Source organism: Thalassophryne amazonica, chromosome 10 (assembly GCF_902500255.1).
Source record: "Thalassophryne amazonica chromosome 10, fThaAma1.1, whole genome shotgun sequence".
Lineage (NCBI taxonomy): Eukaryota > Metazoa > Chordata > Actinopteri > Batrachoidiformes > Batrachoididae > Thalassophryne > Thalassophryne amazonica.
In genome coordinates, this window is record NC_047112.1 from 22444153 (window position 1) to 22732510 (window position 288358).

The 288358-nt window shown below is 40.7% G+C and overlaps 5 protein-coding genes and 2 long non-coding RNA genes across 10 annotated transcripts in view; 5 read left to right on the plus strand and 2 right to left on the minus strand.

The window, feature by feature from the left end:
• The first annotated feature begins 12496 nt into the window (after nucleotides 1-12496).
• LOC117518429 lies at nucleotides 12497-32336 on the plus strand. The gene is made up of 3 exons (XR_004562983.1): nucleotides 12497-12696; nucleotides 22054-22068; nucleotides 32326-32336. It is a non-coding gene; the product is annotated as an uncharacterized LOC117518429 (long non-coding RNA).
• Nucleotides 28594-30258, plus strand: foxd3 (forkhead box D3). The gene is given in 2 exon segments (XM_034179547.1): nucleotides 28594-30148; nucleotides 30150-30258. Coding segments are annotated over 2 exon segments (1197 nt in total). The 5' UTR covers nucleotides 28594-28978; the 3' UTR covers nucleotides 30177-30258.
• A 20287-nt stretch (nucleotides 32337-52623) lies between the features above and the next one.
• Nucleotides 52624-126323, plus strand: alg6 (ALG6 alpha-1,3-glucosyltransferase). The gene is made up of 14 exons (XM_034179548.1): nucleotides 52624-52799; nucleotides 52941-53025; nucleotides 54632-54721; nucleotides 57380-57468; nucleotides 57628-57710; nucleotides 59203-59267; nucleotides 59678-59863; nucleotides 70820-70955; nucleotides 78914-78999; nucleotides 114362-114446; nucleotides 114702-114772; nucleotides 118638-118706; nucleotides 120048-120240; nucleotides 124688-126323. The coding sequence occupies exons 1-14, from the start codon at nucleotides 52655-52657 to the stop codon at nucleotides 124883-124885; spliced, it is 1581 nt and encodes a 526-aa protein (XP_034035439.1). The 5' UTR covers nucleotides 52624-52654; the 3' UTR covers nucleotides 124886-126323.
• A 4420-nt stretch (nucleotides 126324-130743) lies between these two features.
• si:dkey-148h10.5 (uncharacterized protein LOC107988039 homolog) lies at nucleotides 130744-151175 on the minus strand. Its single transcript, XM_034179552.1, has 8 exons — nucleotides 151082-151175; nucleotides 145418-145448; nucleotides 145156-145228; nucleotides 143248-143302; nucleotides 140014-140092; nucleotides 139676-139763; nucleotides 138428-138481; nucleotides 130744-130907 (listed from the first exon to the last, which is right to left on the minus strand). The coding sequence occupies exons 2-8, from the start codon at nucleotides 145433-145435 to the stop codon at nucleotides 130855-130857; spliced, it is 420 nt and encodes a 139-aa protein (XP_034035443.1). The 5' UTR covers nucleotides 145436-145448; nucleotides 151082-151175; the 3' UTR covers nucleotides 130744-130854.
• Nucleotides 150890-221646, plus strand: LOC117518431 (phosphoglucomutase-1-like). 3 transcript variants are annotated; one of them, XM_034179549.1, is made up of 13 exons: nucleotides 150890-151160; nucleotides 152692-152903; nucleotides 155981-156067; nucleotides 156842-157067; nucleotides 167837-167952; nucleotides 174545-174686; nucleotides 178923-179032; nucleotides 179485-179648; nucleotides 182747-182880; nucleotides 183276-183424; nucleotides 183717-183926; nucleotides 184775-184882; nucleotides 185065-185692. In XM_034179549.1, exons 1-13 carry the CDS (start codon nucleotides 151043-151045, stop codon nucleotides 185143-185145), a joined length of 1857 nt encoding a protein of 618 aa, XP_034035440.1. In that variant the 5' UTR covers nucleotides 150890-151042; the 3' UTR covers nucleotides 185146-185692. The 3 variants fall into 3 exon arrangements, with proteins under 3 accessions (XP_034035440.1, XP_034035442.1, XP_034035441.1); XM_034179551.1 differs by lacking the exons at nucleotides 156842-157067; nucleotides 167837-167952; nucleotides 174545-174686; ... (5 more) ...; nucleotides 184775-184882; nucleotides 185065-185692 and adding exons at nucleotides 207796-207958; nucleotides 208066-208209; nucleotides 209691-209816; ... (5 more) ...; nucleotides 218217-218351; nucleotides 221175-221646 and having other exon boundaries at nucleotides 150986-151160; XM_034179550.1 differs by lacking the exons at nucleotides 150890-151160; nucleotides 152692-152903; nucleotides 155981-156067; ... (8 more) ...; nucleotides 184775-184882; nucleotides 185065-185692 and adding exons at nucleotides 203781-204134; nucleotides 207796-207958; nucleotides 208066-208209; ... (6 more) ...; nucleotides 218217-218351; nucleotides 221175-221646.
• Nucleotides 221647-244090: 22444 nt separating this feature from the next.
• Nucleotides 244091-288358, plus strand: part of ror1 (receptor tyrosine kinase-like orphan receptor 1) — a 356306-nt gene continuing 312038 nt past the window's right edge. For both annotated transcript variants that reach the window (XM_034179554.1, XM_034179555.1), the window contains exon 1: nucleotides 244091-244365. In XM_034179554.1, coding sequence (XP_034035445.1) covers nucleotides 244257-244365 — 109 coding nt within the window. In that variant the 5' untranslated portion in view covers nucleotides 244091-244256. The remainder of the gene's footprint in view (nucleotides 244366-288358) is intronic.
• LOC117518435 overlaps nucleotides 268765-288358 on the minus strand; it is a 22679-nt gene continuing 3085 nt past the window's right edge. Inside the window, exons 2-4 of the long non-coding RNA XR_004562984.1 lie at nucleotides 282625-282634; nucleotides 274939-274944; nucleotides 268765-268776 (exon numbers count right to left, since the gene is read on the minus strand). This is a non-coding gene — a long non-coding RNA (uncharacterized LOC117518435). The remainder of the gene's footprint in view (nucleotides 268777-274938; nucleotides 274945-282624; nucleotides 282635-288358) is intronic.

Below are 288358 nucleotides of genomic sequence, written 5' to 3' on the forward strand. Positions count from 1 at the left end.
AAAGGAAAAAAAAAAAAAAAAAGAATCACATGTACGTATTCACAGCCTTTGCCATGAAGCTCAGGTGCATCCTGTTTCCACTGATCATCCTTGAGATGTTTCTACAGCTTAATCGGAGTTGACTTGAGGTAAAGTTGACTGGACATGATTTGAAAAGGCACACACCTGTCTACATATAAAGGTCCCACAGTTGACAGTGCATGTCAGAGCACAGTAACAACAACAACCACCACCTTTATTTAACCAGATAAAAAGCCCATTGAGATCAAAACCTCTTTTACAAGGGTGACCTGGCCAAGAAAGGCAGCAGCACACATCATAATAGACAGGTTAACATCATCAGGAAAATGTAAAAGCAATATACAGATAAACAATCAGTTTGGTCATTGTAACAGTATATAAGATAAAACAAATTAAGATTTAGAAACATGGGCACTGTGCAAAAGAATTCCATTCACGGTCTCTTAAAATAAAGTGGAAGGAGTTCAAAGAAAATAAACCCAGGCAGTTTAAATTCAGACTGGAGGACAGTCCAACCAGAGGGGGCAGAAAAACTAAAAGCTTTCTTTTCCATTTCAGCGCAAACACGAGGTACACAAAAACACAACATGTCATTTGAGCGCAAAGCACAACAGCTTTCAAATCTCACAAAACAAGCATGAAGTCAAAGAACTTGTCTGTAGACCTCCAAGTCCAACCCAATTTTACGGCAGTTCATGGGACTGGGTAACGAAAAGTACACTAATCTGTGGGTTCGTGATGGGGTAAGAAAATGGGCCAGTTTTCATAACAGGCCACTAATTTATTTCGTGACGGGGGCACAAATGTGGGGTGAAGGGTGGGTACACACTTATGCTGTGGTTATGGTTAGAGTTAGGAGAAGATTATAAATAGCAAAATAAAAAAAAACCTGTGGCGCTGGTGCTTGTCATAGAGGGCCACGAATAAAATCCATAAGACCAGGCTGCCAATACAGGATTGTCTCAAGGTACAAATCTGGGGAATGGTACAGAAACCTGTCTTCTGCTTTGAAGATCCCATTGGCCTCCATTATCTGTAAATGGAAGAGGTTTGGATCCACCAGGACTCTTCCTAGAGCTGGCCACCAATCTAAACTGATCGATTGGGGGAGAAGAGCCTTAGTCAAGGAGGTGACCAAGAACCTGATGGTCACTCTGTCAGAGCTCCAGCATTCCTCTGTGGCGAGAAAAGAACCGTCAAGAAGGGCAACCATCTCTGCAGCAATCCACCAATCAGACCTGTATGGGAGAGTGGCCAGACAGAGACAAACACTGAACTCTTTGATGTGAATGCCAGGCCCCATGTTTGGAGGAAACCAGGCAACATCCCTACAGTGAAGCATGATGGTGGCAGTATCATGCTGTGGGGATGTTTTTCAGCAGTGGGAACTGGGAGACTAGTCAGGACTGAGGGAAAGATGAATGTAGCAATGTACAGAGACATCCTGGATGAAAAACTGGTCCAGAGCGCTCTTGACCTCAGACTGGGGCGACGGTTCATCTTTCAGCAGGACAATGACCCTAAGCACACAGCCAAGATATCAAAGGAGTGGCTTCAAGACAGCACTGTGAATGTCCTTGAGTGGCTCAGCCAGAGCCCAGACCTGAATCTGATTGAACATCTCTGGAGAGATCTGAAAATGGCTGTGCACCGACGCTCCCCATCCAACCTGATGGAGCTTGAGAGGTGCTGCAAAGAGGAATGGACAAAACGGCCCAAAGATAGGTGCACCAAGCTTATAGCATCATATTCAAGAAGACATGAGGCTGTAATTGCTGCCAAAGGAACATCGGCAAAGTATTGAGCAAAGGGTGTGAATACTTATGTACCTGTGATTTTTTTAGTTGTTAGAATATATATATATATATATATATATATATATATATATATATATATATATATATATATATATATATATATATATATAGGAAAAAACACTTCTCATGTTGTCATCATGGGGTGTTGCGAGTAGAATTTTGAGGGAAAAAATAAATTTACACCGTTTTGGAATAAGACTAACATAACAAAATGCAAAATGTGGAAAAAGTGAAGCACTGTGAATACTTTCTGGATGCACCGTATGTTCATTCCTCTACTCCTGCCAGGTCCTTTGGCTAATACGTTTGGATCTTTGCACAAATCACCGAAAACATTTTATTGAGAAATATTCCCATCTCGCCTATTAGCCTGTTCTAGCATCATCAAGTTGAGCCACATTCATCCAAATGCAGCAGTCTTGTATATATTTTTCTGCTAAGATATGGCACATTCCAACTGTTCCCTTTTGGTTGCCAGTGATCTTACATTTGGGATGATAAGATTTGCAGTGATGCATTGTTTGGGTCTTTCTGTTGTGTTAACTAGCATGTTTGCTTCTTCTCTCTGTGTCTTCCAAATCCTTTCTGGGTAGATTGTAATCCATGAGCACCCCGGTGGACTGATTGGTTCTGACATAATATTGTAGACATATTTCTCCTTGTTAAACACAAACTATTGAACATTGGCTATTATATCCTAATGGCCACTGCAGGGGGTGCATATGGTGTACTTCAACATAAAGTAAAATCATCATATTGTTAACTCCTTGAGTTGATCAACCTGATTTAACACTACAACAGAAATGATTGAACACTATTCTGAATGATGCCCAATGCACTTGTTGCATTGTTAATTTAGCACTGCAAAATGTACTGTGTAGGTTCTCCTCCATGGCCAATTTCTGATTTTTTTGTTTTGTTTTGTTTTCCTGATCATTTCTATCAGACCTTGTTACAAGAAAGGCTGGACACAAATGCTGAGCTCCAGACACAGGTGGGATTCGGTCAAAAGGTTTTACTATATAGAAGAGCAGGTTTCGGTACACAAAAAGGCAGTCCAAATCAGAAGAGCGAAAAACGAGAGGCTTAAATATAGGGTGTGATGAGCAGGTAATAGGGAACAGGTGTGCAGGAAAGATCCAGAACAGGGCATGAAAACAGAAGGGGATCACCCACTACCAAGCACCCAAGTGACAGACAAGGGATTGCAGTAAGACAAATCCCAAGCAGAAAAGTACAGACAAAAAGCCACAATCCTGACCATTTCTCTCTTTTATTATACACACACATTTATGTTCTATGTCTTGTGTTAAACTCAATCTGTTGGAGTATTGCCCACCTCTTAGCTCATGTGTGCTGGCACAGGCTCTCACACCTCCAGTGTATACTATTAATAAGCAGTATACACTGATTGATGGATGTTCAATATCTACTGTATTCTGCAGTAGATATAGACCAGAAACAGTATTTCTGTCCATAGAACTTTTGTCAGCTGATACTAAGTAGACTGTTAGGACAGAGGAAGGGCATGTTGTGGGGAGTCTAAAACCATGTGGAACATTCTTGTTATTTTGGGTTACAGAAAATTAAATAAAATAGTCTTCAGAGACCTAATTTACCACACTGTCTTTGCTTCTGAAAAACAGTGTTAGCCTTTAATAGCTGTAATTTAATTCCTTCAGGTTTGGCCTCAGCCATTATAATGACATTTGCTCAGTAAGTGCTAAATAAGTTTGGTCTTAAATTTAATGCTTTATTGTAAAAATGCCACTGATGTGCAATCACAACCTACTGGCCATCATGTGAGATTTTGATGGCTGCAGCCTTTCATCTGCAGCCATCATGTTCTGGAGCTGCGGCAGAGAGAATTAGATTAGAGTTCTGTGAGAACAGCTGCAAATACAGAAACTCCTTGAAGATCACTTTTGGAAAAATGCAATTTAATTTCACGAGAAAGCCCTTTGAAATTAATCAGATGTTTATAGAGCAATTAAATCAGTTAATGGGCTAAATTTCAGGAATCTCTGAAGAAAGGTCACTGGCACTGCATACGGGGTCCACTGCACTGATGGTTTGTTAAAAAGCCTGGTGCTGTTCAGGTTATTTTTACTGAAGTGATTTTGTCTGTGTGCTACCAGAAATACTCAAACCTATCTCAAGCAATATTTGAAACTTGGTGGAAATACTGGCTGTTGATTAAAGCAGATCTCCCATTGCCAATTTCTTGCATTTCATATTTACAAAATAAACAATCAGATATCCAATTCTGGCATCTTGAAATAAAATGTTTCTGCTTAAATGTGGATTTGGCTGCACAGTCACATTGATACCAAGTTAAAATTAAAGGTGTCACACTCTTCAACAGAAGAGAGTTTTTAAATGTCAACAGATACATCTTAGCTTTGTATCTGTTGTATCTAAAATGTGTTGTTATAACCATAGACATTTAGTGCATAGACTGCAAACAGTATTGTTGTGAGCATGCCTATTAAGTCTGTTCTGTCTTTCTGTCCAAATTGTTGTCTAGTGGAAGTGGTGGACCTGCTGCCTGGCTGTTGCAGGACAGAGGCCGAGTTGTCACCCTGGACATTAGGGTTATGACAAATCTCAAATTTATTAGCCTGGGTTATAATGATGAACTTTTTACCTAAAACTCACAAAAATGACTTTGGTTTTGCCAGACCTTGAAAAAACCTCCCGCACCTAAGACAGTTTCATATTTCACATTAAAACACCTAGCAGTCAACACTCTTTATTATAACATGTCAGTTTTACATACAATACACATGAAAATGAGTACATATAGCATTTGTAGTGTTTTTAATAGTGTTTCAGATTTGTGTATTAGTGTTAATAAATTTGCTGCTAAGATATTTGTCTGTTTTGCAAGTACAACAAATCATCAAATGCAACATCAGGAAAATTAAGTTTTGAAAAAAAAGTTTGTAGTCAGAACCCTACTGGACATTCTTTGGATGGATGGGTGTCAGGATGGATGGAGAACCAATTAATGTCAATGAACTTTCAGATATTGTAACAGTTTAGATCCTACATCATCATAGTCACAATCTATATAGATATTTTTTTACAACTAAGGAAGTAATTTGGTCAGGTCAGGTCTGGGAACATGCACTGCTGTTGTGTATCACTACATCCACTACACTATGCAACTGCGTCATCAGTACATCTCCTTTAAACAGCATCCAGTCATTGCTTTCGGTCACTGGTTAGCTTCAAGTATCCCAGCCATACAGTAAGTCAGGACGTACCACGGGCCAAATGACCACATCCACCACACTACAGAACCACCCTGGGTTTTGGGTGTCCACCAACCAGTCCATCCCAGCTTTCTTAAAGTAGCCATTTATCTGCTGCAGCAAGATGATACATTGGTGTTCCCCTTGGCCTTTTCCAGTTGCTGGTGTCCTCAGTAATGAGCACCAGCACACTGGATCATGCCCAGAGAGGCCACCACACAACCATCTGAGATGACCGTACCTCAAATGCAAGTAGTAAGTCTAATGTGAGTCTTCCTATGTAATCATTCGTATGACACAAAGTCATTCCAACAATACTCAAGGATCATCTGATGAGATCTCATATAAAAGGCATTCAGTCATTCCATTAGGTCACTAGTTAATATCTAGGTATAACACCCATACAGATAAGAAGCATCAAGACTGTGAAGACCTGGACCTTTGTTGTCCTGCAAAGGCATAGCCCCCCCCCCCCCCCGACTCCTCCCCCACCATCACCCCACATTTCGTGCCTCGAACACAAATGAATTTGTGCCCCCATCACGAAAAGCACCCCATTTTCGTCACAATATCACAAATCCATAGATTAGTTGACCTTTCATAATGTCTTCACGAACTGCCATGAGACTGGGTTGTCCCCAACACCTGTATCACGGGACCTCATGGCTCCATATGCTCTTATCAGGTGTCACTTGGATGAGTTTTGAAGACCAGGTGGTGTAAAGTTCTAGATATCTCCTGTGTGAATGACTGACATCCTGCATTGATGTACAGGCAGATGTAGTGCACAATATATTACTCTGAGCTACACCTTGTTGTGTGTTCTGTTGTGTTAACAAGTTACAGTTGGAACTTTCCTATTATACGTTCTGTTGATCTTATTCTGTGTGTGTGATGGGCCTTGGTAGAGTGTCCAGAGCAGAAGTCCACTACACTCGGTCTGTTTGAGGTTTCTTCCTGTAAAATATCAAAAAGAAAAATACTAGGATATTTTTACTTACCAGTACATGTCATCCTCAGGAAAAAATGTAGTAACAATATGTAATGCACCAAAAATTCTTCCATAGCCCCCATATTCATCACACGGGTGATGACATCAGTGAGAAAAATTTTCCAACCCCCCAAAAAACTTGGAATTAATCTTATACTTATTGTTATTCTAACCTGACCAAAACATTAATGTGCATTTCTGAACATTAAATGCAAAAATGTGTTTTGTACATGGAATTGGTTGGATGAAATCACGCTTTAATTTTTGGTATGATATCATACGATATGGTATGATGTCATAAGAAATGCATCATGACAATATGCTGATCATTGTCACGTGTTTGCTCATGAGATGTGTAGCAGTTTGAGATGATTTGCTATGATTTGGCAAAATAAATTAATTAAATTGAAACAATTTCCTTTGCAGTTTCTGTTTGCCTTCACTTCAAGATTTAATGTATCAAACACGTTTTATTCGGAGCAGTGTAACCAGTCAAAACATGCTTTTGCATGAGTTCAGATTTAATTTATTTTGCACACATGTTGTAGTCAACTGGTATTTTTCTTTGTTGTCATGTTCTACCACAAATATTTCTCATAATATCAGTAAAAAAGCATCAATTCACAAGATATCAAATGAAAGGCTTGTTGTTGAGAGTGTTCCAATCATTTTACTGTTTAATAAAAATCCTTTTCAACATGCTGTGAAAATTTCACTCTTGCGATTGCAGAAATAAAATCATCTAAACATAAATCATAAAATAAACCATGCTGTGTGGTTGTAGAGATTGTGCTACAGATATTGAAATTAAAAAGAAAAGCATACTCACAACTAAACAAGTGTCAAACTCACGTACAATTCCAGTCCTAACTTTATCCACAAGACCTCTTGTTTGGCTGAATCTGATTTTCTTTCATTGCTATTCATTGTTAATTGTTCGCTGCGGATAGAGAGCTCTCTGAGTTTCCGTCTCTTTCTATTCAGTCGACATTCCTGATGGGGAAAATCCAGAATCCTAATAAAGTGCAAAACATGACATACGTACAGAGAAATTCTGGATCGCTTGCAGCTACATTCCGCTATCTCCACTCGCATGAATCTGCACCGGTCTCCAGTGCCAAAAGAGCGCGAAACTGAAATGACACATGCTTCAAAACTTGAAATGTATGTAACTTCCTCAATATTATCCTTGACTGGCTTGCTTTGTTTCAAATGTGTGTCCAAACCATGTACACAGATGAATGACCCAGCAAAGGAATTCCTGATGCAGCTCAATGAAATGGGTTATGTGGGGCAAATTTAATATGTGGTTTCAGCTGCACAATACAGACAGACAGGGGGTTTGAGCAGATCTGCTGTGCCCTGGAGCCGGGTGATGAAGAAGAGCAACACCGAGCAGAATGATCCCTTTGTGAGCTTTAGAAAGTTTGAAGACCCCTCACCGGATGCAGCAAAAACCTGACACAGAATGACATGCCTGTAGGCAAAATAAGAAGGGTAATCATTGCATAAATGAATCACAACTCAAGGCAGCAAATACCCAAAAATCAACTCACTAATCAGCAAATGTGTACTCTTAAGATGAGGCCTAAGATGCTAATACTGCAAAAATAAATACAAAATCCCTCTGTAATGAGCAACTTGACACTTTAATAGAAGAGGAACTATTAAATGATGACATTTTCTTCGTTTGTTGGGCAGTTTGGTGGCCAAAACAGAACGTTTGTCATTCAAGACCACATGCAATGTGGAGTTACATTCAGGAAGGACATCTGGTGTAAAAACGAGTGTCAAATCAACATGCAGATCTACTGTGGTAACCCTGACCAAAAAGGGAGAAGCCTACTATGTTTTCAAAAAGTGTTTAATGATTTCAGTATTTGAGGAGGACTCCATACCTGACAAGAAATAAGCCCTACAGAGATGTTAAAATCCATTGGGGCGCGTGTTTGTTCCAACTTCTTAGCATGAAGTGAAGTCCACAACTCACCCTGGACAGGTTTGCCAGGTGAACACTAGGTATTTCAATCTCATCACTGACAACAATTCGATACACATCTCGATACACTACCAGTGATACGATACATATAATGATACTGACAATACGATGCGATACAATTCACTCCTGTTCCCGAATCGATGCTATTTGATCTGTATTTGATGGCGATTCAGTTCCTCACAATGTGATACGATGCTCTTTGGTGCGATACGATGCAATTCAACATGATAGAAATATTATACGAAAAATTTAAATAGAAAATAGGAAGCTGCAATTCAGTATGGTACTATGGTATTCTTCATCTTGATTCTACTAGGGGCAGAGGATTTGTTTTACTCCTTATAAGGAGTAAATTTACCAGATTCAACCTTATGGAACAGGAATCAGTTCCTTCATATGTGGAACCTGCTTCACCACAAAGTCAGAACTTAAACGGTCAACAGTAAGACAACATCACTCTCAATGAGTGACTTAAAGTGAGTCACTCACTGACAGAGTACCGCCTTGGCAAAAATAATGTAAGATACTTTTTTCACCAGTTTTGCTGGAGGTTTACAACCTGAGGAATATCTGAGTGGAGCAGCAGCGGCTGTATGGTTTAGCAGCACGGCATTCTTTACAAACGACCTGCGTCTTGTGAAGTTTCCCATCTTTTTTAAAACAGCTAAAGTATCTACAAACGTCTGATTTAAATGTTTTAGGTGCGTCAAAAACTCCAACCGCTCGCAGACTTCCATGTTTGTTGTGGTAGAAACGTGCTTTCTGGCTTTCGCCCATGTTCAAAACAAAATGCAAGCAGGGATGATGCATTCAATGTGCTTCTGAAAAAATGCAATCACGATTTCTCCCGTCTGTTGAATCAATGCATTTGCATCGCACACGTTTGTATCTAGTAGATACCGATTCATATTGATTAATTAATTAATCCCCACATGCCTAGTGGACACAGGTTACTGCCCCAAGCAAGGCCAGTGTCCACCTACAACTGTGTGCACTAGGACAATGCAGATCAAGTGTCTTGTCTAAGGACACACACTGGTAGCATGACCAGAAATCAAATTCAAGTCTGCATACTATCTCTTATCCTACTGACTGATTTGGCACAAGTTTTGTGCGGCATGCTATTCCTGATCTAACTCCAGATAGAGAATGGTTGCACAAGTAGTCTTGAACCAAGAACCTTCAGTTTTAGAAGCAACCACACAAACCACTAACTGCTTCTTTTAAACAATGCAGAGCAAGTGAAGTTGTCAAAAAATAATTAAAAGTGCCATAACATGTCATGTTGATATGAAATGAAGAAAAAAAATTGCTGGATCCGCCTGTGGATCCACATGAGCATTTAATGGGTTCTTCCTTGGACCATGGCACAGTTCTCCAAGTTTCATGAAAATTGATCTGTGAGTTTTAGAGTAATCCTGGTAACAATCAAACATTATTTCACATTAAAATAAAATACTGTGATGGTCGATTTTGACCTAATCATTATCACTTAAGAGGACTAAACAACACTTACAATCCAGCTTCAGTAGACCATGGCCTACACAATATGTATGATAACCATCCCAGAGAGGTAGCTGTAGCCAAGAAGGAGTCAATGACTGATTACACATGGGGCAACATTTAAAATTGTTCCCACCATATTGAAAATTGTACCATGTTTTTTTGTCTGATTATAAATATTCCAAAAAGGTATGGTTTGGACTGTCTCTGGCTGAATGTTGTGGAGTTATGGGGTTAAATACGGGGAAAAAAAATGATGACAAAGGTAATTTTCAGGTTGTACAGGGGTCAAAAGTTAAAGTTGCTCCAATACTGTTAAAAATTATGCAAATTACTGGTTGCACTAAAAGGATTAATAAATGGAACACTGGAATTTTGACTGTGTTGAATGCTTGGTCTTCAAAGTAATAGTCAAACAAGGTCCATTGGATTCTACAACATTATGGTACCTGGTTATGTGATAACTAAGCATAACATATGGTGCAAACTATTCCTTTTTAAACCATATCATATTATAATTATGTATTAATATTATATATTGTAATTATACGTGATGGCCCTATGATAGACTGGTGGCCTGTCCAGGGTTTAACCCACTTCTTGCCCAATGACTTCTGAGATAGGCTCCAGCCCCCCAGCACTCCCACCCCCATGACCCTTAATTTGAATAAGTAGGTTTAGAAAATGGATTAATAGAAATATATGTGAGTTTTTTAGAAAATATTTGTACTTCTGCAAAAGATCTGATTCCTTTAACCAGTCCTGGGTGTTGATGTTGTTACACCAACTTATCGCTGGATCGTCTGGGTGTATTTTAACACAGTACGCTCTTTCGTAAACATTTGATAACTTTCAAAGAAGGCACGAGGCTGCTCCAAACAACATTAGCTCCACTAACACAAGTCATCTGACAGCAATACGACTGTTTTCACGCATCTAACAGGATAACTGAATTTGCTGTTCTGAGCTCCTTTCTCAGGTCCAGTCACATGGCCACATTAAGAGTTTATCCTCCCCTTTGGATCTTCAAATGTAGTTATCAGCCAAGATGAAAGCAGCCAACTATTTACCACAACATTTCATGATTATCTAACGTTTAAATGAAACAATCAGAGTCTTTTTCTCTTTTTATTTTTATAATCCAAAATTCAAAGTGAAAGAATTTGCTTTGCTTCATTTGATTAATCTTAAGTTATTTTCAGAGTCATTTACGTGAACTAAATTGCAGAAATGGGGCGAAGTCATTCTCAAGTCATCAATCTGCAAGTACCAAGTCAAGTCTCAAGTCAGCTTGCAAACAATTGGTGGTCATTATGACTTGAGACTTGACTTGGGACTTGCTGATTCATGACTTGAAAGTGACTTGATGGTGACTTCATCCCACCTCTGCTAAACTGGACATCCTTGCCTTCAGTATGATGACAGAATCAGATTTAAAAAGATATGAGCCAGTTTGGCTTCCTTGGAAACACATGGTGGTATTTTATTGCAGTGTTTTCAGTTGAGTGGAGACGTGTAATGATACCTGACAGTGTGTTCACACTGAATATCATTCTGCTTTTCACCTGGTTACTGGCACACCGGACAACAGAAAGAGGGTTCCAGGAAGGAGTTCATTTAGCCTGGATGCCCTGTTAAAAAGCATTTTTATGAAAGCAACTGGGTGTCAGTGATTTCCTTTGCAGCATAGGTCCAGTAAATCTGAGAAGTGGCTGAGCCATGCATGCCCATGGACAACCTGTAGATGGTGAAATTGAATTATAGTGTTATCAAATTACATTTGGATATCATGAAGGCAAGCCAGAGAGTTGAAAAAAAAAATAAAGGGTTATCAAAAATAAGGGTGCAAAGAGGTTGTACGGTGCATTTGGAAAGTATTCACCGCGCTTCACTTTTTCCACATTTTGTTATGTTACAACCTTATTCCAAAATGGATGAAATTCATTTTCTCCCTCAAAATTCTACTCACAACACCCCGTAACAACAACATGAATTTTTTTTTTTTAATTTTTGCAAATTTATTAAAAATAAAAACTAAGAAATCACACGTACATAAGTATTTACACCCTTTGCTTCATACTTTGTTGATGCACCTTTGGCAGCAATTACAGCCTCAAGTCTTCTTGAATGTGATGCCACAAGCTTGGTGCACCTATCTTTGGGCAGTTTTGTCCATTCCTCTTTGCAGCACCTCTCAAGCTCCATCAGGTTGGATGGGGAGCATCGGTGCACAGCATTTTCAGATCTCTCCAGAGATCTTCAATGAGATTAAGGTCTGAGCTCTGGCTGAGCCACTCAAGGGCATTCACAGAGTTGTCCTGAAGCCACTCCTTTGATATCTTGGCTGTGTGCTTAGGGTCTTTGTCCTGCTCAAAGATGAATCGTCGCCCCAGTCTGAGGTCAAGAGCACTGTAGTGCAGGTTTTCATCCAGGATGTCTCTGTACATTGCTGCATTCATATTTCCCTGAATCCTGGCTAGTTTCCCAGTTCCTGCCTCTGAAAAACATCACCATATCATGATGTTGCCAACACCATGCTTCACTGTAGGGATGATGCCTGGTTTCCTCCAAACATGACATCTGGGCATTCATGCCAAAGAGTTCAATCTTTGTCTCATCAGACCAGATAATTTTGTTTCTCATGGTCTGAGAGTCCTTCAGGTGCCTTTTGGAAAAACTCCAGGTGGGCTGCCATGTGCCTTATACTAAGCAGTGGCTTCTGTCTGGCCACTCTACCATACAGGCTTGATTGGTCGATTGCTGCAGAGATGGTTGTCCTTGATCATCGGGTTCTTGGTCACCTCCCTGACTAAAGCCCTTCTCCCATGATCACTCAATTTAGATGGGCAACTTGCTGATTTGTGGATTGCTGCAGAGGTGATTGTTTTTCTGTACTCCAGGAAGAGTCCTGGTGGATCCAACCTTCTTCCATTTACAGATGATGGAGGCCACTGTGGTCATTGGGACCTTCAAAGCAGCAGAAATATTTCTGTACCCTCCCCCAGATTTGTGCATCAAGACAATGCTGTCTCGTAGGTCTGCAGATGATTCCTTTGATTTCTTGCTTGGTTTGTGCTCTGACATGCACTGTAAACTGTGGGACCTCATGTCCAATCAACTGAATTTACCCCAGGTGGACTCCAATTAAGCTGTAGAAACATCTCAAGGATGATCAGTGGAAAAAGGATGCACCTGAGCTCAATTTTGAGCTTCATGGAAAAGGCTGTGAATACTTATGTACTAGATGTGACACCTTAGTTTTCTTTTAATAAATTTACAAAAATAAAAAAATAAAAACTTTTTTCACATTGTCATTATGGGGTGTTGTGTGTAGAATTCTGAGGAAAAATGAATTTCATCCATTTTGGAATAAGGCTGCAACATGACAAAATATGGAAAAAGTAAAGTGCTGTGAATACTTTCTGGATGCACTGTACTTAGTAAATCAGTCTTTGGTGTATTTGGGCATAGCATGAATTAAATCAAAGAGTGTGTCACCAGTAACTACATTCAAGGGTGAGATGTTTTGTGGTAAATTAATGGATCTGCAACACTTCAAAGCACACAAACAGATAGTATTCACCAAAGCTCCCTGAGGTGAAGCAGTGAATTAGTAAAAGAAGTGCATTTTTGCATTCCTGTTATTTTCTGTTCTATTTTATTGTGTGTACATGCAGAGTTTAGGCACATCATGAACCTGCCGCTGTGAGTCCTGAGGGAACATTTTACATTTTTACTTTTAAATGTAATCAGTTTCTGAATACAAAATAAAATGTAATTGGAATACTTTGGATTACTTGTAATTTGAATACTTCTGAATGCACTTCATGCTAAACAAGTATTTAACTTATATGATGTTTTAAACAAATATTTGTGGTTGTGCCCATTTTTAATATGAAGTGCATCATTTTCAGCAGTTATTTTGGAGTAATCCAGAAGTATTCAAATAATGACAAGTAATCAAAATATTCCAGTTGTATTTTGTATTCAGTACCTACTATTTCAAAGTTATCCTTCCCAACTCCGAACAAATAAATACTATAAATACTCTGCGCTGAACTTTAGACCAGGTTTTTAGTGATCCATGATGTAAATGTTTTCTGCTGCCTCGTGATAGTAAGTAGACCACACCTTATTTTAAGACCAAGATGCACATGTGTACACAGATGAGTGCAAGTGCACTTTGAAGAACATATGTAAGCATGAAAACTGCATTAGCTGGAATCTAACAACTGCACTTTTGCTCTGCTGGGCAGTGTTTTGTGCCAGGTGGAACATCTGGCCCAACAAGTTGGTGGGTTTTGCTGGTTTGTTACTGTAGGAACCTGAGGCCCTGCTGGTTTCTCACCTGGAAGAGTTATGTTTTAAGCCTGTTTGTACATCTTTCCTAGTTTCTGAAACCGGAAAGAAGAAAAAATTGATAATTCGAGTCTGAATTCACAGGCGTTGCTACTTTCTCAGCTACAATAGCTGTATGTACTTTCAGTTTGGCACTGTAACTGCTAGGAGTGGGTTTACAGGTATATATGTACAGGACCTGTAGCTTTCTCAACTGGGGGAGCCCAAAGATTTGCTGGTTTCTTAACTGGAGACCCTAGATTTGCAGCCTATGTTTGTAGGTCCTGCAAGTTTGTCACCTTATCCTCCAATGTACGTTCAATCCTCCTCTGTTAAAGGCATTTGACTTTAATAGTGTTACTGTCATTTATTTTGATTAATATTACCTTGATGTAGGGTAGCATGGTGGATTAGTAGTTAGCACTGTTGCCTCACAGCAAGAAGGTTGTGGGTTCGGTTCCCACCTGGGGCCTTTTTGTGTGGAGTTTGCATGTTCTCCCCATGTTTGCATGGGTTCCTTCCGTGTGCTCCGGCTTCCTCCCACATCCAATGACATGCAGGTCTGGTGAATTGGAATCTTTAAATTGAACGTAGGTGTGCATGCGGGTATGAATGTGTTTGTCTATATGTGGCCCTGCATTAAACTGGTGCGCTGTCCAGGTTGTACCCCTCCTCACGCCCTGTCACTGCTGAGATAGACTCCAGCTCCAGCTCCCCCATGACCCTTAACTGCAGTAAGCAGGTATAGAAAATGGGTGGATTACCTTGATGTAAAGCATTTTAAATCTGCTGGTCGAGTTTAAAGGATAATGGGACAACTGAAAGAACTCCAAATTTACAAATCTAACACAAATCCTATATTTTTCCTTCAAAAGAAAGCTTTAAGAATTAATAGTAAGAAACCTTATCGTGAGCCAACTAATCCTTTGTTTGTCCATTTGCATATTTTGAAATTTTGGGACTTGATTGATTACATCATAATACAAATTATGTTCAAAGTGAAAAATGGACTTCTGCCACAACACGTCCAGGACCTGTTTAGAATGAGGGACTCCCCTTATAATTTATGTGATTATTATTTCAGAAATCAAAGATTCAAACTACTGTAGAAAGTCATATTTCTGTTAAAGGTGTAAATATTTGGAATAATTGCCCAGACAATGTAAAATCACTCGGTTGTTTGGTTGGTTTTAAAAGGCTCTATAAAAATTATTTGATTACTTGCAATGACATGTTAAATTAGGTTTATTGATTTTGTTTTTTATTCTGATTTGATTTTCATTTTGATTTATTCTATTTTCTGCACTGCTGCTTGCATGTTCGTGTTTTTTTTTTTAAATGCAAATTCATGGATCAACGTATACTTTGTATTAGTTATGATGGGTATATGTATAATTTTATATACATATGTATAATTTTTATTTTTGGTTAAAGGGGTAGGCGTTTACAAGCGTTTGCTTCTGCCTACACCCTTTCGGGCACATGGGTGCATTGTTGGACTATTTTCTTTTTCTCTTTCGTTGTAAGTTTTTTTTGGACCTGTGTGTGCTGAACAAATTCATTCATTCATTCAATTTGTGTGAGGAAATCTAATATCATATGCACATCTCACATTTAAGCCTGTAATAAATTCAGAGGTAGGAAAAAGGCTTTAGATTCATAAGAGCACAATAGCTCACAGTTCTCCACGCGGCAGGCTAAGGGTACATTTTGACACCAATTCATATGCAGAGAAGCAATGGATTTTATTTTAGCACACCATCTCCTAACACTCTGAGCATTGTGGCCACTGTCAAACATATTCCAAACAGCCGCCTTCATCGTCCAAGCAACAAGACCCTCCTCATTTCTTCCGACAACAGCATCTGCTTATGATCTGCCTTGTGGACAAGCGCACAGTCCTCAACCAGTCACAAGGTGGGATTTGCAATTCTGTGTCACTGTGCAGTGGTAGTATTAAAAAAAAATAACTCCCATTGTGTGGCAGCACGTGAGACAGGGCCCGAATCAAAGAGACACTTCCTTTGGCAATGTGGCAGAGCCTTTGGAGGAGCCACTCATTATTACATGTGAGGTGGGATTTGTGATCTTTTTAATTATTCTGCACTTCATTTCTATCCCACCATTCAAAACGCAACATGAGAATTGATTGCCTGAAAGATCTGTCTTTATAATCTCCCCCAGGCTCATAAATTATCCAACTTTGGGGCAGGGCGGACGAGCCGCGCAGGCACATGCAGTCTTTTCAGAGCAGAGCCACATCGCTGCAGTGCCTGACTGAATGGGCTACTTTTTTCTGAGCTGGAAACTGGAAGGGGGGGAGGAAAAAATGTACACTTGTTATCTTGTGAACCCTCAAACATGTAAGATAGGAATCTCTTGAATGTCAGAGACAGAAATGGAATTAACAAGAGATCTTTTTTGTCACAGAAGGTCATTAGGCTGCCAATCGGGGTAATTATGGAAATGATCTCCCCGGCTCTTTGGAATGTTTTCCGCTTCCATAAGGACTTGAAAGTGTTCAATCAGCCTCTCTCGTGGGAAAGTTCAGCCATAACTGCAAGTGTACCAGCAAAATTAAATTAAGCAAAGAGATTTCATTAGTATTTATAGCCCCGAGGCATTTGTAAAAGTATGGTGCAGCAGAGTAATGTGGGACTGTGGAGGGGAGAATTATTACTATATGACAAAGGCCATACCTAGAAGACATACACATGGATAATGAATAGGAGGCAATGATTGCATCTTTAAAGAAGATTCTTTTAGGGAATGTAAAATATTGATGCTGACTTTGGACTCCTGGCAGAGTGTAGATGTAAGTTTTTTAGCTGTTAATTGCACTATTCAGACATATTTAATTGAGTATGTAACATTTAAACTGGAATCAAACTAATCATGAATAGCTACTCTGCTGAATATCATTTTTTATCACTTTTATTATGTTGGTAAAATTGAAATTACAAGTATGTTTACAAGAGTGACCAAAGTACAAATCCTGTCACTGATGGTGGCATCAACCAACCCAGTCTCATAGCAGTTCATGATAGCATTACGAAAAGTCGATTAATCTATGGGTTCATGATATTATCATAAAAATGGGGCGCTTTTCTTTATGGAGCACAAATTCATTTTGTGACAGGGGCACTAAATGCAGGGTGACAGTGGGGTCTGGGGGGGTTAAGGTTAGAGTTGGGGGAAGGGGAAGGGAGACACTTGCAGTATGGTTAGAGTTAGGAGAAGGGGGACGATTACAAGTAGCAATTTTAAAAAAAAGTGTCACGAAAAGCGTCCGATTTTCATGAGGGGGCACAAAGAAAAAGTGTGAGACTGGGCTGCAAAGTCCACACAAGTAAGGAAATAAACTTTAGTGGAACCAAACCCACATGTGCCACGAGACCGTGAACTGCTTCACCATGTTGCCCGTGACATGAATATAATGCTAAAAGAAAACTATCAATACAATTAACTGAACATAAAACCAACTAAATCTAAGGGCCCCCTCACACATAGCAGAGAAGCTTGCATCTTCGACTGGACTGGGTTGCTTGACGCGAGGATGTTCCGCTTCAAATCGCAGAAGCTTCCTCAGCTAAAATTCTTGCTCTGGTAGTCTGACTTCTGTCTTGACTCTTAGAGAAGAATAGTACGAATGTGGTCAAATTGTGCACGAAGTAGAAAACGTATGCAATTTGTGTAAAATCGGAACTGCTTCTAACTCCACGTACAGCTGTTGCTACAAATCGGAGCTGCCTGTAACACCTCGTACACCTGTTGCTTCAACTATTTGCACACACCAGCGGCTGAAAGACAGAGTGTACCCTTTGATAGCCCATTCGATCCCTCTCGCGGCAGGTGTCTGCCAAATTCTAACACCGCTTGCTTGGCACTTAGAAAATGCATGGCCATTCACGCTGTTAGCACAAAAACAGTCAGCAGACGATCACTTTTTAGCTGGCGGTGAAATTTATCTAAGTGCCCCCACAACTGTGAAGTTGCCAAGTAAACATGTGGCATGCCAGGGTGTCAGCTCCCCCCACAACACGTGCGTGTTTCACGCTCTCCCCCCTACACCCCCCGCCAAACACATGGTGTGCGTGTGGTTGGTGCGCCCCCCTCCCCCACAGGCGAGGCGCCTCTCATTTGAGTAACAACTTGGTCTGTGCGCTGAACGGACAGAGGGCGTGGCTGGCTGCCAACAGCAGCAGTTGTTGATATCTCTGGTCCTGGACATCACAGCTGCAGAACACATACCATGTTTTGACGAACACGCACATGTGTGTGCTTGCTGTCCTCACATGGAAATACATAAAAACATATAGCGCTTTTGCGATGTGCAGGAGATCGCGCACAGCGCGCACATTGACAGGCTGCCCCAGGTGTTATGGACCGTCAAATCATAACACGCAGCATGCGATCTGACTGTCACGTCACCCACGTGAGCTCTGTTCCACATGACGCGGTGTCTGTCCTGCGATGCACCGTCCACTGTTCGGACACATGCACGGGGCAGGCTGGACATTCCAGGTTCAGTGGATGTGGACATGATAAGAGTACACTGCTCCATTCATGTCATTTCATGACTTATGTCTGTGACCATGGGTCAACTACAGAGGAACAGATGCATTCATACTTGTATTGTCCACTTGACAAGAGGGATTCAATAAAATGCAGTGTTTTTTGGTGCATGGGTTTTATAATTACATCCATCTCCTTGTTGATTTCAGGCATTTTTTTTCCACACCTTTTACAGGCCAGCGATGGCAGTGCAGTGGTAAGTAAGTCCCTTCGGCTGCTCCCTTGTACTCCCTTGCACTTGGGGTCGCCACAGCAAATCCAAGGTGGATCTGCATGTTGAATTGGCACAGGTTTTACGCCGGATGCCCTTCCTGACGCAACTCCACAGTACATGGAGAAATGTGGCAGGGGTGGGATTTGAACCCGGAACCTTCTGCACTGAAACCAAGCACATTAACCACTTGGCCACCACCCCTGCGATATATATATATGGTAATATATATATATATATATATATATATATATTATATATATATATATATATATAAATGGTAAATGGACTGCATTCAGGTCCCATCTTATATAATCAGGTCCCATCTTATCTTAGGGACCTCGTAGTACCATATCACCCCAATAGAGCGCTTCGCTCTCAGACTGCAGGCTTACTTGTAGTTCCTAGGGTTTGTAAGAGTAGAATGGGAGGCAGAGCCTTCAGCTTTCAGGCTCCTCTCCTGTGGAACCAGCTCCCAATTCAGATCAGGGAGACACACCCTCTCTACTTTTAAGATTAGGCTTAAAACTTTCCTTTTTGCTAAAGCTTATAGTTAGGGCTGGATCAGGTGACCCTGAACCATCCCTGTTATGCTGCTATAGACGTAGACTGCTGGGGGGTTCCCATGATGCACTGTTTCTTTCTCTTTTTGCTCTGTATGCACCACTCTGCATTTAATCATTAGTGATCGATCTCTGCTCCCCTCCACAGCATGTTTTTTTTCCTGGTTCTCTCCCTCAGCCCCAACCAGTCCCAGCAGAAGACTGCCCCTCCCTGAGCCTGGTTCTGCTGGAGGTTTCTTCCTGTTAAAAGGGAGTTTTTCCTTCCCACTGTAGCCAAGTGCTTGCTCACAGGGGGTCGTTTTGACCGTTGGGGTTTTACATAATTATTGTATGGCCTTGCCTTACAATATAAAGCGCCTTGGGGCAACTGTTTGTTGTGATTTGGCGCTATATAAAAAAATTGATTGATTGATTGATTGCATTTATATAGCGCTTTTCCATCTGCATCAGAGCGCTTTACAATTATGCCCAATGTCAGGATGCTTCCATACAAGGCGCTCACTACACACCGGGAGCAATAGGGATTAAAGGCCTTGCCCAAGGGCCCCTAGTGATTTTCCAGTCAGGCGGGGATTTGAACCCATAATCTTCTGGACTCAAGCCCAACACCTTAACCACTAGACCATAGTGGTTACGGTGTTGGGTCTAGTCTAAGGTGACCATAGACTAGACCATATATATATATATATATATATATATATATATATATATATATATATATATATATATATATATATATATATATATATATGCCAATAAAATGCTAATTGGATCTAAAACTGGTTGTAAAGAAAACATAATATCAAACTACTGCATATAAAAGCTAATTGAAGGAGAATGTAAAGCCAGCTAAAGTGACGTTTAAAAGCTAACTGAATCTAAAACTAAATGAAAGCTGTAACAAAAAAGCAAACGGGAGCAAATATCAAGTGGGATAAAGCCGGCCAGGCTGACTTTAAAATTAGCTATAAGCCTATAGCTAAATCAGCTGATTCTGAAGCTAACACAGTATAAAATTAACTGCATGTATAACTGAGAAGCTAACTGAATTTAAAGTGTGAAACAGGGAAAAAAAAACAGACTTAGGCACAGGTGGCTGTGGAGAGCACAGACTTGCTGCAGAAATGATCACAGCATCAAGGTCGCCGTTCGCTTCGTTTTTCTTTTGTTAGTTTCGGTTTTGTTTAGGTCTTTTATGCTCTCTGCACTCACAGGCTTTTCGGTGATGCAACTCATTCCTCCACTTTTTCCCGATGATTTGTGGTTTTATGACTTTTTTACTTCGTTCAGAAAACACAGTGTTTCATGTGACCGGGCCATTAATTGAACTCAGTGTTTCTCAAAGTTTTTCAGATAAAGGACAACTTAAACAATAAAAGAAATTCTCACTGACCCCTAACTCACCAAAATATCCAAAACAATAGGTCTATTTGCCACTCCAACACTATGTTACAACAGTATATTACTATCTATAACTTTGGAGTTGTTTTTAAATTTGAAAAATGCTTTGAAGTTAAAAAATTATATTAATTTAAAGTATGATATTTTATCAATATACTAGTGGACCACTAGGTGTTGCTGATGGACCACCAGTAGACTATGGACCACTCATTGAGAAAGGCTTATCTAACTGAAATTGAATTAAATTTGAAGTTGGGAAATTAGGGAACAACCCCCTTACACTGGTAAATTCAATTTGCGATGGTAAAATCCAGCATTAATGTCTGCAAATCATCAGACACAAGGGCGTTATTCCCATTCTAATCCAATTCCAACGTTTGTACGCTTTATTTTTCTGTAAATAATTTGATCAGCGAATCATTGTGAAAGGGTGTGGTCGGTTCGTCAAAGCTTACCGTTGCAGCAGCATCTTAATGTCAAACTGGAAATTCTGTGAGCAGACCTACAGATTTTTCAATCTTGTCAGCTGCATTGAGTTAAATCCACGGTAAATCCATCAATCAATCCATTTAAATCCATAAATCCACGCAGTTCAGCATCATCCTCACTGCAGTAGTTTCTGTCGCCCTCAAGTGTCAGCGCAATTATTTACATCTGCGTAGCAGCGCGCGCAGTCAGGGCGCGGACTAATACATTAAATGTGAAACAGTTTTAATATTTTGCCACCGTTTAGGTGATATTTTATGGTCTGAAATCTCACATGATTAACCAATCGGATTCTCGGAAAAAAAAATGTAATTGGATTAGAATAAAGAAAATCAGTCCAGTTTCTGTCCATTCTTAAAAATAATAATTTCAACCTAGTTGTTACTATTTTCATATATAAGTGAATTTAGTTGTTTCCAGCAAAGGTGGGCCAAAATTATACAGTAACTATGTAACACATGATTTGAAACATTGGTTATGTTAAGGCCCCTTAACCTCAAATAAACTGACACTGTAAAGATAATATTCGTAATTTCCAGACAGCACAACCAGTTTGATTAGAACAGGTGCTTCCCCACTGGAATACCAACAAAGACTCTATTTTATACAGAAAAAAAGTATTTTGCCAAAGGGTGATAAGGTATAATGCAAAAGAAAATGCATCATTAATTTAAGTGATTGTAGTAGTTTGTAGTTAGTTTTATTATAGACCCATAATTCAGAGTAAAAATAGCCTCTTTGACTGCAACACAGATATATATTTTTAAATAAATATTCATTTCAATGAATCGTAAAATCAAAACATCATCTTTCCAAGCTTTGCACCTCATCATCAACATCATCTTCTGCAGTTCAGTTGGGTTCGAGAAGAGGTAAAGTGTTTCTGTGGAGAAGTTGACAGATTGTGTGAGGGGACATTATGGGCAGGACAGGCGGGATATAGAAGGTAATTTACTGTGATGTTACATGTATGTATGCATCAATAGGCAAGAGGATATTGAGTTCAGGGGTCACACCGAATGAGAGTTCCCTTTGAATTACAAGAAATGGAGTCTCACATGCAAACATTAGGAATGGCAGGCAGGAATCTCAATCTGAGCACAAATATGATTCATACAGTGTAGATAATTTGCTTTTTTACTTGTGCTTTTTTTCACACACGTGAACATTTTCTTGTTGAATGCACAGGCACCAAACTACACTCTCAATGGGTGAAATACAACAAAATTCTATTACTTATATTAGGTGATAATAAGGGATGAGATGCAATAGTTCACCACATATTGCAAATTGAAATCCAAGATAGCAACAACTGTAAATGAAATTAATCCTTTGCATTTTACAATCAGGAAATGCATCTGCAAAGGAAAAAGGCTTTGGGGCAGGTTTGTCTGCACGAAGAAGCTAAATAGCCATCTATCCATTTTCTGAAATCTGAATCGGAACCAGGGGACCAGAGCCTGTCCTACTGGTCATTAGGTAAGAGGCAGGGTACACTCTGGACAAGCTACCAGTCTACTGCAGGGCCACATATCGATGCACTCATACTCACCCCTACGGTCAGTTTGGAGTCACCAGTTCAACTAACCTGCACGTCTTTGGAAGTGAGACGGAGCAAGGGAATAACGTGTAAATTCCACACAGAAAGCAGAGGGTTGGAAGTGAACCCAAGACCCTCTCACTGTGAGGCAACAGTACTAACCGCTAAGGCACTGTGCTACCGAAGCTAAAGATTGTAGATATAAATATTCTGTACCTCCACCAACCCCTATAGAAGTAAATCCTATATGCTGAGGCCTATTGGTGCTGGTGCTTATCCTTGGATTCCATAGCGTGAAGTGAATGAGATGCTACAATGACCCCTGGAAAGGATGCTAGTCCATCATAGGTTACTTCCCCAACCCATTTCACCAGGTAGGTGGACTGGGAAAATGCAGATGAAGTGTATTGTTCATAAGGACACAAACGGATAGCAATCGAACTGAGGTCTACCCACTGAGCTACACTGACCCAACCCTAACAAGCCACTTTCAAGCACTCTGTTCATTTGTCATGCCAAAAGTGATCTTGGATCCATAACCTGATCCACCTCAAGAATTAATAACCTTTTTCTTGATCCCATCTCCAACCCATAACAAAATTTCATTGGCATCTATTCAGCACTTTTTATGATATAAGTGTATGACAATTTAAATTTCTTATAACCACTTTGTCGAGAAGGACCCATCATTATTACATCCTAGACTGGCAGCACATGTGGCTTTTCATCCAGTTTGAAAACTGCATGAGGGTAGAGACTGATGTGATGTGTCAATGTGCATATGAGTCAGTTTGAATTTTAAGGCAATAATAATTATTTAATAATAATTTTGAGCAACAACAGGGGCAATATATGGGCCAACCAATTCCTGCTGGCATTATTTGCTGCCACCTGTTTGCACATGGCTCAGCCCAAATAGCAGCACTATCCCATGCAGCTGACAGCTAAACAGGCTTTAGTCAAACAAGCAGACTAAAACCAATATTAGTATTTCAATAAGAAACATTTTGCCTGTGTGTGATTAAAAATTGAGCCCTCCGATCACAGCGCCCACCTACAGAAAATTCTGACTAAGTCCCTGGATTACAAGCAAAGCTGGCTGCTCATTTTTATTTTCAGATAAATAAAAAAATTAAATAAAAAAACACTGACTCCGACAGTTAAAGGCTTTGCAGCGGTTTAATGCGGATAAACTATATCAAATACCTGCAGGGCCAATTTGCGTCGTTTACGACACCTTCTTCATACCCGCATGCGCAACATGCAGCCTCATAAATTACTAAAAGACTACAAACTGAGTGACATTGCACATACTTAACAAGTGCACATTGGCATGGTAATCCCACTGCATTTTGATGGAGGTGTCACTTTCCCACCCGGACACCAGCTCCCAAAATTCCGCGTAGTTTCACCGGACGGACGCGCTGGTGGAAAGGGAGGGGAGATAATTAGATGGTTGAACCGAATTTTAATACAAAAAATTAAAATAATTAAATAAAACATTTGTAAGATTTGATCAGATTTTTAATATTCTGTTATTATAAATCAAACTGCATGAAAACGAGCTGCGAATTAAATATTTTTACTGCGAAATTTTGCAAGTAAACCACTATAATATTTTTAAATTTACTGGCTCTAGTTTACATTTATAAATGTTGTAAAATAATGCGAAAACGAATATTCGTTAAGAAATGATAAATGACTTCACAACATAGTGTCTGTTGAGAAAGACGGAAGAGAAATTTTAATCTTTTTAAAGCCTTGATTTCGTTGATGCAATCCAAAAATCCCTTTATATTTGATCATTACACCAAAATACACTAGATTGGACGAATCCAGAATTTAGTCTTCAGATGATTTGATTTGTTATTGTTGTTGTCTGCTTGTTTTTTTAAGAACTTTGGAAAGAATTTCTGACATAATTGGTGCAAATAAAACTCAACATGGTTTTTATTATTGACAAATTGTCGCGTTACTTTTTACATTAATCGATAACCTGTTTAGTCTATAAAATATCGCAAATAAAAAAGCATTAACTTAAAATGCCGATTAAGCAATTCTTAATTAAATATCAGAATTTACAAAATATTCTTCAGCCCATCGATTAATTGACTCATTAAATCACTCGTGCAAAATAACCAACACACAACGTCCAAAAAATTCTTGATGCCTTCGTGACCAAGAAAAAGAACTACTGGATCTGCAGTCAAAAGCCAAGATTCATGATTTTACACGTTTTTTTCCACAGTTTCAACAAAAGCCAACCGACACTTATTTGAAGAAGTGGAGAAATAATAGAATTTATGGCGAGCAACGGTTTTCCTGTTAAAATCAGTAGCAAATTGTTTATATTTGATTGAAATCGACAATTCATCCATAAGTGAAATATGACATTCATATATTATGTATGACTGGATGTGATGCATGTTTTTTACAAAATGTCAGTAAACAACGGAACAGACAGATCTCTTAAACTTGCGTCCTGTTGGATAGATGGACCATCCAGCGTGCGCCGTGGCTTTTTGGGCCCTTCGTGCATTGTTGTGTCTGGGACTCGTGCAGGAAATGAGCGATAAAAAATGAGCTTCATCATATTGTTTGACTCAAAGTGGCAGAGTGCATTCTGGGAGGAAATATTTTCCAAAAAAAAAAAAAAAAAAAAAACTACAAGTATGCACGTGGAGCTGCTAATGAACAATATCATCCACGTGGTACTGGCCGTCAATCACATTTTCTCTCCAAAATCTCTCTGCCCAAACAGCATACCGATATTTTTTCTCAATTAAACAAGGTGTAAATTATTTTGGATTTTTCGTGTTGTTGCTTAACATTTCTTTCTTTGCATAAAATTCATTTATGCAATCCTTTAAAACGATTACTTAACAATGCGTCATTAAATCATAGAATGGATTTATTTAGTCGTCGTTTTTCAGAAAATGATTTTTAAAAAACTGAATTTGAATGTTATTCATTTAAGAAGAATTTACGTGTGTGTGTGTGTGTGTGGTGTGTGTGTGTGTGTGTGTGTGTGTGTGTGTGTGTGTGTGTGTGTGTGTGTGTGTGTGTGGTGTGTGTGTGTGGTGTGTGTGTGTGTGTGTGTGTTTTATTTTGCAACCTACTACTCAGTCACTCTCATGCTCATATTTCGTCATATTCAGTCTTATTTTTTTTTAAAAAAGAAAAGGGAGAATTTCACATTCGTATGATTTCGAAATGTTTCTCTGAGTTAATTGTCAAAATATTAAAATTGCGAATTTGCGGCATCAATCAATCAATCAATCAATTTTATTTATATAGCGCCAAATCACAACAAACAGTTGCCCCAAGGCGCTTTATATTGTAAGGCAAAGCCATACAATAATTACGTAAAAACCCCAACGGTCAAAACGACCCCCTGTGAGCAAGCACTTGGCGACAGTGGGAAGGAAAAACTCCCTTTTAACAGGAAGAAACCTCCAGCAGAACCAGGCTCAGGGAGAGAGCATGAGAGAAGTCACTCCAGTGGCTCATATAAACTGAATTGTCCGTCATTTAAATATCGTTTGACCTATTTTTCTGACAAAATGAATAAATGGAACACATCGCCATTTCATGGTTCACGCCGATTCCACTCTGCTGAAGTGTCTTGAGCAAAGTCCCCCTATATTCAGCTTCTGCAAAGGAGCCTGACCTCTGACCCTGCAGGAAGAAAGATGGGTACAAGAAAAGAAAATTCCCTCTCAGGAAGCATCAGAGCATCGCGTTATTATGATCACAGTTATTTATCCGGTGACCTTGACGGTAGTTTTTGCGGCGATCACGTGGTCTGGCTCTCCATCACCTGCGCTGCACGGCCGGCGTCCTCCTAATGGTTTCATGCCGGAGCGAGTTGGCTTATTACCCTAAAAGGTTTTGTCGCGCCAAGCCGTGCGTGCGTGCTTTAAACGTACATTTCATTAATAAACTGCGGACGCGTAAAAGCGGATTTATGGGGCTTCAAAAGATCACAGGAAGGACGTTGGTTTGAAACCCCCTCACGGTGGTGCCGCACTCGGGTTATAGCAGTTACGCCGCCTTTCACACAACACTGTGCGTAAAAAGAGGGCTTAGTGCACCTGTCTCCAGAGAGGGGGATCAGCGGTGTTCCACATTTTAAAAAGATCCTTCTTTTAATTTTTGGGTATGAATAAAATCTATTTTGCATTTCTAAACTGCTCTCCTCAGCACCAGAGGTGTTGGTTTTGCAAGTAAATATGCAGAACATTCAATTAATTCATCGGACTTTGATGCGAGGAAAAATGGACAAAAACGAAAAACCAGCAAGTCTTTGACCAGCTTTCACTTTGCACAAACATATCAAAGAAAACTGTTCACTGTCCGAAAACAGTGCTAACTGCGCATCCATCCGCGCGCGCCCTGCGTGCGGATCAAGCGAATCCAAATTGATGCAGAAGCCCGATTTCGTCTGCTAAGCAAGTCCGCAGTGATAGAGCTCAGATCTCACAGGTCACCGAGAGATTAACACGACACGAGTCGAATCGGAAGCCGCCTTTTCCCCTCTTTTGACCCGCACACGCATTATTAATGATAGCGTTTGATTAATGCGGTTTTGAGAGGCGTGGGCGCGCGGATCAGCTCCTTTTGCACCAATAAAGGCAATTATAAAGGCTTTGAATTCACATGACAAAAACAGAAAAGCAAAACATGCATATTCCAAAACAAATTAGTGCTTTTAAAAAAAGAATTTCTAATATGAATTTCGTGCAATGTAGAGTATAAATGTTACATTTTAGATTAAACTGTACTGTGCCGTTTTTTTATTATTAGTTACAAAAATTGATACAAGGCAGTTGAGCGAAACTAATTTAGTCGTTATATTTTCTTTTGCATTAACATCTGTAATTCATTTGTGTATATTTTCATTTATTTAAATTAAATCTTATCAAAATAATTGACTTTCCTTAATCTTTTCATTGGCCTGCCAAGAAGATTCCGATAAAATCAATCGCATGTTTTCATCTCTTGTGGCACAACTCTACATATTCACTGTTAAAATTCGTTAATTTTACTGTCAATTTCTGCAGAATAAAATAGCAAAATAAACATAAGGCATGCTGTGCTGAAAAGGGGAAGAGATTTATTTTTTTCTCACGGCTGCAGGGAGCCTTTGGAGCTCTGCATATCGGGTGGTTTCCTTGACTCCAGCCTCCGCCGCTCACCTTCATGCTTGTGAATACGCGCTTCTCTTTGCGCTCACCCGCTGCCGCATTTCCTAGTTTTTTCAAATGTTAAAAACATGCAATGATCGGGGCCGTTAGCGCCTCTTTTATTCGCTGCATTTATTATCCTTCCAGCAGACTTCACACCTTAAATCCTGCGGGAACAAACAGACTTTTGAATTCGTGCTTTGCATTCGCAGCGCGCTTTAAAGCGGAAAACTTTTGAATTTTTTACGCACACTAACATGCACCGCACGACAAACCAACGGCCGCATGCACCGTTTAAAATAAAGCAACACGACACAAACTTTTAAATGAGGATCGTTTTAAACTTAACTGTCGTCGTTTTCGTCGTGCGCCTTGTTTTCAGTGAGCAAATTTCGGCTTTGGGTGGTTTTTACGCAGCCGCGTTAATTGCGCATCGACTCTTCAATCACGCAGGCCAATTTTCTCCCCTCCTCCGCCCTCCACCTCCTCCTCTTCTCCTCCTCCTCCCTCCGCCACCGCTAAATGGTCTATGACGGACGAACACAGAAATCAGCGGAAAGCAGCATTGCTGATGTCCCATTGTTGACAAATCCATGAAACAACTCCAGTTTGCATGGTTTAACAGAGAGCAGAGGAGCGAGGAGAGGAGGGGCAGAGGCGCGTCTGTCGTCACCAAACCACGTGTCCTGCGCTGATAGTATATCTTATAGTGAGAAAAGTAATCTATCAGACAGTCCTGTTAAAGCTCTTTAAAAGCATGTGTCATTTCGACTTGCTTCTCCAAATATCACTCCTTTAGGAAATATACGGACCGAGGAGAAAAAAAAGAAAGTCGCTGCAAGAGTCCTCCAAAGAACTTAAAAATCCTTTTTTCTGCAGGAGAATATTTGTAGAAGTTGAACTTTCTGTTTCGCTTTTAACATTTTTGGAGACATTCGATCCCTTTGGCAGAAGCGAGAAGTCCTTGTGTGCGCGCACTGACCGCGCTGCTCTCCGCTCATCACCGCTCACGCTCCCGCTCTGTTGTTTTGGCTTTAAAAGATAAAATAAGAATAACAGTTAAAAACATAAAGTGAAAGTCAGCCGTGAGATGACCCTGTCTGGAGGCAACGAAAAAGCCAGCGACATGTCCGGCCAAACTGTGCTGACGGCGGAGGACGTGGACATCGACGTGGTGGGAGAAGGAGACGAGGAGTGCATGGAGAGGGTGGATAGCGACTGCGACAGCCCGGGGGGAGGCATGATCCTGCACGACCTGCGGGGAGACGGCGGCGACGAGGAGCTGGACGACGAGATCGAAGTGGAGAAGGAGGAGGAGATGAGGTCCGGCGGCGGGAGTCCGTGCTGCGAGAGCTCCGGGGAGGGAGACGCCGGGAAGGGAGAGGGTCACGAGCAGAGCGCGGCGCCGGGCGGTGCCATCCAGAAGCCCAAAAACAGCCTGGTGAAGCCGCCGTACTCCTACATCGCCCTGATCACTATGGCGATACTCCAGAGCCCGCAGAAGAAGCTGACGCTCAGCGGCATCTGCGAGTTCATCAGCAACCGCTTCCCCTACTACCGCGAGAAGTTCCCCGCGTGGCAGAACTCCATCCGGCACAACTTGTCCCTCAACGACTGCTTCGTGAAAATCCCGCGCGAGCCCGGCAACCCCGGCAAGGGCAACTACTGGACCCTGGACCCGGCTTCCGAGGACATGTTCGACAACGGCAGCTTCCTTCGGAGGAGGAAGAGGTTCAAGAGGGTCCAGCCGGACGTGCTCAGGGACCAGACTGCGCTCATGATGCAAAGCTTCGGGGCGTACAGCCTCGGAGGCCCCTACGGGCGGCACTACGGGATCCACCCGGCTGCCTACTCCCATCCAGCCGCTTTGCAGTACCCGTACATCCCCCCTGTGGGGACCATGCTGCCGCCGGGCGTCCCGCTCCTGCCCTCGGCGGAGCTGAACCGAAAAGCGTTCGGCTCCCAGCTCAGCCCGAGCCTCCAGCTGCAGCTCAACAGCCTGAGCACGGCGTCCATGATCAAGTCCGAGCCGTCCAACAGGCCCTCGTTCAGCATAGAGAACATTATCGGGGTGTCCAGCGCGTCCTCGTCCATGCCGGGCGCCGCGCAGGCTTTCCTGCGGCCTCCGGTGACCGTTCAGTCGGCCCTGCTGAGCGCGCAGTCCCTCTCCCTGACCCGGACATCAGCCGCTATCGCCCCCATCCTCAGTGTGCCGTCAAATATTATATCTGGACACGTTTTACCCGCAGCCACGGCGGCGGGCTGTCTCCAAATGGCCCTCACAGTGACTTCCAAACTATTTAAAAAGAAAAAAAAAAAAGAAAAAACACATTTTTCTATAGAGACGAAGAAAAGAAACAGCACAAATCATTAGGCAGCACTGCAGGACTCTAGCTGTAAAAACTGATGAAAGAAAAAAGGAAAAAAGGAGATATTTCTGTACAGGTAATATTTGTAAATATTTGTAAAAAAAAAATCTGATTTTACTTGTTTGACTTTTACCTGTCTTTTTATTTTATTCCTGTTGGAAAAATATGTGATAATTATTTTACCTTTTTTTCTTCTTTTTTTATTGTTATTAGTGGACTGCCGACATTTTTTCATACAACACACAAAATGCTCTGACAAAAAATTCTGTTTATTAAAAAATATATGTAATTGTATGTAGCTATATTGTGTTGTAAACTGATTTGTAAATAAATCGAAGAAAGAATTAAATCAATTTTCATTATTACATGATTGAAGGCAGACTGGATGAGAATCATTTTTATAACACCTGCAAACTCAGGTTGAATTGTGACTATAAAAATGGGCAGAAATAATTGTGTTTGCTCTAAAAGTTGTTTGATTATTTACAGATTTTATTAAGTAAAATTCCACAATGGTAGTAGTTCATACAATTTCTAAAAAAAAATCGCACGTTATATTTCATTTTAACTTGGGGAAACGTTTAAACTCATATATTCGACAATTATAACATTGCATTTTCTTCAGCGCGTGTGACATTTCACACATTATATTATGGAATACATTTTATTTCAAAAGGTTTACAAAAGGTTTTTTTTTTTAAAATAATCGAAAAGCGTTTTTGAAAGTAAAAATGAAACGTCACAGCATAATGATAAAATAATATAATTTCAGATGAAGATCAAATAATAATTAAAAAATTATATCTAGGTATCAGTGATGTTATTCTTTTCTTTCCTTATTCTTTTCAAATCTGATAAATTTTCTAATTATAAATTGAACAAAACTATAAAAAATAAATTCATTTTAATAAATAATTTCATTCAGTTTTCAGCCATTTTAACCGTTTTTTTTTTACGCTTATATTTATGGTTGTTTTCTTTATAATGATCTCCGTCTGGAGGTCAAGACAGCTTTTAATTTACCACCGTATCGATGCTCGTATCATTTTACAGGACATTCAGCTGCTCGGTCACCATAAAGGTAACAGTTTAGCAGTTGTGTCTGGATAATCACTTTTACACAAACAGCAAATGGTGATCGGGCTGGTGTGTGTGTGTGTGTGTGTGTGTGTGTGTGTGTGTGTGTGTGTGTGTGTGTGTGTGTGTGTGTGTGTGTGTGTGTGTGTGTGTGTGTGTGTGTGTGTGTGTGTGTGTGTGTGTGTGTGTGTGTGTGTGTGAGGGGCCCCAAAGGCGCTATATTTAACTGACCCATGGAAAAGAGAAAGGAGCGCAGTTCCATCTAAACGACACACAAGGCTCAGAGATTATTATTATTATTATTATTATTATTATTATTATTGCATTGTTACCGTGGGATTTTGTATTTGCTTTTAACGATTTAATGCAAATCTGCAATTATTAGTCTGAAACATTTCTGATTTTTTTTTATACCCCTTACAAATTTAGATCTGAAAATTCTGAAGTGAATAAAATATTAATATTGACACAGTCTCTTTTATTCTTAGACAGGCATTTAAGATGCGCCATGAGGTTTTAGTGTGTGTGTGCGCGCGCGCGCGTGTGTGTAGGGGTGGGGGGTGGGTGATTTGGAGCTCTATGCGCGTCTCTCTGGGTTTTTTTTTAAAAAAGAATTCCTAAATCCAAATGACAGCAAATAAAGTAACGGGAGGCTGTTAAACGCTTTTCACTTCTTTTCCTGCAGGTGGTGCGATTACTGATCCAGGTTTTGTGCACCGAGTTTGTTTCTGTGCACTCACACGTGTGGCAACCTCTCAGGATAATATTCAGGCCGCTAGGGGGCGTAAACTAACACCTTTGGCGCTTAAGAAAACTGACAAAGTTGCACGAACCCACTTGCAACCATATTAAGCCGCATTATTTTCTTTGCATTATTTGAACTTTGTAAGCTTAAAATTTGGGTTTTTTGGTACATAATCGTGACTGCACGTGCACTTCAAGGAGAGGGAGATGCCAGTGACAGTCAATCAACAATTTTCAGGAGAAATAGTATTTTTTTAATGTGATAAATATTTGATCAGTTAACACTCTGATCACATGTGCACCTTTTTTGGCACAGAGTGAAATTAACCTTTTATTTGGTTTGGAGAGTGGAGACTAAAAAACTTGGGTTTCACCTGTTTGAATGAAAAATAAGCATGTTGAATTGCACACCAATACCTTTTTTTTTATTTATTTTTACTTTGATGACAGATGTTTACTTGCAGATGTGAAAAATTTTCAATTTAAGTTAAACTGATAAAGCAAAGATGGCATTAAAGGGGTCACACCTTCTCAGGAAGCTGATGTTGTCAAACACAGATATTAAAGTTTGGGTGCAAAAATACGACTCGGACAGTGAGGGGATGCGTCCTATTTTCAGGTCTGTGAGAAACAGCTTGTTTTTGTTGCTCTAATTGGAGATGATGGAACACGCTTTTGGGAACTCGACCAAAGAGGTATACATGCACATGAGGTCAGATGGCAGACTCTACAACATCACAAAACTCAGAGCTAAAACCAAGGTGTGTGAGACCATCAGTAGGGACGTGTTCTTTGCCAATGACACAGCAGTCACCTCTCCCACTGAACAATATCTACAGTGTCTGATGGACAGATGCTCCCAGGCCTGCAAAGATTCAAGATTCAAAGCTTTTATTGTCATATGCACAGTAAAGAAACATGTTTCCCTGTGCAATGAAATTCTTACTTTGCTGCCCACACTGAATGCCCAAATATATATATAAATAACTAAGTATAAAATATCTAAATATAAGTGTGGGGGGGGATGAAATAACATAAAATAAGCATGCTGGTAAGAACAATACAATATAACAAGCATTGTAATAAAAATGTAATAAAAGACTTCAGTCTAACCATCAGCCTGAAGAAGACCAATATGCAGGGCCAAGATGTGGACCACCACCATCGACAACTACGTATTTGAAGTGGTACAAAAGTTCACCTACCTTGGCTCCACCATCAGCGACAACCTGTCCTTAGATGCCGAAAATCAACAAATGCATCGGAGAGGCGGCAACAACCCTCGGACGACTGATCACTTGCGTCTCGGAGAACCCAAAGCTGACCACTCCAACCAAGATGGCAGTGTATAATGCCTGCATAGTCAGCACCATCCTGTATGGGAGTGAATCATGGACAACCTATGCCAAGCAAGAGCAGAAGCTGAGCAGTTTCCACATGTGATGTCTTTGCTGCATCCTTGGCATCAAGTGGAATGACAAAGTGCCCAATGCCCAGGTTATTGCCCGTGCTGGACTCCCCACCATCTACACGCTGCTCAGACAACACAGACTGCGCTGGCTCGGGCATGTGTGCCACATGGAAGACAGCTGGATCCCCAAGGACACCTTCTACGGTGAGCTCGAATCAGGCAAAAGATGCCAAGGTCAAATATTTACATATGTCACACATGTCTGAAAAAAGCCATTTTAGGCCAAAATTTTGCTACAGCAGTGTAGTTTTTCTACATGCTCAGGCATTTAGTTGGATTTTGATGAGGATATTTATGAAGAACACCCAAACATATTTTAACGCAGGAGCTGCCTGGAGGCCAACTCAGTGGTCTGGAAGGAAGTGCTAATATATGAATATCTGCAAAAATCTTATCATCTTTAAAAAAAACAAACAAAGTGCAGCATTTTATATGATGATGTAATCATGAGAAAAATCCAACAAATGTGGGATTTCTCTCTTCTTTTGGGAGGGCTTTAAATTTTGAAGTCTGTCTCTATAGTTTGACACTCAAAAAAAAAAAAGACTAAGTTGGATGAACTCAGTTCAATTTTAAAGATCATTTCCATCCAATAAATAGATATGGCCCCAACTCAAAGTACATCCACACAATGTAATTTGATTTATTTGAGTTTAGGTTACATATATTTATTAGATGGAAATCATGTACAAAATTGAATTGCGTTCATGCACTGAATTATTTTATGAGTGTGGCAGAGACTTAGATTAATGAGTTAGTGTCCTAAACAGCTTTTATTTAGCCATGACAACAGTCACACTATCCTGTGTGTAAAAATGTGTGCACACACACACACACACACACACACACACACACACACGCACGCACACACACGGACGCACTCCTTCTATATCTGCCCCTGAAGCAGGGAGAGTCTATGACTCTGCTCGGATGTTGACTCCAGTCCATCACAGGTTACTTACCCAGCCCCAGCTGGTACTCATTTGCTGCTGGGTGATGATTTTGTCCAAGGGTTACAGGTAGCATGGCTGGGAATCGAACCCAGGTCTACTTATTTGAAGCCCAACTTTTTATCGTACAGATCTACCTTCTCATTTGTGAGAAGTGCAGTAAATATTTATCAGTTTATTCAATAAATTCAAATCTTTCTGCAGCTAAAGTTGACTTATTTAACATCACAAACTTTGATCCAAAGAGTGGGATTATTGTGTTACTCAAATAACCGTACAACTTGAAACAATATCCTGTGTTTGCCTATATATTCTTTGGTTTTAACCACTGTTGCTGATCCTGAGAATGTCTAAACTTGAAGCCAACTCATTTTCCTGAAATATTTCAAGGATTTCTTTCAGTTGATAAGCCGGGATGATGGCCAAGTGGTTAGTGTGCTTGGTTTCAGTGTGGAAGGGTCCTGGTTCAAATCCTACCCCTGCTACATTTCTCCATGTAATGTGGAGTTGTGTCAGGAAGGGCATCCTGCATAAAACTTGTGCCAAACATGTAGATCCACAATGAATCTGCTGTGGTGACCCTGAGTCAAGCGAGGTAATACCACACCATATGACCATGAAATTGAAGTGGAAACAGAAATTAACAATGAAATAAAAGTAATGGCTAATGGGGAAACAGAACTTTAATAACTCTGGTTTCAACCCTATTTGTATGCTGCTTTTCTTTTTCCTGGATAGTCCATCTTCAATATGCATAACAAGTCCTGCTTTGATACAAAAACATATTACAGAATCTTATCACATGCTCAAGCTTTAACATAAAAAAGCTCACTTACACTATCTCCACCAAATCACACAACAGCATGCATGACAAAGTAGACAACAGCAATTTTCCAGTTAAAGACAGACTGAACAGTTTATAACTTACCATAAACAGTACTGCAGATGATGAGTCTATAAGTACTTCCATTTCATTTGTTCAATAATTTGCATGTGAGGTCCATCTCTAAGGCTGAAACAGCTACACTACCTGTGTGTGTGTAGCCATACACTGTGATCAGCAAATACTATTTTCACACATAGTGGATGCAACATGTGTTTGAGGATGCACTATTCGCAGATATATATAGATATATATATATATATATATATATATATATATATATATATATATATATATATATATATATATATATATATATTATCAAACTGTTACAGCATCTTCCAGCATTGAGTCCCTTTTGAATGCTGGGTGTGCTTGCACACACACTGTCCACACATGTCCAATCATCATCAGAAAACCCTTCACTTCTCAATGTGCCCTATCAGTCACAGTACCACAAGCACTTGGACCTTTTGTTGTTGTTGTTGTTTGTTTTTATTGGGAGGGGGGGTGTTTTGTTTTTTGTTTGTTTGTTTGTTTTGCCTTAAAGACAGTGATAAGTGGGACTATGATTGATTGATTTTATGTTGTGCCCATAACACACTTGTGACAAGACGGAAATTTAATCCAGCCCCTTTGTGCACAGCACCCTGATTTGCACTGTGATTTAGTGCTGTGTAAATAGAAATGTGTTGCTGGACACACCTCAAAGGCATTTGCACCACTTGTTATGCGTCCACCAACAAGATAGGGCCACCAGTGTTGTAAAACCATTTTTGTCATATTTTCTTATTAGTCCAATCACAATCTGGTTATAATGTAACCGTGACAGATCAACATTTACATTGTTATGTCCAATGTCACATCTGAAGTCATTATTTTAATTTAAAAGTGAAGTTGTTGTTGTTTTGAACTGTTCATGAGCTTCACTTGCCCAACTGGATGAAGGCATCAAATGGCCTTGTTGTTCAAATAGAAAATGTGTTAAGATTTTTATGATTTTAAACATCAGATGAGACAAATAGATGGGGGCATAAGTTTATTGTCTTATGCCCTTTGCTGAAAAAAAAAAAAAAAAACAATGACCGGCCAGAGGGGAATCACAACCTTTGGCTTACTTTTTCCTTGTTGGACCATGCTCATGTGATAAAACTTTAAATTCATACTGTGGCTTTGAAATTGTTAAATCCAGAGTCAGAAACCACAATGTTAGTCAAGGTGTTAACATGGAGTAGTGTTATCTTGGTTTCTCTCCAGCCCCCCCACCCCCCATGCCTATGTTTCCCATCAAATGGTACAGATCAGATACAGAAAGAACAAATGCATAAAATGATATTAAATTCATATATTTGCACAAGTACATTGCAATTACTGTGGCTTGACTCAAAGTGAATCATTTACTCACAAATTAAATGACCTCACACAAACAATTCACCTATTCAGCAATTAAGGTAATTATATGGATATAATGACTTTAACCCTCAAGCGACCAAGCTATTTTAGTGACTAATATGACTGAGTGGGGTTATTTATGACCTCCACTGACTTTTTATTGGAATACTTCTATAAAGATGACTGTTTTAGGATTCTTCATATTTATTTCACTCTCTAATACATTTGTCCATCATCCTTTTCATCCTCACTCTGGGCATCAAGAATCAGTCTCAATGCTTGTGCAGCTGTAAGTCATGCTATACTAGGTCTGTTGGCTTCCCTGTAAAAGAGTAAAATATAATGATTAGAGCAGGCAAATTACAAAACCATCTGAAGCTATAATGTCGAAAATCTCATAGATCTCCCTGGGGTCATAAGTGACCCGTACAAGTTTGGATTATACTTGCCACACGGATCGGCTGATCCTTGCAAAATTATATGAACAAATAGATTGACAAATTCATGGTAGGAAACTTTTATCCAATTAAAATTAGAAAGACTGTGCACAAAAATATGCACCTGGTGTCATAAATGACACCACTTGGTTGCTTGAGGGTTAAATCAGTCACATGGGGTGTGCTGCCAATACACAGTAAAGTTTGCTGAGTAAAATTTACTCTGCTGGGATAACATTCAGTCCCAGTCCAAATAGAGTTAAATTTACTCTACCACAGGGCTAAATCAACTCAACACAGTGGAAAATCAACTTTTATTGGAGTAGAACCACTTGAATTGACAAGACGGCGTCACAGACCGAACGGTCCTCCCTAAAAATCGGTCAGCCCTGCCTTCACTGTGATGCGTCATCAGCCGTGGTTCACCGATTATCACCTTGTTTCTGCTTAAAACTGACTTTAGAATGATTTAAGAGGTTTTACCTTGTCATCTGATGGTTAATAATCCTTTTAATCCATTTGATCGCTTTGGGTGAAGATAGTCCATCCACAGGAGCTGCTGAGCTCCAAAATGAAGCATGCACAGTGGAGGCAGGGTGGGCCATTTTTTAGGGGGAGACCGTTCAGTCGATGACAACAGTAGAGCTGATTTTACTCTATAATAACTCTACAAAATTGGGATAGTCAGATAGATTAAGAAACTAAACAGGAGTACAAGGAGAAGAAGGAGAAGAAAGACAAATCATTAAAACTTATGGAAAATCGAATTGCAGAACTTGAACAACAGACTAGGTCAAATGACCTTCTCATTACAGGTTTGGACATTAAGCCTCGAAGTTATGCAAGAGCGGTGGCTTCAGGAAAGGAGCCCTCTGAAATGGACAACCTCTCTGTAGAGGAACAGGTGATTTCACTTTTGAAGGACAAAGGAATTCTAATAAACCCTAATGATATCGATAGTAGTCACCTTTTACCGCGGAGAGGTCAAAATCAACCTAAAGTCATATTATTGAGGCTTACAAACAGGAAACAGAAGATTGCAATTCTAAAACAAGCAAAGAATTTAAAAGGAACGAATGTATATATAAATGAATACTTGACCAAGAAAAATTCAGATTTAGCAAGACAGGCACGATTTTTAAGAAAACAAAACAAGATACAGGCTACATGGACATTTAACTGTAAAGTTTATATTAAATTAAATGGAACACCTGAAGAAGCTAAAACCTTATGGATTAAAGATGAACATGATCTTAGTAAGTTTAACTGATGTAAGTTGTGAAGTAATACATAAAGAAATGTACTGGTTGATTGTGATGATGGAGGAAAATCTGTATATAATATAATGAACACGGTTAATAATCAGTTTATTTCTGCCAAGGAGCTCTGTTTGGAAACATTTAATTATAGTCATCCTGCCTCTCGCCATTTTGAACTTGAATCAGATCCAGATTCCTTTTTTAGTGACAATATCGAGCGACAATGTAATTATTTTACAGAAGAACAATTTAATGATTATAAAATTAAAGATGGAGATTTTTCAATAATACATTTTAATAGTAGAAGTCTTTCTCAGAATTTTTCAAGGATAAATGATTGTTTAGATACATCTAGAAAAAGTTTTTCAGTGATCGCTATATCAGAAACATGGTTAACTGATGTCAATCAAGATCTTGTACAGTTGGAAGGTTATCAATTGTTTCAGGTAAATCGACAGAAGAGAAGAGGCGGGGGTGTGGCATTATATGTAAGGTCTGATTACAACTGTAAATTAGTTCACAATATGTCATTCACAGTTGATAATATCATGGAATGTGTTACGGTTAAAATTACATCCATAAATTCAAAAATACGGTTGTTAGTTGTTTATACAGAGCTCCCGGAGCAAATATTGATACTTTTGAAGAAGTAATTATGGGAATGTACAACAAAATAAATAAGAATTCACATTTATTTATCTGTGGTGATTTTAATATCGATTTTCTAAATCCTCACAATCATCCACAAACCACTTCATTTATAAATTCTTTATATTGTTTGGGAGTATTTCCGACCATCATTCATCCAAGTAGAATAACTGTGAATTCAACAACCCTTATTGACAATATTTTAACTAATGTCATATCTGGTAATGTCAGTGCGGGATTGCTGGTAAATGATATTAGTGATCACCTGCCAGTATTTACTGTTTTTTGCATCACATGATCGAGTGTTTCAAAAGGATTGTAATAGATTGAGTAGAAATGTCACACCAATAACTGTTGATAATTTAAGGGTGGATTTATTATGCCAGAATTGGAATGATGTTTATGTTGATGATGTTGATGAATCTTATGATGGTTTTATTTCTATCATTTCTAAGTTATACGATAAACACTGTCCTCTTGTTAACAAGATATATACTAACCGATACAGCAATAAACCATGGATAACCAAGGGTCTTCAGAGGGCATGTAAAAAGAAGAACTTACTGTATAAACAATTTATAAAATCGAGATCAAAGGAAGCTGAAAGTAAATATAAAATATATAAGAATAAATTAATTCATATTATGAGATTTAGTAAGAAAAGATATTATAGTGACTTACTTGTTAAAAATAAGAATAATATAAAAAATACATGGAATATTTTAAATGAAGTAATAAAAAAGAACAAAAATGGTAGAGATTATCCTTCTTTTTTTCTTTCCAATAATACTGTGATAGAAGATAATGAGACCATTGCTGACCATTTTAATGAATATTTTGTCAATGTAGGTAAAAATCTTGCCAGTAATATTGATTCATTGAGCGTTAAATCTTTTGAAAATAAGATAACATTTAATAAATCTGTGTCAATGTTTGTTGGTGGAACAAATGAAAAAGAAATAATTGATCTGGTGCAGAATTCTAAAAGTAAGAAATCAAAGGACTTCAATAATTTGGATATGGCTTTGTTGAAAAAAATCATTGATTGTATAGTAAAACCTTTCACTTATATTTGTAATATATCATTAAGTTTTGGTAAATTTCCTTCACAGATGAAGATAGCCAAAGTAATACCTTTGTTTAAAACTGGTGACAAACACACTTTTTCAAATTACAGACCTATCTCACTTTTACCCCAATTTTCTAAAATACTAGAAAAATTTTTTGTAAAAAGACTGGATAATTACTTACTAAAGCATGAGATACTCTGTGAAGAACAATATGGATTTAGAAAATCTAGGACTACTTCACATGCATTGATGGATTTCGTGGAAAATATAGCGACTGCAGTCGATAACAAGCAATATACAGTAGGTATTTTTTTGATTTACAGAAAGCGTTTGACACTGTCAATCATGAAATATTGCTAACTAAATTACAGAAATATGGAATCAGAGGATTAGCATATGACTGGATAAATAGTTATTTACATGGTCGGTATCAGTATGTTCAATACAATAACATTGATTCCGAACTTCGGGAAATTACGTGTGGGGTGCCCCAGGGTTCAGTGTTAGGTCCTTTGTTATTTATTTTATATATAAATGATATATGTTATGTGTCACGGGTACTGAGGTGTGTTCTTTTTGCAGATGACACAACTGTATTTTGCAGTGGTGATAATCTTGAACAGCTTCTGGACACGGTGGTAAACGAACTGGATAAATTTAAGGCTTGGTTTGATGCTAATAAATTGTCACTTCATCTTGGGAAAACCAAATGTATGATTTTTGGAAATAAACTTGTGCCTAAATGTAAAAGTGTAACCATTAACAATATGGAAATACAGATAGTAACTGAGAACAAATTTCTAGGTGTTATAATTGACAATAAACTCAGCTGGAAACCTCATATAAATTATATAAAATTTAAAATGTCAAAATCTATCGCTATCATGTACAGGGTCAAAGACATATTGTCCCAGGATGGGCTACTCAGATTATATCATTCTTTAATTGTACCATATATGACATATTGTATCGAACTCTGGGGTAACACTTACAAATCAAATACCAATCATGTATTTCTTTTACAAAAACATGCCATCAGAATCATCTGTAATAAACCTTATCTTGAGCCAACGCATTCTCTGTTTATGACTTTAAATTTACTGAAATTTAGAGATTTAGTGGATTATATCACCATACAAACTTTGTACAAAGCTAATAACCAGGCCTTGCCACTTTATGTCCAGAGCCTGTTCAAGATCAGGAAATCTGAATACAGTTTACGAGGATGTATGGTTTTTAAGAAGCCTCCCGTACGTACTAATGTCAAGGGTTTTTGTGTTTCAGTTAAAGGGGTGAAGATTTGGAACAAATGTCCTGTGGAAATTAGATTATGTAGTTCTTTAGTCTGTTTTAAGAAACATTATAAGAAATTAATAATTTCTGGATATAAAGAAAATCATAATTAAAAAAAAAAAAAAAAAAGATGTATACATTTGTGGATGTATGTATTTAATTTGCTTATTTGTATATATAGGAGTGTGAGCATAAGTGTAATTATATGTTGGACTTGGACTTTTGGGATGGGGTATGAGGGGTGGGTAATTTATAAGCTTTGCTTCTTCCCACCCCCTTTTCAGGCACACGGTGTTAAATTTGATCTTGTTTTTTTTATTTGTTTGATATGTTGTCTTTATGCTGCTGTGTTGTTGCTGAAATAAATAACCTGTTTACTTCTAAAGTTGTACAAAGTGAAAAGAAATGTGACAAAGGCTTTATAATGAGCTGTACAAGAAGTCTTCTCTTCGTGGATTACAGTTCAGCATTCAACACCATCATCCCCCATGGTCTCACGAGGAAACTGCTGAACCTCGGTCTACCTCATTCTACGTCTTTGGATTAAGGACTTTCTATCAGATTACTCACAGAGAGTCAGAATCTAGATTTTCCCCTTCACTCTTGCAGATATTTTTCGGTCATACCAGCTGTATTGTAGGGTTTAGAGACAGTAAAGCTAACAATAAGAACAGCCCAGACTGGACAGTGTGGAGATATACTCAGATGTTTGGACATGTGCAGAGGAGGGATCTGGGGTACATGGGGAGAAGGATGCTGAGGATGGAGCCACCAGGCAGGAGGAGAAGAGGAGGTTTATGTATGTGGTGAGGGAGGACATGCAGCTGGTTGGTGAAGAAGAAGGCATGGGGATAAGGACTTTACAATATTGCCTTATGACATCATAAAGCTAGAAAATATGTTCCAGACAATTACCTATATGAGTGAATTCACTGATGAGTGGTTAATAATCTTACTTTGTGACATCCTTGATATCAGGGCTGGCTAAACATATCTCATGAAGAGCTGTGAGTGTGCAGGTCTTTATTCAAACTGATTACCTCAGCAAGTGATTTCACTGTCAGGAGATCATGACATGATAAAGAAAAACTGAATCTTGCCTTGTGACATCATATAAAGAGCAAACATCCAAACATGAAGATCTGAAAGTGTGCAGGTCTTGTTCCAAATGATTACCTCAGTAAGTGATTTCACTGAGGAGCTCACTAGCTTCTGGCATCATGAAGGGAAAACTAAAACTTGCCTTGTGACATCATAAAGCCCTATAAGAGAGCTGGCCAAACTGATGAGCTCAGTAGCTCGTGGCATTGTAATAAAGAAAAATAAAAAATAATTCTGACTATTGTTCTCTGATGGCGGCAATAATGGTGTTGACAATTATTGTTATTCCATTGGCAGAGGTATGTGGTCTCTAAGTGCCCTTATAGTTGACTCACAGCCTATCTGCAATGCAGTAACATTTGTTGTCTTCCACACCTGAAGAATTTTATGCTGGATATTGTTGCCGATTAGTTGCAGTCACATTATGTGGCTTTTCACCACAAATAAAAATACTGTTTTTCCGGTGTGCTGAAGTTAAGTGAGATCAATGGTTGAACACTACATCAGTTTGATGTAGAAAACCTGACATGCTATGATGTGACCGGTAAACAAGGCCTTGGTCTCAATAATAACTAGGTCATGTGCTACCACAAGCTATCAGCTTCTCCTGGGCAGAGTTCACAGACAGTAAATGTAGGTACAGCAGTTATTGAATTTTTAAAAAGGCGTAGAGATGAAGCAATAAATGACAAAGTAAAGCTGGCGTGGCCAGGCATTAATAACTAATGAGTGCCACTGAGTTATAGGCTGCTCCTGTTGTAATGAAAGTGTCATTGCAAATCAGCAGTTGTCCAAGGTTATTATTATTTATGTATAATTGATGCCGATACCACGAGGAACACGAACCCCTTAACACATCCCAACACCTTGGGCAAAAAGACACTGATGTCGACAGAAGAAAAGGTCACAGAGGAGAATTAGCCGGGGTTGGGTGGGTGTGGGGGGGTGGTAGGACGGGTATTAACCACATATCTATGAAGAACATTACAACAAACTAGTTTCACATGAGATGACTGCAGCTGACTGCTGATCTTGGTAAATCCCAAAAGAGCTGATAAACAGATGACAAGCTGTTAAAATATATGATTGTATTACTCCTGATATGTTCCTTCATACAAGTGTTTTATTGTTGAGGAATAACACAGGATTTCTTTTCTAGAATACCTAACTTTGCTTCTTTAATGGTCACTATGCACCCTATCTGCTCCAGACGGCAAGATGCCACTTTTTTATGTCTGATATGATACTCAGGAAATCTTCAGTATCCGCCAATACTGAGGCCGATGTCCCTGTCTTAAAAAATTAATTTGTTAGGTCTGCCAAGGTTGTAATGAAATCAACTGTTTATTTGTCTCCCATCTTTTAGCAGGATTACGTCAAAACTACTGCACAGATTTTGATGAAATTTTCATCACAGATAGATATTAGCCCATGGAAGACTCCATTAAATTTTGGAGGTGATCTGGATCTGGATTCTGGATCAAAATTTTACTTTATACAGGCTTTGAAGAATTATGTAAAAAAAAAAGCTACTTCATGGATTGTCACAAAATTCGCACCACAGATAGAATTAGCATGGAAGACTCTTGTTAATTGCTCTTGTTAATAAATAAATCTGAATGCACTTTGCTAACCTAGCAATTCGGGGTGCACATTTCTCAGTCATAAACCGAGACGCAGCTTCGATACAATTTAGGAATGTCACCTTTTATTATGGAATGATTTGATTCAGTATAATTTGATTTGATGCAATATGATGCAATGTGATAAAATTCTTTGTTTAAAGCTCTACGTCCTTTCAAATTTCACAAAACGGACAAGAATTTTGCTTCTACCGAAATCCAAGCATTATAATGTAGATTTATTTTTAAAATGTGTTGCAATGTGAAACAATTTCCTTCAGGATTAATAAAATTCTTTCTTATTCTTCTCATCACTCACTCATCTTCAACTGTTTATCCGGGATCCTGTCGCGGGGGCAACAGCTCTAGCAGGGTACTCCCCCCTGTGAGCAAGCACTTGGCTACAGTGGGAAGGAAAAACTCCCTTTTAACAGGAAGAAACCTCCAGCAGAACCAGGCTCAGGGAGGGGCAGTCTTCTGCTGGGACTGGTTGGGGCTGAGGGAGAGAACCAGGAAAAAGACATGCTGTGGAGGGGAGCAGAGATCGATCACTAATGATTAAATGCAGAGTGGTGCATACAGAGCAAAAAGAGAAAGAAACAGTGCATCATGGGAACCCCCCAGCAGTCTACGTCTATAGCAGCATAACTAAGGGATGGTTCAGGGTCACCTGATCCAGCCCTAACTATAAGCTTTAGCAAAAAGGAAAGTTTTAAGCCTAATCTTAAAAGTAGAGAGGGTGTCTGTCTCCCTGATCTGAATTGGGAGCTGGTTCCACAGGAGAGGAGCCTGAAAGCTGAAGGCTCTGCCTCCCATTCTACTCTTACAAACCCTAGGAACTACAAGTAAGCCTGCAGTCTGAGAGCGAAGCTGCTCTATTGGGGTGATATGGTACTACGAGGTCCCTAAGATAAGATGGGACCTGATTATTCAAAACCTTATAAGTAAGAAGAAGAATTTTAAATTCTATTCTAGAATTAACAGGAAGCCAATGAAGAGAGGCCAATATGGGTGAGATATGCTCTCTCCTTCTAGTCCCCGTCAGTACTCTAGCTGCAGCATTTTGAATTAACTGAAGGCTCTTTAGGGAACTTTTAGGACAACCTGATAATAATGAATTACAATAGTCCAGCCTAGAGGAAATAAATGCATGAATTAGTTTTTCAGCATCACTCTGAGACAAGACCTTTCTGATTTTAGAGATATTGCGTAAATGCAAAAAAGCAGTCCTACATATTTGTTTAATATGCGCTTTGAATGACATATCCTGATCAAAAATGACTCCAAGATTTCTCACAGTATTACTAGAGGTCAGGGTAATGCCATCCAGAGTAAGGATCTGGTTAGACACCATGTTTCTAAGATTTGTGGGGCCATCTGAGTTTAAAAGCAGGAAATTAGAGGTCATCCATGTCTTTATGTCTGTAAGACAATCCTGCAGTTTAGCTAATTGGTGTGTGTCCTCTGGCTTCATAGATAGATAAAGCTGGGTATCATCTGCGTAACAATGAAAATTTAAGCAATACCGTCTAATAATACTGCCTAAGGGAAGCATGTATAAAGTGAATAAAATTGGTCCTAGCACAGAACCTTGTGGAACTCCATAATTAACTTTAGTCTGTGAAGAAGATTCCCCATTTACATGAACAAATTGTAATCTATTAGACAAATATGATTCAAACCACCGCAGCGCAGTGCCTTTAATACCTATGGCATGCTCTAATCTCTGTAATAAAATTTTATGGTCAACAGTATCAAAAGCAGCACTGAGGTCTAACAGAACAAGCACAGAGATGAGTCCACTGTCCGAGGCCATAAGAAGATCATTTGTAACCTTCACTAATGCTGTTTCTGTACTATGATGAATTCTAAAACCTGACTGAAACTCTTCAATAGACCATTCCTCTGCAGATGATCAGTTAGCTGTTTTACAACTACCCTTTCAAGAATTTTTGAGAGAAAAGGAAGGTTGGAGATTGGCCTATAATTAGCTAAGATAGCTGGGTCAAGTGATGGCTTTTTAAGTAATGGTTTAATTACTGCCACCTTAAAAGCCTGTGGTACATAGCCAACTAACAAAGATAGATTGATCATATTTAAGATCGAAGCATTAAATAATGGTAGGGCTTCCTTGAGCAGCCTGGTAGGAATGGGGTCTAATAAACATGTTGATGGTTTGGATGAAGTAACTAATGAAAATAACTCAGACAGAACAATCGGAGAGAAAGAGTCTAACCAAATACCGGCATCACTGAAAGCAGCCAAAGATAACGATACGTCTTTGGGATGGTTATGAGTAATTTTTTCTCTAATAGTTAAAATTTTGTTAGCAAAGAAAGTCATGAAGTCATTACTAGTTAAAGTTAATGGAATACTCAGCTCAATAGAGCTCTGACTCTTTGTCAGCCTGGCTACAGTGCTGAAAAGAAACCTGGGGTTGTTCTTATTTTCTTCAATTAGTGATGAGTAGAAAGATGTCCTAGCTTTACGGAGGGCTTTTTTATAGAGCAACAGACTCTTTTTCCAGGCTAAGTGAAGATCTTCTAAATTAGTGAGACGCCATTTCCTCTCCAACTTACGGGTTATCTGCTTTAAGCTACGAGTTTGTGAGTTATACCACGGAGTCAGACACTTCTGATTTAAAGCTCTCTTTTTCAGAGGAGCTACAGCATCCAAAGTTGTCTTCAATGAGGATGTAAAACTATTGACGAGATACTCTTATCTCCCTTACAGAGTTTAGGTAGCTACTCTGCACTGTGTTGGTATATGGCATTAGAGAACATAAAGAAGGAATCATATCCTTAAACCTAGTTACAGCGCTTTCTGAAAGACTTCTAGTGTAATGAAACTTATTCCCCACTGCTGGGTAGTCCATCAGAGTAAATGTAAATGTTATTAAGAAATGATCAGACAGAAGGGAGTTTTCAGGGAATACTGTTAAGTCTTCTATTTCCATACCATAAGTCAGAACAAGATCTAAGATATGATTAAAGTGGTGGGTGGACTCATTTACTTTTTGAGCAAAGCCAATAGAGTCTAATAATAGATTAAATGCAGTGTTGAGGCTGTCATTCTCAGCATCTGTGTGGATGTTAAAATCGCCCACTATAATTATCTTATCTGAGCTAAGCACTAAGTCAGACAAAAGGTCTGAAAATTCACAGAGAAACTCACAGTAACGACCAGGTGGACGATAGATAATAACAAATAAAACTGGTTTTTGGGACTTCCAATTTGGATGGACAAGACTAAGAGACAAGCTTTCAAATGAATTAAAGCTCTGTCTGGGTTTTTGATTAATTAATAAGCTGGGATGGAAGATTGCTGCTAATCCTCCGCCCCGGCCCGTGCTACGAGCATTCTGACAGTTAGTGTGACTCGGGGGTGTTGACTCATTTAAACTAACATATTCATCCTGCTGTAACCAGGTTTCTGTTAGGCAGAATAAATCAATATGTTGATCAATTATTATATCATTTACCAACAGGGACTTAGAAGAGAGAGACCTAATGTTTAATAGACCACATTTAACTGTTTTAGTCTGTGGTGCAGTTGAAGGTGCTATATTATTTTTTCTTTTTGAATTTTTATGCTTAAATAGATTTTTGCTGGTTATTGGTAGTCTGGGAGCAGGCACCGTCTCTACGGGGATGGGGTAATGAGGGGATGGCAGGGGGAGAGAAGCTGCAGAGAGGTGTGTAAGACTACAACTCTGCTTCCTGGTCCCAACCCTGGATAGTCACGGTTTGGAGGATTTAAGAAAATTGGCCAGATTTCTAGAAATGAGAGCTGCTCCATCCAAAGTGGGATGGATGCCGTCTCTCCTAACAAGACCAGGTTTTCCCCAGAAGCTTTGCCAATTATCTATGAAGCCCACCTCATTTTTTGGACACCACTCAGACAGCCAGCAATTCAAGGAGAACATGCGGCTAAACATGTCACTCCCGGTCCGATTGGGGAGGGGCCCAGAGAAAACTACAGAGTCCGACATTGTTTTTGCAAAGTTACACACCGATTTAATGTTAATTTTAGTGACCTCCGATTGGCGTAACCGGGTGTCATTACTGCCGACGTGAATTACAATCTTACCAAATCTACGCTTAGCCTTAGCCAGCAGTTTCAAATTTCCTTCAATGTCGCCTGCTCTGGCCCCCGGAAGACAATTGACTATGGTTGCTGGTGTCGCTAACTTCACATTTCTCAAAACAGAGTCGCCAATAACCAGAGTTTGATCCTCGGCGGGTGTGTCGTCGAGTGGGGAAAAACGGTTAGAGATGTGAACGGGTTGGCGGTGTACACGGGGCTTCTGTTTAGGGCTACGCTTCCTCCTCACAGTCACCCAGTCGGCCTGCTTTCCCGGCTGCTCGGGATCTGCCAGGGGGTAACTAACGGCGGCTAAGCTACCTTGGTCCGCACCGACTACAGGGGCCTGGCTAGCTGTAGAATTTTCCACGGTGCGGAGCCGAGTCTCCAATTCGCCCAGCCTGGCCTCCAAAGCTACGAATAAGCTACACTTATTACAAGTACCATTACTGCTAAAGGAGGCCGAGGAATAACTAAACATTTCACACCCAGAGCAGAAAAGTGCGGGAGAGACAGGAGAAGCCGCCATGCTAAATCGGCTAAGAGCTAGTAGCTACGCTAAGCTAGCGGATTCCTAAAAACACGCAAAGTGAATAATGTGTAAATAATTTAGAGGTGATTCAGCAGAAGGAGTGCTTTAGTTAAGGCATGTAAAGATTACACTGGGAAACAAATCGTAATCTAGATAACTAGATCAATCTAACTGCACAGATTAAACAGCTAACAGATACAGAAAAACACCGCTGTGCTCCAGAACAGGAAGTGATACAATACAGCAGTGAGAGCCAACCACCAGTAGAGGTAAGCCATATGAGCCGTCCTCTGAGCCTGAAAAAAATAACACGGAGAGAATTTTTTTTTTCCAGACAGCATGAATTTTGATGAAATTGGCAATGTCATATTATGAATCCCTTATTTAAATGCTAAGGAATAAAATTATAGTGGTACCAGAGTTTTATTAATTACATCTTTTAAAAAAGTCAAAAAACAGAGGCAGTATACCTTTAATGTAGACCAGGGGTGACCAAGTTCGGTCCTCGAGAGCCACCTTCCTGACACTCTTAGTTGTCTCCTTACGTGTAGCCAAGGGTGGGCCTGGATGGGCCTGGGCCCACCCACTTGTCAGCCAGGCCCGCCCCATCCAATGAGAAGGCTGAGTCGACATTCGACAGTCACCTGTCGTTGCCTCATTGTATTCCTATGATATGGTATTGCATTAGCACTGAGCGACAATTAATAAATTTTGTCAAAAAAATCTGGTTCATCTTCTGTGATTTTTATTAATTCATTTTCAGAGTATAGTGGTCCCTCGCGATAACGCAGTTCACGTTTCATGGCCTCGCAGTTTCGCTGATTTTTTTAGTGCAATTTTGCATGCATTTTTTTTAAACGGCGCATTGTGTTCTGCGTCCTTATCAGGTGGGCCGTTCGCGGCACCGGTCGGCATTGCTCTCACTGCCTCCGATGCGCTTTCTGCAGGCTCAGTAAATGCAGCTGCAGGCCACCTCCTCCTGTCTGCTGTGCGGAATTGCGCCAAATCTGGCAACAGGTCCAGAGATACGCTCGCTGTTTTGATCCGGATGTTGAGCGCAGACGCAGAGCTCCGTGGCCACCGAGAGAGGACTTGGATTCTTTGCGGGTCCTGCATCCGTACCTCCAGAGGCAGTGAGCGAAGGGAGAGCACGCGCATTGTGTTCTGTGTGTGTCTGTTTATAATCTTCTCGCACAGAAGAAAAAAGATAGTGTTGACACAGGAGAGAAAAGTGAGAAAATGTTAATGCCTGTTTGAGAAAAGTGTGTAGTGAGGGGTTTTACAGCCTTAAAACATCTATAATAATTGTAAAACATAGCGCTGACTACTTCGCGGATTTTGTTTATCGCGGGTTATTTTTGAACGTAACTCCCACGATAAACGAGGGAGCACATTTTTCCTCAAATAAGTCCTCATCACAATGCCAATAACAACATGCACCGTCGAACGGCTGTTTTCTACTGTTAATGGGATAAAACCATCCACCAGAACATCCATGTTGACTCACAGACTGAATGCACTCTCCCTTGAAAGAAAACTGAGTGAATCGTTGGACTGTGATGACGTGATAAGAGAGTTCAACAAAAACCCCGTCGTCTCCTGGTGGAGCATTAAAAGGATTCATCGCATTGCGTTGCTGCTTGCATTGTCCATGGGGTGCTTGTGTCTGACACTTTGCGTCTGTGTAACTGTGCACACAGCGTCTGTGCAGTTGGCTGAGATGTGTTCATCATTAAACTTGGAATTCATTTTTGAAACAATGCCTTATTTAAATACCTGTTGACATTTTGGGTTTAGGCCGAGCCAAGTAGGCTACCAGACTTGCACTGAATATGTGTGTATGTGTGTGTGTGTGTGTGTGTGTGTGTGTGTGTGTGTGTGTGTGTGTGTGTGTGTGTGTGTGTGTGTGTGTGTGTGTGTGTGTGGCGCTGCACTGCAGCTTGCATTATCCATGAAGAGTACTTGTGTCTGACGTGTCGCGTCTGTGTGCTCACTTTGCCAGTGCTGTAGGCTAAGTGATAACGTTGCTTGCGATGTCCAAACAAGGCACACTTTTTCAAACGGTGTATTATAATACCTACACCTTACCTACAACCCCAAAGGTTGGGCCCGTCTGATTTTTTCTGGGCCCACCCATTTTGTGATTTCTGCCTACGCCCCTGGTTGTCTCCCTGCTCCAACACACCTGAATCCAATGAAAGACTCAAGTCTTTCATTGGATTCAATGTGTCAGTTTAGTTACATCTGTTACTTTAAAATCAATTTGTGATTTGTTTCGCTTAATTGTTACACCCCTACTAGCGATCTAACAAAACGTCAACTCAAACTCTGAAACAAATATCCGGCTCCCCTGAAAGAAAACATTTTTTAAATTTACACTTAACTGATCCAGACCAGACTGATGCACTCCTACTATCTTCCACCATGTGTATAGTGGTGCGCAATGTAACACAAGTGTCACTGCTTGTTTCTACCTGACGCAGTGTCGTTTTCACACCCAGCAACCATTTGCCTTTGATACCAAACGTACTGGTGCTCCTCTTTGCACCTATGGGTGTGTTTGTCTAAAGGGGAGGTGTGGTCATGTGCATAAGCTGGTGCGTTCCTATCTTCCATCACACCATTCCCTTGCATCCATTCAGTACCAAGCAGTGTACTACTTACATACTCCTGTTTACAGGGGCTTATAGGTGATGTGTTGATTAGTTGGTATCATAAAATGCTTACAACACAACATTGCATAATATGAAGTCTTAACATAATGCTCAGGTGTACCCTCAAGACAGCAGTTTGCACTCTGCCACGCCCCAAATGGATTCGTGTCATGTGGTTTAGAATCTCAAAATAGGGCCCTAAATGCCATCAACTTGTAACCTGCAAAAGTAGCAAAATTTTATAAATCAAGATCTGCAAACTGGTGTTTGTTTTTTTTTTAAATAAAAACTTGTTTTACATCATATATTATGCCATTTTAGGTTTAAGCACCCTTGTCATTTATTCATTTATTTGTCCATTAATCACAAACATTTAACTTTTACTTGAGTTGGTGTCTCTTGTTTCCTGGAGGAAAATGTTTAAGAATAAAAGCATCCACAAATGCTGCCAATGCTTGGAGTCCATCTTTATGATTCTGATTGGCAATTGCCTCAGCAATAAAAATATTTTTTTTTTTCAAAATTAGAGAGGGAAATAAGGGAATTTTACTTGAACTCATTAATTTATTAATTTTGCTAAATTGTAGAACCAGATGGTTTAGTTTAACTGATATCATGCACATCATTCAAGCATCAAAAAGTATTTTAACTAATTAATTAATTAATTAATTAATTCAATGAACTCAGCTGATGTGCTATCGTTCTGTAATGATAAAAAATCTATTCATATTATATGACATAAAAAGTCCTCAGCCTTATTTTAATGTCACAATGTCACATATCACACAGAATTTTATCAAAGGGAGAAAATACATTTCCACATACAGATGTGCAAATTTGTTCAAATAAAATAAATATTTTGAGGTAATAGCAAAGGTAACACAGACTGACATACAGGGAACTTTGGAATATTTTAATCTAAGATCATAAAATTAAGTTTTAGAGTTTATGCCTTTTAAAAATATTTGTCATATTGGAACAACTTGTTTTTAAAATATCCTTAAAACCATTTGGTGCTCTGGTTGGGATATTTCTTTTTCTGTTTGATGTAGGAAATTCTGTTTCTTCTGTGTGTCCTCGAACGCCTCATCCTTCTTGGCGCCAACGTCAGCGTCTAATAACCAATAACAGGGCAAAACGAAACCAATGACGTAGCCAGGAAGTGTAAATAGCTCCGACAGATGTTTAGCTTTTTTTCTTCTTCAAGTTCAGTAAAGTCCACATATTTTTTACATTTAGAAAATATGCAAACCTGGAGTCTTGTAACTATTTGTATTTTGCTCGGTGTTATTGTGAGATGGGGCGTTTCGTTAAATTCGTATTCAGGTAGGAAATGTTTAAATCACTACAGGCTTTCTGACCTCTTTGATGATCTACAACAGCTGTCAGAGTTAAAGTGTTTGTTTAATTCATTCATTTTGTGACTTTTTGTTGTCGTCACTCTAACAGTTGAGTGTTTTTGTCCAGGAGCAGGCAAACCGCCCATGTTTGGGGACTATGAAGCACAAAGACACTGGCAAGAAGTCACCTATAATCTGCCTGTTAATGAATGGTGAGTGATAGGGTGAGGTCTCATGTGTTTACTCGGGACCACGTTTCACTCACGTTAACGCTACATGTGACAAATCCAGTCTCATTCAGGCTCTCATGAATCCAAAAAAAAGAACAGTTTTAAGATTTCACAAAGTGATTTCAAACTGCAAGTGTGTAACTTGATTCACCGAATCTTATTAATAACAGAAGCAATAATTATCACTTCTTTTCGTGTCTAGAGTTTGGGGTTGCCACAGTGGATCAAGTCCCTTTGGCATTTCCCTTGTTTCACGCAGGGTTGCTGGATCTGCATGTTGAGTTGGCACAAGTTTTACGCTGGATGATGCCATTTTATTTTGGATAATGGGCAGGGGCTGTGTTTGAACCGGGAACCTTCTACGCTGAAAACAAGCACACTTAACCGTTTATCTACAACTCTTGTGGATCATCCGTTTGTATGTAGCACTTAAAAAGATCTTTGTCATTTGGTTAGTGGATCCTCCTCCCTTTGTCATATGGCATTGGCTGTTTGTCCCATTGTATAAAAAAAACAAAAAATTGTCCATTATATGACTTATGCATTTATATAGCGCTTTTCCATCTGCATCAGAAGCTCAAAGCATTTTACAATGATGCCTCACATTCACTCATTCATACAAGCACACTCGCACACCGTCAGGGTGCTACCATGCAAGAAGCTCACGACACACCAGGAGCAACTAGGGACTTTGGTTCCACAACCTTGTCATAAACCAAGTGGCTGTTGATAAGGTACTGTAGTCCTTTTCCTTGCACAGCATGTAGTAACAAACCGCCATGATTGTAAGGAGATAAAGTGAGACATCATGGTGTTGAAGTTGTACAGGAGGCAAATGATGAATTTCAAGATGAACCATGATCCTCGATAATTTAAATAACAATAGATGCAAACTAATAGCAATCTGTGGTTTGTGTATGGTACAGTAACAATAGCTAAGCCCTTTGTAAAAATGCATCAATGAGATGAGGAAGCTTTTGTTGACTTTGCCTTGACTATAATCTATTTAGGTGGCATATAAAACAAATAATGACTGTTTTATATTTGCGCAAAGAAAAAAGTTCTATTCAACAAGCACAGGGAAGTTGAATGGAATGTTCAATCAACTTGTGCAAATATTCTTACCATTTCATTCATAAACCTTCATTTGTATACATCTCACCTTATCCAGTATGGAGCTCAGATTTTTATGATCTGTATATTGAAATTGCACAAGTTTTACACAGGGTGCTCTTTCTGACACAAGGTTATATTGATACGGAGAATGAACCCAAGGGAAATATTACATGAAACCAAAATTCCACGAGTATGGAGTGAAATGATCTCCATGTGAATTTCATTTATCTGCAGGTGGTCTCAAACTGATAGTCTAGGAGCCAGGCCTCTGGCTGTACAGGTTTGGTTTTTTCAGTCCATTATAGGAGGTTTCTGTGTACTCGATATACATTTAACACTCAGAATTTCAACGCGCAAGGTACAAAATGGTAATTTCAGACAAAACTGTCTATTAATGGGTGTGTTCATTTGAAACACAGTAAGGTTGGTACAATTTCTCAGTAAACATGCTTCAACATTTGTGCTTCTTCAGGTACTTCAACACCACTGACAATGATTTGAATTACTGGGGTCTTGACTACCCTCCTCTGACTGCCTATCACAGCTTGATCTGTGCTCACATGTAAGTGTTTCTGTTAGGCTAGTTTTTGTAAACGGTGTTCTTGCTTACGCAGATGAAAGTTTCATGAAACGCAGTCCAACGGTTCAAATGATCCTCTTAATAATCTCAGAGTGAGACAACACCATAGACTCTTTGAAGGAGTTTTAAAAACGACTACAACTACAAGTGAGCATAAACTGTATTCAGCCATTCACACTGTATAAGTGTAAAATGCAAGGCAATAGGGCAGTTCTATGGTAATGGAATTACAATGGCAGCAATATCTGGACATCACTCATCACATGCATTGCTGGGATCAGGTTATGGGGGCAACGGCTCCAGTAGGGGACCCCAAACTTCCCTTTTTTCAGCAACATTTACCACCTCTGACTGGGGGATGCAGAGATGTTCCCAGGCCAGACCTTGTCCTGGGTCTTCCCCTGGGTCTCCTCTCAGCTGGACATGCCTGGAATTCCTCCCTAAGGAGGCACCATCCCATCATCCATCCCACCTCACAGGTGTGGCATTTCAACATACTGGTTAGACAGCATGATTATTGCGCAGGTGTGCCTTAGACTGGCCCCTCACTACATATTCCACCAGCACCTCCCACAGCATCTACTAGGTACCTGATCATACTTCTCCAAGTCCACAAAACACATGTAGACTGGATGGGCATACTCTCAGGCCCCCTTCAGGATCCTTGTGAGAGTGAAGAGCTGGTCAGTTGTTCCACGGCCAAGATGGAACCCGCATTGTTCCTGTTCAGTCTGAGGTTCAGCTATCGCCAAACCCCTTTTTCAGCACCCTGGAGTAGACTTTACCAGCGAGGCTGTGTAGTGTGATCCCCTGGAGTTGGCACACACTCTCTGGTCCCTTTTTTATATATGGGGACCACCACCCCAGTTTGCCACTCCTTTGGCACTGTTGCAGATCTCCACGCAGTGTTGAAGAGACGTCTCATCCAGGATAGTCCGTCCACACCCAGAGCCTTCAGCATTTCTGGATGGTTCTCATCAACCCCCGGGGCTTTGCAACTGTGGAGTTGTTTGACTACCTCAGTGACTTCCATCAGGAAAATTGATGATGATCCCACATCAGCTTCCAACTCTGCCTCAACTACAGAGGGTGCTCCAGTGTGATGCAGGTGTTCCTCAAAGTGCTCCTTCCAGCAACCAATTACCACCTCAGCTGAGGTCAATAGAGTCGCATCCTTACTGTATACAGCTTGAATGGTTCCCCGTTTTCCTCTACTTAGCTGCCGCACTGTCCTCCAGAAGCACCATGGTGGCGACCAAAAGTCCTTCTCCTTGGTTGCTCCTAATTCCTCTCACACTTGCTGCTTTGCCTCCCCAACAACAGAGGATGCCGCCCTTCAGGCCTGTCAGTTCCTTGCAACAGCCTATCCCTTTAAAGACTCCTCCTTCAGTTGGCATCCCTGACCACTGGTGTCCACCACGGTGTTTGAGGGTTACCGTGTACCGTGGTACCATGTACACTTATGAGCATCTTTATGTTTGAACATAGTGTTCCTTATGGACAATCCATGGCTAGCACAGAAGTCCAGTAACAAACAACCGCTCAGGTTTAGGTCAGGACGGCCATTCCTCCCAATCACACTTCTCCAGGTGTCTCTAATTGCCCATGTGTGCTCTGAAGTCCCCCAGCAGAACAATGGATTCCCTCACTGGAGACCCATGCAGGACTCCAGCCAGGGACCAAGGAGGCAGAATGATGTGAACTGGTGCATATGCACAAACAACAGAGGTTAAATAAATTATAAATAATTACCTTTGAGACAAGATTCCAAATGCGTTCTCCACCACACAACAAGCACGAGACAACCCATAGCTGTAAATAATTTCTCTGTGATTCTGGGAGCGATGAGTGAATGGTTTTATCAGCCAAGTTCTGTGTGCAAATGAGTCATCGGCTATGAAATGATTATTTTATATAGCGTGGCGTCAAGCAGACAAAGCGGGACACATTGGCACGATGAATTGCGCGGCAACAGGGGGTCAAATTCATGCACATGTCAAGATGCTTTTAGTCTGGCTTCTCGCCTGAGACCAATTTGCCATGGGAGACCTTACCAGGAGCACGATGGCTCCAGACAATACAGCTCTCAGGTTTATATGGACACAAACTTCTCCACCAAATCTGGACATACATATTACTATTTAAAAATTTACTCTGATTAATTCTGTTATTGTAGAATTACCCTGTTACATTAGCTTCAGTATGACATGCATTAGTGTTGTTCTTAAGAGTCTACACTGTAAAACCAGAAGTTCAGAATGAACACCCACAATGTTATTTTTAACTGTCAAACATTCAGTCTGTATTCATACTCATATCAAGTGTTTTTTTTAAAAACACTTTTAAAATGTTGTATTTTTAACACAGTAATAGTGTTATCTGGGAAATTCTTATAGTTTTAAAATCTTGAGCCTTTTTCTGAGCTACATGTCTTTGAAGTCAGATGCCATGATAGTGGTGTAAAGATGGTTGAAATTAAAACCAGAACTTTAGTAATACAGATGAATATGCTGTGTATATGTCCCTTTGCGTAGGAATTTTAATTGGCTGTCCTTTTGTCTGTCGTTTCATGATGTTTTCAGTATTGTATAAAATTATCTGTATGAAAACTGTAATTCTGGCACTTTTTTTTCCTTACAGAGCCAATATAATAAACCCAGAATGGGTGCGGCTACACAAATCTAGAGGATATGAAAGTGCGGCACACAAGTTGTTCATGAGAGCTACAGGTATGGTAACAAACAAAAGTAAAATATTTCATGGATCATATGTAACTCATGATTGAAATAACCATTTGCTTTATGCTTTTGAAGGTTAGATGGTTAGATGATGTGATACACAGAGCTACTATAATAACTGTGGTGTTTCCTCTCCCTTTTTGGCCTCAGTCTTGGTGTCAGATTTGTTGATATACATCCCTGCTGTGGTTTTATACTGTTTGTACCTGACTGATGGATCATCTAAGAGAAAGGTAACATCCCCAATATCACACGGCATCTAATATTAAGACCTTTTTTCCCCCTCTGAGCCTGAATCTCATCTTGTTATTTGTGTCAAGGTGCATGGGAGCTGCTCTTGCCACCCACTCCTGCTGAATTTCGGACCATTACCGCCCACAACCGCAACATGCACAAATTTTATCCTTGCACTGCCATGCAATTCGGCGTGCCAATACGTCATGCTTTGTCCTACTTGGCACCATGCTATATAAAATAATCATTTCATAGCTGATGACACGTTTGTGCTGAGAACTTGGCTGATGAAACAATTCTCTGATCTCAGAATACAGTGTATTCCTCTGTTCTTACCCAAAACCTTTTTTAAATCTATCGATCAAATGCTTTCCTCATTTATGTGGGGAGATAAAACTCCCAGGGTTCGTAAATCATTACTACAAAAATGTCGGCTCAGTGGAGGTCTGTCTTTACCTAATTTGATGTATTATTATTGGGCAGCTAACATTTAAAAATACATTTATTGGTTAAAAGATCCTGATACAACTTTGTGTCAGTTAGAAGCTCAGTCGTGTTTGTCTACCTCTGTCCCTGCCTTATTATTTTCATCTTTCCCCGTGTCCCTGTCTCGGTCCAAATTATCCAGAAGTTATCCCAATCTATCAAATTTATCAAACAGAGCACTGCTGTGTTTGATAAATCCCAGGGAGAGAAGTAAGATCTAAGTTATGTTTATTCTTTGCCCCATTGGGTTTTGTATTTTGATGTTATCTCTCACATTCTTGGAGTCAAGCTGGAGCTTTGTCCTCTGATTGCTGTTTTTGAACTTCCCACTGTGTCCCTTACTAACTTGCAGGTGGATGTAATTGCCTTTACCTCATTGCTAGCACATCGCAGAATCTTATTATCCTTGAACGCTCCACGTCCCCCATCTATTTCTTTATGGTTGAACGATCTCATGTTTTTCTTAAAACTTGAAAAAAATCAAGTTGAGTCTCAGAGGGAGGGCTGATGGGTTTCTGAAAATGTGTCAACCATGTATTTTTTTTAACTTGGGTCTTTGAAAAATATTGGACCTGATTGAAATGATTGTCATGGGAGTGTATTTTTATTATTTATTTATCTTAAATATCATTTTGGTGGGCCTATGGTTGGTATATTGGTGTTGGGTATTTGTGAATGTTTGGGATGTGGCAGGTTTATGCATTTTGATTGCACTTTCATCATGTTTGTGCTCTGTAAGTGATGTGCAGGGTTTTTTTTTTTTGATGGGGGAAAAAAAATAAGAAATAAACTTTAAGGCTCCAACACGCTCAGAATACAGTGGAGTCCTTACATGTACTTTTGAAAATATAACATGCAGCTCTGGTGCTTAAATCACTGCAATGGCTTCCAGTGCAACCGGTGGTTTCACTGCCGTACAACACCTGCCTGACCAGTGACCTGTAGCTACAGCGTAGTAGGCAGGTTTGCCTTCCATCATCCTAATAAGTAAAACTTTCTTCTCAGGTGTGCACTCTGCTTTGCTTCCTGCTGTACCCAGGACTGATTCTGATTGATTACGGGCATTTCCAGTATCCTTTTTTGTTCAGGACCATTTCTAGTGTCCATCAAGTGTGACATCATTATCATATGAAACACTGCTGATGATTTAATTGGATTTAAAGGCATTTGTTTAATTTCATGTGAAGTCTCATGTAAATTTTACAGAACGATAATCTCTACAGCGCCAAGAGAATTTACGAGATTGGCACTCATTGGAGCGCTGACCTGTGGCTTTGGCTAAACTGTTACGTCTGTGACATAATATTCAGATTAGTTTGTGTTTGAGTGGCTGTGGAGTTACTGATTGAAATGCCTTGACAAGAACTAAGGACATTGACAGAAAATCCTCACATTGATCTGCTCTTAATTCTGATCTCTTAACTTCCTATCTGCTAACATGTGAATCTTCTTATTGCAGTACTGTCCTTAACTGTGTCGGGTACAATGCAGTGAGCCTGGGCTTGGCCCTGTGGGGGGTTCTGTCTCTGGGTGTGGGCCAGGATGTGTTGGGCTCCATGGCCTTTTCTCTGGCTCTCAACTACAAACAGATGGAGCTGTACCACGCTCTGCCCTTCTTCTGTTACCTGTTGGGCAAGTGTGTGAAAATGGGCCTGATGGGGCGAGGGTGAGTCAGTTTGTTTACCTGTTTTTGTTTTCCTGCAGTCTTTTCTGACTTTAGAGCAGATAGCTCAGTGGGATAAGGAGTTGGGCCACCAATATGTAAACCTGGGTTCGAGCCGGTCATGCTGCCTGTTTGTGTCCTTGGACAAAACACTTCATTTGCATGTTCGAGTCGACCCAGCTGTAAATGAGTTCTTGGCTGGGGGAATAACATGAGATGGACTGGGGTCCCATCCAGGGAGAGCTGTAGACACTTATCCGTTTCACACCACAGAATCCGGGGATAAGCACTGGCATCAAAGGGCCTCACGGAATTAGTACTACAACTGCTGCTGCTGCTGCTACTACTACTATTTTTGTTTCCTTGTTTGTTTGTTCTTTCTTTTCATTTGTTTGTTTTTCTTTTGTTTGTTGTCTTCTCTTTTTGTTGTTCTATTTCTTACATTTTTATTCTTATTCCATTTGTTCTTGCATTCTTTCTTTCATTCATTTTTTTCATTATTTTGATTGTTCAGTCATTCTTCTGTTTTTCTTTCATTCTTGCATTCATTCTTTCATTTGATTTCAATTTATTTTCATTTATATAGTGCCAAATCACAACAAAGTTGCCTCAAGGCGCTTCACACAAGTAGCAAGCACACAGGCAACAGTGGTAAGAATGTGTTCACCAAGCTGGGCATCAAAATGTAACAGCAACAGTGGGGGGAAAAAAATCTTCAAAACAAGTGGAACATGTATTTGTTTTTAAGTATGGACCACTAGGGTCTTGAGAATGTAGTTTTTCTTGTTTGTTTGTTTTTACAAGCTTTATTCTCTGAATAAAATCCCGGTCACTCTTTTGCATGAAAAGGACCAAAAACTGGAATATTTTGCCAAAATAATGATCCCTGCCCCACAAAAGTATCTTTATTTACAGATGATCAAAGACACATTTCCCAATATGTATGGAACTATGCTAACTTTCTGCACAGTTTCATTGATGCCAGTTGTTGCACCATGCAGCAGTGTGGGAAACAATGTGTTAAGTTTGTTTTGTTTTTTTTGTTTTTTTTTTTAAACTAGGCCCATTATTTCACTTGCTGTAACAACAAGAACAGAAGAAAAAAGAAAAAAAACTGTTTGAAACATGCCTTCTGTAGTGCCCAAACCTCATGCAAGAGGTTTTGCTGGAAGGGGTATAGTTTTATGTAGAGAATGTGTTGAAATATCTGTGATGGATGGACACTGTGGGACACATAGACCATCAAAAATCTAACAAGGATTTACATATAATGTTTTCTATGCATAGAGCACTGAAATGCAAACCATATTAAAGCCATTGTCCATTTGAATTAAGCGTGCCACAATTAATTTCCTTTTTTGTTTACTTTTCGAAGACGATGCTTGCATTTTCTAATGTGGTCTGTCGATATCGCAAATCCTATTTAGCCAAGCTGCCGATACAACATCAAATTAAAGGCCAAGGTTTTTGTAGGAGTAATTTACTAAAAGTAAACAAAAGCCTGATTTTACACGGAATGGACCATGGCTTTAAGGATTTACTTGCAATTGAAAAGGCCAAAATAAAGGGACACTCCACTCGTATTAAAATAGCAGTTTCTAAAAGATAAAGATAATGATCAAATCAACCTTGAAATACAGTTTCTGGTAATTATTGGAATTTATTTTCTTGAGAATTCTTAAAATGAAATTTCCTCCAGTTGCCTGTGCTATGACATCACAAGTGCTCTTAACACACTGTTGAATGTAAACACACGTATAGAGATATCAGTAAAACGTCTTACAAAATCTCAAAATAGACTAATGATTTGACTGATATTCATAAATAAGAGCAAGAAATATAATTTGCTACTTTCTGATGTCACATTATAATTTAAGTGTAAGATTTTCAGGTGTTTTACTGCAGTATCTATACATGTATGTACACCAGACTGTGCAAAATCAGCACTTGTAGCACATGGAAGGCTGGTCAGTTTTTTAAAAATCATAAAAATTAAGCTAATCTATTGCAAATCTTGTTTTTATTTAAAATGTCACTGTTTCCATATATAATCTGTTATTTTATGGGTTAACATTACTTGCTTGTTTGGGTGCTTACAGTGTCCCTTTAAGCACCCAAACATACCTTGAAATGAAAACAAATTGACACAATATTAACGAGTTATTTAGTGGAAACCAAAATCAAGATGGCTGCCATGGGGGCATCTTGATTATTGGAGCATGCCACAACTCTATATGAAACATCCTTACCACCGTAACTGAGAAAATGAAAGCAAAAGGACTGGGCATTTTTAAGATTTATAAGGCAGAAAATAAAATCAGTATGGCTGCCATGGATGTAGTAGCCATCTTGATTTATCAGAGTGGGATGTGAATTCAAAGGGAAATCATAGCAGGATGTGCATAAAAAGGAATCATCCTAAAACCAACCTCAGCACACCCTAGAATAATTGACACATGAATTTTTTTTTACTTATCAAAAGTTGAATTTGACAAACAGCTTTTGAAAGAATGTGAATTGACGGAAAATCAGGAAACTCATGGTGACTCACCTTCAGAAAGCTTTATAGAGTAGGGCTATGTCTGTACAGTTCAAGATTTCCAGTCCAAGTGAGGATTCTGAAGCCACCGAGCAAAATAAACATGTTTACAGCTTGCACCCCATGACACTGATGGCACTTAGCATGCACTCATTGAACTGCACTTGCTGCTTCATTCTAAAGTGATATATTGTAAGTAATTAATCTGAGGGGCCCTAAATTCAATGACGCATAAACGTAATCAGTATTCGACTAGTTTCATCTTTAAAAGACAGGTTACTTATAATGACTAATAATATTAGACTGAGCTCCCGACTGTACATGGGACAGATGGACACTGGGACCAAAATGATGATTTCCATCTCTGAAACCTTCAATATCCCAAAGTTAAATATGTGTGAATAATAAATCTTCACAAATTCTGATCTGAGTAAAAAAAAGTCACCTTCATCTATGTAAATTGGCAATGAAAAATTATCTCCAATATCAGAAAAAGAAAAAAAAAATCAATGAGCCTTAAGAGATCCGTCATCATGCAAAAGTAAATGCAATTTGTGAAAAATGCACAAATATCTGTTTTAAACACTGACTATGCAAAAATTATACATACAAATGATACCTTTTCCATGCAAATAATGTACAGTGCCAAAGTAAAAATGTCCCACAACATGTTTGCCTGTCATATGTGTGACGGACAGACATTTTGTGGGACGGAAATGGTTCATTGGTTGTGGGGATTTGGCCACTTGAATTTTTTTTCATGGATTTCATTATAGAGTATGCTTGTGGGTAGGTCTTCATCACACTTAAGTCAGCTTTTTTTTTTATCTTCCCACAGTGAGGAGCAACATCTAGCGTTATGGACGGATACTGTGGGACGGAAAAAAATATGCCCAAAATAAAAGGACTACAGTATCAAATTCCAAAAATCTAATGAAAAGTTATTTTTGTCAACTTTTTCAATCAACCAGTAAGTGTTTTGGTTACTTCCAGAAGTTTTAACATGTATTTTTTTTATCCACTAAATGCAAGGTGACCTGTGTGTACGGTAAACTTTGGTATTTTTGCATTATGCTTCATTGAAGAAAAACAGGATGGACTAGCTGTAATTGCCCCAAAAGTACCACATGTCATATATCAATCGAAACTAGAAACAATAAGGATGCTGTAAATATGATGTTTCTTAATGATTAATACAACCCATGGCAATAATTATGGAATCACCGGCTTCAGAGGATGTTCATTCAGTTGTTTAATTTTGTAGAAAAAAAAAAGCAGATCACAGACATGACACAAAACTAAAGTCATTTCAAATGGCAACGTTCTGGCTTTAAGAAACACTATAAGAAATCAGGAAAAATAATTGTGGCAGTCAGTAACGGTTGCTTTTTTAGACCAAGCAGAGGGAAAAAAAATACGAACTCACTCAATTCTGAGGAAAAAATTATGGAATCACCCTGTAAATTTTCATCCCCAAAACTAACACCTGCATCTAATCAGATCTGCTCATTAGTCTGCATCTAAAAAGGAGTGATCACACCTTGGAGAGCTGTTGCACCAAGTGGACTGACAAGAATCATGGCTCCAACACGAGAGATGTCAATTGAAACAAAGGAGAGGATTATTAAACTCTTAAAAGAGGGTAAATCATCACGCAATGTTGCAAAAGATGTTGGTTGTTCACAGTCAGCTGTGTCTAAACTCTGGACCAAATACAAACAACATGGGAAGGTTGTTAAAGGCAAACAAACTGGTAGACCAAGGAAGGCATCAAAGCGTCAAGACAGAAAACTTAAAGCAATATGTCTCAAAAATCGAAAATGCACAACAAAACAAATGAGGAACGAATGGGAGGAAACTGGAGTCAACGTCTGTGACCTGAACTGTAAGAAACCACCTAAAGGAAATGGGATTTACATACAGAAAAGCTAAACGAAAGCCATCATTAACACATAAACAGAAAAAACAAGGTTACAATGGGCTAAGGAAAAGCAATCGTGGACTGTGGATGACTGGATGAAAGTCATATTCAGTGATGAATCTCGAATCGCATTGGGCAAGGTGATGATGCTGGAACTTTTGTTTGGTGCCGTTCCAATGAGATTTATAAAGATGACTGCCTGAAGAGAACATGTAAATTTCCACAGTCATGATGATATGGGGCTGCATGTCAGGTAAAGGCACTGGGGAGATGGCTGTCATTACATCATCAATAAATGCACAAGTTTATGTTGATATTTTGGACACTTTTCTTATCCCATCAATTGAAAGGATGTTTGGGGATGATGAAATCATTTTTCAAGATGATAATGCATCTTGCCATAGAGCGAAAACTGTGAAAACATTCCTTGCAAAAAGACACATAGGGTCAATGTCATGGCCTGCAAATAGTCCGGATCTTAATCCAATTGAAAATCTTTGGTGGAAGTTGAAGAAAATGGTCCATGACAAGGCTCCAACCTGCAAAGCTGATCTGGCAACAGCAATCAGAGAAAGTTGGAGGCCAGATTGATGAAGAGTACTTTTGTCACTCATTAAGTCCATGCCTCAGAGACTGCAAGCTGTTATAAAAGCCAGAGGTGGTGCAACAAAATACTAGTGATGTGTTGGAGCGTTCTTTTGTTTTTCATGATTCCATAATTTTTTCCTCAGAATTGAGTGAGTCCATATTTTTTTCCTCTGCTTGGTCTAAAAAAGTAACCGTTACTGACTGCCACAATTTTTTGTCCTGATTTCTTATAGTGTTTCTTAAAGCCAGAAAGTTGCCATTTGAAATGACTTTAGTTTTGTGTCATGTCTGTGATCTGCTTTTTTTTCTACAAAATTAAACAACTGAATGAACATCCTCCGAGGCTGGTGATTCCATAATTTTTGCCAGGGGTTGTAGGTGTACATCTTATTTCTGTCCAGCTTAATTTACATTATATCAAAGATGTTACATTATTTTGGAAAAACCATTGTATTTTTGGGTCAATTAATGCTCACTGCGGGACTACTAAACACACCAGCCACCTGAATTTGTCTTGACAGATTCCTAGGAGCAGTGACACAACAATAAAGCCAATAATGTCTTTGAAAAATTAGTTTTGTCTGTTTCTGAAACTTGAATTGAAGGTATTTGGTTTTGATGCCCAGCATTTTGAACACGCTCGTAAGGAAAAACTCCCTCTGATTTGAGGAAGAAACCTCAAGCAGACCAGACTCAAAGGGGTGACCCTCTACTTGTCCATGCTACCGACACAATTTACAGAACAATTCGCAAAAACAAAAATGCAGGAAATGTTGCCGGTGCGCAGGACAGGAGGGTACAGAAACAGAAAACAGACATCACACCCATCTCTGGATGGAGACGCACCTTAAACACAGAGAGAGAAAAAAACAGTCAAGCATCAGAAAGACAGCAAATACAGTGTAATTTGTTAGCATTAAGCAACAAGAAAAACAGAAGAAATACTAAGGTGATCGTCGGCCACTAGCTCTAAGCTTCAATAAAAGACCCAGAATTTAGATAAAGTTGAGGCCATGGCACGCTCTGTTTCCTAATAAAATGAATTAAGAGTAAAAAGCGTAGTACATACTATGCCAGTATGGGAGCCATACGAAAGGGAAAATAAGTGCAAACAAACATAGCATGATTTACTTATGTTTGTTTTTACTGTTCGTTCTTTCATGCTCTTTCATTTGTTCTTTTGTCCTCTTTTGTTCATTCTTACTTCCATTCATTTGTTCTTTTGCTCTGTTTTTTATGTTCATTCTTTCATTCTTTGTTTCTGTATTTTTGTTTGCTCCTTCCTTTCATCCATCCTTCTGCAAAGGAGATTGAGTTTTCTACTTGTTTGTTGGATTTGTATATTGGCAGAATAACTCGGATGTTTTCAGATTTATTTTTTTCCGTTTTAAAGTTGTGTTCTAGTTTTGTACATACGTATATGAAATGAGTCTAGTGTTCCTAGATCACTACTAACTAACTGTGCATTAGGGTGAACATTTGAATGACTGCACTGAGAGTACTGTTTGCCCAATAAATCATCTGCCAGTAAAGCCAATAGTAGAACTTCAACAGAAGAGATTTATTTCATCATTTGACGAGATCATCCAGTGGTTTTAATGTTTCAGTCAGACAACAATCGGCAGATGCTTTTGGCAAACATATCGCTACTTATTTGTGCCACGGAATACCTCAATGAAGGATCAGGGTTATTTTGTTCATCTCAGAAATCACAAATACTCAACAGTTAATATTTGAGGTTTATATTGTTTCATTACTCTGCATGCAAGCATCAACGAAATGCTCTAACGAGATACGTAATGTCACCCTATAAGATCACACTGTCCCCAGGAGAGCTGCAGAATGACTGATGTAATAAGATTGGATGCTGTTACTAGTGTGTCCAGTGTCTGTTTATCTAGTAACAATGTACCAAGGGCATTTAGTAGCAAATGGAGAAGCTGGATTAGAAGGGCTGGGGGGTGGAGGAAGATATGTCCAGATGACACTCTCACCATGCCCAAACTCCTCAGCTATGCCAGTGTGTGCAACATATCCAGCAGCTTCATAGTTACAGCTGACAAGGCACCCAGGCCTGACCTACACTAAGGACTTCCAGCTGATGCACAGCTTTCACTGGATTCCACAAGAGATGGGTCACATTGCAAATTTAGGAGTCACAGACACTACTTACGAACTACTTGGAGACTATGGGTAGATATCATCATCTAAACTGCGTGTTAATGCCAACAATTTGCAATGGTGGATGTTATATTGACAAATATATGTCAGGAGAAGAACAGGTTGACCCTTCCTGTCCTGATCAGTTCACCACCTCAGAACATGAGGATTATTATGACACACGGGTAACACAAAATACCAAAGCGACTATAGCTCAGTTTGTAGAGCAGGTGTTTGCTAGCCATATATCAGGGTTCGATCCCCATCTATGCCTCAGTATCAAAACCTGCTGGACTCGTATACACTTGGGGAATGAAGAAAATATAAATGTGTAACACTGCATCTCCCAGATCCAGATGAATAGATTCTTTATGCTTTTTGGTAAACATTACAAAGTGGAAATTCTTTCTTTTAATACAGAAGTTGGATATTATTCGCGCTGGAAGCCAAAATATTAAAACTGGCCCAACAAGATGCCTACGACAGCTCTGAAGGAGTTATAGGCTTCTGTGGCTGTGATTGGAGAAACATCATAGTGCAGCATTTGTCTGTTGCATCACCAGTTATACCAATTTATGGTGTAGTGGCACAGAGAAGGGTTTCGTACGTCTTGGTGGCTTCCCTCACTAGTCTCCTTGTATGGTCAGTCAGTTTTTGAGAACTGCCTAGACCAGACAGATTTCCCATACAGTATCATAATGTTTGTGTTTCTTAATGATTGACAGAAATGAAGGCCAAGGCATATTCTGAGACTTGGAAATGTTCATGTGTCCATGTCCTAATTTTGCCAATAGCTCTAGTATATACAGTGAGGAAAATAAGTATTTGAACACCCTGCGATTTTGCAAGTTCTCCCACTTAGAAATCATGGAGGGGTCTGAAATTTTCATCTTAGGTACATATCCACCGTGAGACACATAATCTAAAAAAAAAAAAAAAATCCGGAAATCACAATACGAGGTCTATTAGAAAAGTATCCGACCTTATTATTTTTTTCAAAAACCATATGGATTTGAATCACGTGTGATTACATCAGACATGCTTGAACCCTCGTGGGCATGCGAGAGTTTTTTCACGCCTGTCGGTTACGTCATTCGCCTGTGGGCAGTCTTTGAGTGAGGAGTCGTCCACCCGCTCGTCGATTTTTTTCATTGTTTAGGAATGGCTCAGAGACTGTTGCCATTCAATAAATTCAGCTGGTTTTCGGTAAAAATTTTAACGGCTGATGAGAGATTTTGGTCTGGTAGTGTCGCTTTAAGGACGGTCCACGGCACCTGACGGCGATCTGCGCTTCGAGGCGGCAGCGTCTCGCCGTTTCAAGTTGAAAACTTCCACATTTCAGGCTCTGTTGACGCAGTAAGTCAGAGAACAGAGAACTTTCAGAAGAAGTCGGCATGAGGAGTTTATTCGGACATTCCATTGTTAACGGTCATTTTGTAATGAAAGAACGTGCGGGCAGAGTCGCATGTCGGGCTGGACCCGACCGCGGGGGGTCGCGGCAGGAAAAACACCTCCGTTGGAAATCTTAACGGGCAAGTTGGAACATGCCCAAGCTGTTAAACAATTTCTCAGTTACTCACTTGTTGAAAGCCATTAAAAGCCGCCTGAATTCTACAAATGGTTTCAACACGGAGGTGTTTTTCCTGTCGCGGCGCACACAGATTTGCCGAGTCGTCACGGAAACGACTCGGCGAATTTGCGCGTACGTCTTTCATTAAAAAATGTCCTTAAACAGTGGAATGTCCGCATAAAATTCCTCATGCCGGCCTCTTCTGAATCTTCTCTGTTCTCTCACGATGTCCTGGGTGAATTAAGCCTTAAATTAGGATGTTTTCAGCTCGAAACAGGCCGACGACAGCGCCTGGAAGCGCTGCAGGCCGTCCCGCTCCGTGGGAAGTCCTTACACCGACAGAAACACCCCATAATCTCTCATCAGCCGTTAAACTTTTCACAGAAAACCAGCTTAATTTCTCGAATAGTGTCCACTCGGATATTCCTCACAGGTCCAGAAAAAATTTTGATAAAGCAACGCGCGCCGTCTCGAGCAGCGTGTGAAACAAAGGAATTCAGCCGAGAGGGCGGGACCACATCTCACTCAAGGCCTGCCCACAGGGAAATGACGTCACCGACACGCGTGAAAAAACTCACGCATGCGCACGAGGGTTCAAGCATGATTTGTGTAATCGCATGTCATTCAAATCCATATAGTTAAAAAAAAAATAAAAGGGTCGGTTTATTATCTAAGAGACCTCGTATATGATGTTTTTTACATTATTTATTTGTATGTTACTGCTGCAAATAAGTATTTGAACACAGTGAAATCAATGTTAATATTGGTACAGTAGCCTTTGTTTGCAATTACAGAGGTCAAACATTTCCTGTAGTTATTCACCAGGTTTGCACACACTGCAGCAGGGATTTTGGTCCACTCCTCCACACAGATCTTCTCCAAATCTTTCAGGTTTGGAGTTTCTGGTCCCTCCAAAGATTTTCTATTGGGTTCAGGTCTGGAGACTGGCCAGGCCACTCCAGGACCTTGAAATGCTTCTTACGGAGCCCCTCCTTAGTTGTCCTGGCTGTGTGTTTGGGGTCATTGTCATGCTGGAAGACCCAGCCATGACCCATCTTCAATGCTCTTACTGAGGGAAGGAGGTTGTTTGCCAAAATCTCGCAATACATGACCCCATCCATCCTCCCTTCAATACGGTGCAGTTGTCCTGTCCCCTTTGCAGAAGAGCACCCCCAGAGTATGATGTTTCCACCCCCCATGCTTCACGGTTGGGATGGTTTCTTGAGGTTGTTCTCATCCTCTAAACATGGTAAGTGGAGATGATTCCAAAAAGCTCTATTCTGGTCTCATCTGACCACATGACCTTCTTCCATGCCTCCTCTGGATCATCCAGATGGTCACTGGTGAACTTCAAATGGGCCTGGACATGTGCTGGCTTGAGCAGGGGAACCTTGCTGCCTTGCAGGATTTTAAACCACGACAGCATCATGTGTTACTAATGTAATCTTTGTGACTGTGGTCCCAACTCTCTTCAGGTCATTGACCAGGTCCTCCTGTGTAATTCTGAGCTTTCTCAGAATCATCCTTACCCCACAAAGTGAGATCTTGCATGGAATCCCAGACCGAGGGAGATTGACAGTCATCTTGTGTTTCTTCCACTTTCTAATAAATAATCATAACAGTTGTTGTCTTCTACCAAGCTGCTTGCCTACTGTCCTGTAGTCCATCCCAGCCTTGTGCAGGTCTACAGTTTTGTCCCTGGTGTCCTTAGACAGCTCTTTGGTCTTGGCTATGGTGGACAGGTTGGAGTGTGATTGATTGTGTGTGAACAGGCATCTTTTATACAGGTAACAAGTTCAAACAGGTGCAATTAATACAGGTAAAGAGTGCAGAATAAGAGGGCTTCTTAAAGAAAAATTAACAGGTCTGTGTGAGCCAGAATTCTTGCTGGTTGGTAGGTGTTCAAATACTTATTTGCAGCAATAACATACAAATAAATTATTAAAAAAATCATACATTGTGATTTCCGGATTTTTTTTAAGATTATGTCTCTCACAGTGGACATGCACCTAAGATGAAAATTTCAGACTCCTCCATGATTTCTAAGTGGGAGAACCTGCAAAATCGCAGGGTGTTAATACTTACTTTCCTCACTGTAAGTAACACACGCATGCAATGTTGTGTATAACCCTCTGCTTCTCTGCACCAACAACGCATATATTGTTGATTTCCTTCGTCTAGGTTATTCTTACTACTGAGAATCGCTGTAATGGTGTTGGCTACGTTTGGTCTGTGCTGGCTACCGTTCCTGTCTGACCCCAGCCAGATCTCTCAGCTGGTCAGGAGGATCTTTCCATTGGCTCGTGGCCTATTCGAGGTACATTAGTCTTTCCTAAGGCAATGATCGTCTTTTGCTGTATTTTTCTTCTTGAGAATTGTGTACTTGGGACTGCCCCCATAAACAGTGGGGGCACAGTCAGCTAATCTGATAGCAGATAATTATCAAAGCTAATGTTTTTGCTATCGGATTAGCTTTTCAGATAAGTTTTAAAACCATCATCTGACCAATTATCTTCCGATAATTTAGTTCAGATATCTTTCAGTCCGATAACATTTTCTTTGCTGGTAAGGTTTAACGGTCAAAAACGTTTGTAAACCCTAAAATCAAACATTTTAGTCTGTTTATTGTGTGTTTGTAGCCACTGAGCAGACTAGCTGCCTGTCGCTGATGACGTCACCATTAAGCGCAAAACGTGATTGGCCGGTCGACGCAGGGAGCATTGTGGGTAGTGTAGTTCAGGTTTCACTTTGGACGTTACAGTGATTGTCCACTCGACACAAAAACAGACTAATTTTAACATTATTTTATTTCTTTGTGGCTGTAATTTAATCGCCAGACTCGGTGGGGGAGAGGAGCTCACACGGTGCAGCTGTGTGTACAGAGGGAGGGACTTTTCTTCACATTTAGACATTGTTTTGGATTTAAAATGTGGATTATTTATTGAATGAATCCCACTGAAACTAACAGGTAAGAATTTATATTACTACGTGTATTTTATTCTGCAAATCAATGCATTCATGTATTTCAGTTGTTTAAGCCGCAGGGTTCAAAGCATGCGAAAAAAGTGTCAGCTTTTAGCTCGTAAATACCTATCTAATACTGAGATACGAGGTCTGTGATAAAGTAACGGACCTTTTTTTTTTTTGAAAAAAACCATATGGATTTGAATCACGTGTGATTACATCAGACATGCTTGAACCCTCGTGGGCATGCAAGAGTTTTTTCATGCCTGTCGGTTACGTCATTTGCCTGTGGGCAGTCTTTGAGTGAGGAGTGGCCCACCCTCTCGTTTTTTTCATTGTTTAGGAATGGCTCAGAGACTGCTGCTTTGTTTGATAAAAATTTTTTCAAAACTGTAAGGCACAACTGAGTGGACACCATTCGATAAATGCAGCTGGTTTTCGGTAAAAATTTTAACGGCTGAGAGATTTTGGTCTGGTAGTGTCGCTTTAAGGATGGCCCACGGCACCTGACGGCGATCTGCACTTCGAGCCGGCAGCGTCTCGCCGTTTCAAGTTGAAAACTTCCACATTTCAGGCTCTGTTGACCCAGTAAGTCGTCAGAGAACAGAGAACTTTTATAAGAAGTCGGCATGAGGAGTTTATTCGGACATTCCATTGTTAACGGACATTTTGTAATGAAAGAACGTGCGGGCAGAGTCGCATGTCGGGCCGGACCTGACCGCGGGGGGTCGCGACAGGAAAAACACCTCCGTTGGAAACCTTAACGGGCAAGTTGGAACATGCCCAAGCTGTTAAACAATTTCTGTTACTCACTTGTTGAAAGCCATCAAAAGCCACCTGAATTTTACAAATGGTTTTCAACACGGAGGTGTTTTTCCTGTCGCGGCGCACACAGATTTGCCAAGTCGTCACGGAAACGACTCTGTGAATTTGCGCGCACATTCTTTCATTACAAAATGTCCTTAAACAGTGGAATGTCCGCATAAAGTCCTCATGCCGGCCTCTTCTGAATCTTCTCTGTTCTCTCATGACGTCCTGGGTGAATTAAGCCTTAAATTAGGATGTTTTCAGGTCGAAACAGGCCGACGACGGCGCCTGGAAGCGCTGCGCGACGTCCTGCTCCGTGGGAAGTCCTTACAGCGACAGAAACACCCCATAATCTCTCATTAGCCGTTAAACTTTTCACCGAAAACCAGCTTAATTTCTCGAATAGTGTCCACTCGGCTATTCCTCACAGGTCCAGAAAAAATGTTGATAAAGCAACGACACGCGTGAAAAAAACTCACGCATGCGCACGAGGGTTCAAGCTTGTCTGACGTAAAAACATATGAATCAAATCCATTTATTTTTGAAAAAATAAAAAGGACCGCTTTTTTCATCACAGACCTCGTATACTGTGACTTCTGTGTTTTACTGCTTTTGAAAGATGATGACAGTGTTTGGGGTTTTATTTTTATTCATTTTCGTGTGTTCTTGGTGTTTGTGATCCTTGAATTTACCCAGCAGCCCCTGCGGTGCTTAAAGTAAAACTGGTTTATCAGAAGCCGACAGTGTAATGTGGTGTGGCTGCATCCAAATCAATACTAATAGTTATCGGTTATCTGTAATAAAGATACATTTTTTAGCAGTTTATCGAATTATCATCATAAAAGGTAACTTTTCAGTTATCTGATTAATAGTTATCGAAGCTAACTTTTTGGTTAGCTGTGCCCACCGCTGCCCATAAATAAACAAGGAGGTGAGGGTTTGGCTTCCAGAATGGTCATCAAAGTACTATAGTGTAGTTTATCAAGGGATGGCCACAGTGGTCTGGAGATTAGGGGAGTCACACAGAGACTGGAAGGTCATGCTTGTACTTCATGTGACAGTTACATTTTATGTGCCCTTGGGTGGTGTAAATGTTGAACCCTGTTAACCCTGCTCTCTCAACTGTTGGAAAGCATAACCATGTGCATCTCAAGGGAATGACTGCGGTATCTATGATGATGTGTGACTAGTCATGGTAATCGAATCTTGTGATCTTCTATAAATAACAACAACAGCATTAAAAAATAATCATTGAAATCAGCTTTTGGAGTTTGTGTTTCTGGTGAAAAGCACCTCCCTCTGTCTTTTCAGGAGCAACTTTGAGACTGCTGTTTGGGGATTTGAGGATTTTAAAATTACATACTATAAGTTTATACAGCAAGCCTATCCTTAAGCCTTTGACAGCAGCAACATTTCTGCACACCCTGAAGCTTATCAAGTGATCAGTAGCCATAATATGATATATCTAATCTTGATGTTGGTTGTGTGGTTGCACTTTTGCAGTAGTATACTGGGATTTTTGCTAAATCTGTGCAGTGGAAATCATTGTTTTGGTCTTCCATCCATGTTAGAACTTAAATAAAACACTGGCTTGCTTATGATCATAATGAAACAATATCTGCTAAAGAAATTTAATGCTTACTCTGTGATGGAATGCGTATCAGTCTTACTTTGAAGGCTCCATTAAATGGTATTTTTACTCGTAATTTGGTGTAATTCTTTTTGAAACTAAGGCATACAAATTGAGGGATCATTACAAGCTGTAATCCATTTACAGACAGAAGGTCTATTTGATAAAACCTGAGGTTCAGTTTTTATTGTTTTGCACTTCGCCAGTGTGGCGTCATTGTTGAAGATACTTTTTTTTTTTTTTTTTTTCAAGGATTAACTGATTTTCTTAATTTAACAAGTATTTATTTCTTGGGGTTTTAATAACTGTGACCAGTGCTTCAATGCAACAGAGATGCAAGCGGTCTGCTTAAACGCCCAGTGTCTTATATGCTGCTCCATACCACAGTAAACACCCTTCCACCTGCTAGTCCTTAGCCACTTGGAAACAGATATCCTGTTGGATCAAAGGTAACAGAGGAATAAAATGGTGAGAGGTCAGGAGATGACTTTCAGTTTATCTCTGGGAGGTGTCAGGGTTCTGGATGTAGAAGGATGCAGATAAATCAGATTCATTTATGACCTGAGGATTTTTTTTCAACACATCAATGCATAGCCATGTTTTAGCTATACAGATTGATGAGCGGAGCAAACGCTACACAGCAAAACTGTTGCCTCCAACCTCTTTGCACACCTTTGGAAAGCGAATGCATACATCTATATACAACCCCTGGCAAAAATTATGGACTCACCGGCCTCGGAGGATGTTCATTCAGTTGTTTAATTTTGTAGAAAAAAAGCAGATCACAGACATGACACAAAACTAAAGTCATTTCAAATGGCAACTTTCTGGCTTTAAGAAACACTATAAGAAATCAGGAAAAATAATTGTGGCAGTCAGTAACGGTTACTTTTTAGACCAAGCAGAGGAAAAAAATATGGACTCACTGAATTCTGAGGAATAAATTATGGAATCACCCTGTAAATTTCATCCCCAAAACACCTGCATCAAATCAGATCTGCTCATTAGTCTGCATCTAAAAAGGAGTGATCACACCTTGGAGAGCTGTTGCACCAAGTGGACTGACATGAATCATGGCTCCAACATGAGCGATGTCAATTGAAACAAAGGAGAGGATTATCAAACTCTTAAAAGAGGGTAAATCATCACGCAATGTTGCCAAAGATGTTGGTTGTTCACAGTCAGCTCAAACTCTTAAAAGAGGGTAAATCATCACGCAATGTGCAAAAGATGTTTGGTTGTTCACAGTCAGCTGTGTCTAAACTCTGGACCAAATACAAACAACATGGGAAGGTTGTTAAAGGCAAACATACTGGTAGACCAAGGAAGACATCAAGGCGTCCAGACAGAAAACTTAAAGCAATATGTCTCAAAAATCGAAATGCACAACAAATGAGGAACGAATGGGAGGAAACTGGAGTCAACGTCTGTGACCTGAACTGTAAGACAACCGCCTAAAAGGAAATGGGATTTAAATACAGAAAAGCTAAACGAAAGCCATCATTAACACCTAAACAGAAAAAACAAGGTTACAATAGGCTAAGGAAAAGCATCGTGGACTGTGGATGACTGGATGAAAGTCATATTCAGTGATGATCTCCGAATCTGCATTGGGCAAGGTGATGATGCTGGAACTTTTGTTTGGTACGTTCCAAAGAGATTTATAAAGATGACTGCCTGAAGAGAACATGTAAATTTCCACAGTCATTGATGATATGGGGCTGCATGTCAGGTAAAGGCACTGGGGAGATGGCTGTCCTTACATCATCAATAAATGCACAAGTTTACGTTGATATTTTGGACACTTTTCTTATCCCATCAATTGAAAGGATGTTTGGGGATGATGAAATCATTTTTCAAGATGATAATGCATCTTGCCATAGAGCAAAAACTGTTAAAAACATTCCTTGCAAAAAGACACATAGGGTCAATGTCATGGCCTGCAAATAGTCCGGATCTTAATCCAATTGAAAATCTTTGGTGGAGTTGAAGAAATGGTCCATGACAAGGCTTCAACCTGCAAAGCTGATCTGGCAACAGCAATCAGAGAAAGTTGGAGCCGGATTGATGAAGAGTACTGTTGTCCACTCATTAAGTCCATGCCTCAGAGACTGCAAGCTGTTATAAAAGCCAGAGGTGGTGCAACAAAATACTAGTGATGTGTTGAAGCGTTCTTTTGTTTTCATGATTCCATAATTTTTTCCTCAGAATTGAGTGACTCCATATTTTTTTCCCTCTGCTTGGTCTAAAAAAAGTAACCGTTACTGACTGCCACAATTTTTTTCCAGATTTCTTATAGTGTTTCTTAAAGCCAGAAAGTTTCCATTTGAAATTACTTTAGTTTTGTGTCATGTCTGTGATCTGCTTTTTTTGTACAAAATTAAACAACTGAATGAACATCCTCCGAGGCCGGTGAGTCCATAATTTTTGCCAGGGGTTGTATTAGAGTATCAGAGCCAGACATTTATCTTGCTGTAACCTCTGATAGAAAAGACTGTGTTGGAGTATTGTGTTAAGTAAAAGGAAAGGGGAATGTTGTTTATGTTAAGGTCAGAAAGTAAGGATTACTTCAAAGAGCCAAACTAAGACTGTGTGTGGTTGTTTCTTTCTGCTCGTTTCCTTGTACCAAAGGTGGCGCCTAACTCAAGGTGACATGGACGTGAGAAGTAATTGAAACTCTTACCAGGGGAGCGGACGGCAGCAATGCGGCGCAGCAATATTTGTTCAACTAAATGATGCAAACATAATACACAGGGTGTGAGAGATGTGATACTCCCCCTGTGAAGACAGCCAAGTGAGGCTGCTGGTGTAAGCCGCCCTGAACTAATTGTGAAATTGTGCACGTAAGCAGAAGCTTGGGACGATGACGGACAGGGGTAGGGTGGCAGAAACCCAATGGCTGGTGTCTGGTGGTGGTGGTGGTGAGTTCAGCGAAGGGAGCAGTTGTAAGTTTACCCACTGAGCTGCATTCTACCATCTCATGTTGCCGCCCGCTCACAAAAATGGCAGCAAGAGATTCTCCCTGTGAAATTCCATGCCAGTGCATAGGTGAAGGAGCTGTGCTCCATGCATTTGCAGATACACCGCCCCCCCCAATGCTTTTTGCTTAGTCCTGGTCATGTGTCGCCTTCAGGCGGCTTCCAGGAACATTCCGGTAGTGGTTATTTGGAGCGGTGGAGGCAGAGAGAGGAAGACGGGGTTGTAACAACACGAGGCGGTCATTATGTTCCACACAGCTGTGTTGTGAGCAGCTGTAACAGAGAATGGATGGGATCCAGAAATATCTTTGTAGAGAGGACCACACGCTGACGAGCTCCGTCAATACCGATCTACGCACATCGTGTCTGTGTTCATAGTTTACAGTGGCCTCAGTATCATTTGATCACCACACAACTGCTTAGATTAACCGAATAACACAGCAGTGCCCTTCTCATCACTTCACAGCTTTAGAAACCACAAGTTATTTTAGGCTGCTATTAATATTATATCAACCAATAGACCTTATCACGTAGGTGTATCCTGAATGAACATCACTGTAGTTCACTTTGACACGTAAAGCAAGTGGGCAGCATTTCTATAGCACTTTTCCATCCAAGTAGACGCTCAAAGCGCTTTATATTGACAGCTCGCATTCACTCACATGAGCACACACTCACATACCGGTGTCATCATGCTGTCCTGCAAGGTGCTTAACTGCATACCGGGAGCCCAAAGGGGCCTTAGTGATTTTTCCGGTCTGACGGGGATTTTAACCGAGGATCACAAGCCTGTCATTTTTTCTTTTAAAAGTGTAAGTTACATTATGGCCAAAAAAAAGTTTGACAATACCCACAATGTCCCATGGTTCCTTCCTTCATATCAGCTGTTCATCTTGAATGTCTTGGAGCATGCATTGGTGCATCATTCTGTCCTGGTCCTAATGACTTTCCATTCCGTGGTCCCTGCTTTGTTCAACTTGGGTTTTCCATTGGCCAAACCTGACATCTATGACATGGTACCTGGTTTTTAGCATCACTTCCATCACCATTACAAGTAAGGTGTGGGAATACCAAAAGGTGTTGTGAAAATCTTGCAGATTATTGACTGGTCAGAGTGCATTGCCACTATCACTGCATCATTGTGCGAGATTGGAGACACATAAGCCCCGCGTTCTACACAAACCCACCTCTTTAAATTTGTCGTTGGGCAAGTAGCACCACCTGTTCACTGCCTGGTGTGTGTAGTCTTGAAGATGGCAGGCAGTTTCATGCAGTGTTGCCTAGTTTTGCTAGAGGTGCTGCAGTCTGCAGTGGAACAGGAAGCACCTGTTATCAAAAATGGTAAATGGACTGCATTTATATAGCGCTTTTCCATCTGTATCAGACACTCAAAGCGCTTTACAATAATGCCTCACATTCACCCCGATGTCAGGGTGCTGCCATATAAGGCGCTCATTACACACCGGGAGCACTAAGGGATTAAAGGCCTTGCCCAAGGGCCCTTAGTGATTTTCCAGTCAGGCGGGGATTTGAGCCCATGATCTTCTGGACTCAAGCCCAACACCTTAACCACTAGTCCATCACCTCCCCCAAAAGAGAAAGAGACAAGGATCAGTTGACTTGGTGCTAGTGGAAAAGTGGAAGAGCACCATAAGTGTTAAGGTCTTTGTGACTACATGTAATACTTGTCACCCACAAGACGGGCAGGAATAGGCATCAACCTTCGCAATTCATGTGAAGGAAAATACGAGAACCACTCTGGATGAGTTAACCACTATTCTGGGGAGTTCATGCATTAGTATTACTACTTTTTTGTGTGTGTCCTTTTTTTTTTTTTTTTTCTTTTAGCACACAACCAAGTGTATGACTAAAATCTACATTTGTGTGTATGTTTAGGATAAGGTAGCCAACACATGGTGCAGCTTGAACACCCTGATAAAGATCAAAACCATCCTGTCCAGTGACATGCAGCTCTACCTCAGGTAATCAGTCTATATCTGCCTTTTCTCACATTCTCCTTTTTATCTGCCTTTTCCCACATTCTCCACTTCCTCTTTTTCCTGTAATTTTTATTCTCTTTTTAATCCTACAACTAATTTTCTCCTTGGTTTTCTTAAGGTACAGATGTTCAAGGGCATTAAATATTATACAAATAATGAATGATTATGAGTTCAATGGTACGAATATTTCATTCACCTCGTTGAATGGTATGGCGATCACGTGTGCGCTCGCTTGCATGTGTTGAGTGCAAAATGGAACCAAGCTGCACTCTAAATGCAATGCAACACAAATGGGATGAATTAATCCATGCCATGTGACATACAAGCACCAATCAAATGACAAGGATCCACTCAGCCATTATATAATACACAAATAATGAATGTTTGAGTTCAAATTCGCCTTGTTGAATGCACATTCCATCTTTCACCTCATTAAATATTTGTTCCATTGAATGAATAAAAAACATTTATTTTTTGTTTTATATAATGGCTAAACTAGATCCTTGCCATTTGATATTTTATTCATTTATAAACAACAGAAAGGGGATGGTGTGCATCACTGGTGCTTTGACGTCAACAGTCCAAGACAAACTGGAAATAGAAGTCCAAAATTGGCCATACTACTTATTACATAATTCACAGAGACCCGACACTGACCCAAGACAAAGCACAAGGCAACAATGAAAAGGAAAATCAGAACTAGACTCTGTGGAGGGGCCATGTATCATGACCCACTATGAAGACTGGGAATGAGAGAGAACTATCAGCAACAATACTAATGATGGTAATATTAACAATATAATGGTGGTAATAACAACAACATACACACAGAGTGCAACACTCATGCCTTGTGTTTGACATTGATTCATTATTTTGCTGTTGACTCGTTATGATTCAGTCAAGTCTAGGAGCATTTGCTGGTGACACGTTTTGCCAGAACTGCCTTGGATTCTGGACGGCAACCACCCAGGCAGCCAACAGGTCCATCTCCACATATCAAAATGATATGATTCAAAAATACGTAATACAAGGGTGATTGACAAGTTTTAAGCCTGACCCAGGAAAAGTAGAGCAGTATGGTTCTCCAACTTTTGCATTCTGAGAAACCAAAATTTCTTGAATGTGTAAATTTTGGACTCACTGGATGCAAATTGAGAAATATTGGTTTCTTGGAATGCAAAAGATGGAAACCACACCCTAATTTTCCTGGGCCGGGCTCAGAACTTCTCAATCGCCCCATATATGGTTCTGTGTGGATGTGACATTTCATGAATTTTACACCGATTTAATGTTAATTTTAGTGACCTCCGATTGGCGTAACCGGGTGTCATTACTGCCGACGTGAATTACAATCTTACCAAATCTACGCTTAGCCTTAGCCAGCAGTTTCAAATTTCCTTCAATGTCGCCTGCTCTGGCCCCCGGAAGACAATTGACTATGGTTGCTGGTGTCGCTAACTTCACATTTCTCAAAACAGAGTCGCCAATAACCAGAGTTTGATCCTCGGCGGGTGTGTGTCGTCGAGGGGGAAAAACGGTTAGAGATGTGAACGGGTTGGCGGTGTACACGGGGCTTCTGTTTAGGGCTACGCTTCCTCCTCACAGTCACCCAGTCGGCCTGCTTTCCCGGCTGCTCGGGATCTGCCAGGGGTAACTAACGGCGGCTAAGCTACCTTGGTCCGCACCGACTACAGGGGCCTGGCTAGCTGTAGAATTTTCCACGGTGCGGAGCCGAGTCTCCAATTCGCCCAGCCTGGCCTCCAAAGCTACGAATAAGCTACACTTATTACAAGTACCATTACTGCTAAAGGAGGCCGAGGAATAACTAAACATTTCACACCCAGAGCAGAAAAGTGCGAGAGAGACAGGAGAAGCCGCCATGCTAAATCGGCTAAGAGCTAGTAGCTACGCTAAGCTAGCGGATTCCTAAAAACACGCAAAGTGAATAATGTGTAAATAATTTAGAGGTGATTCAGCAGAAGGAGTGCTTTAGTTAAGGCATGTAAAGATTACACTGGGAAACAAATCGTAATCTAGATAACTAGATCAATCTAACTGCACAGATTAAACAGCTAACAGATACAGAAAAACACCGCTGTGCTCCAGAACAGGAAGTGATACAATACAGCAGTGAGAGCCAACCACCAGTAGAGGTAAGCCATATGAGCCGTCCTCTGACCTGAAAAAAATAACACGGAGAGAATTTTTTTTTTCCAGACAGCATGAATTTTGATGAAATTGGCAATGTCATATTATGAATCCCTTATTTAAATGCTAAGGAATAAAATTATAGTGGTACCAGAGTTTTATTAATTACATCTTTTAAAAAAGTCAAAAAACAGAGGCAGTATACCTTTAATGTAGACCAGGGGTGACCAAGTTCGGTCCTCGAGAGCCACCTTCCTGACACTCTTAGTTGTCTCCTTACGTGTAGCCAAGGGTGGCCGGATGGGCCTGGGCCCACCCACTTGTCAGCCAGGCCCGCCCCATCCAATGAGAAGGCTGAGTCGACATTCGACAGTCACCTGTCGTTGCCTCATTGTATTCCTATGATATGGTATTGCATTAGCACTGAGCGACAATTAATAAATTTTGTCAAAAAAATCTGGTTCATCTTCTGTGATTTTTATTAATTCATTTTCAGAGTATAGTGGTCCCTCGCGATAACGCAGTTCACGTTTCATGGCCTCGCAGTTTCGCTGATTTTTTTAGTGCAATTTTGCATGCATTTTTTTTAAACGGCGCATTGTGTTCTGCGTCCTTATCAGGTGGGCCGTTCGCGGCACCGGTCGGCATTGCTCTCACTGCCTCCGATGCGCTTTCTGCAGGCTCAGTAAATGCAGCTGCAGGCCACCTCCTCCTGTCTGCTGTGCGGAATTGCGCCAAATCTGGCAACAGGTCCAGAGATACGCTCGCTGTTTTGATCCGGATGTTGAGCGCAGACGCAGAGCTCCGTGGCCACCGAGAGAGGACTTGGATTCTTTGCGGGTCCTGCATCCGTACCTCCAGAGGCAGTGAGCGAAGGGAGAGCACGCGCATTGTGTTCTGTGTGTGTCTGTTTATAATCTTCTCGCACAGAAGAAAAAAAGATAGTGTTGACACAGGAGAGAAAAGTGAGAAAATGTTAATGCCTGTTTGAGAAAAGTGTGTAGTGAGGGGTTTTACAGCCTTAAAACATCTATAATAATTGTAAAACATAGCGCTGACTACTTCGCGGATTTTGTTTATCGCGGGTTATTTTGAACGTAACTCCCACGATAAACGAGGGAGCACATTTTTCCTCAAATAAGTCCTCATCACAATGCCAATAACAACATGCACCGTCGAACGGCTGTTTTCTACTGTTAATGGGATAAAACCATCCACCAGAACATCCATGTTGACTCACAGACTGAATGCACTCTCCCTTGAAAGAAAACTGAGTGAATCGTTGGACTGTGATGACGTGATAAGAGAGTTCAACAAAAACCCCGTCGTCTCCTGGTGGAGCATTAAAAGGATTCATCGCATTGCGTTGCTGCTTGCATTGTCCATGGGGTGCTTGTGTCTGACACTTTGCGTCTGTGTAACTGTGCACACAGCGTCTGTGCAGTTGGCTGAGATGTGTTCATCATTAAACTTGGAATTCATTTTTGAAACAATGCCTTATTTAAATACCTTGACATTTTGGGTTTAGGCCGAGCCAAGTAGGCTACCAGACTTGCACTGAATATGTGTGTTGTGTGTGTGGTGTGGGTGTGTGTGTGTGTGTTGTGTGGTGTGTGTGTGTGTGTGTGTGTGTGTAGTGTGTGTGTGTGGCGCTGCACTGCAGCTTGCATTATCCATGAAGAGTACTTGTGTCTGACGTGTCGCGTCTGTGTGCTCACTTTGCCAGTGCTGTAGGCTAAGTGATAACGTTGCTTGCGATGTCCAAACAAGGCACACTTTTTCAAACGGTGTATTATAATACCTACACCTTACCTACAACCCAAAGGTTGGGCCCGTCTGATTTTTTCTGGGCCCACCCATTTGTGATTTCTGCCTACCCCTGGTTGTCTCCCTGCTCCAACACACCTGAATCCAATGAAAGACTCAAGTCTTTCATTGGATTCAATGTGTCAGTTTAGTTACATCTGTTACTTTAAAATCAATTTGTGATTTGTTTCGCTTAATTGTTACACCCTACTAGCGATCTAACAAAACGTCAACTCAAACTCTGAAACAAATATCCGGCTCCCCTGAAAGAAAACATTTTTTAAATTTACACTTAACTGATCCAGACCAGACTGATGCACTCCTACTATCTTCCACCATGTGTATAGTGGTGCGCAATGTAACACAAGTGTCACTGCTTGTTTCTACCTGACGCAGTGTCGTTTTCACACCCAGCAACCATTTGCCTTTGATACCAAACGTACTGGTGCTCCTCTTTGCACCTATGGGTGGTGTTGTCTAAAGGGGAGGTGTGGTCATGTGCATAAGCTGGTGCGTTCCTATCTTCCATCACATTCCCTTGCATCCATTCAGTACCAAGCAGTGTACTACTTACATACTCCTGTTTACAGGGGCTTATAGGTGATGTGTGATTAGTTGGTATCATAAAATGCTTACAACAACATTGCATAATATGAAGTCTTAACATAATGCTCAGGTGTACCCTCAAGACAGCAGTTTGCACTCTGCCACGCCCCAAATGGATTCGTGTCATGTGGTTTAGAATCTCAAAATAGGGCCCTAAATGCCATCAACTTGTAACCTGCAAAAGTAGCAAAATTTTATAAATCAAGATCTGCAAACTGGTGTTTGTTTTTTTTAAATAAAAACTTGTTTTACATCATATATTATGCCATTTAGGTTTAAGCACCCTTGTCATTTATTCATTATTTGTCCATTAATCACAAACATTTAACTTTTACTTGAGTTGGTGTCTCTTGTTTCCTGGAGGAAAATGTTTAAGAATAAAAGCATCCACAAATGCTGCCAATGCTTGGAGTCCATCTTTATGATTGATTGGCAATTGCCTCAGCAATAAAAATATTTTTTTTTTCAAAATTAGAGAGGGAATAAGGGAATTTTACTGAACTCATTAATTTATTAATTTTGCTAAATTGTAGAACCAGATAGTTTAGTTTAACTGATATCATGCACATCATTCAAGCATCAAAAAGTATTTTAACTAATTAATTAATTAATTTAATTCAATGAACTCAGCTGATGTGCTATCGTTCTGTAATGATAAAAATCTATTCATTATATGACATAAAAAGTCCTCAGCCTTATTTTAATGTCACAATGTCACATATCACACAGAATTTTATCAAAGGGAGAAAATACATTTCCACATACAGATGTGCAAATTTGTTCAAATAAAATAAAATTTTGAGGTAATAGCAAAGGTAACACAGACTGACATACAGGGAACTTTGGAATTTTAATCTAAGATCATAAAATTAAGTTTTAGAGTTTATGCCTTTTAAAAATATTTGTCATATTGGAACAACTTGTTTTAAAATATCCTTAAAACCATTTGGTGCTCTGGTTGGGATATTCTTTTCTGTTTGATGTAGGAAATTCTGTTCTTCTGTGTGTCCTCGAACGCCTCATCCTTCTTGGCGCCAACGTCAGCGTAATAACCAATAACAGGGCAAAACGAAACCAATGACGTAGCCAGGAAGTGTAAATAGCTCCGACAGAGTTTAGCTTTTTTCTTCTTCAAGTTCAGTAAAGTCCACTATTTTTTACATTTAGAAAATATGCAAACCTGGAGTCTTGTAACTATTTGTATTTTGCTCGGTGTTTGTGAGATGGGGCGTTTCGTTAAATTCGTATTCAGGTAGGAAATGTTTAAATCACTACAGGCTTTCTGACCTCTTTGATGATCTACAACAGCTGTCAGAGTTAAAGTGTTGTTTAATTCATTCATTTTGTGACTTTTTGTTGTCGTCACTCTAACAGTTGAGTGTTTTGTCCAGGAGCAGGCAAACCGCCCATGTTTGGGGACTATGAAGCACAAAGACACTGGCAAGAAGTCACTCTAATCTGCCTGTTAATGAATGGTGAGTGATAGGGTGAGGTCTCATGTGTTTACTCGGGACCACGTTTCACTCACGTTAACGCTACATGTGACAAATCCAGTCTCATTCAGGCTCTCATGAATCCAAAAAAAAGAACAGTTTTAAGATTTCACAAAGTGATTTCAAACTGCAAGTGTGTAACTTGATTCACCGAATATTAATAACAGAAGCAATTATCACTCTTTTCGTGTCTAGAGTTTGGGGTTGCCACAGTGGATCAAGTCCCTTTGGCATTTCCCTTGTTTCACGCAGGGTTGCTGGATCTGCATGTGAGTTGGCACAAGTTTTACGCTGGATGATGCCATTTTATTTTGGATAATGGGCAGGGGCTGTGTTTGAACCGGGAACCTTCTACGCTGAAAACAAGCACACTTAACCGTTTATCTACAACTTTGTGGATCATCCGTTTGTATGTAGCACTTAAAAAGATCTTTGTCATTTGGTTAGTGGATCCTCCTCCCTTTGTCATATGGCATTGGCTGTTTGTCCCATTGTATAAAAAAACAAAAAATTGTCCATTATATGACTTATGCATTTATATAGCGCTTTTCCATCTGCATCAGAAGCTCAAAGCATTTTACAATGATGCCTCACATTCACTCATTCATACAAGCACACTCGCACACCGTCAGGGTGCTACCATGCAAGAAGCTCACGACACACCAGGAGCAACTAGGGACTTTGGTTCCACAACCTTGTCATAAACCAAGTGGCTGTTGATAAGGTACTGTAGTCCTTTTCCTTGCACAGCATGTAGTAACAAACGCCATGATTGTAAGGAGATAAAGTGAGACATCATGGTGTTGAAGTTGTACAGGAGGCAAATGATGAATTTCAAGATGAACCATGATCCTCGATAATTTAAATAACAATAGATGCAAACTAATAGCAATCTGTGGTTTGTGTATGGTACAGTAACAATAGCTAAGCCCTTTGTAAAAATGCATCAATGAGATGAGGAAGCTTTTGTTGACTTTGCCTTGACTATAATCTATTTAGGTGGCATATAAAACAAATAATGACTGTTTTATATTTGCGCAAAGAAAAAAGTTCTATTCAACAAGCACAGGGAAGTTGAATGGAATGTTCAATCAACTTGTGCAAATATTCTTACCATTTCATTCATAAACCTTCATTTGTATACATCTCACCTTATCCAGTATGGAGCTCAGATTTTTATGATCTGTATATTGAAATTGCACAAGTTTTACACAGGGTGCTCTTTCTGACACAAGGTTATATTGATACGGAGAATGAACCCAAGGGAAATATTACATGAAACCAAAATTCCACGAGTATGGAGTGAAATGATCTCCATGTGAATTTCATTTATCTGCAGGTGGTCTCAAACTGATAGTCTAGGAGCCAGGCCTCTGGCTGTACAGGTTTGGTTTTTTCAGTCCATTATAGGAGGTTTCTGTGTACTCGATATACATTTAACACTCAGAATTTCAACGCGCAAGGTACAAAATGGTAATTTCAGACAAAACTGTCTATTAATGGGTGTGTTCATTTGAAACACAGTAAGGTTGGTACAATTTCTCAGTAAACATGCTTCAACATTTGTGCTTCTTCAGGTACTTCAACACCACTGACAATGATTTGAATTACTGGGGTCTTGACTACCCTCCTCTGACTGCCTATCACAGCTTGATCTGTGCTCACATGTAAGTGTTTCTGTTAGGCTAGTTTTTGTAAACGGTGTTCTTGCTTACGCAGATGAAAGTTTCATGAAACGCAGTCCAACGGTTCAAATGATCCTCTTAATAATCTCAGAGTGAGACAACACCATAGACTCTTTGAAGGAGTTTTAAAAACGACTACAACTACAAGTGAGCATAAACTGTATTCAGCCATTCACACTGTATAAGTGTAAAATGCAAGGCAATAGGGCAGTTCTATGGTAATGGAATTACAATGGCAGCAATATCTGGACATCACTCATCACATGCATTGCTGGGATCAGGTTATGGGGGCAACGGCTCCAGTAGGGGACCCCAAACCCTTTTTCAGCAACATTTACCACCTCTGACTGGGGGATGCAGAGATGTTCCCAGGCCAGACCTTGTCCTGGGTCTTCCCCTGGGTCTCCTCTCAGCTGGACATGCCTGGAATTCCTCCCTAAGGAGGCACCATCCCATCATCCATCCCACCTCACAGGTGTGGCATTTCAACATACTGGTTAGACAGCATGATTATTGCGCAGGTGTGCCTTAGACTGGCCCCTCACTACATATTCCACCAGCACCTCCCACAGCATCTACTAGGTACCTGATCATACTTTCTCCAAGTCCACAAAACACATGTAGACTGGATGGGCATACTCTCAGGCCCCCTTCAGGATCCTTGTGAGAGTGAAGAGCTGGTCAGTTGTTCCACGGCCAAGATGGAACCCGCATTGTTCCTGTTCAGTCTGAGGTTTCAGCTATCGCCAAACCCCTTTTTCAGCACCCTGGAGTAGACTTTACCAGCGAGGCTGTGTAGTGTGATCCCCTGGAGTTGGCACACACTCTCTGGTCCCTTTTTATATATGGGGACCACCACCCCAGTTTGCCACTCCTTTGGCACTGTTGCAGATCTCCAACGCAGTGTTGAAGAGACGTCTCATCCAGGATAGTCCGTCCACACCCAGAGCCTTCAGCATTTCTGGATGGTTCTCATCAACCCCCGGGGCTTTGCAACTGTGGAGTTGTTTGACTACCTCAGTGACTTCCATCAGGAAAATTGATTGATGATCCCACATCAGCTTCCAACTCTGCCTCAACTACAGAGGGTGCTCAGTGTGATGCAGGTGTTCCTCAAGTGCTCCTTCCAGCAACCAATTACCACCTCAGCTGAGGTCAATAGAGTCGCATCCTTACTGTATACAGCTTGAATGGTTCCCCCGTTTTCCTCTACTTAGCTGCCGCACTGTCCTCCAGAAGCACCATGGTGGCGCCAAAAGTCCTTCTCCTTGGTTGCTCCTAATTCCTCTCACACTTGCTGCTTTGCCTCCCCAACAACAGAGGATGCCGCCCTTCAGGCCTGTCAGTCCTTGCAACAGCCTATCCCTTTTAAAGACTCTCCTTCAGTTGGCATCCCTGACCACTGGTGTCCACCACGGTGTTGAGGGTTACCGTGTACCGTGGTACCATGTACACTTATGAGCATCTTTATGTTTGAACATAGTGTTCCTTATGGACAATCCATGGCTAGCACAGAAGTCCAGTAACAAACAACCGCTCAGGTTTAGGTCAGGACGGCCATTCCTCCCAATCACACTTCTCCAGGTGTCTCTAATTGCCCATGTGTGCTCTGAAGTCCCCCAGCAGAACAATGGATTCCCTCACTGGAGACCCATGCAGGACTCCAGCCAGGGACCAAGGAGGCAGAATGATGTGAACTGGTGCATATGCACAACAACAGAGGTTAAATAAATTATAAATAATACCTTTGAGACAAGATTCCAAATGCGTTCTCCACACACAACAAGCACGAGACAACCCATAGCTGTAAATAATTTCTCTGTGATTCTGGGAGCGATGAGTGAATGGTTTTATCAGCCAAGTTCTGTGTGCAAATGAGTCATCGGCTATGAAATGATTATTTTATATAGCGTGGCGTCAAGCAGACAAAGCGGGACACATTGGCACGATGAATTGCGCGGCAACAGGGGGTCAAATTCATGCACATGTCAAGATGCTTTTAGTCTGGCTTCTCGCCTGAGACCAATTTGCCATGGGGAGACCTTACCAGGAGCACGATGGCTCCAGACAATACAGCTCTCAGGTTTATATGGACACAAACTTCTCCACCAAATCTGGACATACATATTACTATTTAAAAATTTACTCTGATTAATTCTGTTATTGTAGAATTACCCTGTTACATTAGCTTCAGTATGACATGCATTAGTGTTGTTCTTAAGAGTCTACACTGTAAAACCAGAAGTTCAGAATGAACACCCACAATGTTATTTTTAACTGTCAAACATTCAGTCTGTATTCATACTCATATCAAGTGTTTTTTTTAAAAACACTTTTAAAATGTTGTATTTTTAACACAGTAATAGTGTTATCTGGGAAATTCTTATAGTTTTAAAATCTTGAGCCTTTTTCTGAGCTACATGTCTTTGAAGTCAGATGCCATGATAGTGGTGTAAAGATGGTTGAAATTAAACCAGAACTTTAGTAATACAGATGAATATGCTGTGTATATGTCCCTTTGCGTAGGAATTTTAATTGGCTGTCCTTTTTGTCTGTCGTTTCATGATGTTTTCAGTATTGTATAAAATTATCTGTATGAAAACTGTAATTCTGGCACTTTTTTTTCCTTACAGAGCCAATATAATAAACCCAGAATGGGTGCGGCTACACAATCTAGAGGATATGAAAGTGCGGCACACAAGTTTCATGAGAGCTACAGTATGGTAACAAACAAAAGTAAAATATTCATGGATCATATGTAACTCATGATTGAAATAACCATTTGCTTTATGCTTTTGAAGGTTAGATGGTTAGATGATGTGATACACAGAGCTACTATAATAACTGTGGTGTTTCTCTCCCTTTTTTGGCCTCAGTCTTGGTGTCAGATTTGTTGATATACATCCCTGCTGTGGTTTTATACTGTTTGTACCTGACTGATGGATCATCTAGAGAAAGGTAACATCCCCAATATCACACGGCATCTAATATTAAGACCTTTTTTCCCCCTCTGAGCCTGAATCTCATCTTGTTATTTGTGTCAAGGTGCATGGGAGCTGCTCTTGCCACCCACTCCTGCTGAATTTCGGACCATTACCGCCCACAACCGCAACATGCACAAATTTTATCCTTGCACTGCCATGCAATTCGGCGTGCCAATACGTCATGCTTTGTCCTACTTGGCACCATGCTATATAAAATAATCATTTCATAGCTGATGACCGTTTGTGTGAGAACTTGGGCTGATGAAACAATTCTCTGATCTAGAATACAGTGTATTCCTCTGTTCTTACCCAAAACCTTTTTTAAATCTATCGATCAAATGCTTTCCTCATTTATGTGGGGAGATAAAACTCCAGGGTTCGTAAATCATTACTACAAAAATGTCGGCTCAGTGGAGGTCTGTCTTTACCTAATTGATGTATTATATTGGCAGCTAACATTTAAAAATACATTTATTGGTTAAAAGATCCTGATACAACTTTGTGTCCGTTAGAAGCTCAGTCGGTTTGTCTACCTCTGTCCCTGCCTTATTATTTTCATCTTTCCCGTGTCCTGTCTCGGTCCAAATTATCCAGAAGTTATCCCAATCTATCAAATTTATTCAAACAGAGCACTGCTGTGTTTGATAAATCCCAGGGAGAGAAGTAAGATCTAAGTTATGTTTATTCTTGCCCCATTGGGTTTTGTATTTTGATGTTATCTCTCACATTCTTGGAGTCAAGCTGGAGCTTTGTCCTCTGATTGCTGTTTTTGAACTTCCCACTGTGTCCCTTACTAACTTGCAGGTGGATGTAATTGCCTTTACCTCATTGCTAGCACATCGCAGAATCTTATTATCCTTGAACGCTCACGTCCCCCATCTATTTCTTTATGGTGAACGATCTCAGTTTTTCTTAAAACTTGAAAAAAATCACAGTGAGTCTCAGAGGGAGGGCTGATGGGTTTCTGAAAATGTGTCAACCATGTATTTTTTTAACTTGGGTCTTTGCAAAATATTGGACCCTGATTGAAATGATTGTCAGGGAGTGTATTTTTATTATTTATTTATCTTAAATATCATTTTGGTGGGCCTATGGTTGGTATATGGTGTTTGGGTATTTGTGAATGTTTGGGATGTGGCAGGTTTATTGCATTTTGCTTGCACTTTTCATCATGTTTGTGCTCTGTAAGTGATGGCAGGGTTTTTTTTTTTTGATGGGGGAAAAAAAAATAAGAAATAACTTTAAGGCTCCAACACGCTCAGAATACAGTGGAGTCCTTACATGTACTTTGAAAATATAACATGCAGCTCTGGTGCTTAAATCAACGCAATGGCTTCCAGTGCAACCGGTGGTTTCACTGCCGTACAACACCTGCCTGAGCCAGGGACCTGTAGCTACAGCGTAGTAGGCAGGTTGGCCTTCCATCATCCTAATAAGTAAAACTTTCTTCTCAGGTGTGCACCTCTGCTTTGCTTCCGCGTACCCAGGAGCTGCTTCTGATTGAATTACGGGCATTTCCATATCCTTTTTTGTTCAGGACCATTTCTAGTGTCCATCAAGTGTGACCATTCATTCATACATTATGAAACAATGCTGGTGATGATTTAATTGGATTTAAAGGCATTTGTTTAATTTCATGTGAAGTCTCATGTAAATTTTACAGAACGATAATCTCTACAGCGCCAAGAGAATTTACGAGATTGGCACTCATTGGAGCGCTGACCTGTGGCTTTGGCTAAACTGTTACGTCTGTGACATAATATTCAGATTAGTTGTGTTTGAGTGGCTGTGGAGTTACTGATTGAAATGCCTTGACAAGAACTAAGGACATTGACAGAAAATCCTCACATTGATCTGCTCTTAATTCTGATCTCTTAACTTCCTATCTGCTAACATGTGAATTCTTATTGCAGTACTGTCCTTAACTGTGTCGGGTACAATGCAGTGAGCCTGGGCTTGGCCCTGTGGGGGGTTCTGTCTCTGGGTGTGGGCCAGGATGGTTGGGCTCCATGGCCTTTCTCTGGCTCTCAACTACAAACAGATGGAGCTGTACCACGCTCTGCCCTTCTTCTGTTACCTGTTGGGCAAGTGTGTGAAAATGGGCCTGATGGGGCGAGGGTGAGTCAGTTTGTTTACCTTTTTGTTTTCCTGCAGTCTTTTCTGACTTTAGAGCAGATAGCTCAGTGGGATAAGGAGTTGGGCCACCAATATGTAAACCTGGGTTCGAGCCGGTCATGCTGCCTGTTTGTGTCCTTGGACAAAACACTTCATTTGCATGTTCGAGTCGACCCAGCTGTAAATGAGTTTTGGCTGGGGGAAACATGAGATGGATGGACTGGGGTCCCATCCAGGGAGAGCTGTAGACACTTATCCGTTTCACACCACAGAATCCGGGGATAAGCACTGGCATCAAAGGGCCTCACGGAATTAGTACTACAACTGCTGCTGCTGCTGTACTACTACTATTTTGTTTCCTTGTTTGTTTGTTCTTTTTTTTCATTTGTTTGTTTTCTTTTGTTTGTTGTCTTCTCTTTTGTTGTTCTATTTCTTACATTTTATTCTTATTCCATTTGTTCTTGCATTCTTTCTTTCATTCATTTTTTCATTATTTTGATTGTTCAGTCATTCTTCTGTTTTTCTTTCATTCTTGCATTCATTCTTTCATTTGATTTCAATTTATTTTCATTTATATAGTGCCAAATCACAACAAAGTTGCCTCAAGGCGCTTCACACAAGTAGCAAGCACACAGGCAACAGTGGTAAGAATGTGTTCACCAAGCTGGGCATCAAAATGTAACAGCAACAGTGGGGGGAAAAAAATCTTCAAAACAAGTGGAACATGTATTTGTTTTTAAGTATGGACCACTAGGGTCTTGAGAATGTAGTTTTTCTTGTTTGTTTGTTTTTACAAGCTTTATTCTCTGAATAAAATCCCGGTCACTCTTTTGCATGAAAAGGACCAAAAACTGGAATATTTTGCCAAAATAATGATCCCTGCCCCACAAAAGTATCTTTATTTACAGATGATCAAAAGACACATTTCCCAATATGTATGGAACTATGCTAACTTTCTGCACAGTTTCATTGATGCCAGTTGTTGCACCATGCAGCAGTGTGGGAAACAATGTGTTAAGTTTGTTTTGTTTTTTTTGTTTTTTTTTTTAAACTAGGCCCATTATTTCACTTGCTGTAACAACAAGAACAGAAAAAAAGAAAAAAAACTGTTTGAAACATGCCTTCTGTAGTGCCCAAACCTCATGCAAGAGGTTTTGCTGGAAGGGGTATAGTTTTATGTAGAGAATGTGTTGAAATATCTGTGATGGATGGACACTGTGGGACACATAGACCATCAAAAATCTAACAAGGATTTACATATAATGTTTTCTATGCATAGAGCACTGAAATGCAAACCATATTAAAGCCATTGTCCATTTGAATTAAGCGTGCCACAATTAATTTCCTTTTTTGTTTACTTTTCGAAGACGATGCTTGCATTTTCTAATGTGGTCTGTCGATATCGCAAATCCTATTTAGCCAAGCTGCCGATACAACATCAAATTAAAGGCCAAGGTTTTGTAGGAGTAATTTACTAAAAGTAAACAAAAGCCTGATTTTACACGGAATGGACCATGGCTTTAAGGATTTACTTGCAATTGAAAAGGCCAAAATAAAGGGACACTCCACTCGTATTAAAATAGCAGTTTCTAAAAGATAAAGATAATGATCAAATCAACCTTGAAATACAGTTTCTGGTAATTATTGGAATTTATTTTCTTGAGAATTCTTAAAATGAAATTTCCTCCAGTTGCCTGTGCTATGACATCACAAGTGCTCTTAACACACTGTTGAATGTAAACACACGTATAGAGATATCAGTAAAACGTCTTACAAAATCTCAAAAATAGACTAATGATTTGACTGATATTCATAAATAAGAGCAAGAAATATAATTTGCTACTTTCTGATGTCACATTATAATTTAAGTGTAAGATTTTCAGGTGTTTTACTGCAGTATCTATACATGTATGTACACCAGACTGTGCAAAATCAGCACTTGTAGCACATGGAAGGCTGGTCAGTTTTTTAAAAATCATAAAAATTAAGCTAATCTATTGCAAATCTTGTTTTTATTTAAAATGTCACTGTTTCCATATAATCTGTTATTTTATGGGTTAACATTACTTGCTTGTTTGGGTGCTTACAGTGTCCCTTTAAGCACCCAAACATACCTTGAAATGAAAACAAATTGACACAATATTAACGAGTTATTTAGTGGAAACCAAAATCAAGATGGCTGCCATGGGGGCATCTTGATTATTGGAGCATGCCACAACTCTATATGAAACATCCTTACCACCGTAACTGAGAAAATGAAAGCAAAAGGACTGGGCATTTTTAAGATTTATAAGGCAGAAAATAAAATCAGTATGGCTGCCATGGATGTAGTAGCCATCTTGATTTATCAGAGTGGGATGTGAATTCAAAGGGAAATCATAGCAGGATGTGCATAAAAAGGAATCATCCTAAAACCAACCTCAGCACACCCTAGAATAATTGACACATGAATTTTTTTTTACTTATCAAAAGTTGAATTTGACAAACAGCTTTTGAAAGAATGTGAATTGACGGAAAATCAGGAAACTCATGGTGACTCACCTTCAGAAGCTTTATAGAGTAGGGCTATGTCTGTACAGTTCAAGATTTCCAGTCCAAGTGAGGATTCTGAAGCCACCGAGCAAAATAAACATGTTTACAGCTTGCACCCCATGACACTGATGGCACTTAGCATGCACTCATTGAACTGCACTTGCTGCTTCATTCTAAAGTGATAAATTGTAAGTAATTAATCTGAGGGGCCCTAAATTCAATGACGCATAAACGTAATCAGTATTCGACTAGTTTCATCTTTAAAAGACAGGTTACTTATAATGACTAATAATATTAGACTGAGCTCCCGACTGTACATGGGACAGATGGACACTGGGACCAAAATGATGATTTCCATCTCTGAAACCTTCAATATCCCAAAGTTAAATATGTGTGAATAATAAATCTTCACAAATTCTGATCTGAGTAAAAAAAAGTCACCTTCATCTATGTAAATTGGCAATGAAAAATTATCTCCAATATCAGAAAAAGAAAAAAAAAAATCAATGAGCCTTAAGAGATCCGTCATCATGCAAAAGTAAATGCAATTTGTGAAAAATGCACAAATATCTGTTTTAAACACTGACTATGCAAAAATTATACATACAAATGATACCTTTTCCATGCAAATAATGTACAGTGCCAAAGTAAAAATGTCCCACAACATGTTTGCCTGTCATATGTGTGACGGACAGACATTTTGTGGGACGGAAATGGTTCATTGGTTGTGGGGATTTGGCCACTTGAATTTTTTTTCATGGATTTCATTATAGAGTATGCTTGTGGGTAGGTCTTCATCACACTTAAGTCAGCTTTTTTTTTTATCTTCCCACAGTGAGGAGCAACACTCTAGCGTTATGGACGGATACTGTGGGACGGAAAAAAAATATGCCCAAAATAAAAGGACTACAGTATCAAATTCCAAAAATCTAATGAAAAGTTATTTTTGTCAACTTTTTCAATCAACCAGTAAGTGTTTTGGTTACTTCCAGAAGTTTTAACATGTATTTTTTTTATCCACTAAATGCAAGGTGACCTGTGTGTACGGTAAACTTTGGTATTTTTGCATTATGCTTCATTGAAGAAAAACAGGATGGACTAGCTGTAATTGCCCCAAAAGTACCACATGTCATATATCAATCGAAACTAGAAACATAAGGATGCTGTAAATATGATGTTTCTTAATGATTAATACAACCCATGGCAATAATTATGAATCACCGGCTTCAGAGGATGTTCATTCAGTTGTTTAATTTTGTAGAAAAAAAAAAGCAGATCACAGACATGACACAAAACTAAAGTCATTTCAAATGGCAACGTTCTGGCTTTAAGAAACACTATAAGAAATCAGGAAAAATAATTGTGGCAGTCAGTAACGGTTGCTTTTTTAGACCAAGCAGAGGGAAAAAAAATACGAACTCACTCAATTCTGAGGGAAAAAATTATGGAATCACCCTGTAAATTTTCATCCCCAAAACTAACACCTGCATCTAATCAGATCTGCTCATTAGTCCTGCATCTAAAAGGAGTGATCACACCTTGGAGAGCTGTTGCACCAAGTGGACTGACAAGAATCATGGCTCCAACACGAGAGATGTCAATTGAAACAAAGGAGAGGATTATTAAACTCTTAAAAGAGGGTAAATCATCACGCAATGTTGCAAAAGATGTTGGTTGTCACAGTCAGCTGTGTCTAACTCTGGACCAAATACAAACAACATGGGAAGGTTGTTAAAGGCAAACAAACTGGTAGACCAAGGAAGGCATCAAAGCGTCAAGACAGAAAACTTAAAGCAATATGTCTCAAAAATCGAAAATGCACAACAAAACAAATGAGGAACGAATGGGAGGAAACTGGAGTCAACGTCTGTGACCTGAACTGTAAGAAACCACCTAAAGGAAATGGGATTTACATACAGAAAAGCTAAACGAAAGCCATCATTAACACATAAACAGAAAAAACAAGGTTACAATGGGCTAAGGAAAAGCAATCGTGGACTGTGGATGACTGGATGAAAGTCATATTCAGTGATGAATCTCGAATCTGCATTGGGCAGGTGATGATGCTGGAACTTTTGTTTGGTGCCGTTCCAATGAGATTTATAAAGATGACTGCCTGAAGAGAACATGTAAATTTCCACAGTCATGATGATATGGGGCTGCATGTCAGGTAAAGGCACTGGGGAGATGGCTGTCATTACATCATCAATAAATGCACAAGTTTATGTTGATATTTTGGACACTTTTCTTATCCCATCAATTGAAAGGATGTTTGGGGATGATGAATCATTTTTCAAGATGATAATGCATCTTGCCATAGAGCGAAAACTGTGAAAACATTCCTTGCAAAAAGACACATAGGGTCAATGTCATGGCCTGCAAATAGTCCGGATCTTAATCCAATTGAAAATCTTTGGTGGAAGTTGAAGAAAATGGTCCATGACAAGGCTCCAACCTGCAAAGCTGATCTGGCAACAGCAATCAGAGAAAGTTGGAGCCAGATTGATGAAGAGTACTTTTTGTCACTCATTAAGTCCATGCCTCAGAGACTGCAAGCTGTTATAAAAGCCAGAGGTGGTGCAACAAAATACTAGTGATGTGTTGGAGCGTTCTTTTGTTTTTCATGATTCCATAATTTTTTCCTCAGAATTGAGTGAGTCCATATTTTTTTCCCTCTGCTTGGTCTAAAAAAGTAACCGTTACTGACTGCCACAATTTTTTGTCCTGATTTCTTATAGTGTTTCTTAAAGCCAGAAAGTTGCCATTTGAAATGACTTTAGTTTTGTGTCATGTCTGTGATCTGCTTTTTTTTCTACAAAATTAAACAACTGAATGAACATCCTCCGAGGCTGGTGATTCCATAATTTTTGCCAGGGGTTGTAGGTGTACATCTTATTTCTGTCCAGCTTAATTTACATTATATCAAAGATGTTACATTATTTTGGAAAAACCATTGTATTTTTGGGTCAATTAATGCTCACTGCGGGACTACTAAACACACCAGCCACCTGAATTTGTCTTGACAGATTCCTAGGAGCAGTGACACAACAATAAAGCCAATAATGTCTTTGAAAAATTAGTTTTGTCTGTTTCTGAAACTTGAATTGAAGGTATTTGGTTTTGATGCCCAGCATTTTGAACACGCTCGTAAGGAAAAACTCCCTCTGATTTGAGGAAGAAACCTCAAGCAGACCAGACTCAAAGGGGTGACCCTCTACTTGTCCATGCTACCGACACAATTTACAGAACAATTCGCAAAAACAAAAATGCAGGAAATGTTGCCGGTGCGCAGGACAGGAGGGTACAGAAACAGAAACAGACATCACACCCATCTCTGGATGGAGACGCACCTTAAACACAGAGAGAGAAAAAAACAGTCAAGCATCAGAAAGACAGCAAATACAGTGTAATTTGTTAGCATTAAGCAACAAGAAAAACAGAAGAAATACTAAGGTGATCGTCGGCCACTAGCTCTAAGCTTCAATAAAAGACCCAGAATTTAGATAAAGTTGAGGCCATGGCACGCTCTGTTTCCTAATAAAATGAATTAAGAGTAAAAAGCGTAGTACATACTATGCCAGTATGGGAGCCATACGAAAGGGAAAATAAGTGCAAACAAACATAGCATGATTTACTTATGTTTGTTTTTTACTGTTCGTTCTTTCATGCTCTTTCATTTGTTCTTTTGTCCTCTTTTGTTCATTCTTACTTCCATTCATTTGTTCTTTTGCTCTGTTTTTTATGTTCATTCTTTCATTCTTTGTTTCTGTATTTTTGTTTGCTCCTTCCTTTCATCCATCCTTCTGCAAAGGAGATTGAGTTTTCTACTTGTTTGTTGGATTTGTATATTGGCAGAATAACTCGGATGTTTTCAGATTTATTTTTTTCCGTTTTAAAGTTGTGTTCTAGTTTTGTACATACGTATATGAAATGAGTCTAGTGTTCCTAGATCACTACTAACTAACTGTGCATTAGGGTGAACATTTGAATGACTGCACTGAGAGTACTGTTTGCCCAATAAATCATCTGCCAGTAAAGCCAATAGTAGAACTTCAACAGAAGAGATTTATTTCATCATTTGACGAGATCATCCAGTGGTTTTAATGTTTCAGTCAGACAACAATCGGCAGATGCTTTTGGCAAACATATCGCTACTTATTTGTGCCACGGAATACCTCAATGAAGGATCAGGGTTATTTTTGTTCATCTCAGAAATCACAAATACTCAACAGTTAATATTTGAGGTTTATATTGTTTCATTACTCTGCATGCAAGCATCAACGAAATGCTCTAACGAGATACGTAATGTCACCCTATAAGATCACACTGTCCCCAGGAGAGCTGCAGAATGACTGATGTAATAAGATTGGATGCTGTTACTAGTGTGTCCAGTGTCTGTTTATCTAGTAACAATGTACCAAGGGCATTTAGTAGCAAATGGAGAGCTGGATTAGAAGGGCTGGGGGGTGGAGGAAGATATGTCCAGATGACACTCTCACCATGCCCAAACTCCTCAGCTATGCCAGTGTGTGCAACATATCCAGCAGCTTCATAGTTACAGCTGACAAGGCACCCAGGCCTGACCTACACTAAGGACTTCCAGCTGATGCACAGCTTTCACTGGATTCCACAAGAGATGGGTCACATTGCAAATTTAGGAGTCACAGACACTACTTACGAACTACTTGGAGACTATGGGTAGATATCATCATCTAAACTGCGTGTTAATGCCAACAATTTGCAATGGTGGATGTTATATTGACAAATATATGTCAGGAGAAGAACAGGTTGACCCTTCCTGTCCTGATCAGTTCACCACCTCAGAACATGAGGATTATTATGACACACGGGTAACACAAAATACCAAAGCGACTATAGCTCAGTTTGTAGAGCAGGTGTTTGCTAGCCATATATCAGGGTTCGATCCCCATCTATGCCTCAGTATCAAAACCTGCTGGACTCGTATACACTTGGGGAATGAAGAAAATATAAATGTGTAACACTGCATCTCCCAGATCCAGATGAATAGATTCTTTTATGCTTTTTGGTAAACATTACAAGTGGAAATTCTTTCTTTTAATACAGAAGTTGGATATTATTCGCGCTGGAAGCCAAAATATTAAAACTGGCCCAACAAGATGCCTACGACAGCTCTGAAGGAGTTATAGGCTTCTGTGGCTGTGATTGGAGAAACATCATAGTGCAGCATTTGTCTGTTGCATCACCAGTTATACCAATTTATGGTGTAGTGGCACAGAGAAGGGTTTTCGTACGTCTTGGTGGCTTCCCTCACTAGTCTCCTTGTATGGTCAGTCAGTTTTTGAGAACTGCCTAGACCAGACAGATTTCCCATACAGTATCATAATGTTTGTGTTTCTTAATGATTGACAGAAATGAAGGCCAAGGCATATTCTGAGACTTGGAAATGTTCATGTGTCCATGTCCTAATTTTGCCAATAGCTCTAGTATATACAGTGAGGAAAATAAGTATTTGAACACCCTGCGATTTTGCAAGTTCTCCCACTTAGAAATCATGGAGGGGTCTGAAATTTTCATCTTAGGTACATATCCACCGTGAGACACATAATCTAAAAAAAAAAAAAAATCCGGAAATCACAATACGAGGTCTATTAGAAAAGTATCCGACCTTATTATTTTTTTCAAAAACCATATGGATTTGAATCACGTGTGATTACATCAGACATGCTTGAACCCTCGTGGGCATGCGAGAGTTTTTTCACGCCTGTCGGTTACGTCATTCGCCTGTGGGCAGTCTTTGAGTGAGGAGTCGTCCACCCGCTCGTCGATTTTTTTCATTGTTTAGGAATGGCTCAGAGACTGTTGCCATTCAATAAATTCAGCTGGTTTTCGGTAAAAATTTTAACGGCTGATGAGAGATTTTGGTCTGGTAGTGTCGCTTTAAGGACGGTCCACGGCACCTGACGGCGATCTGCGCTTCGAGGCGGCAGCGTCTCGCCGTTTCAAGTTGAAAACTTCCACATTTCAGGCTCTGTTGACGCAGTAAGTCGTCAGAGAACAGAGAACTTTCAGAAGAAGTCGGCATGAGGAGTTTATTCGGACATTCCATTGTTAACGGTCATTTTGTAATGAAAGAACGTGCGGGCAGAGTCGCATGTCGGGCTGGACCCGACCGCGGGGGGTCGCGGCAGGAAAAACACCTCCGTTGGAAATCTTAACGGGCAAGTTGGAACATGCCCAAGCTGTTAAACAATTTCTCAGTTACTCACTTGTTGAAAGCCATTAAAAGCCGCCTGAATTCTACAAATGGTTTTCAACACGGAGGTGTTTTTCCTGTCGCGGCGCACACAGATTTGCCGAGTCGTCACGGAAACGACTCGGCGAATTTGCGCGTACGTCTTTCATTAAAAAAATGTCCTTAAACAGTGGAATGTCCGCATAAAGTCCTCATGCCGGCCTCTTCTGAATCTTCTCTGTTCTCTCATGACGTCCTGGGTGAATTAAGCCTTAAATTAGGATGTTTTCAGCTCGAAACAGGCCGACGACAGCGCCTGGAAGCGCTGCAGGCCGTCCCGCTCCGTGGGAAGTCCTTACACCGACAGAAACACCCCATAATCTCTCATCAGCCGTTAAACTTTTCACAGAAAACCAGCTTAATTTCTCGAATAGTGTCCACTCGGATATTCCTCACAGGTCCAGAAAAAATTTTGATAAAGCAACGCGCGCCGTCTCGAGCAGCGTGTGAAACAAAGGAATTCAGCCGAGAGGGCGGGACCACATCTCACTCAAGGCCTGCCCACAGGGAAATGACGTCACCGACACGCGTGAAAAAACTCACGCATGCGCACGAGGGTTCAAGCATGATTGGTGTAATCGCATGTCATTCAAATCCATATAGTTAAAAAAAAATAAAAGGGTCGGTTTATTATCTAAGAGACCTCGTATATGATGTTTTTTACATTATTTATTTGTATGTTACTGCTGCAAATAAGTATTTGAACACAGTGAAAATCAATGTTAATATTTGGTACAGTAGCCTTTGTTTGCAATTACAGAGGTCAAACATTTCCTGTAGTTATTCACCAGGTTTGCACACACTGCAGCAGGGATTTTGGTCCACTCCTCCACACAGATCTTCTCCAAATCTTTCAGGTTTGGAGTTTCTGGTCCCTCCAAAGATTTTCTATTGGGTTCAGGTCTGGAGACTGGCCAGGCCACTCCAGGACCTTGAAATGCTTCTTACGGAGCCCCTCCTTAGTTGTCCTGGCTGTGTGTTTGGGGTCATTGTCATGCTGGAAGACCCAGCCATGACCCATCTTCAATGCTCTTACTGAGGGAAGGAGGTTGTTTGCCAAAATCTCGCAATACATGACCCCATCCATCCTCCCTTCAATACGGTGCAGTTGTCCTGTCCCCTTTGCAGAAGAGCACCCCCAGAGTATGATGTTTCCACCCCCATGCTTCACGGTTGGGATGGTTTTCTTGAGGTTGTTCTCATCCTCTAAACATGGTAAGTGGAGATGATTCCAAAAAGCTCTATTCTGGTCTCATCTGACCACATGACCTTCTTCCATGCCTCCTCTGGATCATCCAGATGGTCACTGGTGAACTTCAAATGGGCCTGGACATGTGCTGGCTTGAGCAGGGGAACCTTGCTGCCTTGCAGGATTTTAAACCACGACAGCATCATGTGTTACTAATGTAATCTTTGTGACTGTGGTCCCAACTCTCTTCAGGTCATTGACCAGGTCCTCCTGTGTAATTCTGAGCTTTCTCAGAATCATCCTTACCCCACAAAGTGAGATCTTGCATGGAATCCCAGACCGAGGGAGATTGACAGTCATCTTGTGTTTCTTCCACTTTCTAATAAATAATCATAACAGTTGTTGTCTTCTACCAAGCTGCTTGCCTACTGTCCTGTAGTCCATCCCAGCCTTGTGCAGGTCTACAGTTTTGTCCCTGGTGTCCTTAGACAGCTCTTTGGTCTTGGCTATGGTGGACAGGTTGGAGTGTGATTGATTGTGTGTGAACAGGCATCTTTTATACAGGTAACAAGTTCAAACAGGTGCAATTAATACAGGTAAAGAGTGCAGAATAAGAGGGCTTCTTAAAGAAAAATTAACAGGTCTGTGTGAGCCAGAATTCTTGCTGGTTGGTAGGTGTTCAAATACTTATTTGCAGCAATAACATACAAATAAATTATTAAAAAAATCATACATTGTGATTTCCGGATTTTTTTTAAGATTATGTCTCTCACAGTGGACATGCACCTAAGATGAAAATTTCAGACTCCTCCATGATTTCTAAGTGGGAGAACCTGCAAAATCGCAGGGTGTTAATACTTACTTTCCTCACTGTAAGTAACACACGCATGCAATGTTGTGTATAACCCTCTGCTTCTCTGCACCAACAAACGCATATATTGTTGATTTCCTTCGTCTAGGTTATTCTTACTACTGAGAATCGCTGTAATGGTGTTGGCTACGTTTGGTCTGTGCTGGCTACCGTTCCTGTCTGACCCCAGCCAGATCTCTCAGCTGGTCAGGAGGATCTTTCCATTGGCTCGTGGCCTATTCGAGGTACATTAGTCTTTCCTAAGGCAATGATCGTCTTTTGCTGTATTTTCTTCTTGAGAATTGTGTACTTGGGACATGCCCCATAAACAGTGGTGGGCACAGTTCAGCTAATCTGATAGCAGATAATTATCAAAGCTAATGTTTTTGCTATCGGATTAGCTTTTCAGATAAGTTTTAAAACCATCATCTGACCAATTATCTTCCGATAAATTTAGTTCAGATAACTTTCAGTCCGATAACATTTTCTTTGCTGGTAAGGTTTAACGGTCAAAAACGTTTGTAAACCCTAAAATCAAACATTTTAGTCTGTTTATTGTGTGTTTGTAGCCACTGAGCAGACTAGCTGCCTGTCGCTGATGACGTCACCATTAAGCGCAAAACGTGATTGGCCGGTCGACGCAGGGAGCATTGTGGGTAGTGTAGTTCAGGTTCACTTTGGACGTTACAGTGATTGTCCACTCGACACAAAAACAGACTAATTTTAACATTATTTTATTTCTTTGTGGCTGTAATTTAATCGCCAAGACTCGGTGGGGGAGAGGAGCTCACACGGTGCAGCTGTGTGTACAGAGGGAGGGACTTTTCTTCACATTTAGACATTGTTTTGGATTTAAAATGTGGATTATTTATTGAATGAATCCCACTGAAACTAACAGGTAAGAATTTATATTTACTACGTGTATTTTATTCTGCAAATCAATGCATTCATGTATTTCAGTTGTTTAAGCCGCAGGGTTCAAAGCATGCGAAAAAAGTGTCAGCTTTTAGCTCGTAAATACCTATCTAATACTGAGATACGAGGTCTGTGATAAAAGTAACGGACCTTTTTTTTTTTTAAAAAAAACCATATGGATTTGAATCACGTGTGATTACATCAGACATGCTTGAACCCTCGTGGGCATGCAAGAGTTTTTTCATGCCTGTCGGTTACGTCATTTGCCTGTGGGCAGTCTTTGAGTGAGGAGTGGCCCACCCTCTCGTTTTTTTCATTGTTTAGGAATGGCTCAGAGACTGCTGCTTTGTTTGATAAAAATTTTTTCAAAACTGTAAGGCACAACTGAGTGGACACCATTCGATAAATGCAGCTGGTTTTCGGTAAAAATTTTAACGGCTGAGAGATTTTGGTCTGGTAGTGTCGCTTTAAGGATGGCCCACGGCACCTGACGGCGATCTGCACTTCGAGCCGGCAGCGTCTCGCCGTTTCAAGTTGAAAACTTCCACATTTCAGGCTCTGTTGACCCAGTAAGTCGTCAGAGAACAGAGAACTTTTATAAGAAGTCGGCATGAGGAGTTTATTCGGACATTCCATTGTTAACGGACATTTTGTAATGAAAGAACGTGCGGGCAGAGTCGCATGTCGGGCCGGACCTGACCGCGGGGGGTCGCGACAGGAAAAACACCTCCGTTGGAAACCTTAACGGGCAAGTTGGAACATGCCCAAGCTGTTAAACAATTTCTGTTACTCACTTGTTGAAAGCCATCAAAAGCCACCTGAATTTTACAAATGGTTTTCAACACGGAGGTGTTTTTCCTGTCGCGGCGCACACAGATTTGCCAAGTCGTCACGGAAACGACTCGGTGAATTTGCGCGCACATCTTTCATTACAAAATGTCCTTAAACAGTGGAATGTCCGCATAAAGTCCTCATGCCGGCCTCTTCTGAATCTTCTCTGTTCTCTCATGACGTCCTGGGTGAATTAAGCCTTAAATTAGGATGTTTTCAGGTCGAAACAGGCCGACGACGGCGCCTGGAAGCGCTGCGCGACGTCCTGCTCCGTGGGAAGTCCTTACAGCGACAGAAACACCCCATAATCTCTCATTAGCCGTTAAACTTTTCACCGAAAACCAGCTTAATTTCTCGAATAGTGTCCACTCGGCTATTCCTCACAGGTCCAGAAAAAATGTTGATAAAGCAACGACACGCGTGAAAAAAACTCACGCATGCGCACGAGGGTTCAAGCTTGTCTGACGTAAAAACATATGAATCAAATCCATTTATTTTTTGAAAAAAATAAAAAGGACCGCTTTTTTCATCACAGACCTCGTATACTGTGACTTCTGTGTTTTACTGCTTTTGAAAGATGATGACAGTGTTTGGGGTTTTATTTTTTATTCATTTTTCGTGTGTTCTTGGTGTTTGTGATCCTTGAATTTACCCAGCAGCCCCTGCGGTGCTTAAAGTAAAACTGGTTTATCAGAAGCCGACAGTGTAATGTGGTGTGGCTGCATCCAAATCAATACTAATAGTTATCGGTTATCTGTAATAAAGATACATTTTTTAGCAGTTTATCGAATTATCATCATAAAAGGTAACTTTTCAGTTATCTGATTAATAGTTATCGAAGCTAACTTTTTGGTTAGCTGTGCCCACCGCTGCCCATAAATAAACAAGGAGGTGAGGGTTTGGCTTCCAGAATGGTCATCAAAGTAACTATAGTGTAGTTTATCAAGGGATGGCCACAGTGGTCTGGAGATTAGGGGAGTCACACAGAGACTGGAAGGTCATGCTTGTACTTCATGTGACAGTTACATTTTATGTGCCCTTGGGGTGGTGTAAATGTTGAACCCTGTTAACCCTGCTCTCTCAACTGTTGGAAAGCATAACCATGTGCATCTCAAGGGAATGACTGCGGTATCTATGATGATGTGTGACTAGTCATGGTAATCGAATCTTGTGATCTTCTATAAATAACAACAACAGCATTAAAAAATAATCATTGAAATCAGCTTTTGGAGTTTGTGTTTCTGGTGAAAAGCACCTCCCTCTGTCTTTTCAGGAGCAACTTTGAGACTGCTGTTTGGGGATTTGAGGATTTTAAAATTACATACTATAAGTTTATACAGCAAGCCTATCCTTAAGCCTTTGACAGCAGCAACATTTCTGCACACCCTGAAGCTTATCAAAGTGATCAGTAGCCATAATATGATATATCTAATCTTGATGTTGGTTGTGTGGTTGCACTTTTGCAGTAGTATACTGGGATTTTTGCTAAATCTGTGCAGTGGAAATCATTGTTTTGGTCTTCCATCCATGTTAGAACTTAAATAAACACTGGCTTGCTTATGATCATATGAAACAATATCTGCTAAAGAAATTTAATGCTTACTCTGTGATGGAATGCGTATCAGTCTTACTTTGAAGGCTCCATTAAATGGTATTTTTACTCGTAATTTGGTGTAATTCTTTTTGAAACTAAGGCATACAAATTGAGGGATCATTACAAGCTGTAATCCATTTACAGACAGAAGGTCTATTTGATAAAACCTGAGGTTCAGTTTTTATTGTTTTGCACTTCGCCAGTGTGGGTCATTGTTGAAGATACTTTTTTTTTTTTTTTTTTCAAGGATTAACTGATTTTCTTAATTTAACAAGTATTTATTTCTTGGGGTTTTAATAACTGTGACCAGTGCTTCAATGCAACAGAGATGCAAGCGGTCTGCTTAAACGCCCAGTGTCTTATATGCTGCTCCATACCACAGTAAACACCCTTCCACCTGCTAGTCCTTAGCCACTTGGAAACAGATATCCTGTTGGATCAAAGGTAACAGAGGAATAAAATGGTGAGAGGTCAGGAGATGACTTTCAGTTTATCTCTGGGAGGTGTCAGGGTTCTGGATGTAGAAGGATGCAGATAAATCAGATTCATTTATGACCTGAGGATTTTTTTCAACACATCAATGCATAGCCATGTTTTAGCTATACAGATTGATGAGCGGGGCAAACGCTACACAGCAAAACTGTTGCCTCCAACCTCTTTGCACACCTTTGGAAAGCGAATGCATACATCTATATACAACCCCTGGCAAAAATTATGGACTCACCGGCCTCGGAGGATGTTCATTCAGTTGTTTAATTTTGTAGAAAAAAAGCAGATCACAGACATGACACAAAACTAAAGTCATTTCAAATGGCAACTTTCTGGCTTTAAGAAACACTATAAGAAATCAGGAAAAATAATTGTGGCAGTCAGTAACGGTTACTTTTTTAGACCAAGCAGAGGGAAAAAATATGGACTCACTGAATTCTGAGGAATAAATTATGGAATCACCCTGTAAATTTTCATCCCCAAAACACCTGCATCAAATCAGATCTGCTCATTAGTCTGCATCTAAAAAGGAGTGATCACACCTTGGAGAGCTGTTGCACCAAGTGGACTGACATGAATCATGGCTCCAACATGAGCGATGTCAATTGAAACAAAGGAGAGGATTATCAAACTCTTAAAAGAGGGTAAATCATCACGCAATGTTGCAAAAGATGTTGGTTGTTCACAGTCAGCTCAAACTCTTAAAAGAGGGTAAATCATCACGCAATGTTGCAAAAGATGTTGGTTGTTCACAGTCAGCTGTGTCTAAACTCTGGACCAAATACAAACAACATGGGAAGGTTGTTAAAGGCAAACATACTGGTAGACCAAGGAAGACATCAAGGCGTCAAGACAGAAAACTTAAAGCAATATGTCTCAAAAATCGAAAATGCACAACAAATGAGGAACGAATGGGAGGAAACTGGAGTCAACGTCTGTGACCTGAACTGTAAGAAACCGCCTAAAAGAAATGGGATTTAAATACAGAAAAGCTAAACGAAAGCCATCATTAACACCTAAACAGAAAAAACAAGGTTACAATAGGCTAAGGAAAAGCAATCGTGGACTGTGGATGACTGGATGAAAGTCATATTCAGTGATGAATCTCGAATCTGCATTGGGCAAGGTGATGATGCTGGAACTTTTGTTTGGTACTGTTCCAAAGAGATTTATAAAGATGACTGCCTAAAGAGAACATGTAAATTTCCACAGTCATTGATGATATGGGGCTGCATGTCAGGTAAAGGCACTGGGGAGATGGCTGTCATTACATCATCAATAAATGCACAAGTTTACGTTGATATTTTGGACACTTTTCTTATCCCATCAATTGAAAGGATGTTTGGGGATGATGAAATCATTTTTCAAGATGATAATGCATCTTGCCATAGAGCAAAAACTGTTAAAACATTCCTTGCAAAAAGACACATAGGGTCAATGTCATGGCCTGCAAATAGTCCGGATCTTAATCCAATTGAAAATCTTTGGTGGAAGTTGAAGAAAATGGTCCATGACAAGGCTTCAACCTGCAAAGCTGATCTGGCAACAGCAATCAGAGAAAGTTGGAGCCGGATTGATGAAGAGTACTGTTTGTCACTCATTAAGTCCATGCCTCAGAGACTGCAAGCTGTTATAAAAGCCAGAGGTGGTGCAACAAAATACTAGTGATGTGTTGAAGCGTTCTTTTGTTTTTCATGATTCCATAATTTTTTCCTCAGAATTGAGTGACTCCATATTTTTTTCCCTCTGCTTGGTCTAAAAAAGTAACCGTTACTGACTGCCACAATTTTTTTTCCAGATTTCTTATAGTGTTTCTTAAGCCAGAAAGTTTCCATTTGAAATTACTTTAGTTTTGTGTCATGTCTGTGATCTGCTTTTTTTGTACAAAATTAAACAACTGAATGAACATCCTCCGAGGCCGGTGAGTCCATAATTTTGCCAGGGGTTTGTATTAGAGTATCAGAGCCAGACATTTAGCTTGCTGTACCTCTGATAGAAAAGACGTGTTGGAGTATTGTGTTAAGTAAAAGGAAGGGGAATGTTGTTTTAATGTTAGGTCAGAAAAGTAAGGATTACTTCAAAGAGCCAAACTAAGACTGTGTGTGGTTGTTTCTTTCTGCTCGGTTCCTTGTACCAAAGGTGGCGCCTAACTCAAGGTGACATGGACGTGAGAAGTAATTGAAACTCTTACCAGGGGAGCGGACGGCAGCAATGCGGCGCAGCAATATTTGTTCAACTAAATGATGCAACATATACACAGGGGTGAGAGGAGGTGATACTCCCCCTGTGAAGACAGCCAAGTGAGGCTGCTGGTGTAAGCCCCCTGAACTAATTGTGAAATTGTGCACGTAAGCAGAAGCTTGGGACGATGACGACAGGGGTAGGGTGGCAGAAACCCATGGCTGGTGCTGGTGGTGGTGGTGGTGAGTTCAGCGAAGGGAGCAGTTGTAATTTACCCACTGAGCTGCATTCTACCATCTCATGTTGCCGCCCGCTCACAAAAATGGCAGCAGAGATTCTCCCTGTGAAATTCCATGCCAGTGCATAGTGAAGGAGCTGTGCGCCATGCATTTGGCAGATACACCGCCCCCCCCAATGCTTTGTTGCTTAGTCCTGGTCATGTGTCGCCTTCAGGCGGCTTCCAGGAACATTCCGGTAGTGGTTATTTGGAGCGGTGGAGGCAGAGAGAGGAAGACGGGGTTGTAACAACACGAGGCGGTCATTATGTTCCACACAGCTGTGTTGTGAGCAGCTGTAACAGAGATGGATGGGATCCAGAAATATCTTTTGAGAGAGGACCACACGCTGACGAGCTCCGTCAATACCGATCTACGCACATCGTGTCTGTGTTCATAGTTTACAGTGCCTCAGTATCATTTGATCACCACACAACTGCTTAGATTAACCGAATACACAGCAGTGCCCTTCTCATCACTTCACAGCTTAGAAACCACAAGTTATTTTAGGCTGATATTAATATTATATCAACCATAGACCTTATCACGTAGGTGTATCCTGAATGAACATCACTGTATTCACTTTGACACGTAAAGCAAGTGGGCAGCATTTCTATAGCACTTTTCCATCCAAGTAGACGCTCAAAGCGCTTTATATTGACAGCTCGCATTCACTCACATGAGCACACACTCACATACCGGTGTCATCATGCTGTCCTGCAAGGTGCTTAACTGCATACCGGGAGCCCAAAGGGGCCTTAGTGATTTTTCCGTCTGACGGGGATTTTAACCGAGGATCACAAGCCTGTCATTTTTTCTTTTAAAAGTGTAAGTTACATTATGGCCAAAAAAAAGTTTGACAATACCCACAATGTCCCATGGTTCCTTCCTTCATATCAGCTGTTCATCTTGAATGTCTTGGAGCATGCATTGGTGCATCATTCTGTCCTGGTCCTAATGACTTTCCATTCCGTGGTCCCTGCTTTGTTCAACTTGGGTTTCCATTGGCCAAACCTGACATCTATGACATGGTACCTGGTTTTTAGCATCACTTCCATCACCATTACAAGTAAGGTGTGGGAATACCAAAAGGTGTTGTGAAAATCTTGCAGATTATTGACTGGTCAGAGTGCATTGCCACTATCACTGCATCATTGTGCGAGATTGGAGACACATAAGCCCCGCGTTCTACACAAACCCACCTCTTTAAATTTGTCGTTGGGCAAGTAGCACCACCTGTTCACTGCCTGGTGTGTGTAGTCTTGAAGATGGCAGGCAGTTTCATGCAGTGTTGCCTAGTTTTGCTAGAGGTGCTGCAGTCTGCAGTGGAACAGGAAGCACCTGTTATCAAAAATGTAAATGGACTGCATTTATATAGCGCTTTTTCCATCTGTATCAGACACTCAAAGCGCTTTACAATAATGCCTCACATGCACCCCGATGTCAGGGTGCTGCCATATAAGGCGCTCATTACACACCGGGAGCACTAAGGGATTAAAAGGCCTTGCCAAGGGCCCTTAGTGATTTTCCAGTCAGGCGGGATTTGAGCCCATGATCTTCTGGACTCAAGCCCAACACCTTAACCACTAGTCCATCACCTCCCCCAAAAGAGAAAGAGACAAGGATCAGTTGACTTGGTGCTAGTGGAAAAGTGGAAGAGCACCATAAGTGTTAAGGTCTTTGTGACTACATGTAATACTTGTCACCCCACAAGACGGGCAGGAATAGGCATCAAACCTTCGCAATTCATGTGAAGGAAAATACGAGAACCACTCTGGATGAGTTAACCACTATTCTGGGGAGTTCATGCATTAGTATTACTACTTTTTTGTGTGTGTCCTTTTTTTTTTTTTTTCCTTTTAGCACACAACCAAGTGTATGACTAAAATCTACATTTGTGTGTATGTTTAGGATAGGTAGCCAACACATGGTGCAGCTTGAACACCCTGATAAAGATCAAAACCATCCTGTCCAGTGACATGCAGCTCTACCTCAGGTAATCAGTCTATATCTGCCTTTTCTCACATTCTCCTTTTTATCTGCCTTTTCCCACATTCTCCACTTCCTCTTTTCCTGTAATTTTTATTCTCTTTTTAATCCTACAACTAATTTTCTCCTTGGTTTTCTTAAGGTACAGATGTTCAAGGGCATTAAATATTATACAAATAATGAATGATTATGAGTTCAATGGTACGAATATTTCATTCACCTCGTTGAATGGTATGGCGATCACGTGTGCGCTCGCTTGCATGTGTTGAGTGCAAAATGGAACCAAGCTGCACTCTAAATGCAATGCAACACAAATGGGATGAATTAATCCATGCCATGTGACATACAAGCACCAATCAAATGACAAGGATCCACTCAGCCATTATATAATACACAAATAATGAATGTTTGAGTTCAAATTCGCCTTGTTGAATGCACATTCCATCTTTCACCTCATTAAATATTTGTTCCATTGAATGAATAAAAAACATTTATTTTTTGTTTTATATAATGGCTAAACTAGATCCTTGCCATTTGATATTTTATTCATTTATAAACAACAGAAAGGGGATGGTGTGCATCACTGGTGCTTTGACGTCAACAGTCCAAGACAAACTGGAAATAGAAGTCCAAAATTGGCCATACTACTTATTACATAATTCACAGAGACCCGACACTGACCCAAGACAAAGCACAAGGCAACAATGAAAAGGAAAATCAGAACTAGACTCTGTGGAGGGGCCATGTATCATGACCCACTATGAAGACTGGGAATGAGAGAGAACTATCAGCAACATACTAATGATGGTATATTAACATATAATGGTGGTAATAACAACAACATACACACAGAGTGCAACACTCATGCCTTGTGTTTGACATTGATTCATTATTTTGCTGTTGACTCGTTATGATTCAGTCAAGTCTAGGAGCATTTGCTGGTGACACGTTTTGCCAGAACTGCCTTGGATTCTGGACGGCAACCACCCAGGCAGCCAACAGGTCCATCTCCACATATCAAAATGATATGATTCAAAAATAACGTAATACAAGGGGTGATTGACAAGTTTTAAGCCTGACCCAGGAAAAGTAGAGCAGTATGGTTCTCCAACTTTTGCATTCTGAGAAACCAAAATTTCTTGAATGTGTAAATTTTGGACTCACTGGATGCAAAATTGAGAAATATTGGTTTCTTGGAATGCAAAAGATGGAAACCACACCCTAATTTTCCTGGGCCGGGCTCAGAACTTCTCAATCGCCCCTCATATATGGTTCTGTGTGGATGTGACATTTCATGAATTTTATCCGGAACTGAACCACTTCATCCTTGACTATCACCCATGTTTAATCCATATTGGCTCCAAACTGTTAGCGTTAAACAGTCATGACCTTGGTTTTGAACTTGTCAAAGAACATGAAATAAGTTGACATGTGACTTCGTATTGGTGTTTCCTTGTAACTGTAGATCTGTCCTTCATCAATTCCTTGAACTAGCCTTTCTAAATATCCTCTACATACTGTATAGTCATTGAGCAAAAATTATATCTGCTCTGTGTCTTTGACTTTAAACAAATTTTTTGCAATATGAAATCACTGTGTCTTTAATGGATTAGAACTCTGAGATATTCACATGCAGATGGACACACAGGAAGGAAAACAATACTCCTGCTTGTGCTACACCATGTGTGAGTGCAGTAATAATGTTTGTTGAATGGGATATTGAGCAGGATCATGCAGGGGGAAGTGTAGGTGGATAGGTTAGCAGTGGTCTGACTCCAGGAGTCTCGGAGGCAGAAACACCTGCACCTGTGGAGGCATCTGGAGTGGTCAGAACCACTGATTGGTGGTCCATACTGGATCTGCTCTGGTGACTCAGAGCAAAAATGGGAGCAGCTAAAGGAGAGATAACTGACATGCAGATTTACAAAAACGATTAGGGAGGAGAAAAGCTAAGTATCATGGGAAGTTCCCCAACAGCCTGAGCCTACAGCAGCGTAACTGCAGGATGGTTCAAGTCCTATAAACTTTATCAAAAAGGAGTATTTTTAAGACCGTGTCTGCTTCCCAAGCAGAGAGCAAAAGATTGTTGCACAGAGGAGGAGCCTGATTGCTCTACTATTAAAATGTAAGAACTGCTTATGAACCTGCACTCTGGCAACAGAAAACGCTGCAGAGCTCTCAAGGGATTATCTTGTGAAGAACATCTGAACATCAAGCCGCTGTTTTTTGGAAATGTGGTGACTGATTGACACAGATTTGACGCTATATGGATGTTCAGGATTACAAAGTGAACTGGATAAGTATTAGTATAAGATAGTATTTTAGAAAGGCGATTCTCCTCTCATCACAGAAATTACACATTTCCTAGAGTATAATAAGTATTATCAGCTATTTAAATTCAGGGATTTTTGTGCTTTGTTGTTGTGTACTTTTTATTATTCACATTTATTGTTTTATTATTGGATTTTATTTTGCTTAGTGCTTTGATTCCTGGGAATGTCCTGTATAAATACTTACTAATAATGAATGTGGTTGGTTGTTTGTGTGTGTGTGTGTGTGTGAGTTTGTGGGGGTGGGGGGGGGGGGAGTATAAGGGGCACTAGAATATAAATCTCAGGACCTCCCAAAATAGTAAAAAGACACAATTTACAATCCATAAAATATAGTAATTCAATTTGCTATTTTGATTAAAAGCTGAGGACCTACTGCAACCTCTTTGGCTGTAGTACATTTCATGCAAAATGAAACACACTTGTGTTTTTGGTATTCGGTCTGTGCATATTGGGGGATCTCAGTGCTCTTGTGTGTACACAGACCAAATCTGCTATGGAAAGCGATCCGTGTCCTTCCGGAGAGAAGACGACCCTGCCCCACACATACCACCTTCTGTTTCATACCCACTAAACTCTCACACAGTTGTCTTTAATGACCACCATGTCTATCTTCAAGATCCTCTGCCTCTCTTTCTCTCTCAACCTCACACCTCCAGTGATCTCATTCTCCAACCTTCCAGTACTTGGTGTTTATACCATAAGGGAGCCAGTATTTCCTACACAGATAAGGTGGTACTCATTTTGCATAAGGACAGTTTGATTTGATCTGTTTTTGTTAGTCATGCAGTGCACAGAGACACTGACTGAAAATGAATCATGTACATTTGATCACTCTGTCATATCTTCTTTTCACTTACAACATAAACTGTTATTGTATTTGCATATCTGCTGTAATGTACAAGTTCAGTTGTCTCTCAAATGATGGATTGTGTTTATAATCTGCATTTTCTCTGCTGCATGATTGTGTTTTTGCAGTGACTGGGATTTGCACGTTCGCTTAACAGAACATTTCTGTATTGGACTGTTTGACAGTGTTGATCTGTGCTCTTGTTCAGTTTAGCCTCCACGTTCCTGGCTGTCCTGCCATCCTCCATCAGACTTCTGACAAAACCCACATTCTGGCAGTATAAACTGGCACTGGTGAGTGTTTTTTTTTTTTTGGTAATAGCACACCCTATTCAACGGACTTCAAACCAGTTTCAAGACCGGACCTATAATCACCACTAAAGACTCAAAAATATCACATGGCCTATTGCAAAATTTTGGTTGAGGTACTTGTCCATTTCGCTTTACATCCTTTTTTTTTTTTTTTTTTTTTTAACTAAAATGCATATTTTTAAGTATTATTCGGCAGTGATGATAGTTATTATACTGAAAATCTCAATTTCACTTTAGGTCAATTCATCTCTGGCGTTTTTCCTCTTCTCCTTCCACGTCCATGAGAAATCCATCCTTCTGGCTGCCTTGTAAGTACAGAGCTTATGACTGTAATTTATGTCACATACTGATTTAAGAATTTGCTGTAAAATATTCTTTGGTTTGGGGAAAAAGCTTAGCATGTACCCTACAAAATGCAGCGACACAATGGATCAATGGATGAGCCCAACCTCTCTAGATGGACAACATGCTCTGTTCCTTCTTCTTTCTTCTTTTTTTTTTCTTTTTTCCCCTTTTTTTAATATTTAGACCTTAGTATACACCAGTGGAGTTCTACCTTAGATTTGGAATGGATAATGGAAGACATACCTTACTGAATTTTCATGCTAACTCAACAGCCATACATGCCATCATGTTGTAAATCTCAGAATTAATGTCATATATAATGCAGATAATCTGATGAAATGTTGGTTGTTGTTTTTTTTTATTTTTTTTTTTTATGATGCAGCAGAGCAATGCAACGGTCAAGTTTGTTTTGCTCGTGTAATATACTGTATATCTGTTTGCAGCCTGTTAGAGAAGTCTGGGATTGCTGTGGGGAGTAATACATGATGAAAATTAGGAGCATTTGTGGTTGACATTACACATAGCTTGAAATGTTTCTTTGTTGGCTGCTTTCATTTGTTAAGCCTCGGTTTGGTGGTCAACAAGGCCCACACTGAACATTTCTATACATGTCCAGCAGGTGGAAATGTTCTGGGGGTGGGAATCGGAGAGATTTTATCAATATCATCACTGTTGATTTTGCATATCAGTCTGATTCTTTGAGTTCTTATTGATTTTCTGTGTGGAAAAACATCACTCACATATTTTCAACATCACTGCAGTTTGTTTTCCCTTTTTCTGGATGCAGAGTTTAACCTGTTTATGCCCAGATTTTTTTTTTTTTTCTATAAATTTAGGGGGAGGTGATGGTCTATTGGTTAAGGCGTTGGGCTTGAGACCAGAAGATCCTGGGTTCAAATCCCATCCTGACTAGAAAATCTCTAAGGGCCCTTGGGCAAGGTCCTTAATCCCCTATTGCTCCCGGTGTGTAGTGAGCGCCTTGTATGGCAGCACCCTGACATCGGGGTGAATGTGAGGCATTATTGTAAAGCACTTTGAGCATCTGATACAGATGGAAAAGCGCTATATAAATGCATTCCACTTACCATTTAAGTGGAAAAAGTTGCACTCGAAGCTTTGAGATTTTTTTTTTTTATATTGTGAGTAGAAAATGACAGTGATACATTTGGGGCAGTGGGGCAAAACAGGTTAATGTGGTGAGTTAACAAGATGACAGCATTTACTGTTTTTTAAGTTATTTTGTGAACAATGTGGATGGAACTGTCATTTATTTATTCATTGACTCACTACACTTCACAGGATACAAACTCAGGTTTTTTCAGTCTTGAGGAGCATTATGCACATGCTACACTCCTTAAGAGTTCCATGATGTGTATCAAAGTTGGGTCAGACTGAACTCACTAGGTGTGCATGTGTGTGTTTTGTTATCGTTTACCTCTGTTATTGTGGTTAGATTATGAAGCAGGGGTTACATATGCAGGGATTAAAGTTCTCCGTTGCAACGGCGGATTTCCGTCAAAGGCAGCGTTGACGCTGAGTCATACTGATGCAAAATCAAGGCTGGACACGAGATATAAAATTTTTACGCATCCCTGGGTTAGGGTTAATGCATGTGCCGTGTTCAAAATCAATTTTTAGAGTAACGACTGTTTGTTTTTTTTCTGCTCAGAGCGAGTCCCTGCGTCTGTTCCTCTCTGTGTGCACTGCACCGGAAGGAGGCGGTGTGTTTAAATGTCACAGCGTAACGACAAGAGATTTTTAAACTTTTCTTTCAAAGTCTGCTCTGAGTGGCTCTGTGAGTGTGCTAAAAACACAGCTGCAGAACCCGCGATGCATAAACAATAAACACTAATGCTTTTTTTTTTTTCCCCAAAAATATGCCTCAAATCACTTCCTGAGGACTACACGACAGAAAATACACTCATGAAACCTTCTTACTGTTCAATCAGATCATGCTTTCCAAATAAAGACACAAATTCTTGTTTGTTCCTGCTCAGAGACTGCAAACCAGATGAAAACAGGGTGTTGTCGGGGGACGTGCCCTCCACAACACCCCTTGATTAAAGGTCCACTTTTGAAGACATTTTTCATACTGCTACTACTGCTTATAATAAAATAATAGTAATAATAATAGCAAATCATTTTAACAACTAAAATCCTTAAGTCAGTATTACTCTGGGCCTACTCAAGTTAGTGAGTGAAATATTATCTTATTCAGTAGAAAAACAATTTGCTGTTTTCTTCGCTGTTTCTCCCTTGTTTTACCTTAAACTCTAGGACACAATCCACAGTCGCAAAAGGGTTTCTATAAAAAGGTAGATGGTGAACAGTTTAATTTAGCTGTGAAAAAAATTTCAGTCAGATTTTTTTTTTTTTTTTTGCTTTAATCCTTGCATATGACTGCAAGAGATTTACTTCAATGATCCGAGATCATCTGTTAATCTAGATTAGGGTAGAGTGTTGCTTTATTAACTATTGAGTTATATCTGCCACCTGTCTCTTGGTATCAATCAGTAATGCGTATTCAGGTATTAGGAAAGAATGGCAGGCAGCAGCTTGGGCCATTGTTTATGAAGGATCAATTATTGGGCTGTAACAGGATCGCACAAATGCACCGGCTGTAATTATGGACTCAGGGACCAGTGGAATAGTTTATAACCAGCCTGCTCAGTCTGATGCAGAAAAAACAGGCCTACATTACACATAATAGTCATGTGTGTTTTTTAAATTAATCATAGTAGTATTTTGGGGTAACATCTGAAGGCTTTAAAGTCACTTTGTGAAGTGCCAAAAAATGTACAGACAATTTTTACAAAGTTTTACAGTTGTATAGGAGCTGGACAGCACTGGCGTTAACTCATTCATTCATTCATTCATTCATTCATTCATTTTCTGCCGCTTGACTGGGTCTGGTCATGGTGACAGTAGACCAAACAGCTCATCCCACACTTCCCTATTCTCAGCCAAGTCCTCTAATTCTTCCGGGGAGATTCCAAGGCATTCCCAGGCCAGCTGGGAAATATAATCACCCCAGTGTGTTCAAAGTTATTCCCTGTGGCTTCCTCCCAGTTGGATATGCCTGGAAGACCTCCCTCAGCAGATGATCAGGGGATGACCTCACCAAATGCCCAAGCCACCTAATCTGGCTCCGTTTAATGTGAAGAAGCAGAGGCCTAGTTAAGAGTCCATCCAGGATATTCGAGCGTCTCACCATAACCTTGAGTGCAAGGCCAGTTTCCCAATGGAGGAACCTTGTTTCTGCCGCTTGCATTTGTGATCTCAGCCTTTACCCAAACCTCAGGACCATAGGTGAGGATAGGAGCACAAATGGAGAGTCTTGGCTTCTGGCTTTGCTCTTTTTTCACCATGTTGGTCTGGTACAGTGGATGCAGGACATCATATGCAACCTTAATCCAATTGTCAAGCTCACACTCCATTTTAACCTTATTTGTGAACAAGACCTCGAGATACTTGAACTCCTCCACTTGGGGCAAAAACTCTCCCCTGACCTAGAGGGGACAAGCCACTCTTTTCTGACAGAGGATCATAACCTCGCATTTGGAAGCGCTGATCCTCATCCCAGTCGCTTCACACTCTACCACAAACCTGAGGCTGGATCATCTCCATATGGGCTCACCACCCACAAGGAGAGAATAAAGAATTTGAGTCATTGTTTGAGTCTCCAAATGCATTAGCAGCTTTAATAATATCCAAGTGCGATGGCTTCCAGCTCAGTTCTAGTATCTGCTCATCCTGTTGCAAAATGGTGCTTAATGCGTTACTGTGTCTGTTTACCAGTAACAACATCAAGCCTTTGAACTTTTCTAGGCCTGTCTGCCTTCTGTTGAGTGACCTCCCCTTGATTACCATTTGGTTCCTGCAGGTTTCTATATTCAGGTAAGAAACTAAACCAGTCAGCCAGCCTGAGATGTGAATCTTCCAACATTAAATATGTTTGAGTATTGAAACACTCTCCCATGGTTCCTGATGTGCTTGTTGCAATCAGAGGTAATGGTTGTAGGTGTCAATACCTTTCAGGTCTCTGGTTGGTTTTGGATTTAATGCCACGTTTTCAATCTTGTCTGTTTTCAGTCGTATAGAATTTATAGACATGAAGTAATTTATGTCGTAAATGTAGTTTACTACAGAACTCAAATATCAACAGCGACAGAGAGATATAAAACTATGAATCACCGGACTTCACTGTTGCTTGTCGTTGAAACATTATTTGGTTTATTTCTTACTGCTGGTGTGGGCCAAAAATTTGGAACGAGACAAGCGAAGGCAAAACATTATAATTTTTATTATACTTAAGATGAAAATTATGCTGCGGTATATCTAAGGCATATGTTGCATTTGGAATGTGAATCTGGTCTTAAATGGTCACATCTTTGATGTCCTGCTTTATGGCCTACAAAATCCTTCCCTACAATAATCTTGAAACACTGATTGCATCTGCAGTTAAAAGCGAGGAACCGTGAAAGCCAAAGATAAATATTGTTTCCAACAGTGTGACGAACTTTCACCAGCTGTTGTTAAATTCTTCCGGCAGCTCTAATTGTTGTGCGTGTGGTTTAGTGTGAGGATATCTGGGGATTACGCAGCATTGTCTGCATGCCTGCTGTGTGTTGTGTGGTGACAGGAGGTCAGTCTGTAGCTGCTTCTCAGTACATTCTGACCTGCACTTAATCCGCTCAGTCTATAAAACCCTTCATTTAAAAAACACACATACCTTTTGTTGGCATAATTGGCTCAAGCACAGCAATTTGGAGAGGTGAGAATGCAGCCGCTGTATTTAAATTGATGAAGTATGTGTTTCTAAAATGTTAAATATTTACTTACTGAATAGAGCTTATTTGTTAGATTTTAAAATGAGAATGAGTGGTGTACTGTGAGAGGTTTTTATAGACCGGGGTGATGAGTCAACTGTTGTTCTTGTCTTTGCCTCTCTGCTAATCTAATAAGTATGAATGTCAGAGCTGCCCCTCCCCAGAACTTCCTCCTGAAAATCTGTTCAGTGGTTATACTGGTGAACGTTGTTGAAAATTCTCAAGGCATCTGTTGGACAGATATTCTCTTCAATATGTTCCTTTGTGCCACATGCAACAGTTGCATGTGAAATGTAAAAGTCCAGTAGAGTGAATTCATGTGCATTTGATTCTTGCCCACTATACGGCGTCATTGCACCGACCCGTCTATATTCTGTAAATGCAGTGTTGTTCTGGTCTCTTTGCGTAGCATGCTCCCACTGCTTCTCAAGGACGGCCTGCTGGTGCCTTACATTGTGACCTCGCTGGCCTTCTTATACTTCAGTGTGTACCTCCTGTCTGCACTGGAGCACTGTTCAGAGGACTCGCTGAGACTGGGAGGCTACCACAAGATGCTTTTCTTCCTCCCTAGATTGGATCTGGCGTGTGTCGTAAGATGGAAGGTCAGTGTGGACTGAGAGCCGGTGCAACCACAGAAAAGAACTTGACAAATGAATGTTCCATATTGAGATCAAGCAACACTAAGCTGCTAAGTTAAAAAGTAGGTGTTTGTTGTATTGTTTCAGCATCATTTTAAATATATTTTTTTCACCGTGTAGTTGCAGACAGCTTCATCATCAAACATAGTCATTCCATTATGGAGAAACAGTGAAGTTGAAGGATGGTAAGTCCTATGCTGGCCTTGAGATCCATCAGGTCAATGCTTGTCCCAAATACCATATCATAAAACAGAAGAGTCTACAACTCCCCCTGGATGGGACACCAGTCCATCACAGGTCACTTCCCTCAGCCGTGGCAGGAACCCATTTCAAGATGGGTTGACTGGGACAGTGCAGATGGAATGCCTTGTCCTAGGACACAGACAGGTAGCATGAGGGGGAATCAAACTCAGGTCTACATATAGAGGTAAAAAAAATGTAAAAGGAATGGGAATCTAGATGCAACAATGTGTCAAAGGTCTGCAGGTTTTGGTTCAAATCAGTCTTGTTACAGCAGGTGTTTACACAGTGAAATAAATTTAGGTGGTCATTTCGGAGAAATATAATAAATTTATAATAAAAAAGGGGGGACAGGTGTTATCACAGATGACAGAAATCTGGGGCTAGTTACAAATGTGCTTTAAGACGTCTTTCTAATTAATAACATCAGTACAAGTCCAGCGTTGACTAACCAGCTAAGATTTTAAATGTTCCAAATGGTATATAATTGCAGACATTATGTGCCTTTGAGTATTTCACAAAATAAACTAATAAATTATCAAATTGTAGACATTTGGGGGGAAAAACATCTGGTGACCAATTAATAATAAATTGATTGATAAAGCCTGATTAAATAGTCTGATTTTGTTATGAATTGCAATGTATCATTGGTAAATGTCTTTGATTACCTACAAAGTCTGCAAAATCAATAAGAAGTTTATCAGTGCCAGGTGGCTTATAATTTGAAAGTCGAACTAAAATGCGCCCGCGTGCGAGGATATACCCAACTGTTTAAATAAAGATCATGTGCCATTGGAAGCTGTGTAAGCTGTCCAGGATGAAAGCTACTGCCACCAAAAGAATTATCACTTATTTAAGTTACCACAGCGTCTGAAGCGACTGCACCGCCAGCCCCTTAGTGAGAGGGACACCGGTAGGGTGTCAGAGATGAAGCGGAGGCGTCTTTTTATAGCGTGCGTCATTAACACTGGTTTGCCTAGATATATTTATTTACACAAGCAGCGTAAATAGCACACCCCAGTGATGGCGATCGGGTTTCATGGTGACCGGGTGAGTTTTTGATGTGTTACCCTCTATCTTATTTGTGGGTGGTAAAACCCAAATGGACACATGTATGATCTCAGAACAATATGCAATTCAATTTATTTAAATTCTAAATCACAATGCATCGAGTCAGTCTTATTATGCCTTTCCCACGCCGAGTAAGCACGTGGGCAACATGGTAAGGAAATCTCCCTTAGGCATTTTATGATTACAGGAAGAAACATCAAGCAGACCAAACTCTGTCATGACCATCTGCTTTGGCCATGATGCTTCTCTGTGAAACATCGTAATATGGCAAAGTAAATTTGAAGGCCTAAATTAATGTTCTGCAATACCCACTTAATTTTGTTCTAGAACAGTATTTTGACTAGTACTCTTGCCTCCAAAGCAGAAAGTCTCCACTTCAAGACCACGTGCATCCCAATCTCCTCATTTATCTGGAGTTGTATCAGGAAGGGCGTCTGACATAAAACTCATCCCATTAAGGAGCCAAACCATCCAACATCTGCTCTGGTGGCCCCGAGCAAAAAGGAAGAAGTCCCCCCCAAAAAATTGTTTTCATTAACACACATATTACTACATTTTAAAATACAACCCCTGGCAATAATTATGGAATCACCGGCCTCTGAGGATGTTCATTCAGTTGTTTAATTTTGTAGAAAAAAAAGCAGATCACAGACATGACACAAAACTAAAGTCATTTCAAATGGCAACTTTCTGGCTTTAAGAAACACTATAAGAAATCAAGAAAAATAATTGTGGCAGTCAGTAACGGTTACATTTTTAGACCAAGCAGAGGGGAAAAAAAGTATGGACTCACTCAATTCTGAGGAATAAATTATGGAATCACCCTGTAAATTTTCATCCCCAAAACTAACACCTGCATCAAATCAGATCTGCTCGTTAGTCTGCATCTAAAACGGAGTGATCACACCTTGGAGAGCTGTTGCACCAAGTGGACTGACATGAATCATGGCTCCAACACGAGAGATGTCAATTGAAACAAAGAAGAGGATTATCAAACTCTTAAAAGAGGGTAAATCATCACGCAATGTTGCAAAAGATGTTGGTTGTTCACAGTCAGCTGTGTCTAAACTCTGGACCAAATACAAACAACATGGGAAGGTTGTTAAAGGCAAACATACTGGTAGACCAAGGAAGACATCAAAGCGTCAAGACAGAAAACTTAAAGCAATATGTCTCAAAAATCAAAAATGCACAACAAAACAAATGAGGAACGAATGGGAGGAAACTGGAGTCAACGTCTGTGACCGAACTGTAAGAAACCGCCTAAATGAAATGGGATTTACATACAGAAAAGCTAAACGAAAGCCATCATTAACACCTAAACAGAAAAAAACAAGGTTACAATGGGCTAAGGAAAAGCAATCGTGGACTGTGGATGACTGGATCAAAGTCTTATTCAGTGATGAATCTCGAATCTGCATTGGGCAAGGTGATGATGCTGGAACTTTTGTTTGGTGCCGTTCCAATGAGATTTATAAAGATGACTGCCTGAAGAGAACATGTAAATTTCCACAGTCATTGATGATATGGGGCTGCATGTCAGGTAAAGGCACTGGGGAGATGGCTGTCATTACATCATCAATAAATGCACAAGTTTACGTTGATATTTTGGACACTTTTCTTATCCCATCAGTTGAAAGGATGCTTGGGGATGATGAAATCATTTTTCAAGATGATAATGCATCTTGCCATAGAGCAAAAACTGAAAACATTCCTTGCAAAAAGACACATAGGGTCAATGTCATGGCCTGCAAATAGTCCTGTTCTTAATCCAATTGAAAATCTTTGGAAGTTGAAGAAAATGGTCCATGACAAGGCTCCAACCTGCAAAGTTGATCTGGCAACAGCAATCAGAGAAAGTTGGAGCCAGATTGATGAAGAGTACTGTTTGTCACTCATTAAGTCCATGCCTCAGAGACTGCAAGCTGTTATAAAAGCCAGAGGTGGTGCAACAAAATACTAGTGATGTGTTGGAGCGTTCTTTTGTTTTTCATGATTCCATACTTTTTTCCTCAGAATTGAGTGATTCCATACTTTTTTCCCCTCTGCTTGGTCTAAAAAGTAACCGTTACTGACTGCAACAATTTTTTTCCTGATTTCTTATAGTGTTTCTTAAAGCCAGAAAGTTGCCATTTGAAATGACTTTAGTTTTGTGTCATGTCTGTGATCTGCTTTTGTTCTACAAAATTAAACAACTGAATGAACATCCTCCGAGGCCGGTGATTTTTGCCAGGGGTTGTAATAATATAGTGCTGTCATGTTGGTCTCCCCCCCCACACACACACTTTTTTTTTGCTCAATTGTACTATGCAGACTTTATAACAGGAAAGTTAAAATCTCAGTAAATGTTAGTACCATCCTGACAAAACTGCTAAACGTTTTGAGGGGATTTAATTTTGATAGCACTGATGTTTTCAGTGACAATCATTTCATTTGACAACATGAGCTGAAGATTTTGGGTGAATTACACTATGTAACACAGTTTTTGTTCCTGGCTTCTAAGTGTTATATTTCAACTGCTTATGTCTAAAGTCTATGGGAAAAATGACTACATTCAGCACAAACTTTGATTTTTTAAAAAAAAAAATTTTATGTTCTAGAAAGTTCGAAGTTTCTTGAAATTTCTAGATAATTCTGGAAACTTCTAGAAAATTCTGTACAGTTCTAGCCGTTAAAGAATATTCTAGAAGACTATTCAGTAGCAGTGAAGGCAAATCGAGAATATTCTTGAAAACAGACAAATTTCAAAATATCATTGTCCTGATCACAGAAGCAAAGTTTCTGTGGAATAACAGCTATTTTCTATTTATTTAAGGCATAACAGGTTAGGAAAACACACTGTGTACCCAGGAACAAAACAAAAATAAAAATTTGTTACATAGTGTTATTGCCCTTTGCTGATCAAGTGTGGTCATGTGCTGTTTCGTGGGAAAATATGCATCTCTGTGTCTGATAATCGTTCTTTGAAAAAATGAGGAAAAGCAGCTGAGGAAAACTGTAACACCACAGGACATCTGTGAGAACTTGACATTCTCCACAGTCTGGTGTCTCTCATGTTTCTGAAGCATCAGCTGATCGGCACCCGCTCTGTCTGTTACAGTTCTACATCAGCATCGCAGCCATGGCTGGTCTGAGCGTCATGAGCGTAGTGCTGGTTCCTCCACCGCAGCTGCCTGACTTGTTTCCTCTCTTAGTGTCTACTTTTGCTTTTGTACACTTCCTGGGAACGTTTATGTATTTCAACATGGTGCAGTTCAGCCAGCCGCCCAGGAGAAAGAGCCAGAAGAAGAGCAACTGAATGGTGCCGCAGGTATTGATGGAAATGTTTTTGGTGAAATTTGCTCCAACAAAACCTCTGTTGCAGTCCTGGACTACATCTCATCTTTATTTTTGTTTTTCCTTTTTGGCATATTTTGTGGAAAACATGTTAAATAGTTCAAACCAACAAGCAGACGTGGGCAGAAATGTAACTTCTTTGGCAAAGATGAGACAGAAATGGCTTATTTTAGCTTTCAGACATTCACTCAATAAATATGACTGCCTGTTATGGGAAATAGACTTTTCTTTAATTCCTTTTTTTGTGTGTGTGTGTGTGTGTGTGTGTGTGTGTGTGTGTGTGTGTGTGTGTGTGTGTGTGTGTGTGTGTGTGTGTGTAGTCGTTAAGTTGCAGTATTGCTGGTTAATCTCAGGGTTTGCCTGAAGGTTCGGTGTGGCCTCAGCAGTGACACTGGTGGTCATATGTGTCAATTACAAGTCAGTGTATCCATCGTTTGTACATCTGTTCAAAGAATCACTATTGTACACCTAATGTGACCAAACTTAAGTTTCAATGTTTAGCAAAGACACATGATCGTGATCTATCTATGTGAATTTTTTTTTCTCTCTTAGTGCAGCAGATAACAGAATACTTAGAGGAATCTTTCACCTGACCACCTATTGAAAACTCAAGTGGCCAGTCAGTTTTTTCAAGAGTGATGTCTAAGGAGTATGTGTGCCAATTTTGGTGCTCGTTTCCAGAAGTGAACAATTATTACAGTTATCTGGTCCACTATATATGGCTTTCTGTATCTCCATCATGGGAATAATTTGTATAAAGTTGTGTTCTTATGAAAATAAATAAAATCTAAGTGAAATCTGTTTTTTAAGGCTGCAGTGCAGGTTAATCTGACTTGAAGTGGCTTCATAAACTGTCTACCCAGAAGTCTGCTAAATTATCCTCAACAGTGCAGCAGAGGCAATAATTAGACAAAAATGATCTTTTGCAGCTTTTACTCGACACCATCAAATATTCATTAAAACTCCTCGATACTACAAAGGTTCTGCACATAAGATGTGAACATTTAAACACAACCGGTGACAGGACAGACCTTTAGAAAGGAGACAGAGCAGAACATAATGCGATAAAGTTGAAATACCAGAGAAAAAGGTATAAGCAGTTCCTTTCTCCAATCTCTGTGCGAGTTAATGACGGGCAAAAAAAAAAAAATCCATTACCACTATAAATGTTATTAGGTCAGTTGGGGTTGCCTGTGCATGTAAGGCCAACAACAGGCCACTGGGACAAATAGGAATTCAAGGTCTAACTTACACAGATGATTGGAGGCGCTGTGAAAGGTCCTGCCTTCCTCTTTTGTCACGTGTATATAATGTCATGCCCATTTTACAGGGAAAAATTATAATTTATGTAACTAATGGAGGCATACAACTAATGTGACAAGAATCAAATGTAAAAGCAAGAACATTAGATAGACATGCATTTCAGTTTAATGGCGCCACTTCTGGCTGATCTAAGAGGATAACTATGCCATGACAACCATCAAAATGGATAGAATAACCAGAATGGCAAAGGCTCACCCATTGATCACCTCCAGGATGATCAAAGACAGGCTGGAGTTACCTGTAAGTGCTGTGACACGCCTGTGTGAAGCTAATTTATTTGCAAGAATCCCCCGCAAAGTCCCTCTGTTAAATAAAAGACGTGCAGAAGAGGTTACAATTTGCCAAAGAACACATCAACTGGCCTAAAGAGAAATGGAGGAATATTTTATGGACTGATGAGAGTAAAACTGTTCTTTTTGGGTCCAAGGGCCACAGACGGTTTGTGAGACGACCCCCAAACTCTGAATTCAAGCCACAGTTCACAGTGAAGACAGTGAAGCATGGTGGTGCAAGCGTCATGATATGGGCATGTTTCTCCTACTATGGTGTTGGGCCTATATATCGCATACCAGGTATCATGGATCAGTTTGGATATGTCAAAATACTTGAAGAGGTCATGTTGCCTTATGCTGAAGAGGACATGCCCTTGAAATGGGTGTTTCAACAACACAATGACCCCAAGCACACTAGTAAATGAAAAAAATCTTGGTTCCAAACCAACAAAATTAATGCCTCGCAGATGTGAAGAAATCATGAAAAACTGTGGTTATACAACTAAATACTAGTTTAGTGATTCACAGTATTGCTAAAAAAAGCAGTTTGAACATAATAGTTTTGCGTTTGTAGCGTCAACAGCAGATGCTACTATTATTGTGAACACCCCCTTTTCTACTTTTTTTTTTTTTTACTAATAGCCCAATTTCATAGCCTTAAGAGTGTGCATATCATGAATGCTTGGTGTTGTTGGATTTATGAGAATCTACTGAATCTACTGGTACCTTGTTTCCCATGTAACAATAAGAAATGTACTCAAAACCTGGATTAATCTTTTTAGTCACATAGCACTACTATTATTCTGAACACTACTGTAAATGAAGTGCAAGACATAATCAGTGACTTGGAAATGTTCATACATCTCTTGACTTGTCTCAAGAAAACTGGCTGTAAAAGTGATGATTAATTCCTTATATTGAGAATACACTGCCCTGTCCTAACTTCTTTTAGAATGTGCGGCAGATCTTATATGCAGGAATATATGTACGAGTATATTAATAATTGACCACACAAAACATGAAATATCTTGTTCATACTGTAAGAAGCCGAAGTCAAAGTAAATGTAAGGATCACTTCATATCTACCGCTTGTCGAAGGCCCAAAAGGGGAATTATGTCATGACAATGTCAGTCTGTCCCTCCCAAGAAAGAAGCATTCTGAAATCAAATAATTTTAGGAAGAATTTTGTGAAGCTTGGTACAATTCTTTATTATAGGTTGGGGATCTGCATATTGTAATATTGTACAAGATTGACACATTTTGGCAGAGTTGTGGTCCTTGATTAAAAAAAAAAAAAAAAAACCTAGGCGCTGCCAGTTTCGTGAGTTGGTGTCTGCATTCTGAAATCAACTATCACACAATATACTTGTACTAAGATCTTGTAACCAAAGCAGCAGATAATGTGCTCTGAGAGCACTCTTATTTTCATGTCATCCAAATGTTTTGAGTTGGGGTAGTAAGTGTTCAAGTTTAAAATTTTTAACTTTCAACAGCATGTACATGCACATGATGCTTTCACAGCAATTGGTGGCCCAATTCTGTCATCTTCTAATTAAAATCAATGGAAAGTCCAGTTAATCTATTGCACACCACCAACATGTGAATGCAGCATAACTCAGAAGAACATTTCATAGGGCGAGTATACTCTCATCAGTTGGCATTCACCTTTACTTTCAAACCCACCATTGAAGACATAATGCGAGAATTGTACCATGGGTGATGTAGGGGCATTAAAAAAAAAAAGACTTCTTGTAGCCTCCAAAGGGGCTTGTGTCATAACATTAGTTTTGTTTATGGTCATGGTGGCTTTGTCCTTCACATGGCCTCTAAGGGCGATAAAGTGAGAGTTACATGATCCACCTTACGCAGAAATGTCACTGTGAACACCAGCTGTTACTTAGGTCAACTCAGGCAGCGAGAGGCCTCGGCCTTCCCAGGCACTACCAAATAAAGAGACTGCTGTGCGCGTATGTTGTTGACCCTCTAGTGTGCCACCTTTACTGTTCAAATGCGTTAAACTGCACAGGTGGGGAGGGCTGCGTAGTTTTATCAATAACATGGATGTGGGTTCCCATATGAAAACCCCTGCTTTTTTTGTAACGGCATTATGGTTGATGTAGAATCAGCATTTGTCAGCTGTCAGGTGGAGGCATTCAGCAGGTAGACAGGGTCTGTCAGTAGAATCACTCCCGCCATTTCAGGCATTTCTCTCACAAATAAATGGCATTTCAGCCTCACAACTGACAGTGCTGATTCCCCACTCATCTCCTGCCTGATCTCCAGTGCTGCACAAGAGGTGAAGAGCAATTCCATTAGCTGTCAACAGCTGAGGTGCCTCGTTAACAAAAACCCAGGGAATATGGGGGAGGAAAACATGATTGTAACCTCAGTGGCACCCTGTGATATTACAAACACTGAAGTCACTGTCAGGATAGATGGTTCACAAAGAGTTAACGGGAGGCAGCGCTTTCATAAACCATGTGTCTGTCAATGGATATATCTACTCAAAACTTGTAGTATCTGGATTTACAATTGCCCTGGATCAAGATAAAGATCCAGGCTTTTAATGACTTCCTGCACTCTGCCATCAGAAGTGTTTCTGCATGTGGTACAAGTGTTAAACTTGTAGAAACATTCACCTATCTCTGGGTCCTTAGCCTATGAAATTGAGAGATTCCTTAGAAGAGCTTGTCTCCACAAACCAAAAGGTGTGTGGCAATGCTGATATGTTTGCAGAACTAAAGTCCAGCACTAAACAGTGAACTAAGGTGACGACTGTTGTGTCTTGGTCTCATCTCAGGATCCTTGGGTTTCCTGATTACTAAGGGAGACTGATGAGGTGTATCGCTTGCACTGAGAGAGAGCACCAGCTTTGACATTTTGGCCATGTGGCACATTTCTCTATGCATGATCCAACGCACAGGTGCCTGAGTGATGAGGATCCTGGTAGCTGGAGAAGGCCACGGAGATGCCAGTGCCTCAGCAGGCTGTGGCAGATAGATGGTGATGGACCAGTTGTCAAGCTGGGTAGTTGCCATCAAGTTTCATGGTGTCATGGACGGCACCAGTGCATGCTCCAAGACTTGTTTAAAAAAAAAAAAGAAAACCTGGATGTACCCCATAAATATATGGCTTAGTTAGTCAACCATTTCACCAAGATTTTTGGAAATTGTTTCACATATAAGGGTGATTCTTTAACTACGGGCACTATTGGCCTTGTAAATGTAATTTACACCACACCATTGCCTTACAATATAAAGCGCCTTGGGGCAACTGTTTGTTGTGATTTGGCGCTATATACATGTGCTCTGATGTCACTGTTTATCTCCATAGAAACTACCCAAACAATCTTTCATACAAACTGTTTAGGGACATTACAGTGTTGTGGTGGAAATTACGGCAATAGTGTGGGAGAACTACATTTTGTTTTAAAAAAAAAATCAACAGTTGTATGACACTGAATACCCCAAATATGTTTTGATTATTTTACTGATATTTTATTCAGAGATATTTTAAAACATTAGAAAAAACATTTCTTTACCATTCATTTTTATCATTGAAGATCAAAAGTCTGGGTGTGGGACAAGCACAAAACGGCAATATTTGCATATAATTATGCTGAAAAAAGGTGAAAAAGTCATCATAGACTACTAGAACAAATTTCTTAACACACTTTCATTGTAAAGATAACTATAAAAGTGTGAAATTTCCCCTTTTTTGTTTTTCATACAATATGATCAAAGGACATAAGTGCCCGTAGTCTAAGAATCACCCATAAGCCCTATTTTGCACATTTACAGTATTTTTACATTTCCTGATTCTGCCCCTTGATGAAGCACCATTTCATACCATAATGGTACCAATTCTAGTCCAAGCCCTTCATTTTCCCCACATTTCTTGTAAACATCTGTTCGTTGGTAAAGGTAGCTATGCATTTGAAGCCTCTTTCCATATGCAAGCTGACTACCAGCACAAAGGATGTAATCAACAAATCGGAGGACAAAGGTGTTTTTTTTTTAACATCAAAATAATTTTTTATTAAGTATTGTAGTTCTGTGTATACTGAAATTAAATGGATACCAGTTTGATTTTGCGACTGTACACCTGGATAAGCAATACACAAACCAGACAAGTACAAAAGCCAACTTAAATTTGTTGTTGTTGTTTAAGCATTCTTATTAAATGTCTGCTTCACCCGATGTGGAGGATCTGCTCCAAAAGTAATTGGTCTCTGTTTCAGACCAGACGCATCTCATTTATTAAGTATTCCTGGTCAAAAACCAACAAAGGCAATGGTGAAAAGGTTGGAGTTGGGTAGAGATTCATATCCATATCTCAGCTCATAATGGACTTCAGAAAATCATAGGAGCTACCTTTCCTCACTGCACCTGAAAAAGGAGCAATGAAATCAAGTCATTTTTTTAAATATATACATACAGATATATAGATAACAACACTTCATTAAAAAATACATTTGTGCTAAATATTCAGTAATCTGGGTTGTTAGCTCCATATCTATGCAAACTATGAGCGGAAAATCATTAAAGTTACATATTTTCATTTAACCCTCCTCTGTAGTATGCTGGATTATCAATTGACATATTTATTTGTTTTACAATATTCATAGATATGAATTTTTATTTAACCAGGTTAGTCCCAGTGAGATCAAGACCTCTTTTGCAAGGGAGACCTGGACAATTATAAATTTTCAAATTCACCTGCATGTCTTTTAACTGTGGGAGGAAACCCAAGCAAACATGAGGAGAACATGCAAACTCCGTAGGTGGGAATCGAACCATGGCCTTCTTGCTATGAGGCAACAGTGCTAACCACTAAACCACTGTGCTGCCCTTAAGTTCAATTTACTTATACCGTGCCATTTGTACCATTGCAGTGTGCAATGGTACAAAATGTATGGAACCAAATTTGCACGATAAATGCAATGCAATACAAATGGGATGAATAATCCATGTCACGTGACATACAAAGCACCAATCAAATGACAAAGATCCACTCAGCCATTATATAATCTTTGACAGTATTCTTACCAACTGTTCTACCTTTCTTTATTTTCTGAACAATCCAACATATAATTATATTTAAAACTACCAAACATGTCACAACATGCATAGTACCATCCAATCTGTGCAGCATGACCATAACCTTGATTATATTTTTCCCATTTTGTACATGTCACACAATGTACTGTTATATAACTCATAAGTGCAGCGCAATAATGCCCAGTTCACTGATTATAGTCCCTCATCTTGTCCATGTCACAACACAAACAGCAACATTCAGTGGCTCATTTTTTTTTGTAAACCTGATGTTTTCCCACTCTCGCGCGGGGGTGTGACGTATTGTCAAGTCTACTCGATAGTATGTATGGGGTCCACAGCAGCTTGCAACCTCTGTTAGTGGGGCTGACACCGACATACCGCTGCTACTCAGTGATCACACCTTTAATTATTCACAACTTTATGGCTTGAAATAGCCATAAAGGTCAAATCAGTTTCATATATACAGTGTGTATATATATATATATATATATATATATATATATATATATATATATATATATATATATACACACACACACACATATACACACAGTGAGGAAAGTAAGTATTTGAACACCCTGCAATTTTGCAAGTTCTCCCACGCAGACGTCATGGAGGGGTCAGACATTTTCATCTTAGGTGCATGTCCACTGTGAGAGACATAATCTAAAAAAAAAAAAAAAATCCGGAAATCACAATGTATGATTTTTTAATAATTTATTTGTATGTTACTGCTGCAAATAAGTATTTGAACACCTGTGAAAATCAATGTTAATATTTGGTACAGTAGCCTTTGTTTGCAATTACAGAGGTCAAACATTTCCTGTAGTTATTTACCAGGTTTTCATACACTGCAGCAGGGATTTTGGTCCACTCCTCCATACAGATCTCCAAATCTTTCAGGTTTGGAGTTTCAGCTCCCTAAGATTTTCTATTGAGTTCAGGTCTGGAGACTGGCCAGGCCACTCCAGGACCTTGAAATGCTTTGGTTTTTTTTCCCCCTGTCTGCATATATCGTAATGGTAAATGCCACACTGGCAGAACTATTTATGAACATTAATACCCATATATGCAATTTATTCTTGCAAGACATTAGGTATGTAGTGCATGAGTGAATGTGGTGTGTGTGTGACCCCCATCCGCCCTTCCCAATCAGCCTACAACATCCTACTCAAAGCCAACCGACAACTTCTATCAGGAAGGGCTGACCACCAAAACAACACAAAGACAGACAAGAACGAGAGACAAGTGGTGAAGACAATCACTGTGAAGTGAGACACCGAGGAGACGGGGCCCCAACCATACGACATACCAGGACAAACAACCACACATGAACAAACAGTGATAGCAACAGTCTGTTGTCTAATTAGTGAGCATCCATACCCTAATCCAGAACACCGTAGTGTTAATCCCCTTAAGAGCACCCAAAAACCGAATTGTGGTGACGGCCACAAACACTCAACCATCCACACACAGAGACCCAGATCACAGCTAAATATACGATCACTAATGTGGCTGGTGTGTTGGGCCAAGACAAGAGTACAGAACCTTACCATATGACATGGACCACTCTGGCACGTCAGAAGCCACGTGGCCGCCCGCGAGCACCAACAGAAGTGGGTCCAGGGCGCAGGGCCCCGGGGGAGCCAAGAGAAAAGGGGCAGCAGAAGGGCACAGGGGCCAGGAAAGGCAGCCCCCAGAGCCACTGGGCAGCACAGCAAACCAACAGGAGAGCGGCCCGAAGGTGCCAGAACCACGCCACCAGGGCCACGGCCCCCGAGAGTGGGAACAAGCGGCGGCAAGGACGGGGAGCAAAGGAGCCACCGCAACCAAATCCAAAGCACAAGGTAGGAACCACCGAGCCACACGAGGGCGGGGCCCAGCCCCCAGATAAGAGGCCTTTCCGTATTTCTTTTTTTTTTAAGATTATGTCTCTCACAGTGGACAAGCACCTAAGATGAAAATTTCAGACCCCTCCATGATTTCTAAGTAGGAGAACTTGCAAAATTGCAGGGTGTTCAAATACTTATTTTCCTTTTTTGACACTGCATGAATTCATCCCACACCTATTCACATTCCCCAATTCATTCAGTGCTGATGTTACCAATAGGCCTTCTACATTAGTATTCAACAGTATAGGGTTTTGTGTGTACACGTGTGTGTGTCCTAAAACACAATGCAATGGCATTTACCGTGTCAGAAATCACTCTGGAAGAGACTGCATACTCTGCAACCCATGTTGTCGATCGAAAGCCACCGGCTTCAGTTGGACAAAAACAGCATAATATATAACCCTCTCCTTTAATTGCAAACGCGTGTTCAATCAGAAAGCATAAAACTTCCTGCAGGTAGGTGGCGTCTGTCTGTGAGGCCTCTAACGATTGATGTGCCCGAGGTTGAGCGCCGCCTGGGCCATGAGCCCACGACCTGCGACACAGCATCATCACTTTTATGGAATCTTAAGGAATCTTCTGTTTAATACAGCCCATTACAGCTGACATACAAATCTTTCCCAGCATGGCCCCATCTATGGTCTGATCAATTTTTACTCTGCTGAGCCGTCCCCTTTCCCCTCATTTTGTCATCTCAAAATTCACATTATATGGGATTTTTCTATGGAGAAAATTGCAATAAAAATACATTATCAGGGTGAAGACCTGCACAAGTCAGTACTTGACTGTTACTAAAAAGCTTCAGAGAAAATAAAATGTGTTTCTGTATTAAGCAGAACTGTTTAAATGTTATTTATTTTTATGTTTCTAAGAAAATATATTGTGAAGTGCAGCATTGATTTAGAGCATAACTGTGTCTCGATGTCGGTCGGAGGGCCAGAATTTATGAATCCTTTGCACAACTTCTTTAATTGAATTTTCCAAATCTCTCACCACACACAAATAATCAATACCTAGTGCTGAGGGAAACCTGCCTCAGAATTATTAGAGCCTTTCTTTTTCAATTTTGTAGTCATCAGCACATACAGCCGCTGCGGGTATTTGCAAGGTCTGGACTATACCCAGAGGATTTATGCTCGCCTTGAGCCTGATCGCTCACCAGAAGCGGCTTCTTTAGAATGCTTACCGAAACTTTTGTTAACATTAACGGATGATGATAAGAAAAGTACTTTTAAAGCAACACAGCAGTATTGTGGCGTAAGGCAGAAAAGAGGATGACATGGCCGGGAAAATGGAACTGGAGGATTTGTGTTTGGGGTTTAAATCTACTTGAGGATTTACGCAACTGTCTAAACAGGAGGAATAACTCCAGAGTGTAGAATCTGATTGTGCAAAACGCCTTTTCCTGGATTTGTGGTGACCCCAATGGAACTTTTATTCTCAAAATTAACAAATTGTAGTGTGGAAATTGAGTGTAATTCTAACGGCGAACACTACAGAGGAGCACAAATTCGCTCTCAGAGACCACCTACATGGATGTTCTAACCAAGCCTGATCATCCACGTTTGGTGTCTCCAAGCTACTGATTGGCTGAACATACAAGACTGTGTTTGGAAGACTGAAAAATATGCAGGTGGTAAAGCCTAATTAGATTGTGAAAATTATTTTCCCACATTATTTTGCATTTTTGGTCATCAATATATCTTATTTAATATCAAAGCTAACCTTTAAATTAGCTGTGCTCACCCACTGAGTGTAGCTGAAGTAATTGTTTCATGCAGTCATATGGAATCACAGCGTCTCTCCATAAATATCCTGTTAGGAAAAAGTGGTTTCTCCGATTTCACAGACTAAACGATTGTTCTAGTGATTCATAAATATAATCACAGAGAAAGACAAAGAGGAGTCAGGAGGTGTTTTTGTACACATGTACTTTGTTCATCAAGGCTTCCTCAAGGTATCCTCAAGCTCATCTGTCCAGATTGTGTGCTTCCAGCAGACAGACCTAAAATCTTATGCAGTCTTGAATAATAATTTGTTTACTTTAAAAACATGTTTCGATGTACACAGAAGGCCACTTCTCTCAGCTCTCTGCTTTTCCGTTGTGGTCTGTTGTTGTAAGGAGGTTGGTGCAAAACTAATAAATTTTCACAGCTGCACCATGTGACAAAAAATGTGACATTCCTGGGGTGTGGATCTACAATACTACGTGTTTGTTCAGCTCCCTTACTGGAACTAATTAAAATAATTTCTAACAACCTTATCAGAAAACAAGCTGGAGTTCTGACAGTAACCCCTATTCATTTTCCACAAGTCACCATTGTGTGATTGGATCACAAGAATTGCTTTGCTGCAGGCAGAATATCTGCCTAAAATGATTAAATTATTTATTTTTTTCCTTAGGAAATCCAGTCATTGGCTTTTTTGTATAGCCATAACAAAACGTTTTCCTCCGAATGTCTTAGAGCACACGATTGTCTGAGCAACTCAAACAAAACTCCCATTGATACGGTTCAAAAAAAGAACACGCTAATGGGCTAGCGTAGCAGTAGCTGATGGGATGTCCATGGCAATCAAACAGGCCTCGTGACCATGTATCTTTTTGGTCATCATGCAATCAAACAGTCTGACAACATGAAAACTAATGACTCGCATGCTTTGAGACCCAGAAATCAGACGACAAAGTTCACAGATCTTCTCTTATGAAAATAAAAAAGATACAATCTTCACAAGCCAAGAAAATGACCCACTGTAGAGTATCCATCTAAATAAAAAATAAAAGTTGTCAAACAGGACAAATTTCAAGATCCATGAGCCGTTTGGAGAATTATGGTTTTGATACACAGTTATTAAGCTAATTTAAAACTCTAAAATAACTCGGTGGGAATGTGAGAATGGCTGGCTGTGTCTTTAGCCTGGATGCAAGATCTGAAGTAGACAACTCTCACCCACTGTATGCTGGGATAAGCACTAGCCCCTCCCACAATACCTCAAAAGGATGAGTTGAGGAAAATGGATGGATGGCTCATTAATACGGAAGCGTATCGCATTCACTTGATAAATGTATTTTTTGGCTTGTTTTTGCAGAGTAATTATTTGTGTTTTTCTGAGTAATTTATTTTTTGGTTTGTTTTTCTGAATAATTTATTTAAGTTTTTTGTTTTTTGTTTTTTTTTTTTTTTACCTTTTTCATGTTTTTTAACTAGTTTTTTTTTTGGGGGGGGGGGGTATATTTTTTCCAGTTTTTCTTAGTAATTATTTTCCTGTTTTTCAGAGTTATTTTTTTGTTGTTGTTCTGTTTTTCAGGTGCCTGCGTCGACAAACCTGAGTCGACAAACTAATGATAATACCATTATATACTTATAGACAGGACAATCTCCCAGTGTCTTAAACCCAGATCAAAGTAAAACTTGATTAAACTGCACAATGTCATGTTTGTTACCAAATCGAGCTCTCAATGAATGAATGTCTTCAAATGCTCTCTAAACTGAGAAAAATAAATTACTCTGAAAAACAGAAAAACTCAGAAAACAGAAATAATTATTCCAAAAAACAGACAAAAAATAAATTATTCAGAAAAACAGAAATAATTATTCCAAAAAACAGACAAAATAAATTACTCAGAAAAAACACAATTACTCCGAAAAACAAACCAAAAAATAAATTTATCAAGTGAATGCAGTACAATTCCATACATTAAAGATACAGAAATTATGATTTAGTGTCATCTAGTGGTGAGGTTGCAGATTGCATTATGCCTTCACCAGTCACAATTTTGTCTCCCTTCACATTTTGTCTTCTTTGGCGACAGGGATTCATGCTCCCTTGCTTAAGCAATATGTATGATCCTCCACGTCCCAAAAAGGAGCATTCTCAAACTTGCTAGCCTGCACTAGAACCCAGTCAACAGCATATAGGGGAGCAACCACTGATTCCTCTTCTTTTTCCTTCCAGCTGCACTGCAAAATATGAAAGGCAAAATAGATATGCCCTTTCTGGGCGACTGTATCAACATAGCAGCTTCCTCATCTGACCTACTGATTCCGTACTGTAGTGGTCAGCGCTCAGGACTCAGAATCAGACCACACACATGACTCAGAATCAGACCACACACATTTGATTCTCAGAAGAAATTTAATAAAGGACCTTTGAAGTTCAATTTTGTAGCAAAATCATACCAACTGATGACAGAAGCACTAAATTTGGCACAGGGATTCCCAAGTGTAGCTATACTTTACCAAACTGCTTGATTGGCCATTTTGAAATCAAAGATAATACCCAATGTTCAAGGTGGCCACCAAATTCATCTATCATAAATATTTTCATTTTCTCTCTCTCTCACACACACACACACGAGTTGTGAATTTGGTGGTTTTGGTGTGAACCTGTATCTTTACTACCATGCTGGATCTAATTTTTCCAATTTTCAACACCCTCTGGTCAATATTTTGTTCAAAGCCAGCTCAGATTAAGGCTGTATTATAATATTAAGAGTAGTATAGATACTGTCTCCTGGTTTATCACTTGCACATACTCGAAGTCCAGTTAGTTCCCAGGGTAAACTTCTGTAAAACAGCTAATGGCTAATTAGGCTCAATACAATTATCTTGCCTAAATAATGTTGTTTTGCATGCTCAAACAGTGTGTAGCTTGAACTGACAGATGAGGGCAAACTCAGTGATTTTTGGTTTGTGTTCCTGGTGAGATTTGTAATCTGCATCAAGATATGCCAAATGCTGTCTGAATCCAAACTTCCCTGTTATTTCCAATGTGTTGTGATTTAGTGTTTGCAATAAATCTACATGATATTCTGCATATAATTATAAACGGTGTGGATGGGGTAAGAATTCTGATCACTCTCCTCCACCAGTTGGTGACAGTCATAATGGTGTTGGCTTTTATTGCCCTGATGACTGAGATATCTCCACTGACTGAATCTGTAGTGACATTAAATACCTTGTAAGTGAATCCTGGGAGTTTTTCTTCTCAAATCAGACTCAACTCTAGATGCTGAAGGGGGGGGGGGGGGGGGGGATTACAAATGAGAGCAAGAGTCTTATCCTCACAGGGTTACACAATTAATGCTTTTTAATGAATGCAATGAAAACATTAAGTGTAGTTTTTTTTTTTTTTTACTTTAATCTGACACCCATTTTTGACAATGAAAATTGAAGCAGAAAACAGTTTCCCATTTCTCACCAGATAATGATTCTGACACTATTTAAGTATTGGCCAAGTACAAAACCAACACAATACTGTTTGTTTCTTAAAATTTTAATTAGCCTTTACACTGTAAATTAACACCAGTTACTGGTATTTCGAAATTAATTCTAACTTGTTAAGTGTCATTTTGTAACTATAGGCAGAGAGGATCATACCCCAAAGAGTGATTCAAAAAAAAAAAATACAGGATGCATACAAATCATGTTGATACAGCATCACAATTTGTGTAATTTTGCCTTAGTGGACCAACCACAATGGAGCTGAAATGAAACAAGATATTTTTGAAGTGTAGTTTAGCTTTTAATTCAAGGGGTTTAACAAAAATATTGCATTGAAAATGTAGAAATTGCAGCTATTTTTACACACAGTCTCTCAATCTCTACAGTAACTGACCAAACTAAATATAAGGATTATTGTTCATACTCATGCATGAAAACAGATTAAATGTATACTGCAGTATTCATGTGGCTTCAGGGAAACTGTATCTCATATTTAAAAAAGTCCTTCTCTGTGCCCCTCTATCACAAAGCTGTGTAACTATTAATTCAACAGACACAAGTTGCACTCTGCAGTTTCTCCGATCACTATCACAGAAGCCTATAACTCCTTCAGAGTTGTCATGGGCGTCTTTGTGGCTTCCCTCACAGCCACTTTTTGAGTAGCGCTGATTGTCAAAAAATTTACCATACAGCACCATACTGTTAGGATTTCTTAATGACTGAAGTGACAATTTCCTTGAAAATGCTCATTTTTTAGAAAACTGGCTGTAAAGAAGTGTAATCCTTACTGTAAATTTAATTATCACCTCTAAAAACAGAGATACTGTGAATAAAATTGGCTGTAATTGTCAGTCTGTCTGCTTATAGATCTGACTGTACGTGATCTGCACAGTAAGGTGACTATCAGTGTTGACATTCATGCAGTGTCTCGGATCAGGCATCCCTCGTCAAGTTCAGCACCGTCACTGTTTTGCGTACTCACTCAGCTCTCTGTGTCTTTTTAATTCTGTTTTCAATTCAGCAGAACTTCTGGGACCAAGTTGTCCTTGTTCGTTGCTGCCCTCTGCTGGCTAATTAACACACAGGAACAAGGAAAGGAGGATTGAGAAAGGGATGAAGGCAGCAAAACTGTATCAGAAACAGATGAACAAAGAAAGAAATCACATCCCTGCATGCAGCTATTCGGAAAGGAATCGCAATTTCAGAAATGAGTCTTCAGTGTTTAACATGGCCATCATCGCTCAATGTGACGATGCGATGGAGTCCGAGACATTTCCGGCTATTGCAAAGATTTAAGAGCAAAGGAAGAATCTCTCTCACGAGTATTTCCTCTAGCTCTTTCCTGGCCTTGATGAATTCATCCAGCGACTGTTCCAGTTTAGATCTCAGGGAGTCCAATCTGGCTCAAGAAGAAGACAGTGTTAGGTGAGGCTACAACGCTGACATGTTCACAATCCTACATATTCCCTGCAGTAACTGAGTCAGTCAGTCGGTTTGAAAAAGTTCCTCTAACGCTTTAAAAACTACTGCATATTCAACTCTGAAATATTAGGTTCTGACCATAACCTAAAGACAAACAGACCTATCAAGTTGCTTGTGAACCTTTGTTGCCAGTTGCTTTCGTGGCCAGTGTTGCTGATAGATTCCTCAATGACTTATCTGTAGTGGTGGGCACAGTTAAGCTAATCAAATAAAGTGCGATGCTAAGTTTTTTGTTAGAGGATTAGCTTTTCAGCTAACTTTGAGAACCATGGGCAGACCAATTATCCATCAATCCATTTTCTTTACCCGCTTACTCCAATCAAGGGTCACGGGGGGGCTGAAGCCTATCCCAGTAGCCATAGGGCATGAGGCGAGGTACACCCTGGGCAGGATGCCAGTTTTTCGCAGGACCACATATAGACAAACAAACACATTCACACACCTACGGCCAATTTAGAGTCACCAATTCACCTAACCTGCATGTCTTTGGAAGTGGGAAGTAGCTGGAGCACCTGGAGTTTAACCCATGCAAACACGGGGAGAACATGCAAACTCCACACAGAAAGGCACAGGTGGGATGCGATCCCATGTCCTTCTTGCTGTGAGGCAACAGCGCTAACCGCTAAGTCACAGTGCCACCCATGAACCAATTAGCTTTCATTAAATTTAGTTGATCTTCAACGTTTTTTTAATAAAGTTGAATGGTCAAAAACTTTTTTAATCCCTAAAACCATCATTTGTTCCTGTTGGCATGAATACACTAATCCAATAAGTGAAACTGGCATTGCGTAAAGGCGTAAAGGCAACAAGCATCACCTTGAGGAGATGGAGATGCAGGAACTCAAGCCTGCATGAGATTATTACAATTATTTTCAAGTGAATTTTTATTTCTTAATATTTCTAATTTGTTTAATCATTTCTGTACTGTGAGTAAACAGTAAGCTGAATGGGAACGACCGATTCATTTCTTCATTTACTTATGTATGTCCATCTTAATCATTATCTGATCTTTGCATGGTAAACTTTTTTGAGAACAGCCATGTTTACACGTCAGCATTAAGATTTTAGCTATTTAGGTTTCTTTTTCAGTGTTTTAGAGCTAAAAAAAAGAGAAAAAAAGTCATCAGGAGATGACATAGCCCCCCGTGCCCACAAATAAAAAGTGTCGGGGTTCACCCAAGTACACCCTTATGCTAAATATGAATTAAATTGGTCAACTGGTTCTTGAGATCGCGCGAACAAGCAAAAACAGATGAACAGATAGACGGACATGCTGATGGCTATATCCCCCTGTATTTCATATCGGAGGGGCGGATAAAAAAACAAAGATAAAGCTAAATTTGTATAACAGTTGGTGGTTCACGGTTTATCAGTTTAGCCTTAACACAGTTAACTTTTCAGTTAGTGGATTAGCGGTTACTGAAGAGAACTTTTAGGTTAGCTGTGTCCACCATTGCCCATTATTGCTTTCCTTGAATAATTTAACTTGTCTGTGTATTTTTCATTTCACCTCACTTTTCTTGTAATTACAAATGTAATTACAGCTGTAAATCACAGTTTACATCTTCTTCTTCCATAAACTGGTGTGTAACAACCTCGCTAATTAACTTGATGTGACGACATACACTCACCGGCCACTTTATTAGGTACACCTGTTCAATTGCTTTTTAACACAAATGGCTAATCGGCCAATCACATGGCAGCAACTCAATGAATTTAGGCATCGAGATGTCATGAACAGGACTTGCTGAAGTTCAAACTGAGCATCAGAATGGGGAAGAAAGGAGATTTAAGTGACTTTGAATGTGGCATGGTTGTTGGTGCCACATGAGTTGGTCTGAGTATTTCAAATATTGTTGATCTACTGGAATTTTCACTCACAACCATTGCTAGGATTTACAGAGAATAGTCCCAAAAAGAGAAGATATCCAGTGAGCGGCAGCTGTTAGGACAAAAATGCCCTGTCTGTGTCAGAGGTCAGAGGAGAATGGACAGACTGGTTGAATGGGCGACTGTGTGATTCCATCATGTCAATACGGACCAACTTCTCTGAGGAATGCTTCCTACACTTTGATGAATCTATGCCACTCAGAATTAAAGCAGCTGTGAAGGCAAAAGGTGGTCCAACACAGTACTAGCAAGGCGTACCTAATAAAATGGCCAATGAGTGAACGTTTGCAAGCAAACAGCAACTTATATAAGAAGTTACAAGGGGTTTAATATTTAAAATGCTTGCATTAGTCAAATGCAGATTACTGAATTTAGCCTTAAAAAAAAGCCCAATTTATATAAATGAAGGCAGTTAACATGATGTACAAATTTTTGGGCTCACCAAAAACTAAATAAAAATTTTCAGGACTGTCCAACTTTTTGTTTATTCTGGCTCAAAATATATAATGAATAATCTATTGTTAGAATTTGTACTTGTATTTCTTTCGTTCCTCGTATGTTTTAGTTTTTTTGGTGTTTTTTGGAGCGGGGGGGGGGGCGGGGGGTCAAGGTAGTTTGGAGCAATTTCTCCTGCATTCATGTTACTCTTAAGGCTTTTAACACTTAGAGCTTCTTAATTTAGTATATACGTAAAAGAGACATAAATGAATTCCACACAGTAATTTCATTTTCCACAATTACAATTATTTTTCACATTACAATAAATTGAAACAGCACTCTGAACCAGCTGAGCTTTATGAATGTACTGTAAACTGAGCTCATGTAACGTATTAGTGACAGCACTATAAAATTAAAAACTAATACTTGTCTTGATCGATGGGCCAGACAGCAAATGTCTGCCTTGGCTAAGGAAATGGTTCTTGTGTTAAGTGACTCTTATACAACTATTTTTAGTGCTATGTAAATCACTGATAATTTGGCCAATGATGAATCTCCGTCATTCTGTGTCTCCTGTCATTAAAACCTGATAAGTCATTATGACCATCAGGAAAGTGTGGCAATTGAAATATAGTAAGTCATAAAAGCCAGTTCTTTGTAACCCTCTAACTCTCTTCTTTATACAGTCGGTGGCCTTCTGCAGAATATCAGCAAGATAATCAAATCTGTCACACACATACTTACTTTTCTAACTCTGTTGGTGGGACTTTTTGTTCACTTTTGGTCACTTTGGCTTTGCCTGTTGATTTAGGAACCACATCCTTATTAACACAGTGACATCAACACAAGCATACAACATATTCAACTTACTGCTTTCTGTAATAAAAGTAATGTTTACTACCTTAAACACAGTATGTCCTATACATCAAAAGTCCTAAAACAAAAAGACAACTCCCAGGTCCCACACAGCATTGCTGAATATGTACAAATGTGTCACTTGGAGCTCATCTTGTTGCCAGCAGCACACTTTTGCATCTGCTGATGACAGGTTTAGTGTACACGTCAAACATACTGTTCCTTACTTAGGGTTCAATGATTTCTCTACACAGATTACAGTACAAAATCTGGACATGGTCGGCTCACTTGTGTTTAGGTTATATGCACACTGAATTTGGGCCTGAATTTATTAAAGTTCCTAGTGTTGCACTTTTAAAGCTTTAATTTTAATTTTTAATCACCATTTTTCAGTTAAATATTGACGTTTCATCTCAAACAACTCTAGGTTTGCACATGTAGAAACTACCCTGTTTCGATCTATATTCAGGCCTGAAACAGCTAGTTTTACAATTCTGGCAGACGTCATGCCCACGTAGTCTGTCATGGAGGGGACAAGGTAAGCAGTACAGCAAGAAAGTATTCATAGTGCTTCACTTTTTCCACATTTTATGTTACGGTCTTATTTGGAGTAAATTAATTTTTCCCCTTAAAATTCTACATACATGCACTGTCAACTGTGGAACCTTGTATGTAGGCAGGTGTGTGTCTTTCCAAATCATGTCCAATCAACTGAATTTACACCAGGTGAACTTCAGGTAAACTGTACAAACATCTCAATGATTATCAGTGGAAACAGGATGCACGTGAGCTCAGTTTTTTGATCTTCATGGTAAAGGCTTATGTACATGTGATTTCTTAGAGTTTTTTAAATACATTTACAAACATCTAAAAAAAATTTACAGTCATTATGGGGTACTGTGTGGAAAATTTTGAGGAAAAAAATTTATTTCATCCATTTTGGATTATGGCTGTAACTTTAAAAAATATGGAAAAAGTGCAGTGCTGTGAATACTCTCTGGATGCATGTACATTTAAAGCAAGAGGTACAGGGACAGGTGGGTTTTTTTTTAATGTTTGGTATTTGGAATACTTCAGTATCTTGTGAGTATTTTTTGGTTACAGACATCAGATTTTAAGACCCCTGGTGACACATTTTAAGGGTTCTAAAAAAAGGTGCACAATATGACATCAAAAAGAACAATTTTTTCCCCCAAAACTGGAAAATTAGTTTCAATACCAAGCTGCTCAGCTCACAACTGAAAGAACATTTGAGAAAATAACACAAAAACTCCTATTGTTTTTTTATTTTACAACATATGAGGCAAACTAAAGAATGATGTCATGTGATCAATTGTGTCAGTGCTCAGTAACCAATCAGCTACAGGGATTTGATGGTACATGCCTGCATGTTAATCTTGGAGAAAGACCTTTTTAAACAGTGAGGCGTAGTTCTTTTGACGTGTTATATAATTGAGGCTGTTGTGTGTAATCAGTTATGAAATACCACTGAGAATTTTTATGCCTAGTAGAACTTGGATAAAGTTTTTTTGGATTTGAGTTGCAGTCTTCACAATAATGTTTCTTCAGGTAATTCTGGGGGAAGTCAAGGAAATCTTCACAAAACTTGTTCAGAAAATGAAAATGCATGATCTCATGGGCTGACAATAAAATCATTTATCCTGTGATGTAGCCAAGTAACAAATGACATACTGTAGACTTCACAGTCTACAGTATGTGTCATTTTTTTTAAAATAAATCAGACGTCTTCTGCGATCTGGTCCCTGATTATACAACAATTCTATGTGTTAAACACACCTGCTTGAGAACTTTCCAGGCCCATCTTTGGAAGATTTTTTTTTTCCAGTACAGGTGTTTTAGATGCTTTATGCTTTTTAGGAAAGACAGAAGACAAAATAGCAATAAACTGAATTCTTTCAAGATGTGAACAGTGAGTCAACCATTTAAGAATTAAGCCTATAAGTTCACATTTTAAACACTGTTTACACAAAAATATGATGGCAGTATGTGGATGTCAACAAATGATTGCAGTGGCAGTCAGGATAGTTTATTTACTTACACCTTGGGCACTGTCCATCTTCAGAGCTCTTCTAATACTATTAGAAAAACACAAATGTACTATCACACTTAATAAAGAATTATATATGAAAAGCTATTCAAACTTCAGCAGATAATCTGACAACATTCCAGTGTCAGTATCATAAAACAGATGTAAAATACCACACATCTATGTTTAGGTGTGTAGATCTGCATGTACAGCAAAATGCATCATATTAATTGATGTTTAAATGCTGCCAAATTTTTTAAAAAGTAATTCTGTGGACAAACATGTGAACAGTTCATAGTTGCCACAGCAATTAACAGATTAACAGACTTCAACCTTCAATTTAATGAACAAATATCTGCGACTGACAAGATTATTTAAAATGAAAACTAAAATTCGACCGGTGGGGATTAATTGTGACATCCTCAGACTAGTAAGTTTTCTTGAGTTTGACCATTTGATTTCCCATCACATCTTTCTTCGCCTGAATATTTCAGTCAAGTATCCATATTTTCACTGTTATATTTGACAAGCTCATTGAACACACATGGGTTGTTAAATTGAAAATGGTATTGAGCAAAATAGTTTGATGTCATGAGATTGATTCCCACCTGTGTCCTTTCTGTGTTGAGTTTGCATGTTCTCCCCGTGTTTGCGTGGGTTCCCTCCAGATGCTCCGGCTTCCTCCCACAACCAAACACATACAGGTTAGGTGGATTGGAAACTTTAAATTGTGCATGTGAATGTATTTGATTGTCTGTGTGTGGCCCTGCCTCACGCCCTGTGACTGCTGGGATAGGCTCCACTCACCCCACTCCCCGTGACCCCGTTGAGAAAGCGGTTAAGATGAGTGAGTGAGTTTGAAGTATTTCACAGTCATCTATTAAAGTCCTCCAACTAACTGTATAGCTATAGTATTTTAAAAATGTATTCAAAAGTAATAAAGCCAATTTTTTTTATTATGATTAAGATTAAGCGATGTACTTTGTGCTTTAGCTTCTATGTATTGCACTTCATTAGTAAGTCCCTTCGGCTGCTCCCTTGTTTTTTGTACAGCAAATCCAAAGTGGATCTGCATGTTGAATTGGCACAAGTTTTACGCCGGATGCCCTTCCTGACGCAACTCCACATTACATGGAGAAATGTGGTAGGGGTGGGATTCGAACCGGGAACCTTCCGCACTGAAACCAAGTACATTAACCACTTGGCTACCACCCCTACTATGTATTGCACTTCATTATGTCTGTTTATTGTTTGAGACAAATAAAACTAAACTAAGCTAAACAATAGGATTTAAGTAACATGTTATTCTTGCTTTAGCTGTCATAGTTTAATATAATATATATGGAAATAATTTATCTTTATCGTGTCAGTCAAAATTATGGTGAACGGTTTAGGTTGGTACTTCTATACAGCTCTGTGGGTAGATCCCAGAACATTTTCAGAATTCAAAATGGGCCGTAGTGTTTGTACATTTGGTGAGAGACAAAGTGTTGCTTTTTTAATGTTTCATCAAGTTGCCTGTTTTCCAAAAACATATTTTGTTATTTTTTAATGTTTTATCAAATTAGCTTTTTTTTTCTAAAATCATATTGTCTCCTCAAATAAAGTAAATTTATATTGGATCAGATCATAGGCATGGTGATGCATAATAATGGCATGGAACCAATCTGATGACATCACAAAGCAGGTCATACAGTAGTGTTCAGAATAATAGTGCCATGTGACTAAAAAGATTAATCCAGGTTTTGAGTATATTTCTTATTGTTACATGGGAAACAAGGTACCAGTAGATTCAGTAGATTCTCACAAATCCAACAAGACCAAGCATTCATGATATGCACACTCTTAAGGCTATGAAATTGGGCTATTAGTAAAAAAAAAGTAGAAAAGGGGGTGTTCACAATAATAGCAGCATCTGCTGTTGACGCTACAAACTCAAAACTATTATGTTCACACTGCTTTTTAGCAATCCTGTGAATCACTAAACTAGTATTTAGTTGTATAACCACAGTTTTCATGCTTTCTTCACATCTGCGAGGCAATAATTTTGTTGGTTTGGAACCAAGATTTTGCTCATTTACTAGTGTGCTTGGGATCATTGTCTTGTTGAAACACCCATTTCAAGAGCATGTCCTCTTCAGCATAAGACAACATGACCTCTTCAAGTATTCTGATATATCCAAACTGATCCATGATACCTGGTATGCGATATATAGGCCCAACACCATAGTAGGAGAAATATGCCCATATCATGATGCTTGCACCACCATGCTTCACTTTCTTCACTGTGAACTGTGGCTGGCATTCAGAGTTTGGGGGTCGTCTCCAAACTGTCTGCGGCCCTTGGACCCAAAAAGAACAATTTTTTCTCTCATCGGTCCACAAAATATTCCTCCATTTCTCTTTAGGCCAGTTGAGGTGTTCTTTGGCAAATTGTAATCTCTTCTGCACGTCTTTTATTTAACAGAGGGACTTCGCAGGGGATTCTTGCAAATAAATTAGCTTCACACAGGCGTCTTCTAACTGTCACAGCACTTACAGGTAACTGTCTTTGATTATCCTGGAGCTGATCAATGGATGAGCCTTTGCCATTCTGGTTATTCTTCTATCCATTTTGATGGTTGTTTTCCATTTTCTTCCACGCGTCTCTGTTTTTTTGTCCATTTTAAAGCATTAGAGATCATTGTAGATGAACAGCCTATCATTTTTTGCACCTGCGTATAAGTTTTCCCCTCTCCAATCAACTTTTTAATCAAACTATGCTGTTCTTCTGAACAGTGTCTTGAATGTCACATTTTCCTCAGGTTTTCAAAGAGAAAAGCATGTTCAACAGGTGCTGGCTTCATCCTTAAATAGGGGACACCTGATTCACACCTGTTTGTTCCACAAAACTGACAAACTCACTGACTGAATGCCACACTACTATTATTGTGAACACCCCCTTTTCTACTTTTTTTTACTAATAGCCCAATTTCATAGCCTTAAGAGTGTGCATATCATGAATGCTTGGTCTTGTTGGATTTGTGAGAATCTACTGAATTTACTGGTACCTTGTTTCCCATGTAACAATAAGAAATATACTCAAAACCTGGATTAATCTTTTTAGTCACATAGCATTACTATTATTCTGAACATTTTTTGATTATTTTGAGTATAAAACGTGTACATCTTCAAAAAGTGAAATTGCAGAGAGTTGCATATATCCCTTAGCTAGATTAGTACCAAATTTGGCTTTAATTGGATGAAAGGAAATCTCAAAAACAGACCTTGAGGTAATGTACAAATTTCCATGATAAAGGGGGTGGTGGCCAAGTGGTTAATGCGCTTGGTTTCAGTTCAGAAGGCTCCGGGTTCAAATCCCACCCCTGCCACATTTCTCCATGTAATGTGGAGTTGCGTCAGGAAGGGCATCCGGCATAAAACCTGTGCCAATTCAACATGCAGATCCACCTTGGATTTGCTGTGGCGACCCCAAGTGCAAACAAGGGAGCAGCCGAAGGGACTTACTTACAAATTTCCATGATAAAATAAAGATTGTTGCCAAAATTAATGGTCTCGGTGGCCATCCCTTAATGTCTATTTGTCAGAATATATCCCACATTGTCATCTGGAATAAACAAGTCACTAGACTGTATAGCCCAGGTCAGAATCACCAAAATGTGTACAGGAGGCATGAAGGGCTTCAGGCGTTTCTGAGTGAGCAAATAGACTTTCTGCAAAAGTTGGCAAGTGGACTTTTCTAAGGGTATTTTTTCTGCTGAATCAATTTTTGCAGTTTGCCAAGCTGTAACTCTTATGTGTATCTCAACAGAACGGCCACCTAATAGGCTAATACTGTATTTATACAGCAGATATCTCAGTTCTGGCTAAAAAAACAGTTTATATTGTGATATAAGATTTATTGGGTACAGGAAACAAACATAATAATTAAAACACATCAGACATACAGTATCCTACAACATTCCTGGTGAACACTGACCTTTTATTTTGTACATACACGAAAGAACATTAACATCATGCTGGAGGCAGCAATATACCATATATGCAACCAATCTTTCTTAGAAAATATTTTGCATAAATAAACCAAAAGAAACATTTAGTTAGATGAAATTACAATCTTTAAACTAGTTGTATATCCACATGGACATGTAAATGATGAAGAGTAAATAATGTAATTTAACTAGGATAATGGTTGAACATATTAACATAAAACTGTAAACAATTAGATTAAATAAAGATTAAATAAATTAAAATAAAGATTAAATAAAGATTCTCAAATATGATCTCATCACCAAATAAAAATCAATTTAAAACCCACAGTTTCACAACACTAAACAGAATGTTATATCATGTCCTGGAAAATTTTAGATATTCTATTTGTCTGCTTGAAATATGGGGATGAAATAATATATTTTAATGACTACAATGAAAAATTAAATTTCAGTTATCAATGTCACATCCACCAAAAATAACCAACTACACTTGATTATTGTTGTCACACATGATATAAAACTGTAAAATGTGGAATTTCCTGAATTTCCTGGTCATCCCAGATTTTGGGCTGTATTGACTTCAACATACGAGGTACAGCTTGGCAAACACCAAAAATGGATTCAGGGCAAAAAATACCCTTAGAAAAGTTCACTTGACAACTTTTGCAATTTTTTACAAAAAGCGCCCCCTACTGGGTTCCACATGGGAGGTACAGCTTGGCAAACAGCAAAAATGGATTCAGCGCAAAAGTTGTTTGCCACTTTTACTCTAAAATGCCTGAAGATCTTTATTTAAGCCCCTTTTTCTGATTCTGACCCTGACTATGTAGGGGGCAAAAAAACAAACAAACAAAAAAACAACAACCACCTCCGCAGGTTTGGCATTTTATTTATTGTAATATTGGACCTTAAATTTTGAATTACAAAAAAATTAAAGTTAAAATTAAGTAATCAAAAAGCCGTGTGAGTGATAAAAATCCCCCATCAAATTCAGGTTTGTCGAGAGCTCCCCCAACAATCTAAAAAAGAAAAAAAAAGACGTGATTGCAAATAGATAAGATGGAGAAAACCAGCAAATCCTTGTATTTATAAAGAAATAGAAACTGACCATTTGTGTTGATAAACGATTTCAACGAGTGTCACGGGATTAATTTTGGGTTGGCATATTTCCTGCCATTGCCATGTTTTTGTAATGACACACAAGAAAAGGAAGACAATCTTTTTTAAAAGTTACTCACGGTATTTTCTCCGGCTGCGTTCAAAGTGTTCGTCTAAAAGAGATGTCCGCTCTTTTAAAACCCACCAAGAAACCCAGCACGCTTTCTGAAACTGATGCTAAATACTTTTTTATGGTTTTCTTTTTGATGTCATGCAGTTATAAAGGATTTTTGTCTTGTAGAAAATAGCTTTGCATCGCTTTAGGAACCTTTCACATTTGTTTCTTCCGTGTCGTTTATTGAGGCGCACTGAGTAGTTTTGGTTCCCTAGCAACAGCTAGCAGCAGCGAGCAGCTGCTGCAAGTCACACCTTGGCTAGAACGTAAACTAAAGTATCGCTTGTACACGTTAAAGTTACGTTAACTGGCGTAAATTAATGTAGCTGGAAGCTGAAGCGAGAGCTAGCTAAACAACTGGTGAACACAAAAATGTCTTTTCAACAGTTAGAAAATGACGAGGATTTCTACCTTCAATGCAGAGCTGCTTACCTGTCCGTGTTCAAATCCAGTCTGACAAATATCTCATCGAAACACCAGCTTTACCGAGGTAAAGTATTAACAACTGTATATGTGGTTACATAGTGTTCATACTATAGTTGTCAATATGCTACATGTCTGGCAGTTTAAAGGTAAAATAGGTAAAAAGTAAAGTCCCTTTGGCTGCTCCCTTGTTTGCACTTGGGGTCGCCACAGCAAATCCAAGGTGGATCTGCATGTTGAATTGACACAAGTTTTACGCCGGATGCCCTTCCTGACGCAACTCCACATTACATGCAGAAATGTGGCAGGGGTGGGATTTGAACCCGGAGCCTTCTGAACTGAAACCAAGCGCATTCACCGCTTGGCCACCACCCCTGCATCCTAAAGGTAAAATAGGTACAAGTGGAAAATAATTTAATTCAGTAAAATTAGCATTAAATCGATTTTAAAACAGATTGCAGTGATGATGAGAGTTGTATCTAACAATGAGTTATGAAATGAACTTAAACATAAAATGAGTGAAAATGAAAATGTTTGTGGGCGTGGTTATTGCTTTACATAAGAAAGAATGAGCTATAAAAAAAATCAACAGATTTATCTGACATGAAAATAATTATTAATTTGTAGATTCCACTCTCTCTCAGAAAAGGGTTGGCGGCAGCGTCTTATGTTTTACAGACGCTGCACCGAGACATTGTGGTGAAGAAAGAACTGAGCCAGAAGGCGAGGCTCTCAATTTATCAGTCAGTTTATACTCCTGTGGTAATGAAGTTTGGGTAATGGCTGAAAGCATAAGGTCCCGGATACAAGCAGCAGAAATTAGATTCCTCCTTCAGGGTATTGGGGCTTACACTCCTGAACAGGGTGAGAAGCTCAACTATCCAGGAGGAACTCAGAGTAGAGCCTTCACATCGAAAGGAGCCACTTAAGGTGGTTTGATTATCTCCCTAGGGAGGTCTTCCAGACATGTCCAACTAAGAAGAGACTCCAAGGAAGACACGCTGGAGATATTTCCCAGATGTCTTGGGAACACCTTGGGATCTTTTGGGAAGACTTACAGGACTTAGATGAGGATAGGGAAGTGTGGGATGAGCTGCTTAGTCTATTGCCACCACATCCTGGAAATGTATAAGAAAATGAATGAATGATTAAACTCAGACACAGTGTCTCAAAAAGCTGGAGCTGCAATGATTAATTGATTATTAAATTAATTGACAAATATTTTGAGAACGGAGTTTTGAGTCTTATTTTTTTTAAATGTCCAAATTCTTTGATTTCAGCTTTTTATATGTGAATATTTTCTGGTTTCTTTACTCCTTCCTGACAGTAACTTGAATATCCTTGGGCTGTGGACAAAGCTAGGCATTTGAAGACATTATCTTTGGCTTTGGGAAACACTGATTTATATTTTCTACCATTTTATTACTTTTTATGTATCAAACAACAGTAACAGATTAATCACTAATCAAAATAATCATTATTTACAGCACTACACAAACCAAAGTAATTATTATATTGGATTTGTAAATAACCTTGTGATACACTTGCTGAACTTCATTTACTTTAGTTGATTACTTTTTCACCTTTACCTTGTTTAGTTCTTCAACAGGCTGGCAGAAACCCATCACATGCAGCTCTCAACAAATACTGGACCCCAAGAACTGTTAAATTGAACTTTGATGATTTCTGTGACATCCTCAAGTGTGAGAAGCAGATGGAGGAAAATGAGCTGATAAGAGCTTTTAAAAAGATGGATATTAACAGTGATGGCTACATTACACACAGTGAACTGGAGAAGGTCCTCACTACAGTGAGTAGCCTAAAATCATTTACATTTGACAAATTCAGAGAACTAGCCAGCATAGGCAGTTTTCAGATTTGCCTACCAAAGCCAGATCAAGTGAATTAAATTGTAAAAGTCACTGATTGGTACAGCTCATGCTCAAACAACACAGTTGTCAGAATTTGACATTCACTCACCATATACATGAATGTCATGGTAATATTGGGCTTGCATTTATTTCTGTGAGCTGTTCTTTTACTGAGGCAAAGTGGTTGTAAGCTTCAGGCAATTAATGACTTCCTGGACTCAGCTGTCAGAAGTATGTCTCATTGTATCTCAGTTCAGGGGCTGCGTCCTTTGAAAGCTGCATTTGCTGACCACATGCATAACAGAGGTGTGACTGTATTGTCATGGCTTCTTGGAATATGGCCAGCGAGTGCAGTCTTCTTTCCTCCAAAAATGAAGGATAAAGCAGGTGTATCCTTTGCGACCCAAATAATCCTAAGAGCCATTGTGCAGTTTGTTTGTTTTTTCCTTCAAGACAAAGTGATTGGTATATTTTAAAAAACAAAAGGATAATTTTGGGCTTCACATATGCAATTACAAATATGTTTATAACTAAAGTATAAGTAATTATAGAAAAATGATAACAGCTACAGGGTACACCCACTATGCTAACTAACTACACTGTCAGGGTTGCTAGGTGACTGGGGGTAGGGGTGAGGAAAGCTAATACTACAATCGCAGAATGCTCCGTGGGCTCGACCATCTCATTTCAGAATGGTTGGCTTGGTTTCTGTGAGCTCAGGAGGCCAGATCCTTGTAGGATGCAGCCTTTGAAGTATGCAACCCCTGAATTGAGACACATCTCTCTGTGTGGTGAAATTGTTGAATTTGAAGAGGCATTCACTTATGTTGGCAGTGACATTATTGTCCTTATTCTTTGAGATCAAAAGTTATGTGGGAAGAGCTTATGGAGTTATGAAGTCACTGGACAGAGGTGCTTTATGATGCCAATATCTTTGCAGGAGAATGATTGGCCAAGCCTTTAGGACACTGGTGCTTCCTGCCTTTCTGCATGGTTGTGAAACGTGGAAGCTAACTATCGACCTAAGGTAACAACTAGATGTCTTTGGTACAAGGTCTCTGTGGAGTATCCTTGGGAACAAATCAAATGCCTTTGTGTGGAGACTAAGATGAACAGTTAAACTTGGATTGTGAAGGAGTGTCAACTTTGACATTTTGGCCATGTGTCACGTTTCTCTGTGCATGATCCAGCACAGAGTTGCCTGAGTGTTGAGGACCCCAGTGGCTGGAGAATGCCATTGCCTGTGCCTCACCTGGTTATGGCAGATGGATGGTTACTTTCAAGATGGTGATAGACCGGTTGTCTGCCTAGATGGCCACTATCCAGGGCCCTAGGCAGTTCTGTGTTGTTGTGGATGCAGTAAAGTGCACACCAGCGTATGCTCCCAGACTTAAATTGACAAAGAATTTGGTTTACAGTTTGTAATTTGTTTTGGGTTTTCTGAAATCAACACATGGTAACATAATATTTGGTTGTCTCTTTGAAAGTTTGACCTTGACTACCATAGATGCTTATAGTTGCCAATAACAAGGTTCTAGTGGAAGTCTGACAAGATAATTGACCGCTCTTTTCGGTAGAATTAGTAGAGTGCTCAATTAAATTCTTTGGTTTCCTCGCACAGACCTGGGCCCATATCCACAAAACAGCCTATGGTTAAAAATAGTTCCCAGTGATGTTATTCTAAGAAACATCTTAGAATTCCTCGAATTCTTAGACATTTCTTAGAATTTTCCCTTGGTAAGATGAAAGTTGTCCACAACAGACCTTAGGTCTTAAGAGAGCTCCTAAGGTGCCAAACTGGTAGGATTAGGGAGAAGGACTTTTAAGAAGCCTAAGAGTGTCTGAAGCAGAGAAGATGGCAGAAAAGACAGAGGAAGCAGAGATATGACAGTGAATCAGTAACACGCTACCCACTTGATCTAAATAATTATTTTATGTTAATTTGCTGTCTTAATGTATTTTTAAATTGTTTAGGTTCTTGTTATCAATATGCACACTGTTAATATTATCATTATTTTTATTATTTTTATCAGTATTATTAATATTGTTATTTTCTTTTATTATTACTTCTATTTTGTCGTTGAATTTTTAAATAGACCACAATGGAAATAAGTGTTTTCACTTTCTTGTGTCATGCATGTATTTTTAACATATTTACAATTATATTATGTACTTATATTGAACTTACGAAATAAACTCACACACATGCCTGCACGGCTGTAATGTGGAGAAAGTGAAGCGCTGTGATTACTTTCCGGATGCAGTGTACCTTCATCATGTCTAACAGCTGTAAGAGTGTTCTCTGCATTTAATGCCTCACCTTCACACCTCCAAACATACCTCTGGTCATTGTAGCCAAATGCAGTCTATTTTAGCCAAACATCTCAATCTTTGTGTCATCTGACCACACAGCTTTTCTCCAGAAGAGTTTTTCTTTTTCCACGTGATCAGTTGCAAACTTAAATTGAGCTTGAAGGTGTTACTTTTGGAGTAAGAGCTTCTTTCTTGGATGGCAGGTTCTCAGTCCACAACAGTGTAAATCGCTTGAATGTAGAAAGTGTCACTGGCTTTCCCATAGCTTCCAGTTCATGGTAGGGCTGTGTCTTAATGGTAGGGCTGTGTCTTAATGGTTTCTGGCCATCCAAACCAATTTCCTATGATCTGAAGGTGACAGTTTGAGTTTTCTTCCATACATTGATAAAGTGCTTATTAACTTGTACTTATGGTTTTATTGGATGACTTTGGAATCTGAAGATGTTCTGTTTTGAAGAGGCATACTTGACGGGTGTAAAACTGCAGTAATTTTTCTCATATGTGCACTGAACCCATTAGACTTTTTCAATGTACATACTATGTGTTGGTCAAACCAATGAATTGAAAGCCCAACATTGCCATGACATCCATGTCAGTGAGGAATTAATGTAAACCTTTGTCTACAACTGTGAATTTTTGATTTATTTTGGATTTATTTATTTATTTATTTATTTTTAACTAAATGAAACGTCAAATTTTGCAGAGAGGAGAGAAAATGACTTCCGAAGAAGTAAATGCCATATTTTCATTAGCAGACATCAACAAAGATGGCAAGTTGGACTATAGAGAGGTAAATCTGAATTAATTAATTTATTTTCTTTCTCTTTCTGTTGCCATTTTGCTCTTTGCCTCTCTGGTACTTTGGTTTTCATGTGTTGAAAATATCCTTATCCCATTGGACATCAGTCATTCAAACATTTTGTTAGTCATGGTGGGTCATTGCTATAGTTGAACTCAAAGCATCCACATCATAATTCAGAATGATTTCATCTACAGCTGAACTTTACCAGTAATTGACCAGTCACTTGGGATAATTGAATTTTATACCTCTATTGTTTCCTGCTTTAGGTTTTGCGTGTGCTGTAGTATGTTGCCTTGGTAGAATGTAAAAGTGGTTCATTAGCTGTTGCATGATCTTTCTAATGAAATTTGACAAACTGGTTGTTGTAAGAAAAACAACCTATATACTTTAGGTAATTATCCAAATACAAAATAGAGAGCTAACTTTTTTTTTATTTTAATTGACAGAATGGGTATTTTGCCTGAGTTATGCCCTTTCGTGTGTGTGTTGTTTTATGTATTATAACAAGAAATGCACATTTGTGTGAACTCGTGAAAGAGAATGCATTGAAGGATGAATGTATCTTTGGCCTCGGTTATTTCTTTCAGTCTGGCTTTTTGACAAAGTGGTACAGAAAATGCTGAAATCACTTCAGCTTTTCAACAATATCCTCCAAAATTGTCTTCATTCCATGCCATATCCAAGATAAAGGCATTGCATCAAATTGCCTCAAACCTGTGCTCATGTATCATCTGCTTACTGTGGGTTTCCTGTTGCTGTCAGTTCTGCAGATTGCTTGTGTCTACAGTAGAACAGTGTCAAATGGCTGCTTTGGAGAGGCTCCAGGCTGATGCCAAGCTGAAGAGGCAGAACTTTGGCAGCCAATCAGACAACCTGCCAAAGAACTGTGTGTCCTCAGCATCATCGTCCGCATCATCACAAGCTGCAGCAACTCATCCTCAGCCGTTTGAAACATCCAGGGCTGATTCAGACGTTGCCCTCAAGAAAGGTGCAGCATATGGAAAATGCTCTCACACAAAAATAATAAAGAATTTAAAGGGAGTGGCACCTTTCATACAGCAAATGCAGATCCAAATATTTTAAATTGAGATTTTTTTAAGTGAGATCCAGTTACAATTTAAATGTCTTTAAAATAAAAAAAGAGAGACTTTAAGACAATCATTTAAAGACGCAAAAATGTGTTTATAATAGCAGTGCCTCCAAATATTTGTTTTACCTCTAATTTTCTGATAATGCTTTACTTTGATCTGTTCTCTTGTAACATCACAAACATCTATAGTCACACACTTCTTTGTTGGCATTCACATAGGTTATGATCGAGGCATGATCATATAGCCCCCCCCCCCCTTTCTGTTATTTGGCCACAATATTTAGAGGAAGAGTTGTCAGAGTACATTCCTCTGCCAACACGCAACATGCAGTACTTCATAGTGTTTTAAAAGATGTATTGTCATTTCTGGATTTTTGATATTATGAACATTTATCATTTTTTATTCCATCCTAGAGCAGGTAACTTGGTGAGATAAGGATTTGGGCTACCAGTAAGTCATCTGTGTCCTTGGACAAGACACTTCATCTACATTGACCCAGTCCAAACAGCTGTAAATAGATTCTAGCTTTAGCTTTGGAAGTAACTGGCGTCTCCCAGTGAGAGTCATAAGATATGGAGCACCAACAGGCCAGAGGGACTGTGTAGTATAGGACTTGCTTCTCTTCTTGTTCTTTTATTACATACATATATATATATGTATATATATATATCTATATATATATAAAATTCTGCGGAAGATACTGTTAGGAACACTGGTGAAAACATGCTCTGAGCACCTTGCCAGGTACTCCACCTGGGCCAGCAGCCTTCGTGGAGTTCAATGCCAGGAGCACCCGTCTCACTTTACTCACATCAATACTTAACTATGAGTGCATTTTAATTAAAGGTAAAACCCTTTTTATTTTTGAGAGCAGCAAAAACAGAATTTTATAAGAACGTTGGCCCAGGAGCAATATTTATTATCAGTTGTGTGCTCACATCTGTCTCAGATATGATTTTGTACAGCAAAGTGGTACTGAAAATACACAAGTAGTTGTATGTACGTATGTACTGGTGACAGTCCAGCTCCCCATTTTTAGGTGCCAATACACCTCACCGATTAGTTTTGATGAATAAATAATAGCGTTGTTATTGATCAATTTTTCACTCCTCTGTGACAAATCACCTCATTAAGACAGTCTGTACATTATAATAGCCGCACAATTAGAGCTGCTTCTTTGGAGGGAGGAAACTATGAAGGGGTGTGATTTGGGTAATCATTTCTGTCATTAAGTGATTGATCAAAGCGCCATCTAAACTGATAAAAAAAAAAAGAAAAATGCTGCATCTCAGATTTGGCTTTGGGGAGAAGCCATACAATAATTTATTTATTGTATAAATAAGCAAGAGCTGTGAGTGTGTTACTTTTGAGAACGTTTATGAAGGTGGGGGTTCACGTATTGAAGAACCACCAACTCAACTAGAGTCAGAGGAACTGAGATCTAAGATGAATGAACCAAGCAGCAGCAGCGGTGGTGAGATAGATGTTGTTGATTTAAGTGGTCACTCCATGTTCACATTATTGATTTGGAGGATTCCACCACTTCTTACAGGAGAGATGATGAGGGATTAGATTGTGTTTGAGAGGAGGACCAGGCCACCACCAGTGCAAAAACAAATGAGCTCCCACATAGTTATTGGGATTATCACATTATCTTGCCTGTCCCACATATTGATTTAAACCCCCCCCCCCCCCCCCCCCCGTTAACATTTCAACAAGGCTCTTGTCACAAGATGCTACATGATCACATGTATTGATTGGGTTATTCTCTGTGCAGATGGATTTTCTGAAGAGTAGTGAAATTTCAGCTACAGTTTGCCATGAGTGCCCCATGGGAGGCTTAAGCCAAGATTTTTATCTGTTTTCATTTAACAGTGTCCTTCTCTGTTCCACTCAACCATGCAGCTGTGACTGGTGGTGCAACAGACAAAGGTTGCACTGTGCAGTCTGTCCAATCATAGCCACAGAAGCCTATAACTCCTTCAGAGTCGTCATGGGTGTCGCATTGACTTCTCTCACTAGTCTCTTTCTTGCACCATCACTCTTTTTTTTCTGAGAACTGCCTACTCCAGGCAGATTTACCGTGAAGGTGAACACAGGCTCTGTCACTGATTCAAGTGACGTGTGGGAACATGTGCTTGTCGTGTGTTGTGGCCACCGTGACTCTACAGAACTACCTTGGGTCCTGGATGGCAGCCACCCAGGCAGATAACTGGTCCATCCCCACATCTTGACACATGACTTCATGACTTTCTTTGCTAATAAAATTTTAACTATTAGAGAAAAAATTACTCATAACCATCCCAAAGACGTATCGTTATCTTTGGCTGCTTTCAGTGATGCCGGTATTTGGTTAGACTCTTTCTCTCAGATTGTTCTGTCTGAGTTATTTTCATTAGTTACTTCATCCAAACCATCAACATGTCTATTAGACCCCATTCCTACCAGGCTGCTCAAGGAAGCCCTACCATTATTTAATGCTTCGATCTTAAATATGATCAATCTATCTTTATTAGTTGGCTATGTACCACAGGCTTTTAAGGTGGCAGTAATTAAACCATTACTTAAAAAGCCATTTCTTGACCCAGCTATCTTAGCTAATTATAGGCCAATCTCCAACCTTCCTTTTCTCTCAAAAATTCTTGAAAGGGTAGTTGTAAAACAGCTAACTGATCATCTCAATCAATCAATCAATTTTTTTTATATAGCGCCAAATCACAACAAACAGTTGCCCCAAGGCGCTTTATATTGTAAGGCAAGGCCATACAATAATGATGTAAAACCCCAACGGTCAAAACGACCCCCTGTGAGCAAGCACTTGGCTACAGTGGGAAGGAAAAACTCCCTTTTAACAGGAAGAAACCTCCAGCAGAACCAGGCTCAGGGAGGGGCAGTCTTCTGCTGGGACTGGTTGGGGCTGAGGGAGAGAACCAGGAAAAAGACATGCTGTGGAGGGGAGCAGAGATCGATCACTAATGATTAAATGCAGAGTGGTGCATACAGAGCAAAAAGAGAAAGAAACAGTGCATCATGGGAACCCCCCAGCAGTCTACATCTATAGCAGCATAACTAAGGGATGGTTCAGGGTTACCTGATCCAGCCCTAACTATAAGCTTTAGCAAAAAGGAAAGTTTTAAGCCTAATCGTAAAAGTAGAGAGGGTGTCTGTCTCCCTGATCTGAATTGGGAGCTGGTTCCACAGGAGAGGAGCCTGAAAGCTGAAGGCTCTGCCTCCCATTCTACTCTTACAAACCCTAGGAACTACAAGTAAGCCTGCAGTCTGAGAGCGAAGCGCTCTATTGGGGTGATATGGTACTACGAGGTCCCTAAGATAAGATGGGACCTGATTATTCAAAACCTTATAAGTAAGAAGAAGAATTTTAAATTCTATTCTAGAATTAACAGGAAGCCAATGAAGAGAGGCCAATATGGGTGAGATATGCTCTCTCCTTCTAGTCCCCGTCAGCACTCTAGCTGCAGCATTTTGAATTAACTGAAGGCTTTTTAGGGAACTTTTAGGACAACCTGATAATAATGAATTACAATAGTCCAGCCTAGAGGAAATAAATGCATGAATTAGTTTTTCAGCATCACTCTGAGACAAGACCTTTCTGATTTTAGAGATATTGCGTAAATGCAAAAAAGCAGTCCTACATATTTGTTTAATATGCGCTTTGAATGACATATCCTGATCAAAAATGACTCCAAGATTTCTCACAGTATTACTAGAGGTCAGGGTAATGCCATCCAGAGTAAGGATCTGGTTAGACACCATGTTTCTAAGATTTGTGGGGCCAAGTACAATAACTTCAGTTTTATCTGAGTTTAAAAGCAGGAAATTAGAGGTCATCCATGTCTTTATGTCTGTAAGACAATCCTGCAGTTTAGCTAATTGGTGTGTGTCCTCTGGCTTCATGGATAGATAAAGCTGGGTATCATCTGCGTAACAATGAAAATTTAAGCAATACCGTCTAATAATACTGCCTAAGGGAAGCATATATAAAGTGAATAAAATTGGTCCTAGCACAGAACCTTGTGGAACTCCATAATTAACTTTAGTCTGTGAAGAAGATTCCCCATTTACATGAACAAATTGTAATCTATTAGACAAATATGATTCAAACCACCGCAGCGCAGTGCCTTTAATACCTATGGCATGCTCTAATCTCTGTAATAAAATTTTATGGTCAACAGTATCAAAAGCAGCACTGAGGTCTAACAGAACAAGCACAGAGATGAGTCCACTGTCCGAGGCCATAAGAAGATCATTTGTAACCTTCACTAATGCTGTTTCTGTACTATGATGAATTCTAAAACCTGACTGAAACTCTTCAAATAGACCATTCCTCTGCAGATGATCAGTTAGCTGTTTTACAACTACCCTTTCAAGAATTTTTGAGAGAAAAGGAAGGTTGGAGATTGGCCTATAATTAGCTAAGATAGCTGGGTCAAGTGATGGCTTTTTAAGTAATGGTTTAACTACTGCCACCTTAAAAGCCTGTGGTACATAGCCAACTAACAAAGATAGATTGATCATATTTAAGATCGAAGCATTAAATAATGGTAGGGCTTCCTTGAGCAGCCTGGTAGGAATGGGGTCTAATAAACATGTTGATGGTTTGGATGAAGTAACTAATGAAAATAACTCAGACAGAACAATCGGAGAGAAAGAGTCTAACCAAATACCGGCATCACTGAAAGCAGCCAAAGATAACGATACGTCTTTGGGATGGTTATGAGTAATTTTTTCTCTAATAGTTAAAATTTTGTTAGCAAAGAAAGTCATGAACTCATTACTAGTTAAAGATAATGGAATACTCAGCTCAATAGAGCTCTGACTCTTTGTCAGCCTGGCTACAGTGCTGAAAAGAAACCTGGGGTTGTTCTTATTTTCTTCAATTAGTGATGAGTAGAAAGATGTCCTAGCTTTACGGAGGGCTTTTTTATAGAGCAACAGACTCTTTTTCCAGGCTAAGTGAAGATCTTCTAAATTAGTGAGACGCCATTTCCTCTCCAACTTACGGGTTATCTGCTTTAAGCTACGAGTTTGAGAGTTATACCATGGAGTCAGACACTTCTGATTTAAAGCTCTCTTTTTCAGAGGAGCTACAGCATCCAAAGTTGTCTTCAATGAGGATGTAAAACTATTGACGAGATACTCTATCTCCCTTACAGAGTTTAGGTAGCTACTCTGCACTGTGTTGTTATATGGCATTAGAGAACATAAAGAAGGAATCATATCCTTAAACCTAGTTACAGCGCTTTCTGAAAGACTTCTAGTGTAATGAAACTTATTCCCTACTGCTGGGTAGTCCATCAGAGTAAATGTAAATGTTATTAAAAAATGATCAGACAGAAGGGAGTTTTCAGGGAATACTGTTAAGTCTTCTATTTCCATACCATAAGTCAGAACAAGATCTAAGATATGATTAAAGTGGTGGGTGGACTCATTTACTTTTTGAGCAAAGCCAATAGAGTCTAATAATAGATTAAATGCAGTGTTGAGGCTGTCATTCTCAGCATCTGTGTGGATGTTAAAATCGCCCACTATAATTATCTTATCTGAGCTAAGCACTAAGTCAGACAAAAGGTCTGAAAATTCACAGAGAAACTCACAGTAACGACCAGGTGGACGATAGATAATAACAAATAAAACTGTTTTTTGGGACTTCCAATTTGGATGGACAAGACTAAGAGACAAGCTTTCAAATGAATTAAAGCTCTGTCTGGGTTTTTGATTAATTAATAAGCTGGAATGGAAGATTGCTGCTAATCCACCGCCCCGGCCCGTGCTACGAGCATTCTGACAGTTAGTGTGACTCGGGGGTGTTGACTCATTTAAACTAACATATTCATCCTGCTGTAACCAGGTTTCTGTTAGGCAGAATAAATCAATATGTTGATCAATTATTATATCATTTACCAACAGGGACTTAGAAGAGAGAGACCTAATGTTTAATAGACCACATTTAACTGTTTTAGTCTGTGGTGCAGTTGAAGGTGCTATATTATTTTTTCTTTTTGAATTTTTATGCTTAAATAGATTTTTGCTGGTTATTGGTAGTCTGGGAGCAGGCACCGTCTCTACGGGATGGGGTAATGAGGGGATGGCAGGGGGAGAGAAGCTGCAGAGAGGTGTGTAAGACTACAACTCTGCTTCCTGGTCCCAACCCTGGATAGTCACGGTTTGGAGGATTTAAGAAAATTAGCCAGATTTCTAGAAATGAGAGCTGCTCCATCCAAAGTGGGATGGATGCCGTCTCTCCTAACAAGACCAGGTTTTCCCCAGAAGCTTTGCCAATTATCTATGAAGCCCACCTCATTTTTTGGACACCACTCAGACAGCCAGCAATTCAAGGAGAACATGCGGCTAAACATGTCACTCCCGGTCTGATTGGGGAGGGGCCCAGAGAAAACTACAGAGTCCGACATTGTTTTTGCAAAGTTACACACCGATTTAATGTTAATTTTAGTGACCTCCGATTGGCGTAACCGGGTGTCATTACTGCCGACGTGAATTACAATCTTACCAAATTTACGCTTAGCCTTAACCAGCAGTTTCAAATTTCCTTCAATGTCGCCTGCTCTGGCCCCCGGAAGACAATTGACTATGGTTGCTGGTGTCGCTAACTTCACATTTCTCAAAACAGAGTCGCCAATAACCAGAGTTTGATCCTCGGCGGGTGTGTCGTCGAGTGGGGAAAAACGGTTAGAAATGTGAACGGGTTGGCGGTGTACACGGGGCTTCTGTTTAGGGCTACGCTTCCTCCTCACAGTCACCCAGTCAGCCTGCTTTCCCGGCTGCTCGGGATCTGCCAGGGGGGAACTAACGGCGGCTAAGCTACCTTGGTCCGCACCGACTACAGGGGCCTGGCTAGCTGTAGAATTTTCCACGGTGCGGAGCCGACTATCCAATTCGCCCAGCCTGGCCTCCAAAGCTACGAATAAGCTACACTTATTACAAGTACCATTACTGCTAAAGGAGGCCGAGGAATAACTAAACATTTCACACCCAGAGCAGAAAAGTGCGGGAGAGACAGGAGAAGCCGCCATGCTAAATCGGCTAAGAGCTAGTAGCTACGCTAAGCTAGCGGATTCCTAAAAACACGCAAAGTGAATAATGTGTAAATAATTTAGAGGTGATTCAGCAGAGTGAGTGCTTTAGTTAAGGCACATAAAGATTACACTGGGAAACAAATCGTAATCTAGATAACTAGATCAAGCTAACTGCGCAGATTAAACAGCTAACAGATACAGAAAAACACCGCTGTGCTCCGGAACAGGAAGTGATACAATACCGCAGTGAGAGCCAACCACCAATCCTCTGCATCATCTGCAGAGGATTGGTCTATTTGAAGAGTTTCAGTCAGGTTTTAGAATTCATCATAGTACAGAAACAGCATTAGTGAAGGTTACAAATGATCTCCTTATGGCCTCAGACAGTGGACTCATCTCTGTGCTTGTTCTGTTAGACCTCAGTGCTGCTTTTGATACTGTTGACCATAAAATTTTATTACAGAGATTAGAGCATGCCATAGGTATTAAAGGCACTGCGCTGCGGTGGTTTGAATCATATTTATCTAATAGATTACAATTTGTTCATGTAAATGGGGAATCTTCTTCACAGACTAAGGTTAATTATGGAGTTCCACAAGGTTCTGTGCTAGGACCAATTTTATTCACTTTATACGTGCTTCCCTTAGGCAGTATTATTAGACGGCATTGCTTAAATTTTCATTGTTACGCAGATGATACCCAGCTTTATCTATCCATTAAGCCAGAGGACACACACCAATTAGCTAAACTGCAGGATTGTCTTACAGACATAAGGACATGGATGACCTCTAATTTCCTGCTTTTAAACTCAGATAAAACTGAAGTTATTGTACTTGGCCCCACAAATCTTAGAAACATGGTGTCTAACCAGATCCTTACTCTGGATGGCATTACCCTGACCTCTAGTAATACTGTGAGAAATCTTGGAGTCATTTTTGATCAGGATATGTCATTCAAAGAGCATATTAAACAAATATGTAAGACTGCTTTTTTGCATTTACGCAATATCTCTAAAATTAGAAAGGTCTTGTCTCAGAGTGATGCTGAAAAACTAATTCATGCATTTATTTCCTCTAGGCTGGACTATTGTTATTCGTTATTATCAGGTTGTCCTAAACGTTCCCTGAAAAGCCTTCAGTTAATTCAAAATGCTGCAGCTAGAGTACTGACGGGGACTAGAAGGAGAGAGCATATCTCACCCATATTGGCCTCTCTTCATTGGCTTCCTGTTAATTCTAGAATAGAATTTAAAATTCTTCTTCTTACTTATAAGGTTTTGAATAATCAGGTCCCTTCTTATCTTAGGGACCTCATAGTACCATATCACACCAATAGAGCGCTTCGCTCTCAGACTGCAGGCTTACTTGTAGTTCCTAGGGTTTGTAAGAGTAGAATGGGTGGCAGAGCCTTCAGCTTTCAGGCTCCTCTCCTGTGGAACCAGCTCCCAATTCGGATCAGGGAGACAGACACCCTCTCTACTTTTAAGATTAGGCTTAAAACTTTCCTTTTTGCTAAAGCTTATAGTTAGGGCTGGATCAGGTGACCCTGAACCATCCCTTAGTTATGCTGCTATAGACTTAGACTGCTGGGGGGTTCCCATAATGCACTGAGTGTTTCTTTCTCTTTTTGCTCTGTATGCACCACTCTGCATTTAATCATTAGTGATTGATCTCTGCTCCCCTCCACAGCATGTCTTTTTCCTGGTTCTCTCCCTCAGCCCCAACCAGTCCCAGCAGAAGACTGCCCCTCCCTGAGCCTGGTTCTGCTGGAGGTTTCTTCCTGTTAAAAGGGAGTTTTTCCTTCCCACTGTCGCCAAGTGCTTGCTCACAGGGGGTCGTTTTGACCATTGGGGTTTTTACGTAATTATTGTATGGCCTCGCCTTACAATATAAAGCGCCTTGGGGCGCTATATAAATAAAATTGATTGAATTGATTGATTGATCTTGAAATTAACCATCCATCTGCAGCAGCCAGGTGAAACGAGTGTCTCCTTCGCCTTCTCCAGCTCCTGTGTTCTTCAACACTCAAGTACAATGTGCTAGATCACGCACGCAGAAGAAGCATATAACATGGCCAAAATGTCGAAGTCCTGACGCTTTCTCACAATGCGTGATACTTCTCAACTGAATCTCCAGATATAACCTTTCATTTGACACAAACTTATTCCAGAGGTACTCTGAAGAGTCCTGGTAGATGGTAAATGGAGTGCATTTATATAGCGCTTTTCCATCTGCATCAGACACTCAAATTATGCCTCACATTCACCCATTTACACAAACACACTCACACACCGATGTCAAGGTGCTGCCACGCAAGGCGCTCACTACACAGTCAGGCTGGGGTTTGAACGGAGGATCCTGTGGTCTCAAGCCCAACGCTTAACCACTATACCATCACCTCTCCTACCAAAGACATCCTTGCCTTAGGTCAGTGTTTAGCTTCTTTAGTTTCAATTCAGTTTCAGTTCACATTATTTACATGGCACTAAATCACAACATAAGTCACTCCAAGGTGCTTCACAAAGGTAAGGTCCAGCGTTACCCACCCCTGTGAGCAAGCATGTAGGGAACAGTGGTAAAGAAAAATGCCCTCTGGTGTTTTTCAAGGAAGAACAATCAGTATCCAGGTTTTCAATGACTTTTTGGATGGTGAAAATGTCAAACCTGTGAAAAGATTCACTCAGTCGTGACATTCATGTGTCTGGGTTCTCAGTGTTTGAGATCAAGAGATGCCTGGAAAGAGCTTATGGAGTCAAGAAGGTTAGGTGTTTGGTGATGCCAGTAGCTTTGCAGAAGACTGAAGGTCCAAAACTTTAGTCCTGTTGTTTCCTGTCTTACTGTGTGAATGTTAGACTTACGGTATTATGACGTTATTGTGGTTTGCCAAACATTAAAGCCATGACAGCATTTACCAGATAACTGATGTCTTTAGTTTGATAGTAGTCATTTTCCAGCAGCAGTTATCCACTCGTGATACAAGCACTCAGTATAGCACATTGAAGCATTTGTTAATTCATGTTTCAGACCATCTTTGTCCACATTCACACAGGATTTGTAATTTGTTCCTCTGTATTGAAATACTACAGTCAATACAAAGCAGATCCATGGCAAATACGATGACACTGGCACTAATTATTTCACTGCTTTGGTAATTTGCTTTTAGGCCTATTGCATTACGTGGCATCTCGACTTCCTGGGCTTAGAGACAATCAGTCTCCTCATTACAGAATTGACATTTTCTGGCTTCAGATAGTGTTCATATAAAAGTTGTGCAAGATAATGGATTTGAGCGGGTGCAGTTGTATCGTTTGTAATTTAAAATGCCCCCATTATTAATTAAAGGCTGTCGATCTAGAGCTCATGTTTTCTCACAACCCAGATACCCATTTTTATTTGAACCTAAAAATGAAGGCTAGTTTATAGTGGCAAGTATGTTTGTCACTAATATTTCTTTTCTGAATGTGTGTTTGAAACGGTGAAGGCTGCATCTCTCTAATTAGTCCATCTTTTTCTGGTAGAATTTTTATGGTTTCATTTATTTAGAGTCATTTGGGAACATGCATTTTGTGATATGACTTTGTGCCTCACTTTGAATTTGCATGTATGTTTCAGACAATCGACCATCCTCCCGTCCTCCTTCCGCTCGCAGCAGACGATTGTCCATGACCAACTCAATCACAGTGTCAGCAAGTGGCGCTAAAACAGTAGCAGAGCCTTCAGGTTTACAGGTAATCTCCCCCCCCCCCCCCCCCCCCCCCCCCCAGGAGGCATCCAAATGGATATAACAATGACCCTAAATATCCCTCATTGTATAAGAAGCATATATAAGCGATTTCAGTATCGCGTTGTGTAAAATAGTGTTTTAAATCTATCTGCGTTCCGACCCTCACCTATGGTCATGAGATTTGGCTCATGACCGAAAGAATAAGATCGCGAGTACAAGCGGCCGAGATGAGTTTCCTCCGCAGGGTGGCTGGGCGCTCCCTTACAGATAGGGTGAGTAGCTCGGTCACTCGGGAGGAGCTCGGAGTCGAGCCGCTGCTCCTCCACGTCGAAAGGAGCCAGCTGAGGTGGCTCGGGCATCTTTTCCGGATGCCACCTGGACACCTCCCTGGAGAGGTGTTCCAGGCACGTCCCATCGGGAGGAGGCCCCGGGGAAGACGCAGGACACGCTGGAGGGACTGTGTCTCTCAGCTGTCTTGGGAACGCCTCAGGGTTCCCCCGGAGGACCCGGGGATGGTGTGTGCGGATCGGGAGGTCTGGGCGGCTTTGCTTGAGCTGCTGCCCCCGCGACCCGACCTCGGATAAGCGGAAGAAAATGAATGGATGGATGGAGCTATATTTCAATTTCAATTTATTTTCATTTTTATAGCACCAAATCACAACAAGTTGTCTAAAGGCACTTCACACAAGTAAGGTCTAACCTTTTCAACCCCCAGAACAAGCACACAGGCGACAGTGATAAGGAAAAACTCCCTCTGATGATTTGAGGAAGAAACCTCAAGCAGACCAGACTCAAAGGGGTGACCCTCTGCTTGGGTCATGCTACTGACACAATTTACAAAGCAATTCACAAAACGAATATACAGGAAGTGTTGCCGGTGCACAGGACGGGAGGGTTACAGAAACAGACACCACTCCCATCTCTGGATGGAACCGCACCTCAAACAGAGATTAAAAAAAAAACAAAAAAACAGAATCAGGCATCAGAAAGACAACAAATACAGTATAATTTGTCACCATTAAGCAACAAGAAAAACAGAAGAAATACTAAGGTGATCACCAGCTACAAGCCCTAAGCTTCACTAAAAAGCCCAGACTTTAGATAACGTTGAGGCCACGGCCCACTCTGTTTCCTAATAAAATGAATTTTAAAGAGTAAGAAGCATAGTAACATAATATGCCAGTATGCTAGCTATACGAAAAGGGAAAATAAGTGTGTCTTAAGTCTGGACTTGAAAGTCTCTACAGAATCGGACTTTTATTGATGCAGGGAGATTATTCCACAGAACAGGGGCACGATAAGAGAAAGCTGTGTGACCCGCAAACTTTTTATTCACCCTAGGGACACAAAGTAGTCCCGCACCCTTAGAACACAAAGCCTGGGCCGGTATGTAGAGTTTAATTAAGTCATCGAGGTAGGGAGGTGCCAGTCCGTGAATAATTTTATAGTCTAGTAGCAGAACCTTAAAATGTGATCTCACTGGGACAGGAAGCCAGTGAAGAGATGCCAAAATGTAATATGGTCAAACTTTCTTCTTTGTGTCAAAAGGCCGGCAGCAGCATTTTGAACCAATTGGAGACCCCTAATGCTGGACTGCGGTAAACTAGAAAATAGAACATTGCAGTAGTTCAGTCTAGAAGAAACAAATACATGAATCAGGGTCTCAGCATCAGCCATAGACAGGATGGGAGGAATCTTCACTATATTTCGCAGGTGGAAGAAAATAGTCCTAGTAATATTTTTAATGTGGAGGCCAAAGGACAATGAAGGATCAAAAATTACCCCAAGGTTCCTCACTTTGTCAGTGTGATGTATGACACGTGAGCCTAGGCAAAGTGTTAGCTGGTCAAATTGATGCCAGTGTCTCACTGGACCAAGAACCATCATTTCAGTCTTATCAGAGTTTAAAAGAAGGAAGTTGATAGACATTCAGCTTTTCACTGATGCAAGGCAATCTTCTAAGGATTGTATGTGAATGAGATTACCAGCAGTTATCTGCATGTATAACTGAGTATCATCATCATAGCAATGAAAGATAGTCCCAAAATGCGGCAATATGTGCCCAAGGGGAACTACATAAAGGGAGAAAAGCAGGGGGCCTAAGATGGACCCCTGTGGAACCCCAAATTTCATGTCACTAAGGTTATAGTACTGTACAAAACAGTGAGAACGACTGGTTAGGTATGACGCCATCCATGCAAGGGCACTCCCATTAATATATTGTATAGTTAAATATCATTGTTTAGTGTTAAAAATCATCAAGGTTTCTCAGTTCTGTTTCTGTTATGTCTCTCCTGCAATTAACAGATTTTTGCCTTGAAACGGCTTGTTTTAGACTTAAGTAGGTATGGAACAGAAAGCCGTATTAGGACTCCCATTTGTTCCATCAAACATGCCTACTGTCTATGACACGGACTGTGGAATAAAGAAGGGGATACACAGTTTTCTAAAGGGAATGTAAAGGAGATGTACGTATGACTGTTACTTGATGTTTCAAAGGTAACTGCCAGAAAATAATGGTTTACTTCTCTGATTTAGTGCATTTCTGTGTGGAAACTGTCTCACTGACTGATGAGCACACTCGTCTGCAGCTACTCCATCATCAGTCCAGCATCCACGAACAATCCAGCAGATGACTAAAAAAGACCACATGGATAAACTAACTGTGTTGTCAGTCCCTAATGTGACATAACATTGGTGCTCTGCTGCTGTCGCTGTAACCTAGTGCTTGTGATCAGTGAATTTCACTACAGAGTGAGTAGAGTAGATTTATAGTGTATCGATCCCATACTCTTTGTTTTCACTCTTTGTGGCTTAACTGTGTCTGGTTTTCTTTGCAGCAAAGAAAAGGAATAAATAAATAATTGCCCGTTTTCCGTCTCTCAGATTCAAGCACCATGTTGAGATTGGAAAAGGCCAGACATGATTTGGTGTTCTAAAAAAAATGTGCACCTGGAGATTACGTCTCCTCGTTGTGTTGTATTCCTTACTGCCACAGGCTGATTTGGAAGTGGTGGTTCGAAATCGTCTGTGTTTTTGTCCGTGTGTGCCTGATTGTGCCCTGCTTGTGTGACTATGTTGTTTTCACCGTAAAAAATAGAAACTTGATCGTGACAGTTTTTAACTAATTCTCATGGTATTTTATTAATTTTCTGTTGAAGTCTGATTAGTTTTTTTTCCCCCATGAATGCGTGATCACTTTGTTGGTTTGTTTGTCAGACTGTTATCAGCATTACTCAAAATGGTTTCAGCTTGTCTTGACAAAAGGTAGTGGAATTATCTCTCTTAATAAGAAGAAGCATGTCTGAAATTTTGGACCTTGATGTGGATTCTGGATAATGCAATTTTACTTTCTCTTTTCCTCACATTTAAATTAAATGCTCAAATTTTTTCAGCCAAGCTCCTCGATACGTGGTTGAAGGATAAATCTTATCTTGATGAAGAACTTATTCAATTTTTGTGTTGTTTGTAATGTTTGATATTTTTGAAAAACTAATAATGATCTTAATAATTAAGCGTGTCCAGTGGCAGACAGATGTTCAGGATCATAATCTCTTCAGGCCTGGTCACACTGACTAATAAAGCAATGAATATAGAGCCACATATGGATTTGTCAGAAATTTCAGGGATTATTTGAATAATGAGCCACGTATAAGATGGTCTTCTGAAGGAATTACAGGAAACAGATGTTAAAAAAAGGCTTCAAGGGCTTTCTCAGCGTGGAACCTGCTCTGTTGCAGGTAGCCTGTCCTGTCCTCATAGCCGCCAGGTACTCGGACAACGGGTCTGTAATAGGTTTGTCCTTGTAGTACCTCATACACAAATCACCCCGCTCTATTTTTACTAAATTTTGAATGTCTTGAAATTAGCACCACGCTCAAAGATGAGTCTTGTTAGCTGAATGATCTGCCTCTAAGACCCACTATTCTCCCATGTTTCTTGAATAACTCCACTCGTACCAAAACAAAAACACGCTATGTAACTCATTATTCATCATTCATTATTTAGTGAAAATATATGGGTTTGCAGATGAGGGTAGTGCTAATGAAGTTCCTGTTTGTCCTACATGAGAAAACAAATATGCATTAATGCTGTTAGTCACAACAAAAAATTGGAGGCTTGTTCATCCTTGTTGGAGGTTTGTGCTCTCTGAGTTCCCTTTTACGGTTATGTGTTGTGTTTGTGGCTGGTTTGGTGACTTGCGACATTAGGTATTGCAGTAAATTATGGCTGTGGCTGCAGGAGGTGACAGTGCCTGTATTAGTCTGTGGGCTGACCCTCTCTCTATGGGAGCGTTATTTCTCAGACCTTTAAACAGTGGATGGGTGCCTGTGGCAATTTCCTTCATTTAATGTTGTCTGGACAAACCATCAACGTGTTATGTTTTGATCTTTTATGCCTCTCACAGCCAAAGATAAATACTTTTGAGAAAATGGGTTTTGTCTAAAGGAGTGGCATGTTACGTCTTTATGGACCTTCCTTTGTTTAATGTGGTGATGTATTTGTTCACTAAAAGGATATATAGCCTATTCCAGCCTTGCTCAGCCCTCAGTGTCCTCTTACCGCGCGTCCACATCAACTGTGTTTTTGTTTAATGTGTCTCCAATGAGCAGAAGGAAAACTTACTTGTTTTGATGTTCCTGTTCAATGTCAGATTACAACCTAATTTTTGTTGTGCCACTAGATGAGGCAGCAATAGGATTTCAGAAGGAAAGAAATATTAGGATTCATAAATAATGCTAAAGTAGGGTCTTGATAGTTTTGAATGACTGCCAGTGTAAGATTAGAAGAGCTGTAGTTATCAAAGTTAAATACACTTCAATTTGCCGTATCACATCCTCGAGAGAGTGTTACTTCTGCCTTGAGCTGAAATCTGGTGTAACACGTCTGCCCTCCTCTGGGTCTGCATGGCTACAGCAGTTGTTTATTTACTGCTGAAATGACAAACTATTAGCATGCAATAATGAACATGCCCCCTGAAGGTTGGACTGTTAATTATCACAGTGGCGGTTTCTGTTATTCAAGTAAGGAATCTCGGTGCTATGATTGACTGTTTAATTCACTTTTCATGCCAAAATATTCTTTCTCATCACATGATCTATTCTGCTTTTAATAAGAACCGCAAATTAGTTTTGGTTTCTATTGAATGAATAAAAGCATTTTCTTGTCAATTTGTTTCCAGAGCAGTTTTCTGGGAATTGATTTGGGATTTAAAATGCAGCCACCCATCACAAGCCTGCAGGGATAGTTCACAAAAGTGTGAGGTAAAACAGATTATTATGTTCTAAATTTGATATAAAATATAATGTAGTATACCTCAGTGTTTTTGCAGTGTAATATATATATATATATATATATATATATCACTCATCTGATGAGGACATTTTCTACTGATTGGTCCCAGCCACCAATGAAATGAAATTTATACACTTGGCAAGGTGACACTGTGGCTCTGTCTCTCCTGTGACATCATCCAGATCCACTACCGCGTCTGGATTTTTATTTATTTATTTATTTTAAATAAAGATTAATTTTACCCTTATGACTGCTAATGACTTCAAAAGGAATTCATCTCAGGTTGGTCATCTTCTGAATTCAGTCAGATACTAGACTAGACCTGAATTCTACTGTTTTATAATGTGTGTGTGTGTGTGTATATATACATATATATATATATATATATATATATGTATATGTATATATGTATATGTATATATGTATATGTATATATGTATATGTATATAATGTGTCAGTAACAAAACAAGTATTTATGTATGATAAAATGAAATGACAGAAGGAAAAGTCTTGAACACGCTCACTGCAATTTATTTAATACTTCTTACAAAATGAAGCTTCGAGATGCCTCCTGTATGCAGATTATGTCTCTCACAGTGGACATGCACCTAAGATGAAAATTTCTGACCCCTCCATGACTTCTGCGTGGGAGAACTTGCAAAACTGCAGGGTGTTCAAATACTTATTTTCCTCACTGTGTGTATGTGTATACATATATATATATATATATATATATATATATATATATATATATATATATATATATATATATATATATATATATATATATATATATATATATATATATATATATATATACAGAGTTATTTTTCAACAGTTTGGTTACTGTGGCTCTGCTCTCCACTGTGAACCAGATTCTATACCAAAAGCACATTTTACCATCACAATATGTGGTCAGTCTCAACATTTTAGGTTCTGCTCCAGCTATAACTAGTAAGTCCCTTCGGCTGCTCCCTTGTTTGCACTTGGGGTCGCCACAGCAAATCCAAGGTGGATCTGCATGTTGAATTGGCACAAGTTTTACGCCGGATGCCCTTCCTGACGCAACTCCAGCTATAACTAAAAACAGGAAAAAAGAAGACAAATCGGATATGTGTCCACAAATGTCTCCCAATCTGGATTAACTGGATCTGATGGGCAGCAATATGTGTTTCCATCTTGTCTTTTTTTTCTTTGTTTTTCCTTCTTGTCTTTTTGTTATGATACGTTATTATCAAGGCAATAAAAAATCATTGATTCAACAGCTTATTGAATGAATCTCCCATTTCACACTGTTTCAGGAGTGGAATCAGACTAACATGAAGGGCTGTTTCTTTGTGGAGGATGATGGGAGTATCAGCTCTCTGCAGTACAACCTCCATCTGGCCCAGAGGACCAATGTCTACATGACCATCCAACCACTGAGGCTCAGCCACACACCTGGTACTGTCAGTTCTACATCACACATTGATCTAATTGTAATAATCGATATACCTAAACATGAAGCTCAGAGGTTAGGAACAAGCACAGATTGTTTTTTTTTGTGTGTGTGTTTGGGGGGGGGGGGGGGGGGGGGTGATATTACTATGAGCTGGTTGCGCCATATGTGATGACACTTTGATCTCAGTGGCCTGACCTGTTCCTAAGGTTAAGAAGACAGGAGGTGGTAGAGTTTTTACACATTGTGCACCAATTTGGAAGAGTTCATTGGCTGATGTCAGGCACTTGAGTTCTCTGTGTTAATTTGATGCTTCTGTTACAAGTCTGTAAATAAAATTTTTTGAATAAGTTCTCATTTCAAAAACTTGTATACGATCAAAAAGTGGTAACATTTTATTGGCTCACACTGTATATCGCTGTTGCGACGGGCTGCAGTGAGCTAGCGCACGGCGCGCACATTGACAGGCTGTCCCAGATGAAATGGACTGTCAGATTATGTGAACACGCAGCGGGTGATCTGGTGATCTGAATGTCATTTCACCCATGTGAGCTCTGGTCCACATGACGCGTTGTCTGTCCTGCGGCGCACCACCCACAGGACACGCATGTCGGGCCGGACACGCATGCAAGGCCAACATGCCAGGCCAGCAGATGTGTACATAAGAGCGCTCTGCTTCATTCATGTCATTTCATGACTGTACGTCTGTGACCATGGGTCATCTACAGAGGAACAGATGGTTCATACTTGTATTGTCCGCTCGATAAGAAGGATTCAATAAAATGTGGTGTTTTTTTATGGTGTGTGTGGTTTGGAATTTTGTTTCTCCACAGCAGAGGTGTGATGTGGTGCAACACATTCCAGCTTTTCACACTCTGTGCACATGCACAAAACCGTCGCCAGTGTGTTGTGCACGCCTGGGCGACTGTGCGTCACTCACAACAGCAGGTGGAATGTTTTGTGGTTACGCATTTTGTGTTTGGTTTATGGATTTTCTTCCGGTTTCTGCATCTTTCGTGTTTTGTGTGAAGGGGCCCTTAGAGTTCATCTGGAAAAGCACTTTCTAAATAAGGCTATTATTATTATTAGTCGTAGTAGTACGACTCCTACGACTTGGAAATGGTACCGAACCCATGGACATGAAGACAGTAATGGCTACAGCAATCTGACATTTGCCTCCATTAACCTTGACACTGGCCTCTGGCTGGCCTTGCCAGGGCAGTTCTGTAATCCATCAAAGTGGACTCTGCATTTGGTCCAAATTGGGTTGGAAATTACATTTCTTGACTTTTATCAAAATAATTTTTTATTGGATGGCTGTTTTGGGGCCAACTTTCATTCATACAATTCCAGAACGCATCTACATATGTGTGCCAGGTTTGATGTAAATTGAAGTCAAAAATTTAAATTTTGACCTTTGTCCTCAATGACATTAACCCCAATGATTGACCTTTGGTAAATGTGATCATGGGTAATTCCAGAACCCAACAACATAATATGTGTGTGCCAAATTTGGTGGCCATGTGAGTGAGAATAATCATTTGACCTTAGACTCCAATGACCTTGAACATATTTCCAAAACAAACCGTCATCAAGTTTGGTTTAAATCGGCCAAGGGATCTGGAAAGAGCTGGGGAACAAGCAAACGTTTCTGAAATTATAGTAAATTAAGGGGGGGGGGGGGGGGGTTGTTTGTTACCTCTGCCAAGGAGGTCGCGTCCAGTTGGTTGGGTTGTTAGCAGGATTACTCAAAAAAATCCTCAACGGATTTCAATGAAATTTTTACCAGGGGTGTATCTTGGCCTAACTTAGAAGTCATTAAATTTTGGTAATGATCCGGAATACGATCCGGATCCAGTAAGTTTTTAAAGGATTCTTTGTCATTGCAGGATAGGGCCACTTTCAACATTTTTGCATCTAACTTTATTAAGACGGATCACAAAGGCTGAACAAAAATTAAGTTACGACACAACAATAATTTAGCATTTGTTTTCCCTCATTGAATAAACTTATTAGAAAATAAAAAAAAACCTTGTGTAGTTCATGCAGTTTCTTTTTATAAATACATTTGCTGAAGATCTAAGGGTTTAACCACTGAATCTGAAACATGACGGTAGATGCGTGAAATGACATGGAATAAGTCTCTTTGCCAAAGGGTATTCCATGTGACATCAGTGACCCTATGGCCTTGGCGGAGGTTTGCGCTCTCCGAGTGCTTCTAGTTTGTTTGTTTGTTTTTTGAGATTCTCCTTTTTTTACATGGGGTCACCACAGCAGATCCAGTGTGGATCTGCATGTTGATTTAGCACAGGTTTCCCTTCTTGACACAACTCCACATTACATGGTTAAAGGGCAGGGTGGTCTTGAACCAGGATTCTACTGCTGTGGAAACAAGCCCACTAACTGCTTGGCCACCATGCTGCAATCTCAAGTTACAGTATGACATTAATTTAATAATCAAGAATCAAATTTATTTTAAAATACACTCAACAAAAATATAAACGCAACACCTTTGGTTTTGCTCCCATTTTGTATGAGATGAACTCAAAGATCTAAAACTTTTTTCACATACACAATATCACCATTTCCCTCAAATATTGTTCACAAACCAGTCTAAATCTGTGATAGTGAGCACTTCTCCTTTGCTGAGATAATCCATCCCACCTCACAGGTGTGCCATATCAAGATGCTGATTAGACACCATGATTAGTGCACAGGTGTGCCTTAGACTGCCCACAATAAAAGGCCACTCTGAAAGGTGCAGTATTATCACACAGCACAATGCCACAGATGTTGCCAGATTTGAGGGAGCGTGCAGTTGGCATGCTGACAGCAGGAATGTCAACCAGAACTGTTGCTCGTGTATTGAATGTTCATTTCTCTACCATAAGCCGTCTCCAAAGGCGTTTCAGAGAATTTGGCAGTACATCCAACCAGCCTCACAACCGCAGACCACGTGTAACCACACCAGCCCAGTACCTCCACATCCAGCATGTTCACCTCCAAGATCGTCTGAGACCAGCCACTCGGACAGCTGCTGAAACAATCAGTTTGCATAACCAAAGAATTTCTGCACAAACTGTCAGAAACCGTCTCAGGGAAGCTCATCTGCATGCTCGTCGTCCTCATCGGGGTCTCGACCTGACTCCAGTTTATCGTCGTAACCGACTTGAGTGGGCAAATGCTCACATTTGCTGGCGTTTGGCACGTTGGAGAGGTGTTCTCTTCACGGATGAATCCCGGTTCACACTGTCCAGGGCAGATGGCAGACAGTGTGTGTGGCGTCGTGTGGGTGAGCGGTTTTCTGATGTGTGTTGTGGATCGAGTGGCCCATGGTGGCGGTGGGGTTATGGTATGGGCAGGCGTCTGTTATGGACGAAGAACACAGGTGCATTTTATTGATGGCATTTTGAATGCACAGAGATACCGTGACGAGATCCTGAGGCCCATTGTTGTGCCATACATCCAAGAACATCACCTCATGTTGCAGCAGGATAATGCACGGCCCCATGTTGCAAGGATCTGTACACAATTCTTGGAAGCTGAAAATGTCCCAGTTCTTGCATGGCTGGCATACTCACCGGACATGTCACCCATTGAGCATGTTTGGGATGCTCTGGACCGGCGTATACGACAGCGTGTACCAGTTCCTGCCAATATCCAGCAACTTCGCACAGCCATTGAAGAGGAGTGGACCAACATTCCACAGGCCACAATTGACAACCTGATCAACTGTATGCGAAGGAGATGTGTTGCACTGCATAAGGCAAATGGTGGTCACACCAGATACTGACTGGTATCCCCCCCAATAAAACAAAACTGCACCTTTCAGAGTGGCCTTTTATTGTGGACAGTCTAAGGCACACCTGTGCACTAATCATGGTGTCTAATCAGCATCTTGATATGGCACACCTGTGAGGTGGGATGGATTATCTCAGCAAAGGAGAAGTGCTCACTATCACAGATTTAGACTGGTTTGTGAACAATATTTGAGGGAAATGGTGATATTGTGTATGTGGAAAAGTTTTAGATCTTTGAGTTCATCTCATACAAAATGGGAGCAAAACCAAAAGTGTTGCGTTTATATTTTTGTTGAGTGTATGAAATAACTGTGTGTGTCATGTCATGTATTCTAATATTCACAAGCTGTTGAAGTAGAAATATATGACTACTACAGGGTAAAGCAGTGGCGAGGTCAAAATTTTAATGATGTGGTGTTGTGATTTTGTGTTATTTTACAGAGAAACCTTCAGCGTGGATGACAGTGGACACAGCTCTCTTTGTCACATCAGCGGGAGAAACCAAAGACAACTCCACTTTAGTTTGTTTCACGGAGTCAAAGGACAAAGAAGTATATTCTTGTATTTGTATATCATTGTGTTGTGAGATGTACCTCTGAACAATCCTTCATAGTCTGTTACTTTCTTTGTAATTCTCTACTGTACCGAATCCTGATACAAAACGCAGTTGCAACAAATACTGAGATCCTGCAATTCTAAACTTCACTGGCATCTTTCAAACAGATTCCAAACGCAGGAGTTAGTTTTTATACAAGCTATTTTATAGTAAAAGCTAAACAATGTAACAGATACAGTTAGAAATCAGAGAACCTCACTCCTGCTTCCGATGGTGGAGTCGAGCCAGTACCCGTTACTTGGCTTTGTCTGGTATTGTAGCAAAAGTACCTCCTACTGGTATGCAATGGTATAAACATTCAAGTCATCGATTTGCTGCTCCAAACTTACTTTTACTTGGCATCATTCCACGTTACTGATGTCTGACCTTAATATTGTGTTTCTGCAGAAGTATGTTTGGAGAGGGGAACTGAGTGCTGGTAACTACTGCCTGCTTCCCTTCACCAGCGGCTGCAGACTAAAGAAAAAGAGCAGAAAGAATGTTGCTAGTAAACCTGTTGAGATTGTCTACAGGACTGACACTGGCGAAATGGACCTCACCAGGGAGTTCAGGTGTGTATCTCTTTTATTTACACACAGACGTGTGTGTATGTGTGTGTGTGTATATATATATATATATATATAATGTACAGTGAGGAAAATAAGTATTTGAACACCCTGCGATTTTGCAAGTTCTCCCACTTAGAAACCATGGAGGGGTCTAAAATTTTCATCTTAGTTGCACGTCCACTGTGAGAGACATAATCTAAAAAAAAAAGTATTTGAACACCTGTGAAAATCAATGTTAATATTTGGTACAGTAGCCTTTGTTTGCAATTACAGAGGTCAAACGTTTCCTGAAGTTTTTCACCAAGTTTTCACACACTGCAGCAGGGATTTTTGGTCCACTCCTCCATACAGATCTTCTCCAAATCTTTCAGGTTTGGAGTTTCAGCTCCCTCCAAAGATTTTCTATTGAGTTTAGGTCTGGAGACTGGCCAGGCCACTCCAGGACCTTGAAATGCTTCTTACGGAGCCCCTCCTTAGTTGCCCTGGCTGTGTGTGGCCATGAGCCATCTTCAGTGCTCTTACTGAGGGAAGGAGGTTGTTTGCTAAAATCTCGCAATACATGACCCCATCCATCCTCCCTTCAATATGGTGCAGTCGTCCTGTCCCCTTTGCAGAAGAGCACCCCCAGAGTATGATGTTTCCACCCCCATGCTTCACGGTTGGGATGGTTTTCTTGGGGTTGTTCTCATCCTCTAAACATGGTAAGTGGAGTTGATTCCAAAAAGCTCTATTCTGGTCTCATCTGACCACATGACCTTGTCCCATGCCTCCTCTGGATCATCCAGATGGTCACTGTTGAACTTCAAACGGGCCTGGACATGTGCTGGCTTGAGCAGGGGGACCTTGCTGCCCTGCAGGATTTTAAACCATGACAGGATCATGTGTTACAAATGTAATCTTTGTGACTGTGGTCCCAGCTCTCTTCAGGTCATTGACCAGGTCCTCCTGTGTAGTGCTGAGCTTTCTCAGAATCATCCTTACCCCACAAATTGAGATCCTGCATGGAATCCCAGATCGAGGGAGACTGACAGTCATCTTGTGTTTCTTCCACTTTCTAATAAATAATCATAACAGTTGTTGTCTTCTACCAAGCTGCTTGCCTGTTGTCCTATAGTCCATCCCAGCCTTGTGCAGGTCAACAGTTTTGTCCCTGGTGTCCTTAGATAGCTCTTTGGTCTTGGCTATGATGGACACGTTGGAGTGTGATTGATTGAGTGTGTGAACAGGTGTCTTTTATACAGGTAACAAGTTCAAATAGGTGCAATTAATACAGGTAAAGAGTGCAGAATAAGAGGGCTTCTTAAATACAAATTAACAGGTCTGTGAGAGCCAGAATTCTTGCTGGTTGGTAGGGGGTCAAATACTTATATATAATAAATTGTAATAATAAATTATAATAAATTATAAAAAAATCATATATTGTGATTTCCGGATTTTTTTTTTTTTTTTAGATTATGTCTCTCACAGTGGACATGCACCTAAGATGAAAATGTCAGACCCCTCCATGATTTCTAAGTGGGAGAACTTGCAAAATCGCAGGGTGTTCAAATACTTATTTTCCTCACTGTATATATACACATACAGCAGGTAAGATAAGTATTGAACACATCACCATTTTTGTTAGTAAATATATTTTTCTAGGTCCTACTGACATGAAAGTTTCACCAGATGTCAGTAACAAAAGTATTTATGTATGATAAAATGAAATGACAGAAGGAAAAGTCTTGAATACGCTCACTGCAATTTATTTAATACTTCTTACAGAATGAAGCTTTGAGATGCCTCCTGTATGCAGAAACTAGTCACATGCTTTGCTCAGGTGTGATTTTGGCCAGTTCTTCCACACAAACAGTCTACAAATCTGGAAGGTTGCGTGGACCCAGGGGCAGTACTAGGGCACTATAGGTTCCCCTGGATTAGTCATAGCATCCCCAAGAAAATAATTCCTCATTTATTACTTTAATTTCATCCCATGTTTTAAGGCCGTGTCCACACTGAAACTGAACTTCCCCTGTACAATCTTTTTCTTTGTCATTTTCAACAAGTGTTCCATTCAAGACATATCTCCATTCGCACAGATCCTGTGAAACTAACTTGAAAATGCTGTAGTACATATGCCAGGCCTGTATGTAGTGCTGTAATGCTTCTTCAAAAAAATGAAGAACACATGGCACCCTTCTTTTGGAAGATGATGTTTGGAAATGCATTAATTTTTTTATGATGGTGGTTACTTATGAATAAATTAAGGGTTTTTAAAGACATCCCTCAGTGTCTTATCTGTGTTTCTCAGCCTGAGCTGGAGGATGGTAGCGCTTTCTCCTGCCACCAACAAGAAGAAAAAAATAATATGCTAACTTATACTGTTAAATTACACTGTTAACAACACCAACAACATGCTGCTCAGGTTAGAGAGGCAGGGCGATGACATCATCCTTTCAGAATAGCTCTCCACAGAAAGACACAAATCTGGCGTTTTCAGATTTATATGATTTGATCAATGTTTCACTCTGAACTGATTGTTTTACACAAAAGGAGTGTAACGTGGCGTTCAGCAACATGATGACATCATGATGACATCATTGTACTGTAGCGAGTGTAGTCTGTTTCAAGTTGCTGAAATGGATTGGTTTTTGCTGCCCAAATATCCATGAGTGGAATTGGAAAGAAGTGACGTCTGCGTCGCCTAAAGAACTACCAAAGTTATGCTCTTATGAGATGATGGCATTTGTTGTTTTTGAGCTTTTGCTTACACAAGGTGGTTGGATGGACTATCCCACTCACTCAGACACCCACCCACTCTTCCACATTTTTGCTGTATAATCCCTACACTGTTACCAGTGCAGGAAAGTCCAGTGTTATGCTATTTTTCATGCACTGACCTTTTTTCCTCCCTTATTCTGTCTTTAATGGAGGATTGATGTGGAAGTGTTAGTTTGGTTATGTATCTTTTTATTGTTGTTGTTATTTGTTATAGTGCAACATGTTTGAACTGATCCAGCTGCCGTACAGTGTCCCGTGTGTACACACACTAGACTAAAACACCAAAACGATTCTTTACATCTTGTTATTCTTCCTTTGATATTTTACCACTTTGGCCACAGGGAGGTGCTGTCTGATATCTTTGAGGTTATAGACCTGGATGGGAATGGTTTGATCAGTCTGGAAGAGTACAATTTCTTTGAACTGAGGACCAGCGGGGAGAAGTGTGACAAGGAGTCCTGGGCCGTCTGCAGAGGTAATCCTTCTGTTATGTACAGGATGGTCAGCAGGACATTATTCAACATTGCAAATCCATGACTCGTTCAAACCTCGCAATTGTCAGTCTCATTTACCAAAATACTTTTGCCTGAAAGCTGCTAGTTACAGAGAAAACTTCTTTCTCATTGTATAAAATGATGAATGATATATATATAACTGAATACTATTCACCACTTGCTCAATGGAACATGCAAAAAAAAGTGCAGAGTGCAGGCAGTTGCACGGTTTGGCATTTGTTTAATTTTATATTTTTTCTTTCTCTGATTGATATATGAATAATACCTCAAATTTGAGCTGATTCTGGATGTCATATGGGTTAGTATATTTCGGGGACAGCCCATATTTCATTGTTTTGTGTTTTTGGGGGAACAGAAAACTTTGATATGAGAAAGAACCAGCTGACACGGCAGGGCTTCATGGAGCTGAACCTTATGGAGGCTGCAGAGAAGGATGGAGACCCTGCAGACTTGTGGGTAACACTGGAAGCTATGGGCTACAACCACAAGCTGGAACTAGTGGAGGTGGAGTCACACATAACCTCTGCATGAAAAGAGTAACACACATACCACTCGGATAACATGATAGAGTTCTAAAAGATAGACTGCTGTCATTAAGTTATTGGAAAAAGTCTTTAAAATGGGCAACTTCTCCCCTGAAATGGGATTGATACCATCATGCAGTAGATGTTAATTTTCAGTTAAGATTAATTGTTAATTATTTCCTAAATGCAGCCCACCACTAAATCATTATATCACAAATCACCAAAATATATTTTCTCCTTACGAGTTAAATGGATGCCTCTGTCTGCGTCAGGCTTGTCCATTCCAGATCGATGTTCATTGTGAAAGCACACAGCCTTCTATCCAGCCACTCAGCATGGATTCGGGAGCCAAACTTCTAAACCAGGCCCTCCAGAAGTCCATTACAACCAGAACAGGGCCCAAGCCTCTACGGGGACACGAGAACGTCTTCATCTCCACCTACCAAGGAGACCACAGGATCTCTTCCTTAATAACCAACAAGGTACACAAAGATCTGATTCAGCTTACTCAGAGGGTCAGTGCTGCAAGGATAAGGTATTCCACCCCATATTATGAATACCTCATCTGTTGATATATCAGTGAGTACATTTACACTGAAAAAATGCAATACCTTACTATGTATATTTGTCTAATTTCAAAATAAACTCTCTCATAAATCCAAGACACAGTCACTTAAATAAAATTTCAATAAGATATAAAGGCTTGTTTTTAGATAATACATTTTAAATGTAATAAGGTGTTTTAATTTGTAATACGGTCTTGACATTAGCTGAGAAAACTCATTTTAAGCTTTATTTTATCAGTATTAGGATGTGTTACATCTTTTACAAGTAATAAAAATCTTATGGTGAGACGAAAATGAGCTGTTGGTGTCAGATATGACTCAAAACAAGATGTTTCCACAATGCCGTCACTTGACATTTTTAAGAGGTACTATCTGAAAACAAGTCCTTACGTGTTATATATGGTGTGATTTGGTGTTTATAAGTGTGACATCTGATCAGAATGACAATTATTTTGGATCCTGAGGCTTGCACAAATACTGTGCCTCAGCACGATCCACTCCTCAAGTCCAAGGAGACCTTTATCTGCAAGTGTAATTGATATGCAACCACCGCATCCATTGCCATAGCAACAGACGTTGCTCTAAAAAATGTCCCTGTGATGTCAAGTATACGAGGGAAAGTAGCTGAATTTGCAGGTTGGTGTATCCGGTTACCGTGACGATATTTCTGCTGGCGTGTCATTTAATATTTGCTTTTTATATATTTGCCACTTGCCTTAGGAAGCAGCTGACTGATTCAGTGACGGATAAACGTTGTGTTTCAGACAAACCAGAAAATGACAGTGCACGTTAGCAACGAGCAGAGTCGTAACTGCTGCAGTAGCAGGGGACTGAGCGTGTTTGCTGTGGAGGTGCCGGCCAAGACGAAGATGGTATGAAGCCTTTCCAAGAACGCTCTTCTAACTGTAGTTATTCTCACTGGAAGAATCAGAATTTTATCGGTTAAACTACATTCAAACTCGACTCTATTTCTGGATAAGAACTTCTTTTTTGTTTTGTATTTTTGTTTAGTGAAATACATCAAGCGTTTTGGTGTGTGTCTTCTTTCCACTAGGTGTGTCAGCATGTGCTGCCCATTAATGAGAAATTGGATTGGACCTACAACTGTGTGGAGACAGTTCTTCAAAGCACATAAAGCTATAATCCAAGACAGGATTTCTTTGATGCATGGGTGGTATGTGTCGGATATGTTGTTGTGTAGCAGACACCTCTGTCCAAGGCAAATTTCTCCTTAGGGAGACAAATAAAGACACTTTGACTTTGATATGTGCACATATTTTGCACCTTTTTTTGTCAGGCATACATTTGCAAGTTCAATTAATGTTGCAGTCTCTGAGTACAGTTGTTGGGTCATTTCTTCAGGTATCCAGTTGATGTAAATGTTGTAAAAGTTGACGCTTTTACATCTAATATACTACACATTAGGTTTTTGTTGTTGTTGTTAGTACATATTTTGGCCTAAAATACCCACAAATGGAGCACAAAGTTCTGTTCTTTCTGTTGGTCTAATCTCTTAGGAAACAAATTATACATTTGATGGAACAAACATAATAAAATAGCTTTTACTGAACTCTGTTACCACTATCTTGTCCCACTCTGACTTATTTGTAACTTCCAGGTTGCATCTCTCCTCCAATCTTCTGCATTTGCGCCCCCCCCCCCCCCCACACACACACACACAAAAGGGGGGCATAAGTGGTACATTTCAAGGGAAGAAAAATAACATCAACTAACTTCTGCTAATTTCTGCCGTCAAAATAGAGCTGCAAAGGTTAAAGAGGTCATATTGTGCAAAAAAAAGCCTTATTACTGTTGCACATGGTTGTATTTTAATATTAAAATTCTTGAAATTCACATAATTTGTGACGGTACATGTAGAAATTGCTGTGGTGTAAAACAAAATTTAGACCTGAAGGTCCTCAATTTAGGCTTCTGTGACAGACTCCAGCTTGCTCTGTGAGGTTCTGTCCACACGCACAGGGATGTTATGGAAAATGGCTTTTTCTGTGCATTTTGGCTTTTTATCCAAACTCAAACTGTGTTTTAGGCCACTGAAAATGAAGCTTTTTGTCTTTTTTCTGATAGGCCAACATGGCTATATAGTGCAGGATATAGCACCACCTGGTGCTTTTGCATGTTCTTTTGTGTTTTAAGTTGGATGAACATATTTTTTTAAAACAGTACATGTGGATGGAATTTTTTTTTTTATTAAAACTGAAGACAGTACGAGTGGATGTCTGCACACTGCATATTTGTGTGGATGTTGTAGTTCTGGCTGTAAACTATTAGATCTGCTGACCCAGGGACATAATATTATCTTGCTATGCACATTAAATACACTCAACAAAAATATAAACGCAACACTTTTGGTTTTGCTCCCATTTCGTATGAGATGAACTCAAAGATCTAAAACTTTTTCCACATACACAATATCACCATTTCCCTCAAATATTTTTCACAAACCAGTCTAAATCTGTGATAGTGAGCACTTCTCCTTTGCTGAGATAATCCATCCCACCTCACAGGTGTGTCATATCAAGATGCTGATTAGACACCATGATTAGTGCACAGGTGTGCCTTAGACTGCCCACAATAAAAGGCCACTCTGAAAGGTGCAGTTTTATCACACAGCACAATGCCACAGATGTCGCAAGATTTGAGGGAGCGTGCAATTGGCATGCTGACAGCAGGAATGTCAACCAGAGCTGTTGCTCGTGTATTGAATGTTCATTTCTCTACCATAAGCCGTCTCCAAAGGCGTTTCAGAGAATTTGGCAGTACATCCAACCAGCCTCACAAACGCAGACCACGTGTAACCACACCAGCCCAGGACCTCCACATCCAGCATGTTCACCTCCAAGATCGTCTGAGACCAGCCACTCGGACAGCTGCTGAAACAGTCGGTTTGCATAAGCAAAGAATTTCTGCACAAACTGTCAGAAACCGTCTCAGGGAAGCTCATCTGCATGCTCGTCGTTCTCATCGGGGTCTTGACCTGACTCCAGTTCGTCGTCGTAACCGACTTGAGTGGGCAAATGCTCACATTTGCTGGTGTTTGGCACGTTGGAGAGGTGTTCTCTTCACGGATGAATCCCGGTTCACACTGTTCAGGGCAGATGGCAGACAGTGTGTGTGGCGTCGTATGGGTGAGCGGTTTTCTGATGTTAATGTGGATCGAGTGGCCCATGGTGGCGGTAGGGTTATGGTATGGGCAGGCGTCTGTTATGGACGAAGAACATAAGTGCATTTTATTGATGGCATTTTGAATGCACAGAGATACCGTGATGAGATCCTGAGGCCCATTGTTGTGCCATACATCCAAGAACATCACCTCATGTTGCAGCAAGATAATGCACGGCCCCATGTTGCAAGGATCTGTACACAATTCTTGGAAGCTGAATATTTCCCAGTTCTTGCATGGCCGGCATACTCACCGGACATGTCACCCATTGAGCATGTTTGGGATGCTCTGGACCGGCATATACGACAGCGTGTACCAGTTCCTGCCAATATCCAGCAACTTCGCACAGCCATTGAAGAGGCCACAATTGACAACCTGATCAACTCTATGCGAAGGAGATGTGTTGCACTGCATGAGGCAAATGGTGGTCACACCAGATACTGACTGGTATCCCCCCCAATAAAACAAAACTGCACCTTTCAGAGTGGCCTTTTATTGTGGGCAGTCTAAGGCACACCTGTGCACTAATCATGGTGTCTAATCAGCATCTTGGTATGGCACACCTGTGAGGTGGGATGGATTATCTCAGCAAAGGAGAAGTGCTCACTATCACAGATTTAGACTGGTTTGTGAACAATATTTGAGGGAAATGGTGATATTGTGTATGTGGAAAAAGTTTGAGATCTTTGAGTTCATCTCATACAAAATGGTAGCAAAACCAAAAGTGTTGTGTTTATATTTTTGTTGAGTGTAGCTTTGTTCACGGAAACTGAGACACAGTGGATCACAGCGTCCGGAGCTTCGTTAGTACCATCTGCTGGAAAGACGCAATATTGCACAGCTGGTGATTCAGGCTGTATCAGAAGTGTCGGTTTGACTGCAAATGACAGCTGTGTGTAATAAGCTTTTTATTCATTATTTATTGTTTTAATTCTATTTCTATTATGTATTAAAAGCAGGCAAGTTTTTCATCTTATTTCATATTTGAATTTTGCTTATTCAAATCTGTCAACAATAAAATGCCCCCTGTATATATTCAGTGTATGTATGTATGTAAATTATCATTTCTATCTAGCTGACATTTGTTTCTGTGTCAAAGAAGAAGGGAGTTTTGTAAACCTGAAACTGTTAAAAAAAAAAAAAGTTTTAAATGTTTATGTAATTTGTAAAATGTCCTTCAGTGTACAACCCCAATTGCAATGAAGTTGGAACGTTGTGTAAAATGTAAATAAAAACAGAATACAATGATTTGCAAATCCACTTAAAACCTATATTCAATTGAATACACCACAAAGACAAGATATTTAATGTTCAAACTGATAGTTTTTTTTTTTTGTTTTTTTGTAAATACGAGGTCTATTAGAAAAGTATCCGACCTTATTATTTTTTTCAAAAAACCATATGGATTTGAATCACGTGTGATTACATCAGACATGCTTGAACCCTCGTGGGCATGCGAGAGGTTTTTCATGCCTGTCGGTTACGTCATTCGCCTGTGGGCAGTCTTTGAGTGAGGAGTGGCCCACCCTCTCGTCGATTTTTTTCATTGTTTAGGAATGGCTCAGAGACTGCTGCTTTGTTTGAGAAAAAATTTTTCAAAACTGTAAGGCACAACTGAGTGGACACCATTCGATAAATTCAGCTGGTTTTCGGTAAAAATTTTAACGGCTGATGAGAGATTTTGGTCTGGTAGTGTCGCCGTAAAGACGGCCCACGGTGCCTGACGGCGATCTGCGCTTCGAGGCGGCAGCGTCTCACCGTTTCAAGTTGAAAACTTCCACATTTCAGGCTCTGTTGACCCAGTAAGTCGTCAGAGAACAGAACTTTCAGAAGAAGTCGGCATGAGGAGTTTATTCGGATCTTCCATTGTTAACGGACATTTTGTAATGAAAGAACGTGTGGGCAGAGTCGCATGTCGGGCCGGACCCGACCGCGGGGGGTCGCGACAGGAAAAACACCTCCATTGGAAACCTTAACGGACAAGTTGGAACATGCCCAAGCTGTTAAACAATTTCTCAATTACTCACTTGTTGAAAGCCATCAAAAGCCGCCTGAATTTTACAAATGGTTTTCAACACGGAGGTGTTTTTCCTGTCGCGGCGCACACAGATTCGCCGAGTCGTCACGGAAAGGACTCGGCGAATTTGCGCACACATCTTTCATTAAAAAACGTCCTTAAACAGTGGAATGTCCGCATAAAGTCCTCATGCCGGCCTCTTCTGAATCTTCTCTGTTCTCTCACGATGTCCTGGGTGAATTAAGCCTTAAATTAGGATGTTTTCAGCTCGAAACAGGCCGACGACGGCGCCTGGAAGAGCTGCGCGACGTCCTGCTCCGTGGGAAGTCCTTACACCGACAGAAACACCCCATAATCTCTCATCAGCCGTTAAACTTTTCACCGAAAACAGCTTAATTTTTCGAATAGTGTCCACTCGGATATTCCTCACAGGTCCAGAAAAAATTTTGATAAAGCAACGCGCTCCGTCTCGAGCAGCGTGTGAAACAAAGGAATTCAGCCGAGAGGGCGGGACCACATCTCACTCAAGGCCTGCCCACAGGGAAATGACTTCACCGACACGCGTGAAAAAACTCATGCATGCGCACGAGGGTTCAAGCATGATTGGTGTAATCGCACGTCATTCAAATCCATATAGTTAAAAAAAAAAATAAAAGGGTCGGTTTATTATCTAATAGACCTCGTATTTGCTCATTTTGAAATGGATGCCTGTAACACATTTCAAAAAAGCTGGGACAGGGGCAACAAAAGACTGGGAAAGTTGAATGCTCAAAGAACACCTGTTTGGAACATTCCACAGGTGAACAGGTTAATTATAAACAGGTGAGTGTCATGATTGGGTATAAATGCAGCATCTTTAACTTCTGGATCTGTTCCTAAATGTTTCAAATCTGCAGTGATTAAACTATTACTTAAGAAACCTAATCTTGACCCTAGTGTATTGAAAAACTATCGGCCGATATGAAATCTATCATTTTGCTCTAAAATTCTGGAAAAAGTGGTGTCACAGCAGCTCGTGGACTATCTTACTGAGAATAATCTCTGAGCCACTGCAGTCTTCTTTTAGAAAATATCATTCCACAGAGACGGCTCTCACTAAAGTGGTGAATAATCTTCTGCTTACAATGGATTCGAACACTGCAGTTCTGGTGCTGTTAGATCTCAGTGCTGCATTTGATACTGTGGATCATCATATTTTACTTGATAGGCTGGAAAATCATTTTGGGATTACTGGGAGTGCCCTTGCATGGCTGATGTCATATTTGACCAGTCGTTCTCACTGTTTTGCACAGTAACACTACCTCTAACCATAGTGACATGAAATTTGGGGTTCCACAAGGGTCCGTCTTAGGCCCCCTGCTTTCCTCCCTTTATATAGCTCCCCTTGGGCACATATTGCTACGTTTTGGGATTACCTTTCACTGCTATGCTGATGATACTCAGTTATACACGCCAATAACTGCTTGTAATCTCGTTCACATACAATCCTTAGAAGATTGCCTTACATCAGGGAGAAGTTGGATGTCTAGGAACATCCTACTTTCAAACTCTGATAAGACTGAAATGATGGTTCTTGGTCCAGTGAGACATCGGCATCAATTTGACCAGTTAACGCTCAGCCTAGGCTCGTGTGTCATACATCACACTGACAAAGTAAGGAACCTGTTATGTGTCGACGCAGATTGAGGAGCGAACCTGCGTCAGACAGGACCCAGCACTAAAAATAACCAAGAAGCGGTTCCATCAACAAAAAACAATTTATTTTTCACCTGTGCCTAAATAAATCATACAAAAAAAACCCCAACCCAATGTCCTTCAGGAGGAGTGACTGCTGGCACGCTCTCCAGTGTTCACGGGGAGAGAAGTCCGATGCTCCTGGACTCACTACCAACAAACAGACACCCCCCAGGTGGACACGACAAACTGATTCTCTGTTGAAGCACAGAAGATGTGAGGCACGTTAGCTATTATAGCAATTTCTTTCACAGAACACATGCTATCAGCAACACATCAAGGTTTATACTTTTTATCTTTATGCACATGAGCAGCTTCTCACAATAAGTGGAGGATCACTTATCCTGCACGCCACAGCAGTGAGAAGCAAGCCACACCATTCTCATCACAATTTCACGTATACTATGTAGCAAAACATCAAGTTATTATCTACAATTAATCCAACAGTTAATTACCTTTACTGTGTGCTGACAGCATGTGTCCTCACCCTTCCTTGCTTCACAGGCTTATTGTGTCAAACCCAGGTGCGGTCCTCAGCGTCTCACAAACGAACATCACAAGGTCGAGTTCCCGGCAGTTCTGCTTGGCTCACACCTGCCTTAAAAGCAGAACGCCATCCAATTATCTGCTACAGCTGAAAGTCTTTAGGGCTGCACGTGAGCACCAGTCCCAGGTGCCTCACATGATATTGACGAGGGTGAGGATTCTTCAGCCAGCACCTTTTCCACAGACAAATCAGCTTCCATGCCACCTGAGGAGCAAAGAAAAGAAAACAACACCAAAACCTCCAGCCACACCCTCCGACACACAACAGAACCTTGGGGTAATTTTTGACATTGTCCTTTGAGCTCCTCATTAGAAATATTATGAGGACTGCTTTCTTAAACTTGCGAAATATAGCGATGATTCATCCTATCCTGTCTATGGCTGATGCTGAGACCCTGATCCATGCGTTTCTCTCTTCAAGATTGGACTACTGCAATGTTCTATTTTCTGGTTTACCGCAGTCTAGCATTAGGGCTCTCCAATTGGTTCAAAATGTTGCAGCCAGACCTTTGACACGAAGCAGAAAGTTCGACCACATTACACCGATTTTGACATCCCTTCACTGGCTTCCTGTCCCAGTGAGATCAGATTTTAAGGTTCTGCTACTAGTCTATAAAATTGTTCACGGACTGGCACCTCCCTATCTAGCTGACCTAATTAAACCTTACGTACCGGCCCGGGCTTTACGTTCTCAGGGTGCAGGACTACTTTGTGTCCCTAGGGTGAGTAAGAAGTCTGCAGGTCATAGAGCTTTCTCTTATCGTGCCCCTGTTCTGTGGAATGATCTCCCTGCGTCAATAAAACAGTTAGATTCTGTGGAGACTTTCAAGTCCAGACTTAAGACACACTTATTTTCCCTTTCGTATGGCTAGCATACTGGTATAGTTTTGTTTTACGCTTTTTACTCTTTTAATTCATTTTATTAGGAAACAGCGTGCCGCGGCCTCAACTTTAAATTCTGGGTCTTTTTGTGAAGCTTAGGGCTAGTGACCAGCGATCACCTTAGTATTTCTTTTGTTTTTCTTGTTGTCTAATGCTGGCAAATTATACACTATTTCTTGTCTTTCTGATTCTGTTTTTTCTCTCTGATTAAGGTGCGGCTCCATCCAGAGATGGGGGGTTGTATTTGTGCTGGTGACTCTCCTGTCCTGTGCACCGACAGCATTTCCTGTATATTCATTTTGTGAATTGTTCTGTAATTTATGTCTGTAGCATGGCTCAAGCAGAGGGTCTCCCCTTTGAGTCTGGTCTGCTTGAGGCTTCTTCCTCAGAGGGAGTTTTTCCTTATCCTGTTGCTCTAGGGGTTAGTAAGGTTAGACCTTACTTGTGTGACGCGCCTTGAGGCAACTCTGTTGTGATTTGGCGCTATATAAATGAAAAGAAATTGAAATTGAAATTCATCCCCAAAAGGCTCAGCCGTTCACAAGCAAAGATGGGCGAGGATCACCACTTTATGAACAACTGCATGAAAAAATAGTCAATAGAACAATGTCTCTCAATGTTCAATTGCAAGGAATTTAGGGATTCCATCATCTACAGTCCATAATATAATCAGAAGATTCAGAGAATCTGGAGAACTTTCTATACGTAAGTGGCAAGGCCAAAAACCAACATTGAATGCCCATGACCTTCGATCCCTCAGGCAGCACTGCATTAAAAGCCGACATCATTGTGGAATGGATCTTAGTGTGCGGGCTCTGTAACACTTCATAAAGCTATTGTCAGTTAACACAGTTCGTCGCTACATCTACAAGTGCAAGTTAAAACTCTACCATGCAAAGTGAAACCCATACATCAACAATAACCAGAAATGCCACTGCCTTCTCTGGGCCCGAGCTCATTTGAAATGGACAGACACAAAGTGGAACAGTGTGCTGTGGTCTGATGAGTCCACATTTCAGATTGTTTTTGGAAATCATGGACGTCGTGTTCTCCGGACAAAAGAGGAAAAAGACCATCCAGACTGTTACCAGCACAAAGTTCAAAAGCCAGCATCTGTGATGGTATGGGGGTGTGTTAGTGCCCATGACATGGGCAACTTACACATCTGTGATGGCACCATCAATGCTGAAAGGTACATCCGGGTTTTGGAGCAACACAAGCTGCCATCCAACAACGTCTTTTTCTGGGACGTCCCTGCATATTTCAGCAAGACAATGCCAAGCCACATTCTGCACGTGTTACAACAGTGTGGCTTCGCAGTAAAAGAGTGCGGGTACTAGAATGGCCTGCTTGCAGTCCAGACCTGTCGCCCATTGAAAACGTGTGGCCCATTATGAAGTGCAAAATACGACAACGGAGACCCCGTACTGTTGAACAACTGAAGTCGTACATCAAGTAAGAATGAGAAAGAATTACACATACAAAGCTTCAACAATTAGTGTCCTCAGTTCCCAAATGCTTATTGAGTTTTGTTAGAAGGAAAGGTGATATAACACAGTGGTAAACATACCACTGTCTCTGTTGTGTGGGCCGCTGAAGAGGAGGTACTGCTGGCCCACCACCACCAGAGGGCGCCCTGCCTGGAGTGCGGGCTCCAGGCACCAGAGGGCGCCGCCGCCCCACAGGAGCTGCCTCGGTAACAGCTGTCACCCATCACCTGAGACAGCTGACGGCAATTATCACTGGGGTATATCAGCAGGACGGCATCTCCACCTCATCGCCGAGATATCGTTCTACCTGGAAGGTAATAATCTCAGCTGACTGCTTGACAGTAACCTTTGTGATTTTTGTGAGTGATTGCAGACTTTTTTCTCCAACGAGAGGTGGAGGTAGCTTCCCTGCCGTGCAGGTTGCTGGGTGCAAACGCGCCCACGTTTAATTGTGTTCTTGTTCCTCGCCAGCAGTACCAGGTCCGACACGCGGAGGCAGTGGCCACCTGGGAGTTCGGAACTTGGCGGCTCCAGTATTCCCGGGGTCCTGTGGCGGAGGAAACCGTGTGGTTCCGGTTCTACTTTGGAGAGGCGTCTCCTATCTTCGAGCCTGCCCACACGACACCTTTGTGAATTGAACTTTGTCCATTGTTGTAATTTGTTGTTTTTGTTGTGCACGTTCGCAACAGTAAAGTGTTGTTATTTGACCTATTCCATTGTCCGTTCATTTGCGCCCCCTGTTGTGGGTCCGTGTTCCTACACTTTCCCAACAGTCTCAGCTTTTTTGAAACGTGTTGCAGGCATCCATTTCAAAATGAGCAAATATTTGCCCAAAAACAATAAAGTTTATCAGTTTGAACATTAAATATCTTGTCTTTGTGATGTATTCAATTGAATATAGGTTGAAGAGGATTTGCAAATCATTGTATTCTGTTTTTATTTACATTTCACACAACTAGTCCAGTCATTTTATGGTTTGACCCAGAACAAATTGCAACAGAAATGATTTTGGTGGCATTTGAACTGTGAAACTGTTTTATAAAACATACTAAAAGTCTAGAAAGATAAAAAAAATCAGGAACACTCACAAAATCCAAGATGGCCACCCGAAAACATGCAAAAATTGTGTTTTTCCCAAATAACTCAAAAAATATCAATATTTAAGCACATAAATGTATTGATGTTAAATATAAACTTGGGTGTTGTGGACATTTTGACACCAAAATTAAGTCTCTATCTGTAACAGTTCTTGAGATAGTCTATTTGTAGTTTTACATACACTCAAGGACGGCAGTCTGGTTTGTGTCCTATTACGTTAAAAATATTGCAGTTAAGGCCCAGAAATGTAGTGAAGTTGAATACAAACTTGTGTATTGTGGACATTTTAGCACCAAAAGAATGGCTGTAGCTCTTACAGTTTTTGAGATACAGCACATAAGCCATCTACACTTGGCTAAAAATGGTGAAATTGTTATGTTGAAACCAAGTAACGGTTCTGAAATGTTCATTTAAAGAATGTAATAATAATATTGTTAGTGCTTGTCAGCTGCACTAACTTTTTTAATGACACAGATGTAATCAATCAATCAATCAATCAATTTTTTTATATAGCGCCAAATCACAACAAACAGTTGCCCCAAGGCGCTTTATATTGTAAGGCAAGGCCATACAATAATTATGTAAAACCCCAACGGTCAAAACGACCCCCTGTGAGCAAGCACTTGGCTACAGTGGGAAGGAAAAACTCCCTTTTAACAGGAAGAAACCTCCAGCAGAACCAGGCTCAGGGAGGGGCAGTCTTCTGCTGGGACTGGTTGGGGCTGAGGGAGAGAACCAGGAAAAAGACATGCTGTGGAGGGGAGCAGAGATCGATCACTAATGATTAAATGCAGAGTGGTGCATACAGAGCAAAAAGAGAAAGAAACAGTGCATCATGGGAACCCCCCAGCAGTCTACGTCTATAGCAGCATAACTAAGGGATGGTTCAGGGTCACCTGATCCAGCCCTAACTATAAGCTTTAGCAAAAAGGAAAGTTTTAAGCCTAATCTTAAAAGTAGAGAGGGTGTCTGTCCCTGATTTGAATTGGGAGCTGGTTCCACAGGAGAGGAGCCTGAAAGCTGAAGGCTCTGCCTCCCATTCTACTCTTACAAACCCTAGGAACTACAAGTAAGCCTGCAGTCTGAGAGCGAAGCGCTCTATTGGGGTGATATGGTACTACGAGGTCCCTAAGATAAGATGGGACCTGATTATTCAAAACCTTATAAGTAAGAAGAATAATTTTAAATTCTATTCTAGAATTAACAGGAAGCCAATGAAGAGAGGCCAATATGGGTGAGATATGCTCTCCTAGTCCCCGTCAGTACTCTAGCTGCAGCATTTTGAATTAACTGAAGGCTTTTTAGGGAACTTTTAGGACAACCTGATAATAATGAATTACAATAGTCCAGCCTAGAGGAAATAAATGCATGAATTAGTTTTTCAGCATCACTCTGAGACAAGACCTTTCTGATTTTAGAGATATTGCATAAATGCAAAAAAGCAGTCCTACATATTTGTTTAATATGCGCATTGAATGACATATCCTGATCAAAAATGACTCCAAGATTTCTCACAGTATTACTAGAGGTCAACAGTATCAAAAGCAGCACTGAGGTCTAACAGAACAAGCACAGAGATGAGTCCACTGTCCGAGGCCATAAGAAGATCATTTGTAACCTTCACTAATGCTGTTTCTGTACTATGATGAATTCTAAAACCTGACTGAAACTCTTCAAATAGACCATTCCTCTGCAGATGATCAGTTAGCTGTTTTACAACTACCCTCTCAAGAATTTTTGAGAGAAAAGGAAGGTTGGAGATTGGCCTATAATTAGCTAAGATAGCTGGGTCAAGTGATGGCTTTTTAAGTAATGGTTTAATTACTGCCACCTTAAAAGCCTGTGGTACATAGCCAACGAACAAAGATAGATTGATCATATTTAAGATCGAAGCATTAAATAATGGTAGGGCTTCCTTGAGCAGCCTGGTAGGAATGGGGTCTAATAAACATGTTGATGGTTTGGATGAAGTAACTAATGAAAATAACTCAGACAGAACAATCGGAGAGAAAGAGTCTAACCAAATACCGGCATCACTGAAAGCAGCCAAAGATAACGATACGTCTTTGGGATGGTTATGAGTAATTTTTTCTCTAATAGTTAAAATTTTGTTAGCAAAGAAAGTCATGAAGTCATTACTAGTTAAAGTTAATGGAATACTCAGCTCAATAGAGCTCTGACTCTTTGTCAGCCTGGCTACAGTGCTGAAAAGAAACCTGGGGTTGTTCTTATTTTCTTCAATTAGTGATGAGTAGAAAGATGTCCTAGCTTTACGGAGGGCTTTTTTTATAGAGCAACAGACTCTTTTTCCAGGCTAAGTGAAGATCTTCTAAATTAGTGAGACGCCATTTCCTCTCCAACTTACGGGTTATCTGCTTTAAGGTTTAAGCACACTAATTTTACAGTAAAACCAATGAAGCATGATAATAATAAAAGTTCAGGTGAAATCAGAATTGTGTACATCATGACACTTGAAATTTTATTTGTTCAAATTTCAGTCTCATCATCCTGGTTATCATTGAGTTGGCCTGCATTTGTACACCCTGCACCTCTGCAGTTGCCACACGCTGCTGAGCAATCTAAGTTAAGTTTGCGACATGTACGTCGCACTGTACTACAGTCAGTACTGCAGTTACATCTCACAGCATGCAGAAGAGAATCTGGTGCTGCTTGCAAGTCAGTCATGATTGGGACAACCTGACTATCAGAAACTTTCCATCCCCATTCTTGCAATGGCATGTTGTCACCTTCACCTTCACCTTCACCTTTCCATTCCTGAACTTGCAAGTAAACTCTCAGACTATGAAACTTGGCAGCTGCCGAAGTGGGTGGCAAACACTGTGGCTGCACATGAGTTGTCTTTGTTGCAACCTTATCACAAAAGCGCCTGTATCTGAGAGAATTGAGGCTTTCTCCAGGTTGTCCACACAGCAGTGGTGTCACCAGTGTGCCCTGGTTGTGCATTGATATCCACTCTATTTATTATACATAATATATGAGTAACTTCTCTATTCATATTCCAGTGAAATATTGACTCAAAAAGATTACTTTTACTTTCTTTAGATGACCATTTCAGAAATGGTACTTAGTTTTCAACATAACAATGCTTAATTTCATCCATTTTTGTCGAGTGTAGATGTATTTTATACCATATCTCAAAAACTGTAATAGCTACAGCTATTTTTTTGGTGCCAAAATGTTCACAATGCACAAGTTTATATTCAACTTCAATATATTTATGGGCCTTAACTGCAATATTTTTAACGTAATAGGACACAAACCAAATTGCCATCCTTGAGTGTATGTAAACTACATATAGGCGAAATCTCAAGAACCGTTACAGATAGAGACCTAATTTTGGTGTCAAAATGTCCACAATACCCAAGTTTCTATTTAACATCAATACATTTATGTGCTTAAATATTGATATTTTTTTAGTTCTTTTGGAAAAATTTTTTGCATGTTTTCGGAAGGCCATCTTGGATTTTGTGAGTGTTCCCGATTTTTTATCTTTCTAGACTTTTAGTATGTTTTATAAAACAGTTTCAGGGTTCAAATGCCACCAAAATCATTTCTGTTGCAATTTGTTGCGGGTTGACCCCTTTTTTTTTCATAAAATGACTGGACTAAACGTCCCAACTTCATTGGAAGTGGGGTTGTAATAATACTTTTGCATACATTTGTGTTTGAGCAGTCGTATGTTGGGCGGGTGGCAGTGTCACACATTCATCTGTACTGTGCTCAGCTGTAAACTTGAGTTGCTCTTGGTGTTTCCAGTAGTCAACAGACTCGACCTCCTATATTTAGCTGCTCTCAGACCATTATTTGCCCTTTGACTTTCTCTGCTGAAACAGTAGAGCCGGTAACTAAATGTCACACAGTGGGTCAGATGTATTTCATGTCTGAGCTCCTTCTTGCTTTTCCTTTTCGAATTCTCCTCGCAGGTTTAGTAACATCTAACCATTTGTGACAGTTCAGTGTTGTAGAACAATTTTATTATCTTCTTTACATGACTGCTGTAGTTTGAAATCACTTTGTGCTGGGCCTTAAACATTATTTCTTTTTTATTGTGATTATTTAATTTTGGTGATTTTTAAATTTGCTTTATTTCAGGTTGAAATTAGGTTTGAGTGGGTTGGAATAATGTTATGAGTATCTCGGGGTCTTGTTCACGAGTGAGGGACGGATGGAGCATGAGATCGATAGACGGATCGGTGCAGCATCTGCAGTGATGCGGGCACTGTATCGGACCGTCGTGGTGAAGAGAGAGCTGAGTAGGGGGGCAAAGCTCTCGATTTACCGATCGATCTAGGTTGCGATCCTCACCTATGGTCATGAGATTTGGCTCATGACCGAAAGAACGAGATCGCGAGTACAAGAGGCCGAGATGAGTTTCCTCCGCAGGGTGGCTGGGCGCTCCCTTAGAGATAGGGTGAGGAGCTCGGCCACTCGGGAAGAGCTCGGAGTCGAGCCGCTGCTCCTCCATGTCGAAAGGAGTCAGTTGAGGTGGCTCGGGCATGTTTTCCGGATGCCCCCTGGACTCCGCGCTGGAGAGGTGGTCCGGGCACGTCCCACTGGGAGGAGGCCCTGGGGAAGACCCAGGACACGCTGGAGGGACTACATCTCTCGACTGGCTTGGGAACGCCTTGGGGTTCCCCCAGAGGAGCTGGGGGAGGTGTGTGTGGATCGGGAGGTCTGGGCGGCTTTGCTTGAGCTGCTGCCCCCGCAACCCGACTCCGGATAAAGCGGAAGAAAATGGATGGATGGATGGATGGATGGATGGATGGATGGAATAATGTTATGTGGATCCAAGTTTAGTTTTTGCGAGAAAATGAGCTGATTGGGTTCAACAGTTACAGTCTCAATTAAACTTTTTGGATAAAAGACGACAGCAGCAATAAAAAAGTTCCAACAAGAGGAACATATAAAAATGAACTTTGTTCTGTTTAAAATCCTCAAACAACGTGACCCAACAGACAAACAGCAGTGGCCTGAACTGACCTCTTTCACAATATGAAATTATCTGAGTTTTAGCTTTACATTTACATGGAGCAGGGCTGCCCAATTTGGGGCCTGTGGGCCATGTTTGGCCCATGTTCCTTTTGTTTTGGACCACCATGGTAATTAACAAGTTCTCTGTATTTTCTGGAATATGTCACTTTTTTATACTAGTTCTGGAGACCCTACGACTTGTACCCCGGTGCGATTTATATACTGAAAATTCACAAGTTTGTTATTAATAATAGTTATTATAATTACTATTTATAACAAACTTTCCCAAGAATCAAAGCACTAATCAAAATAAACTCCAATAATTAATTAATTAATGCCAGGGATTAAAAAAAATACACTACAATAATGCATAAAAATCCCAAATTAAATCTTTAAATGCGAAAAGGTCTGGCTTATACTCTGGAGAAATTTATATATATATACAGTGAGGAAAATAAGTATTTGAACACCCTGCGATTTTGCAAGTTCTCCCACTTAGAAATTATGGAGGGGTCTGAAATTTTCATCTTATGTGCATGTTCACTGTGAGACACATAATCTAAAAAAAAAAATTCCAGAAATCACAATGTATGATTTTTTTTAATAATTTATTTGTATGTTACTGCTGCAAATAAGTATTTGAACACCTGTGAAAATCAATGTTAATATTTGGTACAGTAGCCTTTGTTTGCAATTACAGAGGTCAAACATTTCCTGTAGTTCTTGACCAGGTTTTCACACACTGCAGCAGGGATTTTGGTCCACTCCTCCATACAGATCTTATCCAAATCTTTCAGGTTTGGAGTTTCAGCTCCCTCCAAAGATTTTCTATTGAGTTCAGGTCTGGAGACTGGCCAGGCCACTCCAGGACCTTGAAATGCTTCTTACGGAGCCCCTCCTTAGTGGCCCTGGCTGTGTGTTTGGGGTCATTGTCATGCTGGAAGACCCAGCCATGACCCATCTTCAATGCTCTTACTGAGGGAAGGAGGTTGTTTGCCAAAATCTTGCAATACATGACCCCATCCATCCTCCCTTCAATATGGTGCAGTCGTCCTGTCCCCTTTGCAGAAGAGCACCCCCAGAGTATGATGTTTCCAACCCCATGCTTCACGGATGGGATGGTTTTCTTGATGACAGCATCATGCGTTACTAATGTAATCTTTGTGACTGTGGTCCCAGCTCTCTTCAGGTCATTGACCAGGTCCTCCTGTGTAGTTCTGAGCTTTCTCAGAATCATCCTTACCCCACAAAGTGAGATCTTGCATGGAATCCCAGACCAAGGGAGATTGACAGTCATCTTGTGTTTCTTCCACTTTCTAATAAGTAATCATAGCAGTTATTGTCTTCTACCAAGCTGCTTGCCTGTTGTCCTGTAGTCCATCCCAGCCTTGTGCAGGTCTACAGTTTTGTCCCTGGTGTCCTTAGACAGCTCTTTGGTCTTGGCTATGGTGGACAGGTTGGTGTGATTGATTGAGTGTGTGAACAGGTGTCTTTTATACAGGTAATAAGTTCAAACAGGTGCAATTAATACAGGTAAAGAGTGCAGAATAAGAGGGCTTCTTAAAGAAAAATTAACAGGTCTGTGTGAGCCAGAATTCTTTCTGGTTGGTAGGGGATCAATACTTATTTGCAGCAGTAACATACAAATAAATTATTAAAAAATCATACATTGTGATTTCCGGATTTTTTTTTTTTTTTTTTTTAGATTATGTCTCTGACAGTGCACATGCACCTAAGATGAAAATTTCAGACCCTACCATGATTTCTAAGTGGGAGAACTTGCAAAACCGCAGGGTGTTCAAATACTTATTTTCCTCACTGTATATATATATATATATATATATATATATATATATATATATATATATATATATACAGCCCGGCGAGTGGACTGATGGAACGTTTTGCAGACATGACACTGACAGAGAAAAAACAGGATAAACACATGTGCCGACGTTGCCGACGTGGACTTCTACATTTTCATTTTTATTCTGTCTTGAATTTGCAAGTTTTGTTTATCATCCCTGCCCTATACAGAAAATTACCAAGATTGCAAAAATGATTTCCACCTTGCCAAAAATTATTTCCACCGCGTGGCGAAAAGCGCCGGTGGACATATACTCAACAAAAATATAAACGCAACACTTTTGGTTTTGCTCCCATTTTGTATGAGATGAACTCAAAGATCTCAAACTTTTTCCACATACACAATATCACCATTTCCCTCAAATATTGTTCACAAACCAGTCTAAATCTGTGATAGTGAGCACTTCTCCTTTGCTGAGATAATCCATCCCACCTCACAGGTGTGCCATATCAAGATGCTGATTAGACACCATGATTAGTGCACAGGTGTGCCTTAGACTGTCCACAATAAAAGGCCACTCTGAAAGGTGCAGTTTTGTTTTATTGGGGGGGGGGGATACCAGTCAGTATCTGGTGTGACCACCATTTGCCTCATGCAGTGCAACACATCTCCTTCGCATAGAGTTGATCAGGTTGTCAATATTGGCCTGTGGAATGTTGGTCCACTCCTCTTCAATGGCTGTGCGAAGTTGCGACGACTAACTGGAGTCAGGTCGAGACACCGATGAGGATGACGAGCATGCAGATGAGCTTCCCTGAGACGGTTTCTGACAGTTTGTGCAGAAATTCTTTGGTTATGCACACCGATTGTTTCAGGAAGCTTTCCGAGTAGCTGGTCTCAGACGATCTTGGAGGTGAACATGCTGGATGTGGAGGTCCTGGGCTGGTGTGGTTACACAGTGGTCTGCAGTTGTGAGGCTGGTTGGATGTACTGCCAAATTCTCTGAAACGCCTTTGGAGATGGCTTATGGTAGAGAAATGAACATTCAATACACGAGCAACAGCTCTGGTTGACATTCCTGCTGTCAGCATGCCAATTGCACGCTCCCTCAAATCTTGCGACATCTGTGGCATTGTGCTGTGTGATAAAACTGCACCTTTCAGAGTGGCCTTTTATTGTGGGCAGTCTAAGGCACACCTGTGCACTAATCATGGTGTCTAATCAGCATCTTGATATGGCACACCTGTGAGGTGGGATGGATTATCTCAGCAAAGGAGAAGTGCTCACTATCACAGATTTCGACTGGTTTGTGAACAATATTTGAGGGAAATGGTGATATTGTGTATGTGGAAAAAGTTTTAGATCTTTGAGTTCATCTCATACAAAATGGGAGCAAAACCAAAAGTGTTGCATTTATATTTTTGTTGAGTGTAATTTTGGGCACGGCGGTGGAAATAACTTTGGGCACGGTGGAAATAATTTTTGCCACACTGTGGAAAGAATTGCGGGCATGGCTATGCCACGTTTTTGAGCTGCTTTTAGCGTCCGAGAATCCGTACGCCAGTAGGTAATTTTCTGTTCCGATTCAAATGACTTTATGGCACCCAAAACGGCATTTAAAGATGAAAAATTAGCACCAACATTCAATGCCGAAGATGCCGCCGTGTTGATACCCTCTACGATGATGTCATTTGAACTAGCCAATCAGCGAGGAGATCCTGTCAAATATCACTAGGTGCGTGTTTGCCATATTCGGCAAAATATACTCTTCGTGAATGTAATGACATTAAAGATTAGTGTTTTTGTTGGTTTGACATTTCATTTTAGATTTAGGTTAATTTTCTGTAAAATACAATACTTTTGTGTGTAGAATTCTGTCTTTTGCTCTCATTTTGCTCATGGTTGTAGTAACAGTACATTCCATCATAGCTTATAATGTATCTAAACAAATACAGAGCTGGGGGAGGGGGAGGGGGGGGGGGGGGGGGTGGGGGCTGAAGACTGCGCACTGGCCCTTTAAGTGAGGGGCGTGGTCAGCGAGGGGGCGTTGTCCGGTGTGTACGTGAGGTTGTTCTGCCGTCTCCTCCGGCGCAGACTGCGGATCACAGCGGGAGCTGACTCGGGTTCGAAAATGGTGAAGATAACCACAGTGAAAACCAAACCGTACACGGACCAGAAGCCCGGCACGAGCGGCCTGAGGAAACGGGTGACGGTGTTCCAGCAGAACCAGCACTATGCGGAAAACTTTATCCAGAGCATAATCTCCGTCATCGAGCCCGGCGAGCGGCAGGCGGCCACTCTGGTGGTGGGAGGAGACGGCAGGTTTTTCATGAAAGACGCCATTCAGCTCATCGTCCAGATCGCTGCCGCCAACGGAGTGAGTTCACGTCGAGTTCCGTTAGCTAAGAGTAGCATGTCAGCTAGCACATGAAAGGGACGCCCCCCCCCCCCCCCCCCGTAGTCGTTCAAGGGCAAAACAGCGCCCCCTAAAGGTGAAATCTTCGGCACCCACAATGTGCTGTTGCTGTAGCCTGTGTAGGCTAACATATGAATATAAATGTGTTCTACTCTCTCCCAGTAAGTGGAAAACTGATGTTGCCCCTCTTTTTTTGTTGTTGTTGTTCAGTTAAAGCTTCAGTAGGGAACAGATAATGATAAAGAGCTTGTTGAAAAGACAGAAGTGTTCCTTTTGCCATAACAACTCAGAAAAGTATACAACTGTCATGTATTAATTAGCCTGTCAAACTAGACCCATAATTAACTTTGGGAATAAGTTCTCTCAGGCAAAAAATGGCCAATCACAACCGTTCACATGATATGGGCCGGGGTTTATAAAATCACCTGTTGAGGAGCATCAGCAAGTCTAATGGATTTTTTTTTTGTGCCACTCTGTTCAAAACTGTTTTTTGAATTAATAAACCCCTTAGACTTTAAGGTGTTTTGGTCAATCCAACGACAGTCACTCATCAGCGTATTAATAATAACGTACATGACAATGGTGTGCCGTTGCACGCCGTTGTCACATACTTTTCTTTCCACCATATTTTGCTTTCCCCAACATGCATTTTGCGCATGCAATCGGTGCAATATTATTGTATGAAAAGGTTTCATATGATAATTATGTCATACATTTTTCCCCTTCCTTGGGGGAAAAGATTTAATGATGCATTGGCAGAAAGAAAAGTACGGCGGAAGAAAGGTACGTGACATCGTACACATTTATTGGCACAAGTCTGGTTGTGACTCTGCCTGCTCACATGCTTCATTGCTCTGTTTGGTTATATGGTTAGTGGTTATCAAATAGCATCCACAGGCAGTTCTTTTTTTTTTTTTTTTTCTGCATTTGATGCCACTGCTCCCTGGAAATGAAACGTTAACAGAGAAGTACCAGACTAACTCTACAGCTGAGAATTAGTCTGGCTTTGCCAGGCTAGTTATGTATGCTTTTTGGATTATACAGTAATTAAATTAAAAGGTTTTATAATATCTGACTCAAATTGTTTGGCTTATGAAATGTTAGAAAGTTGATGAAATTAAATACATTTGCCCATCTAGAATGTATTTGGACACTTGTTACGGGATCAACAGCCATTGGACCAAATTCAAATTCTGAATTTAAATCGATTTTGCAAAATGAGACCAGTTTTATTAAAATCTGAGCAATATTTATGTTCCACGCAGGATGTGTATTGGAAATGTTCCAGAAGTGGACCTAGACCATATTAGAATTTTCCTGCAGTGCAAGACTTGCATAAGTATGCAAGGTGGTGGTCTGGAAATGGCAGCACTCTCCAAAATCCAAAACTTTCATGCATTAAAAAAAATAAAATAAAAAAATAAACTCCAACCCTTGTTCTAATCCAAATCCTAAATCATTTAAAATAATTGGTGAGGACAGGTTGCAGGTTTAGAGCATCATTCTAACACCAGAATTACAGTTTATAATCAACATCATTTCAAATAGATGTCTGATTTTATCAAATAAATAGTTAATGTTGTCTCCTGTTGCATTGCCAGAGAGGTTATGTCAGTACCATCTTTTCAATGTTGTGCTCATTTGATATCTTAAAAGAACAATAACCGATTATGCCTCCTTTGGTCACAGTGGAATGAATTCCACTCTCCAGTCCCAGGAGAATGGACTTCCACTTGGTTAAGCTGAGATAATCAGATGACTGCCATGTGAGTGCCATCAAATTGTCCACAAAAACACTGCATTTTGCAGAAAACTAGGATATTGAGAAAGCAATTTACACTTGAAAGGTTGGGACAGATTGTTCCTTGAACATCCCGCTAGCTGTCACACTTGCTCACTTGTGAAACAACCATTAACTAAACTACATGATGTGACTTTGCAATCAAATGAGTTTCTTGACGTCTAGACGAGTCCATGGACGCTTATAAAGTATCATCGTCTCTCGTTTGGTCTGCGTCCAGGTCCAGCTGCCAGCTTGTCCCCCTGTGATCTTACACAGAAAGTTCACAGAGGCCACTTCCATCTGAACCCCCCCTTGACATTTAGCAAACCTGATTCTACATTCAGAGTAATCTCTTGTTCATTTAGCAGTTTTTTGGATTTTACATTTGTTTTCTATGGCTCAATAGACCTGTGGACTGAGTCATCACTCTACAATTCAGATGCTAAATTTCACCCCACTGCTTTCACGTTTATTCATTTTTCTCTCCAGATTTACACGTTTCACACAGAGCGCTGTTTTTTGTTTTGTTTTGTTTTACAAAACAGAAATCTGTTAGCTGTGGATGAAAGATGTTATTTGGACTGGTTGACTTGTTATCGATTGAGGCCTTGTTAATTTTGTTAATTATGTCTGTGCGATTGGTGGGGAAAAGAGGCCTGTAGTCTGTGGCTGCAGGTTGAAGTTGCCCAATGATGAGTTGTCCGGGAAACTGTTTGCAGTTTTCTTCAGTGTGGGTGAGGTTAAGCAATGAGAAACTGAAACATAGCCAAAGGTCCACGCCACGGCGGTGAGCAGTGTCACTCATCTGTACAAACAAAGCAAAATCCTCCCTGTTTTCAAGCATTTTGACTACAATAATGACATTAGTCATCAACACTCGTTGCCCTGTTTTTGTTTTGTTGGTGAGTCTTCCTTCTGCCTTGCATGTCTACAGCAAGTGGAATGTTTGAATGGGCAACTTTTATTTTATTACATTGCTTCATTTTTTTTTTTTTTTAATTAGCACATTAATGTATACTATTACAGCAAAACAGGCAAAATGCAAAGATTACTGAAAAGTTTCTTTATTTCCATTGTTAGGTGGGATTAATTAATCAGTTACTGAATACAAAATACAGTACAACTGGAATTCTTTTGGATTACTTGAAAAACCCATTATTGAAAATGATGCACTTCATACTAAAAATGAACACAACCACAAATATGTGCTTTATATAATGTTTTGAACAAGTATTTCTGGTGGTGTCCATGTTGCAGTAATCCAAAAGTATTGAGATTACAAGTAATCCAAAGTATTTAAAATGTACTCTATTTTGTATTCAGTAACAGACTGCATTTTAAGGTAAACTTGCCCAACTTTGTTTATTTCCTTCCCAGTTAATTATCGCTCAACCACTGATGGTCAGTACATGACCACTCATGGGGCCCCAACGCCCAGATTATATTACATTACGTAACATCTATTTACAAGTTCCATCACTGTCAGTCTTTTTTGGTGTTTTATTTTTTGGACTGTTTCTAGTTCCAGACATGGACATCAGATCACTCAGTTTTGGGGCTTTGGGCCAGGTCTGGCAACTAAATTTCTTTTTTCACCCGGCCAGCAGAAAAACTGAACAGTAAATATGAAACTGCTTCCAAAGCCTATTATGGCCAATCAATGACTTTTGTGTTTTTGGAGATACATGTGTCCACTCAGGGCATGGAAAAGTGTTTAGTTCAGTAAATCCACAATATAAGGACACTATCAAGAGTTTGTTTGTTTGTTTTTTTTGTTTTTTTTTTTTGTTTTTTTTTATGTATTCTGCTACTGTTTGTTTCTTGCATGTGTTCTGATAGATTGGTCACCTGGTGATCGGTCAGAATGGCATCATGTCGACCCCAGCAGTCTCCTGTGTGATCCGCAAGATGCAAGCAGTGGGTGGCATCATCCTCACTGCCAGTCACAACCCAGGAGGCCCCAGTGGAGATTTTGGCATCAAGTACAACATCTCCAGTGGAGGTGAGGGCAGCGTTCTTAGTGACTACGTTGTCGCAGAAATTCTGTATCTTCTGCTTCTGCAAAAAGTACACGTTCATTCCTAACCGTACCTTGGTCTTTGACCTCAGGACCAGCTCCAGAGGGCATCACAAACAAAATCTTCGAGCTCAGCAAAAGCCTGCAGGAATATTACATTTGCCCAGAGCTGTCGGTGGATCTGTCAAAAATCAGAAAGCATACTTTTGAAGTTGACACTTTCAAGCCCTTTACAGGTAAAGCAACATGAAGGTTCCAATGAACTCCTCAACAAAAAGGAAATGCAAAACAACCATGAATCATATTGTTGCTCTTTCACTGTGCTTCATTAGAGGTTTTATAAAAGAGATTTTAAACAACAGTATAGCACTCAACAGACCTGTCCAGGGCGTACCCCACCTCTCACCCAGTGGCCCTTGGGATAGGCTCCAGCACCCCCATGACCCTTGATTCAAATAAGCAAGTATAGAAAATGAATAAGGGGCTCTGGATGAAGGAGGGAAGTAAAAGATCCAGAAATCTCCCCTGCCCCCTAAGAAACCACCTGCAGAGATTACGAAGGCCTTTTAGTAAGAACATGGGCACTCTAAATTCAACATAGGTTCATTTTTTCCTGGTTGGAACTGCTAATCAGTGGTGAAGCAAAGCCTGTGTTTTGGTCTGAGACGCTGTTGTTCTAGTTCAACATCTAGAGGTCGTAAAGAGAAACATTATAGGACCATTATTTATGTTATCTCTATAGTTTCATTTTATTTGTTGCTGATTGCATCTGTTTTGTGAAGTTGAGACACTTTGAGGAATTTATTAGTTTTTCAAGGTTTTTCTTCTTTTTTTTTTTTAAGTTATTGTGAGAAACAATATGTGGCAATCTGAGATCATTTGTGAATGCATTTTGTGGTGCAGCAGATAACAGAATATTTACAGAGGAATCCTGGACACAGTGATAGAAGCACCACATTCGGCACAAATACTCCTTAAGCATTACTCTTTGGAAAAACCCATTGCCATTTGAATTTTCCGTAGGCAGCCATTTATAGGTCAATTGAACAATTACACAGGTGTCAAAATTAAAAGATGCTCCAGTCATATTGAAAACTATACCATATTATTTGTCTGATCACAAATATTCCAAAAAGGTATAGGTTGGACTATCTGTGACTGAATGTTATGGAGTAAAAACAGCAAGAATGGTGGCAAAGGTCAATTACAGTTTGTACATGGGTTGAAATTAAAGTTGCTCTAATTTTGGTAAAAAGCGATGCAAATTATTGGTTAATAGGGTTTTAAAGAGGAATAGTTTGCACCATGTGTCATGCTTAGTTATTATGTTACAGGGTAACATGTCACATGTCATAAAATCCAATGGATGTCGACATTGTTTGACCTTTACCTTACAGAGCAAACATTCAACACAGTTAAAACTATTCAATTTATTCCATCCATTGTGCAGACACTGTTTCATTTCTCTGATTGAATAACTCTACAACAGTGCTGGACATTGTTTGGTAGAACATACGTACATAGACACTTTTCTGTACTTATTCAAGGGACTTGCAGACTTGTTGGACTGTCATTGGGCAAAAGCACATTTGTCCATCGCTTGTTCCTCACTCACAGACAAATGGTCGACTGCACCCACAGAATAGATAATGTCTGTGTATAAATGTGGAGCCCAGTACACTCAAACTCTTCTTCTGTTCTTCTTTGTTTGTGTCAGTGGAGATTGTGGACTCTGTCGAGGCCTATGCTGAGATGTTAAGTGGAATCTTTGACTTTGCTGCACTGAAGGAGCTTCTCTCTGGAACCAATCACATTAACGTCCGCTTAGATGCTATGCATGGAGGTATGGAACAGGTGTACTGTGATAGTGGACATAAATTTACATACAGCGGGGGTAAAAACATTGAAACTCAATTTCCCAGTATAGCATATATTCTGTCTACTTTATTTCCATATAAAGGTATTCATTTCAGTTTTTCTTCACTGTCAGATTTTCAGTGGGTCAACAGTTTTCATACAACAACAACACCTCTTTAAACATCATAGAAGATTACAGAAATGACTGGAATTATTTTAAAAAAATTAAAAAAGCTTCTGAATTATGATTAGAATTGTCTCTGCAGTGGTTGGTCCTTATGTGAAGAAGATAGTCTGTGAGCAGCTGGGCTCTCCTGCCAACTCTGCGGTGAACTGTGTCCCTCAAGAGGACTTTGGGGGCCATCACCCTGACCCCAACTTGACCTATGCTGCAGACCTGGTCAAGACCATGAAAGGAGGAGAGTATGACTTTGGAGCTGCCTTTGATGGTGATGGTGTAAGTTGCATTTCTGTCTGGGAGGATTTTTCTGTTCAGGCAGTGTGCCGGATATGCAAACTGTCTTCACATAAAAATGTTTTGTCTTTTGTTGCCCCTGTCCCAGCTTTTTTGAAATGTGTTGCAGGTATCCATTTAGTCTGTCAGTTTGAACATTAAATATCTTGTCTTTGTGGTGCATTCAATTGATTATAGGTTGAAGAGGATTTGCAAATTATTGTATTCTGTTTTATTTGCATTTCACACAACATCCCAACTTCATTGGAATTGGGGTTGTGTGTGTGTGTGTGTGTGTGTGTGTGTGTGTGTATGTGTATATATATGTATATGTGTATATATATATATGTATATGTGTATATATACACTCAACAAAAATATAAACGCAACACTTTTGGTTTTGCTCCCATTTTGTATGAGATGAACTCAAAGATCTAAAACTTTTTCCACATACACAATATCACCATTTCCCTCAAATATTTTTCACAAACCAGTCTAAATCTGTGATAGTGAGCACTTCTCCTTTGCTGAGATAATCCATCCCACCTCACAGGTGTGCCATATCAAGATGCTGATTAGACACCATGATTAGTGCACAGGTGTGCCTTAGACTGCCCACAATAAAAGGCCACTCTGAAAGGTGCAGTTTTAGCACACAGCACAATGCCACAGATGTCGCAAGATTTGAGGGAGCGTGCAATTGGCATGCTGACAGCAGGAATGTCAACCAGAGCTGTTGCTCGTGTATTGAATGTTCATTTCTCTACCATAAGCCGTCTCCACAGGCGTTTCAGAGAATTTGGCAGTACATCCAACCAGCCTCACAACCGCAGACCACGTGTAACCACACCAGCCCAGTACCTCCACATCCAGCATGTTCACCTCCAAGATCGTCTGAGACCAGCCACTCGGACAGCTGCTGAAACAATCGGTTTGCATAACCAAAGAATTTCTGCACAAACTGTCAGAAACCGTCTCAGGGAAGCTCATCTGCATGCTCGTCGTCCTCATCGGGGTCTTGACCTGACTCCAGTTGGTCGTCGTAACCGACTTGAGTGGGCAAATGCTCACATTCGCTGGCATTTGGCACGTTGGAGAGGTGTTCTCTTCACAGATGATGCGAAGGAGATGTGTTGCACTGCATGAGGCAAATGGTGGTCACACCAGATACTGACTGGTATCCCCCCCAATAAAACAAAACTGCACCTTTCAGAGTGGCCTTTTATTGTGGACAGTCTAAGGCACACCTGTGCACTAATCATGGTGTCTAATCATCTTGATATGGCACACCTGTGAGGTGGGATGGATTATCTCAGCAAAGGAGAAGTGCTCACTATCACAGATTTCGACTGGTTTGTGAACAATATTTGAGGGAAATGGTGATATTGTGTATGTGGAAAAAGTTTTAGATCTTTGAGTTCATCTCATACAAAATGGGAGCAAAACCAAAAGTGTTGCGTTTATATTTTTGTTGAGTATATGTATATGTGTATATGTATATACACACACACACCACAATCCAAAATCAACTGCATCTAATGGTCCAAAGTTTCAAACTGTAACTGACTTGATCTATTATTTCACTTTGGCACAGATTAAGAAAGACTGTTGTTGTTGGGTTTTTTTTTTTTTAAATGGGTGTCTATTTGTTTTGGAAAAATTCTTAGATTTTGTAAAGGATCAGTATTGTGTTTGTCCTATTGTAAAGAAATTTAATGAAATTATTAAAGGGGCAGCTGTGACATTTTTTTTTTATCTGGATTCTTTTTGATGTTTTCAGTGTTTCAGTCAGGACAAAATTATTTTAATCGATTCAGCCTTTAGTTTGAACATTAAAACCTTTACCGGCTAAACAGCTATACAATATAAGCGTTCAGAGCTGTTGTGTGTTGGGGGGGGGTGTGGCTGGACATTTTGGTGTTCTTTTCTTTTCTTTGCTCTCCAGGTGGTATGAAAACTGATTTGTCTGTGGAGAAGGTGCTGGCAGAAGAGTCCTTCACCCTCATCAACAGTATGTGCAGCACCTGTGGATGGTGCTCACGTGCAGCCTTAAAGACTTTCAGCTGAAGCAGATGATGAGATGGCGTTCTGCATTCGTGCAGCCTTGAGGACTTTCAGCTGAAGCCGATAATGAGATGGCGTTCTGCATTTAAGCCATGTGTGATTCAAGCAGAATTGCCGGGAACTCGACCTTGTGATGTTCGTTTGTGAGATGCTGAGGACCGCGCCTGGGTTTGACACATCGTGCCTCTGAAGGAAGAAGGGTGAGGGACACATGCTGTCAGCACACATCAGAGGTGATTCATTATTTGACTAATTGTTGATAGTAACTTGGTATTTTGTTACGCAGTATATTTGAATTGTGATGAGAATTGTGCAGCTCGCTTCTCACTGCTGTGGCGTGCGGACCGGTGATCCTCCACCTGTTGTGAGAAGCTGCTCATTTGCATAAAGCTTAAAATACAGACCTGAATGTGTTGCTGATGGTGTGTGTCTTTTGAAGGATATTGGTTGTAACTGCTGACTTACCTCACCTCTTCTATCCTTCGCAGAGAGTCGGTTTGTCGTGTCCACCTGGGGGGTGTTTGGCGGTAACAGTGAGTCCAGAAGCGCCGGGCTTCGATCCTTTTGGGCGCTGGAGAGCGTGCCAGCCTTCACTCCACCAGAATGACGCTGTTTTAGTTTCTACACTTTATTATGCACCAGAGGGTGAAAAAATAAATTGTTTTTGTTATTGGAACCGCTTTCTGGTTATTTTAGTGCTGGGTTCCGTCGGAGCAGGTCCGCTCCTCAACCCGTGTCGACACATAACAAGAGCGAGTTAAACACATCACAGTAAAACAGTTCTTGTTGCCACTGAATACGGTGAAATGTCATTTGATGTACGTCAGGACTCCTGACTTAGTTAATCAGCAGCGTGTGGAGCAGGGCAGGTGATCTCCAGGAGCAGGGTTGGTGACCCCTTTGCATTAAACTGTCCTAGCATCAGTGTAAAAGCAGTAATTTAATCTTTAAACATGTCTGACTTTGATAACGGGTGAGATGTGCTGCTTATTTTTTCCTCGTTTCAGGACCGTAACATGGTGTTGGGGAAGCACGGCTTTTTTGTGAACCCCTCAGACTCGGTGGCCGTCATCGCTGCCAACATTACCAGCATCCCTTACTTTCAGAAGACTGGTGTCAAAGGACTGGCTCGCAGTATGCCCACCAGTGGCGCCTTGGACAAGTAAAAACCACATGATGCTCTTCCACACAGTTTATTTATATTTACAGTTGCATGCAAACGTTTGGGCACCCCTGATGATTTCCATAATTTTCCTTTATAAATCATTGGTTGTTTGGATCAGCAATTTCAGTTAAATATATCATATAGCAGACAAACACAGTGATATTTGAGAAGTGAAATGAAGTTTCTAGGATTTACAGAAAGTGTGCAATAATTATTTAAAAAAAATTGGGCACATGCATAAATTTGGGCACCCTTGTCATTTTATTAATTTGAATACATTTAGCACTAATTATTGGGACACGAAATTGGTTTGGTAAGCTCATTGACCCTTGACCTCCTTACACAGGTGAATCCAATCATGAGAGAGGGTATTTAAGGTGGCCATTTACAAATGTTTCTTCTCTTTGCATCTCTTCTAATGAGTGTCAACATGGGAGCCTCTAAACAACTCTCAAATGACCTGAAAACAAAGATTGTTCAACATCATGGTTTAGGGGAAGGATACAAAAAGCTATCTCAGAGATTTCAGCTGTCAGTTTCCACTGTGAGGAACATAGTGAGGAAGTGGAAAACCGCAGGCACAGTACTAGTTAAGGCCCGAAGTGGCAGGCCAACAAAAATCTCAGATAAGCTGAAGCGAAGGATGGTGAGAACAGTGCCTCCATTCATCGTTCAACTATACAGCGCACTTTGCACAAGGAGATGCTGTATGATGCTGTAATGCAGAGGAAGCCTTTTCTGTGAACATGCCACAAACAGTCGCTTGAGGTATGCTAAAGCACATTTGGACAAGCCAGCTTCATTTTGGTATAAGGTGCGGTGGACTGATGAAACTAAAATTGAGTTATTTGGACATAACAAGGGGCAGAATGCATGGCTGAAAAAGAATACAGCATTCCAAGAAAAACGCTTGCTACCTACAGTAAAATTTGGGGGTGGTTCCATCATGCTGTGGGGCTGTGAGGCCAGTGCAGGTACTGGGAATCTTATTAAAGTTGAGGGTCACATGGATTCCAGTCAATATCAGCAGATTCTTGAGAACAATGGTCATGAATCAGTGACGAAGTTGAAGTTGCGCCGGGGCTGGATCTTTCAAGAAGACAATGACCCTAAACACTGCTCAAAATCTGCTAAGGCATTCATGCAGAGGAACAAGTACAGCATTCTGGAATGGCCATCTCAGTCCCCAGACCTGAATATTATTGAAAATCTGTGGTGTGATTTTAAGCGCGCTGTCCATGCTCGGAAACTAACAAACCTGAGATGTTTTGTAAAGAAGAATGGTCCAAAATACCTTCAACCAGAATCCAGACTCTCATTGAAAGCTATAGGAAGCCTTTAGAGGCTGTTATTTCTGAAAAAAGAGGATCTACTAAATATTGATGTATTTTTTCTGTTGGGGTGCCTAAATTTATGCACCTGCCTAATTTTGTTTAAAGAATTATTGCACACTTTCTGTAAATCCTATAAACTTCATTTCACTTCTCAAATATCACTGTGTTCATCTGCTATTTAACTGAAATTGCTGATCGAAACAACCAGTGATTTATAAAGGAAAATCATGGAAATCATCAGGGGTGCACAAACTTTTACATACAACTGTATTTACTCCTGAATATAACCACAATGTCTGAAAGTGTTTCCAGTGATGGAATGAGGCTCTAAATCAGTCTCTGCTCAGCAGCAGAGACTGAGTTGGGGTTAAGATTCGAATCAGCATCTGGGGTTAGGGTGTAGTTTTTGTAAATGCACTGGCTGCTTTTGTGGAAGCATAAAGGAACAGCTAGAGGCGATTTTTATGTGCACTCTAGTCACACATGCATCTCAACCAACTTACAATGTTTTCATTGCCACCAAAGCAGTGTTGCTGTACAGTCTGCCAAACAGGCAGCGCTGGGTTTTGCGCCAACCACTTTAATTTATGAACCTTTTATATGGAATGTTAACTGAGAACTTGTGATAAAATTCCCACCTCAGCTACCTTCTTCCATTGTTGTCCATACAACCTATGCACATAAACTGAATCAAGTTGCTACTTTTCTAAGTTGGAAATTCTGCAAATGCTCACGCAACACTGGAATTCACATAAAAATAAGTGTTCTTTACAGTTCTGTAAAAGTAGCCCTGTGTCTTATAAAATACATAAAGCGTTTTTAAAATGGAGCAGTATTTTAAAATTCAGAATAATAGCTTTGCACGCTTCTGGGAGTCTTATGCATTAGTGCAATTCCAGTAGGGTCCAGGTCCCATTGGGAAATAGTTTTGATTTGCAAAATTCACTGAACAATATCATGATCAGTGTTTACTGACTGTCTGTTGTTGGTCTTTACCACGTTTGGGTAAACATGCTGAAAGTGTGCTGATCTGTTCCAGTGTGGCTAAAGCTCTGCAGATGCAGCTGTACGAGACACCAACTGGCTGGAAGTTCTTTGGGAATCTCATGGACGCTGGAAAACTGTCACTGTGTGGAGAGGAGAGCTTCGGCACTGGTGAGGCATCAGAGTTATTTTAAAAGAACACAGTACCGCTAACGTCGCTCACTCAGCCGTCCTCTCTCTTCTTCTCTCTGCACATGTGACACGTGTGATCCAGGCTCGGATCATATCCGTGAGAAGGACGGCTTGTGGGCAGTGCTTGCGTGGTTGTCCATCTTAGCTACCCAGAAACAGAGTGTAGAAGACATCATGAAAGATCACTGGCAGAAATTTGGCAGGAATTTCTTCACCAGGTCAGTGTTTGTCGCTGTAAATCCTTGAATTAGACAGGAGCATTCCACGGGAGCGTTCCACTCTGAGGAACACTCAGAAGGCCTTGAAATCATCATTGGCCCTTTGACGAAGAAAACCGTCTAGAATGACGTGACAGTCTGTATTAGACTGTGCTCAGGAGGTGTTTGGCTCCCTCCAGTGGTAATTTAGAGTACTCTTCTACAAGGAAACTAATTTGTCTCCAGTTTTAAATTTTCAAGATTATTAAATTGCTCACAGCTCTGGAAGTCAAGGACTAGGTGGTGCTCCGACTGCAAAAACGTCAGGATGTGCTGTCTCCAAACACGTTGTGGCTCATGATACCGCAGCCGGACTCATATCTGCATGTTGGCATTGGTGATGGTGAACGTGCACACAGCCCAGTCCTTGGTTTGATGCCTGAAACCTGTCGGAGGAACTTGGGGAATGATTGGCAGTAGACCTTTTATGTTTCTTTGACAGCTGTGTGACTAGTATTATCCTCTGAGGTGACCATTAACGCTTTTATGACCCCAAGTCACGCCAGGACACACGTCTGCACTCACTCTCATTCCTATTGGCCACAGTGTAGTTATTATAACTGACCTATGGCGATGTTTGTTGTACTACATCTGTTCAGGTGATCTTTGGATACTCTTGAAATGACTGAGTCAAATGAATGGTTACTTAAGGCAGTGGTTCTCACCCATGATTTTCTATATAAGAACTATTAGTGTACCCTGATGATGCTCAGGTCTGAGATCTTCATTCATTTTCTGCTGTATATCCAGGCCTGCATCACGGTGGGCAAGTTCTCTAACTCTACCTGGGGGATCCTGAGGTGTTCCCAAGTCACTTGAGAGATATTGTCCTTCCAGCATGGCCTGGGCCATCCGCGAGGCCTCCTCCCATTTGGATGTGCCTGGAACACCCCTGGGATCTTGCAAATAATGCCTTTTGCTTTGGTTAATTGCCTTCTTTCCAACTATTTTCTCTGGGAAACATCTGCATTTTGCTTGCAGAGCCCAACTGATGTCTGATCTTCACTAAGAGATCGCTTTGGACAACCCCATATATGGATTAAACAAGGTGGAAGGGTTGCATGTTAGTCGAGGATAAAATGATTCAATTTTGGATAGAGTTTTGGTAGTTCGCTACTAAAGAGCTGCTGACTGAAAATGTAGTCTGACTATTTTGGGTTTTATTTCCAGAAATAGAAAATATTGATTGTTGACCAAGACTGAGGCTTTTCTGTAGCATCATGGATGCAGTGACACATGGCACCAGCACATGCTTCCTGATCGGACCTGATACTTTAGCACTGCGGAAGTGAGATCCAGGATTTGAATTTTTAAGGTTTATCAGCTCGATTCCATTGAACAAATTTAAACTGTGAAATGATCTCTCTGTGAGCTGACTGTAACATAACATCAACACTAAATGTTCGGTACTTGGTCATAAGCAGATTGTATTTTTTTCGTCGACCCAATTCACTCTTTCTCACAGGTACGACTACGAGGAGGTTGACTCCGATGCTGCCAACAAGATGATAAAGGATCTTGAGGCTGCAATGCTTGACCCATCATTTGTAAGCAAGAAGTTTTCATCGGGAGATAAGACGTATGAGGTAGCAGTCGCTGACAACTTCGCCTACACAGACCCTGTGGATGGAAGTGCGTCCAAAAACCAGGTGGGAAGCAATAGCCTTTGCACTGTACTTATTACATCATCTTGTTTGAGGGACATTTGTCCACTTTCCGATGAAGGAATCTGCACAGTCGGGTGCACACTGGACATTCTGTAGGACTGTAAGAACAAATCACAGAACTACTCGTAATGAACCTTAAAACCTTTCGCTCATCTCATTCGGAATCACATCAGACGTTAACAGAATATGTAATAAATACGTACATATCTTATGAATGTTCTGCATCCACATTTACGTCGTCTTCTTAAATTTCTTTGTTTCGCTTTCAGGGCCTCAGGATCATCTTTTCTGATGGCTCAAGGATTATTTTCCGTCTGAGCGGCACTGGCAGCGCAGGAGCAACCATCAGGCTCTATATAGACAGCTATGAGAAAGACCCTCAGAAGATCTACCAGGATCCACAGGTCAGAACCGTAACAAGTTTTTCATGCAGCTGCATCCAATGAATGGGAACCAGAACCCCACTCCTGGTTCTCCTCTGGGGGAAGAACCTGATTAGAAAATTAAAAACTATAGATGGTGTCTGTCAGAACACTTGTTGTTTTACATTAGAGGATGAGGAGAGGAGGTGGGTCTTCAAGAGGTTCTTGAAGGTAGCGAACGATGCGCCTACTCTGATAGCAACTGGTAGTTCATTCCACCATTGTGAAGTTACGACTGAGATTAGTCTGGACAATCTTAGTCCACATTATTCTGATTGCCTTGTGTGTAGGGATGGCAATGCCAGACGGCGTTCTTGTGAAGAACATAGTGGCTCAAGATGCAGGATAAGTCCAAGTAGCTGGTTGAGTTCTCAGTTCTCACTGTGACAAGCAGAAAGTAGCGAGTTGAATTGCAGTTGGGCTGCTATGGGTCACCAGTGGAGGTCGGATAACACGTCACCTTTTGGGTAAGGGTTTCACTGCATGTTGGGAGTTCTGCACGAAGGCTGTAGTAGTGGAAGTGAGAGGTAACCATGGCTTGTATCAAAGAGCCGTAGGTAAGTTCACTGATGGTCACGTATATCATAAATTACTTAATTTTCAACATAAATGTAGCCAGAATCATTTGAATACAGCAAATTAGAAGTTATGTTTTGCTGTTTAAAGCGGAAGACCTCAGTCAGATCCATTGGGTCAGACTGAAGGAGGTCCAAATGCAGGTCACTAAACCTTCTGCTCTCCAAAAATGACCCTGAGCCCTGCACTTGTTTTCTACAGCGGCAGCGATGGAGACATTTGGTCAAATCTTGAGTTATGGCTGCTGTGTTGGGCCAGGAGACGTAGCCAAAGGGAAAACAAGATGTGGACAGACAAGAAAGATGAGATAGAAATGTGAATAAAACTTGTGCTAAAGCTCGACTTCCTCTTTAGTGCTTACACACCATGAATGATGAGCAGAAACACATTGCTTTGCAATGTAACCTTGACAGATAAACGGCCAGTGAACTATTGATTCAGTTGGCTGACGTTAGGTATGTTTGATTTATACACCCAGTGGGCTGTCTTTTTACATACGCAGGTTTAGAGGTGAAATGGAAGTGCTGTATTTCACATTACTGCTAAATACACTTGTTTCATGGATCTTGTTTATTATTTCAGAATAGTCGTGATTATTCTCACAGGTGTAGGTCAGTTCATGATCACAGTTTGCTGTGGTGAAGAGTAGCACCAGCAACCTTGGTGGCCACCAGAATAGGCTATGGAAATGAATGAAATGGACGAAAAAGCTTGTTTGAAGCTATATTTTTTTCAAAACCACACAAACTGAATTTAAAGAAAGACTTAGGAGAGAAGGAAGAACTTTCCACTTTGGCTACGTTCATACAAAATCCTTTCTGCAGGGTTTTGTGGCTTTGTAACTGTGTTACTTTAACAATCACAAAACAGTTTATTTCTTTGATGTACAGCAAAACTTGCCTAAACCATCACCGTATAAATCTAATATTCGCATTCACTGGACAAAAGCAAAAGTCCCAATGCTTTTGTATGATTTTCCACATAATAAACACCGTATATATCGGATTTTGTATAACGGATTTTTGCTCACATCAGACAAAACGTCCTGTCCCATCTGCATTTCTATTAAAAACCCCTTGCATGTATCAGACAGAGCAGTCTGGGTGTGCCCAGTCGCAACAGAGGTACAAAATGAAGTTCAACACTGACGCTCGCTGATTCAAGGAAAGTTGGTACCGTATTTCCTTGATTAAAAGCCTGTGCATTTATTTATTTTTTTTTTTCAAACCGTGCTCAGACCTGCCACCTAAACGAGGCAGGTCTTTATTTGAGTCCGGTGATCATTAACAAAATGCTGCTTGTTGCCTGCACGGTAATATGGTGTTAATTTTTACACATCCCTCGGTGTGACAAACCAAACTGCTTTAGATCAGAGCCCTCTGACTGGCTGCAAACCCTCACTGCAGCCTGACGCGCACCTGCTAAATGACGGAGACTTTTACATTTCACTTTTACTTTGTCACTTTTACGTTTTCACTCCTTCCTCTCCCATCATATTTTAATAGTTTTTACATTCTGAATGCTGATTACTTTTCGATCATGGGTCAGATACATTTGGCAGAAAAGGCTGCAAATATGACCAACTTTACAACATTAAGTCGGAAAAAGACTCAAATGACCTGCAATTCATGGAGGAAATTGTACATACCGTACTGTTGGTTTGGAGGTTGATGATTGTATAAAGAAGTGGAGCTCGTTGAGGGACAAATTAATCCAGAAAAGCCACTGTCCCTGCTGTAAATTGCATTAAGACGCCCACCAACGTGACGTAGAACTTTAAAAGAGTCATGCGCATATTGACACCATTGCATGGCCACAGAGTTAGAGTTGTAGAAGCATAAATCGGGTTTTAGGATTTTAAGGTACCACTCCACAGCGGACTTAGAAAAAAGAGTGACTCGACCAAATGTAATCTTTTTATGTGCATAATTTGAGGCAGACGTTTATTATTTTCGGACAAAGTTTTGACCCAGCCATTAAATGAGACAGGTCCCGATTCAAGGTTAGATGTTTAATCAAAGAAATGCATAAGAAAATCAGCTGTTTCTGCAGGGATTTTCTGCACACAAGTCATTACAGAGCTCTGCTGGTTGCCTCTGAGCAGGGTCATTATCGTGTGAAGGTGTTTGCATCCGTATACAGGCGTGTATTAGGAGGCAGTAGAGGGCATTAATAAAGGTGGTGCACCCAGAACCAGGCGTCACTCATTGTGTGTATTCCCCCCTACAGGTGATGCTTGCTCCACTGATAGACATCGCTCTGAAGATCTCTCAGCTCCAAGAGAAGACCGGACGCACCAGTCCCACTGTGATTACATGATTCCTTTTCCAGCCTCCGCAACAGGATACCTCGACTCGCTCTGCGGTGACGCTGACTTCAGCTGCTGGCTACAAGTGGACAGAAACCTGGAAGTCAACATGCAGGCTGAAATTAAGGAATCTAAGAATTTGTCTCATGCTGTAGTACTTTATCTGCTGTTTAACAACACACATATACACACCTGTTCAGAAATGCTCACGTTTTCCTCATGTTACTTATAAAATGGCAAATATTTAAGTGGTGTGGAAATGTATATTGCATTTAAAGCGTCAGTCCTTTGTAATCATTTAGATGCAAAATTGGATTTGCGTTTGTTTTGCATTTTCATGATTATGAAGGAAAATCTCCTTAAGGTCAAATGGTGTGTTCACATTATATCAGGGAAAACTGCACTCTTGTTTGATGCATTGTTCAAGAAGTATGTAGCACTGCAGAACTGTTGACAGAATTCTGCACAACTACTATATTTGACCATCAGAGGGCCCAAAGCCAAGCATCAGCCCACCCCCCTTTTTTTTTTGAAGAAAGTTGGTTAAATGCCCATCTTAAATGAAATTGCATGGAATGCATTTAATGTTTGAGAAAAGGACAAAAAATGGACACAATCAGGTGAGTTATTTGTGATTTATATTTTATTTGTGATGAAATTACACATTTTATTGAAATTGGCATGTACATGTTATTGGCCCACCCCCTCTTCAAGCATAATGGCATGGAGAGCTCTGGGTCCTCTAATGGGAGAATGGGGTAATCATTGTCATTTTACTAAAGCTCTGCAATCCTGGAATCTGCATTGAAAGGCTGAAATTCACTATGCAAATATTATTTTTCTTTTGGTTTTATAAGGATGTTATGTTACCATTGTCAGATTCTTGGCATTCAGACTCGCACTTTATTGTTTTTTTCAATCTGTTTCAGCTCAGTTATTGCAGTCACACAATTCAGTATTGTTCATGGTCAAACTTCAACTAATTTGACCTTTCCATGTGGCACATTTTTTTTGCAAAATGCATCGCTGATATCGGAGTGAGACAGTTGCAACACCACACGTACACAATTATAGAATAGCCGTGTGCAAAACCAGTTTTTCTACAATAATGTGAACAAACGTTAAGGGCCCTATCTTGAAAGCTTGTGGCACACAGTTTAAAGCGCATAGCACAAGTGCATTTTGCTCGTGTAGGGTTCACGGCTCCAAGAGGTTGTGTTTAGTCATTTAATTAATAACGGGTGTCTATGCTGGATCCTCTGGAAAATGGGAGCAGCCAAAAGAAAATCACCAGTTAGTCAAGGATGTGTTTTAGTCATTACAGGAAATAAGCCAATACTAAGAGGGTCACCTGTCATTGGCTGTCAGAGACAGATGCACCAGTGAGCGAGAGGAGTAGTCATCCACCAAAGCTCCCTGAGGTGAAGTATTTCAGCACCTCCTGCAAACCTCCTCTGACCAACTGATGTTCTTTATATTCAAGCAAGTGCAGATATTGCAGTTCACCCCACCCCACCTTGCTGTACCCGAGCACTGTAGCTAGGCTTGCCTTATTGCTAGCCCTGCCTGTGATCCCAGAGAGGAAGAAAACCAGTACAGAAACAAAGTACAAGCCACAGTTATTAAAGTTTTATTTTTTTTTTCCCCATTAGTGTTTACTCTTAATTAAAAAATTTTTCTGTTGACTTCAGTTTAGTTGTAGTAAGATCACCTGCGCACCTATATCATAAACCTCGTCTATATAAGGCGTATCTGAATATGGTGTTATATAAATGGCAGAAAAACTGCGGTTGACTTTAGACCAGTTTTTGTCCCTTTATGTTGCAGTTGTTTTCTGCTGCCTCATGGGAGCACCAGAATTGCATGTGATCATGTACTTTAAGACCAATGCAAGAAGTGCCAATATTTCTTTAAAAGAATGTCGGGGGCTGGGCGTGAAAATGACAGCTGCATCATTTTGGAACTAGCAATGATACTTGTGCTGCTCACTACTTTGAGCCATTTTGCAAAATAGGGCCCTAACAGTGTGAGTCGTGTGTGTATGAATGAGATTCTGCCATAATGACTGTCCAGATGTGCTCCCAAACCTGTTTAAAAAGAGTTACGGCCAAACTGACCACAGGTCAGCAGCTTTCTGCAGCCTCACCGCTTTCCTTGGACCTGCCCCCACAACCCGCTGCCTTCCATGTGTCCGTTCTCCAGAAGCACTAAACTAGCCTCTCATCTTCTCCCATTAACATTTCATTTACACCTGTGAGAGTTAGTGTTGCAAATAAAAGAAGCTTACAGAAAAGAAACGTGGTCATATTTTGATGTCTAATGTCAGTCTGCAGTTAAAGTCCTCTCCTCCTCTCCTCACATCCTCTCCTCCTTGCACTGGCTCCCCATCCATTTCAGACTCCAATTTAAAATTCTAGTACTGACTTTTAGAGCTCTGCATGGTCAAATGCCATCTTATATCACCGAGCTATTATATCCATATGTGACAAGTAGGTCTCTGAGGTCTTCGGACCTGGGCCTATTGGTTGTGCCTAGGACAAGACTGAAGACCAGGGGAGACTGTGCTTTCGAGGTGGTGGCACCTAAAATGTGGAATGCATTGCCTTTGGACCTACGCTCCGTGGACTCTGTTGAAACATTTAAAGTGAAGCTAAAGACCCTTTTGTATAGGCTGGCTTTTACCTAGTTTTTATGGTTTTATGTTTCTGCTGTTTTTAATTTCTCTGTTCTTATATGAAGCACTTTGTGATTTCTATCTTGAAAGGTCCTATATAAATAAACCTTACTTACTTACTTACTAAAGTGTGTAAACACGATACTCATAAAGGCTTTTCCTCCAAGAAGCCGGGTTCAAATCGTGGTTCGTGCAAGCTGTAATTACTTCAGCAGACTTGCAGAGAATCTTGAATGAGACTGAAACGAGAACGTGTGTGCCGGTGTTACTAATGGCTTCTTTTCAGTTGGGGAAATAATTTCAAACAAACGCCAAGATCCCTATACCTTCCTGCTGCAAGTGAGCCGAGCTGTAGAGCAGACTTCCAGGAGGATAAATGATGCGAAAAAGTCAGTGCTTCCTCCAGAAACATTCCTGAGGCAGTCCAACCACCAAAAAAGTAAAATAAATACTGATGAACTGTCACTCCCACACTCATATTCTTGTGTAATGAGATAGTCGCTCTAATCCTGATAAACGCTAAAGATTTATAAAGTGTCAGGAGGTTGACCATTCCACAGGTGACAACACAAGACAAACGGTTCCAAGTGAAGGGTTTTTTTTTTTTTTTGGAAGTGCTCGCCCAATTTCAGACTCCCGAGCGCTGTCTGGTGTCAGCGTTTTCCTCCCACGGCTCCTGTATTGGGACATAAATTACTTTGAATTGACTTAATAGCACCAAGGCTGGAAAACCAGGTGTGCCTGAGCTTGGAGACCACTCTGTGTCTCTGAACGCTGGAGAAAATTAGCCTCCATCACACGTGGCACGTTCTTTAACCAAACTCTTGTCATGCATGACTGTCAAATCATTACTGACGGCTGCAGCGGCACCACCAGCGGGCACAGATCCCACAAAACATGGCAAAGAGTTCAGGACTTGAACTAATTGACCATTTAAGCTGTATTTCGTCACAGTGTTTGATGCGGAATCAAACAGTGGCTGTGATTTCTGATCCTAGTTTTGAAATGCTCTCGGTACAGTGCATACCTCTGTAAGGTGCTGCCTTTGACAATATGTATTGCTTTTAAATGGTGTCCGTGCATTATTTCACATGAAATTGATTGATCTATCTCACAGTTTTGACAGAAATTAAAATTGCTCCAGCCCTCAACCACATTAGATGATTGCTGATGAGAAACCATCCAGCGGTGAAAACATTACATTCTTGGTGGCAGGAATATCACAGGTCTAAAATCGACACATATTGCAATGCTTCAAAATAGTACCTATGGTCATGAAGGTGACAGCAATCTGATATTTGACCCCTTTGACCTTCACACAAATGTTTGACCTGTGGCTGACTTTGCCAGGGCAGTTCTGGAATCCACCAGAGTGGGTGTCGCATTTGGTCCAATTCACATTGAAAGTCAAATTCCTTGACCTTTTCCCAAAAGGAATTCTGTAAGGGAAATTTAAAGGTCAACCTTCATTGTCAAACTATATTTGGTAGAAATCAGCAAAAGGACCTGAAAACACTTGGAAAAATAAACAGGCAGAGATTACCTTGGCTCCATTGATTGACCTTTGGCATACTTGACGTTGGGTAATTCCAGAACCCACTTCCATATTTGCCACTTACGTTTGTTGCATATCACAACGAGAAGCTTTCATTTGACCTTTGATCCCAGTAACAATGAAACTCCAATGATTGACCTTTGACAAACTTGATAGTGCTGGGCAATTCCCGATCCCATCACGTTTGGCGCAATTCAAAATGAAAATGAATTTGACCATTGACCCCAATGGTTAACCTTTACTAAATCTGATCTCGCTTGGGCAACTCCAGAACCCATGTTTGGTGGACATCAGGATGAAAAATCAAAATTTTGACCTTTAGCCCCATTGAACCTGACCTCTGCCAAAGCAAATTCTTTCAGGGTACTTGTGGGATCGACTGTTGTGCACATATCAAGTTTGGGGGAATTCAAAACATCCAGGAGGAGTAGGAGAACAAACAGATGGACAAATGTTGCTCAGATTATTAACGGTATTAGCTCCACCCTTCTTGAATTTCTGCCCCAGAGTTTATTATTAGCTACTATTCCAGATTTGATGCGCTTTGAATTGTCATTCAAAGCGCATATTAAACAAATATGTAGGACTGCTTTTTTGCATTTACGCAATATCTCTAAAATCAGAAAGGTCTTGTCTCAGAGTGATGCTGAAAAACTAATTCATGCATTTATTTCCTCTAGGCTGGACTATTGTAATTCATTATTATCAGGTTGTCCTAAAAGTTCCCTAAAAAGCCTTCAGTTAATTCAAAATGCTGCAGCTAGAGTACTGACGGGGACTAGAAGGAGAGAGCATATCTCACCCATATTGGCCTCTCTTCATTGGCTTCCTGTTAATTCTAGAATAGAATTTAAAATTCTTCTTCTTACTTATAAGGTTTTGAATAATCAGGTCCCATCTTATCTTAGGGACCTCGTAGTACCATATCACCCCAATAGAGCGCTTCGCTCTCAGACTGCAGGCTTACTTGTAGTTCTTAGGGTTTGTAAGAGTAGAATGGGAGGCAGAGCCTTCAGCTTTCAGGCTCCTCTCCTGTGGAACCAGCTCCCAATTCAGATCAGGGAGACAGACACCCTCTCTACTTTTAAGATTAGGCTTAAAACTTTCCTTTTTGCTAAAGCTTATAGTTAGGGCTGGATCAGGTGACCCTGAACCATCCCTTAGTTATGCTGCTATAGACGTAGACTGCTGGGGGGTTCCCATGATGCACTGTTTCTTTCTCTTTTTGCTCTGTATGCACCACTCTGCATTTAATCATTAGTGATCGATCTCTGCTCCCCTCCACAGCATGTCTTTTTCCTGGTTCTCTCCCTCAGCCCCAACCAGTCCCAGCAGAAGACTGCCCCTCCCTGAGCCTGGTTCTGCTGGAGGTTTCTTCCTGTTAAAAGGGAGTTTTTCCTTCCCACTGTAGCCAAGTGCTTGCTCACAGGGGGTCGTTTTGACCGTTGGGGTTTTACATAATTATTGTATGGCCTTGCCTTACAATATAAAGCGCCTTGGGGCAACTGTTTGTTGTGATTTGGCGCTATATAAAAAAAATTGATTGATTGATTGATTGATTGGATTCAACGCGCTAACCACTGTTAATAAAAATAAGTGCTTTAGCAAAACATCCTGTCTCACTGTGCTTTAATATTTCTTTATAATTTTTTTTAGTAGTTTTTAATTTATTGCAGAGGAGAAAGCTCACTGGGACAGCAGTTGGCCTACCAATATGTAAATGGTTCCTGGCCTTGCCTGAAGAAGTAACCTGCTGTGATAGACTTGTATCCCATCCAGGGGGACTTTTAAACTCTCATCTGCTTGCAGAATGCAGGGATAAGCAACAGTATCAGCAGTCCTCAGGGCCTAAAATGACTTACACTTTCATTTTCATTGGGGTTGGCTATAAAATGTTGTCTATTCCAGGCCAGGACCCATTTTCTCCACATTTAGTAAAAGCACACTTTTTACTGGCCTACTTTCCAGTTTTTATTTCATTCATTCATTGTAAAGTTCTTGGATCCATCTCTTTTTCCGTATTTGCCCCCAAAATTTATACTTACGTATGTGGCAAATGTTTTCATTCAACTTGACTTATAGTCACAGGACAGTTCAAGTAGCTTCTATGCAAAAAGGGAGCAATTTGTCCATAAATGTCCTAATCAAAGACACTTCATCACACAGACAGGAACTTCCAACATATTGATCCAATGATCCTTCAGTTAATGCACCACCTGCTACATGCTGGAGCCACAAATCTAATGAAAGCTACTCCAAGATGGACCCACGTTTTTATGAGGTTTCTTGAAAATGTGTTATACCGCGCCTTGCAGTTTTTTTTATTTATTTAGAAATCCTGGCACCACTAAATTTAATTGTTTCCCCTCTTGGTTAGACCCAATCCTCAAGTCATGTTTTGGGAAAATCTGTTTATTTGTGTTTGTGTAATCCAGAAACAAACATAACCTCCTTATTGGAGGCACTGATATTACCAACTATTAAAGTCAAGATCAGGAGAAATGTTTCCATCAGTCTACCTGTATAAAAATAAGAGGATTTGAGTTTTAGATGTATTTGCGAGCCACTAATGGTACGAGCTGTGGCAGTCGGGATGTATAACTGCCCTAAACAGTTCCTCTCTATTCCCTTTGGGTTAACAGGCTGGAAACGTTTTTCATGCAGCATTGTTCGGAGCCTGTCATGCTGACATAGTGCAATACAGAATGCGTTCCTCTTGTTCTGATGGTAATGGCTTACAGACTGTATTTGGATTGGCTGTCATTACATCAGATAATCACAATAAGGCTTAGATTAAGCTGGCCTAGTCTAGCTATTACATGTCCAAATGGCTTCTCTGGAATTGGCACAGATCCTTGTGTTTTTAGAGCGCCCGGCTCATGGCTCTCCTGCGAGAACAGGGCACCGCGGCAGACAAAGACATCATTCTAAAGGTACTGAAATAGGCCAAAGGAAGCGTAGAAGCTATTTCTGCTGTGCTCTGTACATGCGGTTTGTGTTTCTTGTGGAAATACTACTATTAGTGTGCAGTTGATCAGCTGGCAGAGTGTTGGGGTTTGAGCAAGAGTTTTAAAAGCGGTCATTGTAGGGTTGCTCGTGAAGGTGGTGCACATCAAGTGTTTTCATGCTGCACTGAAGGAAATGAACGAGAAAGGCAGGATGATTACAGATAGCAAAAGACATTCATCAGAGCTTACTGAAAGTTTGTCCAAACTGTGGAAAACACCTGTAACCTAAGCACTTTGCTGTGTGTCTGTTTTTAACTTGTTTAATCAGAGGATCTTAACTCCACGATTTTATGAGGAAGTCATCAAAGGGGCATTGCCAGAGGTGCGCGCTCTGGTGATCACCTTGGTCTCTATGTAGCTGTCCTGTAGTAATGTTTGTATGTATGGATATTTGCAAGATATCCAAAAGTCAAATCCAATTTTGGTCAAATTTGGCAGGTATTTTGGGCCTACAGTTGGGAAGAAGGGATTTGATTTTGGTAGGATTAGTCAGTGATCGAGGTTAGAGGACAAGATCAAATTTCTGACTCCATGTTAATATACATATAGAAAAATGGCAAGTTTTATGGAAATTAGATTAGATCAGATATTTTATTGTTGTTTAAAAGTCAAGGATGGATGTTTTCTACATTTGATGCTTCTAAATGTGGGTGTGGTATTGCGTTGCTCTTCAAGAACGCTTAATCTATTTATTTTTGCACTGCTTTATTGTGCTTTGTCAGATGTTTGATAGAACATATTTTCCACATAAAATCTTTCGATAGTGCTAACTAGTACTTTTGACTTGGGAAGAGCGTATGGAGTCATGAGGTCACTGGACAGGGATGTTTGGTAATGCAGAAGAATGATGTGCTATGTCTTTTGGGTCCTGGTGCTTCTTGTCTAACTGTGTGGATGATTTGGATCTTATCCAGTGATTTAAGGTGAAGACTGGATGTTGTCAGTACTAGGGCCCTACAGAGGATCCTTATCACTGGAATGACTGTGTCAAACAAATGTTTACTTAGGGACACAGGAATGAGGAGTACTACTTGCATAGTGAGGTCACGTCATACGAAATTCTGCAATGTGGTGCGTTTCTCTGAGCATGTGATCCAACACGCAGGTGCCTCAGTGTTGAGAACCCCAGCAGCTGGAGAAGGCCAAGGGGACACCCACGTTTCACCTTACTGCTGCAGATAGATGGTTACTTTTCAGATGTGAGGATGGATTGGGTGTCTGCATGGATGGTTGCCATCTAGGACCCAAGGTGATTCCATTGCATGGTGAAAGGTAATGCACACCACCATCACTATTTTTTGGATGGGTGGTCTACAGGTCTTTGTGGTTTCTTCTTGCCCCACTGATGGCAGTGGGTAAATGTCCTGCCCTGGTGCATGTTCTCCCTCTGGGGTGCAGGTTCATTTGTGGTGTTTGTTGTGGCTGAGGTGCCCTGTGTGGTTATTGGGCCGCATTTCAGTTCAGATGCCAGGTGGCACATAGATTCATGGCTTTCCCATATACATATGCACACATACATTCAATGCTTTCTCAATATACACAATAACCACAATTCTGCATATTTATACACCAGAAAGGTTTTTGGAGGCAAGTTAAACTTGATCATTTTAATAAATTAAGATAATGCACAGAATCTTATAATAGTCTTTGGCATAGGTCTCCATCACAGTAGACAGTAGAGTTTGAGATGATGACAAATCCTGCCGTTGGAAAAGGTAGGGGTGGAGCCTCCCCTGAGGCAGCAGACAGGGACCAACTGGTGGCAGTGGGGTGGAGGAGGCAGTGCCTTGTCGACAATCTGTAAACAGCAAGTGGTGAGTGAAGAATGACATTTTTTTTATATTCCTATTAGTTGAGAACTGATTATTAATGGGGGGGGGGGGGAGAGCATGTACTTCTGCAGAGGTAAAAGTCCAACCACATATTTGTTTCATCTACCTAATAAACCAGGTGATTGTAATTAGTTCAACTCTTCAGGCAGGTGGATGAGCTAATTATTGAGATTACAGCTGTTAATGAACTGAATCTGAATAAATACTTAAAAATCTGAGTCTTCTGCTAAAAGTTACACTACTCTGTATTTCCCAGATCGCAGCTATTGTCCTGGCTTCAACCTTGGGTGGGCATGGTCTGTAGTCAACTTGTTTGTTGGTTTACTTGACTCTCTCTCTCTCTCTCTCTCTCTCTCTCTCTCTCTCTCTCTCTCTCTCTCTCTCTCTCTCTCTCTCTCTCTCTCTCTCTCTTCGCTCTCCTTGTTGGTGTCTTGGTTGTTGTCTGTTGTCATGGGGACTGTCTATGTCGGTGTGTCTTACTGTCACACTTATTGTTACAGTTGTGTCACCTCCTTGATATTTGAGAATAGGAAAAGGAGCATAAAATTGCTGCTGAAATATTAAAAAATGTATATATTATTATGGTATGAGCCTGATGGAGTGACCCATTGCAGAAAAGAAACATATTCTAAAAGAACTGGTTTGCTTCTTTCGCGTTCATGGTGTTGACACAAATATGCAATAATGTTAATCTCAATTCAAAATTCCATGATTGTTTGTTTTTTCAACTTAGTGGGGTTATTTTGCAAGTGTCCTTATAGTCCCCCCCCCCCCACACACACACAAAGGGATCATCTTAACAGGTCAGCCTGTGAAAATGGTATCATGTTACGTCAAACTGTGCGTTTGTTACCTCGTGAAGATGGAGGTTGAAAACAAGGCTGCTAGGTCAACTGTTTAATAATGTCTAAATTGACTTCTGATTGAAGAATGTGCAAAAGTGCTAACACATTTTTACAAGGATGCAAGGAAAAACTGAAGGATGAACAGATGATTGCAATCATCTGGCAACGTGAAGGAGAAGAGTTTGGAGAATGAAACAAATAAGCAGAGAAGATGGGAACGCCAGTTCCCCTCATTCTGTCGTTCCTTCCCACTGACTGTGACACGTCTTTGCCTACTTTGTTCCAAAGACGTTTCCTGTAGCAGGGAGTTTTAGCTGCTGCAGAAAACCTGAGGCATCTGTTCTTCAAAGAAACCTTTACAACCCCATTCCGCTCCACCGTGAAAGTTCAGTGACTTTCACCGTGGATGGTTGCAATTTTAACAATCATATCCTCCCCGCGTCGAAATGAAGTTGATAGACATCAAGGAGAAAAACAGTCCAGTGTCAGAAGTAATCTTGATGGGTTTGACGGTGAGGTCGGACCCCTGTGGGGCCCTTCCTGCTCCTCCAAGGCTCCTTATTACAAAAACCCAGAAGAACACAGCTTAGGTTAAATTAATTTGGCAGGTTTAAAGGGTGCCTCAGTAAGGAAACCAGCTGACATATAGATGCACATCACTTCACACTTTTCTCCAAACTGCAATCAGTCACAGCCAATTTCAGTTTGACAGTTATTTCAGGTTATTTTGTTGTTTGTGTTTGTTCTCCTGTGAGACGTCACTGGAGCACAAAAGTCCTTTGCTGCATTGATTAAAATGTTATGTGAAAGTCATTGCACGTGCCCAAGTACCATCAAGCTGTAACCTGAGAAATGTTTGTCTGTTTGTTCCTGTAGTCTTCCATCAAACTTGCTATGTACAGTAGATGAAGGTTGAGCCCAAAATTACTCATAATGGGATTGCTTTGGCAAAGATCAAGGTCATTGGTTTCAAAGGTCTATCTATCTATCTATCTATCTATCTATCTATCTATCTATCTATCTATCTATCTATCTATCTATCTATCTATCTATCTATCTATCTATCTATCTATCTATCTATCTATCTATCTATCTATCTATCTATCTATCTATCTATCTATCTATCTATCTATCTATCTATCTATCGAGAGGTTTTGAGCCTGACCCATAAAAACTAGGGCGTGGTTCTCCATCTTTAGCATTCTGACAAACCAACCTTTCTAGAGAATGTGTGAAGTTTTGATTCACTGGATCCAATGTTGAGAAACGTCCTTATCTGATTGAGGTCAAAGGTAAAAATTTAACTTGTTAACTGATTTGAACCAGACTTGGCACACTTATAGAGGTGGGTTCAGCAATTGCCCAACAAGGTCAGAGTTGGTCAATCACACTACCTATCTGTATTCTTGGACAAAACATTTTAACTGCATTGTCCCAGCAATTCCCTGATCATCTTTAAAACATTTAAGATCTCTAGATACTGCTGTCTGCTAAAGAAACAAGTTTCCTTTTGTATTTTTCACTTTAAATCAAGATTCCATTGATAACAGTCTGACTGAAAATAAAATTTCATTATATTTGGCAAATGTTCATTTTCTTTTGATGTGCAGTAATGAGTTGACCCATTTATTTTATCCATTTTCTAATATCAAAATAGAAATTCTAAACTTTTCTATGACCCTCCCAAAAATGTACAGGTCATTCTGAACATTTCGAATATCTTAGAAAATTTATAACTACTGCAGTTTAGAAAATACAATTGTATTTGAAGTAACACCGAGGATGAAAAAGGACGTGGTCACTTCTGGGCTGTTTGTCCCGCATAAAGATTTTGGCACATATCCCAAGTTGTTCATTGGTTGTCATATTAGTCTAGAACAGCTGAGTTATCTTCTCCTAAATGATGTGTATACACGTCTCAGCTGGGTCTTAGACAGCGTTAACAATAGCAATTGTTGTTTAGAACACACAAACTTAAATGCAAATTCCGAAAATATGCAAGCAGAATAGTACAAAACTTACACAGTGAACAACTGGCACAGTCAGTATAGCGTCTGCTCTCCTTTTAGGTAGGCCTGCTAACCCCCCGCCCCCCCCCAATAGCTGCCTATGAAGTTTGCTTTCAATTCTGTCTAAGATAGATTCAATTTGTTCCAGAATCACAACTGCTGGACTGCTGGCATGAAATGGCTCCCTTGTTCCCACAATTAAAGTGAGGCTGAATGCTCAATCATCATTAGTAAACGAGCTGCAGTCTGTATTTACATGTTGAACTGTTTGAATTGACTGCAGGCCTGGACTGGATCACAGACTTTTGGCAGCTTTCGCAGTACTACTCTCAGAATTCCCATTTTCTTATTTACCTCAAATTCCCATAACAGCAGACGTGGGACGCTGCCGGTATGTATGGATACGTATTACAGCAATTTTTAAATTATCGCAAGTGGTGTGTTTCAGCGAGAAATTCTAATTATATATGAAAATGTGTCAATTATATTAATTCAAGCTTTTATTTTTCTCAACAGATACTTGGACAAACCCTTTATGTAGCAGTGATTATAGTTGTTTTGTTTTGTTTTTTAATGGCAGCCCAGCATTTATGGCGAGGAGCCAACAGCAGTAGTTACATTGAAATAGAAAGTACAAGTCAGAAGGTTGCACACAGCAGATTTGTCTTCATTTACACAATTTCGGAAAATATAATAATGGATGTTGCAGTGACAGATGTCCAAATGAATCATACAGTCGTGCATCGCTTTGCTCCATCCACCACACTACGGAACTGCCTTGAGCCCTGATTCGCAACCACCCTGGTAGACAACCAATCCATCCTCACGTCTTGAAAATAGCCATCTGCCACAGCTAGGTGAAACATGGGCGCCCCCTTGGCCTTCTCCACTCAATAAACTATTTTTTACATTTGTTGATCAGCTGTGTTTGCAGTGTTGTGGTTACTGTGAATGGTGTACCCATACCCAAATACTGTTGTCCAAGGTTGGCAGAGCAGATCCAGTACAGATCCACATTGGGATTTGGCACAAGTTTTTATGTTGGATGCCATTCCTGATGCAATTTCGATTGCCCATAGGGAAACACATGGCCCCTGGTCTTCCCAAGCGTTCTCCCAGTCAAGTACTATTGAGGAGCTACTCTGCTTCACATGTGAGATCTGACGGGATCAGAATATGAACCCAACCCCAATACTAACGTTTCTGAACTGACCTCCTGCACATCTGACATCAGACCTCATGGTTTTGTTATGAACAAACAAAATATTGAACAGCTATAGTTCCCTCTTATCTGGTAGGTCTCTCCAAGCCTTATGTACTTTCCAGAGTACTTGCGACAATCAGTACTTGACATCCCCGGTGACCCGAGCCCAATAAGCAGTTGAAGATGAGTGATTGAGTCACATCCAGGATCCAAGACAATTCTGTGGTGTAGTTTATGTGATGGATGCAGTGCCATGTGACACTAGCTCAGGCTCTCAGTCCTCATCTTCTTATCTGGCAGGTTTCCGAGAGCCTTACATACCTTCCCGAGTACTTGTGATGATAAGTACTTGATATCCAGGACCCAAGAGACAATTCTGTGGTGCAGCTGGCATATTGGATGCAGTGATACACACAGTTTGATCCAATGCCACTTTGTGATGGCATCGCAAAAAACAATTTAACCTGTTCGCTCGTGATGCTGTCATGAAAAAGTAACACATTTTGTGATGGTATCATGAAATTACATTATGATTATATCATGAAATTTGGGGTGATTTTGGCGGTGGGGGTTATGGTTAGGGCTAGAAATAGTGAACTAAACTTTACCTTGTCACAAAAAGGTAACACATTTCATGAGAGTATCACGAAAAAAAATAAACGACACCAGTGGATCCTCTCAGACCTGACCTTCTTACCTCCAAAAGCCTTACGTATCTTGCCATATTCTCCATTCTCAAAATGTAGGCTTGTTTTCTATCCCAAAGGTGAAAAAGAAGTCAGCTAGTTACTGAATAACTGTCCCACTGAGGTAATACAATCTGATTCAGCTCAGTCCTTTAAATTCACACTTAAAACACACCAGATTTCTTCAGTTTACTTGTACCTAACATTCATCATTATTTGGTTGGTAGTTTAGTCTCTGTATAAATAAAACTGAGCTGAATTGATGTGGCACCATATGTGAATTTGGAATTTCTCAGCTTGTAACTCATATCACAAAACCGTTTTTTAGAAGAATTCGGTTCTCATAGGGCCTCATCCCTGCTTTCATGCTGTCTTGATGAAAACCTGTCTATGCTATCACCAGACTCTGGATTGTAGCATCGCTCCAAAATGGGCTTTGGAAGGTTTTGATTAGAGGCCCTCGGGAGGAAGCCCGGACAAAGGCCTGGACCCCTAAGCCTGACCAGGTGCAGGAATTTCAGGGGTGAAACGACTACAGAGGCGCTCCAGCCGAGGTCTTCAATCAAAGATAATCCAGTTTAAATCATTATTCATAGCAAGTAATTCATCTATCTGTAAGATTTAAATCAAATCCTACTTGGGACAGGATGGCTTTTTTCCCCTCTAATGATCCGGGGAACGTCACAATGCAAGAAAGGGAGTTTGCCTAAAACGTGACCATTCTTCTCCCTACCCAGAAATCTAGATCTTTCACAGTGTTGCCCACGGACACACATGCAGAGACAAAGTGTGAAAAGCCAGAAGTGAGCAGAGTAAAATGAAACAAGGTGTGGATTCATAGAGGAGGCGGTGAGGTGGGTTAATAATACTGTACGGCTCTGGAATTAATAAGTGTGTTAAGGCGTGTGTGTGCCTGTGGTTAACGTGTCTGCAGGCGTCACGGTTCGAGCCTCTTTGTCTCTTTACATTTCCCTCCACTCATCGGTCTTTGTCGTTTTACAAGGGATGGAAATCAATCTTTTGGTGAATTTAAGAACAAGTCATAGTTATGATTAAAAGGCGGAGTTAGCGGACTGAAACACAGAGTCACCACCACCGCGTGCGATCTGACTCACTCCAGGCGGATCTCCAAGAGATAATCCAGATAAATTCATCCTCTGTGTTATTCAGCTTCTTTTTTGGACAGTCCAAACATTGGCTGGAGAGGATTATGTTATTTCTGCTGTTACCTATTGCAGCACAGCGGTATGACTCGCTGACATGACTCCTGTCTCCGACTTGACTCATAAACACACTCACAGTGTTGGAGGAAAAGATCAAAGGATAAATGGTACCCATTCCACAAAGAAAGAATGTTCAGGAACATATCAAAGGAAAACCTATCTCACAGTGAAAATGAAATAGGACTGTAAAAGGAAAATGATGATGCCATAAAGCAAGAATCTTAGAGGTTTCTGTTTATCTCACAATGCATTGGAATAAGATAAAATAAATGATGGTCTCACAAGGCAACAGCATTAGTGGACAGACTGTCATAAGTCAAGAATCTTAGAAAGAGATCACAGGCAGGTTCTTTGTGTAATTTAGTTTTTTTTTTTAAAAGATTTGATAAACTATACATTTTTCGAATGATTATGAAATGAGAAATCCAAAAACCAATGTTACCTTCCTTTTTTTCAAAGGGTGTAATTTGTAATTTTCGGGGACAGGATTTCAAGCTGCAGTCAGGTATTGGAGGGTGCCCAGTACCGGCAGGCTTGAGGCAGAGTGTGAAGGGACTGGGGTAAGTACCAGTATCTCCAAACTGGGGACCATGGTTCACTGTTAGAAAAAGGGTGGATTGTCCCATCTTGTTTAGGAGAGAGTTATTGCCCCAAGGAGAGGAGATCTAGTATCTCTGGGTCTTGTTCATAAATATGGGTAAGAAGTGGCATGAGATAGACATACTGTTGTGAAAGTGTAGTGACACAGACCCACAACAGGGGGCGCAAATGAACGGCCAATAGATGAGCCAAAAGGTAACAATTTAATGTTGTGAAATGTGCACAACGAACATACAGACAATCTCAGAATATAATTACAGTCAATCCACAAGGTGACATGTGGGCAGGCTCGAGGATAGAAGACGTCTGTCCTGAGAAGAGCCGGAACCACACGATTTCCGCCTCCACAGAACCTGGTGAATACTGGAGCCGCCAAGTCCCGAATTCCCAGGTGATCACCGTCCCCGACTGTCGGATCTGGTACTGCTGGCGAGAACAAAGACAGTCAAGTGTGGGTGTGTGTACACCCAGTAACAACAGTGGTGGGAATGCCACCTCCACCTCTCACTCAATACGTGCTGCAGCGATCCCTCAGAGGAAAAAGAGTGCCGTCCTGCACAGCCTCCACAAACTTAGGACCGGTACTCCTGCAAACACTCACAATATACAGATATATTGTAAAACAAATGGCTGAGGATATTACCTCCAATGAAGTATGATATCTCGGCAACGAGGTGGAGATGACGTCTGGTCTTTATGGAGTGAGAGGACGTTGAGTAGATGGGTGACAGCTGTCAAGAGGTAATGAGTGACAGCTGTCACCCCCGGCTGCGTCCTTGGCGGCAGCGCCCTCTCGTGCCTGAAGCCCGCACAGGCAGGGCGCCCTCTGATGGTGGGCCAGCAGTACCTCCTCTTCTGGCGGCCCACACACAACAGGACCCCCCCCTCAACGGGCGCCTCCTGGCGCCCGACCCGGCTTGTTGGGGTGTCGACGGTAGAAGTCGGCCAGGAGGGCCGGATCCAGGATGAAGCTCATCTTCACCCAGGAGCGTTCTTCGGGTCCATACCCCTCCCAGTCCACCAAGTACTGGAACCCCCGGCCCATCCGACGGACGTCCAGGAGCCGGCGCACCGTCCAAGCCGGCTCCCCGTCGATGATCCGAGCAGGAGGCGGCGCCGGTCCGGGAGCACAGAGGGGTGAGGTGTGGTGAGGTTTGATGCGGGACACGTGGAAAACCGGATGGATCCGCAGTGAAGCCGGGAGTTGGAGCTTCGCCGGCGGTCTGCATGGGTCTTCGCCCTCGTCCGGGCCTTCAACAAGGCAGAACGGGCGGAGCGCCACACCCGACGGCACTTCCGCAGGTGGGCCTGGACGGAGGGCACACCGACCTCTCCCTCCACCACGGGAAACAACGGGGGCTGATACCCCAAACACACCTCATATGGGGAGAGGCCGGTGGCAGAAGACACCTGGCTGTTATGCGCATACTCGATCCAGGCCAGATGGTTACTCCAGGCCGTCGGGTGCGCAGATGTGACGCAGCGGAGGGTCTGCTCCAGTTCCTGGTTGGCCCGCTCTGCCTGTCCGTTCGTCTGTGGATGGTACCCGGACGAGAGGCTCACGGTGGCCCCCAGTTCCCTGCAGAAGCTCCTCCAGACGTGTGAGGAGAACTGGGGACCACGATCAGAGACGATGTCGGAGGGTATCCCATGCAGACGGACGACGTGGTGGACCAGGAGGTCTGCTGTCTCCTGGGCTGTTGGGAGCTTCGGGAGGGCCACAAAGTGGGCCGCCTTGGAGAATCGATCCACTATCGTGAAGATGGTGGTGTTGCCCTGGGACGGCGGGAGGCCCGTGACGAAATCCAGGCCGATGTGGGACCAGGGGCGATGAGGCACCGGCAGCGGCTGGAGGAGTCCTTGGGCCTTCTTATGTACTACCTTGCCCCTGGCACAGGTGGTGCAGGCCTGGATATATTCCCGGACATCGGCCTCCATAGACGCCCACCAGAAGCACTGCCGGACAACTGCCACGGTCCTTCGCACCTCTGGATGACAGGAGAGCTTGGAACCGTGACAGAAGTCCAAGACTGCAGCTCTGGCCTCTGGTGGGACGTACAGGCAGTTCTTCGGACCGGTTCCGGGGTCCGGGCTCCGTGCCAGGGCCTCCCGGATGGTCTTCTCCACGTCCCAGGTGAGGGTGGCCACGATAGTGGACTCCGGAATGATGGGCACCGGTGGATCCGACAGCACCGTTTTGACTTTGTCTTCGTGTACCCGGGACAAGGCATCCGATCTCTGGTTCTTGGTCCCGGGGCGATAGGTGATCCGGAAGTCAAAACGTCCGAAGAACAGTGACCAGCGGGCTTGCCTGGGGTTCAGCCGCTTGGCGGTCCTGATATACTCCAGGTTCCGATGGTCAGTGAAAACCGTGAATGGCACAGACGCTCCCTCCAACAGGTGTCTCCACTCCTCAAGTGCCTCTTTCACCGCAAGGAGTTCTCGATTGCCGACGTCATAGTTCCGTTCAGCCGGGGTCAACCTGCGTGAAAAGTAGGCACACGGGTGAAGAACCTTATCGGTCTCTCCGCTCTGGGATAGCACGGCTCCTATCCCTGAGTCAGAGGCGTCCACTTCAACCACGAACTGGCGGCTAGGGTCGGGCTGCACCAAAACTGGCGCAGTAGAGAACCGTCGTTTCAACTCCTTGAATGCGGCTTCGCACCGATCCGACCAGGTGAAGGGGACTTTTGGAGAGGTCAGGGCTGTCAGGGGGCTAACTACCTGACTGTAGCCCTTAATGAACCTCCTATAGAAATTAGCGAAGCCGAGGAACTGTTGCAGCTTCCTACGACTTGTTGGTTGGGGCCAATCTCTCACCGCCGCAACCTTGGCCGGATCAGGGGCGACGGAGTTAGAGGAGATGATAAACCCCAGGAAGGACAAAGACGTGCGGTGAAACTCGCACTTCTCGCCCTTCACAAACAGTCGGTTCTCTAATAACCGCTGCAGGACCTGATGTACATGCTGGACATGGGTCTCAGGATCCGGAGAAAAGATGAGAATATCGTCCAGATATACGAAGACGAATCGGTGCAGGAAGTCCCGCAAGACGTCGTTAACCAAGGCTTGGAACGTCGCGGGGGCGTTGGTGAGGCCGAACGGCATGACCAGGTACTCAAAGTGACCTAACGGGGTGTTAAATGCCGTCTTCCATTCGTCTCCCTTCCGGATCCGAACCAGGTGATACGCATTTCTAAGCTCAAGCTTAGTAAAGATTTTGGCTCCATGCAGGGGGGTGAACACGGAATCCAACAATGGCAACGGGTATCGGTTGCGAACCGTAATCTCATTCAGCCCCCTGTAATCAATGCATGGACGGAGTCCGCCATCTTTCTTGCCAACAAAAAAGAAACCTGCCCCCATCGGGGAGGTGGAGTTCCGGATCAGCCCGGCAGCTAATGAGTCCCGGATGTAGGTCTCCATTGATTCGTGCTCAGGTCGTGAGAGGTTGTACAGCCTGCTGGACGGGAACTCAGTGCCTGGAACCAAATCAATGGCATAATCGTACGGACGGTGCGGGGGAAGGGTGAGTGCCAGATCTTTGCTGAAGACGTCAGCAAGATCGTGGTACTCAACCGGCACTGCCGTCAGAATGGGAGGGACTTTGACCTCCTCCTTAGCATGTAAACCGGGAGGAACCGAGAATCCTAAACACACCCGATGGCAGGTCTCGCTCCACTGAACCACCACCCCAGACGGCCAATCAATCCGGGGATTGTGCTTCAACATCCATGGGAAGCCCAAAATCACGCGGGAGGTAGAAGGAGTCACAAAAAACTCAATCTCCTCCCGATGGTTTCCAGACACCACCAGAGTTACTGGTTGTGTCTTGTGTGTGATTAAAGGGAGGAGGGTGCCATCTAGTGCCCGCACCTGCACTGGTGAAGGAAGCGCCACCAGAGGGAGCCCTACCTCCCTTGCCCATCTGCTGTCTAGCAGACTCCCTTCTGACCCCGTGTCCACCAGTGCTGGGGCTTAAAGGGTTAAATCCCCGCTCAGGGCAATCTGTGTGTGTCTCACGTGAATGTTTTGACCCCCCCTTAGCCCAGTCTCTGAGGGCGGTTGTTGTTTTGGCCGTTTGGGGCAGTTTTTCTGTGTGTGCTCCTTTGAGCTGCAGAGAAAACACTCCCCGCGGATCAGCCTCCTCATTTTGGCCCTGTGCGTTTCCCTAACAACGTCAGCAGGGGGAGCTGTTGCCCCACAGAGCGCTGCGCCTGTGGAGCGTGGGGAGGGCGGCCCCTTTTCGAACCCGGAAGGGAGAGGGGCGGCGCGTATCCGGTCACGTCCTTCGCCTCGCTCCCGACGGCGTTCCTCCAACCGATTGTCTAACCGTATAACGAGATCGATAAGCCCGTCTAAATCCCGCGGTTCCTCCTTAGCTACCAGCTGCTCCTTCAGGACCAACGACAGTCCGTTTATGAAGGCGGCGCGGAGCGCAACGTTATTCCAGCTGGACCTCGCAGCCGCGATGCGGAAGTTGACTGCATAAGCGGCTGCGCTCTCGCGTCCCTGTCTCATTGACAGCAGCACAGTTGAAGCGGTCTCTCCTCTGTTAGGGTGATCAAACACTGTTCTGAACTCCCTCACAAACCCAGTGTATGCTGATAACAACCGTGAGTTCTGTTCCCAGAGCGCCGTAGCCCAGGCGCGTGCTTTACCCCGAAGCAGAGCAATCACATAAGCTATTTTACTAGCATCTGACGCGTACATGACGGGACGTTGTGCGAAGACGAGCGAACACTGCATAAGAAAGTCCACGCACGTCTCCACACAACCTCCGTACGGCTCAGCAGGGCTTATGTATGCTTCAGGGGATGGTGGGAGGGGTTGTTGAACCACCACTGGAACATTCATATCCTGCACAGGGTCGGCAGGAGGAGGAGCTGCAGCAGCGCCCTGAGCGCTCGCCGCCATCTGAGCGGAGAGAGCCTCCACCCTGCGGTTCAGGAGGATGTTTTGGTCGGTCATCTGATCCAACCGAGCTGTAAAGGCGGTGAGAATGTGCTGCAGCTCACCAATCACGCCTCCTGCAGACGCCTGCGCTCCCTGCTCTCCCATTGGTCGTTCAACAGCCGGGTGACGCCCCTCGGAGTCCATGACGCTGGCCGAGATATCCTGTTGTGAAAGTGTAGTGACACGGACCCACAACAGGGGGCGCAAATGAACGGCCAATAGATGAGCCAAAAGGTAACAATTTAATGTTGTGAAATGTGCACAATGAACATACAGACAGTCTCAGAATATAATTACAGTCAATCCACAAGGTGACGTGTGGGCAGGCTCGAGGATAGAAGACATCTGTCCTGAGAAGAGCCGGAACCACACGATTTCCGCCTCCACAGAACCTGGTGAATACTGGAGCCGCCAAGTCCCGAATTCCCAGGTGATCACCGTCCCCGACTGTCGGATCTGGTACTGCTGGCGAGAACAAAGACAGTCAAGTGTGGGTGTGTGTACACCCAGTAACAACAGCGGTGGGAATGCCACCTCCACCTCTCACTCAATACGTGCTGCAGCGATCCCTCAGAGGAAAAAGAGTGCCATCCTGCACAGCCTCCACAAACGTAGGACCGGTACTCCTGCAAACACTCACAATATACAGATATATTGTAAAACAAATGGCTGAGGATATTACCTCCAATGAAGTATGATATCTCGGCAACGAGGTGGAGATGACGTCTGGTCTTTATGGAGTGAGAGGACGTTGAGTAGATGGGTGACAGCTGTCAAGAGGTAATGAGTGACAGCTGTCACCCCCGGCTGCGTCCTTGGCGGCAGCGCCCTCTCGTGCCTGAAGCCCGCACTTCAGGCAGGGCGCCCTCTGATGGTGGGCCAGCAGTACCTCCTCTTCTGGCGGCCCACACACAACACATACGAGGTCTGTTAGAAAACTATCCGACCTTTTTATTTTTTTCAAAAACAATATGGATTTGAATCACGTGTGATTGTATCAGCCAAGCTTGAACCTTCGTGTGCATGCATGAGTTTTTTCACGCCTGTCGGTTGCGTCATTCACCTGTGAGCAGGCTTTGTGTGAGCAGTGGTCCACCACTCTCGTTGTTTTTTTATTGTGAATAAATGTCTGAACGATTTGGATCTTTGCTGCATCAATTTTTTTCCAGAAACTGTGAGAGACCTCCAGGTGGACACCGTTCGGAAAATTAATATGGCTTTCAGGGATGATTTTATGGGGATTACACAGATTAAGGAGTGCTCCAGCCGGTTTAAAGACCGCCCACAACTGCCGAGAGCGCGCCGCACTCCGAGCGCCGATCGACAGGCTCACACCCCGCTGAAACAACCAGATCATTTCCAACGTGAAGGCTTTGTTGATCCGGGACGTCGTCTGACTTTCACAAAAAGACAGAAGGCGTGGATATCAGCACTTTTTCGGCACATTCTACTGTTACAGGAGTTTTTTTCATGGAAAGAAAAGCGGAGGGACGCGCCACGGTGCCGTTCATTACGCGGCACAAAACCACCTCCGTGTTGGTCTCACAGGACGGCTTTCAGGTGGATTTCAGATGGCTGTCGGTTGCTTTTCAGTCGTGTGATTATCCGAGAAATTGAGCATGAGCTTGACATGCCCCAACATGTCCTGTGAGACTTCATCACGGCGTTGCTTTGCGCCATGTGGCTCCACCGGGTGACTAAAACATATACCTTGGTATTTATAACGCAATTTACTATATATTGTTCATTTCGACAACATTTTGTGGAGCCCCTCCAACTTTTACCCCAGCCCCCCCAACAAAAATGTCCTGGTGCCGCCACTGGAATACAGGATAAAGGCCACCGATTTTTGAAACCAGACCACCCCTTCACCTGATACTAAATCCGACCTTGTTTTCTTCATAACTCATATTTGCAAGTCCTGGAAACAATTTTTGTTGCTTTTCTCTGTTCTTTTTCTAACAGCAATGTGGGAAAGGGGCTTTATCTCATCCGCTGCGCTTGTCAAAGGTGAGCAGAGCGCTCCAGAAGTCTGATTGCTCACAACGTTTGTAAAAAAAAAGAAGTTATTTTGTGACAGCGTTTATCTCAGACACGCTGAGCTGCTGTTCCAATAACGAACACTAGGTGGCAACAGATCTCTAATCAGAGCCATGTGGCGCGTGCGGTTTGTTGAGTGCGCTCGAGGGAAAGTGAGCGGAGCTCGAGCGAGGAGGAGAAGGAGGAGGAGGACGAAGGAGACAGCAGGAGGACGCACCAGGAGACACACGGAGCTCGGCTCTGCTCTGTTTCACACTCATTTTTTTTTTTTTAAGAGAGAGACACTGCAGTTTTTATTTTTTGAGGGAGCCGGCGGTGAGTTTTGAGTCCAGTGGATGTGAACAGAGAAAGTTGAGCACCGAGCCGGAGGAATGTATCCGAGTCGGGCAGCGGCGTGCCAGCGTCTGAGGGGATGTTCCTCCTCCTGCGTGTTCTGGATCGTCCTGCTCCTCCATAGCGTCCTGGACCTCTGCGCGTCCGGTGAGTCCCACAAAAAACAACAACAACAACAACAAAAAAAACAAACAAACAAAAAATCCTGTCTCTCCTGTCACTGGCTGGGTTTTGTTTGTATCCTGCCAACTTTGACGCGGGGAAAAATGCGTTCTTGATGCGCATTACTGACCTTTTGAGCCCGCTTTATTTCTGTTACTTTATTTGTTTTTCGCCCTGAAGTCGTGTCATTATAAAGTGTAAAGCTGGGCTGTTTGCCATTATTCAGCCTCCCTCTCATGTAAATCTTGTGTGGATTTTAGATTATTGTCCTATTGTCATTGGGAAGCCTCTCCATTGACAGACAATAGGGGGGCTGCAAACTGGTCAGCTGGGGGGCTATTGTACCTTCAGCCACGCCCCTCAATAATTAAGGTCTGTTTGAAGATAAGAGTCTTACTTAACAGACAAACATTTAAGTTGGACAGATTTATTCTTGGATAATTGTGCAAAACTGCAACATTGTAATGTGTCTTAAAACACCAAATAAGGCCTACATTATCACTGTTAATGTAGGCTGTTATTTTGACAGTGTTTACATCACCACCTGAAGTGATCTGGATCAGTTGTTTTTTCTTTTCTTTTCTTTTTTTTTTTTTGGTTTTACAATTATGTTTGCAAGGTGTATGTGTTCCATGCAGTATGTCAAGGTGGACCAAACTGGAATATCTTTTGTGCTTCTGAAACTGGGTGCCACTTCCAGAAAGATGCTGAGCACCTCCAATAGTATTTGTGTTCCTTGTTGATAGATGCAGAGTTTGGCACCATGACATCAAACACAAATTTTTGCAAAGTGGAATATGTAGGCACAGAGAAGAGGAATTGATATCATCTGAAGCATATGTTTCTGAAAAATGTGGAACTCGGTTTCAATTCCCATCCATAACTCTTATCCTAACTGGAGTAAATGCCAAAATCCTGCCGTGAATCTAAATGTGTCTTTTAGGACATTCAGTATCTTCAATAGTCATGAGTTTGTCACACTTAAGAAAAAGTGTGACAGTTTTGCTACATTTGTCATCCATGGCCAAAAAATTTTGTATTTTATAAATTGCTGCAAGATTATAAATTTAAGTTCTACTGAGATTCCCATTTAGATGGCTGGATTCAGAGTTCAGAGAGATAACTGCTACATGTGAGGCATTGAAAGCGCATGCGTTCCTTGTAGCCATGTGCTTTACGGTTAGACACTCCATATTTCTTTCTTTCATTTAGCAGTAGGGAATCAGCAGACAGGCAGACAATATTAGCAGTTCTCCTTTTAGGTAGCAGTGGCACAGTTTGTATTAGTTTTTCTGGCACACTGTCAACATGTGAATGCAACCTATTAAGTGTATCACAGGTCAAATATGAAGTCCACATGGCACCATATATGTAAGTGGCAAAAATGCTACATGCAGAAAATGAAATGCATGATGTTCACATGCACACAAGAGTACAGCTTCAGATTCAGGTCACATCAACCACTAATGTGAATGTAGCCTGTATTTGTTGTTTAATTAACAAGCCGCAGGACCAGCGATTCTCCTCTTGTTTTATATGTGTACATAAAAACAACTGTCTCATTTAAATGTAACTGAATTTTGTTCAAAATGTTTATGAAGATGCTGGTTCCACTGCTGTCTTTTCAGAGTGTAATAAGTGTAAAGCAATCCTCCTTACCCACGTGGGTAGTGATGAATTATCTCCAGTCAGTTTTTCAGGGTATATTTGGATTATCTCTGTCCCCCTAACGGGTTTTGGTTGGTTTATACAGTGGAGGAAGAGAGTATAGCACTTATGCCGTTAGCGGTTCTGCTCTTGGCAGCTTTCGCTCGGTTTTGTAGCAGGGAGGAATGTTAATCCACATTAACTTTGAGAGTTAGGTGTAGCCTCTTCAAATGGGGTTTCATCATCAAATATGGAAGAGAAGGAACCGAGAGCTTTTTTCTCAGAGCCATGTCAGGTCTTGAAATAGAAAAATCTGCGTCTTTGACCATATACAATAGAGCTGCATAGTTTAACTAAAGTGGACCCTGAATATGCTTTTGTATAGGCAGAAATAGCATTCTGTTATCCCAAAGCAAAACAACTTTTGCAGTCTTTTGGAAATCAAAGAACTACTGAATGTCTTCAGTTTGATCTTCAACATGATCTGTAAAGTTGGCAGTTGTCAATTAATCTGCAGTTTTTTAATATTTTTTTCATTTGTTAAGGAAATGCGAAATTGGTAGTTGGCCTCTCAAATATGAGGATTTGTTCTTTTGCTTGAAGGTGAGGCTCTCGAGTTACACTTGTCTCCCAACCTATAGTCATGAGCTTTGGGTAATAACCAAAAGAACAGGGCAAAAGTGATGCTCCTCCATTGGGTATCTGGGCTTACAGTCAGGGACACGGTGAGAAGTTTGAATATCAGGGAGGGACTCAGCTTAGAGCTGCTGCTTCTTCAAATCAAAATCAAATCAAATCAATTTTATTTATATAGCGCCAAATCACAACAAACAGTTGCCCCAAGGCGCTTTATATTGTAAGGCAAAGCCATACAGTAATTACGGAAAAACCCCAACGGTCAAAACGACCCCCTGTGAGCAAGCACTTGGCGACAGTGGTTCAAAATTAACCAGCTGAGGTAGTTTGGACAACCTGGGGAGGATGCCCCTGGTTGTATCCATAAGGTAATCTGTCTGGCATGTCAAGCTGGGAGGAGGCTATGAGGGAGACCCAACACAAGCTGGAGCTGTTATATCTCCCAGCTGGCTTGAGAACACCTTGGGATCCTTAAACAAAGTGTAGACTGAAACAGCTTAGTCTGCTGCCACTGCGGCATGGGTCCGGACATCAGAATATGAACGAATGAATGATTGATTAAAGCGGTCTTAAGGAGGATTCAGTGACATCTAGTGGTACAGTTTTCACATTGCAGCCAATCCAGTATGTTCACGCAGGCTGACTTATTTTTTTAATGCGCGCATGTGTTACCAACTGCCCTTTCCTGTGCAGCTTAGCAAACAACATTTTTACAGAAAGCATGGCTTTAGCTAGCACCAATAAACAAGGCGTTTTAAGCAGAACACAGACTCCAAGAAAAACAGAAAAAAAAAGTTTTATCTGCCAAAGCACATAATCCAGAGTGATGTCAGGCAAAAACTTGGGTCAACAACAGCACAGGCTTGAGAAATGGAGGGATCTCTGTTTTGTTTTGGGGAGCCACACCAACTCTGATTTGGCTTTTATCCTTTTGGACAGTTAAGCTAATCTTACTAAAAAGCTTGTAGACACATTAGTGGGATTTTGAATTGTTGTAAACTGAAGTAGGGTAACTAGCTTGCCTGCTAGCACCAATCACTTGCTAATATGGCTACCTGAGCTAGCATATTTTAGTCATCAGACTGAAGAAAATAATCTCTGTAGTGAATAACTTAACCTAATTCATCAAATTCACAGGCAAGCAGGTGAATTGGTTTGATTGCCATTTATAAATTATTGAATCAGCTACTGTGGACATGCAACCACATGACCGCATGCTGAAACAGAAGTGTTATGGTGTGGCTGCAATATTCTGAAACATCATCAAATCCTACTTCTGGCCCTTTTAAATCGATTATCTTATTTGATTTCTAATTTCAGTTCATGGTGATATGCAACAGTTGGGAGGTTGAGATGTAGTATTATGCTGTTGCATTCAGAATCATGATGTCCTATTCAGATGGTAATGGAACTCCATTATGTGATTGTCGATGAGAACACTGAGTGGCTCACGCTAGTGAGAGTGGTCATAGTGGAACAACACTGTGGTTCAATTGCAATCATATGTCAAGAGAAGGATGTTCTACTCTGTGATCATTGGTGGTAATATCCCTGTTCTGTGAAGCAACATGACAAGGAAGGAGGTGAATGGCATGGCTATCTGAGCACATTTTACAACCACAGATCAGAAAAGTTGGAACAGTATAGAAATTTTTTTTGTTTGTTTGTTTCCTGCTGCTTATCTTGGTCCAGCTCACAGTGGTAATAGACAAAGCAATTCAGCCAACACTTCTCTATCCTCACCAAGACCATTAACTCTTCCAGAGGGATCCTGAGGCAGTCCAAGCCATCTGGGAAATATAAACCCTCCACTATGTCCTTAGTCTTCCCTGAAGCATTCTCCCAGTTGGACATACTTGTAAGACCTCCCAAGGTATACATCCAGGGCCCATCCTCATCAGATGCTCAAATGTGCTGGCTCCTTTTGATGCGAAGAAGCAGCAGGTCTACTCTGACTGCCTCTAGGATATTCAAGCTTCTCACCTTATCCCCAAGTGTAAGGGCTCCTTCACACATAGTGCGAATTTGGTTGAATCACGGCGAAACAGCGTGAAACAGTTTGAATTAGCGCACCACGAAACATGCACGATCCTGGCGCTACAGTTCTTGCACGCGTCAGTGTCTTTAGAGCAGGAACACGGTGCAAGCTGCTGCAGCTGCTTGCACTGTGGGACGAGCTGCACCACATCATGCTGCTGATGTGGAGGAAAATAAAATAAAAATGAATATCACTGGGTTGATATAAATAATACAGGGGTGGGCAACTTGTTCCAGAAAGGGGCAAGAGGGTGCAGGTTTTCATTGCAGCCACTGACTCCACCAGGTGATTTCACTGATTAATATCACTTTGAGCAGATGGAATCAGTTAATCAGTGAAATCACCTGGTGGAGTCAGTGGCTGCAAAGAAAACCTGCACCCTCTTGGCCCTTTCTGGAATAAGTTGCCTACCCCTGAAATAATACATAAAAGGGGACGCAATACAGAACCCCACGGTTAAATAACACTGGTTAAAAAAAATGCCACTCACAGGATTTGAACCCACACATTTGGTACTGCGTAATTCTGCTGATATGTGACTGACAGTGGCATATTTGTCGTACTGTTGGCCTGTCATGTATGGTCTTGCGGCACGCCGCTTGCTGTCCTGTCAGACAGATCTGACATTCACATCGCCTGCTGCATGTCCACATGAACTAGCGGTCCGGTCCAGCTGGAACACCCTGTCAGTGTATGCGCTCTCCAGCCCGTTGCAGAAGCGATGTATGTTTTTATGTATTTCAATGTGAGGACAGCAAGCATACACACGCGTGTGTCCATCAAAACACGGTGCGTGTTCTACAGTGCTGATATCCAGGACCAGAGTTTTCAACAGCTGCCACGCACAGACCAAGGTGTCACTCTGTGATCATATGAGCATTGCCGTCTGCGGGGAGGCACGCAAACCACACGCATGTTGGGGGAGAGAGCAGGGGGAGTGCGAAGACACACACACACACACACATATTGTGGGGGGAGCTGGCACTCTGGCACATCACATGTGCACTCGGCAACTCCACAGTCGTGGGACACTTCGACATATTTCACATCCAGCTCGACAATGATTGTCTGCTGACTGTTTTCGTGATGATAGTACGAATGGCCACACATTTTTTAAGTGCCAAACGAGTGGTGTTAGATGTTTGTGTGTCAGCTGGAATTTGGCTGACACCTGGCGTGAGAGGGTCCTATGGGCTCGCACAGCGTGCACTCTGTCTTTCAGCCGTTGGTATACACAAATAATTGTAGCAACAGGTGTATGAGGCATTTGAGGCAGTTACGAATTTACACGTTTTTGCATACGATTCCTGCTTCATGCTTCCACTTCGACCAAATTCGCAATATGTGTGATGGGGCCCTAAGCTCAGATACCAGACGGAGGAATTTCATTTTCGCTGCTTGTATCCTCATTCTTTTGGTTAATACCAAAGTTCATGACCTTAGGTGAGGATAGGAGCATGAATCAACTGGTAAATTGAGAGTTTCAGTGGACAAGTTTATGATAAGTGCAAATAAAAAACCTGCAGTGATCGATTTCTTACATTTACTTTAACTTCTGTTTCACTGTAGATGGTATGAATTCAAGATATTTCATGTTTTGTGTGGTCAGCTTCATTTCATTTGTTACAATGCACCCATTTCTCCATTTCAGGCCTGTGGCACATTCTAAAAAATATTGGGACAGGGGCAATTTATGGCTTGTAATGATATTAAATAAATAATTATGTTATTTCAAACAGGTGATATCAACAGGTGATTGTTATGATTTGGTACAAAAGCAGTATCCATTAAAGGTTGAGTCTTTGAGGAGCAAAATGTGCTTAGGAACTCCAGTTTGTCATGAAACATTTGAGAAAATTATTGAAATTTTCAAACCAGTGTACCTCAAAGAAAAATTGTAAGGGATTTGCATATTTCTCCCCCTACAGTTCATAATATTATTAAACGATTCTAAGAATGTGTAGGAATTATTTATTTATTTTTTCTAGACAGTGCAAATTTTGGTCATATTGGCACTGTCATATTATGAATCCCCTATGTAAAGGCTAATAAATAAAATTACAGTGGTGCCAAATAATTTTTTTTTAAACTTAAATCTTAAAAACAACTCCAAAGGCAGTACATTTTTAAAGATAATGAGCATGGAGCATCTTTTCATCACTCAGTTGTCGCCCATTAGGTCCAGCATAACAATTATTGACCTCTTCATAAAATAAATGGACAGCAACAATGTTTCTAGCTATTCAAACTGTGTGAATGTTTCTTTCAGGACACCGACTCAATGTGAAATCTGTTTAGGGCAGCATTTAGCTTTTTAGAAACACTCTGGAAGGCCATAAATCACGCTGGGTGGAACTGCCTCAGTTCTGCTTCCAACAGGACACACTGTTGATACTAAAGGCACTTTAGCAATTGGAAAAAATCCCTTGGCTCCACAGTGTTCCTGCTTGTGCTGTAGTACAGTGATGTCTAGCTACACTTCAAAATTAGTTTCTGGCACTTTCTAAGTCTTATGTTAAGGGAGTAATTTGTACAGCGGTGAGAAGAGATAACAGACTGCGTCCTTGCTAAAATTATACAAATTTTATTTATGTGAAGACCTCGCGTCTGTCTGTCTGTCTGTCTGTTTGTCCATCTGTCCCTCCGTCCCTCCGTCTGTTTGTGTAAAGCATAAATCCAGTTCTGTTACTGCCACAGTCTTCAAATTCACAGGGAACATTCTTGGGACACAGAACTTGGACAAGCTCGAAGATGGCTACCCTTGACCTATTTTAAGAGGTATTTGAAGATGTTAAAACGTCACGTTCTGTGCCTAATTTTATGGCATGATCTCGCGGACGTTAGCGCGTGTGCGTGGTGACGTCGCTTCCTGCTGCTGCTAGGTGCTAACTTCGCTTTGTTTTTTGGCTAGAAATAACACCTTTCAGAATCAGAATCGCGTTTGTATTGTCGTAATTTGCATTGCAAGGAGATTTGAGTGCAACTCCAAAAAGGTGCTTTCCGTGGTGCGAGTAATTTTTAGCCAAATAAAAGATAATAAAATTTAACAATAAATTATTCAGAGTATATGTACAACTAAATAAACATAAGATAAAATAAAATAAAATGTGGACCAAGTAAAATGTAAAACGAGAATTATATACAACTGTGGAATCATATTGCACTTTCTCATATATTTATGTAAAAGCTAGTGAGAAATAAACACTTCGAAAACTGAAAATGCTTTGTTTGTAACCTGATAACAACTCTGGAAGGATTTGCATAACATTTAGCGAACATTAGTGTGGTGACGTCACAGGTTGGTAGCAAAACTTTCGTTTGTGTGTCAATATACCCTCTTTGTCATATATTATGTAAAAGCAAGTGAGAAATAAACACTTCTAAAACTGGAAATGCTGTTTTTAGAACCTAATAATACCGCTGAAGTGATTTAAAAGACATTTAGCAGACGTTAGTTTTTGAGTGGCAGGGGTGACAGCCAATTAGAGTAGAACTGCACCGTGACGTCACAGTCTGGTTACTAGCTGCAAACTCAGTTTTTGGAACCTAATAATTACTTAAACAACTGCAAATTATACAGAACACAATGCTCATATGGCTGAGGGTATTTTAGCATTGCGTTTTTTTTTTTTTTTTAAATTTGTGATATTATACCAATGTGCAGTTTGTTGAAATTTTATCCGGATGTTCTGGGAGAGCTGAGCATCTGACATTACTAGATGGTAACATTTCTTCTCGACAGATGACTGTTGTGTTTAATAGCTGGACTCCCACTCTGCATGGTGCATGCTACACTAACTCAGGCATCAAGTGCTGTGCATCCTTAAAAGCTTTTGGTGGATGCTGAAGAATGTGGCAAGAACTGTATGTGTGAAACAGATGTAGGGTCCTTTTCTGGGAGGAGAATGTGAAACTTGGTTTTGAGTATGTGAAATGGCAAGAACGTTATATGCATCAGTTTAATCAGTGCATAGTCATAAATCAAATGGCCTGACTCTGTTTTATGTCACTGATTTAAGGCACCAGTGCAGAAACCACATTGTCCACTGGCAATTACTGACTTCCCACTCGTTATTAAGCACATGTGGTTAACAAAGGTCTGTGTGGATCATTGTAGCTATAGGCCAAACTTTTTTGAGAATATTATTTAACTAATTATTGAAACAGTTTACAGCCAGAAATGATTTTGATAAAATTAATACTATGAGGGCAAACAGATGCTGCTTTCCAGAAAGTCACATATTCTCTTCCAGGCAGAATGACACATTTGGCTCCAAATTCAAAGATATGATGTTACCTCAGGATTTTCGATGTCGGCGAATGGTAGCGTTGTTTTCCACTGAGATGCTGGCTCGAATGTTCTGATAATTTGTCTCCAATGCTTAGCTGACAAGAGGAATTTTGGATGGAGAGCATAATCTAGGTTTTCACAATTGCCGACTGACTTTGTGCCAAGTTGCGCAAAAGGTTTTTCACTTTTCTGTGAATTGTAAGAAAACTAAATTTACTGAACTCGAGTAATATTGGCAGAAAAGTACTTGCATTTCCTCCCATCAGTCTCTGTGGAGCATGCTTGTTTTACAGTGGTCACAGTCCCTTGGGGGGGGTAGTGCTTAATCAAAGGCTAATCACAGTTTTCTCAGATCCTTACTGGAGATGTTTGATAAAATTTCTGCCACTACAAACTGTAGCCAAGCGTGAAATTCCTTTTCCTGCAATTTACTGTCTACACAGGAGGGCAGTACACTGCAGAAGGAAAAACCATGACATGATTTTAAAAAAAGAAAAAGAAAAGGGGCGGGGGGGGGGGGGGGGTTGTTCAGGTTTTAATGCTGCCATTGCAAACATGGTGATTAGATGACACTGAAGTGTGACACAACAGTGATTTTAACAGAGGCAATGTATGGGCCCAGTTTTGAAATAAGTTGCTGAATGGTAACTTTTTCTGCTAAAAGTCTTTAACACATTAATAATAATAATAATAATAATAAAACTCTCAATAAAGTCATCAAGATCAGTAGCAAAATCATTGGACAGCAGCAGGACTCACTTACCTCCATCTATAACCACAGAGTCGTGAGGAAAGCCACACAGATCTCTACAGACCCCACTCACACTCTGCACCAGCACTACACCTTTTTACCATCAGGTCGTAGGTTCAGGTCCCTGCCTTTTAGGACTAAGAGGGCCACCTCCAGTTTTCTGCCCACCTCGATCCACCTGATGAACAGCAGCTAATGTGACTAGTTTTTGAGCAGGCTGTGCTTGGCTTTTATTGGCTTTGTAATTATATTTATTAAGTGTTGATGAAGTGTTGATTTTTATGGAATTTTATTATGCATGAAATGTGTGTTTCTGCTCGTGCTGGCACTCTGTCTGCAAAGGAAGTTCCTAACGGATAAATAAAGTTATTTTGATTTGTTTTTGATTAATAAACTACAATGAACATTTAGACTTTTACATTTGTGGACCCGTATCACTTGTCCCGACTTCAAATTGAATTGCTTTCTATGCATTTTATTCAGTACAGTCTATGTTAACGTCTTTTGAATGCTGTCTGGAAGACAAATTATGCCTGCCACATAAAAAAATGTTCTCTGCTGTGCTTCATACACACATTACAATGACTCCTTTGCTGCAGTTGTAAGGCAAGCTGTAAGTGTGAGAGGGTGTGCTGATGACAAAGTGACATTTTAATGAGTCTGATGGAATAAGCTGCACATACTGCATATCAATTTCTCATATGGACTTGGCATGAGTCAATGTTGAGGGCTGGAGTTTTGTCTTAAAGATCTCTAATGTTCATTGAGATCAGTTTAAAATGAAAATTGATCAAATTATTGCATTGCTAGTGTCCTACTTGACTGACATTGCTCTGGTGTAATGTAAGGAGATCATGCTACATTTCATTTAATGGCATGAAACACTTTTAAAAATTTTCCTGTATGTGTCAGAGTAAATCTTTTTAAACCTTGTTTACATTGCATTAAAGGCTTTAGAAGCCTACAGTGGATAGATGGGCAGATCTTGGTACACTTACAGTTAGGTCTTTGTACACCACCACTATTCCTTCAAGGTATTAAATACCCAAACTTTTATGAGCTTCTCAGCCAACCATATTTGTATTTATCTTTCAGAATTCATGTTTATCTTGCCATCAGTGGAAGAATGTTTTCACATGAAATGCTTTCTTCTTTATAGACGTGTTACTGACATGTTTCTTTGTATAAGAAACTTTAATGCCTCATTTTTTTCCTGATTATTCTTATCAAATGATATAAATTTAATGCACTTATTTTTTCTCTTGACTAGCGAGAAATAAACACTTCTAAAACTGAAAATGCTGTGTTTGTAACCTGTGGAAGGATTTACATAACATTTAGCAGACATTAGTGTGGTTTTCATTTGTGTGTCATTATACCCTCTTTGTCATATATTACGTAAAAGCGAGTGAGAAATAAACACTTCTTAAGCTGAAAACGCTGTTTTTAGAACCTAATAATACCTCTGAAGTGATTTAAATGACATTTTGCAGATGTTAGTTTTTGAGTGGCAGGGGTGACAGCCAATCAGAGTGGAGCTGCACCATGACATCACAGTCTGGTTGCTCGCTGCAAACTCAGTTTTTGGAACCTAATAAGTTCTGCAAATTATACAGAACACAATGCTCATACTCATGCTCATTTGGGGAGGTGATGGTCTGGTGGTTAAGGCGTAGGGCTTGAGACCAGACGATCTTTGGTTCAAATCCCAGCCTGACTGGAAAATCACTAAGGCCCTTCTTTAATCCCCTATTGCTCCCGGTGTGTAGTGAGTGCCTTGTATGGCAGCACCCTGACATTGGGGTGAATGTGAGGCATTTTGTAAAGCGCTTTGAGCATCTGATGCAATTGTTTTTGTTGTTTATATTGAGACTTTTATCTTTTATTTTTTTTTTTGGTTTTTAGAAAGTCATGAGGATAGTGTGGTTGGAGCCTGTGGTAGGAAGGCCGATGTTTGGTTTGATCTGCAACCCTCTTCGTTTTGGGAAGGGGATCAACAGGGTCGGGGGTGGGGCTGTTCTGGCCTGTATGTGTTTGTTTTTTCCATCTCATTTTTACTTATATTATTTGTTTTTATTTACAAGTAGTGTATTGTGTTTTGTCTCTTTCTTGCCCTTGATGCTTAAGGTGGCCCTTTGTATGTATCGCCATTTTATTTGTCAATATGGGACCATACCCACACTGTAATACTGCTGGAAAAGTTTACATATGGCTGATTGTAGTACTGTGGGTAGTCCCATTAGGTTCTTATGCTGGAATGTGTAAGGCATGAATGGTCCTGTAAAGAGGTGTAGGGTTTTCACCCATTTTAAACATCTTAAGACAGATGTGATTTTTCCCCAGGAAACTCATTTACATATCAAAGATCATAACAGCTTTAAAAATTAGTGGATTGGCCACATCTATCACTCAAATTTTGACTCCAGAACAACAGGGGTTACAATTTTAATTCTTAAAAAAATACATTTTGTTATGTGTCGACGCGGGTTGAGGAGCGGACCTGCGTCTGACGGAACCCAGCGCTAAAATAACCAGAAAGCGGTTCCAATAACAAAACAATTTATTTCTTCCACCCTTTGGTGCATAACAACGTGTACAAACTAAAACAGCGTCAGTCTGGTGGAGTGAAGGCTGGCACGCTCTCCAGCGCCCAAAAGGATAGAGGCCCGGCGCTTCTGGACTCACTTTTACCGCCAAACACCCCCCAGGTGGACACGACAAACCGACTATCTGCGAAGGATAGAAGAGGTGAGGTAAGTCAGCAGTTACAAGCAATATCCTTCAAAAGGCACACACTATCAGCAACACATTCAGGTCTGTATTTAAGCTTTATGTAAATGAGCAGCTTCTCACAACAGGTGGAGGATCAGTTGTCCGCACGCCACGGCAGGAAGCGAGCTGCACAATTCTCATCACAATTCAAATATACTGCGTAACAAAATACCAAGTTACTATCAACAATTAGTCAAACAATTATTCACCTCTGATGTGTGCTGACAGCATGTGTCCCTCACCCTTCTTCCTTCACAGGCACGATGTCAAACCCAGGCGCGGTCCTCAGCGTCTCACAAACGAACACCACAAGGTCGAGTTCCTGGCAATTCTGCTTGAATCACACATGGCTTAAATGCAGAACGCCATCTAATTATCTGCTTCAGCTGAAAGTCTTTAAGGTTGCATGTGAGCACCATCCACAGGTGCTGCACATAACGTTGATGAGGGTGAAGGACTCTTCAGCCAGCACCTTCTCCACAGACAAATCAGTTTTCATACCACCTGGAGAGCAAAGCAAAGAAAAGAACACCAAAATGTCCAGCCACACCCCCCCAACACACAACAGTACCCCCCCCCCCCCTTTAACGGGAAGCCTCCCGGCGACCGAACAGACCAGGTCCGAGAATAGCACCTCCCTCTGGGGTCCCCGCCAGGAAGCAGACAGCACAACGCTCCCAAGGTCCACCACAGGCAGCAGGACAGGGCACCGCAGCTGGAAGGCCGGCCGGCATCAACAAAAACCCCAAAACAGTCCCTAATACAATCCAACATACAAGAAAAAACATAAAACCCACCCAAAACCTCCCCAGGGGACCGTCCCATCCAACCCCGGGAAGAAAAGAAAAACTCCCAAATGCAAAAACCCAACACAGCCCCACAAACACAATACAAACATAAATGCATAAAAGAAAAATAACAAACAACCCTCCCAGAACGACTTGCAGAGCCCAACACCCCCAGAAGGCCTTTACCGCCGGTTCCAGGAGGAATAGCCAGAACCGGAATCCCACAAAGGTCCCCAGGTACACATGGAGCAAACGGCGCCCCCCCAGAGGACCGTACCATCAAACCCCAGGAGGCACCCTCCCCACAACCCCGGAACCCCAGACCCGGCCACACCTGGCTAGTCGGCCCCACAAACCAATTCCCCCCCCAGAGGACCGTCCCATCAACCCTGGAGGTGGAACCCGGAAGGAAACAAAACAAAATCAAAATTCAACCCCCGGAGGACTACCCTAAACAACCCCGGGGGCAAATAAAACAACCGTTAAACCCTGTTACCTTCCCCGGCACCCCGCAAGACCCCAGGTCCCTCCCAGAGCCCCTCGGCAGCTCAATTTTGGCGAACGGCACAAAACATCAAGCCGGGGAAGGGAACAGGAAAAACTAACCCAGCCCCAACCCCTAGGCGCAGCGGAAAACCGGAAATACGTCCGGTGCCCCAACTCGACCATACCCCAGCCTCTCGGGAGGGGTGGAACTACCAAAATGGCGAACGGCAACAGATCGGCCCACCCCTCCGACTGAGGTATGTCCCCGCTGCACCACACCCCGGCAACACCAATGACGAACGGTACAAAGGCCCACCGAGGCTGGAGTGGAACCGGGCCCTAACCAAACCAAGAAAAACGCCCCTAACAACCCCCCCCCCAGGTGCAGAGGTCTTCTGAGAACGCTCAGCATGACCAACCTGCACCACCCCACAACCCACAAGACGAACGGTCTTGGGGCAAGTGAGGTTGGGGTTAGGGAAGTAGGGAAATAAAAAAAAACAACAAAACAAAACGACCCCAGACCCAAACAGAAAATACCTAAATACACATAAAAAAAAAACAACGATCAAGTGAGTCCAGACGGGCTTCTAACCGCCTATCGTTCACTCCACCAGACACGCCTCTGACTCCCCAAACAAATTATAACCCCTATTCAAAGAAACAAAACATTAACCCATACAAGTTTTTTTTTTTTTTTTTTTTGTGTGTGTGTATTATTTCGCCTGTCCCAGAACACCTGGAGATACGTCACCAGAGAACATTGCATCAAAAACGAAGCACAGGCTTCAATGTCTCCCGCATAAGGCTCTGGATGACAAATAATCAGTTCGGACGCCGAATCTCTGGGAGACGGAGTTATCTGCACCGGTATCGATGGTGCCGCAGCAGGAAGCGGAACGGCTTGCGCTGAAAGCTCCGTAACACGGGCGTCTGTTGGTTTAATTTGGTTTGCGAGATGCAGTAATGGCTCCCATATTTTCTCCAAGTGTTCTTGAACTCTTTCGGCGAAAGGAACCGCCTCTGCCGCTGGGTCCATTATGGAATGGCCGGGAACTACTGTTATGTGTCGACGCGGGTTGAGGAGCGAACCTGCGTCTGACGGAACCCAGCGCTAAAATAACCAGAAAGCGGTTCCAATAACAAAACAATTTATTTCTTCCACCCTTTGGTGCATAACAACGTGTACAAACTAAAACAGCATCAGTCTGGTGGAGTGAAGGCTGGCACGCTCTCCAGCGCCCAAAAGGATCGAGGCCCGGCGCTTCTGGACTCACTTTTACCGCCAAACACCCCCCAGGTGGACACGACAAACCGACTCTCTGCGAAGAATAGAAGAGGTGAGGTAAGTCAGCAGTTACAAGCAATATCCTTCAAAAGGCACACACTATCAGCAACACATTCAGGTCTGTATTTAAGCTTTATGTAAATGAGCAGCTTCTCACAACAGGTGGAGGATCAGTTGTCCGCACGCCACGGCAGTGAGAAGCGAGCTGCACAATTCTCATCACAATTCAAATATACTGCGTAACAAAATACCAAGTTACTATCAACAATTAGTCAAACAATTATTCACCTCTGATGTGTGCTGACAGCATGTGTCCCTCACCCTTCTTCCTTCACAGGCATGATGTCAAACCCAGGCGCGGTCCTCAGCGTCTCACAAATGAACACCACAAGGTCGAGTTCCCGGCAATTCTGCTTGAATCACACATGGCTTAAATGCAGAACGCCATCTAATTATCTGCTTCAGCTGAAAGTCTTTAAGGTTGCATGTGAGCACCATCCACAGGTGCTGCACATAACGTTGAAGAGGGTGAAGGACTCTTCAGCCAGCACCTTCTCCACAGACAAATCAGTTTTCATACCACCTGGAGAGCAAAGAAAAGAAAAGAACACCAAAATGTCCAGCCACACCCACACAACACATTTCTTACTTTCTAAAATCAATCAATCAATCAATCAACTTTTTTCTTATATAGCGCCAAATCACAACAAACAGTTGCCCCAAGGCGCTCCATATAGCAAGGCAAGGCCATACAATAATTATGAAAAACCCCAACGGTCAAAACGACCCCCTATGAGCAAGCACTTGGCAACAGTGGGACGGAAAAACTCCCTTTTAACAGGAAGAAACCTCCAGCAAAACCAGGCTCAGGGAGGGGCAGTCTTCTGCTGAGACTGGTTGGGGCTGAGGGAAAAAACCAGGAAAAAGACATGCCGTGAAGGGGGGCAGAGATCGATCACTAATGATTAAATGCAGAGTGATGCATACGGAGCAAAAAGAGAAAGAAACAGTGCATCATGGGAACCCCCCCACAATCTACGTCTAAAGCAGCATAACCAAGGGATGGTCCAGGGTCACCCGATCCAGCCCTAACTATAAGCCTTAGCGAAAAGGAAAGTTTTAAGCCTAATCTTAAAAGTAGAGAGGGTATCTGTCTCCCTGATCTGAATTGGGAGCTGGTTCCACAGGAGAGGAGCCTGAAAGCTGAAGGCTCTGCCTCCCATTCTACTCTTACAAACCCTAGGAACTACAAGTAAGCCCGCAGTCTGAGAACGAAGCGCTCTAATGGGGTAATATGGTACTACGAGGTCCCTAAGATAAGATGGGACCTGATTATTCAAAACCTTATAAGTAAGAAGAAGAATTTTAAATTCGATTCTAGAATTAACAGGAAGCCAATGAAGAGAGGCCAACACGGGTGAGATATGCTCTCTCCTGCTAGTCCCCGTCAGTACTCTAACTGCAGCATTCTGAACCAACTGAAGGCTTTTTAGGGAACTTTTAGGACAACCTGATAATAATGAATTACAATAGTCCAGCCTAGAGGAAATAAATGCATGAATTAGTTTTTCAGCATCACTCTGAGACAAGACCTTTCTGATTTTAGAGATATTGCGTAAATGCAAAAAGGCAGTCCTACATATTTGTTTAATATGCGCTTTGAATGACATATCCTGATCAAAATGACTCCAAGATTTCTCACAGTATTACTAGAGATCAGGGAAATGCCATCCAGAGTAACGATCTGGTTAGACACCATGCTTCTAAGATTTGTGGGGCCAAGTACAATAACTTCAGTTTTATCTGAGTTTAAAAGCAGGAAATTAGAGGTCATCCATGTCTTTATGTCTGTAAGACAATCCTGCAGTTTAGCTAATTGGTGTGTATCCTCTGGCTTCATGGATAGATAAAGCTGGGTATCATCTGCGTAACAATGAAAATTTAAGCAATACCGTCTAATAATACTGCCTAAGGGAAGCATGTATAAAGTGAATAAAATTGGTCCTAGCACAGAACCTTGTGGAACTCCATAATTAACTTTAGTCTGTGAAGAAGATTCCCCATTTACATGAACAAACTGTAATCTATTAGACAAATATGATTCAAACCACCGCAGCGCAGTGCCTTTAATACCTATGACATGCTCTAATCTCTGTAATAAAATTTTATGGTCAACAGTATGAAAAGCAGCACTGAGGTCCAACAGAACAAGCACAGAGATAAGTCCACTGTCCGAAGCCATAAGAAGATCATTTGTAACCTTCACTAATGCTGTTTCTGTACTATGATGAATTCTAAAACCTGACTGAAACTCTTCAAATAGACCATTCCTCTGCAGGTGATCAGTTAGCTGTTTTACAACTACCCTCTCAAGAATCTTTGAGAGAAAAGGAAGGTTGGAAATTGGCCTATAATTAGCTAAGATAGCTGGGTCTAGTGATGGCTTTTTAAGTAATGGTTTAATTACTGCCACCTTAAAGGCCTGTGGTACATAACCAACTAACAAAGATAGATTGATCATATTTAAGATTGAAGCATTAAATAATGGTAGGACTTCCTTGAGCAGCCTGGCAGGAATGGGGTCTAATAAACATGCTGATGGTTTGGACGAAGCAACCAATGAAAATAACTCAGACAGAACAACCGGAGAGAAAGAGTCTAACCAAATACCGGCATCACTGAAAGCAGCCAAAGATAACGATACATCTTTGGGATGGTTATGAGTAATTTTTTCTCTAATAGTCAAAATTTTGTTAGCAAAGAAAGTCATGAAGTCATTACTAGTTAAAGTTAATGGAATACTCAGCTCAATAGAGCTCTGACTCTTTGTCAGCCTAGCTACAGTGCTGAAAAGAAACCTGAGGTTATACTTATTTTCTTCAATTAGTGATGAGTAGAAAGATGTCCTAGCTTTACGGAGGGCTTTTTTATAGAGCAACAAACTCTTTTTCCAGGCTAAGTGAAGATCTTCTAAATTAGTGAGACGCCATTTCCTCTCCAACTTACGGGTTATCTGCTTTAAGCTACGAGTTTGTGAGTTATACCACGGAGTCAGACACTTCTGATTTAAAGCTCTCTTTTTCAGAGGAGCTACAGCATCCAAAGTTGTCTTCAAAGAGGATGTAAAACTATTGACGAGATACTCTAACTCCCTTACAGAGTTTAGGTAGCTACTCTGCTCTGTGTTGGTATATGACATTAGAGAACATAACGAAGGAATCATATCCTTAAACCTAGTTACAGCGCTTTCTGAAAGACATCTAGTGTAATGAAACTTATTCCCCACTGCAGGGTAGTCCATCAGAGTAAATGTAAATGTTATTAAAAAATGATCAGACAGCAGGGAGTTTTCAGGGAATACTGTTAAGTCTTCTATTTCCATACCATAAGTCAGAACAAGATCTAAGATATGATTAAAGTGGTGGGTGGACTCATTTACTTTTTGAGCAAAGCCGATAGAGTCTAATAATAGATTAAATGCAGTGTTGAGGCTGTCATTCTCAGCATCTGTGTGGATATTAAAATCGCCCACTATAATTATCTTATCTGAGCTAAACACTAAGTCAGACAAAAGGTCTGAAAATTCACAGAGAAACTCACAGTAACGACCAGGTGGACGATAGATAATAACAAATAAAACTGGTTTTTGGGACTTCCAATTTGGATGGACAAGACTAAGAGTCAAGCTTTCAAATGAATTAAAGCTCTGTCTAGGTTTTTGATTAATTAATAAGCTGGAATGGAAGATTGCTGCTAATCCTCCGCCATGGCCCGTGCTACGAGCATTCTGACAGTTAGTGTGACTCGGGGGTGTTGACTCATTTAAACTAACATATTCATCCTGCTGTAACCAGGTTTCTGTTAGGCAGAATAAATCAATACGTTGATCAATTATTATATCATTTACCAACAGGGACTTAGAAGAGAGAGACCTAATGTTTAATAGACCACATTTAACTGTTTTAGTCTGTGGTGCAATTGAAGGTGCTATATTATTTTTTCTTTTTGAATTTTTATGCTTAAATAGATTTTTGCTGGTTATTGGTGGTCTGGGAGCAGGCACCGTCTCTACGGGGATGGGGCAACGAGGGGATGGCAGGGGGAGAGAAGCTGCAGAGAGGTGTATAAGACCACAGCTCTGCCTCCTGGTCCCAACGCTGGACAGTCACAGTTTGGAGGATCCAAGAAAATTGGCCAGATTTCTAGAAATGAGAGCTGCTCCATCTAAAGTGGGATGGATGCCGTCTCTCCTAACAAGACCAGGTTTTCCCCAGAAGCTTTGCCAATTATCAATGAAGCCCACCTCATTTTTTGGACACCACTCAGACAGACAGCAATTCAAGGAGAACATGCGGCTAAACATGTCACTCCCGGTCTGATTGGGGAGGGGCCCAGAGAAAACAACAGAGTCCGACATTGTTTTTGCAAAGTTACACACCGATTTAATGTTAATTTTAGTGACCTCCGATTGGCGTAACCGAGTGTCATTACTGCCGACGTGAATTACAATCTTACCAAATTTACGCTTAGCCTTAGCCAGCAATTTCAAATGTCCTTCGATGTCGCCTGCTCTGGCCCCCGGAAGACAATTGACAATGGTTGCTGGTGTCGCTAACTTCACATTTCTCAAAACAGAGTCGCCAATAACCAGAGTTTGATCCTCGGCGAGTGTATCGTCGAGTGGGGAAAAACGGTTAGAGATGTGAACGGGTTGGCGGTGTACACGGGGCTTCTGTTTAGGGCTACGCTTCCTCCTCACAGTCACCCAGTCAGCCTGCTTTCCCGACTGCCCGGGATCTGCCAGGGGGGAACTAGCGGCAGCTAAGCTACCTTGGTCCGCACCGACTACAGGGGCCTGGCTAGCTGTAGAATTTTCCACGGTGCGGAGCCGAGTCTCCAGTTCGCCCAGCCTGGCCTCCAAAGCTACAAATAAGCTGCACTTATTACAAGTACCGTTACTGCTAAAGGAGGCCGAGGAATAACTAAACATTTCACACCCAGAGCAGAAAAGTGCGGGAGAGACAGGATGATCACAGACACAAATGAAAGATATTTAATTATTGTAGGGACTTTCCTACACAATCCTGTTGTTCTGGTGAATGTCTATGCTCCAAATTTAGATAATGCCTAGTTTGCTATAACGTTTTGGGGATGATCCCCAAATTTAATACACATGTAAATAAATGTTCATCACACATATTCTCGTATAGATCATTTTTGTAATCGGTGGCTTAGTGGGTGGCACTAGTACCTCACAGTGAGCAAGTCGTGGGATCACTTCCCCGTCCCCGTCCGTACTCCGGTTTCCTCCCACAATCAAAAACATACTTATTCAGGGTCTGCTGCTGTCTCTGCCCCTGACCAAGGCAGCGTCGCTACATCTGAAGTTTGTCTCTGGGTGCCAGACTGTGGCTGCCGACTGCTCCTAGTGGTTGGATTGTGTCTAACTGTAATTTGGTTAGGTTAAATGCAGAGGACAAATATTGTTGTATGTATATTATACAAATAAGGAAGGTTTATGAGTTCAATGGTACGAATGAGGTGAAAGCTGGAACATACCATTCAACGAGGTGAAGCCGAGTTGAATGGTATGCTGCTAAAATGGTACTGCTGCTAAAGTCCAAATTGTGACGTGTAGTCCGGTGAACCAGTGCACTGACTTCAGACTTCCATTAAAAAAAAAAGTCTTTGCGTAGTTCCTCGGTCCAGCCAAAAATCATGTCAGCTTTTCATCTGAACAGCTGTTCTTGCATCCAGACGGCTTACAGAGGAGTGGATTTTGTGTGTGTGTGTGTGTCACAAGAATTAGCACTGTCAGTTAGCTCACTCAAATCGTCATCTCGCTTGCGTTGTTGTCCTGCATGTGTGCGTGCTCATACAACCAGGTCGGCACTTGTGCACACGTGTACTACAAAAAAGACTGTGTACATCCTCAGTGCAGCTAAAAAAAAAAAAATCAGATCAGAAATTAGTCCAGCTTTTCATTCTAACTTCCTGCTAACAGCCTGTAGACAGTGCAGTGGATTTGTTTTGTGTGTGTGTGTGTGTGCGCGTGCGCGCAAAGTACAATGGTACCAAATGTATGGAACCAAATTTGCACTCTAAATGCAATGCAACACAAATGGACGAATAATCCATGACATTGTGATATACAAAGCACCAGTCAAATGACAAGGATCCACTCAACCGTTATTTAAATATGTATGTACAATGACAATAAAGGCTTTGTTCTATTCTGTACCATTGAACTAATAAACATTCATTATCTGTACAATATATATACACGACAATATTCGTCCTCTGCATTTAACCCAACCTAATTACAGTTAGACACAATGCAACCACTAGGAGCAGTGGGCAGCTAGAGTCCAGTGCCCGTGTTTCTGCTTTTGTTCTTGGCCCTTTATGTAGTAATCATCTTTTTCCTCCTTCCTTCTTAGACACTGTATTTCATCTATGGGGTAAGAAGAGCACTAAATGTTTCCATGATTTTTAATGGTAATACATGTCTTAATTTTACTGATATATCTTATATAACATGCTCTCATCTCATTTATTTCATTTTTTTTTTCAAATTAGACAATGTGCATCTACTATATTTCCAAAGTTCCCCACTCAGCCCAATAAACATCCTTGGGAGGACCTCTTCAAACTTATGCCCCATAAGAAAGCTCTTATATTGCTGATATGTAATATTGTTCTTTCAATGGACAATCATCCAGTCAATAAAATTATCTGTAATTGGTAGGATTAGGTATCGAGAACCAGTTCTTTTCGGGTGTCGTTAAGAAATGATTCGATCCACCAATATCAATAGTCTTTGTGCTTAACGATTCCCTTATTGGTCCTTCAGAGCAGCCGTTGTTTTTGGCGGGGGTTTGTCGGGAAAATGATCAATTCTCTACGTTGATTGCAGACCCTGCAGCGGGTCTGTAATCAACTGCTTCTGCAGCGGGACTCCACTTTGAAGCGTGAACCAATGAAGTAATGCTTTGATCCGCTGGCTCGTTGGTTCTTTGATTCGCTGCTCTTCAGAAGCGGCAAGACCACTTCTTAACCCCTCTCAAAGCCACTAAAATATGTCAATCGTGAGTCACTTTTGTGTGGATTAAAGTCACTAACTGGGACTCTTGTTGCAGTCAAGAAATGAGAATCATCCTCTGTTCTGTTGGCACAGCTCCAAACGCTGCGCGGCACTCTGCTGAATCGAGTTAGAGTCTGGTCAGAATTAATAACTTCAAAACCAATTGCCGCTTTAAATAAAATGACACCTATTTCCAAACGCTGTAATACAGACAATAAACTACAATTGACTAAAACGTTTTTTTTTTCCTCCTAAAATGAGAAGTCCTGCATTCTTTATGAATTACATCCTGACGTGCAGCACAGCCACCTGCAAGAGCTCAGCTCACATGTATGGAAAGACATTCATGCCAATAATGTCTGAAAGGAAATGCTTTTGACAAAAACTACAGATTTTGTTTATTTCTATTTGTGTCCAGAGATCAAGGATCCACCATGTAGAGTTTATGTCCAGAGTTTAAGGAACCAGTGACCAATTTCATATTTATTTACTTTAAGACTTAGAAAACATAGACACAGAAAACCTGTAAAGCCTACTTTTAGTACACGGAAAATTCACAAGAGGTATCGATAAGGGAATCGATAAGGAATCAGATCGAGAAGTGGAATCGATAATGGTATCGATATCGGTAAAATCTTATCAATACCCATCCCTAGTAATTGGGAACAAGAGTTGGGTCTGGGATTTGGGGAAGGTTTCTGGGATAAGGCTGTAGACAGAATTTGTACATAATCTTGTCCAGAGTCTAAATTAACCAAAATTATCCCAATGTTTCTGATCTGTGTGATAGATGTTACTCCTCTCCTTGTGATTTAAGTCATATGCTTTGTCTTTGCCCCAAACTTCAACCATATTGGATTCTGTATTGATGTTATTGCTTACGTTCTTGGAGTCAGGCTGGAGCCTTTTTCTGCTGATCACTATTGTTGGCGGTCCTGGAGTCCTCACTGTGTCCTTTACTAATTTGCAGTTGGATGTAATTGCCTTTACCTCATTGCTTGTTTTAGCAGTTTCTAAAACTGTGGACCTGATTGAACTGATTGTCATGGGTGTGTTTTGTGTGTGTATTTATTTATTTGTTGTTTTTTTTTGTTATTATTTCATTGGGCCTATGTTTAGTATATTGGGATTGGATATTCATGATTATTTGTATTGTAGCATGACCATTGATTTTACTTTAATTATGCTTGTTCTTTTAAAAAATGTTGTGCTAGTGTTTTGTTTCTTATTGGAAAAAATAAATAAATAAATGTTTAAAAAGGTGCATGTTGGCTCTCAAAGGCTGTGAATTGATTATAATAGGACAGCGCAGCCTCGTTTGAACCCTGTATGATATCGTGGGATTTGACCACTTATGGGGACAGCCGGTCCTTTTGCGCAGTATATACACAACATAACTTTACACGGAAAAATGGTGTACTGTTTTGATTCTGCTTGCAGTCACTAAAGCAGTCACGAAAAAGTGCAGTTTTTTCGGTTCCCAGTGGAGAAGGGAGGAAGAGGCAAATGGGTAATGTTGTGTCAGTAAGTGTTAGCCTACACAACTAACCAGAGTAGCTACGTTCTCTCGCCTACACAACCACCTCAACACGTTTGAGTTTCGGGTCATAAACAAACCGCAACACATGTCCACTTTCCAACGCATCGTCACTTTTTCTTTGTATTTTCACTTTGGATGTAATTTGCCCAAAATCTCAGAGAAAATGCCATGTTTCCGTCCCCGGAAGTAGAGAAATTACATCATATGCGTTATATTTTATCCCTTTAGTGCCTGCCCTCAAACAAGACTGCAGTGCCCAATTGTATTTGATTCGTAACCCTTTTCTTTGGATGTTGGTGGGGGTGGAGGTCGTTGTTTATTGGCAGACTCGTGTATTTGAATCCCTGGAAACCTGTTCCTGTTTTTAGTGTTTTGACTTTACTGTTTTATACTGATACTGCATATTACTGTATATCTCTATCAGTATTTATTTATTGTTTCATATATTGTATGTTTGACTGAAACAGGTGTCTCTTGAGAATGAGAGTTTGTGTCTCAGTGACACTACCTGTATGAATAATGGATAACTAAAATAAAAATGAAAATTTGGCTCTAAGAACTTTTGGCATTGTATGACTGTGTTTCAGTGAGCCTGATTTCCCAGGGCCCCTGCCCCACTCAAATGTGGGCCATCCTCCCTGTCCCTTCCACCTGACCTTCCTGAATCAAGGGGCAACATCAGCAGTTCCCTGATTATGGCTGTAGTCAGATGTAATGCTGTGCCTGTATTTCGCCTGGTCTAACTGCATCCCACTGTGTGATTAATCATCAAAAGGTGCAATGTAAATAAATAAATAAATCATTACAGACCACATTCAGAGTACACTGCTGATCTCTGAATCTTTATTTGATTGAATTCTTGCACTCCTAGTATTTAGGTTCACAAATAAACCAACTCTTCTGATCAATAATCAGAGGGCAGTCAAGGGCATAGCATCAGAAGACTTTGGCATTCATCTTATCTAGCTGGTATGGGACAAACGCTGGCGCTCAAGTGCTTCTTTTTTTGGTCTGCTCCCTTTCTTTCTTTGTTGGCTTGATGGCTCCTTATCTCTCTTTCCGTGTCTCTTTCCTGCTCTGGCTTTAGTTCGTTTTGTCTAAGGAGTAGCTCTTCAACATTGTTTCTTGTCTGGCTGACTGACAAGTCATTCTTGGCTCCATTTTATGTTTACTCAACAATAAGTGAGAGCAGTATGGCTCCACACCAACTCTTGGTTTCTCCACAGACACAAAGATAACAAGATATCATTTAGGCTTTTGTTAATGTGCTGTCATTGGGTTTCTTTGACTCAGATATAGTATATTTTGACCAACAGTCATCTTCATGATGCTGGCTGATGTAGAAACACCTCATACTTTTCATCACAGGAGCTTTAGTCTCATTTTTGTTGGAATTATCAATATTGGTCTTGATACATCTTTGGAGCACCAGTTCGTTTTTTCTTGCACCCACGTCGCTGTGGTCCTGTGGTTGCACTGTGAAACCACTGGACCATCATCTCCCCTTAGACATTTGTATAAACTTATCACTGTGCTCCTATTAATAGCACGTGAATTTTTCACAAGAGCGTGTTTGCCAAAACATATCTCAAAACTCACATTCATATCTTTATTTTTTGCACCCCACTAGTCACAAATCATGGAGGTAACACTTTGCCCCTGCACTGCTGTGGAAAATAGAGCACAAATGACACCCTTTTATAGAGTTGTTAACCCAGAGAATGTTTACATTGCACAAAGTTGAATTTTACGGGGATTCTAATGATTTGTGTTCAATGTGAGCGGACTTAGTGCTTCTGTTTTGAAAGTGTGTTTGCCTTTGTTGTAAGCTCAGGAATCATTTGTTTTCACCTTTTCCTTTAGGTATTCAGCATGTTTTTATGATTGTTTGGTGTAGATATAGACAGAAGTGTGTTCAGCTTATTTCGGCCTTTCATTGCTTTATTACGATCAGTAGCTATGGAAACTGTAATCCTGTTGTAGCCTGAAGTTGAGGAATTCTGTCAATTGAAGATTAATTCCCCTAAATAGCTTTCAAGTCTAAGCTGTTAGTTTAACAAAGCAACTTTTGGCTGCAGACAGATTTAAGTATTTGCAAAAATAGAAGACTGCTTTCATTTGTTTTTGTTTTTGTGGGCAGTGTCAACGTGTCTGATGAGCTCCTTCAGAACCAACAAACCTTGTTACTGATACTCCAACATACCAACTGTTTTGAGGAAATGTTAGTTTTTGATTATGGTGAGACTTGTTTTTACCTGTATTAAATCAGGTTGACAACTTCAGTTTGAGTTAATCAAATGGTTGGAGCAATAGCAATTTAAAAATGCTTACTATATTTCTACACTATTATTTAATTTTGTCATTTTTATTTAGCTTTTTCCTCTTGGGTATTCCAGCTCATTTAGAGACCAATCGTATGCCTGTTGTCTGATGGGTGCTAGGCAGCTAGCACAGTCTGAATATTTAGGACGGAGGTGCATGTGGACACAAATGGTGACACAGCTGTGATGGGAATTTCCAAATAAAGGCACGGTGATGTGGATCAGTGTTTTCAATTTGCATCAATGACATTAGATTGATGATTGTTGAAGCGATATATCACTACACCCCTGATATATGTACTATTAGTCATAGCTAAAACAGAAATATAAAATGGCTTTGTTGAATAACTGGCGGGAGTACAAAAGTACTCAATTATTTCAGTTTTACTTCTGAATTCCTTTGTGTTGTAGTGCACCAAAAATCAAAGCTTTGAGGTGGTCTTTCTGCATACTTGTCAGGAACCTTTGGAAGAGGGAATCACACGTCTATCAGTGCAAAGGACTAACAAGGCATTAAGGAGAGGTTTCAAAAGTGTCCATGAGCGTGGTCACGGCCTTATCCTGTTTGTTTAACCCAAGGCTTTGTCACATTATGCCCTCTATTAACCAGCAGCTAAAGTGTTTACCCAGCCACTTTATTCACACACAAAAGACTTAAGAGGGACTGCTTTAATTCAGTATCTCAGTTGTGTTTGGGTTCTTAAACTTTCACTTTATGCAGACAAACACTGTCTTTTATACTACAAGAAAGGACTGTGTCGCAATAAGCCACCAAAAGAAAGCCTATTAAACGTACAGCTTTATTGTTGTTGTTGTTGTTGTTATTATTATTATTGTTAGTAGTAGTTGTAGTATTTATTGCAATGCTCTACATAGTTGTAAATGATGCTTTGGAACTGAATTTGTAACAAGAAACCATGATTGAGAATTTACTGCGACTTAGCAAAAATACAAAAAGGTAGGCCAAGAGAGTTGATTTCAGTGGAAATCCCCTTTCTGTCCCTCATCATCTTGTACTGACCACACTTCCTATGGAATCCAGAATTAAAGGTCTCACTGGCTGTAATTCTGAAATATTGTTAGTGAACTATCCATGTAGGAAACCATTGCTGGTTAACAAGATGCTTAACCCAGAGCCAGCCATGGAATTATCACCCCTGTGTGGCAACTTGACTCATTCATCAGAATTGCTGAGCTTGTTGGTATCTTGGTAAATAATAACCCATAAACTGGTTTTTCCTTCCATAAATAAAACTTACCATGGGATTGTCTACAATACCGTGTTTGATAACAAAACCTCTGCTGAACATTGAAAGCAGTCTTTCAATGAAATTGGTGAAAGGATAGCATTTCTATAGCTCTATTTCAGCCTATGCAGATGATATGTGCTCTTTACAATGATGCCTCACATTCACCCACACACTCTCATCATTTTCGATCAGTGATAGAAGTTTTGACTGTCAGCCATGATATTTTAGATATGTGGCACATTTCTCTGTGCATGATCTAGCATTTAGGTGCCTCAGTGTTGAGGACCACAGTGGACTGGAGAAGGGCAAGGGGACACTTAAGGTTCACATGGCTGCAGCAGATAGAAGGTTACCACCTGGGACCTGGGGCAGTTCCATGGTGTGGTGGAATGACACGGGGCACCGGTGCATACTCCCTGGCTTGACTTGACTTGAGTTTCGTGGTGAACTCTGGATGAGTTATACTGGAAGAAAATTAATATCAGATCTATCTTTGTATCTTAACAAAATGTGTCCACAGTTCTTTCTCTTGCATTTGGTAAAGGAGATGAATTCATGTAAGGGGTGTCTGTGATTAAACGGGGGGTTGGTGGAAAATAATTACATTAACAAGGACGGTTCTGACCAGGAATTCATCTGTCTTGTGGGACACAGTGTGCCTTTCTTTCTCGCCATGGAATCCTTCTCTCTCTGATGTGAGTAAAAAAGAGCATCGGAGTGTTGAAGGGAAAATTGAGTTTACCAGTTAAAGCGGCCGCCTTGTTTTTTATATTTCCACTTTGAACGCTTATTTAATTTCCCAGTGGATGTTTATCAAAGCTGACACTGACTTGGAACTAGCCAGGGTATTAGTTTACTTTCTTGTGCGGCTTGTGTCCTGCATGCCAACAGTCCGCTCACACCTCGCTCTTGTTTTCCTGTCTCTCTGCATCTTTTCCCAATTTTTTTCCCCCTTCTCTCTTCATCTTTTCTGAAAGCATTGATTTCAGCAGGGCAGGAAATGAAATGGCTTTTCTCTGTGACTCTCAGCAGGAGAGAGGAGACTGAGTAAAGGGAAGAGGTGTAAAAACTGGTTCAGTATGCTGCTTTTTTCAAAGAGATGACAAAATATTCATCTGATGATGCTGCAAAATGATCATTGTTGGACAGTTCTGATTCTCAAACTAGTCCTATTTGATGTGGAAACAAAATGCCAAATACCGCACTGATGCACATTTCCACCAATTTGTCGTGGAAACATCACAGAGATGGAATACTGTATGCAAACTCATTTTTACAGATTGTCCTGCTGCCTTCTTCCAAGAGAGAATCAAATGCGGCTTTCAAATGACTTTGTGTTTGGTAAAAATGCTTCAAACTGCTCCAAATTAGATGCCTGAACTGGGATTGAACCCAGTCCACACTGGTGGAAAAGCCAAAGGAGATCTGTTTGACTTAAATCAGCATGATGGAAAATTTGACAGAACAGAGATCAACAGAACAGTCACTGAGAGCCAAAGAAGAAACTGGTAACTCCCTCCCACTCTTTCCCGCCAGATTTGATTTTAAGATATTCTCACACATGCAAGCTGCACTACAGATATCACCTTCTTATTGAATCCACTGCGGTACTGTGCAAACTTCATACTGCAGACTCCGTCTTTGTAATGGACCTCTGCACTTTTGTGCAAGCAACATTTAGGTGTGTCATAATCTTGTGCCTGCCTTCACCAGCAGTGAGCTGTTTTTGGAGACTTGTGCCATTACGATAGTTTGAAATGTTGCAAGCACCACTAAAATTCCAAAGCTGCTTTTATGGGAACGTTAACTGTGGTCTTTTTAAACTACAAATTGGCAGAAAATTGACAACATTAAGTTTATGTCTGAAAGGAGTTCATCAGAGGTCTTCTCCTCAGAGGGGCCTGTAGAAGAGTTTAGGTCTATGTGATCCTGTTTTCTTGACCTCTGCATGGCTGCTTTTGCAGTACTAACCTCCATTATTTCCCTCTCCATTACATCAAGCATCCACACAAACTGGAAGGTGGATTTAGGAGCTCTACATCACATATTGAATTAAGCCTTGTGTATAAAAATATGTGATGACAGTTGAGTTTTATCTACTTTTTTAAGGAAGAAATGTTGAGCTATTGACCAAAGAATGCAGTTCAACTTGATTTTTCTGGAGGTATGTGTTATGATAGTATAATCTTTAAGATATGTTTGAATAAAAACACATTTCTATAATTTCACTTTCTCATGGTCGTCTTGCCATAGAACATGAAACCTGTCATCTTAAGTGTCTTTACTATGAGAAAAGAGGTGATGGCACAGTGTCAGGATCATTCCACATGTTTTAGCTGTATTTTCACTGATTACATAGATGATTTATTGAATGCTACAGCTGTTTATACTCTTATATGTGTTGTCTAATAATGTTTTGTAATGGTGCAGGATCGTACCCCATCCTCAGCTCCAGCTGCAGTTAAACAATCATTTAAAAAAAACTCAGCTATTGGGGGTTAGTTGCATTCTGCTGTTTTTTTTTTTAATGATGAATCAAAACCGGCTGGTTCTGATCATTCCAAGTGAAACATAATGCTGCGCCTGTAATTCACAAGCGTTTGAATCAGAAGACAGTCGAGAGAAGTTATGCTTGCTGGCGCTGCTCAGACAATGAGTGTTTGTCAGAGTTTTTCCTTCATCATTTTATTAGTCTCAACATCTACATACAGTATGTCTCACTCTCCTTTTTTTCTTGTCCTTAGAATGTTCATGCAGAGCAGTGTTTTAAAACGTTAGTGCATCTGTTCCAGGCACATCCTGGAGCATGTTCTCTTCTGTGTCTTTTTTTATTTTTTATTTTTATTGTTGCTGCTTTAGCAGCTCCAGCCATCAGTAACACACTACTGCACCGCTGCCCTCACTTTGCACTCTTCAGGATTCATTAGTCCATTTATTCTTTAATTTAAAGCCGGCTTTTCTTCGGCCAGCTGGCTTGCTAACTCATGCTGGGCCCGAGCAAGACTGAACATTGTCCTTTGTACACACATTTTCCTGTCCAACATTTGCTGCTCATCATCATGAACAAATTTCCAGATTGCACTGAATGACTTAGAGTGGCTAAAAATGACTGGCACAAACGACCCACGCTGCTCCATTTATTTTCTTTCATGCAATATTCTGTCAAAGGTCAAGTGTTTGTGTTTGGTGACTGAAACAGGAAAAATCTTTTTCTTTGCCCACAGCCACTTATGTTTTCTGATAAACAATTTTTCATAAGAAAAATGTTACAACAATGCTTAACAGAATGAGTGGAAAAGATGAAATATTATGTTATTAGATTCTGACTTTCAGAATGATTTCTGTGAAATATAGCTCATTCAAGGCAAATTCCTCCAACACACTTTGCTGTTCAGACCAGAACCCCAGATCAGAAGGGCACTCAGAGAGGACACATCTCCTCCAGAGCAGTAATGCACAATAACTCACCAAGGTTCAAACAGACAAAATTCAGACCTGTCCACATGCTTCATCATGGCCAAAATGTCAAAGGTGATGCTCCATCACAATGCAAATGACACTCGTCACCTAAGTAACCCTTTTTGACACAAAGCCATTCCACTTGTACCCAAGGACCATCCAAAGAGCCCTCATGCCAAAAACACCCAGTAGCCCAAATCTCACAACCATACGCTCAGACAGGAAGCATCAGAACACAAAACACGTCGACCTTCATTCTACTGCGAAGGTATCTGCATCACCAAACACCTCTGTCTATAGACCCAAAGCTCTTCCCAGGCAGCTCTTGATCTCAAAGGCCAAGGACCCACAGATGTAAGGGCCTGTATATGATCAAATATAAACTTTTGTTTGGCTCTTTGTAATGTTGACTTTTGGTTTAATGGTTTCCTCCTTGGTTGACAGGCTTTCATGCCCTAGTGATGGAGTGCTCTCTTAAACAATTTAACATTTAGTTCGTGTTTTTTACGCCATCATTACTTACTTAGCTGTGATCCTAAGGTTCTGTTGGAGCGTTGGGGGAAAAAAGTTTTTCTTGGATGTTAACTTGGGCCTGCATCCTCAATGAGTAAAGACTGTTTGGTCTCAAACGTCTTATATTTGTGTGTAATAGTCTGTACATTTGGTAGTAGCATGAATCTTTTTTTAGATGGCTTCTGAGATACTGGACCTGTGGAGATCTAAAATTGTGCTCTAGAAGCCTTGGCTTTGTTGTATGTTTGTTTTTAAGTTCAAGAAGCCACTTGATCTACAGGTAGACCCTTAAATATAGCCATGGGTGCTCCAAGAAATCCAGAATTATGCCAGTTAGTCAATCAAAAGCTTTTAAATCTCAGTCAGATTGTAGTTTCTTCTGGAATTTTCCATGCTGTTTAAAGAGGCGGTTGACTCTGTGTATGTAAGCCCTTTACCCACTTAAATCTTAGCAAAATAAAAATTTCAGTATCTTGTAACTATTATTCTTTTAGGTAACTTCATACATGGAAATGTAGACATTGTAATTGGCACCATATGTATTGATTGATAACATGAAATGTACAGAGTCAGAGAAAATTGAGTTACAAAGTTTTTAGTCAGTGTGTATGTAAACCTATGCCTCAATTGTATACAGTTACTTTGTTACTTGAAAGAAATCTAATTACATGACTGAGTAGCAAGCCTGCAGTGAAGCTTCCTGACTTAATCTGTCAAACATGTGCTTTTAAAGTAATTGTTGATTACGTAAGTTTCTTTGGCTCAACAGTCATAACACTTCTTAATTTTTTTTTTTCACAGCGTTAAGAGGTCCCAGACAACAGCGGAGAAGTGTTTTATTACCTGCGTGTTTGTCTCAGACCATTCAGAATGCTTCAACCTGTATGTGTGCATTTGCAAATATGCACGCCCTGTGCCCCTCCCAGTGTGCCTTGGTGGTCTTGGAAATCCACCAAGATCGCTCGGCTGTTGCCGTAATGTGAAAACAATTAGCAGCCGATGGTTTAACACAGTGCTCATGTGTGTGGAATAGTGCAAAGGGAATGCAGGTTGGCAGAGAGCCATTTGTACTTGATGCTGCATTTCATTTTGCAAATAGCCATTACTTTTAAACCATTATGACACTGTCGAGGTTATTGCCACATACTGTAGACATTTTAGCTTCATATTTGAGCATAATTACCTCTTTCCCTTTACTCAAATGGCTGGGCCATTGTGGTTCACATCAAAGAGTTGTATGCTGCAACAAGAATGTGTCATATTCGACCAACTAGCAAACCAGAGAAATGTTAGGCCGTCAAAATTCTATTCCAGTAATCACTATGCAACTCCAGTGCAACAAACCAGAAAAACGCTGGGGTGCATGCCTTTGGAGTGATTTTTGAGACTCTTTGCAGGTCAAATGGTCATCATATGTAGGTTTGTAGTGAGCTTAAATACTTATTACCCATCTTTTTTCAGCTGCAGTCCGGCTCCTTTGATGTCTTCACCCTCCATTTACTTCACCTGGCATTCATGCTGATGGGATGGACATTCTCACGTGATAAGAATCTGCCTTTTTCCCCACTGCTGGAATACACTAAATTTATGTTGCACACTCACATTCATCATGGGTTAGCTTGAATCCCGCCTGTGGGAGATTTTTTGTTTGTTTGTTTGTTTTTGTTTTGTGGATTTACAGTGTGTGAGCACACTGAACAGAGTGCACGCACTCTGTCACATCTGGCGGCGTGTGTGTGTGTGTGTTTTCATGAACTGCTAAATAAAGGACAAAACACTACCAGCTGCCTGTAGTAGCACTCACCTGATGTCAAGCCGTGCAAGTTTCTTGTGTTGTCATTTTAGGCTCGTTTCCACAGCAGGAATCCGATCTATAGCCCAAGCCTCACTACGTTTATAGAAATGGCACCCTTCAATGGCAAGCCCAAGAACCACTGGGCTTGACACCGTGACAGCAAGCATAAAATGCTAGTGAAAACTGGTAAGCAAACTTTAATCTTAAAGTTAGATGCAAGACAACATAAAAAACTTTGCTTGCTTGCCATCAGTAGCATCCAACTTTATTGCATTCTTCAGAAAGCAAATGCGGATGTAATTTATGCTTTTTTTATTTGGCTTCCAACTAGATTGCTAGGCAATGCTAACTCTTAAAATATACATTTCATTAACTGTTTGCCTGACTGCGATCTTCTCAAGTGCAATGTCCATAGTCAAACAAAAAAACAGCAAGTCTTTTCTCCCTGCGTTCCCAGCGCACAAATGTTTATGGCACTGAAAATCTGGGCAAGTCCTTGGATCCTTGCATATTATGTTATTTTGAAATTTGGAGATAATTAGCATCTAAAAGGAAAGTTTGAATACGGTAAGGGCCTGCGTCCATATATCTTCCCACTCTCTGTAGCGTCAGTAGTTACTGAGATTTGAGTAGTGGGTGAATTTTGTTGTGCGTAGCTGCTACCATGACAACAGTTCAGGTTTTGATAAAATGCTGTGTTCTGGCCTATATAAATATGCATCTTGCATGAACAGATTGACAGACAGGCTGCAAATTGTGCATAACTGCCATTACTGATTGATTCTCCACTGTCATTCAATTTTTTACTTCAACTCACTATTCCTTGGGTTCTTGTTGGAGCTGTGTGAATGTTCTACCATGCAAACTAGGCCCACAGGGCCACAACCTAATGCAGCTGGAACTCTGAATTTCTTTCTGCATTTTCCATAGGGAAAGGAAATAGTGGAAATCAAATCAAAACTTCAACTCCGTCCACCTCCTCCCCCTCCTGGGGTTCCTATTGGGTCAGTCTGAATTTTCTTTCATTCCGTCTAGACCCATAAGACCATAAACTAAAAGTCAGAAATTTGAACTTTCATTCATGTTTACCACAGAAAATTCTTTAAACTTGGCCCAAACACATGTCGTCCTATTACTCTCATTTAGAGTGTTCTCAGTTTTTATCTCAGCAGCAGGTCAGCTTGTACTTTGTTTGTTTGTTTTGCATTTAATTTTTTGCCCTGTTTGCACCAGTATGTGGATCATACAATTCCCTAATTCCCAGTGATACTACACGAATACGAGAAAATTCTGCATTTATTCAAGATAAGTTCTGTTAAAGCTATACAGCCACCCTAATTTCACTCATCTGACAAAATTTTATTTCTACTGAAATCCAAGCATTATAATGTTGGTTTATTTATATGTTACTAAATTTCCGATCATTTTAATGAAGAAAACATATTTACCTGGGGAAAATTTTATTTTCCTTTTAACGCCGTCTGTAGGAGTTGGTGCATGTGAGCGTTCATGATTTTGAAAAGACTAGAAGTTACGTTTGACTTCTGGTGATGCACGTGCATGCAGCATGCACACTGACATCCATGAGATGTCTTGTGAATCACTTCAGAGGTGTTATCTGGTTACAAAAACAATAATTTTGGATTTAGACGTGTTTATTTCTTGCTAGCTTTTACATAATGTTGTATGAGAAACAGATTTATACAGAAACACAGTAGTTTTGTGGTGTTTTCCACCATGTTGGATTAGCAGCCAGAGAGAAACCAGCCAGCATATGTCACTGTGCATCTCTGCTCTGATTGACTGTCACTGTGTGCTTCCCAGCATCCCTTGTGCAAGTCAGGTAAAGCCCCCATGTGATCTTTGACATCGCTGTAGTGGCTATCATAATCTGTATATTTCACTGCTGTAAGTACCCCGTTCTCCCATCAGAGGGCCCAGGGCTCTCCACGCAATATTTTGCCTGAAGAGGAGGTCGGCCGATGCACGAGCATGGCCAATGTCCTCCTGACTAGGGATGAGTATCGAGAACCGGTTCCTTTTGAGTATCATTAAGAAATGATTCGATCCACCGACATCAATAACCTTTTTACTTAACGATTCCCTTATCGGTCCTTCAGAGTGGCCGTTGTTTTTGGGGGTGTTTATCAGGAAAATTATCATTTCTCTACATTGATTACAGACCCTGCAGTGGGTCTGTAATCATCTTTTCTGCAGCGCGGCTTTGCTTTGAACCTTGAACCAATTGAAGCAGTGATTTGCAGATTGAAGCAGTGCTTCGATCATTGCTTCGTTGATTAATTTTTTTCTTTCGCTTTCTCCCGCTAAAACCCTAAAGAGCATATGGCTGTGAGTATTATTTACCTTTTTTATGTTAAACCAACCTGTTATGGTCTTCTGAAACAGTGGATAGATGTATTTTATAACTTAAAAAGGGGACCGATGCTAACACATTAGCATGTCTATGGCATTTTCAATGTTAAAATTAGCATTAAGCAGTTGCAGCTGTCAAGCGTTTGTTGTCGTAAAAGAGTCAAATGTATTACAAATTGTAACATTTTTTAAATTTATTTTTGTTTATATATTAATAATAATAGCAAGCACAACAATAATAGTAATAATTAATCTAATGATTATATACAATTTTAGAGAAAGAGACAAAAAGAACCTGAATAAAAACACAACAGAAAATATAAAACCAACTAACAATGAACATACATAAATAAATAAATACATACATACAGAAATAAATAAGTGTTTCCTGTGAACACCTAGTGACTCTTACACCTCCACTTCATCCCTGTCTTATTTAAGTTTAATGAGAGTTTGTTTTGGTCAAACCATATTTTCAATTTGTTAATTTCTTCAGTGATTTCCTCCAGAAATATCTGCCAAGCAAGAAAACTGCTGCATCCTAGTAAGAGCAGAATACTACTGGAATGAATTTGAATAAGGAAAGTTGTTTTTTCTCACCTAAATGGATGCTGCACTCACTGCAGTTTATTGTCTGGAATAGTCCAAGATTGCATTTCAGAGCTTCTAGAATTCAAACATTTTCATGCATGTGGTGTTGGGGGTAATTTTGGGTTTCAGCTTTTTTTGTTTTTCACCACTTTCATCCCTGAATATGTGAAATCGTGAGTCACTTTTGTGCGGATTAAAGTTACTAACTGGGACTCCTGTCTTGTTGCGAGAAAGAAATGAGAATCGTCCTCAATTCTGTTCACACAGCTCCAAACGCTGCGCGGCTCTCTGCCGAGTCAAGTTAGAACGATAGAGTCCATTCGGAATTAATAACTTCAAAGCGAAACACCGTTTTGTTTATTTTTATTTATGTCCAGAGATCAAGGATACAGTGACCAATTTCATTTACTTTAAGACTCAATGAAATACATAGAAAACCTGTAAAGCCTACTTTTAGTACAAAATTCACAAGAGGTATCGATAAGGAATTGGATCGATAAGCAGAATCGATAACGGCATTGATATCGATAAAATCTTATCAATACCCATCCCTACTCCTGACTACCAGGACATATGTAAAAATATATGTCCTGATGTTCAGGGGGATATCATGTTTCAATACAATGTCTAATTTCCTCACAAATAAAAAATATATCACAAATAGCATTTTTGCCCTTTTCTCATGCATTAATTCCTTTTCATGTAATTTAATTTAATTTCAGGTGTGTGTTTAACCAACTTTCTTTAAAAAAAGGGGTGGGCTGACGCTTAGCCCAGGGCTCTCCAATGGGCAAATACTGTCTGTTCTTTTGAAATTTTCCCCTTCAGGGGAACTATTTATTACCTTTTCCTAGACAACACAAATTTTGATCATACTTGGCAGTGTCATATTATGAATTCCCCTGTTTAAATGGTAATCAATAAAATAATAGTGGTGCCTGTGAAAATTATTTTTACGCCTTAAATCTTAAAAAAAAAACTCAGTGACTGTACTTTTAATATTGTAGAAAAAACCCAGAAGACAGGACATGACGACAGTTTAATAGATAGCGACCATAGCGCCACCTCACATGTTAAAATCATTTTCACCTCAGCTGCTTCCTGGACGAGGCATCTAGAAACACCTCTGGGCCTCACATCAAAATCTTTCTGTCATGTGAGTGGACCAGAGGTGGGAGATATCAGCCCTGAAAAGTGAAAATCATCTTTTCTCCTCATCGACTCTTCTGGATCTGTGGCTGGTTGTTCTGTTAGCAAATCATAAACTAAACAGCAAGTGCAAACACATAAATGCCAGAAGAGAGGAAGGAATGGAACGATCATAATGTTGATGTTAAATGCAAATCAAAGTAGATCGATCACACACTTATCAATACTATGTACACAGAATCTTTGGTTGACTGAAATTGAAATTGACTGCACCAATGTAACAAGTCATGAAAGATAAAAGGGTGTTGGTGGAGCAGTTGAATTGGATTGAAAGAGACAGGAAACCTTTTAACTTTACAGATAACTAGTGCTGGATTGAAAAGATCAATTCGCTGATTTTAAATCGATTCTCATTTTAATTCACACAGATTGATTCACACATTTAAGACTGATTTATTTATATATATATATATATATATATATATGCCCTTCTTGCCAGCATTGGAATGGCGTCCCTGAAGAAATGAAGTTGCAGTTGGGCCGTTACACTGTTTCCGAGGGTGTGAAAATGATCATTTCTCTACATTGATTGGAGACCTACTGGTTCTGATTCAGAATTAGGTCTGCAATTTATTCATCAACAAGACATTTAAAGATGTCAGTCATGATGACCGGGTCTCTTGTCTGTTGTGGGCAAGAAAAGAGACTCATCCGCCGTTTAATGCACACAGTAGTTTTTTTTCCTGTTCCTCATAACGTGCCTTTTCCGTGGGACCGTGCACAAAGGTTCTCTAGTGTGGACTTACTTTTCAGTCAGTCTTTTCCACCAGCACTCGGTGCACAGCTGTCGGAAAAGCCTGACTGAAAAGTCTGTCAGCGCGGCTGTGGGAAAAGTTCTCCTGCACCGTGTCGCTCTGCAGACGCGAGTGTTTATAGGGGAGACTGGGAACATTTGCCCACAGAAAATTTTTAATTTCTAACTCTCTGAAACACTATTGCCTGCATTTTGAGGGCCAGATTTTGTGAAGTAAAGCCATAGTTTTTTTTTTTTTTTTATCTTTGTTACAGCCTTACTTTAAAGCCAAAAGAAACAAAGCATTAGGCCAAAACATGGAAGGGTGTAGAAATGTACCTGTGTCAGGGGAAATGAACCAGGTACTTCTGGTGCCCTCTTCTGGCTGCCCTGGATCTGTTGAGTAATTCTGCCCTTCAGTATGTTTGTAAAATAAAAATACTACTCTATCATTCTGGGAGGGGGATTGGTCCATGCCATTAGTCTTATAGCCATCATTATTAACGACCAATACTTCATTAATTTGCTGTCAAATGTCAATATAATACTAGTATTATGTTGCATAACTAGACAATTAGGTAGCAGCTCAAAAACAGTTTTTATAACACTAACCGAAATAAATATTGGATCGGATAAAATCGAATCGAAATAATCCATTCTGAATCTTAATAATCATAACTGAATTGATTCTTGAAATGTGAATCGATTCCCAGCTCTACAGATAACTACTGTGGTTGCAATGACACCTCCCCTTCAGCTCAGTATGAATCACAGTTTCCAGGTCACAGTATGTTACAGTTCATGGTTTGTTACTGATTCAGAAGACTTGCACAAAAATAAAAAGATGTAGTAATATTCCTTGAAATGTGACTCATGAATTTCCCACATCCCTGTAATACAGATCACAGAGTGTGTGTGTGTGTGTGTGTGTGTGTGTGTGTTTGTGTGTTTTAAGGATTGTATTGTGTAGATGCAGTGTGTTGTCAGTTATGTGGTCCCACTAGGTTAGAACAGTGCATTTTGAATGTGGCTGTGTTTCTGTATTTATGTGTGCTTGTTTGCATAACTGAAAACTCTTGTTGTGGTTCAGTCTGCCTCTGACATCAGCCACATTCAGGTCCAGACATTTTCATAATTTTGGTTGCTATGTCTAATAACACAAAACAGTAAAAAAAAAAGAAAAATTAAGAAAAAAAAAAGAAACACACACACACAAAAGATGGGTGCTGGATAATCAGATTGCACACGTCATCACACAGCTTCTATGAAGAGTACAAAGAAGGCTGACGGCTGGCTTGAAAGTCTGTGGAGTTAACTTTTCAGCAAAAAAAAGTAAGTTTCTATCTCATATCATTAAAAAGTTATTTATCATTTAGTAAAGCTTGGGCTCAGCCGCCATATATGACGGCGTCGGCCCCAGAGGGTTAAGAGACAGTTGTGTTGATGTTTTTTTGCTTTTTGCATTGTACCTGTTGTGAAAAGAAAAAAGGATAAGGATTGTTTGTGGGCTGACATATTTCCCTTGGTGTTGTGCCTTTCAAATTGTTGTCTTTTCAAAAAATGGAATTGATGGGTGTGAGAGCTGGGGTAGGTCTCCAGTTTGTTTTTCATACCTGTTTAACTATTAGCACTTAAAAGGTTTCCAGCCAACCTCTGCAGACTTGGTGGAATGGTCAATTCTATGAAGAGGAAGAACACCTGGTGTTGATTGGGATCCTGATGTGGATACTGTATTGTGCATTGTTGGAGGTATACATTCTAAATAAATGGTAAATGGCAAATGGCCTGCATTTATATAGCGCTTTTCCATCTGCATCAGATGCTCAAAGCGCTTTACACATCAAATACCTAACATTCACCCCGATGTGAGGTTGCTACCTTGCAAGGTGCCCACTAAACATGAGAGCAACTAGGGGATTAAGGACCTTGCCCAAGGGCCCTTACTGATTTTTTTTTTTTTTTCTCCTGGTGGGGGTGGGGGATTTGAACTGCGGATCCTCTGGTCTGAAGCCCAACGCTTTAACCACTAGTCCATCACCTCCCTTCAGACCATCTCCTCCCCAAACCATCACCTCCCCTTCTCCAAGTAATGTTGCTTTTTGTTCAACATTAATCCACCAAAGCAAAGTATTTTCTCTTTGCTTTGCTCTTTGGGATTTTATATCTGTAGGCCGGACTATAATTTATCTAAGCGGTGCGCTGTAGTGAACAGGAGCTCTCTTGCTTAACTATGGAACCATCTTTGGTGAAAACAGACTCCCTTTAAGTGGCCATAAAAAAGATTGATCCATAAAGTGCTCTTCATTAACTGAACGTGCACACCAACATCCCAGCAGAATTGGGACAGTAGAAAAACGTCTCTACTGGGATTCACAAAGTAACCCATGCAAATCACTTAACTTCCTCAAAATTTCACTCTGTCTTACCTGATCAGTGCCATCAGACCACCATGCTTCAAGTTAGACCTGCCCTTTGACAAACCTCCATAAACCATAGCTGTATAAAAGCAGTGGCTCAGAAGTGAAAAAACTCTCAACTCTTGTTAACTCCTCAACCATTTACATGCTAAATGCAATTACTAGACTAACGACTTTAGGCCTTACTTTATTGTTGACCCTTGTCTGCTTTCCTCTGCGGGGTTTAGCTTGCTCTCGTGAATCTCACTTGTTCCTGTCAGACAAACAAGCTGTGCTAATTGACATTGGTTTTGATGTAGTCATATAATTTAAGGAGACTTGGCAACATTTACAAGTCCCTGTTTTGCACCCGAACCTGTCTGGATGGCTACTTTTCAGACACTTGTTGCTACTTGTGGCAACAGTTGGACAACCAGTCAGCCATTGAAGCAGTTCGAGGGAAATGGCGAGAAGAGACACCGAATTTAGGGTGTTTTTGTCCAGTTTCTGCCTAAGTGACATACCAAAAAGTACCAACTGACAGGAAACTTGTTAAAATTTCAGGAAAATGGGCTAGCTTCAGGTCTGCTGGAGATAATTCCACGTTCAGAAATGATGATTAAAAACACTGAAATATTAAGGCAAACATAAAATTTTATTTCAAATGATGATTTCCTACACATTGAAATTTCAGGAACACAACAATGTTCCTGAACTAATTTTGTGATGTAGATAAATATGTAAACTCTGTTGGGGTTATGGTTAGAGGGAGGGGTAGTATTAGAAATAGTACAAAAAAAAAAAAAAAATGCGTCACAAAATTATGACTCATGACAGGAGCACAAAGAAATGTGAGACTGGGCTGCCTGCCCACATCACATATACATGTACTTTAACATAAAATATATAATTCATAAAAAAACAGCATTGTCAGTTGTGATAATGAGTAGGAATGGGTACCAAAACCTGATATGAAACAGGCTCTGGTGCTAAATGATTAAAGACTGGAGCATCGAAAATTTGTGCATGCAAAATGAATGCGTACCAGAAGTTTTGAGACATTTAAAAATTTTCTTTGCGCACTGGCATGCAGCTGCACAGTTTACGATGGGTTTACTCATTGGCACGCCAGATTGCATGCTGTTTGTCAGAAGATCTTTAAATAAAGTGTCAAAATGTTTTTCTCTTCTGTTTTGTCATGCTATTGGCTTCATTTTATTATCATGTCTTCTTGCCTTAAGGTTTATCATGTAGGGGTGCAATCTTGACTTTGCAAGGAAAATGATCTTGTCGTCATTTCAGCACTGCCATGAATTAGACAGCTCCTCCCCTTCTGTCTGATGCGGTGAGGTATGTTGATCTGCAGACTGTTGTGCACATGGGGTGTTAAATCTAGATTCTTGACCTCTTTAAAAAATTTCTAATACAATAACTCATGTCATTTATTTGATTGTAAAATCCAACACACTGTTGGTAAAAATCTATATAGACCTCATAGTGTAAGTGGGCGCATGCATGTGCGTGATTGTGCTTGTATACCTAATAACTAGTAAGGTCCGCGTAGGGCCCATCAATATATCTTGCATTGGGGCCCATGCTGAGGTTGCTACATCGCTGAAGTGTGTGTTATGCTGTGTGTATGCAAAGCTATCTGTGTTCATATCGGTCAGTGCATTTTCTAATACTTTCTCAAAGGTGCCTCTAGGGTGCAAGAACATTTCAGAAACAAGCTCATCTTGAAGACATACAGTACTTGGCAATGCAGTCTTGTTGTCATGTTTCCAATGATGTTCCAAGCATTCTCAGTGTATGCCCTGCAGAATTACCATGATGTTTCATTTAAGTACAGTACCAACTGGAACCACAAAGGGGGAAAAACACAGTTAAAATGACAACATTTTGAAGAATGTACGGACATTGACAATCAACATTTGTGTCCCCATGCTTCTCTGCAGTGACAAATGTGGCTGATCACCTAGTGAGGTTGACAAAAAAAAAAAAATAAATTAAAAAAAAAAAAAAAAAAAAATATATATATATATATATATACACTCTTCTGTTGGCCATGGATGATTAAGGTCTAATCTGCTTTTTGGTGGCTGTACTTCATAATTTAGAACAGATAAACTATGTTTCTTTGTTGTGTATTGAACCTGAAATGTGTTTCACGTTCATGACAACAGCACAAATTGTTGCACATTGAGTTCTTGAGGAAAAGTCAGCAAACAGCTGCTTATATAGATCTGTTTTATGCTTTGCACGGATGCATTCATGACACTGAGCACAGAAATGTTGCATCTAAAACAAATGATAATTTATATTACCCAGCTGCCACATTTGGGGTTTCGCTTGCGTGGCAGACAATTTTTATTTATTTATTTAAAACAATATGGAAGATGGAAGTAGGATTGGTAAACCACTATATTAAAATAAATCTTGTGATTATTTATAATAAGCTTATTGTTTGACAGGAGGAAGAGAGGAAAAAACAAACAAAACACAAGACTTTCTTTTTTATTTTCCAGTAATTTTTATGGTTTTGCTGTATAGAGCCACTTGGAGTGTAATTTTTTTGCATAAATGACTTTCTTTGTACCATAAATGTCCACAGGTACAGATTTCAGAGCCACCAGTCACTGAACCCCAACAAAGACTCAGTCAGGCCTTACATGTGAAGCTGACACCTAAAAAGACTTTTTCTTTGAAGTCACCTTTCTTGCTGCATGATGAATCTACAAAGAATCCTACAATACTACAAGGTCATCTCAGTTTGACGGACACTCGGAGTGTCTGAAGGGAAGCTGTTGTTTTGGCCTGAGATGGTGGTGCATCTGTTTTACTGGCACTAAATCATTTGTAGCAATTTTAATGTTGATAACAAAAACATACCGTACGGCACTTAAAGAAAAAAGCAGTCATACTGACTTACTAGCTGATTAGGTGACTGCATAGAAACACCCTGTCTCAGGCCATTGGGCCCTCCCATGTTTGGGAAAAGAAGGATCTTTGGAGCCATGTAGAAGAGCCTTTCCATGAATGACAGGACAGGAGGGGTGACAAGGCGCAGAGGGAGAAGGTGGCTGAAAGAGGCAGCTCAAGCAGAGAGCGAAGGAGCGGGGGGCGGGTTAAGTGGAGGCAGGTGTTCCATAACAAATCCAACTGGCCCTCCAACTCCCTCAACCCAGGTCCATGGAGAGAACAGCTCACTCGCCAAAGAACAGACACTTGTTAGTCATTTTCCTCTCTCTCTGTTAGCTTCTTTTGTGAGACGTTATCCATATGATCTAATCTATCCCACCCGTTGTACCCTGTTTCTTTCATCCTCTGTTCCTTTCCACCGTTTCCTCTGTGTGCTTTCCGCAGTGCTGCTGGACCACCTGGCTTTGTGGTTTGAAATGGTATAAAGCGCCTGTTGCTTTAAGCAGACAGACAGCATTCCCACTGCTCGCTCTGCCTGCTCCAGCTGGCAAATTCATTTAGATTAATTTGACGTCTTTAATTGTTTTCTCTCATCATGTTCCAGAAGTTATTAAACTCAAATTCAAGACCAGAACAAAACAGAACAGTAATCCTGTTTTGACTGATGTAGTTAAAATGGCCAAAAACAAATTTAATTTGATCAAAATTATTTAATCATTTAGCAAAATGAAATCTGTATAATTATATTTTTTTTCCTTTCTAATCCATTGGTCCTCAATAATATGTTTCCATTGGTTAACATAACGCGTGCTGAGATAGTTGATTGAGGTGCCCTTTTTTAAAATTACGAATACAGTCTTACTGTTGATGAAATTTTGGTTTAATAGTCTTTCAAGCAGTTTAAAAAAGGGAATTTCCTGAAGTAGTTTCTCCATTGACTATTTTATTCAAGTATTAAACAAAACGCTTGTTTTATTTACTGGTTATAGTGTATTATTTCATTGAGTTGTTATTGCAACTGATTTATTTAGTTTTTCAAATATTTTGAAACAATAATGAAATGGTTTGGTTTGTTTCAAAATATGGGCAAGCCCATCT

Excerpts from the sequence above, each read along its gene's own strand:
- alg6 (XM_034179548.1), top strand. The coding sequence starts at position 52,655 with ATGTTTAGCTTTTTTTCTTCTTCAAGTTCAGTAAAGTCCACATATTTT. Across the intron at positions 53,026-54,631 it reads AATCTGCCTGTTAATGAATG|GTACTTCAACACCACTGACA; the intron begins GTGAGTGATAGG and ends GTGCTTCTTCAG. Across the intron at positions 118,707-120,047 it reads CTGCAGGTTTCTATATTCAG|CATGCTCCCACTGCTTCTCA; the intron begins GTAAGAAACTAA and ends CTCTTTGCGTAG.
- si:dkey-148h10.5 (XM_034179552.1), bottom strand. Across the intron at positions 139,764-140,013 it reads AAGAGCTAGAGGAAATACTC|CCAGCAGAGGGCAGCAACGA; the intron begins GTGAGAGAGATT and ends TGTGTTAATTAG. Across the intron at positions 130,908-138,427 it reads TCCCAGGATTCACTTACAAG|GTGCAGTGAGGAAAGGTAGC; the intron begins GTATTTAATGTC and ends CTCCTTTTTCAG.
- LOC117518431 (XM_034179549.1), top strand. The coding sequence starts at position 151,043 with ATGTCTTTTCAACAGTTAGAAAATGACGAGGATTTCTACCTTCAATGC. Across the intron at positions 157,068-167,836 it reads AGACGTTGCCCTCAAGAAAG|ACAATCGACCATCCTCCCGT; the intron begins GTGCAGCATATG and ends TGTATGTTTCAG. Across the intron at positions 183,927-184,774 it reads CTTCCTTAATAACCAACAAG|ACAAACCAGAAAATGACAGT; the intron begins GTACACAAAGAT and ends GTTGTGTTTCAG.